Source organism: Peromyscus leucopus, chromosome 15, assembly GCF_004664715.2.
Source record: "Peromyscus leucopus breed LL Stock chromosome 15, UCI_PerLeu_2.1, whole genome shotgun sequence".
NCBI lineage: Eukaryota > Metazoa > Chordata > Mammalia > Rodentia > Cricetidae > Peromyscus > Peromyscus leucopus.
The window spans coordinates 34,760,615-34,993,777 of record NC_051076.1 but is presented as its reverse complement, the minus strand read 5'-3'; the positions used below and the strand labels follow the sequence as shown (position 1 = coordinate 34,993,777).

The 233,163-nt window shown below is 41.4% G+C and overlaps 4 protein-coding genes and 1 long non-coding RNA gene across 5 annotated transcripts; 4 read left to right on the top strand and 1 right to left on the bottom strand.

Moving 5' to 3' along the window:
• Positions 1-47,162: 47,162 nt before the first annotated feature.
• Sele (selectin E) lies at positions 47,163-55,183 on the top strand. The gene is given in 15 exon segments (XM_028864499.2): positions 47,163-47,284; positions 47,613-47,696; positions 48,207-48,224; positions 48,227-48,589; positions 49,123-49,230; positions 49,648-49,835; position 50,035; positions 50,566-50,751; positions 51,149-51,337; positions 51,686-51,874; positions 51,967-52,143; positions 52,757-52,867; positions 53,620-53,641; positions 53,749-53,821; positions 54,748-55,183. Coding segments are annotated over 13 exon segments (1,647 nt in total). The 5' UTR covers positions 47,163-47,284; positions 47,613-47,659; the 3' UTR covers positions 53,807-53,821; positions 54,748-55,183.
• A 4,454-nt stretch (positions 55,184-59,637) lies between these two features.
• On the top strand, positions 59,638-80,091 carry Sell (selectin L). Its single transcript, XM_028864498.2, is given in 11 exon segments — positions 59,638-59,777; positions 60,581-60,662; positions 62,902-63,288; positions 63,751-63,858; positions 66,818-67,003; positions 68,511-68,567; positions 68,570-68,695; positions 70,007-70,135; positions 74,020-74,038; positions 78,491-78,539; positions 79,599-80,091. Coding segments are annotated over 10 exon segments (1,116 nt in total). The 5' UTR covers positions 59,638-59,774; the 3' UTR covers positions 78,510-78,539; positions 79,599-80,091.
• Positions 80,092-103,550: 23,459 nt separating this feature from the next.
• LOC119089157 lies at positions 103,551-136,007 on the bottom strand. Its single transcript, XR_005093009.1, has 4 exons — positions 135,790-136,007; positions 134,683-134,773; positions 112,504-112,674; positions 103,551-103,759 (listed from the first exon to the last, which is right to left on the bottom strand). It is a non-coding gene; the product is annotated as an uncharacterized LOC119089157 (long non-coding RNA).
• Positions 114,872-148,946, top strand: LOC114690001 (selectin P). The gene is given in 18 exon segments (XM_037211311.1): positions 114,872-114,915; positions 123,558-123,648; positions 125,570-125,956; positions 127,040-127,147; positions 127,627-127,812; positions 129,314-129,499; positions 131,497-131,682; positions 134,179-134,364; positions 137,446-137,631; positions 141,261-141,446; positions 142,558-142,749; positions 142,752-142,766; positions 143,779-143,889; positions 143,892-143,963; positions 144,809-144,928; positions 146,313-146,343; positions 147,500-147,555; positions 148,075-148,946. Coding segments are annotated over 17 exon segments (2,301 nt in total). The 5' UTR covers positions 114,872-114,912; the 3' UTR covers position 147,555; positions 148,075-148,946.
• A 1,624-nt stretch (positions 148,947-150,570) lies between these two features.
• F5 (coagulation factor V) lies at positions 150,571-227,762 on the top strand. Its single transcript, XM_028864411.2, is given in 26 exon segments — positions 150,571-151,011; positions 154,033-154,121; positions 163,515-163,637; positions 175,170-175,382; positions 178,377-178,520; positions 181,503-181,724; positions 183,476-183,641; positions 184,705-184,882; positions 186,543-186,642; positions 187,019-187,230; positions 189,248-189,398; positions 191,935-192,147; positions 193,725-195,515; positions 195,518-196,244; positions 200,421-200,595; positions 201,676-201,912; positions 209,695-209,902; positions 213,737-213,916; positions 216,186-216,302; positions 217,054-217,125; positions 218,140-218,243; positions 218,660-218,815; positions 221,235-221,379; positions 223,746-223,897; positions 224,679-224,861; positions 226,174-227,762. Coding segments are annotated over 26 exon segments (6,363 nt in total). The 5' UTR covers positions 150,571-150,853; the 3' UTR covers positions 226,321-227,762.
• The last annotated feature ends 5,401 nt before the right edge of the window (positions 227,763-233,163 follow it).

Here is a 233,163-nt window from a genome sequence, read left to right as displayed (position 1 = left end):
TAGATACTAAATACAATCATTCAAGATTATCCTGGGGTAACAACTCAAAGGAGATGCATTTGCCCATGACAGCTGGCTACAAAGAAGATTTGAGGTAAGAAGTTTGATTATAAATCTAGTCCAAGAGAATGATGCCTAGAAAGATTTATGGAATAAATTGTTTAATCATTTAAGAAGGCATATATGTTCAAGCAGTGAGTTTTATACTCCAATGTCAATTTTCCATAGCACATAAAAGCCCGCTAATATGTACAGTCAGTGGCTGTTAATTGAATACACACACACACACACACACACACACACACACACACACACACATATGCCTAAAAACACATTTCCCTATCAGTCAAACAGGGCTTGTGATAGTGGCCCTGTAAAAGTAAGTGAATGTTAGGTATCATGGACCAATTACACTTCCTGTGTATGAGTAAAAAACTCCTTAAGAACTTATTTTTAGATTTTATTTGTATTGTTTTAAGTTGTGTGTGTGTGTGTGTGTGTGTGTGTTACACACGTGAGTGTAGTACCCATGGAGTGGGAGTCCAAAAGAAGACATCAGATACCCTGGAGCTGGAGTTACAAGCAGTTATGAATGGCCCTACATGGGTGCTGGGAACCCAACTCAGGTAGGACACGAAACAAAGGACTGCTGATTGTTGCCAAAACAAGTGTGGTTATGGCTTTATCAAAAGGCATCTTCTTAGGCCAGGACAATATGGCACCATCCCTGAAGTGGCCTTTGCAATCCGGAAAAGGTACAGTACCCTTTTCTTCGAAAGCAGCTGAACAGGCAGTGGGCCAATGGCTTCTGTTGTGCAATGGAACAGCAGCTGAAAGCTCACACCTCTCGATAGTAGACTGGCATTTAATAGAGGGATGTGGAGAAGAAGGGGATGCTGAGATGAAGCCATATATACACAGCCAAGAAGAATGAACAGCTGAATTAAAAAGCCATCAACAATTTCCAGAATTTAAAATCCTGAATCATGACATGACACTAGTGGAATTCAGGTGTTTCTGGTACATGGACTGCTCTCACCCAATGTGAGGTTGAACTGTTGACCTTGTGTACATCCTACTTCACAAATGAGTCTGTCAGATACGCTAAGCCTATAGGCTGAAGATGATGCCCCAACACTGCAGAGAAACCTCAGGTGACTGTCCAGGCAGCTGGCTGTTTCTGTCAACTCACAAATTTTTTGGAAGTTGCTTGCATGCACTTCCTATTTTTATTTTTGTTAACTAATATTATTTCCTTCTTGGGTCTCTGAGGGAGTTGAAGATTAGTTAGTTATAGTTGAAGATTAACTAGGATAGAAAATGAATTAGATACATTTTGGAATTACCAAAATAGGATAGATAATGAAATTATTTTCTCTGATTTGTCAAATACAAATGGACTAGACATTGTTTAGGTATTTATTACTTGTATATATTGTATATAGTTATTGTACTTTTGTATATAGTTTTTCTTTTGTCAGTTATAACCTTTTGCTTTTTTTTCTTTTTATTAAAATAGAAAAGGGGAAATGTGGTTGTATTCTAATTGTACTGAAATGTGATTTTGATTGTATGTTAATAAAGTTGCCTGGGGTCAAAGCTATTAGAGCCATAGCAAGAGCCGGGCAGTGGTGGCGCATGCTTTTAATCCCAGCACTTGGTAGAAGAGCTAGGTAGATCTCTGTGTGTTCAGGGATACAGCCAGCACTGGAGACATATGCCTTTTAGACCTGGGGGGCTGTACATACAGGCAGTGATGAGGCAGTCATGTGTTTGGGTTTACAACCAATGAGAAGGCAGAACAAAAAGACTATGAAAAGACATACACACAGGAAATAGGTCTCTTTCGGAGAGCTAGGACCACCGCAGGAGGAAGGGTGAGATTTTAGCTCTGAGCTCTGACCTCTTGGCTTCCTCTTTTACATTGGTTCTGTGTTTCTTATTTAATAAGACAGTTGGTTACATCTACAAGCAGCAAGCACTCCTAACTGTTGAGAAGTCCTTTCGGCCCCTCTCCCTCTGAGACTTCTTGTAATGTTTAGCTGCCATGCTTTCCCAGTCAGATAGGAAGTCCTGCTCACTCTTGTCCAGAATTGGAAGGGAAATCTAAGCTCTAGGACGAATCCTGTCACACATCCACTCTGATCCACCCCCACTCTTTACTTACCGCCCCATTCCTAGGTCTTCGTTTTTAGAAACTTGGTCTTGTGGGTTGCTAAAAGTACAGAAGAGCACATCTCATGAATATGTTTCTAAACTATCTGTCCCACATGTGTTCTGTCAATTTTTCATTTCTTCCACCATTCCAGAGCCCAGACCTTCTATCTTAAACGGGCCTTTTGTCTGGGATTTGGAAACCGAGCACTGGGGGCTGTCTCTGTGCTCACCAGGAACCACGACTTCCCCATGCCCCATGCTGTCAGTATTAATCTTCACTGTCAAGTGGATTTGGACTCCCCCAGGAAACACTCCTCTGGGCATGTCTGTGAGGATGTTTCGTGAGAGAATGAATCAAGAAGGGAGCACTCACCTTGAATGTGGGTGGTACTACCTCATGCATCGTGGTCCCAGAGTGAATTAAAGGAGAAAAAAGAGAGAGAGAGAGGGAGAGAGAGAGAGAGAAGCTGGGTTAGTGCCAGCATTCTTCACTCTGCTTCCTAATCTGTAAGATATAAGGAATCCTTACCACATACCCCACCAGCATGAACTCACTCTACATTTACTGCGATGATGAATTATTCCATCCTAAAGCATGAGCCAAAGCGTCCTCTGAAGATGCTTCTGACATTGTGCCATAGCACTTACCCAAGTAGCTAATACACATGCAATAGCTAACATGTGCTGTGGGCTGCAGAGTTGGTAAAGACCTGCTCCTGACCAGAGAATGAGCTTGGAGAGGAATAAGTGTGTCTTTGCTTTGTGGTACCCTCCAAAGTGTTTCGTTCAGGAATGGCAAGGAAAGTGTGACACCGTGAACCCAGTGCTTTGCCAGAATATCCAGATCTCGGCTTGAGGACTTTTCTTTGGGTAAAAGCACACAAACATCATAACTTGGGTTATAAGTCAGCTCCGCAGAGAAGTTGCCTTATGCTCTAAAAGAATCCAGAGATGCAGCTTCTAGAAATTTCCATGTACTAGATTCTGGATCTATTTTACAGAGCATGAAAGCCTGTAGAACTTGTGGGGGAAAATATTTTACATCTAGAAATTTGGTCAGCTCACTGGCACACTACATTCCCATTATCTGAGAATCTTGAACATGAGGCACATTTTTTAGAGATTTCCTTTTCTTTCCTGAGCTTTCCACAAACAGAACTTGATTTCCTGTTTGCTTTGCTGAACTCAAACTCCTTCAGGATTTTCACAATAAGAACAATTTTCTCACCTCTGGAAAACACAGAGGAACATTTCTAGGAAGGGTGGTACTGATGTTTCCAACACCTCCATTTCGTCTCCTTTAACAGGAGATGCATCCATGCCTGAATATTAAGCATTAAAATAACCACATTCTTAACTGCTTTTCATTTTCCCCAAATGGGAGATGATGTCTTGTTGTATAACTTCCCTACCTCAAACTTCAGAATGTTATCTTGACTCCTAATATGGTTCAATATAAAGAGAAAAGTTAGATCAGATTTAAACTGTTAGACCGTTTTCTCTCTTTTAATTTGTTTGCTATCATTTATGAGTATCTTGTAGATGTTTTAGTCTATTGTATCAAATTAAACAATGAAACAACTTCAAGAAGCTGAATTTTAATACTTTTTCTCATAATGTTTCCTGAATGAGCCTGCTACTCTAACCTACATAATGCATACATTTTTCTGGAGTAGTTAGGGAGAAATAAGTTCCTTCAACCCTAGGAGACCGTTGGTCTAGGCACTCTTCCCTTTGTAACCAAACAACTCTAGCTTCTTCTGACATCTGCAATCATTCTCATTCTATCGAGAATTCTCTGAGGATTGCCTGGATCTAGAGTCGACACTGTCAATCCTCAGAAAGGTCAGTTAATGACCTGTGTTTCTCGTGAGAGATGTTTGCCCTTGTTCTGTATAGGAAGTCAACACTTCCAGTCCTGCTGCATTTCTTGTGAGCCTTTCATAAAAGCAGAACAATGAGTAGACATGTCCCCAGTCGTATCTGTGCTATGTGTCATGTTTTACTGTGACATGTGCATTTCCTTTGTTAATCAAGGGACTTTGTCAAGTTTAATTCATAAAGGGTGATGTATTCAACAAGGAGAAACAGAACAGTAGATAACTAACAGCTTTGAACTCATAGTTTCCCAGAAGAGGAGAGATACACAAAGAGCCAAAGACCAAACAAACTAAATAAGACAGAAGGGAAAAGAAAGAAATGAAGAATGATAGAGGGTGATGTGGGTTTTATTAATTAAAGTTTACAGTGAGGCCAGGCATTGAGATGCACACCTTTAATCCAAGCACTTGTGAGTGGAGCCTAGCCTAGTCTACATAGTGAGCTACAGGCTAGCCACTGCTGAATATTGAGACCCTGTCTTCAAGCAAACAAACAGAGTAGCGGGAAGTGCTGATAAAGGTAAGATGGTTTAGCCTAATATAGAAGAGCCAGTAATTAGAGAACCAAGAGGTTGACTGGAATCCACACAATAGTTGGATTTTGTTTGTTTGTTTTGTTTTTCAAGATAGGGATTCTCTGTGTACTCTGGCTGTCCTAAAACTCACTCTGTAGACCAGGCTGGCCTCCAGCTCATAGAGATCCTCCTGCTCCTGCCTCCAGAGTGCTGGAATTAAAGCCGTGTGCTACTACAACAGGCTAATAGTTGGACTTTTAAACAAGAGATAGTTTGGGATCACCAATGGCTCAATGAATAGGAGACAAACAAGGGATGGGGGGTTAGCAAGACCCCATCAAGAAGCACTTAAGACAGCCCACGGGACCCCTCTGCACCTTTGCTTATCACCTCAGTGGGAGTTTTGTATTAGAGACCGATACACCTAGATTTTTATGCCTAGAATAACCTACATTCCAATTGGTCCAAGACAGACCCAGCACATAGGTTGCCCCAGTGTTCTAAGTTTACATTCTAGCACTCTCAAGAGTGCACTGAGGGCTGGGGACAGAGCTCAGCTGATAGAGCACTTGACTTGCAGGATTGAAGCCTGGGGACTGAAAACAAAAGATGAATCCTCAGGACAGAAAAAAAGTATATACTCATTATCCTTTGCAAATTTAGGTCAAACTTATGGCTGTTTTAGGACCTTATATTTTTGTGGGATGAGTCATGAATGTTTAAAAAAAAAATCACCCGCTAAGTATCAACTTATGTATCAGACACTGAACCTAAAACTGGGTTACAAACATGAATACATTCTTGTGTTTGGGAAGAGCTACCTATCTAAGTTGGATATAGAAAAGAAGATGTTTCATGTATTATGTGTGATGTTTGATCTCCATGGCCAAATTAGACTCATCTGAAAGACATGTTTCTGGGGATGTCTGTGAGGATAGCCGCTAAAGAGGTTTAGCTGCAGAGGGAAGAACTAATCGTGGGCTGGGGTCCTGGGCTGAAGGAAATGAAAGATGAATGAGCTGATTGGCCTAGTTCAACTTTCTGCTTCCTGGCTCAGATGTAATATGAGCAGCGTTCTCATGCTCCAGCCACCACAGCTGGAGAGCCTTTCACCATCACACTGTCCTCAACACGATGCACTAACCCATCTCAAACTGTGATCCAAAATAAAGCCTGCCTTCTTTTAGTTACGTTTGCCTGTTATGTCACAGCTGTGAGTAATAGAACTAAAATGCTATGCAAGTTTCTGATCGGGCCATCTTGTTGAGCTAGAGAGTGAAATCATGTAATGACATGTACAGAAAAAAAATATGAGGAAAGGAACATAACTTCCAGCGTCAATCATCTGGGCATGATCACATGAGTGATTTTTGTACAGAAATAGAAGCAGAAACTGGAAAGCTGATAACTTTTCTTTTGACTGAAGAGTTCCAGAAACTATGTTTAATGGGGAGGGTATGGCTTTGTCCAGTACAGGATGCTTTGTGAGGAGCCGTAGACTGAAGACAGGTTACTTCAATCTCATACTTGGAACTTTAGGTGGGTACTTTTCTTCCTTTTTCAATGATGGTTTCCGTTATCCCACTGCCAACCCCAAAGAGTAGAGATTTGATTTCATTAGGAAAGATGACTAATTTCCTGCTACACACATAGGCAAGCAACAACATGAAAAGGAAGGGAAGACTAGCAAATAAGGGCAGTGTTGGGACATTACTAGAACAGAGAAAGGAGAGAGACATCTTAGGAGATAACAGTTGTCCTTATGTCTACCTGTAAGTGGATTTTCATCAGACTGCTACAGGAGTAGACATGGGGGTATTGAGAGATTGGCTGGCAGAAGTACTGATTTCTGGGACATGTTAATTCTTTAGTTCATTGAGTGTTTAATGAACACCTGCTATCAGAGAAGCATCTTTCTAGGTGCTAGGAGACAAAAGGAAATTTTGCATTTCTAATAGGCTCCAAGAGGATCCAGTGGTCCTGGTTTGTGGGCAACATCCTAGGTAGCCAAGCTACAAGTCATTGGGTAACAGGATCTCAGCCAGGTGTAAAGCTGGCTCATTGATTAACAAAAGCCTTCCAACTCACATCTGTAAACATAGTACTTGGATGGTAGAGAAAAGAGGATCTAAATTTAAGGTTATCCTCAGCTACACAATGAGTTTGAAGTTACCCTGAAATAGATGACTATTACTACCCTGAAATAGATAGATAGTTTGAATGTAATTGACCCCCATAATCTGATAGGGAGTGGCACTATTAGGTGGTGTGCTTTATTGGAGTGGGTATGGCTTTGTTGGAGGAAGTGTGTCACTGTGAGGGCAGGCTTTGAGATTTCCTGTGCTCAGGCTGTCACCCAGTGTCTCAGTCAACTTCCTATTGTCCGCAAGGTGTAGGACTCTCAGCTTCCTCTCCAGTATCATGTCTGCCTGCATGCTGCCATGCTCCCCACCATGATGATAATGAACTGAACCTCTGAAACTGTAAGCAAGTCACCCCAATGAACTGTTTTCTTTAATATAAGAGTTGCTGTGGTTATGGTGACTCTTCACAGCAATAAAACTCCTAATTAAGACAATGACAAGATGGTCTTAAAAGGGTTTTCATCAGCTAAATATCTTCAAATTCTCATTTTAATAATTTAAAATAAAAGTGTTCTACAGACACTTTTAACTGTTGGTAAATTTTTTTTTTTAATTTTTGAAGCTGGGCATAGTGGCACACGGGGTTGGGGGGTAGGGGGAAGACAGGTGAGTCTGTGAGTTCAAGGCCTGCCTGGTCTACATAGTAGATTTCAGGACAGTTGGGGCTACTTAATGAGGCCTGTCTCAAGAGAATAAAGAATAAAAAAATTGTTGTTGGAGAATTTCTTACACACATATAATGTGTTTTAATGAAATCTGCCTCCTATTCTCTCCCCTCAAATCCCTCTATATACTATCATCACTTTTCATTGCAAACTTTGTGTGCTTTTTTTCAAAGCCACTGAGTCTACTTAGTACTGCCTTACATGCAGTGATATAGGACGATCTACTGGGCAGGAACAGCCTCGCAGGGGCCACATTTTTGAAGAAAACTGACTCTCCCTCTCGGAGTAGCCATTAATTACCAATAGCTCCTCAGCTATAAATAGGACTTCACAATGCTGGGTGGTGGGGGCTCACGCCTTTAATCTCAGCACTTGGGAGGCAGAGCCGGGAGGATCTCTGCGAGTTTGAGGCCAGCCTGGGCTACAGAGCAAGATGCAGGACAGGCACCAAAGCTACACAGAGAAACCCTGTCCCAAAAAAAAACCCCAAAAGATAGATAGATAGATAGATAGATAGATAGATAGATAGATAGATATAAGTAAGTAAATAAATAAATAAATAAATTGCTGTGGGATGGTCTGTATGTCAAATTACTCTGATTGGTCAATAAATAAAACACTGATTGGCCAGTGGCTAGGCAGGAAGTATAGGCAGGACTAACAGAGAGGAGAAAAGAAAGAACAGGAAGGCAGAGGGAGTCAATGCCAGCCGCCGCCATGACAAACAGCATGTGAAGATGCCAGTAAGCCACAAGCCACATGGCAAAGTATAGATTTATAGAAATGGATTAACTTAAGATATAAGAACAGTTAGCAAGAAGCCTGTCATGGCCAAACAGTTTAAACAACATAAGTCTCTGTGTTTACTTGGTTGGGTCTGAGCAGCTGTGGGACTGGCGGGTGACAAAGATTTGTCCTGACTGTGGGCAAGGCAAGAAAACTCTAGCTACAATAAATAAATAAATAAATAAATAAATAAATAAATAGGACTTCATGAGTCCTTTCCTGTCCATGTGGGATTCTGGCTGACCTCATCTTGCGCAGGTCTTGCACATGCTGTCACAGTCACTTTGAGTTCATGTGTGCAATGGCTCCATTTTGTTGAAGACACCCACATCCTCTGGCTCTTACAATCTTTCTGCCTCCCCTTCCAGGGTGAGCGCTGAGCCCTGGGAGGAAGGATGTGATGTAGATGTCCTATTTGTAGTTGATCATCCGAAAGTCTTTTATTCTCTGCATGTTGACTAGTCACGGGTCTCAGTATTCACTGCCATCTACAGCAAAAAGAAGCTTCTCTGATGAAGACTGAGAGATGAACTAATCTATGGACTTAAAAATAGAGCTTAGGGGGTACTTTATTACTATGTCCATTTAGCAGAATAATCAAATTGGGTTCCCCCCAGGGCCCTTGGCATAGCCAGTCATGGGGTTTCGGACAAGTTAATGATACCAGCCATGAGTTTTGTCTTGTGAAATAGGCATTAAATCCACTCAGAAAGTGATAACCTGCCTTATGGTTGGTTACTCCCATAACATTTATTCCAATAAGGCATATCTAACCAGGCCAGTTATTACAGTTATATACTATAGTTTAGAGTTCACACTGGGTAAGCCTATTATTACTTTTATCCCCCAATGGTGTGCATAGAACCTTATAGCACTATAAAAGCTATCCAGTAGGGATGAAGCTTCCCGGTTGGTACCAGCTTGATTTCTCCATGTCCTTCCTATGACTCAAGTACATGTTGTCTTCAGTGATGGGATCTTACCTTCAAGTTCTGAAGGGTAACCAAGAGCAATTACAATAGCCTATGCTATATTTAAGGAGGGAGGTCTATGAGACCATATGGATCAAGAATTCAAAAAGTGATAACCTATACTTGGTATTGGGCTTTTTATTTGATAGTCTATGGTGTCTGAAGGATGTCCCTTTCTTATATGGTAACCAAATTTAAATTCATTTTATATATGTGTACATTTTAGGAAGCTTCTACAGTAGTATGTTTCTACATGGTATTTTCTTTTTTGGTTTTTCAAGACAGGGTTTCTCTGTGTAGTTTTGGTGCCTATCCTGGATCTTGCTCTGTAGACCATGCTGGCCTCGAACTCATGGAGATCCACCTGGCCCTGCTTCCTGAGCACTGGGATTAAAGGTGTGTGTCACCGGCGCCCAGCTCTACATAGTATTTTCAGAGGTCTTTGTGACATTAGTTTTCCTTCCACATGCTCTCTTCTCTACTCTGCTCTCCCATCCCCCACCTCACCCCGTTCCAGTTTTGCCCTTTCTCCCTTCATACCACCTGTATTCTAGCCCTCTTTCCTCTAAGTTCCCCACCCATGACATCTTAGTAGTTTCCTGCCTTATGTTTCCAAGCTGCCTCATTCAGAATGATTATTTCACCTCAATCCATTTACCTGCATTATTTCATTTTTCTTTACAGCTGAATAATGTTCCATTGTGTATATGTACCATATTTTCATTTTCTAGTCAAGGCCATCTAATTCCTGGTAATGGTGAATAGAGCAGGAATGAACATAGACAAACAAATATCTCTGTAGTAGGAATATGGAGTCCTTGGGGAATGTGCCAGAGGTAGTATAAATGGATCAAAGGGTAGAACTATGTATACCTTTTTGAGGAAACTCTACACTAATTTCTATAGTGGCTGCACCAGTTTACACTCCCACAAACAATGAATGTTTCCCTTTCTCCACATCCGTGCCAGAATTTGCTATCATTATTTTTTTTTTAAATCTTAAACCTATGAGTGGGGTAAGATGAAATCTCAAAATAGTTTTAATTTGTGTTTTCCTGGTGGCTAAAGTGTTGAACATTAAAAAAATATTTCTCAGCTGTTTGTATTTTCCTTTTTCTCTTCCTTTCTTTCTTTCTTTTTTGAGAATTCTGTTTAGTTCCATGCCCCAATTTTAAATTAGGTTGTTTCGTTTTCTTGGCAGTATTTTGATTTCTTTGTATACTCTAGACACCAACCCTCTATCAGATATACAACAGGTAAAGATTTTTTCCCCGTTCTGTAAGTGCATTTTTCCTTTGTTGTACAGATGCATTTTAGTTTTCCAAAGTCCCATTTGCCAATTATTGGTCTTATGCCCATGCTACTAGGATCATATTCAAAAGTCCTTCCCTGTACAATTAAGTTGAAACATATTCTCTATCCTCTCCTCTGTCATATTTAGGGAATCAGGCCTTATGTTGAGGGCCTTTGTCTATTTTGAGTTGACTTTTGTGCAAGGTGAGAGACAAGGGTCTAATTTAATTCTTCTATGAGTAGCTATCCAATTTTGACTTGCACTATTTGTTGAAAATGCTGTCATTAGTATGTATTTGGGGGCTTAATTCTCTTCCATTAACCAATGTGTTTGTTTTTATGTCATTACCATAATTTTTTATTATGATAGTCACATAGCATGATCTGAAAAAGGAGATAATGGTACCACTAGCAGGGTTGTTAATTGTTTAGGATTGTTTTTCCTATCCTGGGTCTTTCATGAGCATAGGAGGCCTTTCCATTTTCTGCAGATTCTCTTTTCAATGTCTTAAAGCTATCATTACATAAGTCTTTTGCTTGGTTGGTTAGATTTATTCCAAGATATTTTTGAGGCTATTGTGACAGGAACTTCTTAAAAGCTTATAGCGTGGGAAGGAATAGCATGGGAGGGACTGGGGGCTCCTGGAGGAGCCAGGAGATCTATAGTGTGTAGCAGAGGATTCTTACCAGTGGCTCAGGAATATAAGACCACAGGGGAGTTGGATTGGCTATGGGATGGGAAGAAGCAGAGCCTAGCACAGGCAGGGAGGGATTTACCAGACAAGGGGTGAGAGGGTGGGCTAAGGACATGGAAGAGCAGGCCTGACCGGAGGTTCAGGAAAGGATTAAACGAACCATTAGGGTAGGAAGGAGGGGACCAAGCTGGTGGTGCAGGGGAAGGGGAGTCCTGCATGAGCAGAGCAGCTTTGGGGGTAGTAAAGAGTATATCCCTGTGGTGTCACAGGAGGAGAAAATCTCAGAGGAATCTGGTGGGGCTAAGGGAAGGAGAAGCAGGTCTACTTGGTGGAACATGCAAGGTGAGTTCAGGCAAGCCTTTGGGTTTGGAAGAAGTAGACCTGGCTGGTGGCTCAGGGGTTGGGGGTAGGGAGCCTCAGAGGATCTGCATGGGCCCAAGCAGTGAGAAGGAACAAACTGATCTAGCTGGAGGAATGGGAGAAGGAAGTGCCAGAGGATCCTGGTGAGCCCCTGGAGATGGAAGGAGCGGGCCTACCTGGTAGCACCAGGAAGGAACAGGCTTTTTAAGCCTTGGTATTGTTTCTTAAACAGTCTAACTCAGTTTAGTACTTTTTATTTTTATTTTTATTTTATTTTTGTGCCATGGCACTATGTGGAAATCAGAGGACAACTTATAGGAGTCAGTTCTCCCTTCATATCATGTGGATTATGGGGATTGAGCTCAGTCACCTTGACAACAATAAAATAAAGGCATAAATCGTGCCTTTACCTACTGAACCATCTTACTGACTCTAGTACTTTAAAATCAAACACACAAAACAGTTTTCACTCTTTTACAAAGCTATCTACACCCCAAATTCAAAGTCAAAGCTGCCCTTTCTATAAGGCACATAATGAACTTTGAGCATGAACTCTTGAATTCTCTTACTTCCCTTGCAGATCAATATGTAAAGTGCTTTGTTTCTTATAAGAAATGACTATGATGTATCCGAATGGATTTTAGCCCCAGGCTCATTTTGATCTACCAGACTAAGGGTCTGGAATGACTACGAAAGTTCCAGGGAAAGTTGGAGAAACCTTACAGGCTGGTTTTATTTGACGGCAACTTCACTTGGGGTGCTGTGGCTTTTTCTTGATGCTTAGTCCCTAAGAGGATCTCAAAGGCAGCATCATCAAACCAATGTAAGAGGCCACAAAAGGAGGAGGTGAGGGAGTGTGAAGGATAGAACACAGAAAGAGAGGCCAGACAGATTCAAGTCCTTGTCCAGACGCTTGTCCTTTGTAACTGTGCACACTCTCATAGAATGGCAAAGTTTTGTCTAATGATTGCTTTGGTTGTGTTGGTATTTTTTCCCATTCACCTCATAATTATTGAGATTTTATACACATCAAGGATTTTATCCTTAAAGACATCATTTGTAATTCATACTTCCTTTTGTTTCCATATTTGACTAAAACAAAATTTTGAATACTGTTACTGCCAATAATTAGTCAATTGCTTCCTTTGTTTATCTCTCTCTAATCAGAGATTGCCCATTTATCCTAATGTCAATCGTGCAACCCATATCACAAGATAACAGTTTTCCTAATGCCAATTGCACCCACCTCTTTCCTGATTAAAATGTTCAACAGCTTCCTATTTTCAAAGACTATAACCGCCAAAGTGAGTATACATGGCATTTCATCATAATTCTGGAAGAAAATACCAAACCATACACGTGTATTAGATTTTTAAAATATACATAAGAAAAACATACAACATACAAAAACAAAACATACAAAGGAAAGAAATTGATGTTTAATTTGCCTCCTGTGGTATAAGATACACCATAAATTTAGTACAATCTCATAATACTCCACCAATAAGATAGATAAGAGGGCTCCTGATATCTTCATAAGGTATTTATAAAAGTGGGGACATAATGGAATAGCTTTCTGAAGGACAGTTTACACAGAACTTGCTACTTGTGTTATGGTTCCTCCAAAGCAGCCTTCTCCTAGGAGACTGTTGGAGAAATACCAAGCTCCTGAGGAAAAAGTTAGGGTTTTAGAATATCACTCCTTTACTCAAAAGTTTTCCAGGGCTATTTATTATCTCAAATACTCTTGTCTTCATTTAAAATTATCCTTAATTTAGGCCAAACTACCATTTCCATCCTGTTTTAAGAATACTTATGGAGAATCAGTCTCAAAACAAAACAAACAAAATAAAATAAAAGGAATACTGCGGCTGCTACAGGTGTCGTCCCTCTCCTACATCTCTCCATTATACGGAATTTGTCATCAAAACCCAGCACACTTATTTAGAAAGAAATGAAGCAGTTTCAATAACCTTGATTTCTAGGCAGATAACTGATAGGAAGAGGATACCCAAGAAACCCGAAGAATGATGTGGTACATTCAGACTGGAAATAAAACTGTGCCCCATGGGGGAAGGAAATCACTTTTATCCTAATAAAGGTCTGATAAAAACCTGTACTCTGTCATTAGGTAGCAAATGGTAGCGTACTTCTGAACTGCAAAGGAGCCTGGGATTTAATGAGTGTATGGAAGAAATGAGAAAGAAAGCTGTTAAATGAATGGTATCAAATGCTGTCAGTTAGCCAAGTACCACTGGATCTAGCAAAGTGGAGGTCAGCGGTGATGTTGCCATAAAGAGTTTTGGTGGAGTGATCAGAATGGGAGTAAAGGGATTATGTTCAGAAGAGTCTGGGAGTGGAGAACCAGGAAGTAGAAAACACATGTAACTTACTAGTTTGAGTGATTTTTTTTCCCTAAAAATCAACAGAGAGGTGAAGTGATATCTAGAAGAAATGAAATCTGGAGAAGCATGCCCTAAAATGTAAAAGAAAATAAAACACAGGATGTTGCCTGCTGATAGACAATCAATCCTACAGAAAGGATAGAGAGAGGTAACTGCCAGAGCCATGGTCTGCAACAGCCAAGAGTTGGTTATATCCAGAGCTTAAGTGGCAGAGTTGGCCTCACAGAGACACAGATATGGTGTATCCTTGGCAACAATAGGAATCACAAAGTGCATGGGACAGGGCTGGGTAAGGAAGGCCAGGTCGGATGGGGAGGGGTGTAGAAGCTCTGTTTTAGTGCATCTGTTTTCTTAGATATACAGGAAACAGGGTCGTCACTTAAGAATGAGTGTGGTGGAGAGGGTCATGGGGATCAGAGGAGACAGGATGGTTTGGAGCAGTATCTTAAAAAAGTAGGCTAATAAACGGACCTTGGGAAATGTATGCTGATTAGCAGACAGCATTGAGAGAAATACTTAACACTAGTAATTATGAATTTGAAAGGCAACTAGTGAACAAGGATCTGTAGATCTTTTTTTTTTCCTCCCAGCTGTGACCAGTTGTAAGGAGAAAAGACCCAGAGGAGGAGGAGAAGAGAGTGGGATTTAAGCAGAGCTGATATTTAGCCAAGAGAGATTAATGATCAGAAGTTAGGGTAACAGTCAACAGTACTTACTCCTGGATGATGTTGGTTCCTCAGTGCAAGGGGAGGATCTGAAACCGTCAGGTCCTTGGTGCTAACACTTGGGATCCTCACATTGTGTGTATTGCTCAAGGCAAGAAAAAAAAAAACCAACACACAAAAGAAAACAAAAGTATGGCATTTCTAACAGAGTTTAAAATGTGATCTAGTCACGAGAGCCCCTCATAAGACACACTTCTTCATTCAAATTTCCACTCATTAGTGCTGCCTTTTTTTTTTAAACCTTTTTCTGAGTTGCATCAAGATAAAAAGCAGTTTGGCTCCTGCTGGAGGGATTTTTTTTTAATGCCACTATTCAGTGTTTTGTGTTTTCCTGTGTGGGAGAATTGCTGTTTCCTCAGTTTTGATTGTTGATGAGAATAGACTAATACCTGCTCTCTGTGGACTCGTGAATATTTCCAAGCATTGATTAACCCTTTGTGCATGCTTACCAAACTGCTTCTATGCATAAGGTCAAGGCTGACAGAAGAATAGTCTACGCACTTTTCCTGATGCTGAAGACCTTCAAATCTTACTGGGTAAGTGTTAAATACTAAAACGCACTTTATCTACATAGCAAACAACAGAAACATGTTTCTAGGGTTTCAGAAAAAAAGCCCCAAGCTGGCTGTCTAGGGTAGGCACCTCAGATGTTTCTTTTGAGCTATAGAAGCTGTCAACTGGAAATAAAGGGAAACGTTCTGGGAGGTACTTTTGTAAGGAAGATGCTTGGGCGTGGGAAGGGTGATGGACTAAGATGGAGGATTTACCTCAGCCTTGTTGGGGCAGTGCCCTTGAAAACAGAAATTTAAATCAAATTACAAAGTCTTAGGAAGTCACTACGGAACTTTAATTTTCTTTGAGACAACTAAAAACCATTTATGGTTTTTAGCGAAAGAGTGTGGTGTGAGACTGGAAGGTCCCCATGGGCCTTTCTTGTTGTAGCAGAATGTTGTTAGGCAAAGCCATAGTTTGAAGATGGGCTGGACATCAACATCTGTATGATGTTTATTGTGTGACTTCATCATAACTTACAGACTCAATTTGTATGTTTTAAACATTTGACTCCATATTCTGGTATTAAGAGCTGTATGATGGGCTCTTTTATGTGTTTACCTATATGCTTTCTTGCTATCTATTTATTTCTTGTTATATATATGTTGCTGCTGGTGAAACTGATAGGTATATGGCTAATTTTTCATTTATGTGTTATCAAATTACTATCCCCAAATATATATCAATTACATGCATACACATTGATGTATGAAAGTATTTTATTTTCCAGAAACTTTTTGTCTAATCTTAACCCTAACCCCAGTCCAGAAACTTTTATAAGATGACATTCCAGCATACTTTTGTTTCTTTTGAAGGGGATCCATCTCCTTTTTCAGTGTATATTTCTATGACTGAGAGTCCGGTTGAGCTTTTTCACATATGTATATGGATGGTTTAGATTTATTTGGTTGGTTTGGTTTGGAATAAATTTTTCAGCAGTTTGTTTAGCCATAGGGAGCATTCCCTATGTTTTGGGTTTGGAGAGGGTACATGTGTGTATGTTTGTGCATATGTGTGCATGTGTATGTAATTGACTTTTTCCCGTTTTTCATTTGCCTTTCAACTTTGTGTATGGAACTTCTTGGCATAAATTACATTCAAAACTCATCATTTTAAGCCAGGGGATGGTAGCACATGCCTTTAATCGCAGCACTCAGGAGGCAGAGACAGGTGGATCTTGGTGAGTTCGAGGCCAGCCTGGGCTATAGAGTGAGTTCCAGGAAAAGGCACAAAACTATACAGAGAAACCCTGTCTCGAAAAAAACAAAACAAAAAACACCTCAGCATTTTAAACCTTCTGTTTTATGATAAAGTGTTATTTTTAAAATGTCTCACTCAAAGATTAGATAATTTATAATCTCTAATTCCTTTATTTTGTTATTTCTTTCATTTAAAAATATGTATCCAAAATTAATATATGTGCAGTGTGAGGAGGGACCCTAACTTAATCCTCTGATTGCCTCCCCAGTGACTAGGCATCTAGACTGCCTCTAGCCCTTCACTGCGGTGGCTGATCCTCTCTTCCTCACATGCAGCAGCTGCGGTCCCTCCGCCCTACAGTCGCGTTTTGTTGCCACCCAGGCACTAAATTGTTTTACCTCTAATGGAACTCAGACCTCTCAAACAGTTCTCCTTACTCTTTTTCCTTTTCACATCTTTTTGGAGGCATTGTTAGTCACCACACAAACAGGCTTATCCACTCCCCCACCCCCAAAAATCTTTGTAATCATTCTGACAATTTATTCCAGTCTTTTCCTATGCTTGCTTGACAACACATTAAATGGATAGATTACCTTGACAAGAATTGAGATGCCTAGAATATTGAATATACTAATTTGGCACAATGCTATAACTGCTTGTTTTTATTCTTCCTTTTTTAAATAACAAAATGTTGTTCATACTTGATTCAGTCAGCTAATTGATGCCCAGTGGGAATTCCCTAGAAGCCAGTGACATGCCAAAACTACAAAAACATAACTAAATATACCAGTTTTATTTAGTATATTGACAATATTTATAGATTATCCTAAATTCCTTCCTGTTGAGAACATAATCAGAGTTTATATTTGCTGGAGTTATTTTCATTTCACTACTAATACTTGTGTTTTGTAGTTTAAAATGTAAATCATAATCTAATATGCATTTTGTCACATTACTTCATGTCAAGGGATTCATCAGATTAATATCTCTTAAATCTCAGGCAGAGAAAGCAAATTATTCTAAAAATTCTCATTGCACTGAATACCTGGCACATCTACTTTAATATACTTTACTTTCTTTATGAAAACATGTGCCCATTCATTAATGACATAGCCCATTCAGCCTCCAACTGTGTTGTCTTTACGGTACAAAAAGTTAAGCACAATCAAACATTGCTCCAATCCAATACATGGGGAATTAATTGTCCAATGCCAGTAACAGTCATGAATCAAATAAAATAAAGCATGCAGCCGTGAATCTTGGTAGCTACTAAATTCTAAAATATATCTTTCAAATATTACATTGGAAAACAGTTTGAGCATAGATTTTTTTTTATATAATTTGATTCCTTGTTTCGTTACTTGCAAAATTTTGCAATTAAATCATAATCTCAAAAATAAATAAGTAAATAGAAAAAAGAAAGCTGAGGGTGGAAAAACTACAATAAAAAATTGTGAAATAATCTTAACCCTAATTATCCTGCTTTTTCCCATCTATGTAATATTTCTAGAACTTTAGAGTTTGAAGAAAAGAAAAATGACATGTACATTGAAAATTACAGAGAGAAGCTAGGACTCTGCATTTACCCATCAGGTTTTTCACTTTGTTCTGAAGTAGGTTGTCTTATTCCTAGTTTTTTTTCCTTGGGAATCTGTATGCTTTTCCATTTCTCCACATGCTCTGCAGATGTCTGTTTATCCTTAGGTGGCTTCTATTGTTCTTAAGGTATGAGAGTGAATGGATACTCCACCCAAGGTATTTTCTAACTAATAATTTCTGGTAATTCAGATAGCTATTTTGAACATTTCCCTTCCATGGAAAGCTCTCCCTCCCTTGGTTTTATGATCTTCTCTTTCCTGGACTGCCCAGCCTTCACTTGAGGAGGCAGCAACCAGTAGCAGCACAAGCTTTGGAATGAAAACCCATTTCTGACGTGTAGTTCTGCACCTTAGTCATGGTACTGCCTTGAGCCTTTTTGTAACTGGCTCTGAATAGCTAACTGGACCTAGCATTAGTTAGATCATAAAACTAAACTCATCATTTTCCTGTGAGTACTAAGTGAGATTGCAGGCTAAACGTATACTAAGATCCAGTTTCCAATCTCATGTGTGGAAAAGATGCTCCGTAAATGTTCATCAAACAGATAGTGTCAACAGAGAGCCTTAACTCATTAACGGTCAACTGCAAGCTTCTTTGCTTGTTCTTTCTTTCCTTCTTTCTTTCTTTCTTTCTTTTTTTCTTTCTTTCTTTTTCTTTCTTTTTTTTTTTTTTTTTTTTTTGGTTTTTTAAGACAGGGTTTCTCTGTGTTGCTTTGCACCTTTCCTGGAACTTACTCTGTAGCCCAGGCTGACCTCAAACTCACAGAGATCCACTTGTCTGGCTTCCTGAGTGCTGTGATTAAAGACGTGCACCACCACTGCCCGGTTCTTTACTTGTACTTTTAAGAGAAGAAGCTAATGTAGTATTAGTAGATGGCTTACAAAGCAACTTCTAATCTGCAGTCTGATAGTATGAGTGAACAGCTTCAAAAGTAAGCATTAAGAGATTTACTGTAAGGGAAGTGGATATGAACGGGAGCCCAGAAACTCCTTGTTCATACACCATGCGCCCATCACCCACCATAGCTGAGATGATATACAGGGCCTGCTGTGGGGCCAAACAATGTTCTGCTCTTGGATTTCTTTAGAAAACACAATTATATTTAGACACTAACAATTTCAAATAAGTTAATGTCTCAAATAACTCCATGGAAGAAGGCGAAAACATGGGAATGAGGAAACCAAAGAATTCATTTCACTGGCATGATATTTCCTTCATAGTCTTTCTGGAAAAGGAGTCCTATCTGAAAATGTCCAACTCTCATTTTCAATTCAGGGTATTTCCTCTATCAGTTACCGCCATGACTTATAAACAATGAAATTTCTCTGAGTTGGCCCTCAATGAGTGGATGAATCTGGCCATTTCAGGAACAAAAGGTCAAGAGGCAACTCTAACACACAAAGGAATGAACTAATAGCCTTTGTCTGAGCATCTTAGTCACCAAAGACTGTTGTCTGATTGCTATGGAAAGTGTCTCCTTCAAATAAGCCTGTATCTAGACCTGTCCGTATAATAATGGTTTTCTTGCTATTGACAACAATAGTTAATTCCAAGAACCCAATAGAACTTGGACTTTCCAAATGCTTCAACTTTTCTGTGCTGTTTAGGAAGCAGTTTTTTAAGATGATTAGTTACAACTGGTAAAACACCAAAAATGTCCCCCCGACACACACACACACACAAAAAAAAACCCCACCAGTATCATTGATCCCATGCTAAACTTTCAAGCCAGTAGTCACCACCAATTTCTAGGCACTCTTGCTTGTTCATGTCTCTTTGGGATCAAAGTTAGCATAAAAATCAAGTATTCTTCCCCAGTTTGTTTTGTGTCTGCTGTCAGTTGGAATCTCACAGGCAAACCACAAGCCTTTCACTACACAGCTGTCCACCTGGCCTTTGGCAACTGATAACACACTGAAGAGAATAGCTGCTAGACACCAGGTAATGTAGTAGAGTAAAACAAAGCAGATGTGACTGCCTGTGCCCAAAGTAGTTTTCTTCTCCCTAGAAAAATGTCATGCAAAGTTCTATGTCTTTCTGTGTGTGTCTTTCTGGGTCTTTGTCTGCTTCTCTGTCTCTGTCTGTCTGTCTGTCTGCCTCTCTCTCTCTCTCTCTCTCTCTCTCTCTCTCTCTCTCTCTCTCTCACACACACACACACACACACACACACACACACACACTACACACACACACACCTGCCTTTAAAGAATTGTCTCTGCAACTTATATTTCCTAATTTTTCAAATTTACTTAACATTTGAATTGGGCTCTGTCTCATAACTCCATTCAAAGTGCTTACTAAAAAGCCCAAATCCCATGGTTATTTCTGGACTTATATTATTATCCAATTCCTCTAAGGTGTCTACCCTGAGGAGATTTCTCTCCGAGTCCCAGGGAAGACACTACAAGATTAGCTGGGATACTAATCTGAGGGATATCAAATGAATCTTAGCACACTGAGCTCTTTAGTCCATTCACTTCATTCTTCTAAGTCAATTCCATCCACACAGCTTCTTTTCTGTTCACATATTTAGCTCCTCTCTGTCCCTTCTCCTGCTGTTTTCTCACTGTTCTATTTTCTTTCTTTCCATCTTTGTTCTTCCTCTAGTTCTGCAGTTTCCAATTTATATACACACACAATGAGCAATTCTCTGGGTGTGCTGCTTTCTAGTAGGGCAGGGGAAGTTTACTCAGTTACTAGGCAGCCTATGTCACAATGTGTAGTATTTGCTTAGTAAAAGCACTTTTGCTCTGAGTTAATTGCTAAGGGGGGAATCTAGAGGTAGAAATAGCACCCAAACTGAGATAAAATAGTAAGGATAAAAGTTTGATTTGTACAAGAAATGAAGCTTGGTACCTATCATCTGCCTGGCATTATCAGTAGTCTCCTTGGGTCAGTGGAAAATAATTACCTTTACACAGTAACTAGCAGATAGCCAAAACATCATCCCAGAAATGTAAGCAGTAAATCTCTTAAATTAGGGTCGTGTGTAAATAAACTGGAGTGAAGGTAAGGAGTTGAGGATTCAATTGTTAGTGGTTATTTTCTCTTATCTGTAGGTGAGATGAGCTAATGCTTATCTATCTGCAGTTTGTCCTTGAATGTACAAAGGTATCTTAGCTGAAATACTTTTGTTTGGAGAATGGCCTTGGCCAGGTGTTTGCTAATGAAGAATAAACACAGCTGGGAAATGTTATCCAAATACCCCAAGTGTATAGGGGAAATTGTGCCCAAATAATGATCAATAACACTGTTAGAAGTTTTTGTGAGAGTAATCAAATGGGAAGGCTACAATGGCACACACGAAATTCACTGCAGGATACAGCTAATACATCTAAAAGCCAATATCACCAAGACTCCTTGAGTTTTGGTTTTTCTCTGGAAAAATCCTTGACTCTTCCAGGTAATAGCTTTTTGCCATTGTCAGCTGAATTCCTACTTCATATTTCTGTGGCTCACACCATATTATGGAACTACTCAGGAGTCAGCAACTGCTTATTTGGAGCCCTCTCTTCTCTTCTGTGATGTCTCTTCCTGGTTTTCCATTTTGCTTTATCAGCTTCTCAGCCTCAACCTCTTGGGCCTTTTATTATTTCTGCACTAACTCTCCAAATCCACCCTTGAATTCTTGGATTTCTTTGCTGGGTATCAACCTTAATGTCTGTGTATGCTAGGGTTCATTCTACACTGAGCTGCATCCCCACTCCCTTCATTTCTTCTTATCTTTACCTGTTTACCTAAGATGGATAACTCATCTTCACCCTTGGTTTTAACTGCAATGCATGTGCAAATAACTCTCAGCTTAACATCTTTCCCCTTACCTTCCTACTTAGTGTCACTGATATACAACCACCTGATGAAAATCTCCACATGGAGATCTAATAGGCCTCTCAAAATTAATTTTACAGTCCAAGCTTGCAGTTCTTTTTCTTGCTCTTGACTTCTTCTATCTCCATACATAGCACCCACTCATTCAGTTGCTCAGGCACAGATGTAAAAGTATTGTTAATACTCCTTTCCATACTCTCATGTATTATTAGTAAAACAATAATTCTAGTTCTAGTTCTCCATGTAAAATTGTATCTGTAATATGAGCCACTTTAATTTATGTATATGGTTACAATCCTAGTTCAAGCTTGTTGGACCTACAGAACCAGCCCATAATTTATTTTACTACTGTTACCTATATAGAATTAATATTCCAGAACTGTTTTTTTTTTTGTTTTGATCTGTTTCACTGAAACACAACCTCACTCTATATTCCTGACTGGTCCAGGATTTGCTATTTAGCTCAGGCTGGTCTCAACTTTACAGTGATGTTATTGACTCTGTGACCAAGTGATGATAGACTGATTACAACAAGTATGTTCCCCTATCCCTGGCCATACCCACATAACTATATCTCTACATCTGAAGAGATGGCTCAGAAGTTTAGGGCACTGTTGCTCTTTCAGAGGAATCAGTTTTGAATTGTAGCACTCACATGGTGGGTCACAACCATTTATAACTCCAGTTCCAGGGAATCTGACCTCTTCTTCTGAGGCATGCATGTGGTATATATACATGCACATAAAATAAAGACTCTAATTTAAATATATATACATATACATATAATTTATCAAATATTCTGGAAATAAGAGTTAATTTCCTATTATGGCCTATAAGGGGCTATATTATCTGGACCTGCTTATAATTCTCGTCTCACCATATACCATTTCTTCCCCTCCTAGCTCAAGGCATTGAAGGCAGCTAACATTCTTTTTGTCCCTTGAATAGACCAACTTGCTCACCTAATGGTGTTTATACTTGTGATTGACCCTAAAAGTTCTCTCTCTACATCTTTGCATGTAAAATGCTTTCGGTGACCAAATGAAAGACTTTTCTGCTGCTCCATCCAATGTGTATCGCAGGGCTTACCAGCTAGCCCCTTTCTTCCTCCTCTAATCTTGTGTTTCACTACCCAAATCCCCTTCGTCTTCTTGACTTTGACCATGCACTAAGAGTTTTCCGTATATGTATTTCGGCGTGCATTGTTCTCTTCATTGGTATGCTCTTCCACTCTTTGTATCTCTCTTTATCCAGTGCATTTCTACTTGACTTTAAGCCATAGCTTAGACACCATTTTCTCTAGTGGTTAGTGATCTTGCCCATCTGTTTCCTCTTCACACCAAAAAGCTTGGAGTCCTCATTTAGAAAGTTCAGAGGTTTCCATGTCTTCTTGGAAGTAAAATATTTCCATCACTGTCAATAACAAGAAAAATATTGGTGGTTTTTGGTAAGACAATGGTGTGACGATTCCTGATGAAGCCTTGTTTGAAGTCAATTACCATAGCAATCAAAAAATAGCTATAGTGACTAACAGAGCAATAAAAATGAAAAGGTTAGGCTGTGCAAGGTGTTTCCTATGCACACGGCCAGTTTTTGATTTCTTGCCCCTGTGCCCTTGCATTCCTTAGCCCGTTACAGCATACATTTTCTAAGGAGAGATCATGTCCAGGAATTGGTCTCCAGTCCGCAAGTCTCAAGAGACTATTTCTAAGTCGTACCAGGTATCCAATTAGTTGATGACTGAGCAGACAGGAGTGCAATGTAACTAATGTCATAAGATCATACTGAAGTCTGACCATGCCCAAGCTAAGGAGTAGGAGCTCTTTTTCCTATAAACAAGGGAGAAATACTAAACATTCATATTATGCTAGAATTTTATTTCAGGAAAATTAATTTTGGAATGTGGAGTGTGTTTAAGGATGAAGAATGTAAAGTAAAGCTGGGCATGGTGGCAAATACCTTTAATCTTAGCACTTGGGAGGCAGAAACAGATAGATCTCTGTGAGTTCAAGGCCAGCCTAATCTACATAATGAGTTCCAGGACAGCCAAGGCTACATAATGAGATTCTGTCTCAAAACACGAACAAACAAACAAAAACAAAGAATTGGAGTTAAGAAAGCGACTTGGAGACTCTTGAAGAAGGAAGAAAGGGAAAGATTAGGTTAATCGTAGCTTAGGAAGGAATGCTGGCATGAGAAGGCTAGCAACCAGCAGTAGAGATGAGAAGTGCCAGGGAGATGGTAACACGTCGGATCTTAAAAGAGTGAGTGTTGTTGACCTCAGGTTGGGCTTTTTGCGTCCATACATTCTTCAGGTATCTGCAGTCTGCTACCACCTTTATGATTTCTAAATCTAAATTGTAAAGGAATATTAGAATCTTCTTCCCTTCCTTTCTTCCTTCTACCCTTTTTCTCCTTTGTAAATGTTAACAGGCATGAGTGACATGATAGAAAGATAATAAACGTATCTACCACCCCAAAAGTCTTTATATGTTGCTTTCTTAATCCATCCTCCCTTCCCTGCACATTCTGTAGCCTCATCCCTTACCAAGCTACTAGATTCTGCTTTTGCCACTCTAAGTTAGTTTCATGTTCTAGAGTTTGTTTACTTAGTGTTCCTTTTTGTCCGCCTTTAGTCAATGGTATCAAATGGAGGGTTTCCATTATAGAGTGAAATGATTAAAAATCTGAGACTAAGGTATATGATTTACACGAGATAGACAAAGCTACCTTCTTGGGGGACTTCAATTCACTAGCAGAAGAGATCAGACTGCTGGTTTAGGACAGGGGACAGTAGATTTCTCTCACTACTTTCCACTAGTTCTGAAGAAAGATGTCTTCCTTCTCAGGAATAAGCATCGTGGCCTTGCACTGGTGGGCTATCTGATTAGCTTTTCTCAGGAACTTCTGAGTCACCATCTTGCATAAATATCCTGGCTTCACTGTTTGGTATGGCCCTTATGATGACGATGAGATGCGGCCAAGTGTTAGAACTGCTGAGAAAGCAAGCAGATGGGGTAGAAGATGCCCATGCCAAGTCAAATGAACAAGGGGACAAAATATTTCAACTGATACATGCAGGGCTGAGTAGAATCTGACACAAGGATTAAGGTAGCAAAGGGGCTAGCTAGAAGTGTTAAGCTTTTTATTCTGTTTTATTTACTCATTAGATGTCTGAAGATTCAAGGGAAGAGTTGAGCTTTGTAGCAAAAGCAGTCTTCAGGTTCTAGAATGATAACCTAGTCAAATGTTATAATCCCATGTCAGACGTGTTCTCTGCAATCAAGTTAATGAATGACTACTAACATATTTCATCACTATGTGAAATCCAGAATTGGTGATTTTTAAGTCAAATGCAATCAAATGCTATGTTTTGCCTTTGATGGATTTTCTGACATCTGGGTTGATTCTGGGGTCTTACCCAAGATATTTTCCCATCTGTCATTTGTGCATTCCTCTTAAACCTGACGAGTCTAAGCTCTGCCTTCTCTTCTCTCTCACTGTAAGTCTGCTTAAGAGCCATAAACAGAAATCTGGCTGAAGCCTGGATGCTGTGCTAGCTTGCCATGTCTCCTGCCAGACCATTTAGTCTGTTACTTTTGAATTCAGCCTCACTCAAAATTTTAGCACAGAGGTAAAATACAGCCATAGTCTTTACCACAATATATCACGAACGACCTCTGACTGATTCCAAAGAGTGCTTATTCTCCTCTGAAGCCTCATGAACCTGACCTTCACTGCCCACATGTAAGAGGCATGACGTCTGTGCGCTCACAGATAAGTACTAGGTGAACCTGGAATGTTAAACACAGAAGGTGGTTCCTTCACAGGCAGGGATGTATAACCTGTTATCTGCCCAGAGGGCTGGGAGTGGACCTGGTTAACAACCTGGTGACTTTTGTGTTATCTGTGTAATGGAGACCACACTGGATCCTCCCTCAGACCATTATCCTAAACTTGCTTTTCTTAGTCAATCTATAGAACCCATTTTATGGAAGATGTCATATGAACTTTTCAAAAAGTTCCAATGTAGTCACGTGGGATCTTTATTTAGCTTACTTTGTTCCTCAAGGAGATTTATGTATGCTTTATTTTGCAAACAGGATTGAGTTAATTATCACCAGGAAAGTTTTCACCAAATTGTGCTGTGCTTAAGTATGCCTAAAATAAATTCTCTGGGGTCAGACTTCCAAAGTTCAACTGGCTACTTAGCTGTTTTGAACTGGCCTGTCTTCTTGCCCCTCTGGGATCATTGCTTTGCTTGCTGGTCACAGAGACTGCCCCGCACCCCTTGCACACACACAAATAGCACCCAATATGGAGCTCAACCCTCAGAGAAGGTAAGAAATTTTTTCTTTAGTGGAGGGTAGGTGTTCTGCCCTCTCACTCAAGAAGGACAGTAATTGAGAGAATGAAATAACATGGGCTCTTCTCAGTCCTCTGAAACAAAGCATTTTACGCAATTACTCAGATGTCTGTTAAAATCCAGGGGAGCAAAATATTCAGAGCAAGAGCTCAGCAACTTTGTACAAGTGACCATAAAATTTGACCCTTGGTTTCCTGAGCAAGGAGACACAGATGCTGACAATTGGAAACATGTAGGCCCTAATGTAAAAAGAGGCCGTAAAAGGGGAACAAAGTCCCTGTCCATTATTTCATAATCTGAACTGCAGTAACGTTTTGATTGGACCGTCTCAAGAAGATCATTTAAAAAGTGGGCCAAGTGGACTCCATGGTCGCTCTGACTTCCCCATGGTTGGTCATATTCTAAGACCCAGGCCATGCACTGTGGTGGTCTTTTTCACCTGACAGAGTCTGGCTAGACAAGGCATGTCCTGGGATGGAAGGAATGGCAGGTGAGGCTGCAGCGTGGTAAATAAAAGAGCAAAATCTGAACAAAGCACCACATGAAATACAAAAGCAGCCACCTTACAATTATTTAGGATATATTATTACTTAACAACAAATTTGCCATCACCCTCTTAATTTAAAATGTACCCTCAATTACTTACAAAGAAGTGTTGGTCCATGTCAGTTTGATGTGTTTTTATCTGCCTATCTTGACTATGGACTTGGCTCTGGTCTTTAAGTTGCTTTCTGGAGACTCCTGGTTAAACTCTGTTAAAAAAAAAAAAAAGCATAACACCTGAAGCAAAGTGAGTTATTAGTTTATTAAATAATGCTGCTGCTAAAGTGGTAGTTCATGAAACTAATCCCTTACTTCCTTATCAATTACTTATCCTTCCTTCCTCCTCATCACTGACTGGGATTATATATCAACAAAGTAACAGTATTATAGAAACTTATGTATGTCATAATTCCCCACAATGATCTGTGACTCCTTATTTATAAGAAGTTGTAGACTTGATAAAGATGGGAAGGACTTGTCTTAAACAACTTACTAGTAAAGAGCCTATAGAAATCATCATGCCATTAAGTAAAATGCAGGTTGATTAGGTTCCACATGGATAATAATTGGGAGGTACCATTAACTGGTTACCTGGGATCTATAGATAATCATTATCCTAAAGATCTCCCTTTAAGATATTTTGAAGATACTCCACACCTCTTACCTAAAATTACCTCTAAAAATTCTGCTTTTAATGCTTTTATGGATGACTCTTCAAAAGGACAAGGAGTTTATGTTTTATTTACAAATTCTCCAAAATGATTGTACCCCCACCGGCCATACAGCTGAACAGTCTGAACTCAGCTGTATTAGAAGTTTCTTAGTATTGAATATTTGAACTGACTCTGCATATTGTGCTCAATCTGCTTCTCTTTCAGAAACTGCAAGACTTGATCTCAACCCCACTACTAACATTTTTTCCCAATTATTTCTCTTCCTTTAGATGTCTATATGACAATGAACTCAGTCTTCCTTCACAACTCATAGCCATGCTCATTCTAATCTACCGGGTCCGTTAACATCTGCTGATGGTCAAGCCAAAGCACTGGCCTCATCTGTGCTCCCAATGCTTTAGTCTCAGTCCAGTCAAAGAGCTCCTGGACTTCTTCACCTTCTTGGCTCTTCATTCACACTACTGCCATCTGTTGGTGGAATTAATTCTTGGGGGCTTAAAATCTAACTCCATTTGTCAGATATTACTCATACCTCAGAATTTGGACATATTAAAATATGTTCATGTAACAGTTGGTACCTTTTCTAATATGATTATTGCTTCTGATCACAGGGGTGGAACAATCTCAGATGCCATTAATCATTTATTACACACCTCCTCCTTTCTAGGGCTCTTATTACACCTAAAAACTGATAATGGTCTTTCTTCTACTAGAAAACACTTTAAGGAACTTTGCAATTTATGGAACAGGTTCTCTTGGCTCACGCTTTGAGAGGATACAGCCCATCACAATGAGGAAGGCACATTGAAGGAGCTCCATGATGGAAGGAGCTTGAAGTGACTGCCTGATTTTTTTTTTCAGTAGACCAGAAAGCAGAGAGTTAGTGCTGGAACCCAGGCAGAGCTATAATCCTCTAGCCCTGTCCTAACACAGTATGAAGGCTCTCCTATAGCCATGACGAATGGAATTCTACCAACTCTTCAAGTGATCCGGGGACTGTCTCCTTCCCTAGAGAAAGGAATAGTGTGACACTTTAACTTTAGTCAGGTGAAACCTGAGTTAGAATTCTGACATGCAGAACTTTAAGATAATAGTCATGTTGGAAATCTGTTAAATTTGTTGTTTTTTATTGCTGTGGCAATGAAAATCACATCTTCCTGTCTTCTTTTTCCACTGGACATTGGGTGGCCAATGCCACTTAATGGTGGAATATAAGTCATTGACCTTTTTGCTCTTAGTATAAATGTGCCCTAAGAAGTTGCTTGTGTTAAAAGAAATCTATTTATAGCTTGTCCTCAGATATCATGCAGTATGATTACTTTGCATGGTTGTAGATGAGGAAACCAGCCTGATTTCCTAACATAAGGCACATGTTCAGGAAGTGTCCCATTTAAGTTCATTTCCAAATGACTTTCTATGTTTGGTGTCTTGGGACATCAGAGACCTTGGGAGACTGAGCCACTGGTACTGTTGTTTGCTTCATCATAACCCAATTTCAGGTTACTATGACCATTACTAACAGCTCAAAAGGGAGAGATTCACATGACCCAGGATGAGAACTCTGAGAAGGTGAGACCATATCCTATGCCTTGATTTCTTGTTTGTGATAAAAAAAAATCATTTGGAAATCTCATCTTTTCTTCTTCCCTGTTCACAGGCTAATTTTGACTTTTTTTTGTTGTTGTTGTTTTTGGAGTCAAGGTTTCTCTGGATAGCTTTGGAGCCTGTCCTGGAACTTGCTCTATAGACCAGGCTCACCTCGAACTCACAGAGATCTGCCTGCCTCTGCCTCCTGAGTGCTGGGATCAAAGGTGTGTGCCATCACCGCCTAGCCAATTTTGACTTCTCTATGCACAGAACTGACATTAGGTAATCCAAAGGAAGTAAGGCTGGAGGATGAAACATACTAGTTTCCCAAAGAACCAATTAATCTAGGAAGTATGGCTTTGGACTAGACATTTTCAAAAATATCAGGGAAGAATTTCTTCTCTCTCTAGGATAGTTATTTCCACCAGGCTCAGCCATCTTCATCATGAAGCAGAATTATTGTGTCATCTATACAGCTAATAGCTTGGACTGTGGTAATGAGGCTTTTAGTATTCCCTCATGGAAGAGGGAGCAGGCACCAGACCCTCATTTCAGTCACCGACCCTCCCAGACAGGCTGCACATGCTTTGGGGGAGTGATGAAGTGTATAGGAGTTGAAAGGCTGACTTGGGGTTGAGACTTTTCAGTGGTGTCGCACGCTGCATCATCTATGCATGAGACAGAAATTCCTGGTGCTGTACCTACCCAAGAGTCACCCATGCTCCTTTAAGTAACCCAAAGAAATGTATTGCTTCAGCATACTGGACTTGGACAGGGTCCTTTTCTCAGTCCATTGGCTCTTTAAAAAGTAGGCATTGTTTTCCTGTCTTCCCAGCAAAAGATATACAATGTCTTCTTTCTCCCTCAAATGTATCTGCATTTGATTTTCATTCCTGTGATAATCAATTACCACAAATTTAACAGATTTCCAACATGACTATTATCTTAGAGTTCTCTATGTCAGAATTCTAACTCATGTTTCACTTACTGAATTTAAAGTCTCTAGGGAAGGGGGCAGTCCCTGGATCACTTGAAGAGTTGGTAGAATTTCACTCATCATGGCTACAGAATAGCCTTCGTGCTGTTAGCCCAGGGCTTTCTCCAGTGTTCCAACAATACTTACACTCCTTGTCTTGTGGTGCTGTTCTTTTAATCTTTGAGTTTAGTACTAGCATGAAACGTCATTCTTACACTTCAAATCTCTCCCCCGTTTCCTTCTGTCTTACCTCTCTTCAAACTGTCAAGGAAAGGTTTTCTGCTTTAAGGTCTCAGGTGATTAGCCTGGCTCTGTATAATCCAGAAGAGGCTCACAATCTCAAGATGTATACCTTTAACTGTATTAGCAAAATCCCTTTTGCTACAAAATATAACCTATTTGCAAATTCCGAAGATTGGAACTTGAAGATTTCTGGGGTCCATTTTCAATATACCATTAAAAGGAATAAGAATTCATTCTTTTTCCTTCACAAACCTTTTATTTCTTGCTAACTAAATGAAGTAAATATGCTTCAATTTAGTGTCTACTGTATACAAGACAACATGTGAGATGCTGAGTGTTCTGTTCCACACCCTTTGTGAACTGTGCAGGGTGACAAACATTTGCAAGCTACACAACTTTATTGGATTTTTTTTTCCCTGAGGCACACGGTACCCATACGGAGAATAAGATAGAAGGACTGATACTGGGGGATCCAGCTCAGTCTTCACAGATTAGCAACTGGGCGAGCAGTGAGGCATTCAGGGTGGGAGCACTGCTGCCATAGCAACACTGTCACAGTTATTAAACAGGAAAGAATCAGCTGACCGAAGTCACGTGGTGATTTTGATGTGTGCTGTGGTGTCAGCCTAGAGTACACACATACACACATACATACACACATACATACACACACACATACATACATACGATGTTTGTTTAGTAGGAACTCACACTTTAGTTCATAAGATGCAGAGCTCCAAGTAGTTTGAACGCAAAGCAGAGCAGAAGTCCAGGCGTTCAAGGAAAGTCATGCGTGCTCCGTATCCTTGGGAGCTTGAGAAAGTCATAATCGATGTGAGCAAGACATAGAAACTTTCCTTATTTCTGTGAGCAGGTAGTGCCTTCTAAAGTGGAGGAGTTGTTGGAGGGGAGATCAGAAATAAGAATTCCACACTGTGGCCCGGGCACTTCACTAATAGATGAACAATGAGTAAGCGACACTTCTGCCATTATCTATTATCTGTTTTCTCTCTTGAAAATGAAAATCTAGAAGTTAAGTTAGAACCAACTGTAAATGCCCAAAACACTAAAGACACCAAATACTAAGAAAGATAAGGAGGGAGAGGAATACCCACCTTTGCTGGTGAAAATGCAAAATGGTAAGACTACACAGAGAGACAGTTTGGCATTTCCTCATAAAACAACACACACTCTTTTTTAATGATCCAGCTTCTTGATATTTACCCACAAAAGGGAAAATTTGTGTTAACAAAAAACTCCCACACAGGTGCTTACACAATTGCACAAGTTTGGAAGCAAACAGGCTTCCCTTTGGTAGATTAATAAGTCAATAAGCTATGGGACACTTGGTGGAATTTTGTTCGGTGCTTGTCATACTTAGGGTTTCTATTGCTATGATAAAAAACTAGGGCCAAAAGCAATGCAGAGAGGAAAGGTTTTATTTCAGTTTATTCACTGTCTATCATAGAAGGAAGAAGGAAGTCAGGGCAGGAACTCAGGCAGCGCCGCCACCTGGAGGCAGGAACTGAAGCCATTGAAGGAGTACTGCTTACTCACTTTCTCCCTCTGGCTTGCTCAGACTGCTTTCATATACCACTCACAACCACATGCCCAGGGCTGACACTGTCCTGCTGCGGGCAGGGCCTGCTCACATCAATTATTAGTTAAGAAAATGCCCTACAGACTTGTCTCCAAGCAGTCTAACAGTCTAGGCAACAGGATGCTAACTAACACAAACAGGAAATATGGAAGTACAAAATTAGCTAAGGGCTCTTTCCAAAGAACACTGTCAAAGGTCAGCTGTACTTAGGGGTTCTGGTTCCACATTTGAAGGAACAGTCCTGAGACCAACTCTCTGGACAAACAACCTCAAACTCTGGACCCTGAAGAAAAACTTCGAACAACAGGTGATGGAGCAATGTCCATCCTTGGATGAAGGAAATAGCATGGAGACAAAAAAGTCCTGGGTTTTGTTTGATGTTTCATAGATTTTTCCTTAAGATAAGACTAAAAGTTAAAATTCAGACTCTGATAATGACTGATCAAATCACTGGATAGACATAGTAAAGTCAGGAAATTGAAAGTTAGTTCAACAGGAAATCATCCAACATGGAGAGCAGAAAGACTGGGTGCGAAGGGAAAGAAAACTTTCATAGACACGTGGAACTCATGATATGGAGGTAAAGTGTGAAGAGATGATTTTTTTACCTTACTGACCTTGCATTTTCTGTGTTCAGAATACATGTGTTCGCCTATACTAAGTCTTGTCCCTTTCAGTTTTGAGTCCATAGCTTTCTTTCCACAAAGTTTCCTGTACCCAATGGCCATTAAGGTTTATTTCCTCATCTTTTACCTTGTAGATTTTTAGTGTTATTGTATGCATGCATTCATACACACATCATAAAGTGTACATAGGATTCTGATTTTTTCTATAGTAAAATGCGTTTTATAGGATAAAACATTTGTTTTAAATCAAGGAGTAGATTGATCAAGACTTCAGACTAAATATATGTATATATTCCCTAATACAATGTGCAAGCAAAATAGTATGAAAGATCATTTAAAGATAACAAGTGTAGCTGGGCAGTGGTGGTGCACACCTTTAATTCCCGCACTCGGGAGGCAGAAGCAGGTGGATCTCTGTGAGTTCAAGACCAGCCTGGTCTACAAAGTGGTCTACTTCCATGACAGTCAGGGCTGTTACACAGAGAAACCCTGTCTCAAAAACAGAACAAAACAAAAACCCAAGTATATTAAGACACTAGATATTGACAAATTGTACCTTTGTGTTAGAACAACTTTGAGCAATTCCAGAAAGACTGATGTCAATCAGAAACTAGATTAACACAGATGCCCAAAATAAAGTCCAAAAATGTGTGGAAAAGTAATTTCAAATATAAAAATATTTAAGAAATATTAAAAAAATACAAGTTTTCCAAAACTAATAAAAATTTAAAAGTAAAGAAACCCCATTTAAAGGTTATATAACCTCTCCCAAGGCATCACCATTTAGGGTGTTCAAATACCCTATGGGAGACATTTCTCACTCAAGCCACAAAACATTATTTAGGTGCTTCCTAATTTTTCTTTTTGTATTACAAACAATATGTCAATGAACAACTTTTAATTTATAGCCTTATTATTATTTCTAAAAATGAAATGTAATTTCTGGGTTAATGAGCAATTTTCGTAGCTATTGACAAGTTTCTGCCAGGCTATCTTGTAGCAATGTTTAATCCCATAAACACAACCTATTATCTTGTCATTTAGACCATTATGTTCTTATAGACATATCCACCCATCTAGATATCCAACACTGCTAGTAGACAAGAAATCTGTGGAGCCGACTTACTAGCTGGAGAATTCTGTAAAAGATAAATATTTGGGCTGGGGACACGGCCCAATAGATAAAGTGCTTGGTCTGTAAGCATAGTGACTGGAGTTTGAAATCCCAGCCACCCCAGCTAGTCTGCTGGGGGTACAGCTGTGGGTATATCCTGCCTCAGCTGGAGAGCTATCAAAGAAGACAGCCAATATCAACCTCCAGCCTTCAGGTGTGTGTGCATACCTGAACACATATACCTACACACACACACACACACACACACACACACACACACACACACACACACACACCTTTGCACCTATACACATACAGACATGCACATATACCACACATGCATTTTAAAAAAAAAAAAGACAGAAAGAAAAATAAGTGAAAATAACGTGCCATTTTCTACTTCCCTAATAATACTGCTTCAGTTTAGGTCACTTTCTGTCCCCTTCAAATATAAGAAGTTTGCGTGTATGTTTGTCAAAAGCTAAATAAACTTCATTATTTGCTTTTGAGGTAGGATCTACTGTACAGCCCAAATTAGCCCTAAGCTGGTGATCCTCAGTGATTCTTAGCCTGTGGGTTGCAACCCCATATGCAGCTCAGATATCCTACATATCAGATATTTGCATTGCAATTCATAACAGTAGCATTGTCACAGTTGTGAAGTAGCAATGAAATAATTTTATGTTTGGGGATCACCACAACATGATGAACTACATTAAAGGGTCGCAGTGTTAGGAAGGTTGAGAACCACAACTCAGTTGAAGAGTCCTCTACTTCTAAAGTGCTGGGATTACTTCCATGATGTCCAGCTAATTAAAGAAAATTAACACTATCCTATTGGGAGTCAAATAGAAATGTTCATTATACACATGAGGAGATGGTAGGAACTACAACAAAACAGAACAGTCTAACACAATCCTCTTTCCCTTTAGGTGATAAAGATAAGTGCAGAGTCTTCAGTATTTAGAATTAAAATAATGTATCAAAATGTTGCAAGATTAATTCAGCAAAAAACAAGACAAAGCAAACAAACAAATGAAAAACAAAACAATACAAAAACCAAACCCTAATTCTCTAGCACAATTATTTTGTGCCTCATTTTATGTTTCTATGCCCTCCTTTTCCCTGAGCAGTTGTATTTGGAGTGCTTGTAAATTTTGTGCTCAGCTTTTACAATTTAACATCATAACCATCTTCTGTTTTCATCATCTTCATAATGAGTAACTTAGTAATTGCATAGTAAATGATTTCCCCAATGGACCCTTAGGTTATTTCCAGTGTTTGGTTGTCCAAGTCAAATTATGCTCTGTACTAATAGCATTTTGTGACTAGTAAATTATTTCCTCAGAAAAAATTCCCAAGAGACACAAGCTTGAATAAAAAGGCTATAAACATGTTTATTGTCCTTGCTACATGGCACCACATTACTAGGCAAAAGGACTCTAGGAATCCCAGTGAGTGTAGAGTCAGACCCGTTCAAAAGAATCCATGCTATTCTTTTTCATTTCTGACAATTCAGTGAGTTAGAGACATCAAAAGACCCTCTAACTTAAAGTAACCAAATATTGAATAAAACATAAAAGCCATCTGCTTAAAGTGAATTACTGAACTGTCAAGAAAATAAGGAATCTAAGATCTTCACAATGAATCAAAACCAACCACTCTGTCTTGCAACAAAGCTGGCCATCACCCTGGGGGCTTTGTAGCACACAAAAGGAAATGTGGATGTTGCATCCTTCTTGGTGCATCTTATTAGCAGACACATGATTCAGTGTGACCTGCTACTGGTGATGGTAGTTTAATCACTGGCTAGCTTTTTCCATTATGAAGGGACCATTTTCCATCTGTAACCAACAATTAGAGTGATTCCTTAAGATTATGAATACTCCCCTCCTCAACCATCTTTATACAATGGTAATACAGCCATTAATAAAGCTGTCTTGAATTGATAATTACAGTGGTCTTTTAACGATGAGTTTCTTTTCTGTTTACTATTTAATAGTCTTCAGAACAATTAGTGTCTTTTTTCTTTATCTGTACACTTGTATTTTATTCTTTCATCATCTATTATTTTTAATATTCCTTTTGATTCTCAAATTGTTTCCAATATGGTCATCAAGGATCATGTCAGGTGGCTTCAAGTACCTGCTTATTCTATTCTGTAAGTCTGTGAGCACTTCTTTACTCCTGGCCCAGGCTTACTGACCCCTCCTGCTCAAGACCTGAAATCAGTAGTTTCTCCAGGGAGATCCTGGTTCTGTTAGTAGATAACAGCATTTGTAAACTAAATTCTGGGCAATAACTCACTTCTACCAGAATATCATTGAAGTGAGACCACTTCAGTGGACAGAGCTAGGATATATATATTCATATACATATACACATACATATATATATAAGTTTGTGTTATTACACATTTATTAAATATGTGTTTATATTTTCTTCTCCCACAGTGATATTGGTTCCAAGCAACATCAATGTTGACATTTACTCAATCATATAATACTCAAAAAGTTATTCCAAAAGTAGCATATCAATGATGGTGCTGCCCAAATACCACAAGTTCAAGTTTAAGGTGTTTTTGCAAAATATTCTTCTTAGAATTTAAGTATTGTTTACAGTTAAGGAACAAATTTCTGCTAACATTTGACCTTAATTTTCTTCCCCTGAATTTATGTTATCAAAACTTTGATTTCCTGTTACATCCAATTATTTGTTTGCACTCAATGTTCATTGTTGCCCTTTTTCTTTTCTGATTTATCTTTCTCACACTTATTATTATTATTATTATTATCAATCATTATTGGTTTTTCAAGACAGGGTTTCTCTGTGTAGTTTTGGTGCCTGTCCTGGAGCTCATGCTGTAGATCAGGCTGGCCTCGAACTCACAGAGACCCGCCTGGCTCTGCCTCCTGAGTGCTGTGATTAAAGGCATGCGCCACCACAGCCCGGCTCTCACACTTACTTTTTATGAAAGCAAGTAGTTTATATGTATTAACTTAGTTCCCCTCTCATATATTAAAGGTGCTATGTAATATACTCTTTGTTTACTTGATTTATTTCTAACTAACAATTGAACCAAATAGCTCTCCATTCTATGGATGTACTACTATACTGCATTTAATAACTCTTCTGTTTTATCCATTTATGTTCTCAATATTTTGCTATTAAAATCAAACTGTAAAGAATAACTTGCTACATTTATGCTTGGAGCGTGTCTTCACTACAGATTCCCAGAAGTGAAATTGATTGGTCAAAAGCTAAACATGTATATTCTTTTGTTAGTCATTGCCAAGTTCCCCTTTAGGGAGATGGTACTGTTTATAGCTGCCCGCCCCCTTGTTATAGTTAGCGTTAACTGTCAATATGACACAGATTAGAATCACCTGGAGTGTGGGAGAGACTCTCAGTTGAATAACTGTCTTCAGCAGGTTTGTCTGTGAGGGACTGATTGGACTTTTAGCTGATGTAAGAGGGCCCAGGCCACTGTGGTGGTACCATTCCCTGGCAGGTGGTCCTGGGCCATATAAGAAAACAAGGCAGCACTAGCCGGAAGTAGCCAGCAGGTGGTGTTCCTCCATGGTTTCTGCCTCAAGTTCCTGCTCTGACTTCCATCAGTGAGGGACCATAACCCATAAACTGAAATGAATTATTTTCTCACTCAAGTTGTTTTTTATCAGAGTGTTTTTTATCACAACTACAGGAAGAAATGAGAAAATCAGTGATGTCTGATGATTTCTTCTCAGCCTCTCACCAAAAGAGTGTGTTGCCAAGCATTTAAAGATACCTTCACATTAAATAGTTTGCCCTCATACGTCCTCTATAACACACACACACACACACACACACACACACACACACACACACACACACACGACACCAGATACAGCCCAGACTAAAAGTTAACCTTTGACTTGGAACTTCTGTATTCACATTTTGAGAAAAGCTACTTAACTGGAAACAATTTTGTCCAAAGAAGGTTTTGGTCTATATCTAAAAGAAAAATGACTCTAAAAATAATTAGCTGTGAAAAATTCACATCATATCATGTTGGATTTCACAAGAAGAAAAGGCAACTGTCCTTTAACATTCCACCAGTCAGCAAAATTAGATTTCCAAGTAAGTTTTTCTTACCTTGAACTTTTACATGGTATTTGTAAAAAGGAAGATGAGTTTCCAAGCCAGCATAAAGATTGCTAGATAGGTGGAAAACAGCAAGAAAACAACTTCCATTCCTGCTTATGCAAGTAGAAATGAATCATATTCTGAACAAAACGTTTTATGGATTTTCATCAACAGCACTTTTTTTTCTTTAGAGGAGAATCAATGCTTACAAAAACATTATGATGTTGGAATTTGAATTCTGTACTTAGCACACAGAAAGGTAAGTATATGTTGCTAGAAATCTCCCAGATAGTGAGGGAGCCATTTTCTCTAGGAATGTTTCTCTTAATTATATATATATATATATATATATATATATATATATATATATATATATATATATATAACATATATATAATTTATGAAATGTAGGCAAATGTAGGATATACTGTTGCCGTGCCCCTTATAAAGCAGAGGCTGCAAAGGGTAGAAAGCAGGACCAAGGAAGTGTCACACAGCCAGGACTTAAGGGTTCTTCTTAAGAAGTCATATAGACTGTGGTTTAGGTTAATGATTAAGGAAAACAATCGAGTCCCAGGGGTTAGCTCAAGTTCTTTTTGATATTGGGAAATGTGTTCACAGGTGTGCATCACGCTTCAGTGTGCATCATAGCTAAAACAAACCTTCAAACAATTGACATCATGTAACTAGAAAACAAGAATTGGATGTTTAGTTAAGACAGTGGAACAGGACTCTAAAATATGAAAAGTGAAACTAGTAACCTGTTTCTCTGACAATTATAAAATCCACTGCCTATGGAAACAGTTTTGTCTGAAAGGCTCCTGATCCTATGAGAAGTCTAAAAGATAAATGTTTAACTGTATGTGAGTTCTTGGGCATAATTTGTTTTTCACCTGTAATATGTAAAATATTGAATCATGTAAGGGAGATGAAAAACATGTTGATTTTTTAACTTGTATTCACTGTAATCATTCACTTAAAAATAGAATGTAGCCACATTGTAATTTTTATATTGCTTGAAAGATTCTGCTATGATATACAAGCTGCAAGAAAAAAATAAATAAAGAGGTTGGAAGGAAGATATCAAGAAGTAGGGAGAAGGAAGTCATCAGGACAGAGACAGAAGGGAAACATCAGGGTAGAAGAACAGAACAGAAAAAGAACAGAGTAGAACAAGCAACAGGAAGAATAATAAAACGAAAAGGAAATGTTTCCCTCAGAAATGAAGTCTGTGCGTTTTTCTCAACATCTCTGCATCTCATTCCCAGTCTCTCTGACCTGCAGAAGGATGGACCCTCTGTCACATCAGGTGACTGCGTATGCCGGGTGTTCTACACATCATCGTCACCTCTCTTTATTTTTATTTGTTTAGCCTCCTTTTCTTTTTGAAACAGAGTCTCATTCTGTAGCCCACCCAGACTGGCCTGGCACTCCCCATGTAACCCATCCTGGCCTCAAATTCGTGGTAATTCTCCTGCCCAAGTCTCCCATGTGTTGGGATTACAGGCGTACACTCAGATTTATACTTGTTTTTAATTATTATGATGTAAAAAAATCCTCCTGTTTTTATAGCTACTATCTCAGATTACACTGAAGAACCTGAAGTTCAGAGAGATCTAAAGTCTTGTTTGGGGTCACATAGCCAGCTTGATGCAACACCCAGAAGAGTCTGTTGGATTTACAGATGTATGGGCCACTGTAAACAGATTTTTCTTCTATTCCAAACCAACTCTCAGCAATTTGGCAAAGTGGAAACTTTAGTGTATTAGACAATGAAAGCCCAGCAAAATGTACTTAAGATTTTATTTTCTGGGCATTTCCATTTGCCCAAGTTACTCATTTCCGAGCACACTGAGGGTGCCTGACTTCTCGCAAGCTGTCTCATGGCAGGCATGGTGGCATGGACATGTCTGAGAAAATGTCTCATTTCTCAGATTCACTAATTAAAGGAAGCATCTCACTTGTTCAAATCATAGATAAAGACTCTCCCATGCCTATTACCCTCAGCCAAACTGACCGGAGGTATCCTTTAATGAGATTAGACGATAAAGAGGAACTTCTTATAAGGTATTATTCATCTCTTGCTATCTGCTAGGAGCAGAGACAAGGGCTTGATGGCTTAGATAAATTACTACCTGTATTCCTGTAACATTCCCCAGGGAGGGATCTAGGAGACTTAACTTTGGAGTTTATTCTCCAAAATCAACATTATGCAACAACACAAAGGTACCGCTGAATGTCAAAAATCAAGTGTCAACACTCAGAGAACAGGGAAATTCTGTTTTGAATGCCAGCCAAACATCTCCACGGTCCCCTCTCTGGATAACATGGGCCCGTTACTCATCCACAGATGTATCTGATTCACCATCGAGGTGCTACAGTACACACACGTTAGCTTTCAACCTGGTACACTGGTGAAGATGTTTATGGATGCGGTTGTCATCACAGGTAGGTGGCCTTGTCTGCAGACAGGACATTATATTGGCAGGTGGTGCCAGGGTGGCTGGTGCAGTCGGAGTTTCCATACCAGGCACAATGTCCATTTTTCTGTCTGAATGTTTTCCTAAATTTCTGTTAGCATTGTCCAATTTAGATACAAAGGTTAGAACCTGGTGTGTGTGGGGAAGGCCCAATTTACTCTTCTCAGAATTTTAATACACTTAAAGGGATTTGATGATGCATTACTGTTTTGAGAAGCACAACAGCTGTTTTTTGCCAACTTTCCATAATGTAGTATCACGAGGCAGAGGGTCCCAGTGAGGCATTGTCTAGATAAGGTTAACTTTTTTTTTTTTTTTTTTTTTTTTTTGGTTTTTCGAGACACGGTTTCTCTGTGTAGCTTTGCGCCTTTCCTGGGACTCACTTGGTAGCCCAAGCTGGCCTCGAACTCACAGAGATCCGCCTGGCTCTGCCTCCCGAGTGCTGGGATTAAAGGCATGCGCCACCACCACCTGGCTACAAGGTTAACTTATGGACATGCTTGTGGAAGATTTTCTTAACTATGATCACTGAAGTGGGAAGACCCACTCTGAATGTGGGTATATCATTTCATGGGTTTGGGTCCTGGACTGTGTAAGAGTAGAGGAAGCAGGTCACAGAGTAAGTGTGCATTCACTCATTCTCTCTCTGCTCTTGACTGTGGACGCAATGTGAATAACTGCCCCAGCTCCTGCCTCTCTTCTCCACAATGACGGGCTATGACCTAGAACTGTGAGCTGAACTAACCCCCCTTCCCATCTCAATGTCTCCTTATCAGTGTGTTTGATCACAGCAACAGAGATAAATTAGGACAGAAGGGGAAGGAGGCATGAACCAGGCAGTGTAGCTGGTTCCTAGCTCCTAGCGAACAGCCAACAAACCATAAGAACCTTGGTTTCAAGTCCATAAGGAACTCCATTTTGCCTACAATTTGAATGAGCTCCGAAGTAGATTAATTTCTGAGGCTTCCAATAAGAACCCAGCTTGCTGACACCATGATGTTGGCAGCATGAACCCATGCAGGGGAGAAAACCCAACCTATTCATAATAAATGTGTGCTGCTTTCACCCATAAAGTTTGTGATAAGTTGTTAAGCTAATGATAGAAAACTTAAAAGCTAGACTGCTGTGTTAGCTCAGAGGGCAAAAGCCCGCTGACCTGAGTTTGATTCCCAAGACCCACATGGTAGAAGGAGAGGATGAACTCTCTCAAACTATCCTCTGATCTCCACAGCTGTGCTGTGGCATGTGCACATGCATGTGTGTCTGCATGTGCTCACACACTCAATTGCATAAATCATAATACAAAATTAAAAAGGAATTGAACAAGCCCACAGTATCCCAGTATAGCATACAAATCATGTCAGAGTGAAGCCCAAGTACCTGTAGTTTATTGTGGAGGGCTTTCTGTGGCCACAGACTCCCTCCTGGAAATGCAGGAGAATTAATCATGCCCTCCCAGGATTGTCTTGCAGCCAGTAGCTGATGAACGGTAGATACACATTATGAGGTGGTTATGTTCGTTTGTTCGGGTTTTTTTTTTTTTTTTTTTTTTTGAGACAGGGTTTCTCTGTAGTTTTGGTGCCTGTCCTGGATCTCACTCTGTAGACCAGGCTGGCCTCGAACTCACAGGGATCCGCCTGCCTCTGCCTCCCGAGTGCTGGGATTAAAGGCGTGCACCACCACCACCGCCCAGCTCATTATGAGGTTTTATGTAGTGTTTCACAGAGTTTTCTTGTAAAACTGAGCCCTGGCTGTGTCCAGTGGTAAATCCTTTATTAATAAACCTTCTGTTTAGATTCTTCCTGTCTCACTTGTTTTCTGCCCTATATGGTTTCTCTGGATCATCTCTCAAATAAGTAACTTATACCACGTTATGACTCGGGTTCTTCAGAAAAATTCTAACCTAAGATGCTGGCCTACAGAGCCAGGGTGGGGAGTAAGCTGCTGGACCATTTACTCGTGTGAAAACAAAGGTGTACTTTCCAGGTGAGAACTCTGAGCGAGTACAACCTTACCAAAAGGATTCGAGCTTTAGGGTGATACAGATGTGGATTCGAACCCAAGTCTGCCAGTTAGTAACTGAAACAAAGCAAGAACAGGTAAGTTTTTAACCTCTCTGGGTCTCTGCTTTGTCTCCTGTAAGATGGGTTTAATGTCTTCCTTTCAAGTATAAAGCAATATATGTTCAGTAGTGGCCAGTGGTGGTTACTCATTAATGTTGTATTTAAATATTCACTGTTAGCAACACAAGCATTTCCAAATAGAGAGCATTTGTCTAATGAACAGTGTCAGCTACGGTTCCCGTGACTATTAAGGGTGCAAAGAGGCCTAGAATCTTTAGGTGTGTTCCTAGTTCTCTCAAATCACCTATTTTTACTTTAGACGAAAAATGACCCTTTCCCCCTGGCCCTTTGATACCATTTTAATGCTATTTGAAACTGCTAAATTTTCTTTCTGGTAACAATTAAAAAAAATTCAAAGTTACATTTTCAAACATGACCAGACTGAGATTTTCTTCTATGAAGGGCTGAGGACAAACCTAAGAATAGTTCTTGAGGGGAAAAAACCCCCCAACTTTTAAAATAAGCTGCACGAGTGCCAAGAGGAACAGACCGGGGCTTTTCTCCCATCCTGAACATTCTCTCGCCGTTGTTAGCATCAGCCAGGCCGTCTGGCTACACTCAGGAAGAGTTCAGCTAATTAACCAGCCCACCCCCTCACCCCCCTGCTTGCTTCTTCCGCTTGGGGAATTCACCAGAGTTGGCTCATTTAGAAGATATTCCCATTAGTTATCCCTTAAGTCCCCAAACAGAAAGTTCGGAAGCTTTGAGATAAGGTGCTGCCAAGCAGGAAACCAAGCCGTGGCAAGCGGGGAACAGAGCCGTGCCAAGCAGGAAGCAAGGGCACCTTAAGACCGTTAAGTCTCTCATCATCTCGGAAGCTCTAGGAGTGGGGCTGGAGAGTCCTCCTGAACCCAAGGGGAAGATAAAGCAAGTGAATGCACACACACACACACACACACACACGTCTTTCTTTCTTGGTAATAAGCCACCGATAAGCTACTTCTCATGTGTAAGAATCCAGAATGGCTGTTCATCCTAAACACCCTTTGTATTTGCTCAGCACCGTCACAAAATCATCCCTGTACCTCAGCCTTCCAGTTTGGTAAGAATTCTGATACCTAAGGATATGCTTTCTTTTGTTTGATTCTGGTGGGCATGTTGTTTGTTTGGCTTTGGTTTTGCTTTGTTTTAAGACAGGCTCCTGTGTAACCCAAGCTGTCCTCAAACTCACTAGGTAGCTATGGCTGGCCTTGAACTCCTGATTCCTCTAGGCTCTGCTTTCCAAGTTCTATAGATATTTACCATAACACCCAACTCTCTCTCTCTCTCTCTCTCTCTCTCTCTCTCTCTCTCTCTCTCTCTCTCTCTCTCTCTCTCTCTCTCTCTCTGTGTGTGTGTGTGTGTGTGTGTAGGGGGTGGAGACCTCACTCTCTTACTCTTACAGACCTTGAACTTACTATGTATGCCAAACAGACCTTGAGTTGGTAGGTCCTCCTGCCTCAGCATACTGACCTCTGCAATTGCAAGCTTGTGACACCACACCCAGCTAAGGTCCATTTTCCTGAGATGTTCAGGGGACTCTTCTCCACAATTTGGTCTTGTCCACATCTTCCCATGGGAGTGAGGAGCAGAGTGGGTAGCAGTGCTCCTGCCTTAGCTGGCTGTCTGAAGCTGTCTACAAATCACAAGTGAAGCATTGGGAAATGAATAGAGAGGTAACCAGACCAATTTTACATCGCTAATGTAATGCACTTATGTTCGGATCAAACAAGGAACACCACTCTGTGATGTGGTGGTACGCTGATATTAACCTTCGTTTATCATTTGGATGTAGCAAAGAAGTGTTCACCTACTATAAATAAGATTGGATCTTCATCAGGATTTTCTTCCACTAACTGTGTCTGTAATGATACTTTAGATGTCCTCAAAGTAGGCATTTGGAGGCACTGAGGCTTTTGAAAATCCAAAACTAAGAGGTAAAACAAACCTTTTCCAGAGGGAGGAGAAAGGGGAGTTTCACTCCAGGAGACAGGAGGGGAGACCACCGCCTGCACTTCCCAGTTACACTCAGCAGTGATGGTTCAAACATGAATGGACACATCTATAGAGGTTATTCGTTTGTGTGTTTGTTTTGTCGCACATGGCCACGGCCAGGGCTACTTTCCACCTTACCCAACAATCTGCAGGACAATCTTGATTAGAGTTCTAACATTTATCTCACTTCCCCACATCCTCTGTTGGACCCTCATTCTCTCAGGAGTACTGAAGTGGTTAGAATCCTCAATGTAGAGGGTGTGGGAGGAAAGACAAGGGACTTGAAGGAAAGGGCTAATGAAGCAGGGATGTGTGACACCTGGTGGGGCAGCCTAAGGTGTGCCTGTACTCACATCCTCTTCTTTCCTTTAATTGGTCACATCCATAGAGGGCATTCCTTCTCCCAAGGCTGAGATCCTCAAGGGTCTATATCAGCCTAGGCTGAAAACGGAACAGTTCAGAACTGACTACATCTTCAGAGCTTGGAAGACTCAGTACAGTCCATAGTACCACTAAGCAGCTTGTTTCTCATGAAATTTGTCTTACTTGAAGCAAATTAATATTCAAAACCCCAACCATTTAAGTCTCACCTAATTTCCCTTTTCACTCACCTTCCACAACCCCACAAAAGTGACTGCCCCTCATTGGTGCTGGATGGGATGAATCAGATGATGCAGCTACAGAAGGCTGGCACCCTGCCCTCCCCTGACCCAGCTTCCCCAGGACTGTTTACAGCTTCTCCAGAAACTTGAGCAAGAAGAGCAATTCCATCAGCTCCCAGTGTCCACCCACAGGATTTTCAGGTCCATTCTCAGGGGCAAAACAGGAAATATCCTGGGAGAATGTGGGATGGTAAGGTGAGTGGATTTGGAATAACATGCCTCTCGTTATATCTGTGTGTATCTTTAGACATAACGTAGATGAAACCTCCTTAGTTACAAATCTCTTCTATCACTGCTCTTCTCTGTCTTTCTTATATTGAGTTCTTTACCTAAAGTTCTTCTGGTATAAATTTAGAACACACATTTTGCCCTTTGGCCTCCAAGAAAGGCTGTCTTTGATCAGGATCTTTTGGCAAATGTGACTTAGAGTTAGAACAGCACCTTCCAGGCAGGGCACAGTTAACTTGTCTGTTATTTTTCCTTTCCCACTTGCTTTCTCTTTGCTAAGGAGCCAGGGTCTGTCCTCATGGCATCCTTCCCCTATCATTTACTGTCCTGGATCTTTTACCTGGCCCCGTGCCTCCCATCGCTTGGCAGAAAGTTTCAGTGGTCCAGGGGCTTCAGGAAGAGGAAGGCAAAGACTGGGGAGTGAGGAAGAGCAGAGACCTCAGCATGGGCAACAACCGAAGGCACCACCACAGTCTGGGTGATCAAGGGAGAGGGCTCTGGTAGTTGGTTGCCTGGGTTTCCACAACCTATCTCTATGCAGTTACATGAGATGAAACCTGGTTTCATAGACAGACAGGCAGACAGACAGACAGGTAGACAGACAGATAGCTAAAACCTGGTTCCTTAATTTCCTCACTTATAAAACGGGGTAGGGTACACATTTCACAAGTGATAGAATTAAAAAAAAACAAAAACAATACAAACAGACATGGCAACATGCTCAGAATAAAGCCTGGCACAGAAGAAGCACCCAAAATGTTAGAGATTATAATCAGGGGTCTAGGTCATCAAGAAAGTATTGTATTCCTACAGAGATTGTATCACCAATGTCAAAACTAAAAACTTAGTTATGAAAAATCCATAAATGCAAATGTATGATCGAGAGCTGTTTATGACCAATTTGCAAAAATAATGGTTAGGTACTTAATCATCATGCCAGGTAAATTTAGTTGTAAGATTTGAGTCAATGCACACGGATTTTCTTTTTCCATTTCAGGATGGTGTCTTACCTTGTAGTCAAGGCTGGAACACAGGGTGGTCTCTTACCTGTGTCAGCCTCCCAAATGCCAGGGTGATGGGCATGTGTCACACTTACCTGACTATGCTTTTTAAAAAATATTAGACGCCGGGTGGCGGTGGCACACACCTTTAATCCCAGCACTCAGGAGGCAGAGCCAGGTGGATCTCCGTGAGTTTGAGGCCAGCCTGGTCTACAGAGTGAGTTACAAGACAGGCTCCAAAACTACACAGAGAAATCCTGTCTCAAAAAAAAAAAAATTAGACATGCATTTGTAATTCACATGTAGATAAATAGGCAGATTATGTAAGAACACAATGTTACAACTTTAATCTTGCCTAAAATCTAAATAAGCAGTATGTGGGGTTATATTTCTACATGTGCTGAACAATAACAACCATATTTAGCTAAATAAACTAAGATGAAGGATTGCAATAGTGATGTTATTTAGAAAATGCAAGATGGCAGGAAGGTGGAGGGGTATGTTTTTATCTCCCATTTAATTCTATTTTGTAGAAACAAGCTATTATTTAGAATAGACGGGTGAAGCCTTTTTTTTTGTATCTTCATCATAACTAGTGAGAATATATGTGAGAATAAACTTATACTTCGTGAATCTCTCTGCTGTACCACAGTGCCTGTAGGAATGGGCTAAGGAAGCAGGTGGATAAAGAGAAAGTGGGTGTTGATGACAGCCATGCATGAGAAAATTGAGAGTGATAGATCATGAGTAATAATATATTTATAGCTTGCTTATGTTTATGTAACTAATTTCTACATGTAAGTGATAAAAGTAATCAGACTTTTTGACACAGGAATTAAAATCACATTTGCATCATATTTAATAAAATGCATACAAATTATAAGAGCCTAGAAAAGGGATTAGCTTAGAGGAACAGTTTCTGACATCATTATGAAAGTTTTTTTTGTTGTGGTGGGTATTCCCAGAAAGCTTTTTGGATGCAGTTGAGGATTTCCTCTTTACCAGATTTTGATAATAATGTCCTATGACTCACAGGAAGCCAGCGCCCCTATAAAGAGACTCCAGAAGAAGCAATACACAGTGGTCCTTGACTGACTACACATCAAACCTGCTAGAAGAACAGAGAGACAGAAGCAGAAGTAATTCACCTGAGAAATCCAACACCCCGGCAACCATTCCACAGAACAGTAAGTGCATATTCCAAGCCAGAGGAGCCTTGGGCCCAAAACATAGGTTTATATGTGTGTGCACACATGCAAAAAGCCTTTGATAAAAAGATCTGTCTAAGCTGTTATAGCATTTGTAATTAAAACCTGCCTTTTCTCTTTGTTTAAAATGATGAAAATCTTAAAGTTTGTATCTCTTCACTACAGTAAATGTCTTTGAAATAAGTAGTGAGGTACAGGAATCCTTACCTAACACCTCATGGTGTTACCTTAAATCTGATGATAGAAGGGTGTGAGTAACCCACGTTTAGAATTTTTTTGTAACTAATTCTGTACTTTCTCTCCTCAGAAAAGTATCTCCAGTCCAATTTCTGGGTGAGAGGAGCTGCTGGAGTCATGAATGCCTCATGGTTTCTCTCCACTCTCACTTTTGGTAAGCTGGAGTCATTGCAGACCAGGGTCTCTCATCTTCACCCTGATGAGTCTTAAGAGTAGGAAATTTTGTTGTGTGGGACTGCTCTGTGCTCTGTAAAGTGGTTTGCAGGACTGCTGACCTCTCCCTGTAGGGTTCTGCCCTCTGGTAGGAATAGTTAGTTTCCTTACATGGGAAGGACAGAACCTAAGTGACCTATCAGGCATTGTAAAGATTCATTCATTTGGTTCCTGAAATGGGGCTCAAACAGGTATCACACAGCATCCAATGAAGCTTTGTTTTCTCTGACTTCCAGTGTACCATGAAGTTGGAGTATTATGTTGTGATTGTAATAAAGCACCAGTGGATAGTCAGTCACACAGTGCTACACAGAAATGCTGAACCCTCCAGATGTTTCTCTTTTTACTTTTAAAAGCAATAGTTTGGGCTATCACAAAGCCCCTATAAGCCAAAAATAAGACAACATAAAGCAAGACTAAACTTTGCTATTCCTTTCTTAACCCAACTCAGTGCTTCTCATTGGAGAGAACGTGCTTGGTATTACAACACCTCCATCGAACTCATGACGTACGATGAAGCCAGTGCGTACTGTCAACAGAAGTACACACATCTGGTGGCGATTCAGAACAAAGAAGAGATCAATTATCTAAACTCCAATCTGAGATATTCACCAAGTTATTACTGGATTGGAATCAGAAAAGTCAATAACGTATGGATCTGGGTGGGGACCCACAAGCCTCTGACCGAGGAGGCTAAGAACTGGGCACCCGGTGAACCAAACAACAAACAAAGAAATGAGGACTGTGTAGAAATCTACATCAAGAGACCCAATGACCCAGGCATGTGGAATGACGAGAGATGTGACAAAAAGAAGCTGGCTCTGTGCTACACAGGTATGAAGTTTCTGGATGGCAGAAGGTTGGTTTTGTGTGGAGGCAGCCTGGCATATTTAGAGTACTCAATATGACTGGTCTCTGCTTTGCACATTTTCTGTTTTTAAAGAGATGATTGTAAAGCATTCCAACAGTAATGTCATCTTTTATTTTTCACTGATTGATATGAGTAAAGGCAAGAATGTATGGATGTACATATATGCATACATAGTTGTATATAGTTTTATCAATATACAGAGTAAAAATACTCAGATACAGTACATGTTTTAGTCGTTTGTGGCATGAAACTATCTTCAGAGATGTTATGAATTAATGTTTTTTTGCTTGGTGCCAAGGACAGCTACTCTGCTGATGTCCGTTTATTATCACTAAGTTATACAACAGCCTGGAACTTGGGTCGGATGTGTCAGTAAAAATCTTGAGCATTTAGTGTTATCTGGATTGCACAAATTATAGACTAAAAACAAATTTAAAAAATTCATGCTCAGCACCATAATAATTGATTGTCCTCATCTGGATTGTGCTTTCTGTAGCTTCCTGTACCCCTACATCCTGCAGTGGGCATGGTGAATGTGTGGAGACCATCAATAGTTATACTTGCAAGTGTCACACTGGCTTCCTTGGACCCAACTGTGAGCAAGGTAAGTCTTGTCCTCACCTGTTCCTTCTCCAAAGATGGTAGCATCCTCTCGTGGTCCAGATGGCTTGGAGCCACATATTTCCTCTACTTGAATACATAGAGTAAGAGCACTGTAGTAGCTGGGATTATCAAGTCAGACCCTCCTGGGTCAAACTCCAGTCTTACTGCTTGTTACTTATGGCACCTTGACAAAGCAGTCTTACAGGATGACTGAATATTTCAGTTGTATTAAACTAAACAACTTCACGTGACAACTAGCTGTATGAAGATAATAATAAAAACAGCTTTATAACCTAATGGTTCCATAGAGCCTGGACCATTGGAAATGTTTAATGGGCAATAATTATGGTGTCTGGTGCTCCTCTCTCTTACACAAGGTGAGAGATGTGCAGAAGTGTGACTTGGTTCTTTTTTTCAGTTGTGACCTGCAAAGAACAGAAACACCCTGACCATGGAAGCCTGAATTGCACCCATCCTTTTGGCCTCTTCAGCTATAATTCCTCCTGCTCTTTCAGCTGTAACAGGGGCTACCTGCCCAGCAGCACAGAGACCACCATGCAGTGTATGTCCTCGGGAGAATGGAGTGTGCCTACTCCAGCTGCCATGGTAACTCTCAAAATGCACTAAACCTTCTCACTCCTGCCCATTGCCTTAGTTTTTACCCAACTTATAACTTTTTCCAATTAAGTTCTTCTGTTGTTTCATTTAGTAAAATGTATTCTCTCTGTGAGCTGTATGGGTGATCTGGTACCTGTTTGGTTAAACATAGGATTTGTTTTTTATTTTTTTAATGGGTATTTCTGAGGGTCTGATGACATGTAAAGGAAGATGTCATGGAGACAGTGGAAACACATCTAGACAGCCTCATGACTTTCTCATGGGCTTTCCTGTTCAGTTTTCCCATGAATTGGGACCAACTTTAGCACTATTATAATCAGGGAGCTTCAATATCTCTTTGCACAGTTCTCTGGTGCCATCAAGGAGATTCATGGCTCAGGTCCTTTGTATGTTAATATTGCTTTTACACCAAGTCAACAATCTTGAGCTAGAGGCTGTTATTTTTGTTGTTGTTGTTGTTGTTTATGTGTATAATAAAATAGATCAGAGATCATCCAGCATAGTCAAAGCAAAAATCAGTAAGAGAAACTGAAAGTATGAATAAAGACTAACACATTTGTTATGGGTCTATATGTTATCAAGAATTGGCACAGGAGTTTGGGTTACACCCTTTGAAGATGGGTTTCACCTTCTTTTATAAACCCAAATTCAATAGAAAGTGAAAACATCTATGGAAATTTCTTTGTGTAAAACTCTCTCTTCTCCTTCATCTCCTCAGTGGTTGAATGTGAAGCTTTGACACACCCTGCCAATGGAGTCAGGGCATGTACCTCAAATACTGGGAGCTTCCCATGGAACACGACCTGTACATTTGACTGTAATGAAGGGTATCAGAGAGTTGGCGTTCAGAGTCTACAGTGTACCTCATCTGGCATCTGGGACAATGAGAAGCCATCGTGCAAAGGTAGAGTTCTTCCATGTTGAGATTCATCGCATTCTCTTCCTCAACTAAGGCTTGAAATGGGCAAGCCAGGCTTACTGACTAGAATGGGTGTCTTTCTGACACCACGTGGAAGCTTCCTTCCTTGTTCTTTGGCGATGTAAAATTGTTCCCTTTCCCCTCCCTCTGCACATTAGACCAGTGTGGAGGTGCCATATTCTTGTTAAAGTTGCCCTGTATTGTGTCATTATCATGGAGATATTGGATCACATAGGGAACACAGCAGCCTTCCCAGGAATTCGTAATGAAGAATTCTCTTGAGTTCTTTGAGCATAGCTCTGTGCCAGTTGAACTTGCATCAGATGACAAATGTTCTCCAGTATCACCGTGATATTATCTCACCCTTTCTCTGATTTCTCAGCTTTCCAGTGTGAAGCCTTATCCAGGCCACAATGGGGCTACATGAAATATCTTCCCAGTACTTCTGGACCTTTCCAAAGTGGATCCAGTTATGAGTTCTCCTGTGTACAAGGATTTCAATTGAAGGGATCAAAAAGGCTTCAGTGTGGCCCAAGAGGGGAGTGGGACAGCAAAAAGCCTACATGTTCAGGTACATTCTCTTTAGAAATTATTTGTGTGTGTTTGTGTGTGTGTGTGTGTGTGTGTGTGTGTGTGTGTGTGTGTGTGTGTTGTGTGTACTCCAAAGTCCATGTGTGGAGATCAGAGGACAACTTGCAGGAGTCAATTTTCTCCTTCTCATATGGGTCCCAGAAATGAAATTGAGGTTGTTAGGACTGGCAGCAAATGCCTTTACCTCCTGAGACATCTTGCTGCCCCCTGTGACATACTTTGAATTTCATAGTGAGATAGAAGCTACTGAACATCTTTGTGGCTTGGTTACCCCAAGACATCTGCTATAGCCCAATGCTTACACCTCTGAATGGCTCCTCTCTTCCAGCTGTGAAGTGTGATGCTATCCCTCAGCCCCAGAACGGTGTCATGGAGTGTGCTCATGCTACTACTGGAGAATTTACCTACAAGTCCTCATGTGCCTTTCAGTGCCACGAGGGCTTTAAATTACATGGATCAGCTCAACTTGAGTGCACATCCCAGGGACAGTGGACCCAGGAGGCGCCCTCCTGCCAAGGTACCATTGAGTTCAGACTCTCAGGACAAACATCAACTTAGCAGTTTTGTGGTTAGGTTTTCCTAATTTCTACCACGGATGTGTCATTGCAGTGGTACAATGTTCAAGTCTTGAAGTTCCAGGAAAGATGAACATGAGCTGCAGTGGGGCACCTATTTTCGGCACTGTGTGTGAATTTACATGTCCTGATGGATGGACACTCAATGGATCTGCAGTTCTGACATGTGGTGCCACAGGATACTGGTCTGGGATGCTGCCTACCTGTGAAGGTGATGGATTGATCGATGGTGGTTGCCTAGGGAGTGGGTTGCCAAAGGGGTGTTATATTGCTAAAGAAGCTAACTGTCCATTATGTCAAAATCAGAATGGTAGGTTTTAAGGGATGGATAGAAAGAAAACAGAAAATGATGCATGTCAGTGGAACAGGCAGAATGTTTTGTTCTTATCTGCCTCCCCAATTCCCTCTCCAGTACCCTCCATTGACCCCCTCTGTTATCATGATTTATTTTCATGGCCCTCCCTTTAGACCTCTTCCTCTTCCCTCATAGTGGGATTCTGAACATTGGAAAGGGGAGATATAGAGAAGAAAGGAGGAAATAAGCATGAGAGAAGGCAAGGCTAGTTTAGTGTTAACCGGGGTGTGGTCTGATGATGTCAAAGAGCTTGACAAGGCTGTGTTCTGCCTGGGAACATGGGACACAGCCTCGACGGTGGTTTGGGAGGAACTGTTTAAATCTTCAATGCCAAGTCTCTGCTTCATGCGTTTGACTACATGGTTCTTCTGCTGACAGTAATGAATGTGCAGAGAAAAGACCAACACAGGGCAGAAAGCCTCCAAAGCCAACTGTTACTTATGCTGCTTCCTCTGACTTGTTTCCTCAGCCCCCACCGACTCCACCCGTCCCTTGGTAGTGGCACTTTCTACGGCAGGAACCTCACTCCTGGCATCGTCCTCATTTCTCTACTTGTTGCTGAGATACTTCCGGAAGAAAGGTAAATTCAGGCATCCTCTGGAGAAATGATTTTGAAAAGTGTGTGTGTGTGTGTGTGTGTGTGTGTGTGTGTGTGTGTGTGTATTTCTCACTGATGAGCTATGGTCTCTTGAAATTTTTCACTAGCATCTAAGAAAGTAGAACCTACTTATTAAATAGCCCCAGCAAATGCCAGTGTAGTCAAGCAAAAGTTTCATGATAAGGATTTCTTACTCAACTCAATGTTGAAAGTTTTAGGAAACCTATGTTGGCTGTGCTAACACTGCTTAACTCTAGGGGGCGCTACTCACTTCAAATTGCACAGTGCTCTTGGAGTTGCTCAATGAGAATTACAGAGGTGAAATGATTTCAAGTCACAGAGAAAATTGCTTGGAATAGTTTATCAATGTGCATATCTTCAGGAATAGGAAATACACCCATGGTCCCTTTGGTCTACAGACTATTTAAATGTTTTTTAATTAAAATTTGAAATTTAGACATAAGGAAATTTCATGTAAAAGTGTAGATTTTGTACTTCCCATGAGAACTTAGAAGAAAATCAGACAAGATGAGCATGCAACTATATCCTGGTGTCAGGAAGCTGCTGTGTTCTTTGGATGTTTTATCCTCTCCATTTTACCTTAATTGCCACCAAATGTTTGTTTATTACAGAGCCCTGTAGTACTGAGAGTATAAACCCAGATGAATCAAGTAAATCAGTCTAATTTGCTTAAAAGTCATTAGTCCAAATTAATAATTTTCTTTCTCTTTCAGCAAGGAAATTTGTTCCTGCTAGGTAAGTTGGATTCTTGTACAAAGTATGCTGCTTAATACCTCACACATTTTTTTTTTCTGTGCATGTGGGAAAGCAGTGCTTGACATACTTTTCTCACATTTCCACAGCAGCTGCCAAAGCCTTCAGTCATGTGGCAACTATCAAGTCCCTTCTCAAGTCATCTAAGTTCAGAACAACCAGGTATGACTTGGGCAGGTCATGCTAAGGAGGGAAAATTCCCTTTCTTAATGATGTTTCTCCCTGACACCCTCAAACTTGCCATTGGCTAAAGGACATCCCCATCTTCATGACCATTCATAGAAAGTTGTTTTGCTTCTTTGTGGAAGGAGGGGAAGGCTCAGAGTTCTGTCTTTCTTGGGTCATTTTACTTGTGGATGATCATGGTGGTGGTGGTGAATGCTAGCCCCATTCAGCAATTAGATACCTAAGCATGGAGCTAAGTTAGGGACCCTGAGTGGCTGGCACTATCCCCCTAGTCCTCTGAGATGAAGAAAATGAGGCACAAATTTCTTCATGGGATTTCTTTATGGGATCTTGCCTGAGTTTCCAAAACTACTGTGCAGGGTAGCTGGAATTCAAACCCCACCACTTTTGTGATTCTGGAATCTGTGGTCCTCAATATCTGCATTGCTACTGGGAATATATCTGGAAGGTTAAGACCTTCCAAATGCATTTTTCTTAATGAACAGAATTTTTGGTGTAGTTTGGGACTTAGAGAAAGAATGAACAGAAAGTAGATGTTTCAATTTGCCTCTCCAGCCTCCTTCCTTATTTTCTTTATTATTAACATCTTTCTTTAGCATAGTTCTTAACGATGACTAATACAGTTGAATTGCTGTTAATTAAAGCCCAAGGTTCACAAGGACACACTCTTTAAGTTATATACTCCATAGCTTAAACAGAGTTATAAACTCTTAATATAGTTATAAATGACTGATATCTACCATTACAATGCCATAGACTAGTTTCATTGTTGGAACTGAATGACATCAGGAGTTCCTATCTGGATCACTCCCAAGATGCAGCCTGCTTAAAAGATGTAGTTTATTGCTGCTATCCAGCATGCAGGATATTTGGAAGTTTTTCACACTTGCTTGTATTTGCAGGAACACAGATGTGTCCTGGGAAATAGAACAATATGCCGAAGTCGGCAGAAAATGAGCTGACTGTGGGATTCTGGTCTCTCTTGCCTGCTTAATAACTGGGATCCTGACTCCGTGGATCAAAATTCAGTGACAAGGCCAGCCCTCCACCAGAGAGACTCAGTTTCCTCTTTCCCAGCCACAGTACCAAGAACATGCTGGCCACAGAAGTTTGAGGGTATTCTCTTCAAAAGAGAGTGAATGGACCAAGCCCTGGAACAGCAGAATTCTATCTAAGTCACTGGAATTTGGGAAGAGAAACAGCATTTTGTAGCTTTGTTTTTTCTCTTGTTCCTCAATTTTTCAATGGTCAATGCTTTTATTGTTGTTACAGGGATAAATAATATTTATCAGCAGTTTTAAGCAAATAATTTTCTATCTCTCTCTTGAAAAAAAAAAAGGCAAAATCGTCATATCCTCAGACTATGGCATGGGAATGTTGCTGGGGTACAAGGTGCAAATCCTGCTGAGTGCTATGTGTTAGTACTGCTAGGCAGGCTTACTGGCTTTATCCCCATGGGATTCAGTGGCCTCTGAAGTATTCTCAGACATTGTGTTCTGTGTCCTTGCATTAAATCCACCATGCTGTCTATTACTCTTATTTCAGTGCAAGGGTCAAAAGGACTTTAAAAAAATCAGGAATCCTATGACCTATGACAAAGCAAAAGTTACCTTAAATCATTTTTTATTAGCACATCCTAATGTCTGTCTGCAGTAAACTTATCTTCAAAATGAGGAATTACTGATCAGTGTGAACTCCTGAGTATTTAACTGTAGCTGGTTTTAAGACATGGTACTATCAGAAGAATAGAAGTTGAAGAGAGAGTCTGCATGTTTGGGGACTTTCCCCCAAAAATGTGGGTTTTTTTTCTTTCTGAAAGAAAGAGCTTCCTTGAGGCCAAATGTTCTGATTTAATAAAAGCATAAATGCTAAAAGTGAAGGTGCATTTAAAAGTATTTGTTTAACGACTTGTCTAAATATGAATGTGCTCTGCATTCCTATAAAGGTGGTTCTTATGTGTGACAAGTAGCTACCCGATTCTTGTATATCATATACGATTCTCAATCCATGATGAGGGTTCACCACGTAATAGATCCAGGCAGTAGATTTTGAAAGAGTAAAAGTGTCTAACAGTTACTCTGCAGCTGTTTCATTCTCTATGTTCATATGTTCTAGAGGGGAAAGCTTGTGTGTACAGTGATTGTGTTGCTCTACAGAGATTAAAATTCCTAAGGAATTTCACCTGTGGTTGGCAAGGACAAATCCTTGATCACGAAGTGAGGGCCAAAGCTGTTCCCATCAAAAGTGTCCCAACTTCCAAATTAACCTCTTAGAGAAAGAGAGTTTTTGGAAAAGTGCTTACTGGATAGTGGCAATGGAGAAGCCAATGGTGAACAAGGAGCGTGACAAGCTTTAGTACCAAGGGGTGGGGAGAGGGGAAGGAGAGAGACAGCAAGAGACCGAGAAGGAGTAACTGTTGTGAAACTACACAATGTAAATGCTTACATATTTTGTATTAGAAATAACTGTGTGAAATAAGAATGTGCTCTGTATCTGAATTTTATAGAGTATTTTAAATTATGATTTAAAATATTTTATGGTTCAAAAGTATGTATTTATTTAAATATGTCAAATTTGTTGTATTCACATGTCAGTATAATGTTTGACAATAAATGCATTTTTACATATTTTTGTGCATATAAATGTTCTTAGCATTTTAATTCATCTAGATAAAAATCTGTATACCATAAAATTTACATTTTTATTCATTTTACATACCATCCACAGTCCCCCCTTCCTTCCCTCCTCCCACTGCCCCCACCTCTCCCAACCCACCCCCATCCACTCCACAGAAAGGATAAGGCCATTCATGAGGAGTCAACAATGCCTGGAGCTTGAGGCAGGACCAACACTCACCCCTTCCCACATCAAGGCTGAGTAAGGCATCCCCCATATGGAATGGGCTTCAAAAAGCCAGCTTATGCATCAGGAATAGATCCTGGTCCCACTGCCAGGGGTCCCACAAACAGACCAGGCAACAAACCCACTTGTAGAGGTCCTAGTTTGGTCCCATGCAGGCTCCCCAGCTGTTAGTCTAGTGTCCATGTGCTCCCATAAATTCAGATCATCTGTCTCTGTGGGTTTCCCGTTATGATCTTAACCCCCCCTTGTTGAGATAATCCCTTTTCCCTCTCGTCGACTGGACTCCTGTAGCTCAGCCTGGTGCTTGGATGTGGGTCTTTGCATCTGCTCCCATCAGTTACTGGATGAAGGAAGGTTCTATGATGATAGTTAGGGGAGTCACCAATCTGATTACAGGAGAAGGCCAATTCAGGCACCCTCTCCACTATCACTATGAGTCTAAGCTGGGGTCGTCCTTGTGGATTCCTGGAAATTTCCCTAGCTCAGGTTTCTCCCTAGCCCTGTAATGGCTCCCTCTATTGAGATATCTCTTTCGTTGCTCTCCCACTCCATCCCTCCCCCAACTTGACCATCTGTTCCCTCATGTTCTCATCCCCCATCCCTTCCCTTTATGGCAAAATTTACACTTCAATTAATTTAATTGATTGAATGATCGTGTGTGTGTGTGTGTGTGTGTGTGTGTGTGTGTGTGTGTGTGTGTGTCTGTGTCACTGTGAATGTGTGGAGATCAGAGGACATCTTTGAGGACTCAGTTCTCTCTTTCCACCATGGACTGGCCAGGCAAGTGTTTTTACCCACTGAGCCATCTTGTTGGCACAAAATTCCCTCTTTTAAAGCAGAGTACCAGGCAACCATGTACCTAACCCTGCAACCGTTCTATTACTGTACAATGAAGCCCAGCCAATTAGCAGCTTCCTCACAGTCTTGTCTCTCCCTCCCATGGCAACATTAATCTACATTCCGTCCATGGATTTGCCTACTCAGCACATTTTATATACATGGAGTACCTTGTGACCATCCCTCTAGCTCTTTTTACTTAGCGTACTGTTTCCTAGGGCCCTCCATGGGGTAGCTTGCATCAACACTTCATTCCGTTTACAGAGAAATTATATCCTTTGTATGGACTGACCAGATTTGTGTCATTCTGCCACTCAAGTGATTGTCTCTGAGTTTCTTTTCACATTTTGATCACTGTGAATAACGCTGTTGTGAACACCTGAGTGCAGCTGTTGAGGTGCAACCTTCTCTCCACCCCCTTTCGCATTTACCTGGAGGCAGGTCACACAGGAACTCTTTTCTATTTTTAGAGGAACTCTGGTCCCACTCTCCCCCCGAAGAGGCTGTTCCATTTTACAATGAGAAGGGTTCCAGTTCCTCCACATTCTAGTCAATACTTCCCATTATCTCTCTTTGGTCATAATTATTCCAGTATGGGTGAAGTTTTATACATATAGGCTCCTGTGCCAATACCAAAAAGTATCCAAACATGTTAATAATCTAAAAGAATCACCAAGACCAAGGAAACAAAGTTTTTGCTGCCTGCCAGTCTCAGTTGCTGTAACTCAAAAAAGTTCACATTAATTTACACTGAAGATTCGATTATCCCCAGGACTAGGTTCACAGTGAGGCTCCTCCCTACCGATACATACATTCTTCCTACTATTGTGGGGTTAATACACAGGCCTGATATGGGTAGACCTTATCTAACTCATTAAGCATCCAAATTAAACTTCATGTTGGAGGAAGAACAAAGTCACCCTGAGCTCTGACATTTATGTCACCCTGGTCTAGGATGCTGGTAATCCTGCTTCTCAAGCTTTGGGCCTGAGCTGAATTACATCACTGGGTCTCCTGGTCCTTCACTTGTATACATACTCTCCTGTTTCTCAGAAAGTCCATTCATTGTTTCAACATGGTAATCCATTGACAGAGGTGTTACATCCATGAACTCACTGTAGGCATGGTTACCTGCACATGTTCAAGCCAGAAAGAGCAGTCAACATTCTAACAGGCAGCACTACTTAGACTTAGTAGGTTATAAAAAGCAAGAAAGTGCATGAAGCTGAGAAACATGTTGGCGAGTTTTCAGGGGATGATAGTCAGTAGTACTTGGGGGTGGATTAAGCACCAAGGAGCTATGAAATTACCTAACAACAAATAAATGTAAAAAATAAGACTAGTACTAGTTCCTTCCCTGTAGTATATTAAAAGGTAATTAACATGACCTGTTAAATTCTACTGTTGTTATTGTTGTTACTACTTTAGTGTGTGTGTGTGTGTGTGTGTGTGTGTGTGTGTGCACATACATGTCATGATGTTTGTCATTATTATTATTAACTTTCTTACAATACAAACACTGTTATGTCCGTGACTGGTTTTAGATTGCCTTTAATTGGCCGAATTCAAATTTCATATGCTGTCTTATCTCTTTCACATTTTGTACTCAAGGTATTTCTAAGTCCCCAAACTAGGGCCAAAAGCTAGAACCTGGGGATTGTATTTAGGGTTTAAATTTCAGACAAGCCATTAACAAGGATTTCCACTAGGGGGTGAGCAAGGGAAGAGGAGGAAAGAAACTTGAGTTGGGCCAGGTCTTCCAGAGAGAGCTACTCAAGTTTAACAGCATTGTAACTGGATCTGAAGTGACTCTTTCTCTGCAGCACTTTCAGGGTCTCCTACCTCAAAGTCAGGTGTTTCTAAAACCAAACAACAGGGAAACCAAAGGGAAGCAGGGAGAGAAGGAAGGATGCGCAGGTGAACAGAAAAGACTCAGTGGATGTGCTGAAGACTCCAGTTGCCACAGCTTCTAGCCAGCTACTGTGTTCTCAGGGCAGATGATTGAGACCCGCTTAAGAAAGGGGTGGGGAAAAAGAGAGATGAGAAAGGGGAAGAAAAGGGGGAGGAGGATGTGAGACTGGGTTAGAGAAATGAAAGAAAGCAAGCCCCGTTGGTAACACTTAGCACATTCTTCCTGAGTGCTGCACGCCCTCCTTGTGCAAGAACCTCCAGAGCCCCAGGTGCTGAAGGCTGAGGGCTGCAGGGGAACCGCAGAGAGACCCAGCGAGCCATGGTGAGCCTTCTAGCTTATAAGATCTCTAGACATTCAAATATTTCCTTGGGGTTGAAGAGGCAGGTGGCAAGGGGCAAGAAGCTGTCGTCTCTGATTTTAAGAAAGATAGAAACAAGCAAACAAAAAAGCATGTTGTCTCAAAAAAGTGACTCTGATCTGTTTCTTGCTGACTTGTTCCCTTGGGGTTGGCTCTGTTGACATTCTGAAAGAGGTGCTATTGCGATTAGGACTGTGCCGTGGCACCAAGGGGCTACCTGAGAAGTGATAGACAAGCACAACTTGTCTTAAGATGTACAGAAAAAAATCTATGGCTTCGTTGTTTGCGCTGTTCAAATTGTACTGCTTCCTACTTGGAAAAGATGACTTGTTTTCCTTTTGTGGTGTCTGGCTATATCATTCACTCACGAATCCATCATGACTTAGTGTGAGAAGACAGCAAATCTGAACTTCATTAGTCCATTAAATACCAATGAACATTAAAAACATGCACTCAAAATAGTATTTAGTTTGATTGAAAGCTCAGCCCAAGGTTACTAAAATGCAGAAAAAAAAACCATCCTCTTGATAATGATCAACAACTTGGGACTGAAACATGGAAACAAAATGAAATAAAACAGTGCACCAGTTTGGAGTAAATTGGTTGCCATTGTTTTCAGCCATATCCCCCAAATATTTTACTTTGGATAAAGCATTAGGCTGATGAGCTCTATTTTTTTTTTTAAAAGAAAATTGTAGGGCACCACCTTAAGGGAGTGTAGGTTTGTAGTAAAAAGTTTAAGTATCATTTGCCCTTTCATTTACAGCTGTTTCTATGGAGATGTCAGAGTACTCACTGGGGCTCATGGAGCATCCTCAAGCTGTGGGTCTGGACAGTGCTCTGCTGTGGTAAGTCCTTCGTAGTTTGCTAAGCCTTTATAGTTTGTGATTATTCTTTGCTTAATATCCATTGAGACTGTACAGTTGCAGGGGAAATAATCAGGTAGATAGCTATTAATTTTTTTTGGCTATTAATTCTTTTAAGGACTCTCTGTTCTTCCTTTGATCTTCTGCATTTCTCTGAGCCTAACACCAGCATTATGTACCCCATTCTCTAGTGAAGAGCCCTAATCCTGAGAACTGCACAATAGCCTTCCACTATGAAGTAATGCAGCTAATTGGGAAACCTCTAATAACACTTATTACCCGAAACACTTACTTATTTTACATCTTACTTTCTATTAATAGTTTTCTGTGCACCAAGTGAATGTTTATGGTCACAGTGTGGGTTGCTTAAGGGCTGGGTTTTTGTTTATGTTTGGGGAGGTTTTTTTTTCTTGTCTTTCTACTGATGTTACATGTTTTATGTTTTAAGCCTTAGAGACTCTTCATCAATAAATTTGAACTTTTTAAACCATTGACTAAGATACTCATGTTTCCTTCTTCCTTAACTTGGCTTTTCAGCTCAGAACAAGTGAGCACATTCTGTCTTTGTTTTGTTAATTTTTCTTTACTTTTGAGAGTTTTATACATGTACAATAAAATATGATCATATTTATATTCCTTTTCCCCCTTCAACTTACCCCATGTCACTCCCAACATGTCCTTCCCAACTTCCTTTCTTTTTTATTCTTCCCTTTTTTTGATAACCTGTTAAGTCCAGTTAGTGCTACCCATATGTTTATGATGTGATCCTTCTGCTGGAGCTTGGGAAACCTAGCAGTGGCTACATCCTCAGAAAGAATGGTGCTCCCTCCCCAGCAGCTGCTCACTGCCAATAGCTCCTCAGTAGGGATTGGGGCCAGAGATCCTCTACCCCATCTATGCTTGATCTTGTGCATGTCTTGTCTAGACAATCACAGCTGCTGTGAGTTCAAGATTGAGTTCACCACGTCATGTCCAAAAGACCGCATTGCACAGCGCCCCTCCCCATCCTCTGGCTCTTACATCCTTTGTGTCTTTTCTGCAATGAGCCTTGATGGTTGTTGGTTTAACAGAGATGTCCCATTTAGGGCTGAGCACTGAGTCTCTTATTCTCAGAATTTAACAGTTACGCATCCTTCTATTGACTGCTATCCACTTGAGAAAGAAATCTCTTGATCCAGGTTGAGAGCAGCTCAGGACTACGGGCTTAAGCAAAAACATTTAGAAGGAAGTTTTGGTATTTCTCTGTAGTACTCACCTTATGAAGTAAAAACTCAATGAATTGATGGCTGTTAAATCTTTTATTTTACTTCACAGAGATCATACCATACTTAGAAGGCCAATGTCATCATGGTCACTGTGTACAATTATGTGTTGTGTTTGCTTTCTTCAAACCCCTCATGTTTGAAGCTCCCATATGTTTATTGGATACCATTATTTGAGTATCTTTGAATATAGAACATGATGTAGTCAATTTTGTGTCTTTGAATTATTTTTTATGTATATTGCTCTTTCTTTACAATGAGTCTAGATGCACAACAATTGGACAATGTATGGAGGCTTACCCAATAGTAGCTTATTCTACAATAAGGTTTCATCTTTTTATGTTCCAGAAAAGTACTTAAAATTATGTCACTGTGTTTCCTGATTCTATTTTACTTTACCTAAAAGAGAAATTTTGTATGTGTTCTGTGTTAGCCTTTAGGAAGTTATCCCAGAACTAGAAAATATAGTGTGAAGTTTAGAGCTGTTAGTGACATATATTTCTAAAAATATATTGGACAAATTACACTTGAAAGAATTTTGAGAAAGGTTTTCCATTAAAATAAATCTACAAAGATATATTTATGAGCCGGGCGTTGGTGGCGCACGCCTTTAATCCCAGCACTTGGGAGGCAGAGCCAGGCAGATCGCTGTGAGTTTGAGGCCAGCCTGGGCTACCAAGTGAGCTCCAGGAAAGGCACAAAGCTACACAGAGAAACCCTGTCTCGAAAAACCAAAAAAAAAAAAAAAAAAAAAAAAAAAAAAACAAACAAAAAAGATATATTTATGAATACTAGTCCTTGAGTAGGATCCAAGTCTGCTAATGGCTAACAATGTGAACCTAAGATGCATGCCTGTTCTCTTGGGTTCTTGTTTCTTCATCTCTGAGTGATGGGCAGCCTGCATCAGTGCCTGGTCCTAGAACATCCTATGAGTCATCATATTTTCCGGTGTTTTTCAGACTTCCTGGCACACTATGGAACTCACTGTTGGACTTACCACTATTCTGAAAAATCCATGAACTGGGAAAATGCTAGAAAATTCTGCAGGGAAAATTACACAGATTTAGTGGCCATACAAAATAAGAGAGAAATTGAGTACTTGGAGAAGACCTTGCCCAAAAACCCTACTTACTACTGGATAGGAATCCGGAAGATTGGAAAAACATGGACATGGGTAGGAACCAACAAGCCTCTCACTAAAGAAGCAGAGAACTGGGGAGCTGGGGAGCCCAACAACAAGAAGTCCAAAGAGGACTGCGTAGAGATCTACATCAAGAGGGAAAAAGACTCTGGGAAATGGAATGATGACGCCTGCCACAAACGAAAGGCAGCTCTCTGCTACACAGGTGGGCAGTGACCAGACTCCTGTCCGACTCTGACTTGGGAGGACCAAAGTTGGAATAATCCGACTCATTACCTAGAAACTGCTAGTTCATTCTGAAATAATCCTACATAAGCCTTAAGTACAGCACTTCTGGGTATTCTGTATGTAAAGCTGGTCCCTGGGCTCAACCACTAGGTCAGGTTCTATTCAGGTTGTATGTTATGTGGGAAATAGAGATAGACAGCCTGTGTCCCGGTGACAGGCAGGAAATTCATTCTAAAAGCAAATAAATGTCTATAGCCAAATGGCTAGACAATCCCATAAATAACAATTTTAGTATGTATTATTGTGCAAAAATGTTATGAGTACTTAAGCAAATCTTTCTTGTTTATTATAATAGTGTCAAACAAAAGCTTTTTGTGTGTGTGAGGAAGGGAGTATGGATGTAATCACACTAAAATGTCTTTGTCTTATCTGCTTATAGCCTCTTGCCAGTCAGGGTCTTGCAGTGGCCATGGAGAATGTGTGGAAACCATCAACAATTACACCTGCAGCTGTGATGAGGGGTTTTATGGCCCCCAGTGTCAGTATGGTAAGCCTCTTCCTTTTTGATTGTTCGCTTGTTTCCTCTCACCCCTAGTCACAAGAACCATAATAGCTTAGGAGAGCAGCTGGTTGGGGCAAAATGATACACCAGGAACAACCTAATATGAACCATTCTAAGAAATGGGAAGTTCTGAACAGAAAATTGGGCTTTCACAATGCTGTCTTCCTGAAAACATTTCATAAGCCAACGTGCAGTTTCAATTTACTTCTCAAGTGTTTTGAAGTACCACGAAGAACGAGGTGTTGAGATTTGCCAAAGCTGAGCAGATTACAATAAGAAACGAGGTCTTGAGCCAGGCGGTGGTGGCGCACGCCTTTAATCCCAGCACTCGGGAGGCAGAGCCAGGTGAATCTCTGTGAGTTTGAGGCCAGCCTGGGCTACCAAGTGAGTTCCAGGAAAGGAGCAAAGCTCCATAGAGAAACCCTGTCTCGAAAAACCAAAAAAAAAAAAAAAAAAAAAAAAAAAAAGAAAGAAAGAAACCAGGTCTTGTGGATCCCTGCTTTCAAGGATGTCATAATCTAATGAGCTTGCTGGATTAAGCAGAACTCTAAAAACTGACAGAAACGATTATATTTACCATCAGGAGAGTGAGGTATCTGGAAGGCACTCCTGTTCTTCTATAGACAGATACAATGAGGAATAGTAAAGGAAAGAACTCACATATGATACACAGACTATGCCACAGTTATTTAATAATAAATCCTGCCCTGGGTATTTGGGTATTTCTGGAGAATACAGAAGCAAGTTATGAAAGATCCTGTACTTATGGGATTTACAGTTAATTAATAGAAATTAGGTATGTTCAACGATCAAGCTTGAAGGAATATGATATGAACGGGAATAAGCTTGTGGGGAAATCTAGTAAAATCACTTGTCCTTTATTTGCAACGAGTGTTGTCCTAGAAACGACACAAAGGAGTTCTGCTAGGGACCTCCAAGAAAAGGGGGTGGAAGAGTCATTGGGAGCCTCGTGAAGCCACTCAGAGATGCTGGGGTAGACCTGGAAAGGAGAGAGCACACGTGTGCAAAGTCCGAGCCTTGGACTCAGTCAACGACTCCAGGAAGGAGGATCAAATCCTTTGAGGCTGGCTGAGTTTCAAAGTGTGTTTGATGTGTCTAACACACACAACGGAAAGCTATAAGAAGAAGAAAAGTAATGTTTTTCAGGAATAAAGGACTGAAACTAACATTAATTTCAGTATTAACCAACTGAATAGATCTGACTAATTCGCTAATCCCCAAGCTGTGACTCTCTTCAAACACTTCCCTCTACCATATTGTTGGTCTGTCCATTTATGCCACTCCTTTTTAAACATCATGTTTTCTTGCTTGCTTTCCATCATATCCTTTTCTGATTGTCTTTTTAAGATAATAATTTAGTATAATAATTTCTCCCGGGTTCTTCCATTGGTACTTATCCAAGGCCATAAACCCTTAGTCTTAGCATCTCTCTCTTATCTATTGTTTTTCTGACTGGGTGTGTTTCTTTCATCAAATTTCCTGAATTTTGTGGATTCATACACCTATATGATCTTTGGAGTGACAAACCTGTCTTTAGCCATGACCTCTAAATATGCTAAGGATGTTGTCTTGGATGTCTACAAGTCAAGTGTCCCAAGGCAGTTTGTGTGTGTGTGTGGTTGTAACCACATTACATGGAAATAACACACGAAATGACTCTACTGTGAAACTGTTACCTCCTCCAACACTCGTGTAAGATAACATAATGCAAATTCAGTTTTCAAAAACTTTGCTTATTTTATGGGGCTGGAGAGATGGGTTGGCTTAAGAGCACTGGCTGCTCTTACAGAAGACCTGAGTTCAGTTACCAGTATCCACATGGTGGCCCACAGATATCTACAACTCTGTTCCAGAGGATACAGTGCCCTCTTCTGACCTCCTGTGGTTTCAGGCACACATATGGTGTACACATAGATGTGCAGGCAAAACTCCCAAACACATACAATTCAATAAAATAATTCTTATTAATTTAAAATTTTCTGGCACTATCACACTTGCATATAATGCACAGTTATAACATTCACCCCCTCTCCCCATTCCACTTCTGCCAATTCCCTTCTTCTTCCCAACCAGCCCTCTTGTTAATTGCATTTTATAACTTGGTACTTCTCCAATTTCTCTCCTGCTTGTCTACTAGCCTTGCCCTTGGTGTCTTTCTCCTGTTACTGCTATAGTCTCTAGATGAGCTCCAGAACTTTAAACTAGCTCCCTGCAAGTAAGTTACTCATACTGCAAGCAGGCTGACGATGAAAAATAATCAGAACATTACACACACACACACACACACACACACACACACACACACACACACACACACACGACCATTCACTCTTTAATTTGTCCCTATCATTTATCTTGGTAAAATCTGAGCTCATTAAGTTTAAAAATGATGCTGGAAGCCGGTCAGTGGTGGCACACGCCTTTAATCCCAGCACTTGGGAGGCAGAGGCAGGCGGATCTCTGTGAGTTCGAGGCCAGCCTGGTCTACAGAGCGAGATCCAGGAAAGGCGCAAAGCTACACAGAGAAACCCTGTCTCGAAACCCCCCCCCCCAAAAAAAAGATGCTTGATACATAGCAGGTGCTCAGTAGTAGAATGAAAATGATGAGTACTTTGTCTCTGCTGCCCTCTCCCTATACATACCTCAGATGGTGCTCTGACTCATCAATATCAATGTTTTGGCAATTTTCTGCTTTCCACATACACTTTGTGTTCTGGTGGCTTTGTTAATGATCTTCTCTATGATTCTACACGTGGATCACAAACCTGGTCATCTTTAAAACATAGTTCAGAGACCACTTCTTCTTAGAATATTTCTTTGGACCCCAAGACAGACCAATAATTATCAAGTATCAGAGACAAGACTCAAATCCATCTGATCCTCATAACTCTTTCCAATCTTGCTTCTTTTCTCCCCATTAAAGTGGTCCAGTGTGAGCCTTTGATGGCCCCAGAACTGGGTGCTATGGACTGCACTCACCCCTTGGGAGACTTCAGCTTCCACTCACAGTGTGCTTTCAACTGCTCTGAGGGATCAGAACTACTTGGGATTGGAGAAACTCGCTGTGGACCAGATGGGAACTGGTCATCCCTAGAGCCAGTCTGTCAAGGTACGTGACTTCAGAGCGGATTCTTCGTTGTGACAAGCTTGTGCCTACAATCTGAGAAAACATAGATGAGTCTTGCTTAGAAGTCTATTTCTTCTACATATAATTCAACCCAACTTTGATTGTAGTTTGAAGCTTTTCAAAAGGTTTTCTTTTTTGCCTTACTAAAATGAAAGGCAAAACTCTAAAACAAATAAGCAAAAAAACCCAAAAGTCAACTGGCACTCTATAATGTGATTGATGGCAATACATTGGAGTTATACTCTATATTTTATTTTTTCTCATTGTCATCCCATAAAGCCTTGATGAACCTCAGTTGAACTTTGGTTCCTCTCCTTTCAATAACACCCATTTTATGTGGTGCCCTACTTAGCACCAACCAGTTTCCCTCAGAGGTAGTAGAGGTCTTTCTTGGTTGTTGCACTTGGTACATTTTTAAAGTCATCTTTTATTTGTTTTTTTCCTGTGAAAGAGCTCAGGAGAATAACAATAGCTGTGAAAAACAAAGGCCATGCTCTCTATTGTTTTCATCTGAAACAGAGTAGGTTTCATCCTCTTTTGACTGACAAGGTTTGCCACACACAGATGGAAAATAAAAACCGGTGGGGTTTGTGTTTATGAAGTTCTGGTTAGGCTTTCTACATTTATATTTCTGGTTCCCTAGTTTAATTCTCTAATGAAACCCAAAATCCATCATTGAAGTGATAGAACTCAATGGATGTTAAGTGATGAATTGTATAAAGTTAAGCCCGCTTTTGGGGATGGGGGTGTCTGTTAACTGCTTGAGTAGATGTCACAACACATGAGAAGGCTGGAATCTTTGCAGGCACTGAGAATGTGCCATGCATGCTCTTGAGTCCAAGGCTGTACGGTATGGCATTTCCAGCAGGGTTGGCATGTTCCCATGCTGGGGCAGCAGCCTGGATTGACTACCTTATGCCACCATGGGCTATTGGAGCCTTGTTGGCTCCACCCCTGACCAACTGTTACTCAATATCACATTTTAAAAAATCCTGGAAGCACTGTCAAAAGTAATTGCTACAAATTAGAAAATTAGAAATGTCTAGATTCATGTGGATGGTTCCAGTGATTTAAGTCTAGTGGCTTTGGTTGAAAACTTGTGAGTGGGGGCTGGAGAGAAGGCTCAGTGCTTAAGAGTATTTGTTCCTCTAGCAGAGGACCTGGATTGGGTCACATTAGGTGGCTCACTACCACCTGTAATTCTAGTTAAAGATAATCCTATGCAGCACATACACACGTGCAGGTACTCATATGCATAAAAGTTAAAAACAAAATGAAACAAAGAGCCTCAGGACTAATAATGAGGCTGACAGTGGGACAAGAGAGGTTAAAGGAGGTGGCTTGAATGTGATCCAACTGCAATGCCACATCATCTATGGAAATGTCGTAATGAAATCCATTCTTGTGCATAATTAGTTTATGCTAATAAAAGCTTGACAAATGCCTTTGGTCACCAACACTGTTCCGTGTCGTTGTGTCCCCGCTGAAGTGACTGCATGCCAGCCTCTCACGGCCCCTGATCTGGGAGCGATTGAATGCAGCCATCCCTGGCCAACTTCAGCTTCGCTTCTGCTTGCACCTTCTCCTGCTCTGAAGAAACCGACTTAATTGGGGAGAGAGTAACTGTCTGCGGGTCAGATGGTGTCTGGTCCAGTCCTCGTCCAATATGTCAAAGTGAGTAATTTTGCTCAGAAGTACTGGGGACTTGAAGGGGGAGCTGGCTGACTAGCAGAAGGTGGGAAAGAGCTAACAAACATTTACATTCCATTTCCCTCAATACACGTGGCCTAGAAATGTGTGTGCACTCGTGTGCTACAAAATCCTTGGCTATTCTCAGGCTCTCCTCTAATGATAATTATCTTTTGCAATCTCAACTCTCTTCTTACTTTTAAACTCATTGTCTACTGATTTATGTATTACCCATATTTTCTATTCCACCACAACCTGATTTCTCTGTCAGTCCTTTAATATGCCTCTTCAAAGGTCACCAATGACTACCTAACTCCCAACACAGTGGAACATTCTCCATTATCCTAAGCTGAGTCTTCCAAATCTCTCTATGCATGAGAAGAGCCATGTGTTTCTCATCTTTGTCTATATACCCCCAACAGAGCACATTAAAAAATGCTAAAAATAAGTGAGCATTACATTAGCTTATGAAATAGCAGCTCCCAATGTCTGTCCTGATACCGTCTGCACAGAGTACAGAAGATTGGGCCCTGAAGAAGCTGTCAATGAAGATCTCTGGGCATTTGGAATAGAGTGCAGGTGAAGGCAGGGAGGGGTAGAGCGGACGTTACAGTAAGGCTGTATGCCAGGCTTATTCAGTACATTTCCTTTTGAGTCGACTCAGTTTTCATTTCCTCATCGTTAGCAAATGAACAGTTGCCAATACATAAAAGTAGATTCCTTCACCTGGGGGCGTCAGAAGATAGATTTTTTTTTTCAGATTAATATTTTTTTCAATGAAAGGCTGTAAATTAAACTAGTTTGTATTTACAAAATCATATGTGGAAGTGTCCTTTTAATTTACTTGGGTGGAAATGAAGGCAAGTGGCACCACCACTGCATCACTTTAGATCACTGCAGATCCTGGACATATAAGCAATAACAGTTTTGCACACCTCCTAACTAAGGAATAGTAACATCTTCCTTTGATTGACAACTTACCCAGCTCAGATCACTGACTTCATTTTCCTTGCAGTTATATATTAAGCTTTCTAGCCCTTCTCTGTGCTCAGAAGCCAACCTTTAAATGAGACCAGGGACAGAACATCATGCTGACTACTTCTTGTTGGGATTTTTAGATTCATCCCCAGGCACCAGGCTAGAGGCTAGCCCAGTTGGATACTCATCATGGGCCTTCCCATGCTACTTCCCTCATCTGCTGTATGTGTTATTATTGGGGGACTATCAGGAGACCAAAATGCCAAATATCATAAGGAAATAATGCTCTTACCATATGCTTTACTGACTCCTCTTCAGAGACGGACAGAAGTTTCTCAAAGATCAAGGAAGGCAATTACAACCCCCTCTTCATTCCGGTGGCTGTCATGGTTACCGCATTCTCGGGGCTGGCATTTATCATTTGGCTGGCAAGGAGGTTAAAAAAAGGTAGGTGTGTTCAATAACATCAAAGTAAAAACAATTTTTAAGTAGAAAAAAAATGAGAAAGAAACCCCACAGGAAATAAAGTGCAAGACATTTAACCGAAGCAGGTGCCAAGTGATTTCTATGCTCCGTAGACATAAGTCCCTGGAGACATTGAGCTTGACGTACATATTTATTTAAAAGAGCCAGCCAATGGTTCACCTCAGCAGACCTTTTCATGACAAATTGCTATGAGGAGCTTAGCTAAATGAGACACTGTAAGGGTTCTTTGGTTCTATATCTGTTCGAAGAGAGGATGCATTGCCAGCGTCTTCCAGGAGCCTGGATGACTTTGATCTTAGCACTACAGTACATTGGGAAATGAATCTATTACCATCTAAGGTTTTCAAACATCTGATGTCTTTAAGAGTCGCATAACTGTCTGGGTATTGACACATGGAAGTTGTATTGCCCTTAGAAGAAATCCTTGCGGATTTTCTCTGGAATCTATTCACTGAGGCTGTAACCTTGTACACCATGTATATATTGGGGAAAGAAGGCAGAAAGTTGGCAAAAGAAGAAAAGGTAAAAAGGAGGGCTTCCTCAAAACTTCATTCTCTGACACCCAGGAAATAGAATGCTACATGAGAACACAATATTCCTTCTTTTCCCCCCTTCCTCCCTCCTGGATACCTTTACCTTCAGGCGGGATCAGTATACCAGCCACAGGCTCACAGTCTTCAGCAGCCTTTGGGTGTGCACAGCCACCTTTGCCTGAGTTCATCTAGCAGATCTATTCAAAACTGTAAAATTCATATACCCCTGCAGCTTTCAAGATACCCCTGTATTAAGGTCAGGGACCATGAATGACCTTAAAACAACTGCTGACTCCTATGTGCTACTTCCTGTGATGTAAGCTGATAGCCACTTAAATTTCCTTTCCATGAGATTCATTACTGTGGATTTTGTTAGCCAGCCCAAGTGCATTGGCAATTGAAAGAATATTATCTCCCACTATGATCTCCCACTATGATTTGATCTTCTGTCCAAATTTAAAAATAAGAGGTGGTAGATTCATTTTCCACCAATCCATAAAGACAACGGAGGGTGCACTACCTGTGTTCAAGAACACCACTAACTAAAATGTGTCAGCACTGAACAGGTTCAATGTCTGTTCTGCTGGTGGAAATTCCATAAGTTTGGATACTACTGCCACACAAGACTATACCAAGTACTGACTACAGCACCAGCACAAAACAAAGGATGACATTTTCCTTCCACCGTTGACAAGTCTTTTCACTGAGACTTCAAAACCTCACTCCAACTGTCTTGCTGCCTTGAGTTGAGAGCAAGGCAGTCATTCATCATACGTGCTCCCTGAATAAGGTGGCTACCTCTTCAAAAACTTCATGGGTGATAAGTCCTATTATTAAGGAGGGTAGTGACCCCCAAATTCCATCCCTTTCCTAGGTGGTTGTAGATTCAAAGGAATGGAATCAAAGTCACAAGTGTTTGGTGGGTGCTAGCTGGCTAAGGCTGTGTTATGAGTGGGATGAGAACGGCCGTAGGTTGTTTTTAAAAGTTTTAACCTTGGAGTCAGTCATTTCTGTACAAGATCTCAAACTGATAACCTGAAAATGGCATGCCCCTGCTGTGGGAATCGGAGTGGGGCAAACAGGAAACAGATAACGGGCTCTTGGGCTAGTGACAGTTATGACATCAAAAAGAGTGCCAGCTCCCAGAGATCACTGACTCTGGAGGGAAATTTGGGGTAACTATACTGTCTTCAGTAGTTTTCAACTGTGAAACATCTACTGGTCTCTCCAGCTTGCGAGTGAATGACGTTATCCTCCAAAAATTTTAGCCATAAGTTGGCTCTTTACAACATGAATAGTGTCTCTTTTTTTTTCCCCTGGAGAGACACTGGTAGAATTGGTGGCTAGGTCCCCAAGATAAACCCATAGAGATTAAACACATGCATTTATAAGAATCATAGTGAAAATAATAATTTTGTATTTATGCATTAGTACATGTATGTTATCGTTTCATTGGGTTAATCAGATTGGAAAGGGGGACAGGGGACAATCCAGAGCATGAGCGCCAATGAAAGGACCAAACTGTCTTCTTTCAGATGGATCCTGTGAACCTGGTGCAAGGGCTACCCATGCCCTAATCATCTTGAGGTCTAGTCAGCCTTCAGCTTTCTTTTCCTGGGGCCACAAACAAGCACTCTGGCTGTGGGCTCAGCGAGAAACACTCAGTACTCCTAACTTTTCTCATTCTCTAAGGCAATGGCATTTTTAGGCCAAGCTCGAAAATCATTCCTTCATAGGAGCTCAAGTCAGAGGTGGCTCTTCCATCCAGAATAGCACCTCTAAAAAGCATTTGCCTTCAGGTTCATCCTGGAGTTTTCCACCTGACCCAATACACAGAGTTAGTCCAGTTCATGAAACTAAACACATCTCTATTAGTTCTCTTCTCTTCAATAAACACTCCCTCAGTAGGTCTAGACACTTCTTCAGTAGGACTAGACACTTCCTCAGTAGGACAAGACACCCCCTCAGTAGGACTAGACACTTCCTCAGTAGGATAAGACACTCCCTCAGTAGGACAAGACACCCCCTCAGTAGGACTAGACACCCCTCAGTATGACTAGGCACTTCCTCAGTAGGACAAGACACCTCCTCAGTATGACCAGGTTTTGTTTATCTATTGTTATTGCTTTCATTGTTTCTAAAAGGGAAAAAAAATCATTTCTGTGAAGATGAGCAAATGGACTTGAACTTGATTCTCCCTGATCAACGTATTTGGTCCGTATCATCTGAAAGCTAAATTTTGAATGAAAAGGTTTGAAATACTAATTTCTAAAAATTTAAAAAATTTTAAAAAGCAATTGGAGTTTTGTATATTATATTCCTTGCCTTGGCCTAAACATTTTAAGTACCAGCTCTTTAGTTAACCCAATAAGAAAGTTACACTCTATGTGGGACAGTTCTAGAATACCAACCAGCTTACAGTCACAGACATACACGAAATCCTCCCCTCTCAAAGTGGTCTTCTTCTTAGAGAGCTTTCTTTCTTTCTTTTTTTTTTCCTTTTTTCTTTTCTTTCCAACAGACCTCAGTTCTTCAGACCATTAAGTAATCAATATTTACATTCTTTCCATTAAAAAAGAACATAGTTCAGTTCACAAAATACACACTGTACAGTCAACCAAAATTACCTAAAGTGTAAGGAAAAGAAAGCCCCAACTGAGCAAGCAAAGCTAAATTGCAACCAAGGTTTATGTTAGGACACAAACGTGTGTGTCATGAAGTCCTACCCACTTGACGGAAGTGATTTTCAGATCTAGATCCCATGCAGCCAGTCAAAAGAGAAAGCAGATGTGTATGAGATATGGATTTTATATATGATTGCATAAATAGATGAAAATACATTAGTTACTCAAATTAGGCTGCACGCTTCTCACTGATTCTTACTAACTAATAAAATCAGAGTAAAATTCTCAGGATACACATAAGAGAAGCTCAGAGACATTGACACATTGGTTCACAGTGTTAGCATCTAAGTCCTTTAGGGAAGGGCTAGAGCTTGGATGAAGTGTGATATAAACTTATGAATGGGACACTGGGTCTGACCGGGAGGGAATCCAGCCTAGGCTCTGGCTTCAGGAGCAGCAGAGCAGGTGAAATGGAATCCCGAGAAGCACATGCATCATACTCGTTATGCTACAGCCCTGAATGTTCACTGGTACCCCAGATCCACGTAGTCACACATGTGTGCCCACTTATCAAATGCATAATGTACTTCAAAAGACAGTTATGGGGATGTGCACAGCCTTTACTTAAAAAATTAAAATTGTCTACTTTTTGATGATACTGTTTTCCTATTCTCTCTTCTATTTTTAGGCAAGAAATCTCAGAAAAGGTAAGTTTTTCTATGAAGAATTTCCACATCTATTTTATCTCATCTCTATATTTCCTTAGGGTGCTTCCTGTTATAGTTAGAACAACAACCCCATGGTAGTTATTTATATAGGGGTCTCATACAAGTGGCATTTCCAGGTAAGGTAGTTGAGCACTGGTTTCCATTAAAATCTTTAGGTTTTTGATGCTAGTGGAATTAAATGAATGTATGTACAAACATATCTATTAAGAAAGAATGTTCCGCCGGGCAGTGGTGGCGCACGCCTTTAATCCCAGCACTCGGGAGGCAGAGGCAGGCGGATCTCTGTGAGTTCGAGGCCAGCCTGGGCTACCAAGTGAGTTCCAGGAAAAGGCGCAAAGCTACATAGAGAAACCCTGTCTCGAAAAACCAAAAAAAAAAAAAAAAAAGAATGTTCCATACGATAGGAATGTTTCCTGGTAGTCTCTGAATTTTTCTTGAGGGTTAGAAGCACTCTGTTATGTTTCTTGTCTTAGCTTACAGGACCAACATCTAACAATTGAGAAACATCCAATTCAATGAGCATTTCCAACAACTCACCTATCTGTAACAAGGAACTGCCCAGGCACAGACCCTCAATACTTAACACAAAAGAGTGAATGACTACTACTCTAATAAGCACTGGCCTTCAGAAATGAGAAAAAGCTGTGGAGTGTGAACTCTACCCACTGCTTCCCTAAAGAAGCATTTGCTCCAGTCTGTTCTCAATGCTCTAATTCTATCGGTAGAGTAATAATGTAGATTGCTGGGGGAAAACACAGACACAAGGAAGAGTCTGGCCTATCTGGAAGGAATGAAGAAAAGGAGGATGAAAAGAGGTGTCAGAGAGACAGATGAAGGAGGATGAAGAATATCTGGGAATCCCAGATCCTAAGGAAAGACAAAAATAGGAAGTCTCAAATGCAGTCAGAAGAACCATCACGTTTCCACTGTGTGCATTGAGGGCATCCATGGGAAGGCCACTTTCAGCACATAGAACAAGACAGAAGTCAGCTGGGGAAGGGATGAGGACAGGGCTGGAGGCAGAGCGTGTTCTGCTTTCTTTAGAATTTGCCACGAAGAAGGGGAAAGTGGTGGGAGTGGGGACAGAGCGTCAGTGGAGTCTTTTTTCACTCCGTTTTTATTACTGTAGTTGTGTAGATGGAGTCCTAGTAAGCAAAGGGTCTCTTTGGGGGCTGGCCTCCTATCTCTGTAGCAGGAAACCCACAGGATGTGAAGTTTCTTTTGTGCTCCTACCTACTGAGTGAAAGTCTGTTGGCACATTCTGTCTAGCCAGAGTGGTGTTCTGGCCACAGCAACAGCTGCTTTGATAGCTGTAGAACAAAAACAGTTCAGTTCAGTTCAAGGATTGGGAGGCCAGCTGAAGATGCTGGCCAAAAATAGTTAGCATAAAATTAGTTACCAATTGCTTATTAACAGCTTGTTGGTTTTTTAATAATTACTCAAATAATAGTTTTTTATTGAACATTTTTATGTTGGAACAATGTTAAGCTTTACTGAGACACTCAAAGCATCAAGTCCTTGACTCTAACCTCAGGGAAATAATTATCTAATTGGAGAGTTAAGACAGAAATATTTAGAAGTGCAGAACAACAAAAGGCAGAAATGGTAATGGCTGATAAATGTTGTACTGATAAAAAAAAATCATTGGTCTAAGTGATCACAGAAAAATCATACAAGAAAGGCAGAACCTGGGAGAGAATCATAAAAAGGTTCAGAATAGAAAAATAGCTCAAACAATGGCATAATAAGGTGGGTCTAAATGCAAATTTCGGGGCCAGGATTGGAGCTTCCTAGAGCCCCTGGTTTGTTGAGGATCTGTGCAATTGAAGTTGAAAGGAAGAGTGTCTTCCTCATACCAGCATGTCCAGAGCTACCAGGTGTTATAGAACCTATCAACTGATTGGATGCCTTGTGACATCTCTCATTGATTAGCTAAGGTGATCCCAGTTCATAAAACGTTAGGCTAGAAAGATGGAGGACATGACGTTAAAACTATCTTTGTCGGTATGTAAATAACTTACCTACAGGCCTTGAGCCAGTGACAGAGTTACAACAATAAACAATAGATAAAAAAAAATAAACTTTCATCAAATATACATTCCATGTTGCATACTATTCTTAGTGTTTTAAGTCTGAAATGATTAAATAATGCCTACAAGTTTGTGTAGATAGGGAGCATTGCTATCCCTAATTACAGTAAAGAAACAGAAGAAGGGGAAATGACAGGAGCTTAAGGGAAGTCATTGAATAAAGGGAGAAGCTGAGATTTGTAGCACCTGCATCCAGGAATAATTCAGAGAAGCTGAGATTTGCAGTGCCCGAATCCAGGGATAATGCCTGATAATTGTTATACTTCTAAATCTCAGATTTCTTGACTTCCAGGTTAAAGTTGTTAGACCAGAGGCCCACCTCTTCCAGTAAGGTGATTTATTTTCACACTAAACCATTGTGTGATAGCACTGAGGAAGGGTGGGGTGGAAGAAATAGGGTGTGTCTCTAGAACAAGCCAAGGGGAAGATGAACACTACGACACTAAACACCGTATGATTTTTTTTTTTTCTGACTGAAGTTGATTCTCACAGTTCTTTGTACTCAATGCTATTAGTGTTTGGCTAATGAATGAATGACTCCTTGAGCATGTGTGGTTTTGATTCTTGCTAGCTATTTTGACTCTTCTGCAAACGGGTTCTGTTTATCACCTCATTTGGTTTCTAGTTTCTAAATTCTACCTGGGTAAAAGCTACACCCAAGATACACAGGAAGATATGATGCCAACCTCAGAGGAGGGTATGTGTGAGATTCTGCTTTCACAAACGTTTTTTATTTCTACACTGGCAAGCAAGTTTGCAGCTGTCATGGTGGTTTACCGTGACAGTTCATCACGAGACCAGAGCCTCAGAATCTGGTTCTCCTTTTGAAAGGTGCAAACACACAGAAATGTGGTTCTCCTCCACCCTTTCCAAGAATGGCACAGTTGAAACATAGAATATGGTGGCACCTATATTCACAAATCTAAATTTGTGACCATTTCTCTAAGTCATGTTCCACCAGAATCTAGCATTTAGAATTGACTATTGTTTTCATGGGTTTTTTTATTTTCTCTGGTCTCTCTTTTCATTTGAGCATATCTGTGGTGGTATTGTGTTCCCCAAAATATTGTGTACCCTAATAAATTTATCTGGGGTCAGAGAACAGACAGTCACTAGATACAGAGGCTAGAAAATGGTGGCACTCACACCTTTAATCCTAGCATTTCAGAGGCAGAAATCCATCTGGGATCTATGTGAGTTCAAGGCCACATTGGAAAGAGCCAGGCATGGTGACACACGCCTTTAATCACACGGAGTGAGCCTTCAATCCCAGGGAGTGATGGTAGAAAGCAGAAAGGTATATAAGGCGTAAGGACCAGAAACTAGAGGCATTTGGCCTGGTTAAGCATTTGGCTGGTTAAGCTTTAGGCTTCTAGCAGCACAGTTCAGCTGAGAGCCATTCGGATATGAGGACACAGAGGCTTCCAATCTGAGGAAACAAGATCAGCTGAGAAGTTGGCCAGGTGAGGTTAGCTGTGGCTTGTTCTGGTTCTCTGATCTTCCAGTTCACCCCAATACCTGGCTCAGGTTTGATTTTATTAATAAGACTCTTTAAGATTCCTGCTACACATATCACCTTCCACTCCCCCACCTCTCCACTGTAATTCAGTATGCAGTGTCCTTCAAGTGTTAAACATGGAAATCAGCAGTGTTGCAGAAATATGACAAGACGTGATCTGTGGACCAGCAGTAGGAACATCACTGGGGAGCTTCTTGGAGAATCAAGACTTCAGGCTGAATCAGAGTCTACATTTAAAATATTTACTTGGGGTGGGGGGTCTGTGCAGAGAGCTGACTCAGCAGCTAAGAGTGTGTACCACTCTTGCAGAGACTCCACGTTCCTGGCATCTGCATTGGGTGTGGCTCACAACTGCCTGTGACTCCAACTCCTGGGACTCTGACACCCTCTTCTGGCCTCCTCAGACAACTTCACTCATAAGTGCACATACACATATACACACACACACATGCACAATTAAAAGCAAAATAAATCTTTAGAACATTAATTTGGGGGTGGTAATACATAAGTGTGTAAAATGTTGCTCCACTGTCTCTTCCCCATTTGTTTTAAAATGTTCCACATCCTGTCCACAATTCCCAACTGGAAGTAATTCCTTGATTCTCTTCATGTTAGTGGCTGTTTACCTATATTATTATTATTATTATTATTATTATTATCATCATCATCATCATCATCATCATTATTATTATTATTATTACTTTGCAATTTCCTTGCCTCTCTCAGATAGAGAATGTTCACCTGTGTTACTAACATTTTTATTTTTTTGCCATTTTTAAAAGCTCTGTAGTTTAATTTTTTAATCTGCTGCTTCTCTTTCAGGGTGGATGATCCATACTAACTCATCCTCTGTGAAAGGAAAAGTCACGAGGTACTAAAAAACCACTGGGAAACAACCTCAAATCCTCCCTCAAAGATTTTGCACACAGGCATCTCCCACACTGAAGATGAAATGTTTGCTTCAGTGTATCTGGAAGGATTTCTACATGACCAATAGTTCCTCTAACCTCCTCCCTGCCTCCTCAGCCCCTTAACCCTAGCCCATAATTTTTGTTTATGTAGCTCAGTATTTTATTATCTTTTCTGTGGAGGAACAAATAAGACTATTGAGGAAAAGGATTGCTGTGGAATATAAAAATGTCTGATTTTCTCTTTCCTAATTCTCGTTTCCTACTTCAATTCAGTACTGGACCCGATGCCAAGCACAGTGAAAATTTGAATCATCTGTAACTGGAAACTCATACTGCTTGCACATAGCCCATAAACTATGATAAAGCTGATTTAAAAGAAAGCTTTGCTTTCCACCTCCAAAGAATGGTGTTCTATCCAAGTTGGAAAAGTCTCCTTTGCACTGTAGCTCTGCTTTCTGTGAGCAGAAGCCACTGTGGTAGTTCACATCACCTTCCCTATCGCCTTTGCTTAGGTGGCTAACTTCTGCACACAGCATTTCACAGCCACTGAACAAACAAGAGAAAATCATCTGCACTGACTTTTAGTTTTGCATTTTCCCTTCTCTTTATTAAACATCACTAACTTCCTTGGGGTCAGTGTTCTAACGGTCACTGACTGTTAATAATGACACAATCCACTGTCTTGGAGCTGCAGGTAATATATCTTAGATATTAGGAAGATGAGATAAAACAGGTAGAAAGATTCCTGGGCTCAGGCTGGAATGACACCTTTCCCTTTCCCCAATATCTCCTACTCAAAAACATGAATTCTACTCTCTAAGTTTCAGGAGAGGTATCCCCCAACTCTTGCCACCTCTTTTATAACTAGCTCTTTAATTTGCCCAACCCATAGGCTATCTCATTTTTCAACTTCACTCTGCAAATCTGTAACAGGATTCATTTAAATACAGCAGAATTTTAAAAACTGTTTGTCTGTAGTTTGTATATGAGAACATATGCTGTTTTTTTTTTTTTCCTAGATGCTATTGTACCTTTCTTGAGAGAAGAGATTGTGCCAGATCTCTGGAATTCCTAGTTTGTGGCTTGACACTTGGTAAATTGTTGGAACACAGTCCATGAAGAAAGCTGTGTGAGGAGATTTCTGAGAGCTTGTGAGAAAACTCCGAGTAAACAAGACAAGAGATCTGGAATCTTTGCTCCTGCATAACTGGATTTGTTCTTGAAATATGCTTTCACCCTTCCCGGTGTGAACAGGAGTGGGTTTTCTTCAGATTACCCATCATTTTGTCATTATTATTCAGATAATGTTTCCAAGCACAGGTTGTCCTCGTGACTGTATATAACTTGAACTAATGTGTCCTTGCCCTCGTGACTGTGTAAGACAAAACTCACGTGACCTTGCCCTCATGACTGTATACTACCTGAATTCTCAAACTTTGCTCATATGACTTTGTCTAACCCTTAAAATACAAACTTTCTAATGACCTGAATAAAGATGACTTTTGTATGAGACTTCAGTCCACCTCATTTTTAGTCTTCACTCTCCCAGGTTCATGCCACCAACTAGAATAGTAACAGTAAATGAATAAAATACATTCAAAAAAATTAGAAAAAGTATATAAGTGCAGTGATAAGTATTCAGCTAACTTCAGCACCTGGATTTGTATGGGAGGACAGGACATTGTTAGAAACTGACTGGAATTGGATGTAGTAGCACATGCCTTTAGTGCTTTCACTTGGGAGATAAAGACTGAGGCAGGCAGAGCTCTGTGAGCTCAAGGCCAACCTGGTCTACATAGTGAGTTCCAGGCCAGCTAGGGCTACATAGTGAGACCAAAACAAACAACAAACAAATAAATACATTATGAGACATACATAAATAAATGAGAGAAAGAAAGAGAAAAAGAAAAGAAACTGGCTGGAAATATTTTTTTAAATAAGGATTTTTTTCTTTCTTAAAGTCATTTCAGATTCTATCACTATTGCAAAAGACCCTTCATCCAGTGTGTCTACTAGTAGGTGTCAATCACACTCACGTGGCTTAGGGTGCACTCTACAGAGACGTATGGTACACAAAGATAGACTCACGCACTCACAGCTCTGCCTGAAATGCTTAGTCACTTAAAACATCGGGGACAAGGAACCAAAAAGAAAGACTATTTCTTGAGGGGCACAATGTATAAAGATTTCAAAATGCGGTCTTCTATTCAGGACGTAAGTTTAATATGTGATTTTAAGGATTTTATTACAATGATAAGGTAAATCTCAAAGACTATAGAGTTTATTACCTTGAGATTTTAGTTTTATTTGCCTTTAAAATAAGGAAGCCTGCCTGTTTACATCATAGGATTATCGTGATGTTGTGAAACTGCTTTGTGAACTGAAACTTTAAATTTTATTATTGAAAGAATTTTAGTGCCATCCATATTTGGTTCTATTCTGGGTCTTTGGACTGTCCTGACTCTGGTTCCTGACCATCTAGGCAGTGTCAGGCGTGGGCTCCCTCTCGTGGCCTGGATCTCAAGTTGGAATAGTCATTTATGTCTGCTCCCATAAATTCTGCACCTCCGTTACCCCAGCATATCTTGCAGGCAGGACAGATTATAGGTCAGAGGTTTTGTGGCTGTATGTCCCAGTAATACTGCTAGGAGCCTTGCCTGGTTATAGAAGATGGCCAGTTCAAGCTCTGTATCTCCCATTGCTAGGAGACTTCACTATAGTCACTCTTGTAGATTCCAGGGAGTTTCCACTACACTATGTCTCTACACACACTCCAAATGCTCCCCAGTTCCAGTAGTCTCTCCCAGTACTCTCTCCCTCTGTCCCTCTCATTCCCACCTGACTCCCCCTCCTGTTCCCATCCCCACTGGCCCCCAGTCCACTTACAAAATCCATTCTATTTCCCCTTCTCTGGGAGATCCATGCATCCAAACACGATTGACAAAAAAAAAAAAAAAAAAAAATCAATGAAATGATTACTAATGATACCCTTCTATACTCATAGACAGGTGCCGGTTGTCATAACAGGAGCATCATCTAGAAACCGATGGTAGCAGATGCAGAGACCCATAGTCAAGCACTAGGCAGAGCCAGGGGAACCCCACAGAAGATGGGGAGGAAGGATTATAGGAGCCAGAGGGGTCTAGGACACCACGAGAACGTGGCCCACAAAATCAACTAAGAAGGGCTCATAGGGGCTCACAGAAACCAAATAGACAAACAACGACCTTGTATGGGTCTGAGCTAGATCTTCTGCACATACCTTAGGGCTGTGTAGTTTAGTCTTCTTGTGGGACTCCCATTAATGGGAGTGGGGAGTGTCTCTGACTCTTTTGCCTGCACTTGGGACCCTTTTTCTCCTGCTGGATTTCTTGGCCCAGACTTGATATGAGGGTTTGTGCACAGTCTTATTGTATCTTCTTAGGCCATGTTCTGTGGGTATCCCTGGGAGGCCTGCCTTTTTTTTTTTTTTTAAGGGAAACAGAGGAAGAGTGGATCTGAGGGAGAGGGGAGGTGGGGGTAGGGACTGGAAGGAGTAGAGGGAGGGGAAACTGCAGTCAGGATGTAATATATGAGGGAAGAATAAAAGTTTAAAAGAAAGAAAGAAGGAAGGAAAGAAAGAAAAGAAATGTTACTGAGCCTATTGCTATGCAGACAAATGTGACTTGGCTTAAAGAAAAGCAGAGATGGAAATGCCATCACATGGCTTTAAATTTCAAACTAAAGCTCATGAAGCTTGTGCCACTGTCTTTGGAAAGCGAGAGCAAGAGAGGGACAGAATCACAGCCACATCTGGAAGAGGAGCATATTGATGATTAAGGAGGGAAGAGCCATGGAAGCAGGAGGTACAAATCATTAAATGTAATTATCCAGGCACGAAGACAGGAAGGTCCCTAGGAGGCATCCTGAAGCCTTTGTTCTCTGATTAGCGGGAGGGTGGAGACTAGGAGGGAGTCCACCAAAGCCCTCAGAAAGGAAAAACATAAAACAAAGATGCTGGTTAAATATGGCTTATGCAAATATCCTTTTTTTTTCAAAGATCTCATAGGAAAGTCCCTCCTTTGTTATTTTTCCCCTATATGAACTTATCTTCTTTATTCTTAATACAGATCAAGTCAAGGATGTAGCGCAAATGCCTGTAAACTCACAAAGACAGTTGGAGAAGAGTGGGAATGGGGAAAGGCCTCAGATCTAAAATGCTCTTTAAAATGCAGTTGGTAATCAATTTTGCCCACTCACAAGAAAACAAGTTTTTGAAGTTTCATGAACACAGTTTAGGTAGAGACACTAATACAAACTGGTCACGGTGCTGAGAAGCTGTAATAAGCTCCTGTTCTTATGTTGGATCCACATTGGCCTGTGAGGTTGGTTTCATGTAGATTTAGAGCAAGAAGGTAGTGAGTGTGTTGAATGATGGACTGGCTTATACAATTGTACTACTTGCTCTAGAGTATTTCATAACCTTCTAGATAAATTGGTTCTCCTTAGAAAGCATATGCCTGCATCAATAGTTGTCATAGTTTTCTATCATAGATGTGTTTATTAAACTGCAGGGTGGTGCTTACATTTTAATATTTAGAAGTAATTAAGAGAGATATAGGAACTCATGCATGGTCAAGCTATACACTGACTTCCAAGTCTCTTTTCCTTCTTGTATAAGAAGGCTTTTGAGGCTGGTGGTGTGTATGAACCAGCCACAACTCAACAACTGAGCAATAAACATTTGTTGAGCAATGTTCCTGATCATACTTCCATCACTAAGGATAACTGTTTTGAGAGATTTGCCCTTGCTTGTAGTGGGTAGCCATTCCAGCTTGGATCTGGAAGTTCCAACCCCCATTTCTCCAATACTTGCTGATAGCAATAATAAACAAATGTTTTGTGGTTTTGTTTTGTTTCTTTTCTTAAAGATTCCTCATCCTGAGACTACTTAAGGTTTCCTACACTATACAAAACTTTCAAGGGTTCACTCATGCTTCTCAGCAACAGATGATGAGAGCTTCCCTGGAGATTCACCTGTCAAAACACCCAAGAGCAACACACGACCTCTGTCTCTCAATCTTTCGTGCTGTAGTGGGAAGGGGGATATCTAGAACACCTAGTCTTGTTTGCTTTCAGTATCGGGAACTGAACACAAGGCCTTGTGTGTGATAGACAAGTGCCCTACCATTGAGCTGTATTCCTAGTCTAATTTTAATCTTAATGACTTTGTGACTTCACGGCTCCTTCTCATGCTTTTGTTGTCTACTAGCAACACTGAGCAACACTGTAGTGTCACTGTGCTGTGTAACTGTGCAAGTTACTGAAGCCCTTTGTGCCAGTTTTCTTATCACTGCATGGTGGTCAGTTTAGTCCAGCTTCATGGGTTAGTTGTATGGATTAAATGGGTTAATGCATGCAAAGAACTTAGGAAAGTGATTGGAAAATAGTAAGCACCAGATGATAGCTGCTGATATAGTAATTGTTATTATCATTAATTTCAAAGATCTGTGTTTCTGCTATCTAATAGTAGTCTGGTCTTAAGTACATTACTTGGGCTTCTCTACTATCCTACTCAGAATCCTAACATAAGAGACTGTGCTGATCCTCTGCTGGGAATGGTGAAAAGCAAAGAGAGATTTATCTAATGTGGCCACACTGTGAAAGGAACGAATAAATGGGGTTCAGTGACTCCCATACACCCATTTTCACACTACTGACATGAACTTTATCCTTAAACAGAGGACGTAGAGTAGAGGAAGAGGTGTGAGGAATTAAGCAGATCTGGTCAAGTCTTTTTTGTTTGTTTTTCTGTTTTTTTTGGTTTTTTGTTTGTTTGTTTGTTTGTTTTTGTTTTTGAGACAGGGTTTCTCTGTGTAGCTTTGTGCCTTTCCTGGAACTTGTTTTGTAGACCAGGCTGGCCTCGAACTCACAGAGATCCGCCTGCCTCTGCCTCCCAAGTACTGGGATTAAAGGCATGTGCCACCAAAGCCTGGCTGGTCAAGTCTTGTAAGACAATTACTTTTCTATTCTAGCATCCCATCTCATCACTACGGATAATTGTCCATCCTGTAAGGTTTTGTTCTTCTGGAATTTGCTGTGAAATAATCCTTTTGCACACTGGGGAAAACATGTTGGTTTCATTGTTAATAAAAAGTTGATTGGCAGATGGTTAGGCAGAATTCTGGGGGCAGGGAGAATGCTGTGGAGAAGGATGGAGTCAGAGGAGACACCATGAGACACAGAGTGAGCAGGTTGGAAAGTACATACATGAGGTAAATTAGGGCAGGACATAGATGAATAGAAATGGGTTAATTTAAATTATAAGAGCTAGCTAAAAATGAGCCTAAGCTATCAGTCGAGCATTTATAATTAATAATAAGCCTTTGTGTGGTTATCTGGGAGCATCTGTCAGGACAGAGGAACTCTGCCTACAGGGATTCAAGGTGAATTGTGAGTCCAAATGAGGAACCAAAAAGTACCAAGTGCCTAGTTCAGACTCAGACTTATTTTCAGTGCCAAGATTCTTCATTTATAAGGTTGGATTATGAATAGATAGGTAATGGTTAAGGCAAAGACTCATAAGTGCTCAAAGTGTGAGAACAAAAGACTGAGAATGCTCAGCTATAGATAGAAATTCTCTCTCTCTCTCTCTCTCTCTCTCTCTCACACACACACACACACACACACACACACACACACACACACACACCAAGGTGCAGAGAACATCACAGAAGAGGGGTGTAAAGGATGTAAGAGCTGGGTATTGAGGAAGAATGTTGTCCTCTGAACATAACATGGCCATTGCCCTTCATGACCTCACAGCAGCTGTGGTTATCCACACAAAATCAAGCCAATTACAAATTCCAACATAGAGACAGGAGAAGTTCAATGATGCCAAATGCCCTGGAAACCATGAAAATTCACCACCCAGGCCTTCTGTATTGCAGAGCTCGGTTGACTGACAGCCCTAGCCACCTCCCTTCTGACACGATTCCACAGGGAGGCTCCATGTTCCTCAAGCTGCTCTCAGTCAGTGATGGAGCACCGACCGGTACACACCAGTGCAGACCCCTCCCATGGGTGGAGACTTGGACAATAGATGATGTGCCTGAAGGACTCTCCATCCACCTGTTTGTAACTGGTCCAGGACTCTAAATGAGTCTGAAGTGCTCCCTCAACTTTCCTCTTTCCCATCCCCTGCCTTTGAAGGATGTTATGTCTGCACTCTATTCCAAAGGCTGCTCTTGGCTACTCCTCTAGCCTTTCATAGATACTTCTCCAAAACATTTCCTAAATAATTACCCTTATAGTTCATGTATTTTGGAAAACACATTAATTAATTGTCACTGCCTCCATCCAACATTTCATTACATACTAGAGATCTGGCCAGTGCGTTACCCAGAAGTCTCTGCTCCTTGAGCCTGTGTTTTGGTCACAGCACAATAGTTCCCTTTCCTTGAATTCTCTGCCTGCATTTCTGTCGTCCAATCTTTGTTTGAGCTGTCATCACCTCTACTCGTTCCAACCTTCCATCCCTGGAGCTGAGCTTTGGATCTGAAGCAAAATTTCCTGAGTCCCCAAAATTTAGGCACATCCAAATTGCCATGGCTGTGCTTTGTAAATGTTCGACTTGAATCAAAATAACATCCTTATCCGCCCATCAGGTTTCACAGGTCACCCAACCCTTTCACTCACCACTGTCCTCCATTACAAGAAAAGCAGCATGAATGCAGCATCCGAGTCGGCTCCAAACCTTTCAGAGCCACAGCTGACTGCAAGATCAGTTTAGACTTTTACCTTCTTCAGGCCCAATTCTTCCTGAAAACAACAACAACAACAGTTTGGAAAAAAGCTTAGCATTTAATTCGCATGGCATTCAGGAAGTTCCTTTGACGCTGACTCTGGTAGTCCATTATACTTGGTTTTTTGAAGGATCCCTGGCCCAGACAGGTGGGACTGGCTGGCTCACGAAAATTGTGCAGCTACAGATGACACAAAAGAATTTATTCCTGCAAGTATTTGAATGCTTTAAAGAGTTTTAATAGAAGTTGGTGGTATTGGTGAAAACTTTATCTCCAGGAGCAGGGTGAGAGCTAAGGCTGCTTCCGGTCTGCTTTTCTCCCAAGTAAGATACTGCTCTCAGGCTGTTACTTCCTCAGGACAGGGGTGAGAGGGGCGTGGACATTTGGCAACATTCCCTGAGGTTATAGGCCACCATTTCCCCTTCCTACTGCACTGATATGCAATCCCTGGCCAAGCCCTAGCAACTCCCTGGGTTAGCTCTCCTGTGTACTAACTTAGGACTATTTCCATATTTCCCAAACATGTTAAGACAATGCCCGTAAGAAAGTTCTGGGGAAACTTGTCTGTTTAGGTCCTGATTCATGAACTAGGCAACAGCAGCAGAAACAAATGCTCAAGGCATTTGGACAATAGGGTGAACTGGTGCAAACTGAAGATAAATTTAGCCTTTTGCTTTGTACTGCTGACAAGGAGCGTGTCAGCAGACTCTGTGGCAACTTGTCATGCCGATTATCCTGCTCATCTGTTTACCTATTGATTCATCTACTGTTCATGAAACCGACAAGGGGCTACCTGTGCCATGAAATTCCATTCTTATGTGAACACCACTGATCAAAAGGTACCAACTGTACTGAATCTATTTCTAGATGCAAGGAAGAGAGAAAGCATGGAATACAGTCAGTTGTCCTCTAGCTCTGCTGTAGCAGTAACCATCTTATTCAATAAGAAACACAGAACCAATGCAAAGAAGAAAGCTAAGAGATCAGAGCTAAGAGCTAAAAACCTTACCCTTCCTCTCGCGGTGGTCCTACCTCTCCAAAAAAGATTCTGGAAGAAGTTGAATGAATAGTAAATAAGAAGAGGATGCAAACGCAGCACCAACTAGGTTCTCAGGAAGTTCCTTAAAATAGCCTTCATCCTTGCTCACTGGGTGTAGCAGATTTTACAGGTTAATAAACCTGGAGCCTAAACTTAGGCCTAGAATTCATGGTTATATCTCATTTTCCATGGTTTAAAAGGAGTACATTAGTGACATCAGCAACAGAGCTGCAGGGAGTTACCTGTCACTCATTCCCCAAGGCGATAGGTGAAGACAGAGGACTGATAACACTACAATAAGAGATTAATGGACAAGTACGGAAGAGAATCGTAGAAAAGTGGTTGAGATCCTATGGGGTTTGAAAACACAGCACGGTCTTGTAGAAAGAAAAGTAAGGCGCCTTGCATCCACTCCACCCTGAAAGCCATTTCAAAGCCAGGGTTCCCATGGGAGAAAATAAGCTGCAGGCTGCCTGTGGTCTCATTGCTGCTTCTATTAGTACGGGAGACTCCTCTGTCGCCACAGTCTCTGAATGTAGTGTGGAAGCCTGCTCAACGTGCACAGTTACACAACCACAGAGCTCATGCAGTTCACACCTAATCGAAGCAGCCGAGACTCAGTGCTGTCTTAAAAGTGAACCCTCCAGCATAGAGCCACCATCCTGAGGCTGGCCACTGTTCGTAGCATATCTCCATTCTAGAGCCTGCTGTCATCCAACTGTGCTAACATAAACAGCTTCCCCATAACCACAAATACTCAGCCTATGTCCAGCAGCAAGGCTGCCACATGGGCTTCCAAACATACACAATGCCCCACTTCCCCCAAACAGATGTACCTGAATGAAAGAGAACTTGGCAAAGACCCTGTGGCTCTCATGTGGCTACCTGGCCTAACAGATGACTGGTCAGTACCCTGTGTTTCTTGTTAAGCACAGCACAGGCACTCAGCACGCAGCGCCTTTGTCCTTTTGCTGCCATCCCAACAACCATCTAAATCCCCCTCCCTGGTTGAGAGCACACCACAAAGCTGGCCAGCTCATAAGAAGTGTATAACCAAACTCAGCCTGACAGCTAGTGAGTGGTTGCCGTGCTCATCTTGGGGAGTCTGCCATACCATGGGCCTCCCCCAAATGGCATCATCACAAGCAAACGAGTTGTAACCAAACCAAACAAGTAGCAACCCCAGTCCTCCAGAATGCACTCTGTATGGGTAGCTAACCTGCAGTGCCTACACTCCTATCTGAAATAGCCTCAGACCCAGCATCACAAGATAATAGCCTCCCTGGCAGCCCTGTGCACAGCTGGCTGGGCTTGGCCCATATGAAGGCCTGTTGCACAAAAGAGAGCCCACCACATAGTCACTGGGCTCAGACCATCTCTAAGTACTTGCTGTAGCTGCATAGCCTGCCAGGCAGTGAGTGATCTTACCCCCAGGAAAATCATGCTATGCCAGTCATATCTATAGACGCCCACAGTCTTGTCCACTAACACAACTGCAGAAACCTTTTATAAGGAATACAGCTGAATTAGCAGCAAGGCAGCGCCAACTATACACAGATTCAGAGCTGACTAACTACAACTAACCAGTATCCTAGTACACAACACAGGACTCTCCTCTTCTTATGGAGAAAATAAACCTCCCCAAATTGGAAAATGCACCTGTTTCACTAGATGTTCAGATATCAGTGTAAGGACACAAGAAACATGAAAAAAAAAAAAACAAATAAACAAAAAATGACACTCCTAAGGAAATCTAATATTCCTATAGTGACAGACAGACACAAAGAAAGGAGATACAAAAGGTGGAATTCTGAATGATGTTTTAGTGAGAATACAGAGGAAAATTTGGTGACATCTGATGACAATTCACAATCTAAGTGAGAATTTCAACAGAGAGAGACATTACAAAGATGAATCAAATAGAAAACTTTGGCTTGAATGAAAAAATCAATGACTAAAATAAATAAAAATCAAGTGCCACAACAGACTAGATTAAACAGAGGGAAAACTCCCTACATTTAAAGGAAGGTTTTATTTTAATTAACCTAATCAGAGATGGAAAGCAGAAACTGTTGGGGGGAGGGGAATTCTCCAGAACCTGTGAGACACCAGTGAACGGGCAAGCACTTGCATTCTGGAATTTCAGATGCAGGAAGATGAAGAAAGAATACCTGAAGAAAGAAGAGCTGTGAGGGTCCCAAGCTGTGAGAGAACCATGAATACCCAGGCCAATGAATCTCAGAGTCCTGGTTAGACTCAAACCAAAGAGGCCTTCTCCAAAGTGCTGTATTTAACCAGTCAAAAATCAAACAGAAAGAATTCAAAAGCAGCATGGAATGGAGATCCTTACTAAGCCAACAGCAGATTAGAAGTCTTGCAGCCCTAAAGAAGGTAGGATAATATATTCTGAGAACTAAGAAAAAGCAGCCGATAAAGAATGTTAGACACAGCAAAGCTGTCCTTCGTAAATGAAGGAGAAACAAAATCTGAAGGATTTCATCAATACTACAAAAGATTTGTATAAACTACTCAAGGGTGTAACTGCCATCATGAAAACATGCAAAAGCTTGAAACTCTCCAGTGGAGTGGATACACAAATGAGAAACAGTAAGAAATCAAAGCTTTTCACTACAGAAAACCGCCAAACCACAATGATTCACAACAAGAGAGCAAGAAAAGAGCAGCAGGTACACAAAATAACAAAACAACTAACACCGGGACAGTGTAGGCTTTCGCCACCAATAGTCACTTCAGTGTTAAATGGATTAAATTCCTCAACTAAAAGCCGTATTTCTCAATTAAATATAGATTTTAGCTAGGCAATGGTGATGCATGCCTTTAATCCCAGCATTCAGGAGGCAGAGGGGCAGGTGGAACTCTTGAGTTTAAGGCCAGCCTGGTCTACAGAGCAAGTTCCAGGACATCCAGGGCTACATACAGAGAAACCCTGCTTCAAAAAGCCAAATAAACCAAAACCAAAACCAACCAATGAAGCAAACCAAAAACCTCCCAAAACATAAATTTTTAAGACCAAAATAAATAAATAAATAAATAAAAACCTAGAAAAGAGTTTTCTGTGTAATAACCAAAAGACCAACAGAATAATGTCCAACACCAGGTCACCTATATGTATAAATAATAAATTACAATATCTAAAGGGAGATAGAACCTGCCATACACAATGACCAGGGACTTCAACCCTCACTTTTATCAATAGTCTTATCAGCCAGAGAGAAAATTGATGAAGTTACGCTGCACTATAGACAAATGAATCCAGTACATTTATAGGACATTTCACCCACTACTTGCAAGATAAACATTCATGTCATTACCTCATGGAATTTCTTCAGAACAGAACGTGTTAGGTCATAAAACAAGTCTTTACAAGTAAAAAAATTCAAAATTATAGCCAGTATCTTCTATGACCCAAACAGGATAAAATTAGACACAATCATAATAGAAACTGAAAATTATAATAATGCAGGAAAACCAAATAATATCATTTTGAATAACCACTGGGTCATGAAGCAATTAAAAGTGAATTTTTTTCTTGAGACAAGTGAACATAGAGAAACAGATAGATACAGAAAAAAATTATAAGGCTTATAGCAACTAATACCTATGTGAAAAGGTAGAAAAAGGATTGGGGAGATGGCTTAGCTGTTAATAATGCTTACTCTTTGTCTTTGTTAGGGTTTCTATTGCTGTGATAAAGACCATGACCAAAATTAACTTGGGATGCAGAGGGTTTATTTCAGCTTACAGTTCCACATTATGATCTGTCACTAAGGGAAGTCAGGGTAGAAACCCAAACAGAACAAGAACCTGGAGGCAGGACCAGAAACAGAGACCATGGAGAACCAATGCTTACTGGCTTGCTCCTCATGGCCTGTTCAGCCTGCTTTCTTATAGCACCCAGGATCAACCATCTCAGGAGTGGCATCACCCACAGTGAACGGGATCCTTCCAGGTCAATTACCACTCAAGAAAATGTACCATAGTTTTGCACACAGGCCAGTCTTGTAGGGACATTTTCATAATGTGGTTACCTCTTCCCAAATGACTCTAATTTGTATCAAGTTGACATAAAACGAACATGACATGTCTCTTGCAGAAGACTTGGGTTCAGTTCCCAGTACCCACATCAGACAGCTTACAACCACTTATAACTCAAATACTACAGGATATAACACCCTATCCTGGCCTCCATGGGCACCTACATGCACATGGAACACTTGAACTTGTGCAGGCACACACACATACATATACAGAAATAAAATACATCTTTAAAAAGAAGAAGTAAAGAGAGTTCAAGTAAACAAATACTAAAGTGCAAACAACTAGAAAACCTCTAACAAAATTAAGATAACCAAACTGACAAACCTCTAACTAGAGTTAAAAAAACAAAACAAAACAAGAGCAGCTTCAAAAAATAAAAATCAGGGATGACAAAGAAGTGTTACAAATGTCATTACAGAATAGAAAAGATGATCCAGGACCAGTATGAGAACTATGTGCCCCAAAACCTGACAATCATTAAAGAAAAGGATAAGTTCCTGGACGTGTATGACATACCATGACTGAGCCATGAAGGAGTAGAAACCACAACAGACCAATAAGGAGCCATGAAATTCATTCAACAATAAAACTGCTTCCCAACCAAGAAGCTTGCATGACTTAGAATCTAACATTTTCAAGAAAGTCCAATACTGTTTTTTTCTCAAAATTAATTTTGAGAAAGAATTTTTGTCTTAATTCTGTAAGACCAGCATCACTGAGATAGAAAATCTAAGCAATTAAATAACTAAAAATAAAATAAAATAAAGCATAGGTCAGTTTTTATGAACTTTATATGAAATATGAAAGCAAATTAAATAAAAGCAATAGATTATCATAAAAAGAAAAGATGGTTTAATATATGCAAATCAATACATGTCATACATCATTGTCATAGCTGTCTTTGTCAACTTGACATGAGCCTAGACATACCTAGGAAAGAGGTGATCCCAATTGAGGAATTGCCTCCATGAGATTGGCCTGTGGGCATATCTTTCAGGCATTTTCATGATTTCTGACTAATGCTGGAGGGCCCAGCCTACTGTATACTATACCATCCCTGGGTCTGACAGCCTGGGTTATAGAAGAAAGGTAGCTGAGCAAGCCAGTAAGTAGTGTTCCTTCATCTTCCTGCCTCTCTCATTTGAGTACTGCTCTGACTTCCTTCAAGGGTGAACTTCTTTGGGGACAAATAAGCCAAATCAACATTTTCATCAATAAACACTTGCTTTTGGTCATGCTGTTTATTAAAGTAACATAAAGCAAACTAAAACAATCATATTCATACAATAAAATGTCTAACATATAAATATTCCAATGGATACACTGAAAGCTTCCAATAAAATTAGACACCCTTTAATGATACAAATTTTCTCAACTTTTCAAAATTCACACAATTTGTTGAACCCATATATGGCAAACTACATTGTAAGGATGAATTATCTCTTGCCGAAGTACTTACCAGGCTAGACCCTGTTTAACTTCCAGGATCAAAAGACATCAGGAATGTTCAGAATAGAATATTCATAAACTGAAACCTTGGGCATCATCTCTATTTTATAGATGGGAAATTTGGGGCTAAGAAAAGTTCAGTAAGTCATCCCCACTCCATATATCCACACCCAATGTTAGTAATTGAGGACAAAATAGGACAGTCTTGAAACGTTTGATTTCACATTGTGAGCTTTTCCTCACTGTATTGTCAATCTCACATAGTGGCAGCAGTAAGTGGGTATTTCTCCAGTCAATAAGCAGTTACTAAATTTCACTAATACTCTACAAATTCTTCAGTACACTGTGTAGCAGAGTGAGGATGCCACAGAGAACAAGACTGATATGGTCCCTGCATGTATTTAGTGGGAAAAAAAATCAAAACATTCAGCAAACAAGACAACAACTAATATGTTTGATTTGGTATGTGACAGACATTGTTCTCTGTGTTCTCCATCGTCTAATTCTCACGTCAGTTTTGTGAAATTATTTTTTTTTTTTTTTTTTTTTGGTTTTTCGAGACAGGGTTTCTCAGTGTAGCTTTGCGCCTTTCCTAGAACTCGCTTTGGAGACCAGGCTGGCCTCGAACTCACAGAGATCCGCCTGCCTCTGCCTCCTGAGTGCTGGAATTAAAGGCGTGTGCCGCCACCGCCCAGAAATAATTATTTTTAATCTCTATTATTCTGCAAATGAAGACAAAACTGACAAGAGAAGCTCGCTCAGGTTTGCAAGGCTGGCTAAGGAAAGGTCAGAGATTAAAACCAAGCCATGACTGTTTCCAGAATTTGTATGATGGTCACAAACATGATTGTTTATTGACTGCCATGATATATCCTATAAAGAAAAGTCATTTGCAAAATTAAAGAATATAAAAATATTCAATTTTATTCAAAAAGCATTACTCTCATTTTTATTAACTGTCTTTGTATTTACACACAGAAATAAAATTATGATGGTATATGTATATACATAAGTGTAGACTATCTGTGTATATGTACTTGTACATATATTAAAAATTTAAACACTCATATCTATGAGTGATAGAATTTCAAAATATTCATTTTTTTCTTTTCAATTTTAACATTAACTGGTTTTGTTGTTATTTGTCTTCTGAGGCAAGGTTTTGCTAAGTAGCCCAGGCTATCCTTGAACTCACTTTGTGGCTTAGGTCAGCTTTGAACCATGATCCTTGACTCCTGAGTGCTAGGAATACAAACATGAGCCACACATAGATCAATTCAAATTCTTAAAACAAAAATGACATACTGACAATTCTAAAAATGATTATTTTGTTATAGAAAAATGCCACATGTACTTCTAAAAAGAATGCTTTCATTACAGAAAAATACCATATGTACTATTGAAACAAGATTTTTTTTTTGGTTTTTCGAGACAGGGTTTCTCTGTGTAGCTTTGCGCCTTTCCTGGAACTCACTTGGTAGCCCAGGCTGGCCTCGAACTCACAGAGATCCGCCTGGCTCTGCCTCCCGAGTGCTGGGATTAAAGGCGTGCGCCACCACCGCCCGGCTGAAACAAGATTTTTATTAAAAATTTATCTTTTAAGTGAGTTTGAGAAGAAAAAAGAGCTGATGCCTGACCCTTTATTTAAAAAGATAATATATCATTTGATGAGATTTACCTCTGTGTTGAAATCACACAAAAATATAACTAGTTCAGTGAGGTGTCTGAGTTAAATATTGAATATATATGTATATTGCTCAGAACATCTTGTAATAGATACTGACACATCCACACTGCACTATTTTCATACTGCACTATTCACAGTAGCCAGGAAATGAAACCAGCCCAGATGCCAACTAACAGAACAGAACAGATAAGTAAACTGTGACACACAGACCCAATGGAGTTTTATGCAGCCATAAAGAAAAAAATTAGACACTATTTTCTGGAGGAAAAAAAAGTGAATACAGCTGGAAATTATTCTAGTCAGACTAGACATGCATGCAGGTTATGAAACTAGAAAGGGATTGTGATTTGAGAGGGAGTGATCTTAAGGACGGTGGACACAGAGGAGGTCATGGAATACATACAATTAGAAAGCAGAAGAGGGAGCACTAGCTATGTGAAGAAAGGGAACCAGCTGGAAGGAGGAGGAGAGTCGGGGGGCGGGTTGTAGGAGAACACTGACGGCACAAACGTGTACAAGGACAGCACAGTGAAACCCATTACTCTGCATGTGTGATAGATAACTCATTACATTTTAATTATTTACTCACTTGCTAATTTATTTTGCATGTTTCTGCATGTGTGCAGGTATGTGTGGAGGCTAGAGGGAAACTTTTTAACAGTTGGTTCGCTCATTCTACCATGTGGGTCCCTGAGATCAAACTCGGGCGTAGTGTAAAATGATGTTTGGTTGTCAAGCTGCCAAGTTTGATGGTTTATAATGATTGTCAGTTTGACAGGACGTAGGATCACCTCGGGGAGAAATCTCTGGAAATGTCTGTGGGGATTTTCTACATTAGGTTAACGGGGGTGGGAAGTCTCATTCTGACTGTCAAACCTAATAAAAGAACAACGGCAGCACTACTGTTCATCTCCAAACTCTTAGCATCATGATGTGCACGCCGTGGTTGACTATTCCCTCGAACTGTGAGCCCGGAGAGGAGAAAACCTTCCTTCAGGAAGTGCATAACTGTGCATAAAGCAACTAATACAGTATGATAACCTAAAATGTAATACTTTAAAATTTTTTATGTATTTATTTTACATCCCAACCACAGCCTCCCCTTCCTCCTCTTCTCTCACTTCCTCCCCCTCTCCCCTCCAACCCACCCCTCCTCCATATTTGCTCAGAAAGGGGCAGGCCTCTCCTGTGAGTCAGCAAAGCATGGCCTATCAAGCTGCCATAAAACCAAGCACCTCCCCCTGTAGTCAGTCTGGGCAAGGCACTCTAGCATGAAGAATATGTTCCCAAGAGCCAGTCAAAGCACCAGGGACAGCCCCTGCTCCTATTAGCAAGAGTTCCACAAATAGACCAAGCTATACATCTGTCTCATATATGCAGAGGGCCTAGGTCAGTCTCATGCAGGCTCCCTGACTGTTGGTTCAAACTCTGTGGGTTTCCATGGACCAGTCTAGCTGTTTCTGTAGGTTTTCCTGTTATGTAACCCCCACATACCCGTCCTACACTCCCTCCTCCCTTTCCTCAGCATTAATCCCCAAGGTTGGCCCAATGTTTAGCTGTGGGTCTCTGAATCTGTCTCTGTCAGTCACTGGAGGAAGGTTCCAGTGACACTGACAACCGGGGTAGTCACCAATCTGATCACAAGGGATGGGCAGTTCAGGCTAAGTATTCACTGCTGCCAGGAGTCTTAGCTGAGACCATCCTTGTAGACTCACAAGTTACCTAACCCTGTAAAGCTCCCCTTTTCAGTCATCTCTCTCAGTATTCTCCACCTCCACCATCCCCCAACCAGATCCCTCAAGTTCCTATCTCCACCCATCCTCAGTCCACCCAGGAGATCTCTATTTCCCCTTCCGAGGTAGAGCCATGTGTCCACTCTTATGCCCTCCTTGGTACCTAGCCTCTCTGGGTCTGTGGATTGTAGGTTGGTTATCCTTTACTTTACAGCTAATATCTGTCTTCTGGCTAAAGTGGCAAAGGATCTGGTAACTGATGAGTCTTCAGGTCCAGTAGGGTGTCTCCACTGGGGATTTGGGGGCCTTTCATCCATTGATCCAGTCTGACCTCTGGTAAAGACTAAGACTTCTTCTGAGGCACCTAGGACCAACCTGGCCTCCAGCAGAACTGCTGGGACTGTCCTTCCAAGTGGTGTGGACTGTGTCTGGGACGATGGAGTCTGCTGGAGTTCTGGAGAAGGGCCACTTGAGAACTGGTGGACTGGTGAGGGCTGTTGTGGCGAGTGCAATCTGCACTTCATTGGTGGAAGTCTGCTGGGGTTAGGGGCAGGGCCCAGCAGCAACAGGGCCAGGAACAAGCTGGGATGGCCTGGACTGGGGGTTGAGACATTGGGGGACAGAATCCAGGGAGGGGTTCAGTTCCACTGACAGGAAGGTCACTCCCCCATTTTGGCTGTTGTGGCCTGGGCCTGCTTGGTGGAAGTTTTCTGCCTAAAATTTAACTCAAAAAGAGCGCATACTATGCTAAATATTTTGAGTAATATTTAGCAATGTCTCAAATATTCGAGCAAATATTTGCTAACAAATAAAATAATAAACACCCAGAAAGGCCCCGTTTTTTTTTTTAAATAGGGGATCACATCATAATGAGCAAAGCTATCTAAACCATTCACAACTCTTGTTTACAGAATGATGGTAAATACTGTGTAAGGTGTTAGAGGCAGAGGCTGTCTTTTTACAAGAAGAATGTCTGCTCTGTTCAGATGAAAACCATAAATAAGCAGAATCTAATATGTCACGACTCCCTGCTTGCTCTTACAGTCACAGTTCTGTAACCGAGCACCTCGTGGTCAGCAGCTAGTGTTAAAATCCCAAGCTTGGGGTATCGGGACCCCTGGCTCTTAGTGTTACGGCGCCTCACCAGCTAGAGCCAGTTCCTGCAGCTTTCTGGGACTTTCCTCCAGAGACCCAGGCCTGAAGATGCTCTGTACCCCATCTCTTCGCACTTTTCTGTTTTGCATAGCACCGGCTTGCCACCCTCTGTGATTCCAGCAGGAATCCGGAACTCTTAACCCCTTTCAGCTGTTGTTAGGTGCAGGTGTGCCCAGGGCTGCCAGCCCTGGAAGTTGTTAACTGTGCCACCAGCTTAGCCCTCTCTACCCATAAAGCCCACAGTCGTGCAAGAAAACACGTAAGATTATCGTTCACTGGGATCTCAGCAACGACACTGGGGCTGGGGGACACGCAGGGAGGGCTCTACAACTTCTCCAAGGGGTGTGAGAAGGGCATTGCTTACAGTGCCGGTACCATGTGAGCACAGCGTCCTTTCTGCTGGACACAGCTTTCTGCTTACACAGTTGGAGCAGGCAGGTTAGATATGCTTGCTCCTTGCTGCCATGTGCCGATCACACGGAGCTTTGGTGGAAAGATCCAGAATGTGAGGAGGGTCATCTAAAGCTGTCACGGATGAAGCAAAGCCTTCTGAGTCACTACAGGGTTTATAGAACAGCTGGGGCACGAAAAGCAGATCTCGGGGTGAGCTCCTAAAGCAGGAGCCAAGGCTTCGAGCTTGTCATATTAACAGTTGTGGTTTCTGGGACTGGAATTAGATCTCTTCAGAGCATCAGTGTCTGGTTTGTAGTTTCCTCGAGGTACTTACTGCTGGGCCCAAGTCTCCCAAGCATCCACAAGACTTTTATAGCAGCCTTAGCTGTTGATACAACGAAGGAGTAGTTGTTCAATTAGAGCTCCCAGGACCTCTGGGATCGCTTGGAAGCTGTGATTTCTATAGCTACCAGAGATCCTCAGCAGAGGCAAAAATATTGTTCACAGCCTTCATAGATGACAGGAGTAGTCTGTATCCAGGCCCCTTTTAGTCCCCAGATCTGCAGCCGGGCTGTACTCATGTATCAAGTATGAAGGAGGATCTGAGAACTCTCAGAGAGGCAGCTAAGCCGCTCATGCCTGACAGTGTCAGTCAGCTAAAAGCGTTAAGGAATGCTGTAATCAAGCTCTCACTAGATGTTAGGCTCTAATATTGTTCTTTAATAAGTTCTAACTAACAAAGTGTTTCTTCCAGTCAAATACCCTTAGGAGTAGATCTTCCTGTCTTACACACACACACACACACACACACACACACACACACACACACACACAGGCACAATGCTTAGACTCCATAACAATACTATAACATACAGAGGTACAGAGGATCTTACTCAACAAACTCATATTCTGAATTTATTCACCCTGAACTTCTCCTGAAATTTGTCCATTCTTCTTCTTCTTCTTCTTCTTCTTCTTCTTCTTCTTCTTCTTCTTCTTCTTCTTCTTCTTCTTATTCTTATTCTTATTCTTATTCTTATTCTTATTCTTTTTTAAATGGTTTTCAAGACAGGGTTTCTCTGTGTAGTTTTGCACCTTTCCTGGAACTCACTCTGTAGTCCAGGCTGGCCTCGAACTCACAGAGATCCGCCTGCCTCTGCCTCCCAAGTGCTGGGATTAAAAGCATGCGCCACCACTGCCCGGCTGAATTTGTCCATTCTTAACATGACCTAAGGATTCTTTTCTGGAAATGGCCAGAATGCTGATGTCCCTTAACTAATCTTTCTGGCATTATGAGAAATCACTATTTGATCTTCTTAGAAGCACAACACACACATGAAAACAGATGTATAACAAGTGTATAGTATCTGATAAAATCTTACTACTTAAACATGCTACTGTGACCAGCATCCAGGTCGAGAATCAGATCAGTGCCACATCCAGAGGCGTTTCTGCTCTGGCTTCTGATCATTAAATGGTCCTTGTCCCCAAGGGTAGTTCCTCTTCCCGTGTCTACCAGCAGTATGGATTGGTCCCCCTTGTCTCTGATCTGTGTGTATCGCTGTCTTTCAGGATGTCTTGATTTTGTGACCTGGTTTATTCTTTTATGAGAGTCTTCCATTTTTTTGTTGTACTATATGGATCACCATCTTTGCTATATGTGTTAGACTTTTTAAAATTAAATACCCATTTTCAACACTCATAGTTTAAAAGTAACATTCACTAATGTTAAGACTTTCTTTTCCCAACCTCCTAACCCTCATGACAAAGTGGAATTTCCTAAAAGACTTCAGCAAGGAAACTTAGTGTAGAGAGGAAGATTTTGGATTCCCGTTAATTCTTGTTTATCTAGCTTTGTCACAATGGGAGGCATTCACAAGGGAAGCACAATGCTGCCTGGGAAAGGCCACTGTGCCTGATCATCCAAGTTTGTCCTCAACAGTATCTGACTTCCTGATTAATTCCCTGGATGCTTGAAGACAGGAAAGGATGCTGCTGCCAGCATATTCCTGCCCTGGTGTCCAAACCAAAGCTCTGACCAGCCTGATTGTTATGTGGCTTAAATTGGTCTGTAGTGATCCCTGTTCCCTTTTTTCTAGCACAACTTTGATCTCATCTTGTTCACTGAAAGCTGCAATTACAGTCCTCTTCTTCATTCATATATAGACTATACCTCAAAGTGATTTAACTCAGTGATTGGCAATTTTTTCCCTGGCACTAACCGCCACCATTGGTGTGTAAAGAAGTGATGTTAATTTAATTTTCCTAGCACATTCCCTGACTCTTTGTGTGTAATAATTCAAAATTAACTATCTCCAGGACAGCCAAGGCTGCGCAAAGAAACCCTGTCTCAAACCAAAACAAAACAGAAACAAACTAACCAGCCAAATTAACTATCTTCAAAGGAAAGGAACATAAACTGTTCAACCTGGTATGATCAGGGACCTTTGTGTAGACATGAGTCTTCAGTAGGCAATGGAAAGCAATTCGTTGTCCCACACCAAACACTGGGGTCTGAAAGTACCATCATCATCTTTCAGGAATGAGTATGGGGGTGGGAGGAGCCAAAATGATGTCCCTTCCCTTCGTGTCCTCCTTGACCTATTGTATCCATGGCGAGAATGAGAAACTCAGCTCACCTCATACTTCAGAATATTAGTTGTCTTCTCTCTCTTCTGGATTTCTTGGTATCTTTATACTATTTATATTTGTTTGATAAAATTGCCTTAAAGGAAGCAGATATTCAACAATAATGAAAATATTGCAATGTCTATCTCTTCTAGTGATGGTAACATTGTAGCAAAGGATCCTAAGTGTCTCCATCCAAATAAATATTGACTTTATAGGTTGGAATATAAGTTAAAAGGGGCATTATTTTATGGAGCATTTGCTATGTGCCAGGTACTACATTAAACTGGAAACGTATTATCTTGTCCATTATTCTCATCTTACAGGGAGAGCTAGAGCCAGATTTTAAGCGGTAGAAATGTATATCTTAAATTGAGACTGAGAAGGCCAGGATGAAGGTACTAAAATTGTTGGAGTTTAGTGAGAGCCCACTTCCTGGCTTATATCTCACTTAATCTCCTCCTTATGAAGAGATTAATTATCATTATTTTTAAGAATTAGGTTTCAACAAATAAATTTAGGGAGATACAAAAATTCAGACCATGCCTCTCTATATACTATTGTGTCAACTGTCAGTAACTACAAAATATAGAAAAATTGAAATCACATCCTGCACCCTATCTAACTGCAAAAGAATAAATCTGGATAGCAAAAATAGAAACTACATAGAATCATTGAGAATAAACAACACACTATTGAATGATAATGAATTACATAAGAAATCAAGAGAGAAATTGCTTCCAAATTTTAATCTCTGCTTTTAAGACTGTTTTTGTAAAACTTATTATTAGCTCTAAAATTTTAAAGTTTAATTTAATAACAATGAAAATAACACAAAGTCTAGCCATAGGAAAAGAAAGTTTATTAAGCAGAGTTTAAGCACAAACAAGTAAGTCACCAAACACAAATCTCCAGTACTGCCTTTCCTGCCTCCTTCTTGTTCAAAGAAAAACAAGTCCCCAGGGAACTATTATTCTTCTTGGTAGGAAAATTCCCTGTTATCAGGAGCCAGGATCATAGAATTATTTGAGGATTTAAAAACTGGACTTAATTTGATTACTTCCAGCTAAATAATTATATGCTTGCCACTTTCCCATTTATTTATTTTTTAATAATCTCTTGTTTAATGTTACAGTTGGAGTTTGTGTATACAGTATCCATTTTGATGAGCCAGATATTTACAAACTGATGAAATAACTTTTAGTTAGCTATGACAAATTTCAAACATAGCTCAAAACTATATCTACCTGCAAGACTCACCCAAGGACACTGGGGCTAGTGAGAGGAGCACTCAAAGTCACTTTTGTTCCAATTCTCTTTGCGTCTGAGAAACTGGTACTTTCATAAGTAAGAATGCTTTCTCTTCTTAGCCCCGATTTCAGGGCAAATAGAGATACTGTTCAAAAGGCCATTTCAAAACAAAACAAAACAAAACAAAAACAAAACAAAACAAAAAAGCACATCTTCCAGAGAATTTGTAAAGAATCAGGTATATCTTCAGTTCTATTACACTTTTCCTTCAAATGAAAAAGTGTGTAATTTGTCGGATTCATACTTCATGTGTGTCAGGAAGAAGAGAACATGGGTACAGGCTCTTGAATGAGAAATGTTCATGAAATTTTCTTTAGCACATGAACTATGTGCTAAGTAATTCATGGAGAAGAGGTTAATTCCACTAGAATAGTGAAATCGCAGTTGGTATAGGGAGAGAAAATTGTACTGAATAAATGTTACATTGCAAGAAGGACTCTCTCAGGGACAGTGAACTTCATACAACTTGCATTGACTTTTGGCAAGAATGGTACAGCCCAGGCACTGTAGAGATGACTAAGACACGGTTTCTGCAGCAAAGAATTTCCTGTCTACTATGGGAGGTAAATGATCAGGCCCAATGTGGATGTAGGCCAACAGGGCACTTGGCACCCACATGAAAGGTCATGTTCACAGCATTTTGCTGTCCTTATAAAGCCTGCTTCAGTCTACAAGGAAATTTATCCATGGATACCTGTCTCCACTTCAGGCTATTCACAGAAGCCTAGCAGATGGTAATGAAAAGGGGAAAATATTTGTCAAATTGAGAAGTATTCACTGTAGTTGAAAACGACATAGAACGTGTATCTGCAGGTGTGTGAGGGCATACAATGTGCTTTTCTCCTGTAATTCTCTCTTGCCCCACCTGAAGCTGTTCTCAATGGCACTGTGAGGTGAAGAACCAAGGCTTTATCATGAGAGCCTTTAGGGCATTTTCAAGTTGTGAACCACAGCAAAGTCTTTTGCCAGTTTTTAAATTTGGTTATTCATTCTTCTGCTGCTAAGTTATGTGAGCTCCTGATTCATTTTTATGTTAAACCCAAATATTAAACCCAAAAATATGTGCTTTTCAAGTATTTCTCCCAATTCATAGATTATCTTTCCACGTTGCTGATTATCCCCTTAGATGAACAGAGACATCTTCACTTGGTGCGTCTCCATTTGTTTAGTTTTGCTTCGTTGGCCCTAGACACAGATCACATCCAAAAACTCATTGCTGGGGTCTTCCCACTACAGTCTGATTTAGGAATTTTAGTTTCAAATCTTGCCTTTGGGACTCACCCATTTTGTTTTGTTCTGTTTTTTTTTTCCAAGACATGGTTTCTCTGTGTAGCTTTGGAGCCTATCCTGGAACTCACTCTGTAGACCAGGCTGGCCTCGAACTCACAGAGATCCACCTGCCTCTGCCTCCTGAGTGTGGGATTAAAGGTATGTGCAATCACCACCACGCTCACCCATTTTGAATAGATTCCTAAACAAAAATTTTAAGGGGAGGAATGTTCTTCAACCACTAGAGATGTCTCTGAATGCTGAATTAGTATTTTTAATTCTGTATTTGACTGCCACAAGTCTAGAATCCTATAGGAGAAACAGGCCCAGAGAAGAGACAAACAGTAACCGAATCATTAAATGATTTTGGCTAGATAAATTTCCTTTTTTAGTGAGTTCCTGACCAACTAGAACTACATAGTAGAAAACTTTCCTCAAAAAAAGAAATTCTTTTTTTTCTTTTCATTTTATTTTTTATATATGGACATTTTGCCTTCATGTATTTCTGTTCACATCATGCCTGTAGTGCCCAAAGAGGCCAGAGAAGGTGTTGGATTGCCTAGGTCTGGAATTACAGACAATTGTGTGCCACCGTGTAGTTTCTCGAAAGTGAATCCAGGTCCTCTGGAAGAACAGTCAATGCTCTTAATCACTGAGTCGTCTTTCCAATATCCTAAATAAGAAAAAAAGAAAGAAATTCAATGTAAATATACATATTGCAAAAATATGAAATCTATGTTTCCCTTCTGAGTCATAACTCTAAGGAAGTGAAGGATTGCAGAGGGCTGACGGCTGATGTAATCGTCTTTAGAGTAACGTTCCCCTCCGTGCAGCAGCAGAAAGCAAATCACATTACGCACTGTGTGTTTTATGTTACCTGTTCTTTAATCTTTACTACAGCTGATAATGGGAAATGGTAGAAATTAACTAAAAGTTATGGGCAGCTTAGAACCAAATATTCCTCATTTTGATGACCGTATAGAGCCTTAGAAATTTGCCAGTTTTACTTCCCATCCCACCTAACCTTCTCCCCTCAGACATGAAGCTCTTTTGATGTGTTCTTTGTATTTCCGGATAAAATACACACTCCCCAACAAACTAAGCCAAACCTTTGTATTCAAGGTTATTTAGTCCTGGGAGGCTGAGTTACATGGAAGACCTTGCCCTGAGATAGGGTTCATGTTTTTTGGCATGGATGTGAGAAGTAGCTCAATTCAATCTCACTCCTATTCAGTCTGAAATTGCTAGAGACTTCTAGCATACCTAAGTACCCTCATAAGATTAAAGGATCAAAGGGCTTCTCTCCTCAGAAAGCACTTTGTAATGAGTTTAAAGAAAATTTTCACTTTCTAATCAACTCTAGTGTCGTTATAGATGGAGTTCAACCTTCCCACTTAAGAACTGTGTCGTGTTAAAATACTTAATCTTCCAATCCTCAATTTCCTTTCTAATAAAATCCATGTCAAAATACTTTTGGGGTAGATAGACAAGTACTGCAGAAAATACCTGTCACATGAATTTGTTGTAAGAATTGAGACAGCATTAAAAATGCTTATTGTAGGTTCTGGCCCAAGAATAAAGGCTCAATATTGGTAGATCATAAATATAATATTTCTGTTTCATTTTCTTGATAGCTTTAGTCTACTCACAATGTTCATTTGTAAACACGTCACTCATTTAAACACATTCTACAGTGTTAGGGCAGGTGATAAGACTTCTGTGGTTATCTCAGCCCTCTGGTACTCCCAGAGCTCAGAAACAGTAAGCTTTTGGGAGGTAAAAGTGTTGTTACTGTGAAAACCCACTTCCTAATCATCTACTGAGTCTAGAGCCTTCACTGTGTGCACATGTCTAAAATCATGCTGTTTTCACAAAAGGCTGACTTCTCCACTCCTCTACAGTTTTCCAGCCACCAATCCATCACCACCAATAAGCCATCAGATGTCCTGAGTGGATCTCTCACAAATCCATGCAGATACCACCTCCACCCTATTGTCTATACTCAGCTGTCGATCTGCCTGTCTCTGGACTGGTCTATGAGATCCTTTAGAACAGGGACTATGTCTCATTTGTTTTCATGTCTTTAGAGCATAGTTTAGATTACAGGCTCTCTCCCCCGCCTCTCTCTCTCTCTCTCTCTCTCTCTCTCTCTCTCTCTCTCTCTCTCTCTCTCTCTCTCTCACACACACACACACACACACACACACACACACACACACACACAAACACAAATAAAAAAACCATAAGATGAATAAATGAATCCCTCTATGGTACTAAGCTGGTATAAATGTGGCAATATAGAATGTGTCCTAAGAATCCCATTTCTATTTAAGGTCATGTGGGTGGATAGTCTTACAAAATTTCATGTTTGTTGTTTGGGATCTTTGCCAAGCCAGTTGATTTCCTTGCCTTTCCTTCCTTTTCAGAAAACTGGAGAGCAAAGATAGAGAAAAGAAATGCTTAAGCATAACACCACAGAGCAACTTAAATAGACTCTCAACAGGAAGAGTTAGAAGCTAATGAAGCATGCTTGAGATAGCTTCTAAGGCTATGGGAGGAGGGCTGGCGCCTTTGTCCATGGCAGGAGTAGAGAGCATTAAAGGAAGGAACAGACACTTAAGACACAAAGGTCAGGAGGGCTCCGCTGCCTGGGACATTTCCATGCTCAACCACAGGGAGGTCAAAATTATCATTCATCTTCACCTTTATGTTGTATCTCTATGTTATTTTTAGATCTATATTAATATCTATATATTCATCTCTCTGTATGTTGATTTGGGTAGATTAAGTTGTAGTTAGAGCAGGCATATATTCTCATATAAGAAAAACAGATGATAATGCATCCAATGATAAAAGCAGATATAAAATGATGTATAATGTATAATTCCATTGGTGACAACCTTTGGTGGTTTGTCCTTTGTGCTTTTCTATACTTTTAACTTTTTGCAATGATTGTTTACTATATTAACAAAAAGAGTAAAAAACAAAAACCCTATAGATTCTTTTTCTTTTTTTAACCATAACTTGACATCTTGCAACCTATTCTGTTGGAAAGTTTCCTGTTCTCTAAGTAGAGGGAACAGCGGGAGGTTGAACCTTTCCAGGGAATTAACTTCCTTTCGTTTGATTGATAACAGGCAGCACACATGGAAACATAGGCTTAACATAACGTAGCCAAAGTCCTTTCTACTTCTCCAGTTTACTTTCCTGCCCCCACAGCCGCCATAGCTGTCTCTAGGCTCCCAGGTACCTCTAAACCTTAACTGATGTAAAACGTTCTCAACATCTGGACCTTACCTCTGTGGCCATTAACTCTGAGGAGCCTGTTTTAGGCTGAATTCCTGACATATCATGTCACTGGATTATGTTCTTCTTCTTTCTTTTTTTTCCCCTTGCATCTATTGATATGATTTTTGTTTAATATTGATGATATGTGTTCTCTCTTACAACAAAACGGTTAGCCATATGAGGTTTGCTCATTATTGCATTCCCAAAGATTGCACACCACCCAGAGCCTCAGAAAGACTTCAATATTTCCAGTATGTGTGAATGGAACAGAGTGGAGAGACCATGGGGTTCAGGAAGGAAGCTAGGTGAGAGTTCTTCATTGTGTCTACCTGGTGTCACCAACCTAAGGAATGACTGATGAGTGTCTATTCAACCTCTCCTAAACACTTTAGAAAACTGAAAAATATTATAGGAAAGGGTCCCTAAGCTTTTGAAACATACTACAATTTGGAGAGATGAGAAAACATAACAAATATATAACAGTGTTAAGGTATATATAAATTATATCATAGCTTAAACATAATTACTTCATGTTTTAAAATAATTATATCATATTTAGACCATAGTAATAATATTTTATCCTGACTATATTACATTTAAAAGCTAATTAGATCATATTATAGGACATGATTAATTAACTTATACTGGAACCAGAATTATGATTTAAATACAATTTGAAACAACCTAAATTATCTAAATATCATATCCACATCAGCAAATGGTATCAACCTGAGTGTCTTTTAAACACAATCTAATAGTATTCCTTCCCAGTCCTATTCCTTTTTTGGCATTCTTCCTTTTAAAGATAAATATATTCATTTTTAAAATTTCACATATATGTACTGTATTTACATCATTCCTATCCTTGGAGGTCCTTTTCCTCTCTCAGCATCTCTTGCTCTCTCTCCTCCTCACCTTTCCTTCCTCCCTCTCTCTCAGTCTCTTTGAATATGTGTGTTTAGTACACAATAGAAATGATTCATATTTATAATGTTCAATATGTTTTGATGTCACTTTGTAGAATAAGGGACTATGTGGGAGAGAAGAGTGGCCTTAGGACGGGGAAATAGAATAGATAGTTATGGATGGACAAGGCGGGGGCGGGGGACTAGAAAAGGAGGCTCAAGCAATGAGGAGGAAGAGAGAAGGGGGCAAGGGAGGGACTATGAAGAAGGACAACTAAAACTAAGGACCATTTGAGGAGTCACATGGAAACCTAATACAGTAGAAGATTCCTAAAACATATATAGTTGAAGGTGATCTAAATGAAATCATCAAATAACCAAAGAGGCAGAATCCCAACTAGAAATCTCTTGTCCCCGAATAAAGGTTCCAGTATAGAAAATGTATTAAATCTAATTGATTGTCCTAAAATATCCTATGGGAATCTCCATGTAACTCAGGCTATTGCCAAGGCTATTGGTAGCTTCCCACAAGCTGACAGCAAGGCCCTGTTACTGAAGATAAAACCTACACAACTTATTGAGCATGGAGAAGTTGAGCTGATGCCTACCTAGAGTCTTTGCCCCTGTAGACTAGTGTTCATGGTACTAGAAGGTACTCTGAATGCTACCAAAGGAAAAAGGTAGATACCAATCCAGCTACAAACCCTTTGATCTACAATGGTGACCTGCCCGCAAGATGCAGTGGTGTGTAACTGTGGCACAAAGCTTACAGGAGTAACCAACAATATCTGATTTGACTTGAGGCCCATTCCAAGAGATGGAACCCATACCTGACACCACTTGGGTGGTCAAGAACCTGAGACTAGATAAGCCCAAGGTTCTAGGGGGAAACTAAATACTGCTGTTTTGCTAAAGGAACATGGCAATACAATGACTCTTAGCTATTCTCATAGCTCAGCATCTTGCTCAGTCATCATCACAGAAGCTTCCTCCTGTGGCTGATGGGCACAAATACAGAGACCCACAGCCAAACAAAGCACAGAAAGTGAAAGACCTTGGAACATCCCTAAACAGGATATCTCCATCAAATCCCTCCCCTCATAACTCAGGGAACTCTGCAGAAGAGGAGGTTGAAAGAGTGTAAGAGCCAAAGGGGACAGAGGACACAAGGAAACAAGACCTAAACACAGTGTGACCTACACACACACACACACACACACACACACACACACACACACACACACACACAAACTCACAGAGACCATGCAGCATGCATAGAACCTGCATAGGTCTGTACCAGATGAGGTCCTAGAGATGAGATTAAAAGTGAACACAAGCCCCCATCCATAACCCAAAAGCTATCTCCAATTGATAACCACTTGCAAATGTTACAAATGAAAAGTTTTCTTCAAGGGGGGTCTCATTGGGGAAATAAACCACTCTTAAAGATAGTCTTGCTTAAGAGTTCCACTTGCCCAGCAGTAAATGGCTTACACAAAATGAATTTGGAGGCATCTTTGGAGGTTCTTTGTATCATACTATTCTGTCAGGACATTTTTTTCTAACCTTACAGAGTCTCTCTCTCTCTCTCTCTCTCTCTCTCTCTCTCTCTGTGCATATATTATGGCTTTTGGGTTTGTGTTTTATGGGACTCATGTGTGTGTGAACATATATGTATCTGGATCTATATTTGTTTCTTATGCTTTTTCTTTCTGTTGTTCATTTTTGTTTTATTTTATTTTGTTTTATTATAATTCCTTAGCTGCTTGTATGTTTTCTAATAAGAGGCATAAAGGGTACAGATCTTGATGAGAGGGGAAGCGGGGGACTGGGAGGAGTGGGAGAGGGAAAATCAACCATAATCAGAGTGTATTATATGACAAAAGTCTGATTTTCAATTAAAGAAAAAAGTTCAAAATCAAAACAAAAGCTGAGTGAGTCATGGGAGCAAGCCGTTGAGCAGTATTCCTCCATGGTCTCTGCTTCAGTGTCTGCCTTGTCCTCCTTCAGTAACGGAACAGAAACTGAGGTAGGACAAGACTCAAACATACCATAGTTATTAACTCTAGTCATCGTCTTATGAAATAGACCTCTTGAACTCACTCTCCTATCCAGCTGGAATTTTATATCCTTAGACCAATGTCCTCCTTGTCCCAGGTTCAAATCCTCAGTAGCCATTATTTGACTCTCTGCTTCTAGGAGTTCAACATTTTTATTTTGTTTGCTTGTTTGTTACAGTGCTGGAGACCATACTCAGGGCCTTGAATATGAGAGAGTTAGGAAAACTCTCTGCCGTACAGCTGGAACTCAAATTGTGTTGGTAAATTGTCATGTGTGGTTTGTATTTGCTGAACATAGATCCTGGGAGCAAGCAGGCACAGTCACCTGAGACACAATTTGTTTATTTCAAGTGTCCTCCAAAATTCCCTGTACTAAGTCAGGCTGGCTCCTTGGCTCTGTACCAGAGAGAAAAAAAGAGTAAATAACTAGGAGCATAAAAAACACTGTACCCTTGAGAACAGTTAGAGGGAAAATTCCTTTGAACAAAAGTCATTATTGTACATCCCGCAATATAAAAATGCTCCTAGTGGGAATGAGAAGACAGTGGAAGGACCACTCTGCTTGGCCAGGCCTCTCTCTTAAAATTCATTTTGCTGTCCTGGAGAGTGTGCCAGGGCCTCACCCATGGTAAGCAAGCACTGTGCTTCTCAGCTGCATTCCCAGCTACTATTTTAATATACAAGATTCTTTTATGTGATTTTATGTATTTTCCTAGCATGTGCAAAGTAGGGTATGGATTTGTTCCTCAACACACACACACACACACACACACACACACACACACACACACACACACACAGGGGTGTGTGTGTAATTCTTCAGTTGAGCTTAAAGCACAATCTAGGCTCCTTTGTACTTGGGTTACAAAAGGCAACGAATTCTGAATGAGTTTCAGTTGCCTTTGAAATGATAATACAGACTTCTAGATAAATTTCTAATTTAAGAGCTCTGGTCCATGATGTGGTTTTTAAATGATTTTTCTTTAGCCTAAATGAAGACCTAGCATTCCAAACTACCCAAAATATAAAAATTCTAATCTGATTGATCAGATCAATCACCTGGCTAAGGGACCACCCCTTAGGAAGGCAAGCTCACCTTGTGCCACATTAAGAAGACAGGAGGAATAATTATCCTACTACTGAGATAGTGTCCCTTTTCGTTCCAGAATCCCCACCCTCTAGTTCAGTTGCTGCAGACCCACCACGAGTTTCCACTGATCTCCCTGCTTTCCTGCATCCTGGCTCAGAAAGCATAAGTTTTCCTTTTCTTCTATCTCTTTTCTAAGCTCACTTTCCTTAACGTGTAGAGTTCACGTTTTCTCCCATACCCCCTCCTACCACATGGCTGCTTGTCTGCCATGTGGCTGATCTACACGTCTGCCTAATTAAAACATGGCTCCCCACCTCCTCCTCCTCCTCCCTCCATCCTCCTCTTTCTCTACTCTCTTACTCCCTCCAGGAAAGCTACTAATTTATAATTTGCCTGCTTTGGGGAGTTTTTCTTTTAAATGCTAAAGAAAGTGTGCCTGAGCTAAAAACAAAACAAACAAAGCTACCCAACAAGGTATGACTGCACACACCTGCACCCACAGTGGTGGGTGGGGAAGCAGAGAGAGCAGGATTGCTAGGGCCTGCTGCCTGCCAGCCTAGTTACATGTTCAGTGAGAGACCCTGTCTCAAAAGACCAGGGCAGAGAGCAATAGAGCAGGATTTCCAACATCCTTCTCAGGCCTCTGCACATATAGGAATGCACACCAACATGAACACATGTATACCCATGTCTACATTCACACACACACACACACACACACACACACACACACACACACAAAGAACTCTCTTTAACGGACTGAGAAGATGTGTTAGTCAGTAAAGTGCTTGATATGCAAGCATGAGAGTCCTTTAGGATTCCCTCATATCCAGATAAAAAGGCAGTGCAGAGGTGTGTCTGCAGTCAGTCCCAGCTTTGGAGCAGTGGAGACAGATGGATCTCTAGAGGTTGTGGCCAGCCATGTGGCTGAATCAGTGGAGACCCTGTCTCAAAAAATAAGATGCATAAGCAATTGAAGAAGACACACACCATTGACCTGAGGTCATGAGTAATGACATCTTTTCTCAAATTTAAGAATCTTCAACTATCCTTTCTTCCAATACGCTTCTATCCCTTTCTATGTTCTCCATAAAATGCAACACTGATGATGCTCATGTCTTGATGCTGTCCCATGACTCTGTAAGTTTTCTCCATTCCTTTAAATTTATTTTTTTTCCTTTGACCATATTTTTTCTCTAACCTAGAGACTTAGTATCAGGAGATTTCCTCTTGGCACTCAATCTGGCTTATGGGTCTGCCCCAAACAGGAGTCACACTGAAATCTACAGATCAATGTTCATAAAGTAGCCAAAGTCAAAGCCTAAAGCACAGCATCCATGGATGGACCACAGCACTGGGTTCCAGGGAAGTAATGAAGCCAGGGACTGGCACAGGAATCACTGTTGCTACAATGGTAATGCTGTCCAAGATGTTAATCCTCCAAAACATCTGAGGATCCAAAGGCTGGAGTGTGGGCATGTGTAGAGCTCACTGGTTTCAGGGTCTAGGCCATGGGATGGATCTCCTTAGCAGCTGAGCTGGCACTAAAGCATGGATAGAGACAGAATAATCTTGACTCTGGATCCTAGGGTTCGAACTCACTCACTGTGGTGATTGGGGGTATGGGTACAAGAAGGACAGCCTTAGAGCTGGGGTCTAGGGCAGGGGCATGCACCTTTCTACAGAAGTAGTTCTGGGATCTAGGACCCAGGCTAACTCCCTGTGGTGTCTGCACTAATGGTGTCTAAAGCATTGGCTCTCACAGAGATATATTGGCTGGGTACAGAATGTCTGTCTAGAGCAATGGTTAGAATCTGAGTCATAGGTACACAAAGCATTGTCTCAGAGCTAGGGCTCAGAGCTTGAGTTTGTATAAAGGTACACTGACTCCGGGGATTGGGGCACCACCTATCTCTCTGTAATTGTTTAACTGATATCTTGAGAAGAGCCCATGCACAGACATCTGAGGTCAGGGCCTCAAGGTGAGAACTAGATCACAATGGTGATGATTCTGGCATCTGAAGTGAAAAAACAAAACCAAACCAACAAATGAAGAAAAAACAAACAAACAAACCATCATGTAACCACAGCAGCAGGGTGTAGGGTGAGGACTCTTGCAGGGCAGCTCCAGCATAGAGGTTCAGGTGACTCGTGGCCTTGTGAGAAGTGGTGGCCCTGGTTCCCGTCCCTGGATGGTCCAAGCAGTTGCTCCTTGGGAGGGATGTGTAAAGATGTATCTTCTTTTCTAGGAGTTTGCAATAGGAATTGTGATAAGTTACCTCTGTGGAAAACAATGCCAATGTCTCCTACAGACAATGGGGCCACAAGGGGTACTGAGGGACTCTGGGGCTGATAATGACCGTCTCTGCCTTTCTTCTTAGGTCCATGTGTCTCCAAGTGTAACCTATATGTTGACTCACCAGTCGTTTTTCCTCTGTGTGTAACCTCTGATGTTTGATTCCACTGTGACGCTGAAGATTTTTACACGAGCCTTTGTGCCCTCCCAAGGCTGTCTTGACTTGTGGGTAGCTGTCTATATGGTGGGGGAGATGTCAGGGTGCACAGGGTGGAGAATTTTGTACTCCACCGTCTTGCTGACATCACCTCTCCAGGAAAAATTTTGGCATTTCTAATACTACAGTTTACTATTATCTAACTTAAAGCCACATTCTCAGTAGGAATCTATTGTTATCCATAGCATCCTCCTTCAGCTCTGTCTGAGATTTTTTTTTTTAATGGAGCAATGCCAGATAGAGAGACTAGGGAATTTAAAAAAAAAGTAAGACTAGAGGAAGATTGAAGTGAGTGTTCTGCAAGCTGGCACTTACAACACACTTGGCGCTAGGCATGGTATCATTCCAAGCACTGAGTTTATATAATTGCCCTGAAATCCCCATGCTTGGTGACTGTTATCATTGTTTATTCACATGGCTTGGGAGAACGAGTCTTGAAGAAGTCAGTAACTTACTCATCCCATACAGTTGGGAATCGGTGGAGTCAGGCAGTCTGGCTCTAGGGTGTGGTCTCTAAACCCCTGTTTCATGCAACCTCAGAGTTCCCCAATCTTTTTCTCACTCGTCTTTCCTTACTCCTCTGTGGCCACTCTTTGTGACTACCTCTGCAAACAGCTCTTCTACCTTACCTGTATACTAAAGTACTTTGCTTTGGTCCTAAACCCGAAAGCGTGAGAGCAGGTCCACACATTCCTTAATTCACTTTTGCCTTTTGACTTTCTTCCAGACCATAACATTTCCCCCAGTTTTGAACCATGAGACATCTGTGAAGAAACTGTAAAAAAAATCCTAAAGAGAGTGAAAAGAATAATGGCCAACACTATGAACTAGAATTCTAGAAAGATAAATTGTCTATTTTTTTTTCAATTTGATGCAGAACACTTGTTTTTTTAAATTTTGCTACTCATCTGGAAAGTAGCCATGATTATCGACATTTGTGGAACACCTACTGTGTGTCTGCTTTTATTTCTAGCCCTCTCCTTATATTAATCCTTGTAATTTCACAAAACCCATTATTACCATTCTGATTCACAGTTGAGAAAATAGTGCAGAGAATCTCATTAATTTAGTGACTTGCCCATAGATGAACTACAAATGGAATAAGAATAGGTCTCAAGGAGTTTAAATGTTCAGCCCAAACCCTAACCATTGTACTAACAGAATGTTTGGTCCCACATACCACATACCCCATGAGAAGAGGAATACAAACCTCCCTTTTTTTTTTTTAAATGGAGACAGAGTCTGGTTCTCCAGCTCAGTCTCGCCTAGAACTCGGAATCCTCGTCCTGCTCCCAAGTGCTGGGATTATAGGCACGTGTCACCACACTTTTCCATTCTGCCTTTTTTGACATGAGAAGCAGAGTTCTGCTCAGATGGCCCGTGCCTGTTCCATAGGTCACTTTAAAACGTTTCCACCAGTATTCCCCAAGTGTCAGAAACTCTCACTGGGTTTTCCCTTTTTCATCTGCTTAGCTTTTTGCGTCTATTTTTGCTCTGTCCCCTCAGAAGGCTACTGGAATCACAAACATTCTCTGGCATCTCCCACTAACTGGAATTTACACTGGGAATTTGTGACTAGTACAAAGCAAGTCTCTCACACCTATGACCTTAGATTGGAACTTGTATCCTAATCAAAGGAAACCTGACCCCTGAGGGCATGGGGACTGTTCCTGCTTTGCTCAGCCTGGGATGTCCAGGCATGATTCACACCTGCGCCTGTCTCCAGACGGTCTCCCCTGGAAGGAGTGACCTGCTGCCCCCTTGGCAACAGCTTCTTCCAAGCTGCCAACACGGTCCTGCAGTATCAACATTCTAACTTTAGGGGAAAGGCCGTGGTAAATTTCTCAAAAGCGAATAGGAAGTTGTTTTTTTTGAGGCAGACTGACACGGGGGGGGGGGGGGGGCCGCAGCAAAAGTATAAGAAGTGTGGCTTGGCCAGAAGGAAGAGAACCAGTGGAGTCGTGGAGGAGATGGTGAGTTCATTTTTCTCTGTATGGGGAGGAGAGGAGTTGGAGTGCTTTGTGGCTGAAGCAGACAGAAGAAAGGCTCAGAAAGTAGGGAACAGCAGTAGTCATAATAGCCATGGGGCTTTATGCTGATAGCTGGTCAGAAATTGAAGGCGTTTTTCTCTCTTTTGAAGTGGGGTCTTGTTATCTTGGCTCATTAAACTCGGCATCCTCCTGTCTCAGCTTCCTAGATAGGTAAGGCTTGTAGATACACATCATCATGCCCAGTTTGTAAGCATTTTTTTAAAGGCTGCTGTCCATTTTGATTCTCCCAATATTCTTTATAAGTTTGGATGATTTCCATTTTACACATAGAACTGTTGTGGCTTTCAGAGGGCAGGCACTTAACCAATGGCTACTTGCCTGTTACCACTTGATGCTGCTGCCTTCTCGATCTCGTTTTCTGGCTGCCCAGCTGCTGCTCTTTCTGCTAGAACTTGTGGGAACTTTCTTGGAGTAGATCTTGGCAAGAATGTCACCTCTTTGCTAAGTCTGCTGGTCTCTCTGGGATAAATAGAAGGCTGAGAAAGAGCATTGGGCCACAGCCACAATTGAAGAGCTTCTTGCTCTTCTTATTCTCAGCCTTCCTGATGCTTTCTCTAAGTCTCGAGAGTTTTCTAGGACCAATCTAGAATATGCACATGGTTCTGATCTAAATTTCTATCTTCAGTGTTACTAACTCAGTCTCCTCGTCTACAAATGGGATGTAATAATAATATTATACATATACAATATCATAGTAGACATTAAATAAGATTACACTGAAGAGTGTTTCTATCTCTAGCTATTGTTTAAGTGAAAGAAAACTCCAGAGGTATAGTGAGGTTGGGATTGAGGGGAGATACAAAGGCAACCAGGTATTTTGAACTCAGCACGATGACTCTGGATAAAACACACATAGTTGAGGCACTCCCACATGTATTCTAATATGCTAGGAGTATTTCACATAGTCTTGGAATTCAAAATTTTCTAGTCTATACCTAATGAGGTAACTACCATACCAGTGTTCACTTTTGGCATCTTTCTACGGCTCCTGAAGAAGGCCATGCTTGCATATAACTCCTCCCTCCTCCTTACTTTACTGCATACACCTTTCCAGCACTTAAAGGGAGGCGATCTCCCTCCACCTGTGTGTGTGTGTGTGTGTGTGTGTGTGTGTGAGTGTGTGTAGAAAAACCGAGATATGAGGATGACATTTGAGCCTGCACTATTTAAATGACTGTGACATAAAATGAGATTACTGGTGTCTTTTTACATGTCATTCTTCCGAATGACATAATTGGTTGACATAAATGAATGAACCATCAATTTCTTCCTTCTGTTCTTTTTGGTATCCTCTTCTGTTTCAAAGACAAACATATTAGATCATGGCATTGTTGAGGATTCTGAGGAAACCTTAATTCCTCTGCCTAGATAAAAATACAAATCTCCAAATAAGTTGACCTTTATAGACAACTGTAGATGGTCCCTGGACTTCCAGGTGGGTCCCAGGAGACGCTGAAGACTTTCCTTCCTATGTGTTATATTCAGACGCTCCTCAGTTCTCACCTTGAAAGTAGGCTGAAACTCTGCAATGAAGTGCTAGGGACCCAGCCCTGGGACTGGTCATAATACTTAGATTTCTTCCTCTCCAAACACATTTGGCTCTTAGGATTCAGAAACCTCAGTCTGTCTGTGTGAATTCTGCTTCATGTTTAGACAATGGCTTCAATTAGGATCCAAGAGAATGAAGTTAAGTTGTATGTGGGATGTTTTCAACCAACTGACATGGAACTCCCCTCCTTAAGGACTTCCAGTTAAATTACCCTTAGGTCTGTCAAGGCTTTATCAGGCCAAGGAGCTGCTCAGGATCACTTCATGTGAACTTGTAACCACTTCAGGCTCCAGCTTCCAGTTTCTACTGTTTCTTCCTTTATGTCTGTGCCATGGTGCTTTAGGCTGGCAATCAGCACTTAGAATATGCATCTTTAGAGCTCTGGACATAGAAGATTATTAGTCTAATCACCAAAGAAATCATGACCTTTGACATAGTAGACAGTACTGAGCAAGGCCCTCAAGGAGCCTGATTTGGTAGTGACAGTCACTATATTGCCTTCCAGCTGTCTAACGTCTCTGCTGGAAAAGCAAAGGAGATACTCTACCATGTTGAATGCAGAGAAAATCCTTCATGTTTTAGGGATGTGCTAAGACTGTGCTAAGGTCTCACAGTCATTTTGAAAATTAAATATGTGTTTTATTTTAATGCTACTGTTTCATTTTACATAATGGCTAGGCCTAGTCTAATTTAAATATAGGCTTTGGTTCGGAGTGGTCAGATACTAGGATTTGTCTAATTTTATTTGCAATCTGTTGGACTTAGAGACAAGCTCTTTTCTGTGTGTTATTTTTCTAGCAGAGGGGGCTGCTAGGATCTTTCCATTTCACCACCACCATTCAGAAAGCCAAGGGCACTAAGACTGGGACTGTGCGAAGCCTTGTGATGCCTGAACTTTGCCACTCTGAGGTTGTATGGCTCTTCATCCCTGATGAGTGTCTTATCTTCCTTCCCTTCTCCATTCCCACTGACTGCAGCCCACCAGTTCCTCTTTAACTTCCACCAGCACCATGGTAATGGCCTCTGCTTTTTGTAGCTCAGGCTCCTTGTTGCGACTTAACAACAACAACCCTGCCAGGTGCATCTTTTCATGGGGCTTCTCATTCAGAACGCTGAAGTTGGCTCCCTTTTGTTGATTGGCATCTAACACAAGACCTATTTAAATGAGTGACTTAAACTTCATTTAATCTCCAGAGTCTCAATTTTCAGCAACAGTTAGACTACATCATATTTCTTTTAAAGTTGCCCCCTTGGCCTGGTCCTGTGCTTAGAATAAGATCCCACCCCCTGCTTTGGCTCCAAGAGCCTGGCGTGATCTTTCAACTATTCTCCTGTCATATTTGTCTGCCCTTTACACCATCCATCCCAGCCACATTTCTTTCTCTGTGTTGTTTGGCATTACACTTGTTCCTGGGTTAAAGGCTTTCATGTTCTCTCTGCTTGACAGTTTTCTCTGATCATTTTGCTGTTGGATTAAATATCACTTTCCTGCAGAGGACTGCCTTGCGGTCCCTGTCTGACATAGCTCACCAGTCACTCTGTCACATAATCCTACTTTAATTTTTACCCGAATGCTACTGTCCTGCATTTTCATGTTTGCTTAGTGCTACAATACTGTACATCCTATGAGGATAGAAATTGAGTCTAGTTTCATTATTTTAGCTCTTCTCCCTGGAAATGTGCCTGCGGTTTTTTTTTTTTTTTTTTTTTTTTTTTTTTTTTTTTAGGAACTTAGTCATTATTTAAAAAGCTAATGGGAAAATAACCCACAGAAAGTAACAAAGAGTGGTTGTTTGGTGTGAAGAAAGAAGTGGTCTTGATAGCCCAGCTATTTTAGGGAGAAAATTAAGGGGAGCTGGGCTGATACACATAGGTACTCTTGGCATAAAAATACAGGGAGCAGACAATGTATTATGGAAATTATAGCATGTCTTATTATAACTCCATTTAGTATTATAAGAAGGATTAGGTAGTTGAGAAGTAGTGGCCGGAGAGAACTGTCAAACAGGAAGGATCCATGTTTTAAGGGGCCTCATATGTGTATCTTGAATAATTTGTGTGGCTTACAGATGAGGAACCATTGAAGGATTTTAAGTAGTAAAGCAATATGACCATATAATGTTAGAAATGTCATTCTGGGCTGGGGATATACCTCAATAGCAGAACACTTGCATAGCATTCATGAGGTCCTGTGTTTGGTTCACATACCACAAAAAAAAAAGAAGAAAAGAAAGATAATGATTTTGATTGCATTTTCGAGAAATAATTAGCAATAGCTAATCTTGAGGGACAAGGCCAATTAGAAGCTGATTTCTCAATCCAGAAGAGAAATAATGACATACAAGCCAGTTCTGTGACAATTCAAGTGAAAATCTGGAGAGTGTCCAGTTTCTTACCAGACGGTAAAGTCATTAGGCTTTGATGACAGATTGTTGTAAAGAGTTCAGACAAGGGAAAGACCTCCCTCCCTGCTCCTATTTGATGAAGGAGTTCAGGTCACCATGGGGATGTAGATGAAGGAGCTTGGGTCAATGTTACTGTCGATCATAAGAATCTGCATTGATTGTCTGATCTTCTTTGGTGCTAGAGTCTCTCAGAGTCACACCCAAACCAGAAAGTTACATTGAAACTTGATTTTCTTTTAAAGAGTGCTTGCAATTTCATGTCCTCTAGGGTTCTTGAGGCATACCACCTATGGACCATCCCTCCATCTCCCCACTTCCCTTCTCCTTATCTCTACATCCTCTCTGTATGGAGTTTAGAGAGTGAGTCGACCTCATCTGATCTCCTACAGGAGATGTAGGGGAGAAACTCATCATGCTCTTTTTTTCTATCACATCAAGTACAGTAAGAGAAAGTGTCAGGGATATGTATGTGCTTTCCTGATAGCTCCTTATTTAGCAGACATCTGCCTTATTTCCAGTCACTCTCTCACCATTATTATTTTATTTATATTGATTCATTTAGCTTATTCCTAATTTCATTATTCATTTGTATATGTATCAATCCATAATTCATTTTTAAAGTATGCTTTATGTGGATATTTAAATATACAGCATGATGTAATGGGATACATACAGGTAGCCAAATGGTTGCCATTGCTCAATTTAAATTTTGTTTTTGTGGAAAGAATAGCTAAAGTCTCATTTAACATGAATTTACAGGTAATATATTTTTTATGACCTATAGTGGTCATGTTGCACATTAGGTTTCTAGACATGTTATTCAATAAATATGCTACTTTAATGAGTGGAGCAAATGGCAAGAATATTGTTTTTCAGATCTTCCTGATGGTTTGTAACATTTTTTACTCAGACACAGTCTCTAGTATATCATATTGTATCATAGGTACTAGATTATGATTATCACGTATTTACTATTTAACACATTTCCACATGTTGAGAAGGGCTGAGAGGAGCCACAGGTATGTTAATAGGCACCACAGTTAGCCAGTTATTCCAGTTGCCATAGTTTCTTTAGGACCTGACACGCTGCACGCTCCTGTGTCTGCTCAGTATTCGTGTGGGGGGCCTCATGTTCTACAGTGAGGCCAGAAATGGAGATGCTGATTTGGGGACCTTTACAAATAGAGGACCATAAGGTCAAGCAAATGAAGCAGAAAATAGAACCATGGAAGCATGGAGGCAGGAATGCACCAAGGACAGGAGTTGAGGGAGATTCAAAGGAACACTCGGAAAGATTGCTCAAGTCATTTGAGAAACATCACATTAAGCAAAATGAATTGGTCTACAGCAAATGCTGGTGCACAGAGTTCAAGTAAGATAGAAGTGAAAAGCTGTCATTTAATTGGGTGATGTGCAAGTTCATGATAAAGTTCAAAAGAGCAGTTTGATAAGAAGGTGGAAGCTTTGGGCTGGAAAACAAAGAAGAGGCAGCAGGGGAGTTATGAACTTCTCACTAGAGAGGAAGCAGAGAAAGCCAAGAGGATCTGGACAAGGCAGACAAAAGTCCAGAAGGGACGCCACCTCTGCTTCTGAACTGCTGCACTGCGGTCCCCTCTCTGTGGCCATGGGACTCCTGCATGCTGGTACCTCTTCCTACAAATGGGAGGCCAAGGGACAAAGGCTCTCACACTTTCTCTCTGCTCCCTCATTTACTCTGCAGTCACTCTGAGTAGCACTGCAGACAACCAGGGTGCTTACACAAGGTCTGTGCAGTCACAGGATGTTATTGTAATGACCCAGTCCGTCTCAGACTCCTTTCCAGCCACTTCCAGTTTGAAGCAGGTTGCCAGACAGCATTAAAGATTAGCAGAGCACATGGCTGCTTCTCCTAGAGAGGCATTTCCTCTTGTTACAACACTTCTTGATTGGTCAGATGTACGGGCCCTTAACTCTTCAGCATCCCAGATCCGATACTATCCCTAAAGCTGTGATGTGGAACAGGAGCAGGCATAAAGGGCTGCCACCACCCAAAGGACATTCCAGAGGAAAATTATTACTAAGTAAAACTTTCAAATACTCCCACCTTTCATACCCACACATACAGTCCTGTCAACCATCATTAAGTCAACTGGCAACCATACTGTTGACACAGGGGTTTGATTTGGGGGTCCATTAAGTATGGTCAGAATGGGAGACCCACCTGAGCGTGGTGGCTTACTCTTAGTGCATGGGAGATGGAGGCAGGAGGCTGAGGAACTGGCTACATAGAAAATTTAAAGTTAGCCTAGACTGCATAAGAATTACCACAGAAGAATTAATGGATCCATGAACCTTTGAGAAAGGAGTCTAATCACTGCAAATAAACATTTTCTTCCCCGCTGTTTCCAAAGTTCATGAGCCTCATGAGACTAAGAATTGATAGGTTGACCTGATGTGCATTTAGCTAGCCAACTTGGGAAAATCACTTCAACTCAATGATGGGTAGTGGTGATCACCCATGAGTAGGCCAGAACACTTACTGTATAATGCCAGGGAAGTACTGAAATCGATGTTGCAGGAATCCTAGCATCTTCTACGGAACTGAAACAGCCCTGGAAGATGAGTCTTGGTATTTAATAATTTTGAAGAACAGATTTATCATGATGAAACAGGGTGCACAGAGATTCATGTTCTCCTTTTTTTGGATGTCATGACTTCATCAGAGCACTACCAATTTTCTAAAACCTTGCATTGCTTCAAACCACTGTTCTCCCCCCCTCTCTCTTACTCTCTCTCTCCTCTCTCTTTCTCTGTGTGTGTGTGTGTCTCTCTCTCTCACACACACAAACACAAACTCATACATACATGCACATTTACACACACACACACACACACACAAAACTAGTGCAACAGAGAATTGGTTGGGGGAAATCTTAGTTTAAAAACAATCTTGCTTAAAAGTTTATACAAATAAACAGACAACTCAGAATGGGGAGTACCTCTATTGGGGGTGGTATTTAAACAAAAGCTTGTTTAAAAGTTTAAATGAGTTAATACAGAAAACAATGAGTACATTTGGACATGATGATTTAAAAAGAAAAATAGGAGCCACATCCACTTATTCTTCTCATACACTCCTTCAGGCAGACCCCAGGGATCCAAAATGCCTAGGAATGCCATTCGTGGGAAAGTCCCAAGGCCACAGGTAGAATGGCCATGGATTTGAAACTGTCACGTTCCTCAGGGTGGAACCCAGCCTAGGGTCAAAGCCAATCCTGGGGGCCGGCATCGGGCTACATCGCTGAGCTCATCAGTAACAGCTTTTCTCTCACGTCTCCAGAACTTTGGAAAACTGTGTAACCTCCTCTCCTTCTAAAATGGAGACTTAAAATTTTTCTTTATAAATTTTGAAATTAAGATTAGATTTCCAGAATATTGAAAACATAGCTCTTTAAAAAGTTTTATATTCTGTCTTAAAATTTGACAAAGGTAATGGAATGTCAGAGTGAGCTGGTAATACAAACCATACAAAAAACTTGATAACAAGAACGTTTATAGTATTCACTTTCTCTCCTTGAATACTGACCCCACTCTACTTCCTCTACAAACTCTTAATCTCATATATTTTTAAACACAAGATCTTTCTTGCTTATTTATAAAGATAAAAAATTGAAAGATCTTTAATTTTCTGGAACTGTAAATCTCTGCAAGTTAAATTTTTTTTAATGTCACTAGCATGACAATTATTTTTAGTATGCAATTAAGATGTGACAAATACACTCTAAATTTGGGGTTGGAGAGGTGACTATGCAGAAGTCAGCTGACTAGCATGCTAGCTTATGAGGACATTCTACCTACTTATAAAAGGCAGAATTCAGAAACTCCAGGGTAGGGTAGAAAGTTCCAAGCTGACAAGGACATGTGCCACTGACTGTTGCTTTGATTTGAGTTGTGCCGATCTTGGTGTCTGGTTAGCCTGTGGTCAGCAGTGCATCTGCATCTTCAGACATATGCCACCTCCCCTGTACCCTGCATCATCTGTTACTGCAGTACAGTCTGAGGCAATTCGGATTCTCTGTACAGCAATGGCTCTAGGAAGCCATTTCTCTGAAGAAGTAGAAAGACAACATTTAAACACAAAGACATTGTTTTCACCCTGGCCATAAATGTTAGAGCAGCCTTGGAGGGATATTGGTACCCTCTCAGCTTGATCATGCCTCACACTCCACATCCTCAAAGGTGATGCAGTGTGAATTTGAAATCTTAAGGGTTGATGAAGGTAGAAAATGTCAAGTAGACGGCTTCTGTGTCAAAGTCTGCAGGTGTCATCTGTAAGATATCATTTAGATGCTGCAAGTTCTTTATGGCTGTGTGTAATAAGAGCTTGGACAAGATGAGCATTTCTAGAGCTTATCTGTCTAAAATCATCCTTTAAAGGCCAATAAATTTGGTACAACCTTCACAGCCTCATTAGGGTAGGTCAAAAGAGTGATGAGAAAGCAGAAGGAAGCGGAAGGTTTGCAACCCCCTCCTGCTGAAAATAAGAATTAACGCCATGATTATCAACTGAATTTCTACAGTTTCATTGGTTGGTTGTAGATACTAAGAGGAAGTTTTCTGTTTTGTTTCAGGCCGGCTGCCTAAAAGCTTCCTGGAAGCCAAGACTCTGGAGTGTGGTCTTGGGAGGTGCTCAGCTCATCTGGTCCATTGCTCTGCTCTCTGGTAAACCCTTCACCTAACCCTCAGTACTCAGGAGAGATCCCAGGGCCACATGGGGGTGGTTTGGGATGGTAGCCTTCTGGGCAACATGGGAAAGTGCTCACACCTAGAGACCCGAGAGAAAGACGCAGCTGATAGTATCACACTGATCTGCAAGGCTTCAGAAACAATAAGCTGCGGCATGCAGGGTCAACATCATCTTTGACTAAGCAGACAGAGCACACATATTCTCAGTGACTCACAAAAATATTTGAGTTTCTTTAAACACAATTGTGGGGACTGGAAAGATGACTCAACAGTTAAGGGCACTTGCTCTTTTTCCAGAGAACCCAGGTTTCATTTCCAGCACCTATATCAAGTGGCTTACAACCTCCTGTAACTCCACTTCCTGGGGACCTGACATCCTCCTGACTCAACCAATGCCTCTACATAAGTGGTGCACATAAACCCACGCAAGCACACACACATACAAACAAAAATAAATCTTTTTTAAAAATAAAAATGAATTTCTTCAAAGTCAAAGTAAGCAGTTTGATATATAATATTAAAACATTCATCACCGCCTTTAGTTAATGGAAACAATAGCATAATCCTGGCTATGTCCAAATAAATCTCGTCTCTTACTATGCAGACCAGGCTGGCCTCAAGCTTCTGATCCTCCTGCCTCAGCCTCCCAAGGGTTGAGGTTACTGGTGTGTATCACCATGTCTGCCTGCCTCCAGAGTAAAGCCTAAAGGCAAAACACCACCACGGAGGTGCTAGTGAGGGGAGTTGAAATATGGCAGATCCTCATGGGTCAAATAGAAACAGAATTTTATAAACAGGAAGGGAGTCGTTTCCAGGCCTGATTGCTGGCATTGTCTACCTCTTCTGGGGAATTGGCCTCTTCTGCCCCATGAGTTCCCACGGGCTCCAATAACAACCTCAGTATCCAAGGGATCATACTTTATTTATTTCGTTTTTATATCACAAGCACTTACAAGGAAGGGTCCATCTTAATGCATGAATAAGTAGATGTGAAAGAGATAACTTATCAAGAGAAACAGCTAAGAGAAGTGAAGTGTGTGGCTGTAACTAGGGAGATGTTTCTAACCCTAGCTTTGTTGAGGCCCTACAGTATTTTACTCATTCGGCAGGCATCTTCTGAACAATTATTATAGGTTAAACATTGTGATTCATGATGAGAATCCAGAGCTAAGAAAAGACCCACAATCAGCCAGATGCATAGTGATGCATGCATATGGGCCACATCATAGAAACAGGTATTGCAACATGGGGCAGTAAGCCTGGAGGGAGAAAGATGAAGTTTACCTGAAGCCATCAAGGGGAACAGAAGAGAGGAAATTCACCAGAGATGAGGGGGAGTGCAGCCAACATAGTAGGACAACCACAAAGGAAGGCAAAGAAGTGGCCAGGCATGGCAGTACATGCTTATGACCCCAGCACTTGGGAGACTGAGGCAGAGTTCCAGGCCAGCCTGAGCTATGACGTAAGATCCTGACTCAATGAAACAAAATAAATGAAGTAAGTGTTCTACAAGGAAGAAAGTAAACATGATAGCTATCGAGACTGAGCTAGCAGGAGGCTCCAGATCACAAGGCATCTCATTTCCATCACACATTCACGTGCTCCTTCATTTATGAAATTAGAATAGACCAGATGACCTCTCTGGTATCTTGAGATCACAAATATTTTAACATAGAATCTTTTAGAAGATGGCGCTTTCCTTTCTGACTTTGTATGCGCTTTTAAGTGGAAAAGAGAAAATACTTCCTTTTTCCTAAAATAACATCAAGCAGAAAATAGCCTTGTTCTTGGCATCCATCTCCGGGTGAGACATTCATCTCACTCACAGAAGCAAGCTTTGAATCAGGCTCCATCCAGTGAGTGACACTAACCCATGTTTATCTCCCCCACCCGCCAGAGTTTGTACATCAGAAGGAGGTGGCAGCGTGGACCTATAACTACAGCACACGGGCATACACGTGGAATTTCTCACGGGCATTCTGCCAGAAGTACTTCACAGACTTAGTGGCCATCCAGAATAAGAATGAAATCGCTCACCTCAATGACGTCATCCCATACTTCAGCTCTTACTACTGGATTGGAATCCGAAAGATCAATAATAAGTGGACCTGGGTGGGGACCAATAAGACGCTCACAGAGGAGGCCGAGAACTGGGCGGAGAATGAGCCCAACAACAAGAGGAACAACCAGGACTGCGTGGAGATCTACATCAAGAGTAACTCGGCCCCTGGCAAGTGGAATGACGAGCCCTGCTCCAAACGCAAGCGGGCCCTGTGCTACACAGGTGAGGCCTCCTCAGAGCTCACGCCACCGTCTCTTAAAAAAAAATATGTCTTTCCTGGTTGTTGGGCACGAGAAAATGTAGAATGACTCAGCATTACTGAGCATCTTGGAGAATGTAAGATCAAGATTAGAGAAAAGCATCTATTTGAAACCAAAAGGGACTTTAGCACTGCCCTTATTACCGAAGACACGATGCTCAGGGAATGTTACTTTCTTAAGGCCATGAGGCTTTCAAAACAAGTTTACAAGACAGAAAAGGCATTGAAAATTACTGACATAGTGGGGCTATTTCCCTGACAACCCAATATTCTAGACATACTGACGTCGCCTGACGTTTTGCACTATAAGATGTAATGAGGCTTCCTGTGGGAGAGAGACAACACGTAGATAGGAATTTTGCAATGAGACATTAAGTTTGGTTGCTGAGATAATTATCTGCAGGATTTGTCAGGTCTCAGCACACGTTATCAAGAAAAGATTTATTCTCTGAGTCTCTGTTAATTTCCTTCCTAGAGACCCATATCTGTTTCCTAACCATCTTGGAGTAAAAGTAGGCATCAGGGAAGAGATACTTTCTATTAGAAAACCCATTTTGCCTGACACAGAGTTCCTCTGTCCACACATCTATTTGTGATTGCGCTTGTCGCTCTGTGTCTACACAAAGCTGTGCCCTCATTTGGAAATACTAAATGTGTCATCCAATAGGAGCTTTGTAATACTCCTATAGTAATGTCAGGACTGGAAACCCCATCGTCTAGAACTTTTCTGCGCCACCATGCATTAGCGTAAGAAGGTACAGATTGAGAGGAAGTTTGTCACTGTCCCTAAGAGACACCACTGAAATGAATACCCACTAGTACTGCATGGCAGTTGCACTCAGCGCCACTCTATGGAGTTCTGTTTATGTCATTTGTTTATTTAGCGTTCGTCACACTTAGTCCTCATGACACTTCATCAGCCAGGCCCTTCTATTGTTCTTATTGTAGCAATGCCTTCCACGGGACCCAGGGCAGTCCTCTACATGGCTCATGAGAGGGTGGAGCCTGTGCCTTCTGTGATTCTGACCTCTCTTATATCTGTGCAGCTTCCTGCCAGGACACGTCCTGCAACAAGCAAGGGGAGTGCATTGAGACCATCGGGAACTACACCTGCTCCTGCTACCCTGGGTTCTATGGACCAGAGTGTGAATACGGTGAGGCTGGCACTTGGGTGGTGTTGCTTTGGCAGTTGAGTTTACATGAGAGATAATGCCAGAAAGTGAATTACAATGGACCCTCTCTAGCAAGCAAAGGCAAGTGGGAGATCCCGATACCTGTCTGCTCAACACAAGTATCTCAAGACACTCGGGATAAAAATCACTTTATTTTTGGAGAGAATATTCACTCATAATATTTCAAGGAATAAAAGAGAAATACAAACACAGGAAGACAAAAATGAAGCCTTAAAGTTTAATTTTACCAATTTGAAATAAAAAAAAATGGTGAATAAATTGAGCTGTCCAAAAAAAGTGATTATTTTCTAAGTTGCTGGCAATACAGAGGATCCGGATTAAGATAGAGGGCTTGGATTAGGAGCCTAAGGAGGGAGAGCAAAGAGAGTTATAATTTGCTGTAGATGCAGCAGAGATTTTAAGTCTACAATGAGAAAAATCATTATTTTTGTTCTCCACAGTGGAAGAGTGTGAAAAGTTTGACCTTCCTCCACATGTGCTCATGAACTGCAGCCACCCTCTAGGGGTCTTCTCTTTCAGCTCACACTGTACTTTCCACTGTGTGGAAGGGTATGAATTGAGCGGACCCAGCAAGTTGGAGTGTTTGGCTTCTGGAATCTGGACAAATAAACCCCCACAGTGTAAAAGTATGTGGACCTTATTTTTTTCCATCCTTACTAAATAATTAGAATTTGGGAGACTGACTATATATACATATGTATATATATATACATATATATATATGGGGCAGTGAGTTTTCCATTAAAAAACTTGTGAAATAGAGGCTGAAAAGAAAGCTCAGTGGTCAAGAGCACCGGTTGCTCTTCCAGAGTACCCAGGTTCAGTTCCCACCGTACTCATGGTGGTTCACAGCCATCTACAACTCCAGTTACAAGAGACCCATTGCTCTCTTTTGGCCTCTGTAGGCACCAGGCAAACATATAGTATACTGGCATACGTGCAGGCAAAACACCCATACACATCAAATCTTTTAAAGTAAATTTAAAAAAGAATAAGAATCTACATTAGCTGGAGATTCTAGTTACCACAACTATTAGTCAATCAGGTTAACCCTGATCTCCATTTTCATGGTACATCTCCTACCTATGTAGAGGGGGTAGTTTAATTTTTTTTTTTTATTCCTAGGCAAATTCCTTTTGTTACTTGAAAAGTGAACTGTGAACAATGGTGAGAACTTAGGATTGACCTTATATCATTGCTTCTTAAGCAGAAAAACATGGCTATTTGAACCCCTGACCAGCCATTGAGTTCTACTTAACCAACTATGAATGACCTTATCTGCCACTTTGGGCAAGTGTAAATGTCACAGAATCCCCAAATTTCCCAAATACTGGATGAAACTTGTCCCAGAATGAATATCATGGCTCTGTGCTTATTCTTGGCCTCCCAGTGCTCAGCCATGAACAGTCCTGAAGGAGGAAGGATGGCCGGCATCTGGCCTACAGGAACATTCCAGCATTAGTGAAGCTGTAGCTTCATTGTGAAGAGGGACTCACTTCAGTTGGCCCAAGATGGAACAATGGAGTCCCTTGGGGTGGGAATAGCTCTGGTCTCTGAGTGTAAAAACAAATGTCAGGACATTGAGATGTATAATATCCACTCCACCCCTTCTTATCTGGAGCACAGATGAAGCTGGTCATCTCACAGAGAAGCTGTTCTGCATTGTCAATTGTGAATTTTCCCTCCTTCAGCTACTGAGCTAGATTGCTTCACTCTGGGAGGGGAAAGCAGTATCAGTCTGTGGAAAAAACAAAGGCTGATTTTGCTATGATCAAAATAGAAAAATCTACTCTTTCCCCAACTCATATACCACAGTTTCAGAACAGTATTATTTGTGTATTTCATATAAGAGGGCGGATACATCAACACACAGACTTTCAGGGACAGACTTATAATACACAAAGCATAAAGAATGTTAAGGACAGAGCTTGGAGGACTCTGTGTTAAGATGTTCAGGTCACTCTGAGGATTGATGCTCCGTGTCAAAATGGCTAGAGCTTCCTGATCGCTGCATCTTCCCAGCTCCATCTGTGTTTCCACAGGCAGACCCACACTGCTCTTTGTGGGTGTGGCTTCCCTCTATGCTGGGTAGTCTCCCCTTTCTTTAGCATTGGTTTTTCTGTTTAGCTGTGCAGTGCCAGAGACTGGAGGCTCCTATCCATGGAACCATGGACTGTATGCACCCGCTCGCTGCCTTTGCCTATGGCTCCCGCTGTAAGTTTGAGTGCCGTCCTGGATATCAAGTGAGGGGCTCAGACACACTCCATTGCACTGATGCTGGCCAGTGGACTGGACCATTGCCAACCTGTGAAGGTAAGATTAGTTTTCTCAGTACTCAATATAACCTAGAAGGAGCTGTGCCATGTTAGAATGACCAAAGGCTCTTAAGAACAAGACAGCCCCCTCTAGGGTCATATTTGTTCAACCTCTGGGAGATTTCTCATCTGTGAAATGAGGCTAAGAATTGCCAGGTGCATTGTAAGAATTAGACATATGAAATGTACACAATGAAATAGAAGGTATAAGCAGGATGTGGTGTCACATGTGTGTAATCTCAGCACTCGAGAGCCCAAGACAGTAGGGTTTCTGCAAATTAAATGTCAACCTGGATTGCACAATGAGCTGGAGGCCAGCTTGGGCTGCACGACATCCTGTCTAAAACACACATTAAAATAAAGAAAGACCTAAGGAAAGAAGAAATGGCAAGTATAAAATACAGAGGATAGACTTGGGCACTTGCTTACTTTAGGATCGGCCTATTTCAACCACATCCCCTTCCTGTCCCACTGGCATATGCACACTGCAGGGCAACATCTTATACTCGAGAAGAAGTTATAGCAGTAGCTATGGGAATCACGAGGCATCTGGGGTCAGAAAGCTTTGGAGATAGACTCTGCAAAGGAATAAAGGAATCTGCATTAAAGAATAGCTGTGGTGCAAACCCGGGTGATTACGTAATACACGAAGACTGGACTGTGTGCAGCTGCTTCATCCCTTCATCTTATAGGGCAGAGATGGGCGAGAGAAAGTGGGAGGTTGAAGGTTGGATGAGTAAACTCCCGGACCTGGATTACAAGCCCAGCTCAAATACTGTTAGCTGTGAGGCTACTGGGGGCGGGGCCAAGGCAATGGCTCAGTGGGTAAAGTACTTGCCTCGCAAGCCTGAATATCTGAATTTGGGTTCTGAGAATCAGCATAAAAGCCAGGTATGGTGGCATGTGCCTGTAACCTCAGCGTTAGAGCTGGGGAACTACAGGCTGGAAGATCCCTTGAGTTCCCTGGCCAGTCGGTCTAACTGCAGCAGCGAACCCCAGGCTCAGTAAGAGACTCTGTCTCAGAAATAAGGTGGAGAGTGAGAGAAACAGAAATTTGACATCAACCTGTGGCATCTATGCTAAATATGCATATGCAAGTGAGCATGAGCTTGTGTGCGTGCACGCGCACACACACACACACACACACAGGCACAGACATGCATACAACTCAACACATAGACTTTAGGGAGATTGCATGGCATTTGTGATTCCCATTTTTTTCTTGAGTATAAAATAAAAGAGGAGCACTAGAGGACATTTGGCCCTTACATGCACTGATTCTTGTAAAAACTAGATGTGAGTGTGAAAGGGTGGTCTCTGTGCTCTGCAGATTCACAGGAGTATCTCGAGGCATAGAACTATCCACAGAGGGCTTGAGGAAAACAGTCTTTATGAGAACTGGGGTTATTCAGAGTGTAGCTGTGTGCAGGAACCCACTTTGGGCTGCACTTATTTGTCTGATTAGGATGACATCCGGTGTTCTAAGACACAGCTCACTTGGAATCATCATACAGCACTAGGTCAGAGCATCTACAGTAAGCGATACTATTCCATCTGCTTCCTCATAAGCCCACTTTTTCTGTATCTGTTCTTTTATAATTCGATAAACATTTAATGAGCACCCAGAATTTATCAAGCAGAATGTAGGGCTCCAGAATACAGTTCTGAATGACTACCCCAGCATCAAGGAGACTGTGCTGTAAGAGGGAAGAACTGCAATCATGCATAAATAGCACAGTGCAGGATCTGAGGAACCCACACAAGGAGTCCCTACCCCTCAGTTTGGGTGGAAAAGAAGCCTTCTGAAGGAAAACAGTGTCAAAACTGAGATCTGAAGAGTGAGCCAGCCAGAGAGGAACATGGGAAGGGTAGTTTTCCTTTTGGACAAAGAAAGGCTTGAGGTTTTGAATATGTAGGCAATGTGGGCAGAAAAGCAGCAGCCTCTCCCAAGAGACTTTACAGAGAAAGACCTAGTATCTGAAATTTTCCCTTCAGCCATTGCATGTGAACCTCTGGAGAGCCCCGTCCACGGAAGCATGGATTGCTCCCCATCCTCAGGAGCGTTTGAGTACAACAGCAGCTGTACGTTCAGTTGTGCGGAGGGCTTCATGCTGAAGGGAAATGATGCCATTCAGTGTGCTGACTTGGGACAGTGGACAGCCCCAGCTCCCGTCTGTGAAGGTACCGTGACACCAAATCATTCCTCTGTGCCTCTCGAGTACAGTGGGCACTTAACACTATCATTCGCTTATCTGTTGGACATTCACAGAGAGCCTGAGATGTGCTGGGCTCTTTGTGTCTGATGTCAGGGATCAAAGAGTGGGCAAAGCAAATTTTCAGCCCAGTGTTCAATTCACAACAGCATTGTCAAGGTGAGAGTCTATGTTTGGAGAGAGCTTAGGAGATCAGCACTGAAGGAAAGAATAATGTATGAGGAACATCATGAGATGGTAGAAGAGGAATGGACAAGGCAGTTTGTCTAGGTCTATCATTTTTTTGTCAGCAGGCTTTGGGGCTTTCTGAGTTCTGTGACTTCTGGTAAAATGAGGCACCAATAACCAGCTTTTCCTGCTTGTGTCACCAAGAGTTGTGGGTCAGTGTGTTCTAAAGCCACTAACACCACTGTCAACTTTATAAACACAGAGAAAGCAATAACGAAACAGTTACTTTATAAATCCCAAGTTTGTGTCTTATCTGAAAAAAAAAATGACTCTCCTTAGTATTTCATGTTCTCGGTGTCTTGCTTTAAAATAAAGACTAAGTCACAAGGAGGTCACTGGGACTGCCTCATTTTACAAAGGGTATCTGTACAAAACCAAGATCCAGAAGTATGTGGTAGCATCTTATGCTACCATTTACTGGTACTCTTCAAAATCTGTGTGAATCCCTGGACTCGTGTATACCCTGATTTTGAGATGAGCTATTGGCTTTCCAGCAATGATTTGCAGGTGGGACTTGAAGGGATATGTGTATATTCAGGTTCAGAGCAGCTCTATTCAAACGGCAAACTGTGGAAATAAGTGAGCATCAGTGGGTGGAAGGGATAAACAAAATCTGGTATTCATATATACTAGAATACTATTCAGCTTTAGAACGGGAATTCCAACACATGCTCCAATATGGACAGATCTTAAAGACAATGATAAGGAAAATGAGTTATTCTCCAAAAATCAAGTAATATATGATCTTATCTGTGTATATTGATGAAAGCAGTATAACCAGAGACAGAAAGTAGACTGATAGGGGAGAGGGAAAGAGGGATTACTGTTAGTGAACATGGAACTCAGCCTGAGATCTTGAAAAGAGTCCTGGGGACGAGTGGTCACGAATGCTGTCTGACAATACAAATGCACATGGACACAGAACTAGACACGTCAATTAGCAAGTGGCAAATGGCAGATTGCACACTTCATGTGTTTAGCATGATGAAAACAGTGAAAAGAAAAGCAGGCAGTGGAGGAATAAATGTGCATGCCTTATGGTGGTAAAACCATGAGGGTGATTAAATGTGCTGTTGTGTATTGTCTAGGAGACGTAGACACGCAAAACCCTGTGACTTCCTATAAAAGAATCACAAGGGATTGCTCAAGCAACTTTGTATCCAGGCAAGTAAATGTCGAACTGATCTGGAACAGATGGTTGGATATTTTCTTCAGCATCTGGAATTGAAGCCTCAATAACTCCTTTTATTGTCCTCACTGGTGTCTCTTCGCCAGTAGTCAAGGTCTACAGCTGCTGCACAGCCTTGAGGCTAGTTCTGGTGTCTGCTAGTGCCTCTGCGGCTGCTACTGAGGCTGGGAGCCAGGACTTACTGAGCATTTCCTGTGATCTCAGATAGTCTAATGCCAAGAGGTAGTGAAAGCTATTATTCATATTTTAGAGGTGAAAAATGTGAAATATGTGTGTTCTCTCCATACAGGACTATCTTATATATTTACAGATAATAGTGTAGTGATAGACAGTGAGAAGGAGCAGATAGGGCAATGGGGATGAAATGAGAAAGGTACAATTATATATGGGTGTGTGTGTGTGTGTGTGTGTGTGTGTGTGTGTGTGTTTATATATAAAATGTCATGATGAAACCTATCATTTTGACTGCTAGCTAAAATTGTTTTACAAAAGACCACACTTTGATCATGATCATAATTTTATTCTGCTTTTCCATTTAACATTATACATAGATATACCTCCAAAATCTTTTGCAAGTAAAACACATGAAATTTAAGAACTATGAATATTCCTTTCATGAATTCATAATTTACTTGGTGAGCCCCAGACTTATCCCTCATTGATGCTTGTTTTATTCTTACAAACAATGCCAAGACAAAAACCCCTGAGTTGAATTTGTTATAAATCTCAGGAATCTCTATACTTTTCAGAGATTCTTGAGTCCAAAGATATGATAGCTTAAGACTGATTGATTGATTAGTGCATATTACCAAACTGTTCTACACTGGCTATACTAATACTGATGTAGCCAACACTGGTTCAAACTTTTTCCATTGTAAAATCCATCAAGTATCATTGGCATTAATGACAACTTTTTTTTAAAACTCTTCTTAGTTAAACAAACCCAACTCATGAGTCCTTCTTCTTTCACTAAAGGGGCTGATGGGTCAAAGTCAACAACACTTGTGTCTCACTGCTTCCTCACTCCCTGCCTTCTTCACCTCTTAGCGTTGCAGTGTCGGGATTTTCCAGTTCCGAGAAAAGCTCAGATGACCTGCTCAGACCCCTTTGGTGCCCTGAAGTACCAGTCAGTCTGCAGCTTTTCCTGTGATGAAGGCTCACTCTTGGTGGGAGCAAGTGCAATAAGATGCTTGGCTACTGGAGACTGGAGTGGGGCTCCTCCGGAATGCCAAGGTAAGAATGCATTCTTCCCATTTGCATTGGAAGTAAACTGGAAGCAGTATTCTTGAAGGCTATGTCTGTGGTAGTAACTGTGTAGGGTCTACCCTGAAACCAGCTTGAAAAGGGATGGGTACTGTCACTAACCCCTTCATCCTCTACCCCAAGAACCCTGAATACAAATGTAATCAGAGGCTAAGCAGATACTGCGAGTGTCAGGATATTTGGCAATGATGATAGCAATGCAGTGACCTTTGCACTGTCCTTATCAGATTCTACATCAGGACTAACAGGCTCCTATCATGAATGGTACTCATCTACTAAATACAGTACCTAGAAAGAAGATGGAAAAGAAAACTTAGCTCTGGGTGTTTGTTCCAAGGCTGGTCCAACACTTTCTTCTTCTTAGAGACCATGACATGTCCTGTGGGAATGAGAAAGGTGGAATTACAGAACCACGCTGCAAGCATTCTCCGAGGTCTGGATAGTAGTAGAGAAGCATGCTTAGGATAGAGTGGGGAGGATCGGCCATTTACATCTGTGTTAGACTTGATGGCAGAAAGTCACCGTGCCCTGTGAGCACCACATCATTCTGTGTGAAGTGGAGCTGGTCTAATCACCTGACTTGATGACTTGAAGGACAGATGCGTGATTTTCCAATTTTCCCATTTCTTTTCTTTTCAGTGTATCCAATGCCTTAGCCAGATTTGTGACAAACACTTTTAACAAAACAAGATTTTAATTTATAAAATCTACAAATAGTAATACAATAAGAAAACAGAAAAATAAAAAAAATCCTCTTAAATACTAACTCCCAAAAATAAATATTGCTAACATTCTAGCACAAAGTGCTTTCTATATTTTCTCATCTAATTTTTCCTTTGTAATAGTTATTTTTACTGTGCATATTCAATTTTAATAATATTCTTAATATGTGAAATATGAAATATTTCTGTGTTGTTTGTCATGCCTTTAACTTTGTATAGGCCTTCAATATCTAAGTAAAAGCAAGCAGGTCATGTTTTGCATGAAGGGGAAATCACTTGCTGTTCAGGTCACAGACGTGTACACACACACACACACACACACACACACACACACACACACACACCGTTGTAAATCCAATAATGAGTGTATGGATAACTAAAAGAATTAATTAACAGCATAATAGGATGTCCTTCATATCAGGCATCAGAACTTATGGTGAGCAGGAGTTGGGGGTGGGAATGAGGAGCTGGGTCTGAAGAGAGCAGAGTGAGGCTGTGAGCTTGCTTCTTCAGCTCTCATCCTCACCACACTGAAGCCGGTACAACTTTGAAGAAGAGCTCAGAATTCCTGAGCGGGGTCATCAGAGTGATCAGGCCCTTCCAGGAAAGCCGAACCATGCATTGCCCCACGGCCCTGCCTGTGGATGTTCACAGCCAGGAGGTTGCTACTCACCCCAGCTTCCTGTGACCTTCCAGTCCCCTTCTGCTTCTAGCTCTTTGTTTACTCTGGGGGAACTTTCTCCTCTTCTTGCTGGGTACACATCAAGTGAAGTACTCACTTGTGGTTGGGGCAGGAAGGTACCATGAGGCCTGAAATCCACAAGCTATTGTGACACTTCCGAGGGAGAGCGTGTTATCAGATCAGTTCCCTTGTCACTGTCCCCACAGCCCTCCACACTCAACCTTGCAAAGTCATGGGAGAGCTGGAAATGACTCCACCAAACCAGGACCCACACCCCTTCCCCTTGGCATTTCCAGCTTACAGCCCTCCCATCCCTGACCACACACACACACACACACACACACACACACACCACACTGAACACAGGAAGACTGTACCTCAGTCTCTGTAGAAATAGATTAGATTGAGAGGAGTAGTGTGGAGAGAGGAAGAAACCAAGGTGCAGACAACACCTTAAAATGTCATGCTGCTGAGCAAGCTGAGCAATAGGCAGCTGACCTGGGACAGCCGTACCACGTCCTCTGCTTGAAAGCTGTACACTGAGCAACCAAGCCAAGCAGCAAAGAAGTCCCTGTGCCCATGTGTTTACCCTCAGTCTTCTCTTCTGAGTGTCAGCATGATTCCCCTGGGCTTCATCGCTCTGTGAGTTGGGAGAGGACCATCTTGACAGCTACTGACATTGGTGCTGAGGACGTATTCACTCTTGGTCTGACTAAGTCTTTTTAAGATATTGAGATTCAGAGAGGTTAAGCGACTTGCCCAAAGTCGCGCAGTATGATCACCAGCCCAAGCCAGTCTCCCAATACCTCCCACTTCTGTTTATATATGGTGTCAAAGAACTGTGAGACCTGACTTAACTTTTACTGGAAATGAACTGGGATGGGGTGGGGGCATTTATGCCTGGTCTCGCAGGTTGAGATGACTTCTGGGAAGAGGTGGAAGTTGGCACTTGTAGACAACTGATGAAATGCCTACTTTATTCCTTTCACAGTTCATCTGTGAGTGTGACTCAAGTGACTCACTATATAGCTAAGGGTAACTATAAGGCGAGAGTTACAGCTTTTCATATACTGAAAATGAGGCAGCTGAGGTTGAAAAGGGTCTCCATGCACAGCACAAGCTAGGATATAGGCCCAGATTCTCTCTACCACCTGCTGGGGATGGGAGAAAGAAATTCACCCATTTTCCATCTTTAAGTTCTTGCCATTGTTTGCTGGAAGCATCATTAGGTTGTTTCTTGAGAAGACATCGGGGAGCAACTTTCCCTGAATTCTGGGAGCATCCAAAGTGAACCCCGTGGCTGTCTCTCCAATAGGCCCTGAGGCCCTCTTAGAATTGCCTCAGAAACCCTGTGTGGGTGAGATCTCAGAACGACAGTCAACTGTAAGAAGCTGTGGCTGTCACCAACTCCACAGCCTCTTACAGAGAAAGAGCCAGAAATGCAAACAAACAAACAAAAATGCTAAACTAGCAAGCAGAGACAGACAGCACACACACACACACAGGCACACACACACACACACACACACACACACACACACACACATGGCTGGTGGGGGAGGGAGAGAGAGAAAAAGAGAGAAGATGGACTTCAGACCCTGAGTTCTAACATGATCTCCCCCCTCCCACCTTGTCCTGTCCACTCAGCTGTCACGTGCACACCTTTGCTCGGCCCTCAGAATGGAACCATGACCTGTATCCAGCCTCTTGGAGATTCCACTTACAAATCCACATGCCAGTTCGCCTGTGATGAAGGATTTTATCTATCTGGACCAGAAAGATTGGATTGTTCTCCATCTGGACACTGGACAGGCACACCACCCACGTGTGAAGGTAGGCACAGAGGTCTGCCCTACCGTGTGACTTCTCAGATATCATCATAGAAGAAAGAATCATTAGATATTTGGGTGAAGGTGTTTCCGAGCTAAACACTAGGCATGAGAGTCGAGATAAAGAATTTCGTTCCTCCATGAATAACAAATTGAGTAAAACATTTCAGTCTTAACAATGTTTTCACATCATCGTAGCACATGACATCACCATTCTAGAATAATAAGGGAAGTCAATATCATCTCCATGCTACAGATGAGAAAGAAACAAGCTCAGAGGTGACATAGTCCAAGGCCATTGACATTCACAAACAATGATACTCAGTTATGCACTGAAGCACTTATTTTTCTTATAAAAACCCTTTCTCTTTTTCTGTTAAGCTCTCTAGTCATTTATTCCTACCTCCACCTTCACCAATCCACTAAGTCTCAGACCAATAGCTTATTTGGGGATGGGTGTCGTTTAACCTAGCCTGGCTTTCATTTTTCCTCCTACTTCTTTATAGGTTTTAAACTCACTGAGGCAGGAGTTGTGCTTCTTCCATTGTGTGTGTGTGTGTGTGTGTGTGTGTGTGTGTGTGTGTTGTGCGCATGCACATGCACACACATGCATGCATGTATGTGTGAACAATTTATGTGCATGCTTCTGTTATATGTGTGTGTGCAAGGGTAGTATGCATGTGTATACAAAAAACATTGATGTTGGGAGTCTTCCATTATTGCTTTTGACCTTATCTTTTAGACACATGCTCTCTCACAGAACCCAGCACTCACCAATTGGCTATCCCAACTAGCAAGCAAGCTCCAGGGATTTATCTGTCTAAACACCCTCAGTGCTAGGATTACAGATGTGTGCAACCATGCCATGCTTTTACACAGAGCCCAGAGATCTGACCCAGGACCTTAGGCTTGCCTGGCAGACACTTTGCCCCCTGGACCATCTCCTCAGCCCCTCCTTCACCTTCATATCACCTACAACAGTTGATGGAATCAAATGAGTGTGTAATAAGCATCTGTTGAACAGAAGCTTATCAGTTCCTGGTCACACTCACTCAAGCACAGCCCTGCTGACAGTGTCAACTGGTGGAACTCTCGAAAACAGGGTGGATCACATCTATTTTTGACTTCCTGGAAGCACCCAGTGGGCACAATGTATCGAATATAACTGCAGGCATATAGTATGTTCTAAAAGAGAAGCCCACCGTGTTAGTTAATGTATAGTTCCTCTTTGGTTTCAGAAGGGTCGTTGTTCCAATTTATTGTTCAGCATAGTCAGGGTTAGTAATAACGAGACCCGCACCTCAGACGTTTTCTTATTCAGTCTACACAAACCACCTCTAAAGAAGTTATTGTCATCGCCCTCTTAAAGATCTAAGAAAACGGGGCATCGAGAGAATGAGTAGCTGTCAATAGGCACATTGAGAGAAGGGCAGAATGACAGGCCATGGGATGTTTTTACCACTACACCACACTGCCACCTAGCGGCAGGGCTTCTGAACCCCGGGTCTGGGCACTGGCCACAGGTGTAACTTCGGAAGCAAGCCTTAGAAATGGTGGTGACTGGTGAGCAGCTGAGAGACCATGCCTTTAAAAATCTGTTAGCATCGTGCAAAACAGCTAAAATATTGTCCATTCATTCCTACACTGATATCTCAAGATCTTACTGCTGTACTGAAGGGTATAAATGCCAACATGGCTGTCAAAAAGATACACTAACCTCAAGGAGCCCAGGCCACGTGAGGAGGGAGAGTTTATGCCTTGTATACATCACTCATTCCTTTATTTCTCGCTGTTTCTATCACTTAACCTACTAACTAAGATGTTCATAAGCTACATTTTTCAGATTGTGTTTTAAGGGCAAAGAACCAAATTCCACTTATAAATCCCATTAAGCTTTTAAATTATTGATGTAGCCAATTAAGTTGCTAAACCTGTGAGCTCCCACACCACTTCCCTCCACCCTACCCCAGTCCTCTTTTCTGTGCAGGAGGAAGCATGTGCCTCCTGTCTGTGAGCCCAGGCTCCAGCCAGGGACAGCACCTCTAAGAAGATGTGGTCCTCAGTACTGTCCATCTTCTTAACCCTACTTTTGAGATATTTTTATGTCTGTTCTTGCTTCGTTAGCCACATTTACATTGTATATTTAGTTAGGGGAGTGATCCCTTTGCATTTTCCCACCAATCTTTGGAATTTCAATGCTTAATTCTGCCTAGGAACCCTGGTTCTCATGCACTTTTTTTTCCCCAGAACCCAAAAGGGACCACAGGGCCTTGGGGTCATCAGGAGGTGGGACACCCACCTTCTCTTTTCACTGTGCACCGAGTTTCTCATTTAAGGGGTAGGGGTTCCACAAGTATTTCCATTTGGAGAGAACACCAGTTCCCTGGGCCCCTAGAAACTTGGGGTCTGCCTTCATTTCCCTGTCTCCACCTGCCCTTCCCCCTCAGGAAATCTTCTCCATGAGCACAGCAATGACTGAGGCACATCTTATTTCCATGATGCTGTCTATGAGCTGAATTGCTTAAGTCCAGTGGCTGTGCCTGTCAGTCCCCACCTGCAAGCAACCTTCCTGACACAGACTATTTCTCTCCTCATCACTAACATGGTTCCTCACTCACTGTTCCTCAGAAGACCTTGTTGGCCACTGAATTCAGCACCTGATACCTTGCTTAATCTTGCTTAATCTTCTTAGGAAACGGAGACTTCGTCTTCCATCCACCTCCAGATCCATCATTCTGGTTTTTTGTTTTGGTTTGTTTTTTTGTTTTTGTTTTGGTTTTGGTTTTGGTTTTTTGTTTGTTTGTTTGTTTTGGCTTACCCAAGTCCAGGTTCTGAAATACAGTGAACATGTGCCCTCTGAACCCTGAGACAGTTTACTTCTCTATTTTCCTTCATTTCTTGGATTGTTTTAATGGACTGATGGGAGGATCCACAAAACACCCACAAACAGCCTGTTACTACAAACACCTGTGCCAATATGCCAACATACTTTTTCATGAGGTAGCACGTAAAACTTAGAGAATCTTAGGAATCAAAATGGCTAGACAAAATGAACCTGACATTACCTTCAGAATAACAGTGGAGTCAAAGAAACAGCAGCCACTGTTGTCAGTAGCTATTGGTAAATCAGTCATGTGTCAGGTAATTGAATGACGAAAAGGATTGTGGTGAGAAAATTAGAAATGCATTTGTTCTGCCCTTTGACCTGTACTTGTTGACTGCTACTCCCACCCCCCTGAGATACCAACAGTGGGAATCATGTTAGGTAAAGTGAATGATTGGGGTTTTAGAAGCTTTACATACAGTAGGTAAAAGAGCTGCCATGTGTAACGTGACAATGTATGAGTTCCAACAATAAGTCTATGAGTTCAGGGAAAGCCCTGAAAACTGGGTTAGGGAGACTGAGTACTTGACTTCCTGACCTTTCCCTATACATCTTTCTGCATGCCTACCCGCTCCTCCTTCCTGAAGTAAACATGTTTTAGACATTGCAGCATGCCTGCTACTCAGCAAAATGCCTGAGATACAGTAGGTAGTCAATAACTATTTGTCAACTATTGAGAGGATAAGCTATGTAAAACATAGAAGGTCTGAATAAGCATGATATTGGAACTTTCCCATTTGATACTCCAGCCATCAAGTGTCCAAGGATCTTTGCCCCAGATCAAGGCAGCCTGGATTGTTCTCAGGATCAGGAAGAATTCAGTGTTGGCTCCACATGCCGCTTCTCTTGCAACAAGGAATTTGAGCTAGTCGGGTCCAAAACTGTGGAATGCATGGCTTCTGGAAGATGGTCAGCACCTCCACCAACCTGCAAAGGTAATGATGTCCTCCCCGGGAAGTTTTACTTGGGGTTATCTTTCCGCACAGTTAACACGTAGCTAACTTATGTGGCAAGTGCACCTTATACACTGTCAGTGAAGTGTAGTCAACACAGTTGTAGGTTTTTAAACTTTCTAGGAAGTGACAGGATTTTTCTGTTCTCAACTAAAAGATAACTGATTCTTATGAAGAAAATTTGGTTCACATTTTTAGGCCTATTTATTTCAAAGATCTTTATTAAGCAAAGGGAGCGGTACTTATACTTGCTAAGAATGCCGAGTGGCAGTTATGGGCCAGGTGCTTGGGACAAGGAACCAAGATGCAGAGAGATCAAGTATCTTCATTCTATCACATGGCAAGTGTCTGACCAGGCCAGTGACACTGTTTCCAGTTCATCTTTGAGTTGACCTTGGGCCAGAGAGTAGTCTATCTTCCAACAACCCAGGGAGCACAGGCATTTACTTGCATTTAATGTGCCTTCTATTGAGGTGCTAGGTCTCTGTAGCAGCTCTCCAGCTGCCTCCGTTTTAAAACTACTAGTAATATCAACTCCGCTTCTTCTTATGACCATTGGGCTTTTCACGGGCACTTTTAAAACATTGTCTCTTTTAAATTATTTACTTACATGTGGTGTGTGCACACATATATATGCAGATATGAGAGCCCATGTGCATGCATGCAGAAGCTGGGAGAGGGCAGCAGCTGTCTTCCTCTGTTAGTTACTGCCCACCTTATTTTCTGAGACAAGGTCTCTCACTGCACCTGAACCTCACCTTTTTGTCTAGGCTGACTGGCTACCAAGTTCCTAGGATCTGCTTGTCTCTGCCTGCCAACACTGGCTTTTATGTGGATGCTGTGGATTGAACTGGGGTCCTCTTGCTTTCAAAACGAGTACTCTCACCCACCAAGTCATCTCTCCAGCCCTTACATAATTTTACCCATACCTGAGATTAATAGATCTTCATAGCCTCCATATATAAATTGCTAGAGATCCCTTGCTATGGGAAAAGTTGAAGACAGCTATTCCACGACAGTCTTCGTTCAGATATGATCCCTTAACCCGTGAACATACTGATTACGTTCAAATGAAATGTTTTTCTCATGACAGGTGTAACATCCCTTCCTAACCCAGAGGTGCACTGTCCGGCTCTCACTACTCCTGGGCAGGGGACAATGCTCTGCAGACACCACCTGGGAAGCTTTGGTCCAAACACCACTTGTCACTTTGGGTGCAAAGCTGGGTTCACACTGAGAGGAGCCAGGTCGCTCAGATGCAGGACTTCAGGACAATGGACAGCAGTGACCCAGCGTGCAGAGGTAACTAAGCAGGCAGGAGCAGGGAATTCTGAAGCTGTCTTCCTGTCCATGCTTGAGTTAGTCGTCGTATGTCTCTGCCTGCTTAAGTTCCGCCCAGCCCTAACCACTGCTGCAAGCCCCCGCTCCTCCAGGACCCCACAGCATCCCAAGCAGAAGGAATGTACAGCAGCCCCTTTGCCCTCCTCAAACCACCTTCTATACAGAGGACACAGGCATACAGGTGCATATGTATACATGCGTCAGCGCTAAAAGCTCACAAATGGAAAGCCAGCTCCATGAATTGTGAAGTATAAACTGCAACGCTATTAAGTAGGTGACAGTATCGACCTACAGTATTTTCGTAATGATTGGAACTAAGATGTTGGCCCCGAGTGACATTTCTTAAGGAGCTACCACACTATTCCCAAAGCATGGAGTCCCCAGTCTCCTTCATCTTGGTATCTTCCACAGCACAGCATTGAGCTTTAGAAATGTCAGGATTGCTCTATCACACTTATTTGAATTAAATCTGATTTCCTGGGATTCGTTTCATCTCCACAACTTACAGAAAATAATATGAAGTTACTTAACAAGCAGCTTAAAGAGGATTGTGGTCTCCTCTTCCAAACTTCCAAATCCACCTGTGAGGGACATGAAATAAATATTTTAATAATCATAACTCTAACATGGCCGGTTAACAACGGTGTATCAATAATAACACATAGATACAAATTCAGTAGTGTATTTGAGGGACAAATTTTGTAAGGAGACTTTTTGGAGATTCGATCAGTGCATTAGCAATTTATTGCGTTCTATGGGTCCCCCTTGTTCTCTGGCTAGTATTATTTCATGGATACTTCGATGAGATGTTATTTGAAGAGCTGCTGTGGTTCTTGGGTGTGGATGACTTCCTTTCTTACTTTTCACATCGACTCCATCTATTGTCAATTCCAGTCAAGCTAAAAGCAAACCACAAGCCTATCTGTCTTCCCTCTGTGTATCTGTTTCTCATTCATTTTTTTTTTCCTTGCAGCCATAAAATGCTCAGAACTGCACATGGACACACCAGGATCGATGAACTGCTCCAATCCCTGGGGAAACTTTAGCTATGGATCAGCCTGCACCTTCCACTGTCCAGAGGGCAGTTACTGAATGGCTCTGCAAAGGCAACATGCCAAGAGAATGGCCACTGGTCAGCTACCATGCCAACATGCCAAGGTACATTTTTCATATGGTTTAGAACATGACCTTGACATGGAAGACAGAATCCCTGGTTCTTTTCTGCATATCTCTCACGGTGCCTTTTCTTCCCTTCACTGCCCCCCCTCCATTGCTCGATGAGTGTTTCACAATGAGCCACAAAGGCTCCCCTGACTTTATACAGAGCCCTAGGGTGAGGCTGGTGACCACGTGGATCCTGCCTTTCCTTTTCATTGTTTAGTTGTATGAAATTAATTTCCGCACTTCTTATAGCCTCTGCTTAACACACCTTGACACTTCAAATACATTAGTTAGCCAAGGGTTTTCAACAGAATCTTGCTTTGTTGTGTCAGAAGACTTTTGTTTACCATCTACCTCTAAAAATACCTCAAGTCCTTCAATTATGTCCCATCTGTTTGCAAGCTTTATCTCAGCCCCCTACTCCTCCCTTACTTTCCCTTAGCAGTTATGACTTATTGCTGTTACGTATCCAAACCATTGATTGATAAAGAGAAATTACCCCATCATTCATGTCATTTACCCAAATAACCATGCACATGCACTAGAATTTGTATCTACTAATGAGTTCCTTTCAGGGGATCTTTTCATCTTGTCCACTTTAGAAATCATGATTTTTTAATCAAAATTAATCAAAATATTTAAGCCTTGGGATGCAGTCAGGTCCTGCTTTCAGTTCCATTGCAGTGGATTTCTGATTTCCAGATCTCTCCTGCCAGGTTATTGGCCTTGGCGGGACCTTTGAGGAGCTTGCTTATGGCCCTGTCTTAGTTCTTGGGGTGCCTCGGGGAGGATGAATGGTCTGTGCACACTACACTCACACCTTGCATGTGTGTTTATTTTAGCAGGACCAATGACCATCCAGGAAGCGCTGACTTACTTGGGTGGGGCTGTGGCGTCTACAACAGGTCTGGCAGTGGGCGGGACACTCCTGGCTCTGCTCAGAAAGCGTCTCAGAAAGAAAGGTAAATACGAAGGAGCCTTCCTCTTTTCTGTTCTCTATTTTGGAGTAAAGTGTTAAAGTCAGTAGTTTCTGTTTAAAAACAGTTTGTTAAAGAAAATCAGGCTAATATTTGTGACCTTGAGCCCTGACTGCCTGTCAGAGTCACCTGTAGGAATTTATGAAAATACAGAAATTCTGAATTCCTCTGTGTGTATGTGTGCGCGCGCGCGTGCATGTGCACATGTGTATGCCTTCTGCATACTAAACCAGTGTTCTACCACTGAGCTGTGACACCAGCCATTACATTAATTTTTCCAAAGCCTTCCCTTAAAATTCTGATGATGCATCCAGGGCCTCTGGAACCACCAAAATTAATTATAAACATGTCACGCCTCTTTCCCTTACACACCCCATGTAATAGACATTTGTAAATCAGCTTTTCCAGACAGTGGGGCCGATAGTGATGGTACCTCGGTTGAGGAAGATATAGTCCTTTAAGAGGGACAGATAAACAGTATGCATACTGACTGTGGTAGGTCTGGAAGAACAAAATATAGTGTAAATGTTATCCGAACATAGAACGATGCCTCTTGGATCAGAACAGTACATTGAATAGGCTTTCTCAACCTTAGCTTGAGTTAAGTGATAGGGCCAAGATGGGAAGGTGAACTAGAGTTCTAGCAAAGAAAACTGCACGTGAAAACCACGAGCACATTAGATCCCTGGGAGAAGTGGTGTGTTTAGCAGCCAAGAGCGTCTGAACCCACTGGACTCCCAGACCAGTGGGGAGAAGCTGGAGGTTAAGAAGCCACTGCTTCAGTAGTGCCCTGAAAACACATACTCAAACATTCTCTCATGCAAATTGGTGGTTTTCGATATGATTTAAGCAGGAGAGAGACCAAATGATGAAGACTATCAGGGACACCTCAACAGCATGTTGTCAGAAAGAGAACTTAGACCCAGAGACAAAAGAAACGCCCAGTTCTTAGACTTACAAACATCTTTTCTCCATCTGCTGCGACTTGCAGCCTGCCCAAGTGTTTATTGGCTTCACAAACACCTCTCTATAAACTGAAACATACATGAGACAACTGGAGAGAAACTATTCTCAACAATGCTCTTCAAACTGCCTCATAGATCTCCAAGCATGAGTAGCAAACAAGATGAGCATAAGGCTATCAAACCACAAGAACAAATTCATGGAAGGAGTTGTGTTAAACTATTCCAGACTTTGCATTCCAGAGAAGTTCCAAATAACAATTTCTAATTGAGACAAGTCTTGGGACATAGAAAGTATGCCTACCTTTTGATGCCCAATTCTCTTTTAAATGACTTCTAACCTTCAATAACTCATAACTCTTTTCATCTCATTGTCTTTTTTATTCTTGTTTTCTCACTTATTTCAGATGATGGAAAATGCCCCCTGAACCCTCACAGGTAAGATGGAAATGCTCTGTGCAAGAACAAATTTTGTTAGTTTGTCTTTCTAACATGCTGTGTCAGGGGAACATGAACAATGCTTCCTCCTCTCTGTAATATATCTTCTGCCGTGTCTTTCCTGTCTTGAGAAAAAGCATTCAGGTAATATGTGTCAGCTAAACACAGTGTCTAAAGTATCAATGCTTAGGGAGCTTCAGGCTCTTGAGTCCCCTTTTGAGTTGTAGAGTCTTTATTTCTGAGGATTTGCTGTGTGGGGACGTTTCTTTACATCACATTTCTTTAACCTCACTGATTAAAAACGATAGCCTCATTATAGTATAAAAAAAGAAGTAAAGTGGGAAGTGACTTATCATAGAAACCAAGTGATAAAGCTCGGGTGCTACACTAGTGAGTGCTTGGAGGCCACTGGAAGTTTGTAAATTTCAGTAGACTCTCCATGAGCAATGGCTCAGGAAGAGACAGTGGGCTGCCCCTGGGAAAATACTGTATTAGTTCAATTCACAGGGCAATGACTTCCACCTTAAAAGATGAAAAACACACTTAGTATTTTCATGTTCCCGGCAATCTTTAATCCTGAACAATGCTATTCCAAAGCCATATAGGATCTAAGATCTACAATTCTTTTGTATCTTGGCTTTTTGGACATGTAGCATCCCTGACCTCTGCCCACAATGCCTGTCTGTCCTCTTCATCACATCATGAAAATCCAAAACCCATCCCTAGGGGGCAGTACTAACATTCTGTGGAAACCCTTGCTCAAGTATCAGTTATCCAGATTGAGAACTTTGTAACTATTTCTTATCAAGAAGAGGCTGCAACCCCTTATAGGGTAAACCAAGTTTTCTGCACAAAAACCAATAGCAACAATAGTGTAGGTAGGTCTGGTGATGTGACTTGGTGGTAGAGCATTTGTTTAGCCTGCATGAGGCCTTGGGTTCCATTCCCAAGTACCATGAAAAAGTGTGAGTGGAAAGTGCAAGTCAAATTACCCAGAGCTCTGAGTGGGACCTTGAAAGTTGCTTTTTCCATTTATTTTTCTTATTAAAATAGAATTCCAGGGCAGGTGGCAATCTGTTGTTTCTAGAGATAGTGTGAGCTGGCTGTTTGGAGGAGTAATGTCATGGTAGATCATCCTTGTGTTTCTGTTCTTCAGCCACCTAGGAACATATGGAGTCTTCACTAATGCTGCATTTGACCCAACTCCTTGAGGTGAGTTCTCTAGGAGGATATTTTTGAAGAAAATAAGACAGCAAGGGAAAGAGCAAGGATGTAAAGTTTTAATTTTCTTTATATCATCATGTACTAACTGTTAAGCATGTGTTAAAATGTTAAAAGCTGTGACAGAAACCATATTGGCAACAAGTGTATGTGAGAGTGGACGGCTAATAGAGTTTACCCAAGGATTTCCATTCCTTCCGAGATGAAAGGTTGTAGCAGCACATCACTTGCTCCAGGATGTGTGAGATTCCATTATTGGCAGTCAAGTGGTATTGACAGTGTGGGCTTGCATCAAAATCCCCTGCGCTGCCTGATGGGAAAACTGGAATTGTCTGGAACCATTTTTTTCAAATCCTGCAATGAAAAGTCCCCTTTCCTAAGAAAAGCAACCCGCTGGCAGACAGGGTAGAACCTAGAAAGAGGCAACTGTCCTGAACATCAGGGGATAGGCATGGTGAAAGACTACTTTCTCCTCTAAGGATAGTTTAATTTGTTTTCTTTCATTTTCAGAGATCTGGTCTCCTGTCTCCTCCTTGAGTCTCTCAGGATTCTGCATGCAGATGTCAAGTTTCCCGACTTTAACTCCATTGCATTTGCTGCAGTTTTCTGTAAATAACTGGACAGGAATGGAGCAAAAGGACTGTGTACATTCCCACCTCTCCATCCACCCCTTCCTGCTCTGCCTCTCACCTTCCTCTAGCACAGCCACAGAAACAGGAGCAAATGTTTCTGCTGTGGTCTGTGGCTTTGACCTTACTTTTACTGAAAACGGGAGTTAGTCCAAGGCACTGGGGCATCTGACTCACCAGGAGACCAGGCTCTGAAGAGCTGAAAATCTGCTTTCTCTTGGATTTGAAGAGTGGTACTTCAAGATGCTGGAGGACAGGAAAACCTCCAGCTTAAGGGAGAGCCTGCTGTAAAGATCTCCTGGGCCTTCAGTGTTTCCTGTCTATGAGGTTGTTTATACCTCTGCTGCTGACACTTTTGCAGAAACTTCCAGATGGTACCAGAGGTCACGGAAGACCGAGAACAGAGCCAGGATTCCACATTCTACTGCAGACCTTCCCTCTGCCAAAGCCCCCAAAGGCCATTGTTTGAATATGTAACTGGACTCCCCCAAATGCTCTGCTCCTCATGTTTTGTTCAGTAAGGTCTATATATCTCACATTGTCTGCCACCAATGTGGTCACAGTTACAGTCATCCAAAGGACAGCTAGACCTTCCAATGAGCCAGCAAATGTATGTCCTATGTCTCCCGTCCACAGAGAAAAAGCCAGAGGAACAGAAAAAGTCTTCATTGCATTACTGTTCTGCAGGAAAGAACAGACATGTTTTATATGTAATTTAATTCACTTATTTAATAAATAAGTCACCGAAAATGATATATGACTTGTCTCTAATTGATGCAAACATTAGGGAGTTAAACAATGCAGTTAGTTGCCTTGCTGTGGTGTAATGAAATCCAAAGATCGACATATACACTGGATACACATAAACAGATAGGTAAGCAAAAAACAGTAAAGCCCTCCTTTGAAGTTACAGGGATTCTGAAAAAAAAATAAAAGTAATTTAGTGATTTACTGCTTTAAATGTTTTTCTCAGATACATTGTCAATAACATCTAATGCATGTCTCTGTGTGTGTGTGTGTGTGTGAGAGAGAGAGAGAGAGAGACAGACAGACAGACAGACAGACAGACACTAGGCTAGGTATTATAGGACCCGAGATCTCCACGCCTCAACCCTGTCTCCCATGTCAGAATTTGCATTTTGTTAAAATACCCAGAGGATTCTGACAATGTTGGGAACCCCTGGAATTGTGGGTCAAGAGTGCAAGGTAGTGTTCCTGCTTTTGCATAGATTATAATCTAGCAGTGGATACAAGGGAACCTTGAAAAACTAGGTAATCAAAAGGAGTATATAATCTGAATAGATTAAGTTCATAAAAGAGAGACATCAATTTGAACCCAGAATCAGAGATAAAGGCTGAACTGACTTTAAAGAATGGGAGAACAGAGAGGGAAGAAAATGGATGTGAGCATTCTTTTTAATATAGTTAGATATGCATGTGTCTGTTGATTAATTAATTTTGGTACAGGGTCTCGCTGTGTAGCCTAGGCTGATCTCAATCCTCAAACTCACATTCTCCTGCTTCAGGCCCTTGTGTGTTGGGGTTATGGGCATGTGCCATCATGCCTTACTTGAGAAGGGGCATTCTACATTGACTGAATAATATGAGCAAGGGAACAAAAGGAAGAGTGGGGGTGGGGAGGATGCCAGGGAGCCAGGGTGGTGCCAGATTACAATTTTACTCAAAGTGCTGAAAGCATAAAGCACGGGCAGAAACAGAGTTCTGGGGAACTCGGGACAAGTCATTTTGCTGATTCAGATATTATAACTCTCAGTTTCTCCACCAACAGATAAATAACATCTAAAACAATACGCATAGGACCCTTCAAAACATGGCACCACAGAACAGGACAACATAAATGTAGACAAGAGCATAGGCTGCAGCCGCCTTGGCACTAGGGGACCATACAGTTTACAACATTTTTTTTCCCCTCACAATAATCGGATCAAGGAAAATTAGAATTGCAGACGTCAAAAGTACTCCGGAAATAAAAGGTAATTGGCCCAAGACCACACAGCTACCAACGGGCTCAAACGAGTACTCTAAGCCCCGTTGTCCGCTGGTGACAAGCCCTTACCAGGTGGTCTGTGCCTTGGTAGAAGTTACCGAAGCAAGCTAGAACGCTAACCTGTTGGTGGACTCGTCCTCTGGCCGGTTTCTGAGTTTAGTAACCGCAACAGGGTCATTTCCCTGAAATCAGTGGACGGGTATCGGGTCTTAGCGAGGCTTGTGGAAACCGGCTGGCTTAAGCCTAAACTTTGACCCTTCCGCCCCGCCCCGCCCCGCCCCCCTGCAGGTTAAGGGTGCATGGGTTGAGATTGCTGCTGCTTTGTGATGGGGCAGAGACTCTTGGGCACCGTTCCTGGGCCACCACCTCCAGCTGGGCTGCCCTTTCTTTGTCGTACACAGTCCCTAGTCTGGTTCCCTAATAAATGCCTCTGGCCACAGGGGGGAGTGACCTCGACAAGCCCATGCCTACAGGAGGCACAGCCAGGGAAGGGAGGTAGAGTGAGCCTGCCGCCGCCGCTGCTACAGGGGACAGGGACACTGCTTCCCGCTGCCTCCTAGTCCCCCAGGGAGCCACGACAGCGACAGCGCGCTCAGCGGGGACGGAGACCTGAGCACTGTGGGCAGTGGCAGTGCACGGCAGGACAAGGGCCATGCTCCTAGTCTGCCCGCGCCTCTGCTTCCTGGTGGTCCTGAGCACCAGCTGGGCGGGCTGGGGCAGCCACCGCGCCGAGGCAGCGCGGCTAAGGCAGTTTTACGTGGCTGCTCAGGGCATCCTCTGGAACTACCATCCTGAGACTAAAGACCCAAGGTAACTCGGGGTGGAGTCCAGGTGGGCTTCTCCAGGGGAGAAAATCCACTGTAACTGCAAGTTTGTTTGTTCCGGGGCAGAGAGAGAGAGAGAGAGAGAGAGAGAGAGAGAGAGAGAGAGAGAGAGAGAGAGAGAGAGAGAGAGAGAGAGAGAGAGAGAGAGACTGACAGAGACAGAGAGACAGACACACACAGAGGCAGACACAGAGACACACAGAGAAAGACAGAGAGACAGAGACAGAGAAAGACAGATGAGAGAGACAGAGAGAACACAGTTAAAGTCACAGTTAAAACATAACAGTGGTGGGTGCTAATTTTGCCTCTACTGATATATAGATAGATAGATAGATAGATAGATAGATAGATAGATAGATAGATAGATAGATAGATAGGTAGGTAGGTAGGTAGGTAGGTAGGTAGGTAGGTAGATAGATAGATAGATAGATAGATAGATAGATAGATAGATAGATAGATAGGTAGATATCATACTGACGATATGGAAATTTTTCACACAGCCATAGCTAACCATTCTCTCTCTCTCTCTCTCTCTCTCTCTCTCTCTCTCTCTCTCTCTCTCACACACACACACACACACACACACACACACACACACACACACCATACTGTTGGCTCCCACTTTGTTAGTTTAGTCTACTGATGGGTTGAAATGACCAGTCTCCCTCTCCCTCTTACACCTTCCAGAAAGTCTGGTGCCAGCCTTGTAAGTCTGCTTTAAAAAAAAAAAAAAAAAAAAAAAAAAAAAAAAAAAAAAAAAAGGAACTTCTAGTTCTATAACAGCCATTCCTTGTAGACACAGGCCCATCTAAAGGGAACGATGTCCACCGAGTGCTTCATTGTAAGCAGATATTTTAGTGACTCTCGCCTTAATTTTGCTGCCTTCCTATAATAACTTTCAGAACGTTGGTTCATGAAAAGAGGACACACTTTGTATTTTCACCTTTTCTTGACTTATTCCTGGCCACCTAATGTGGCTTCATTTTTTTTTTTGTTTTTTTTTCTTTCTTTCACTTTGAATTACTTCCTGGAATATGGCTTATCCTGGATATTTTGTCTGCCCTGAATATTACTCATGTTAGTGACCAGGTGAGGTGGCCATTCCAAAGCACATGTAACTAAGAGGAGGTTTAAGTAATATCAAACCTATCTTGGAGTTGTAAAATACATTTTGCTAATTGGAAGGTTAAATGAAAGCCTTCCTGAAGCTAACCAAATCATAGATTCTGCTCAGCATTTACAGCTACTGTTTTTTATTTTATATGGCAAGCCTAGCCTTCTGGTTGACTCATTTTTTTCCTTTTAGTTGACATCAAAGTTTAAGCGATTGTGAAAGATGTGTTCCTCTTTTACAATTGCAAAACCAAAGCAATCAGCCAAAAAATAATGTAATGTTTTGAAAGCAATGTGTAGCATTTTAGTATGAATGCATAATAAGCGTTTAATTTTTGTTGTTGTTGTAACTGGGCTATTTGGGAAGGCATTACAGTCTATCTTGGTATTATGCTAATAAGAAATATCACATTAAAATGATTTCAAGTAATGCATTTAGAGTGATAATCTAAGCCACACCCATAGTCTTAGGAAACTGCCATTTACTGAACCCTCAAAGAAAAAAACATTCTTTCCAGTACCAATTTTCCTGCTTTGTGGTAGAACACATATGTGGCTGGTGTGTTCAGCCCGAGGTAGCGCACAGGTAAGTCAGAGGACAGAAGGTTAGGGATGAACAAATTCAGATCAAATGTACAACACGAGGGCTCTAGGTAACAACAGTGTATTATATGGGTATGTCTTCCCCTCTAAAGGGAAATGGAAAATGGGTAAGCTGTTTGCCTTAGTTAGGGTTCCCATTGCTTTGATGAAACACCTTGACCAAAGGCAAGTTGGCGAGGAAAGGGTTTATTTGGCTTACACTTCAGCATTGTATTCCCCATTGAAGAAAGTCAGGACAAGAACTCAAACAGGGCAGGATCCTGGAGGCAGGAGTTGATGCAGAGGCCATGGAGGCATGCTGTTTACTAGCTTGCTTCCCCATGGATTGCTCAGCCTGCTTTCTTACAGAACCCAGGACCACCAGCCTAGGGGTGGCACCACCCAAAATGGGGCTGGCCCCTCCCCCATGGGTTACTAATTATAAAACTCGTACAGCTGGATCTCATGGAGGCATTTGCTCAACTGAGGCTCCTTCCTGTCTGATGACTCTAGCTTGTGCCAAGTTGACACACAGCACCAGCCAGCACACTGTTGGTAGGGAAAATTACTAGAGGAAGCTCTTCCTTCGAGGTCTTCATCACTCCTGTGAAATATGGTACTGTAGTTACCAAGATGCAGAACCTCATTTACCCTAGAAATAGAGACTGGAACCTTTATCCTGGGTCTGGATAAAGCTGAGGAAATGGTTTAACCCTCCTGGATCTTTGCGGTGCTGTTTATCATCTGCATCTTCATAGGAAGCGACTTAATCTTTTCAGTGCAGGATTTTGGTTTGTTTCCTGTACAGATCCCAGAGTTTTGCCCTTACCGCTGTCTCCATTCTCTCAACTAGAAACAGGCTCCAATGAACAGACGCCAAGTTACCACATTGGTCCAAAATTGTAAAATGAAAGTGGAAAACAATTTAAAATCATATCTGATTAATAGATTGAAAAATAGTTCAAATATATAGTTATCAGTGACTTGTATTTTTTGACTTAGACCTGAAGATTGAGTTTGCACATGAATTTGTCTTCCATTATAAAAAAAAATTGATTCTGAAAAGCAGAATCAGAACAAAATTAGACTTACATTTATGGAAGACTATGGTTGAAAAGATTATTATTGAAATGATTATTCCATTGATCTGACTTGATATTCCAATCTATAAAATCTTGGACGTTGGAAATACAATAAAATACTGTCATTCTATGTTTATAAACAAAATCTGAGCGTGTAGACACCTCCTCTTTTGGAATGGGAATAGATATCACATATGACTTTCAAATTAGGTTTTGTATTTTATTTCTAGTTTGAATTCTATACCTTCCTTCAAGAAAATTGTCTACAGAGAATATGAGCCATATTTTAAGAAAGAAAAGCCACGGTCTAGCATCTCAGGTAAGTCTGAAATATATTTTTTAAAATTATATTTTATGTTGGAGTTTGAACATACAGTCTAATGCATGCTAGGGAAAACCTCTAACACTGATCTAAATCCCAGTCTACATTTAAATTTTTATTCTGAGACAAGGTCTCGCTAAATTGGCTAGCCAAGCTTTGAACTTGGTCTATAGCCCAGGAAAACTGTGAATTGTGATTTTTCTGTCTCAGCTTCCCAAGTAGCTGAGGTTATAGGTCTGTGCCACCAGACCTAGTTTGTATTTCTTTTAATTTTAAATATAATTTTCATGGATAGTATTATATCCTTTATACTTGAAATGCCCACACTGTGAACTGGCCAGATAGTTCAGTGGTCAAAGGTACTTGCTGCCAAGCCTGAAGACCTGAGTTCCATCTCCGAGACTCACATGGTAGAAGGAAAAAACTGTCTCTCAAATTGTTCTCTTAATTTCTACACATGCACCATGGTAGAACACACACACACACACACACACACACACACACACACACACACCCCAAAGTAATTGAATGTAAAAAATATTTAAATATCCACTTAGTTATTTTCTGTTTAAACGTATGATGTTTCTATCAGACACTAGCTATATACTCTGTGTGCATGCCCAGATGCAGTGAGAATATGGAGCTCCTTGTTCATACTCTTGAGAAATTTCAGAGACAGTAAAATTTAAACCAAACAGGAGTTCTTCCTTGAACAGGTCTCATGCCCACACAGCCAGCCATGTTTTTAACCTTAGTCAAGAAAGCCACACAAAATGCTTCAGTGTTTGAATTTGTATTTGTTCATCTAACAACCCACAGCTGAGCACCTTCTGTGGGCTTGACATTGAATTAGGCACTGTGAATACAAGAGTGAGACAAAGTGAACTCAGATTTTCCTGGGGCTTGGGATCTGTTTGCATAGGCACAGATGCACTCCAACAGAATGAATTTGTCATTGTTTCTCTCCAGCTTCCTACATTCATTAAAAGGAGCTAGGAATGTTTGATTCTTTGCGTTTAGCTTTTCTAAAAGCTATGGCATTTGAAAAAAAAAAAAAACTTCTATTTTTCTTTGGTGCTTCATTAATCAAAGACTAATTTATCAAGGACTCTAGGATCTTAGCTATAGAAATGTATTTTACAGGAATTACAGAGGAGAACATCTTCCAGTTGGGCCGCTTGCCATCAATTCCCCCATCCTTCCCCGATCCTGGTGATGGTCGGCCATCTTCCCCAGGCTCACCTCCGGCCTCTTCTGCCCATCCATCCCCATCCCCACCCCCTACTCTGCCCTGCCTCATCTGGTTCCCTATATTCTTCAGTTCTTCCTCGACTTGAGTCTTTTCTTCAGTAAAAAATCAACAACAAAGTCATTTTTCTGGTAAATCTTATCTAGAAAAAGGAAAACATCTCTCCTTAACCCTCCTGCCTCTTTCTTTTCTCTCCATTCCTTCCTCCCAGTTCCCTGGCCAATGCCATTCTCTACATCCTCTCTTCTCCACGCCTTCCCTAGGCTGCTCCAGTGTGACTAACTCCGTCACTGTCAGTTGTGACCTTTGAGGTGACAGCACCATCAGTTCTTTCCAGTTCTTTCACCACTTCTAGGCTGCCTGATGCGCTCCCTTTTGGAGCCCTTTACCTTGTTTCCTGCGTGACACTTCCCCTGGCTTTCCTCTGAGTTCCTTTACCATGCCTTCTCAATTTCCCACTTTCTCTTCTTCTCTGAGGCTCCAAACTCAGCCACAACCATGGCTTTTACAGGTGCCTACCCAGAAGCCACATCCTTTATGACACTGCACGGATTTCTACCCTATCCTGGCATTAGGACTCTCTCTCTTCTGTGTACTGCCAGCATCGTGATCTGATGCTTTCCTTTTAGAGATGCTGTGAGGCTCAGACTGGTTAATGAATACAAAGTGCTTGTGCTAATGCTCGCATATGATAAGCATTTAATACAAGTTAGCTACATTGTTTGTTGCTGCTGTTGTAGCTATGAATTATGCCTCCATTAGAGCATGTATATCATAATATTGTGAATAAATCAACACAACTATGTTTTTGCTCATTTTATTTCCTTGTGTATTATAATTTATATATTTATTTGCCTCTAGGTAAATACATTTAAGTATTCTTTCCTTTTAATTATCACAACCTAAGAATAGCACATTTGAGGGTCTGGGATATAAAGGTGGATTCTGCAGTCCATCAGTCAGCCATTAGAGATGAGTGATAGAATGTTCTAGCACAGTGACAAAGAAGAATGATATGAAGGGTCTCCAGTCTAATGTTGAGAAGAGAGAGAAAGAAAGGGGAATTGGAAAGCCAAACAGTGGGTGCGAATGGGAGTATAAAGATGCATTTTAGAACAACAACAACAACAAAAACAGAGCACAAGAGGGTTTAGCTCAGCTTAGCTCTCAGCCTGTGTGGGTTGTGCCCCTTGGGGGGTTGAATGACCCCTTCTCAGAGTTGCCTAAGACCATTGGAAAGTGTGGATATTTACATTACAATTTATAACAGTAGCAAAATTACAGTTATGAAGTAGCAACGAAAATAATTTTATGGCTGGGGGTCACCACAACATGAGAAACTGTATTAAAGGGTCGCAGCGTTAGGAAGGTTGAGAACCACTGGACTAGATAGACTCAGCCAGATCAGGGAGCTGTCTAAAAGCTTTGCCTGGAGGAAAGTAGAGAACCACTAAGATAATTTAAGTGGGAGGAAGATAGACCCAGATTTGTACTTTAATACTGTTTCAATATTGGTCTGTGATTGTGAACAAAGTACAATACCACACGTGTATAAAAATGCCATAATAAACACCATCACTCCCTATGCTAACTAAAAATTAATTAGAATAAGAAGATCATTCTGTCCACATCTGGAAGATGGATTTGAGAAAAAGCAGTAATTTGGCTTTAGTGCTAATCCAGGAAAAAGACAGCGGGGAAGCTGAGGTGGAGAAAATTAAATGGATTCCAAAGATACTTAGGAGCTCAAATCAGCTAAACAGGTGGCTAATTGGATGGAAACAGAAGAAGGGGGTTATAATTGACTTCAAGTTTTCTGGGTTGAAGAGTAGAATGGATAATGTGCCATTCAGTAAGAGAGAAAATTTAAGGGAAAAAAAAAGGAACCTTGTTTGCAGGGATGATGAGGTCAGACTTGGAGTCTGATGTGTCTGTAGAATATCTACCCAGTGTTATCAAAGGAGCAGGTGGGTATGAGTCTTGCTTTTAGGAGGAAGGACTGAGATACAAATATTCAGGAGACATCACAACCAGGTTATAAATGAAGCTCTGAGGGAGCACCCAAGGAAAATGTAATGAGAAAAGGAGGCTGCGACAGAGCTCAAAGGAGCAACAGAGGCCAGCAGGATAAGCCGAGAAAGCCATGTCCACCGAAGAGCTTGAGAAAGTCTTCCTAGAGCGGGCAGAGGAGGTTGATTGCCCAGAGGCAGAGTCAAATGGCACCAAACGCAATGACTACTAATAGAGGGATTAGTAAAGCCGAGTTTCTGCTGTAGTGAGGGTGGGGGTGAGAACTCATGGTGGAGACTTGGGGAGTGGGTGGCGGGTGAGGAAATGGAAACACAAGGCAAGCAGGGTTTTCCTTAAAAAGTGGCTCTGACTTGGAAGGAGGCAGGAGCATTCTGGAGATGAATGGGAGGTTCAAGGATATTGAGGAGCACCACAGGAATCTAATAGTTATTAATTCAGTAGAAATACCTGGGGAATAATTGATGAGTCTAAACACAGACGAAGCAGGAAGCTCTGGTATTAAAAGCTATGACTAGTTCAGCCTTAGATAAAAAGGCTGCTGCCTCACTGTGGGTCCTGGGGTGGGGCATTAAGGTCACCTATAAAATGGCTTTTGTGGTTGTGGGAAGAAGGATCACCTTCCTCTGTTGCAGAATCCATTTTCATATTCAAGCGCAGAGCTTACTGTGTTCAATAGATTCATAAGAACTATTTAACTTGTGAGTAAATGGGGACGTATTCACTAGGCCAAGAAGAGAAAGCAAGTGTTCAAAGCTGAATACTCTGGGGCTTTTGCCAGGTCCACCAAATATTGATGTCATTGCTAGGCAATGCATTGTACTGAATGCATAGTAACAGAAAGGACCATAACCAGACTGGAGACTTTTGAACTGATAGGAGGCAACAACAGTGTTTCAAGAAGGAGACCATTGTGACAGACATCCTCCCAGATGAAGGCCTTTTGTAGTGGGCTCCTGATAGAGCCTTGTTGGTCAGAAGTAGACCTTAAGAGAGGGTGGGAACAGCCAGGATCATAAATAAGCCCTTTCACATTAAACATTAGCTTTCCATCAGCATCTATGTATCACAGAACATATTTAATGTGGGGGAACTGAGGGGCTGTAGCATCTGGTTTTTGCAGCTCCTTCTTTTACTTCCAATTCTGCTTAACTCTTGCCCCTGAATGGTAGGAGTGCCATTGCGTTCATCATTAGATCCTAGGATACAGAACTGATGAGAAAGAGAAGCCTCTGATCCGGCTGAGATCTGGATTTGAATGCTAGTTAGCACTGCCCAGATCCAGCCCTGTGTTATTTGTACCTTTGCTGTGTTTCCTTTTCCAAACACTTGGTGGGTGTGGTTCCAGCTGAGCCATGAACAAGTCATAGTTCTTCACCTCTTCAGCAGCGGGAGGCCAAAATAGCTTACTGAATTGAAAGCAGAGGCTAGTCATTTGGGTTATGGCCTGAAGGTGACTTTCTGGTGAGGTTTGTGGACACCTAGACAGTTGGAGAGGCCAGATGTGGTTTCAGGAATCCAACTTGTACTTCAAAGTTTCGAGTCTCCACATGTTTCTATGAAATCCTTGTCCTCAGGTGAGGGTCGGTTGCTAACCACAGGCTGTCTTTTTATGTGGTTATTCTTTGTTCATCAGAGAGCAGTGGATCTGATGAGCTCATCTACTGCAATCTTTCCAATTCTTCAACTGCATGAGATTGGCTGCATGCTATGCAGTCTTCTCTAAGCCCCAAGGTGCATTACTCCTTCCCCCAACCTTCCTTCTCTCCCATCAAAGCATCAGTGGGGAAGGGCTTGGACTATGTGGCTGAGAGAGGAGGAAATCCTCAGCCTCGAGTCTGCTACATGCGCTAAAGTATTTGAGCCGCAGTTATGAAAACATCCTTTAGCTGTCCCTTAATTATAAAGACGCAGGAAGGGAGGTTGAATAAACACCCCATACTGTCAAAATGCCCATTGAAGTATGAGGTCTTACTGGGTCCAATAACTTAGGAAAGTTTTTCTTGGCAGCTAGTCTTTGTAGCCATTTGACACCAACAAACAAGTAACCATGCAAGAGAAACATGACAGCAAAATACTGTGCCCACTGTGATGGTACTGTCAGTAAGTACCGGGCTGTTTGCAGCCTGGGCAGGTTGTGCTTCCATAGTAAGTCAGGATGAAAGGTGACATTCAGAAGACAGGGGCAGCCAATGAGGCAGACGAAGTCGGAAACCAGAAAGAGGAATCCATCTGGACTAGTCTAGGAAGGCTAGAGTCTTAACTGTTCCAAAGAAAGAATTAGGAAAAGAGTTTTCTTGGGAGCTCCAAGACCTAGATTCTAGTCTCAGCAATGCCAGGGAGCCAGTGACCGATCTTGGGCAAGCCAACTCTCTTCCTCCACACACATACTCCCCAGGTTTTGTTAATCATCTCCAAAATGAGACATGAAGAATGCGTCCTCCATGATCCTGTCCGGAGCAAATGGAAATACAAATAAAACAGCTCCTGGCATAAAAACAACATAAGTTCCAAGATGGGGACTTCAACAAAAGGAACAGGACAAGAGCGGCCAGAAAGATAGGAGCAAAGGAGGCAGGAACTAGATAATACTGGCCACAAAGATAGGGGCAAAGGAGGCAGGAACTAGATAATAGTGGCCACAGAGATAGGGGCCAAGGGGGCGGGGACAAGAGTGGGTAGATAGATGGGAACAGAGCGCGGAAGGCAGAACTTCTGTTGAGCTGTGACAAATTACCACACATTCAGTGCCTTGGAAAAGCATGAATCAGCCAGATGTCCTGGCACACATCTATAATTCCAGCATCAGGAGAGGAGGCCAGGACAATGAGATCATAAGTATGACGAGGCCAGCTTAGGCTACATGGCAAGACCCTGCCTCAAAATATGGATCAATTTTTTCTTCTTCTGTTACAGTTACAGTTCTGGATGTGTGGGGGATTAAAGCCGGGTTCACTAGGTTTAAAAGGGGGAGTTAGCAGAGCTCTGTCCCTCCTGGAGACTCTAGAGAAGTCACTTTCTTCCGTTTTCCATTAACTAGAGCTGCCTGGGTTGATTGGCGTTTTCCCCTTCCTTCATCTTCATAGTTAGTGGAGTGGTATCTTCTGATTTCCCTCTCCAGCTTCTCTTGTAAACCTTTAATGAGTACCCCGTGACTCCATAAGACCCAGCTGGTAGCCCAGGAAGATCTCTGACTCCCACAATTAACCATTCATTTATTCATACGTGCACAGTCCCTTTTACCACACGAGGCAGCACACTTCCAAATCCTAGGCATGACAACATGGCAGGAAAGGGGCGTTGTCCTGCCCACCACACACACCAAACAGAACCATTGCATGGTGTCTTCCATGCCACAGGTTGTCACCTTTGTCTACCCAGGTCCTGAGCAGAATGTTACTGGCACCATATTACCTTGTTTGTCCCTACTCGCTGCCTCAAGTTCCATCTCTAGCATACATAATCTGATATTTTCTTTGCTGAAGACCTCCATTATAGCATTAATCTTACCAACGTCTCTTTCAGAGCCTTCTCTTAGCCTCTACTCCAATTTCTCCCTAGATCATTCTCAAGAAACAGACATCATTTAAAAGCAAAATCTTGGAGAGGGAGAGAGAGGGAGAGAGAGAGAGAGAGAGAGAGAGAGAGAGAGAGAGAGAGAGAGAGAGAGAGAGAGAGAGAGAATGGAAGGCAGTAACAAAAAAATTAAAGGACCAAAAAAACATATTGGAAATCTGGGTCATATTGTATCTTGCTGAGAAACCTCAATAACCTCTACCTGTTATCAGATGAAAACCAAAATTCCAAATGTCCTACTAGGCCCTGAGTGACTGGCCTGAATGGTGCCTTCAGTGTTACTTTCAACACCTTGCTCTCTTACCTACTAAGAGAAGATACTCTCTTACCTGCTTCAGTGGCCATCAAGAGCTCCCTGAGTAGGCAGAGTTTTCTGGCACCTCAGAGCTTTTACACACGGTGGTCCCACTTGCCTATTTATTCATTTCCCTGCCTTCACACCTCAAAGATTTCCTTCCATCCTGAGGAAAATGCTTGCCAAGTCTGACCCTCTCCCTACTCACAAGCCAGGGACAGACTTTTCTCCATACAGCGCTGGCCACTACAGTCTGTTCATTTCCCATTAGCTAGACCTGCCTGTGTTCCTTGATTCATTTCTCCCTTCCTGCATCTTCACATCCAGGAGAATGGCATCTTCTTTGATGCTATTACAGTTTATAATGAAACATTTGTGTGCTTATTTGTTAGAATGCTTCTCTTAAGATTTTGCGAGCTCTAAGAAGTCAGAAAGTGTTTACTTCGCATCCGTGTGTCACCACAGGCTGATGCCTAAGACAGTCTGAGCACTCAGTACCTGATGTATGAAAGAACACAAGGTGGGAAGTGCTGGATAAGAGGAGGTTGCTTAAAATTCAGTCCCTTGAGCCAGACAGATTTAAGTTTAAGTCATAGCTTTGCCTTTGTTGGTTTTATGGAATAGTATTTAATACTCTGAGGTTCACTTTCATAGTATGTAATATGAAGAGCTAATAGCTATTCCTAAAATTTTATTGTGAAGGTTAATATAAGGACTTACAGTGCTTAGATATATTGAAGGAACAATAAGTGAAAGTCCCATCCTAATTATCACACTGCAGATGCAATCTATTGTAAATGGATGCTGGTTGAACTTCATGACCATGCTAGAACTTCCTTCTTCTGCTTCTCTGACTCCCAGTGGGCAGAAACAGATGCTGTGAGATTATGGCTGGCTTGGGTGTGAGGGCAGCTGTTGCTGCCACTAGACTGAACTGTAGTTAGAGTTGATGGGTAGCAGAATCATTTGTGAGCACATGTTAAAATGCATAGTCACAAGCTCTGTCTCCAGAACTGAGGCCAAGGTGGTAATTGGGAATCTGTCTTTTGGTAAGACACCAGTATAGTCTGAAATGGAGTCTTCTAAGACTACGCTTTGGGAAATTCTAGCATATGAGTCTCCAGAACTCTGACTCATATATAAGCTCCCTGCTAAGGAACCAGATGGAGCTGGCCCTGCAGCCTCTTGGCTCCCATAATATCCTGTCCATCTAGAGTATGTCTACATTCAAACTACTTTGTGATCCCCTGGGGGTGGGTCAAGGACTGTGTTTTACTCATCTGTGTGGTTCAAGACTCTGCCCTGTGCCTGGTAATAGCAAGCAAAGCCTTGGTCTTGATGTCTGTGTCCCTAGGCTGTTTCCTGATTCTTCCCTGTCATGGTAACTCACAGCATTACTTAGCCTGTGGCTCAGATCAAGAAGCCTTGGGATCTTTCCTGACTCCTCATACATGCTCCATCCCATCTGTTAGAAAAGCTTGTTAGCTTAACTCCCAGATGCGTCCAGAAAATCACCACTGCACTGCTACGCACACTAGTTCAATATACCACTATCTATTCCTTACACTACAGCTCTCTTTTTCATACATAGCAGCTGCCATGTTCTTTGTTCTGATGAATATAAATTTTTAAAACATGTCAAACCATGTCTATACTATACAATGTTTAAATGGCTTGCTATTCCATGTAGAAGAAATCCATGATAGCCCATGGATCCTCCCACCCCCTACACCTGCTCACTTCTCATTTTTTCCTTGATATTGTAAAATTGGTGTGAGGAGCAACGCCACGGCTTTCCTTAAATACAGTAAAGTCATTTTCAATAAGGTCTTAGGAATTTGGGGATTGTTGAACTTGCATGAGTACCAAAGAATGGTGTGATTTACTCATTAGTTGCACTCAGATTCATGGGAGAGTGGAGACTAAAATGTGTAAGAAAAGACATCACATGAGAATGGGTAGGGTCTGGAGCAAACTGTCTCTCAAGTCTTTGGAGTTGCTTTGGGTTAAGGCCAAGGATTTGTGGTTCATTGTCATTGAATAAGCCATGGTGGGGTTGATGGGGCGACAAAGACACAAAGGTCAGGAGATGGATTAAGTCAAGTTCAAAAGGAGCAAGCCAACTTCAGGACCAGAAGGATGGTGGCAATCACCTTGGGACCTTTCCGTGTGTCCCTCCTGCTTAGCAGCTGTGTCTTTGATGATCCTGAATGTAAACAATTTCAAATTTCTCCTCCCATAGGACTTCTTGGACCTACTTTATATGCTGAAGTTGGAGACATCATGAAAGTTCACTTCAAAAACAAAGCAGACAAGCCTGTAAGCATCCATCCTCAAGGAATTAAATACAGTAAATTTTCAGAAGGTAAGACGAATTTATTATTCCTCTGACAAGAAAAAGGGTAGATCTCTTTAATATTATTGCTAAATATTTTTTTAAAACTAATACTGTTAACCATGCACTCTTAGAGAAATTTCTTTCCTGAAAATTGTCATTATAAAAATTGATCCTGCTCTCCATTTCAGAGATGAAAACTAATGGTTTAAAGTCTCCTAAGTACCAGAATACCTCCTTACCTCCTAGTAAGGTGGGTGGGAAAAATCATCTGATCTCTCTGAATTCCATATGTTCATCTTAAAATGGGAATGACAATACATTCTAGGATGGTTTTAGGCAGAGATAAGTCCATGTTTCTACAGTAAATACAAACAAGAATTATCATCACACAGACAAGTGGAGGGCAAATGCATTCTAGTTGAACTCCATGGCTACTATACTTCCTTCCCCTGCTCCTATGAGTTCTAATAGGCACAAACAAGCCCCATGGTAATTAAGGGTGAGCAAACATTTTTTTATAAAAAGCCAGCTACTAAATACTTTCACCTTTGCAGACAATAAGATATATGCTGCCTTGGAAAGAATATATTGTAATTGAGGAATTGCCTCCTTAAGATTTGCTTGTGGGCTTGTCTGTAGAGCATTTTCTTAACTGTTCATTGATATGTGAGGCCCACTGTGGATGGTGCTACCCCTGGGCAGTGAGCCTAGGCTGTATAAAAAAAAGGTGGCTGAGCAAGCCAGGGATGCAAACCCGTGAGTAGAGTTCTTCAGTGATCTCTGCTTCAGTTACTGCCTTGAGTTCCTGCCTTGGCTCCCTCCACAATGGACTGTAATCCGTAATCCAGGTAAACCTTTCCTTCCCAAGTTGCTTTTGGTCAGTGTTTTATCACAGCAACAGAGAAAAAAATTGGAACAATTGGCAAGTTCCTGGATGAGACATTGTGCACAGGAGTCTCCTCTGCGTCACCTAAATTCATACAGTGGTTAGTCTACTTATGAGGTTTCTAAACCAACGTTTAGCAATGCAAAGCATGGGGAGGGAACAGCAGCATGATCAAACTGTCCCTTTCAAGTGCCACTTACAATGTGGGAGAAGGTAAGAGTTGTGGACTCTGCCCCTCAACTCAGTTGTTTGCAGAGGGAATGGACCTTGCAACATCACCCATCTTCCTTGAATGTTTATTTGACCTTCTATTACTCAGTCAGCAAGCGTTTGTGAAACAAAATTAGTGAACATGCCCCCAGCACATCTATTTGTAGCTTCTTAGCATTGTGTATGAGTGCCTATATTCCCATAAATTCAAAAACAGTAAATGCAGATAAGGAGGAAACAAAAGCTTCCCTGGGAAACAAGATGTATACTTAGTACATAGTTTCCTTCATGTGGAGACAAGCCTCCAGTCCATTGTATCATGTCCTTCTATATTAAAATGTGGTATCTCCCCATCTGTATCTAGTACTCACCTATTGTCTACCTCTATGGTTGGACCTATTTTGGTGGGGATACACTAGCTACATGGCGAACCAGCAATGTGAAAGTCCAAATTCTTTATCTCAGAAGTAAACATTCAATAGAGGGACAGTTTGAGACAGAGACAATAAGTATAGTGTTTAGAAGCCATAATGGTAGGTAGGTTGCAGATGGGTTCCCCTGTTGGACAGAATACACAAGCTAGTTTGTGGAAATGCTTACAATTCCTTTCTAATGGTATTGAATTTTTTAAGCTTTGAATCAGGTCTTGGAAGACAGCTCAGCAGCTGAGCAAACATGGGCACCTGAGTTCAAATTTCCAGAACTCCCAGAAAAAGCAAGGCATGGCCAGTTGCATCTATAACCTTCAGTGCTGGAGGACAGGAAACAGAGACAGGATCTCTCTAGGGCTTACTGGTCACCAGCTGAGCTCCATATTCACTAAGAAACTCTGTCTCAAGGGATGAAGGGCAAGAGTGATCAGGTTGTCAGAGGTCCTCTGGCTTCCACCCATGCACACACACACACACACCACTGTAAAAACTCAAATTTCCTATCACTAAAATAATTTAAATTGAAATAAGATTTAATTTAATTTCCAAAAGTCTGAAAGTAGCATGCATTGCACTATTGGTAAGGTATATTTGAGTGATTATTTTAAGAAAGTCTGTTTCATGGTAAGTCTTAATACTGCTATTATTCTTTCTTTTCCTCTCTATCTCTCTTCCTCTTCTCTCCTCCCTCCTTCTCTGTCTCTCTCTGTCTCCCTGTCTCTCTCTGTCTCTCTGTCTCTCTCTCTCCCTCCTTTCCTCCCCCCTTCCAGTGTGTGTGTGTGTGTGTGTGTGTGTGTGTGTGTGTGTGTGCGCGCGCGCGCGCGCGCGCTGGGGACCAGACCCAGCATCTCAACATGCTGGGCAAGCACTGTACCACTGAGCTTCATTCCCAGACCCTTGATAGTATTCTTTTATTTGATTTATATTCTTGTATTTACCTGTGGAGTTGCATTGTACGATACCACAAAATTGTTTTTAGTGGTTTATAAAATGCTTTAAATTATATTTAATGTTATAATTCCATTATATTTAACCATCTTCTAGTAAGCTAGAGCCCTAAATCTAAAAAATCCAATAAGAATTGTATTTTGCATCTAAGTGTTGCAAAATTCTGTATATGAAAACTTAGTCTTCAAGGATTTTCCATAGCATTCCAATTCCTGACACTAGTTTATTTATTTATTTTTACCAAGTATGAAACAAATTGTAATGATGAATAAAAATTCTCATAAATCACAAAAGAATCTGCATTTTTCATTTTGAAAACCCTTTGATGTCTATGCAGTAGAATCAAGTTCATTCTATAACACCAGCATTAATGTGCCCATTGTCTAAATTACAGCTTCTAAGGGAATATCCTGGATCTTTGCATGCACAGAGACATTCACTGTGTTTAATAAATGGGGAAGAAAGAGTTTATTAAAAAAAAAAAAAAGTAACAAGGGAGATTTAATGAATGAACGCCCTAAAGGGTAACCAGAGTCTCTTTACAGAACTCCACTGTCCCAAAGCTTGCATGCACCATTTCACATTTTAAAACATAGTGGGGGCTTCTTTGAAAATAATTAGTACCTCATGGCAGAAGTAAACATGTTATAAAGATGAGTGTGGACTGAGCAGAAAATGAACAGAACTGAGTAAATACAAAATGAATGAGAACTCTTGTGTAAGGGGGTTACTCTACCTCAGGACGAACAAGGTTTTCTGTGCCCTCTCGCAGTCCATCCTGTCCCTTTCTCTTTTTTCAATTTAGAGTTTGACTTTATTTTGATTACAAAGTCAAAATCAGATTTACCAAAACAAAACAAACAAACCACGTTTCATAAACACTTCCTCTAAATAGCTGCATCTATTTTGTTTTAGATTATATGGGCTATAAAATGAGAAATATAACATTTCTGTTTTATTCTAAAATTAAAATAATCTGCTATGAAAAGAATAAAAGAACTAATAAAAGTATTTTCCAATTACCCTAGTAGTAATCCTGTGTATACGTACAAACTACATCCCATGTGCAAATCTACTGTTCACTATTTATTTCCAGGTATCCAAAATTCACCTTTTAAACTTAATTAAAATTACAATTCAATTATACAAAATGCTATTTTACATTAAAATGAGAAGTAAAGTTCTCCTTGTGGACATCTATTTGTGTTGCCATAGCAACCTTGTTTCAGTACCTACGTGCATGTCTTAGCATCCTGTTTTGTACAGATTTTAAAACCCACCAAACATAATTAAATTTTCACAAATAAATTTGATGACACAAGGAAAACCAGTCACACACCTAGAAGGCAATTCTTATACAGGTTCTTCTTCAAGACAAGCAGCATGTTCTGATTGTGGCCTCGGCATTGAGTAGCTATGGGAAGTAAACAGAGGTCAAAGCCGTCATAACTGCAGCACCATCACATACTTACCCTCTCTCCTTTGCATCTGCACTGGGCACAGCACCAGGGATGCTTGAGGTGGTGGTGGGAGTCATGGTAATCATTGCTGGGCTAAACTGAAGGACTGATAGTTTACTAGAGAGAAGGACACTGTGTTAGCTTCCTTTTGCTCAGAAACGTATTAATTTTGTGGGCAATTATAAGCAGTTGCATTGTCTTATTATAATTTTTCCGTGGGTCCTTCGATAGCTCAGTTGGTAGAGCGGAGGACTGTAGTTGGATCTTCCAGGCGAGACAGTCGATTGGCTTGATCTGTTTGGGAGGCATCTAGGCAGTGGTACCAGGTCCTGGGCTCATTGCATGAGTTAGCTGTTTGAAACCTGGGACTTATGCAGGGATGCTTGGCTCAATCTGGGAGGAGAGGACTGGACCTGCCTAGACTGAATTTATCAGGTCGATCCCAGTCCTGGGGGAGACCTTGATCTGGAGGAGGTGGGAATGGGGGGTGGGTTGGGGGGAAGGGGAGGGGGGCAGGAAGGGAGAGAACAAGGGAATCTGTGGCTATTATATAGAACTGAATAGTATTGTAAAATAAAATAAAATTTAAAAAAATAATAATAATAATTTTTCCTCACCTTAAAATACATTACTGATATAGATTCAATGTTTGTGTTTTCCCAATTTCATGTGTTGGAAACCTGATCCTCAATGAGACCGTATCAAGGGTGGGGCCTTTGAGAGGGACTTACGTCATGGAGTTACAACCCTCATGGGGGTTTTGTACCCTTATAAATGGAACCATAAGTGGAGCTATTTCACCCTCTGTATACCAGATGTGAATGTAATGAAGAGAGCAGTCGGTACCAGGGAGGGGCCTCATGAGGGCACCACCATGTTAAAATTCACATCTAGCCTCTACCATGAGGAATGGCTATGCTTAGATGCTCCCCAGTCTAGGGCCCTCTGTTATGGCAACCTAAATCCACCCAATCTCAGTTTTCTCAGATGGGCTAGGACACAAGAGCACTAAGATATGTCTCGTCTGAACATAGGGTTGGATCTGCGATGTCGGCACTCGAGAAGCTGAGCCGGAGGGATTGTGGTTGGCATGACAGCTTGGGATATGGAACAAGACCCTGGAGACCCTGTGTCAAAAACACAAAGACATTAGAAAGTGTGTGTGTGTTTGTGTGTGTGTGTGGGGGGGTGTGTGTTCTAGTCTCCACCACCCATCAAAAACAGTAACTCTAAAAGATGAATTATTTCATCTTAATTTAAGGTAAAGGGCTTTAAAGGTTATTAAGAGCCCTTCTGAAATTATCAGGGGTACAACACAAAATTTTGACTTTGATGTCAAAGTTCAGATGCCTTCCTCCTCAACCTAGCTGGAAAAGATATCATGATTCACATAATCTAACAAATATCTAATCATAAATTGTGATAGGAAATGGCTCCGTGTATAAAATGCTTATTGTATAAGTGAGAGCACAGGGATTTGGATCCCCAGCAGGGGATGTGGGTGTGGCAGACCTCCTGTCATCCCAGGGGTTAGGAGGTAGAGACAGAGGACTAAGCAGACTACTGAGTCAGTGAATTCTGGTTTCAAGTAAGAGACCCTGCCTCAATGTATATAAGATGGAAACCACCGAGGAAGATACCTAGTGTCAACATCAGCCTCTACATGCACATGGGTATATGTTGCACCTGTACAATCATATACATATACCTACATATTACATATACATATGTGAACACAACCAAATAATTTTTTTTAAGATTTATTTATTTATTATGTATACAGCATGTATGACCAGAAGAGGGCACCAGACCTTATTACAGATGGTTGTGAGCCACCATGTGGTTGCTGGGAATTGAACTCAGGACCTCTGGAAGAGCAGTCAGTACTCTTAACCTCTAAGCCATTTCTCCAGCCCCCCAAATAATTTTAAAAAGAACATCACCACCATATGTAGCATAGAGTCAGAGAAGGAGTGAGCTGTGTCAAATCAGACATCTAAAAGCTAAGCAGGCATTTTATCTGACAACCTCTTACCCTGCAAAGGAGGCCACATTCTGTCTTTTGGAGAGCATGGAAAGGCAACAGGAAGATGTTACTTCCCACACTAGGAACCCCCTGTGGGGTCTTAGCAGCTAGAACAGTGGGAGCATCAAGCTGAGAAACACCATGTTTTATCCCAGGAGACTGTGGAGGAAGATCACTGAGTAAGGGCCAGCATGCATGCCTCGCATAGGGCAGCTCAAGGAACCACATGCCTACCAGTTGCTGCACAAAGTCTGACCTGGGAAGGTGGCCTCCTTATCAGTCCTGTTTGTGCTTCAGAGATTTCCGAGATAAAGCTTCCTGTTTGTCCTCTGAGAGTCTTCCTCATAGACTCTTTATTTAGAGTTAATGTTATAACTCATGGGGAGTTACTGAAGCTTTTGTCTTTCCTCAGCTCCTGATCATTGTTAACATTCAAGTCCTGTTGATCATTGAAGTGGAAGTTTATCTCATAGCAAATATTAGTTATTAGCTAGTGTTAAACCTCTTGTGGTGGGATAGATGTAAAACACTTGGTGGTTGATCTTTACCCTAGAACAAGAGTCATAGTCTCGCCGGGCGGTGGTGGCGACACCTTTAACCCCAGCACTTGGGAGGCAGAGGCAGGCGGATCTTTGTGAGTTCGAGGCCAGCCTGGTCTACAGAGAAAGATCCAGGAAAAGCGCAAAGTTCCACAGAGAAACCCTGTCTCGAAAAACCAAAAAAAAAAAAAAAAAAGAGTCATAGTCTCAGGTGTCTATGACAACCAAGTGGCTAGTTAGATGAAAAATGATTGTAATGAACATTAGTGAGCAGAAACTAAAAAACAAACCACAGCCAACACTCTGGATCAGACAGACTTTATGCCAGAATTTGGCTATGCTACCAGATCTCTGAGATTTGCATTGTGTTTTTTTTTAAAGCAATCAATGATGTATGGTCCAAAATAATATATTCAGTTTTCTAAAATAATACAGTTTTTAATGGTGGCTTTTAATTTACTTTTGTATCATGCAATCCCAACAGATTACATCTATAAGCTATAGTGACATTGGCTATAGCCCACAGGACCTTAAATTGTCACATTACAGCAAACATGCATTGAACATATATTCTGTGGTTCCTATAGGCTGGAGAAGACACCAGAGATACTGAACATGCACGCCTAACCCCTTCTGTCAAGGCGCCCACACTCCAGCAATCAAAATGTGTAGAAAGCTAAAAATTATAACCCACTAGGAAAGAATATATCACAAATATTTAATTTTTAAATAGTGATGAGTACTATAAAAGCAAATATATATCACAGAATCAGAGATGAAAAGAGAAGTAACCGGTGTTTGTGTTGGCTTCAGAAAGATGAGCATGCTTTTATCTAAAGGATGAAACGGAGCAAGAATGCTCTAAACAGGAAGAACTGTATATGCAGAGCCGCTGAGTACCATAGCACTGGGCATGTCTGGGGAACAGGCAGCAGGCATGGGTGATCGATACAGAGCAAACGACAAAAATCACAGAAGAGGCCAGAGAGAAGCTGGGATACATCTATCAAATGTGGCATTATGGACAATGTTAAACATTTGGTGAAATAGGTGAATCTAGACATAACTTCTCAATTCTTCCCTTGCATGGCTTCTGTGCTTAGACCCTATGCAGACCATCGATACACACACTGCAGCACCTGAACTCCCCGCCACCGTTGACCATACTAGGTGCCTTGTTTCCCACTCCTACCTGGAGAATACAGATGCATGCTGATGCCATGAAAACTTGCCACATCTTGAGTGGGTAGATTTTCTGAAGATGGTTTGAGGCAAGGTACAACTAGATAGGAAGGCGAGCTCTGCTGCAATATAACAATTTAGGGAACTGTTTCTGAGTCTCTCCATTGTGTTCCATAAAGTAGAGATAAACAGGAGCATGATCAGGAGAGAGACAGGAGATTAGAAAATACCCGAATGTAACTTCTGTACTTAAACATCATAGCTGAAATGAGAAAGGGTACCAAATGATATCATTAACACATTAGATGGTGTGAAGAAACTGTTAGAGAATATTCATGTATTAAAAAACTGTTTAAAATTTTAAAAGATAAGACTGAAGATTAGCAGAGCATGGGTGAACTGTGACACACTGTCATGTGGTGAGCAGAGCACAGGTGAACTGTGGCACACTATCAAGTGGTATAACGTGTTTAGTTGGGTCCCGGAAGTGGTAGGGGCAGAAAAAGAGCTTGAAGGAAAGAATCGCTTAAAACTTTTCCGATGTGGTGTAGACTACAGATCTGCAGATGAAGAAAGGCCTGATAAGAACCTACCTGCCCCCAGTATCACAGGCTGTCGGTTACTGTACATAGCCTGATGGTAAGACCCTGCTGCTGAAGATACAATGTACTTATGTTACTGAGCACAGAGAAGTTGAGCCGGTCCCCCAACTAGATTAGCGTTCACCCCTAATGACTAGCATTCATGATTCTGGAAGGTTCTTTGCACACTACCAGAGGAGAAATAATTATCAGTTTCATTCAACTACAAACCCTGCAACCTAAACAGAGACCTGCTCTACCCACAAGATATACTGGTACAAGAGGGACACAGCTGTCATGGTGGTTACCAATCACTTCTTGATTACAAGTGGGCAAGAACCTGAGACTAGATGGATCATGGACCCTCGGGGAAAATCCACTACTCTTGTCCTGCTAAAGGAACAGAGTGATAAAATGACTCCTAATAAAATACTGCTGTACCCATAGTTCAATGCATTGCTCAGCCATCATCAGAGAAGCTGCTTCTTGCAGTAGATGAGAATCAACACAGAGGCCCACAACTGGGCAGTGTACAGAGAGCCAGAGACTTTGGGGTACCCTGTCTTAAATAGGATGTCTTTTCCAAGCTCCTTCCCTCAAGGCCCAGGGATTTATGTGAAGGGAGAGGTGGAAAAAATTTAGAGTCAGAGGTGGTGGATGACTCCCAGGAAACAGTGTCTTCCAGACACAAAACTAATGTGCATATGAACTCAGAGTCTGTGACAACATGCATAAGACCCACACAGGTTCAAAGCAGGCAAAATTCCAGCACTGAGAAGGAGAAGTGAGGTCCCACCCTTCACTAAGAAGCTATTCACAACTGGTACCTGCTGAGGAAGAGAAAATTAATTTCTTCAATAGAGTGACACTGGGTATATCAACCATACTCCAGGACAAGCCCCATTCCAGGAGTAGTGGGCCAACACTAAATGGACTCTGTGTTTTGAGATGAGTTTTGTTGTTGTTGTTGTATTGGTGTGTGTGTGTGTGTGTGTGCATGCTCTTTTATTTTGATATTTTTGTCTTATTGACTTTTCTTTTTATTAGTCAGTTTTTCTGTTTTGATTTTTGATTTTTGTTTTTTGTATTTTTCTTTCTTCCTGGTTGTTTTTCAGAGAGAGAGAGAGAGAGAGAGAGAGAGAGAGAGAGAGAGAGAAATCACAAAGCTGGATGGGTAGGGAGTGGGGATAATCTAGTGGGAAGTAAGGCAGAGGAAAGAATGTTTTCAAATTATAATATGAATTTTTTTAATTAAAATAAAAAAAGGAATTGACAAAGCCAAGAAGTAGGAATAGGAAGAAAATCACAACAGAGCATCTCTTGGCCAAATGGCCAAAAACCAATGATAAAGCAAAACTATTGCAAGTAGTCAGAAAAACAGACACCGTACACAGGGAGGGCAAAGTTAAGAAATGGTAGCAGACTTCTTGCTCTGTGATCAGTGCAAATCATGTGACAGTGAGGGGCACCCTTAAAATGGTGTGGCGGGATATACTTGAGTTATAGGACATGAGGAAATCAAGCTGGAACTAACCCGGAAGCTCCTGCTCCACTGGCTAGCTTTCATAGTACTGGAAGATTCTATGCACAGGACTGGGGGAAGAAAGTAATCCATCTTAGTAAGCTATGAACTCTGGGATCTATAAAAACAGCCAGTGAGGTATTGTCTTAGTCGATGATTGATGTGAGAGGCCCAGCCCACTGTGGGAGGTGCCATCCCTCGGCAGGTGGTCCTGGGTGCTATAAGAAAGCAGGCAGAGCAAACCATGGAGAGCCAGACAGTAAACAGCACCCCTCCATGGTTTCTGCCTAAGACCCCGCGTCCAGGTTCCTGTCCTGACTTCCCTCAGCAATGGAGTGTGACCTGAGAGGTACAAGCTGCAGCGAACCGCTTTCCTTCTGGAGTTGCTTACGGTGTGTTTTCCAACAGCAATAGAAACCCTAATAAGACACATATCAAACACAAACGGACACACAAAATATCATCTTATTTATATGACATGGTATAAAAACAGAGTTTTAGTGAAAGAAAGCAGGCGAACAGCTTCTTGGCCTGGGTAGGAGAGAGCATGGATTACAGGTATCGTAAGGATACTTTGAACAAAAGAACCATTCTCTATGTTCACTGTGACTGGCTATCAGACAGTACACATTGGTTAAAGCTCACCAAGTTTCATATTTAAATTTGGTGAACTCTGTTACATATCAATCAAAGGAAATGGCAGGAGGGAGGCTGGGGAGGATGGGGATGGGGAGAGAAAGAAAGGGAGAGCAAGGCCGAAACCAAGCATTCCTCTTTTCAAAAGTGCAATCCATTCAGGAAGAACAGTTCCCACTGGCCCTTGGCCCACCACATAAAACACTTCAGGCTAGATTCCCTGTGCTCCAATAGTTTCGTCTTTTACCAAAGGTAACTGCATCTCAAAGAGAATCTTGGCATCAGCTGACAGCCGTGAACCACTTGGCTTAGTTGAATGGGGACCACTGCTGGCAAAGAGGAAGCCAGCGTCCCTTGATTGCCTAGAACCCTGACCTCTCCCTTCCTGCTCTCACTTGCTCCATCTCTACCGTGTCTCAACCCTCCCAACTCCCTTTAACATAGGTTCTTCTTCAAAAGCGGAAGACTCGTTTCTACATTGCCCCCCTGCTGCTGGAGGGAACACCCAGTATGTGTAGGTTGCCGATGGGTCTTTGCACAGTGAAGTGAGGTATCTTCACTTCTGGGACAGACTGCTTTCATATTCCCAAGGAGTAGATGGCATACAGGAGCTAGAGGCTGAGACTGGGATATGGAGAAGAGTGAGACTAAGCCTATTGCCAAGGAGCGACTGAGAAACAAACAAACAAACAAACAAAAAAGGTCTGGGAATGATTGCAGTGGGAAAGAAGACATGATATTTTCAGTGCCAAACAAAACAATATGTAAAGAGTGCACACATCCCATGCTGATAGTAAGGTAGCATGACTCCTGAAGGACTCTGAGGAAAGCATCCTGATTCTCATATTAGAAGATGGTTTACTGATGAAATGTGATTTGAGTCTCTGATTACACATAAACAATTGTTCCAATGTGCCAAAAACTAACTTAGTCAATCTTAACTAATCTTTGCTAGTAGCGATTATTCTTCAGGTCATCATAGTATTGTGTAGATGTGGGGATAGAAGTAAGTATATGTCTCTTTCTGATTAGGAAAGTTGCTGTGAAAAGCAGGTAATTTGCAGAGAGCTCACCTAGTGTTGTCCACACTGGAGAATGATGGAAAACTCCAGATGTCTCTGTGGCTGTTATTCTTCAGGAGCTTCCTATCCTGACCACACATTCCCAGCGGAGAGGATGGATGATGTTGTGGCTCCTGGAGAAGAGTACACCTATGTGTGGCTCATCACTGAGGACAGCGGGCCCACACCCGATGACCCTCCGTGCCTCACCCACATCTACTACTCCTATGAAAACCTGACCCAGGATTTCAACTCGGGGCTGATTGGACCTCTGCTTATCTGTAAGAAAGGTAAAAGCAATAATACCAGATTCAACCCCAGCAAAGATGCTGGGGTGGCTGGGAGATGATCCTGGGATAAGACTTGGGAGAACCTTGGTGCCTTCCTGTAAGTGAGGCAGGAGAACACCGTGGAGACCAGATCATGAATGAGAGAAAATGGTACCTGGTCCTGGCTTTCCTGTCTCTTCTAAAACCTCCCATCATCTTAGGCCTGGCTATTTCCTTCAGGTCTGTTCTGACATCGTGCGGGCATGTTTGTATGAGAGTAATCTTTACCTCAAGGCCAGGTCTATTTATTTTAAAAGTGCACAGCACCCTACTCCCTGGGAGAGTTCCTGGAAAGGACACTGGCTGGGACAACTGGCCTCGCTGAGGTTCGTTTTGATTTGGTTTATAAGCGTGTATACCCCAGCTCTCTTCCTCTGTTGTGATTTGGTTGAGGGTGGGTTGGTTGCTTAGTTGGTTGGTTGGTTGGTTAGTTAGTTGGTTAGTTGTCTTTTATTTTTTTAGTAAGCAAGGCCTTGAACTCACAGTGATATTTCTCCCTCAGCTTCCCAAGTGGTAGGATTACAGGTGTGAGCCACCATTCCCAGCTCGGCTTTCTTTCTTTCTTTCTTTCTTTTCTTTTTTTTTTTTTTTAAAAAAAGATTTATTTACTTATTGTGTATACAGTGTTCTGTTTCCATGTATCCCTGTAGGCCAGAAGAAGGAGCCAGATCTCATTACAGATAGTTGTGAGCCACCATGTGGGTGCTGGGATTTGAACTCAGGACCTCTGGAAGAACAGCCAGTTCTTAACCTCTGAGCCATCTCTCCAGCCCTTGGCTTGCTTTCTTACAAACAAGTTGAACCCTTTAGGTGACGCCCACAGATTTTGTGAGTGTCGACTTTTGCTGACCTATGCAGATGTGTGTCTTTGAGACCTGGAATCTGAGGACCTTAAAGAATGAGGTGGACTGCAGTCTAATGCTGTAGACCATTTTACATCAGTTTCAGAGTACTTTTATACATGAATGAAAGAAAGAAAGCAATGATCCAAGGAAGGTTGTTTGAGTTCAGAAAAACATGATCAGAAACACATGTAAATAAACTCCAGTAAGCACATACCAAATATTGACAGAGCAGCCCTTTCCCAGAACTTTCTCAGACAGACCAATCTAAACACATTTGCCTGGCACGTATCATAGTTTATGTCTGGGAAGCATGAAGGCCATATCCAGATTCAGGGTACCCTGAGGATGGCATTCAGCATGTCCTCTCACCAGACTGGGTTCTACAGCTATGTTCTGACATCCAACAAGAATAAATATGTCTTATAAATCAAGTGTAAATGTTTAACACGGGAGGCATGAAAGCATGTCTAAGAACAATCCAGGGAACTAAATGCACCTGAGGTAAAAGGCCCTCTGCCTTTTTTTCCTGAGGCCTCTGTCACAGATCCCCAAGGCATTGTTCACCATATGCCCTTCTTTTGACCGTGTTCCAGCAGTGAGGAATCCCATGAGCTGTGCTTCTCAGAAATACATTTGACTTTCTCTTTCATTGCCTTGCTCTGAGAGGCTCCAACTCATCTTTCACTGAAGCAATTAAAGGACCACAGCAAACTGACATGGGGATAATGTCCTTTATACCTGTGCACAGATCATATACCTAGCTACTTACTCATCATACAGTACATGTTTTAATTTCCTGGCATATATACTATATTTGCATTGAAAAAACTGTTAATCTTATAAAAGGCTTTTTCATTTTATCACCATTTTTACTCATATAAGGATTGGTTTATCTCGATACCAACAGCTCTCTAGTCGAGTATCCCACTTATGTATAAATGAGGAAGCTGTATTCAACATGAGGTGTTGTGTTGTACCGTCTACGCTAAGGTGCATGTTCTGGTCTAGAAGACTGGAAGAAATGGGTGCTTTTCCTTGTTGATGATGTTAGTTTTGGATTTTATTTTATCAAGTGAACAATTGTCCATTTATTTCATGTAAATATTATTTTTTTTAACTTTTTATTGATTCTTTGTGGATTTCACATCACACATCCCGAGCCCATTCATCCCCCTGCCCCTTTACAACCACTCTCTACCCCTGCAACCCCCCCACCTCCCCCACCTCCCCCATGAAACAAAACACAATCAAACGTAAAAGAAAAGAAAAATCTCACTGTAGAAGCCGAAGTATGATAAGGTTGAGTCACACAGTGTACCCTTTAGTCCATACATCTTTACTTTCAAATGTTCACTGCAATGAGTCTTGGGTCTGGTTTGAGGCCTCTGGTTTCTGCTGGGCCATCCTAGACATCATCTTAGACAGGCTCCTGGACTCCTCTCAGCATTCTGCTGTTGCCCTGTGTCATGGAGATCCCGCAGCTTTGGATCTGCAGGACCGGCCCCTTCACATGCTCCAGCAGATCATATATGGGGTGGGTGTTGGGGTGGGCCAACTCATAACCCTGCTTCTGGGCCTGGGTGGTAGCTGGGTGGATCAGTCCACCAGCTCTCCCTCATCCTCATCACCAAGGTGAACTCTCCGACACCTCCTTGGCTAGCTCCCCATATATAGCAAGCAGCAAGGGGTAGGGCCTGTTCCTCCTGCTCTCTCACCTGCACCTACACCACCAGGGCCAGCTCTACTGTGTGCCCAGGAGAGGTACAGGGGCCCCTCCCCAGAGTGCTGCAGCCGGTGAGGGTCAGAATCAGCCCTTCCACTCTCACGACCTCAAGGCCAGCTCCCCCACTCGCCACAGGCAGCAGGGGGCAAGGAAAGAGAATTTTGGCTTTTGAGGGTAGACTATTACTGCGTAATCCAGAATGGACTTGTACTCCCTACATAGCCCAGGATTGCCTCAAACTCATGATCCTCCTGCCTCAGCTTCCTGAATACTGTAATTATAGGAATAGATCCTATTCCCTGGCTGGGAATGTATGCTTCAAGTTTATATAAACATTACTTGTTTCTGGCCCCCAATCGTGATGGAAGCCTGTCTCTTCTTTCTCAGGCACACTCACTGAGGATGGGACTCAGAAAATGTTTGACAAGCAACACGTGCTGCTGTTTGCTGTGTTTGATGAAAGCAAGAGCTGGAGCCAGTCGCCATCCCTAATGTACACAGTCAATGGCTTTGTGAACAGGACGATGCCAGGTAACACAGCGGCCGTACAACATTCAGCAAAGACAGGGTCGCCAGTACCTTGGCCCCACGGTTTCTTTAAGGCAGCTTGCCACATACACTGGTTTCCAGTGCCTAGTGGCAAATTATCACACGCTTGTGCAATGATTCAGTGACTCTTGTGATTTTTATCATCATCATCTTTTCCTACCTAACCCAGGAAGTACAACAGATAAATCAGAGGGTAACAAGGAACCTTGTTTTCTATAGCCTTGTCAAGCGCAGCCTTCTGAGCCCTACTCAAGTACAGAGTGCTCAAGTCACTCTCTATAGGAATGGTCAACAGAAGGAGTGAAATAAAGAGGGCTGGAGAGATGGCTCAGCGGTTAAGAGCACTGGCTGCTCTTCCAGAGGTCCTGAGTTCAAGTCCCAGGAACCACATGGTGGCTCATAACCATCTGCAATAGGATATGATACCCTCTTTGGTGTGCATGAAGACAGAGCATTCATGTACATAAAATACATAAATACATAAATCTTAAAAAAAAAGATACTTGTAGTACAGATAAACAGGAGGCTGCTCTACTATATAGATATATTAGTAGCTGTTCAAAAGTCTATTGATAAACAATATTCAGTGGCATATAGAATGTTTTCTCTTCCCATCTGCAGACAGAGTTTTGTAAAAAATTAAAATCATACCAACTGTTAAGTCGGGGGAGGGGGAATCAGACTTCCACTGTGCTGGTCAATTTTATATAAATAAAATACTGAATGCTGTCTACTATGTGAAGAAAAGGTGTTTAAAAACAATTCAGTTTTAGAAGCAGAAAACTCAAGACTGGCAGGTTCATCAGCTCAGCCTTGGGTGAGGGACCACATGTCTGTGTCATAGTAGGGCATAGAAGCAAAAAGGAGATGGCTACATGTAGAAGGGCCAAGAACAGAGATGGCCTTGCTTCATAATAACTCACTCTCATGAGACTTAACCAAGGTCCCGTGAGACCTACATTAATCTCTTCCAGGGACAATACCTCCAGTGCCCTAACCACTTCCCCTAGGCGCTGTGTTTCAAAGGTTCTGCCACCTGAAATTCACCACACAGAGCCAAGCTTTTGGTATACGAGCCTTTTTGGAGACATACCATAACCATAGCAACCACCTATACCTCTTCTTCTATGTCTTTCTAGGAGAACTGCTGGGGAATGAAAATCCAGGATATTCGTTCGTGTTTGTGTGTTGTGTGTGTGTGTGTGTGTGAGATATAGTAATAACAACTCAGGGAGAAAGGCTTGATTTGATCTTTCTTTACTCCCATGGTGACTGGGAAACTGTTCATTTGCTCCATGGGAGAGTCTAACCTTGACTTTTACCCTGGATATACATTTCAAATTTCAAATTTACAATCACAGGATACAAGATAATTGGCTAAAAATTGGTCCCTTAGGATATGTATATACATATACATATAAATAAATGAATGAATAAATAAATCAGTAAATCCCATAGTATATATCATATACCATATTTATATTCAGTTTAGGGAAAAAATGAAAATATTTCCCTATTAAAAAATTTGAGGGGACCTGGGTTCGACCCTTAAGGCTCACATGGTGGAAAGAGAGAATCAACTTTCACAGGTTATCCTCTGACACCCACACACGAATCATGTGATTTATGCCCATACACAAAAATCAATAAATAACTGTAAACAAAAATACAGAAAACACTGTCAAGAGTTGAGGTCTGGTATTGCTTTCGATTTTTATTCTATTTCATTTGGCGCCATCTTCTGCCTGGCTCATGCAGCTCTGGGTATTGATTCTGTGTCCCAAAACTGGGTTCTTGCAAACCTGAGACCAAGCTAACTGACTCTACCTTGGAAGATCTGAATTCATACCTCACTCATTTCCCTGCCTCTGTGTTCTCCTTACCGACTAGTAGTTCAATATGCTGTTTCCAGAAATGGGATTAACAATCCCATTATCTGTGTCCTGACAGGCAGAATAATCCATGTAAATATACAAAAGCTGAAACAGTGGACTATGTGTACAAATTAAACAGAAACAACTTGATCAGAATAGAGAGATTATAAACTTGTAGTTGAAAAAGAATTTTCAAATAAATGCAAAAGAACAAGAAAAAGGAAGAAAAATGATTAGTAGATACAATAGTTACATAAAGGCCCCAGTCTTCTGGAGCAGCATACAGTGAATAGACATGACAATACTACAGTGGATGTGTTCATTACTGGACTCAGTGCGAGTCATTTCTGAAGTGAATAAACACACCCACAGAAACACACATACCTTTCTGTTCACGATGCCTTCTCAAAGGACAAGGGCCTCGAGGGATGAGAAGCCAGTTCCCAGACCATCCTCTTCTACCTGGTGATCATGAATCTGGGTAGGAGCCAAGCCTGGACTCTTTCCCGGAGCAAGTGAACATTTTCTCAATCACTGTGGCAACAAATAACGCAAAGAAGAGCTTTTCCCTCGGTTCTTTCTTCCTCGTTTTATCAATCTGTCCATAAAAAGCTCTTGAGGTCCAGTTACAACGAGGATACCAGTAACACAGAGAGCAATCCATTGTCACTAAAATAATTCAAAAGTGGGTAAAGACACAATGGAAAATTCATCAGTGTATCTTCACACTTTACTTTGACAGCACTTGACCGCTAGCTGCATGAAAAGATTAGCTACTGACACTCTGGTCTATGGGAGGTGCTGGTGACTTCTTCCAACTGAAGCTAGATTGATGTGACCAGTCACTCCACTTTGCCCGGGACTTTATCAATGCATACACTGCGAGCCCTGTGTCTTGAGAGACCTCTCAGTCCTGGACAAACTGAGATGGTTCGTCACATATTCAGCTGCCCCCTAGCCTTAGTCCTTTCAGTTCTAGGGGAGTGATCCCCATTCTAAGCTCTATCCCCCCTTTAGGGTGCTACTTGCTACATGAGTTGTGACTTTGTTTGCCTGCCACTATACATTTGGATTTGTCTCTCCCTCTCAGATATAACAGTCTGTGCCCATGACCATGTCAGCTGGCATCTGATGGGGATGAGCTCGGGGCCAGAGTTGTTCTCTATTCACTTCAATGGCCAAGTCCTGGAACAGAACCAGCACAAGGTGTCCACCATCACACTGGTCAGTGCTACATCTACGACCGCGAACATGACTGTGAGCCCAGAAGGAAAGTGGATTGTGTCTTCTCTCATCCCAAAGCATTATCAAGGCAAGAAACCTTTCTGACCATCTTGTGTAGGGTGCAGCTCCGTGTGTCTCTCTTTTACCCTCTAGTCAGCCCCGCCTATGGTCCCAATGACACCATTAGACCCTCAGCTCTTAGACTCATGGCCCATTGTTTGGGGATGAAGGAAGTCCAGGCATTGACAGAGACCTTTTAAAATAAAACAAAAGCTGACGAGCTCTCTACTTCCATGAATGAGGAGAAAACTAGTGCTTCTGTAGATGTATTCTTGGGTGTCTGTCATACATAGCCAAGGGAAGGAACCCAGAGGTTAGATAGAGCAAGGCAAACATCCACAAATCTCTAGATGTATGGAGTTGCCGAGGCTGACAAGGCCGAACATGAACATGGTCCTGTACAATGAAATGAACACAAAAGCCTGGCACAGAAACCAACTCAACCAGTGTGTGCTGAATGGACCATAGATGCTCCGTTGTCTGTTTGTTTCACTGAGGAAGAGTCTTCCACTGTAGCCCAAGCTGCCCTGAAACTCATGGCAACCCTCCCATTTGAGCCTCCCCAATGCTGGGATTATAGGCTTGAGTCAGCACACCGGCTAGAAACGGACTTTAGAGAACATCTGTGAATTCTCCCGAACCAGCAGGAGTCATATGGCATCATTTAAATGAAACAGTTAACTGTCATATCCCACATTTTTGCTTCTAGACTGTTGAGAGGGTCACTCATGCTGATAGAGATGAAAATCTAAGCACATTCTGTTACTGTGGGAAACTGTTAACCACTAGGCGTGTAGGCACTTGAGAAATAAATATTATATGAGATAATTTTGTTTTCCTTCTAAGCAATGAAAATTATGTTGAAGTGACATACTGATAAACCACCACTGTGGTATCGTTATTAATAGCAGGAATAAAGCAAAAATAAAACTAAAATTAAAGACAAGTGGTATGAATTATTAATAATCACATTAAGGATACACTATTGTGTTCTTCATTTTTTGTTTGTTTGTTTTTTGTTTTTCGAGACAGGGTTTCCCTGTGTAGCTTTGTGCCTTTCCTGGAACTCACTCTGTAGACCAGGCAGGCCTCGAACTCACAGGATCCACTTGCCTCTGCCTCCCGAGTGCTGGGATTAAAGGCGTGCGCCACCACTGCCCGGCTTGTGTTCTTCCTTTAGCAAAGGGACGAATAACAAGAAAAGACAAATTTTCATATTTAGTTAGTTATTTTGGAGCGAGAGAGAGGAAGAAAGAGAGAGAGAGAGAGAGAGAGAGAGAGAGAGAGAGAGAGAGCTGTGTTAAGGATCAAACACAAGACCATCTACATGCTAAGCCCACACTTGACCATAGAGCTCTACCCCAGCCCTCGTCCCAGGGTGTTCAGTTTGCTCCTGGTGCGGAAGAAATGCAGGGAACCTTTCCAACCTCTTCCTCTAGCCCTCGACTCACCCTGCTTTCTGCTCTTGCCTCCTCTGTGGCCCATTAAAAGTGCTAGGCCGGGCGGCGGTGGTGGTGGGGTGTGGTGGTGTGCTTTTCACATTGAGCAGACAGCGGATCTGTGAGTCGAGGCAGCTGCTAAAGTGAGCTCAGGAAACGAAAAAAAAAATATTCAAAAAACCAAAAAAAAAAAAAAAAAGAGTGCTAAACTCAAATGACTAAAAGTTATCTGAGCAGTGCTTTGCTGTTAGTATTTGTCTCCCATGAAATTTTTTTAAAATACACCTTTTGATGAAATTTTTCTCTTAAATTCTACTACTGACTTTATATCCTAATCCAGCTGGGATGCAGGCTTACATTGACATTAAAAACTGCCTGAAGAAAACCAGGAATCCCAAGACCCTCACTCGAGAGCAGAGGCGACACATGAAGAGATGGGAGTACTTCATTGCAGCAGAGGAAGTCATCTGGAACTATGCACCCGTGATCCCTGCAAATATGGACAAGTGAGTCGGGGTAGAGACATGTCCCTTGGAGTCCTTAGTGTGTGAGGCTGGAATCTGATGTCATGAGTGGCCAGCTCTCAAGAGACATGTGTATTGATTTCCACCTACATATTCTTATCCTCATCAACATTTAATTACCCCCAAATCACCATAGCAATGTAGCCTGATGATAATAACAAGAACAACGGCATCTAGAACTCGTTGAATGCTTGTTATTGCTAATCCTTGTAGTAGATGTTTGCTAAGGGCTTCACATCAGTTCTACAGATTCAGTGCTACTCTTCTGTTCTCATACCTGAGAGAAGATGCCAGAATAATAAAAAAAAAAATGGAAGTTCTAGTAACTCTTCATATGACATTCATAATAAGAAAAATGAAGATGAAATTTCACTGGAATGCTGTCCCGTACCTATCAGACTGGCAGGTTCATCTTAACACCACCGATTGGCAGGTTCCCCACTGCCAAGGCTGTGGGAAACAAAACTGATCCCACATTCTGATGACCTAGTGTGCTTCTAAAGCCATTCTGTGGGATAACTTGACAAAATATGTTATAATTGTAAGCACATATACCCTTTCTACCAACACCATGCTCTTGAATTTAATTGTACAAAAGTATTCTTGTTCACAGGCTGTATGAATAGGGCGCTCACTGCTGCACTGTTAATAATAATAAAAAATTAAAACCAATTCCAAAAGTCCATCAGTTGGAAAAGGGTATCAAGTTATAGCACATTCATGCATTAGAGTACTATGAATCCACAAAAAGAAAGGAAAGGAAAAAAAAAAAGGAAGGTACAGACATTCTCTGTCAGCATAGCTGCTTCTTATCAGGTACTTATGACTCATTCAGTGGTGGAGGAGGTGACTCTTGTTTGTTAGTTTTTGGCTGCATAGAGAACATCAAGATGTTGCAAACGACACTGAGAATGTTCCCAGAAGTAGCATTCTAGCTAACCCCAAAGCAGAACTTGCATGTGCAAGGGTCTCCCACCGCGTATCGCACCGGACTCTCGACTTGAAGTAGTTTAACTTTTGTTTTATTATTTCATTTCACTTTAAGGAAATACAGGTCTTTGCACTTGGATAATTTCTCCAATCGGATTGGAAAACAGTATAAGAAAGTTATTTACAGGCAGTATGAAGAAGAGACCTTCACCAAACGCACGGAGAATCCTGGTTTCAAACAAAGTGGGATTTTGGGCCCTATTATCAGAGCCCAGGTCAGGGACACACTCAAGGTAAGCAAAGAAATATGGAAGCAGGGAAGAATTAAACTATGAAAGACAGACCAAGTGTTGACAGTTTTCAATATTTTTGAATGTGTTCATTCAATTTAAATTGTAAGTTCAAACATAGCTTAGTATTAGTATTTCATTCATTTATAGCCTACTCAAAAATACAAAAAGAACCTTGACGGACAATCAAACTAAAGGAAAATAAAACAGTCGCTGTCAATGAGGAGTCAAGAATAGTATGGGAGCAAAGACCATAAGACCACAAATAAGTGTAAGGAAACATACCCGTACAATCCCAAGGTTGTCTGCAAAGCTTCTCCTAACATTTATAGCAAATTAAAGAGGAAATAGGCCTGGGCAAGATTGGCATACCTGTGAACACACAATTTGCCTGAGATAGAGAGCCAGGAGAAATCCCTTGCGGTGCCTTTTCAAGTCAGTGTCCTTGACAACATCCCCCAAACTGTCACAAAGCAGAAGAGTCAGGTGGCTTTTGAAAATGATGTCACTCATTATCAGTGTGAACATCCGAGTTAGGAGAGTGAAAAGAAAATAACTCCTCAGGGCAGTCTGAGTATGTGGCTCTCATGACTGGTCTCTATTAAAGCTGCATTTGTATATGTTGGGCTGGCAAGATGGCTCAGTGCAGAAAGGCATTTGATGCCAAGCCTGAATACCTGAGTTCATTGCCTGGGGCCTATGGTGGAGAGAGTCAACTCCCACGGGTTGCCTTCTGATATCGAATGCACACTGTAACAGGCATGCCCTTAAACACACCACACACACACACACACACACACACACACACACACACACACGTAGTAATAATAATTTACTTGAACATTACATCACATCACAGAGCTAGGTAAGGATCCAAGCAGCTGACAATTGAAGGCTACAATCTTCAGCAAGACCCTAGGAGGTAGATAATCTAACAGATCGGGGGTGATTTGAAGACTTTGTCAGCAAACCAAGTAAAAGAGAAGGCTGCAGTTACCTATTGAAGATTAACAGGCAAATTAGGAGTTCGATAAAGATCATGCCTCGGACGGAGCCTATTTGTTCATTTGAAAAGAATCAAGTGACAAAGCCTTCTTTCCCACTGTCTTTCCCCTTTTTCCTTCCTTCCTCAGTTTTGGCTCCACTATGATGCTTTAGGTTTCAGCACCAGCATATTCTGTTGGGAGCTCAGGGTCTGGCTAGTGGGACCCTTCAGGAAGATAACTTCACTGACTATGATCTCAGGGAGCCTGGCAGGCAGAAGAGCATCGTGGTCAGAGGGGAAAGGGAACGGATGTGGTCCAATCTGAAAGAATAAGGGGAGGTTGTGGGGACCACTCGGGGAAGGATAATGTGCTATGAGGGAAACATGATTTCTCCTAAGCTGTCCTCCGGGGACAAACTTCTATTTTTCATCATTATCTGGGAGTAAAACTCCCCAGAGGCTCCTTTCTGCCTGGTAATAGGGGAGGGGCTGCTGCCTGGATACACAGAGCTGAGTTTCCCACTGTTTGCCTACATACCTGTGGGTGCACACCTGCGTGTCACGTGTATGCCTGCCCACACATACACACACAACAGGTGAATGTGCAAAGCCTCTTGTCCAATAGTTCTCATGAGTGGCCTTAGATACCAAAATAATGAATATGACTTACCTTTGTAGATTGTGTTCAAAAATATGGCCAGTCGACCCTATAGCATTTACCCTCATGGAGTGACATTCTCTCCTTATGAAGATGGAGTCAACTCTTCCTCCACCTCAGGTGAGAACCTTCCACTTCTACTGAAAGAGACTACTGATCTCTGAGAGACTTCCACAGTTTTCTCTTGTCCTGTTTGCTCAGTGGTTATGACAAGCGCACTCAGTAATACTGGTGGAGGGGGGATCCTTAGAAATCCCAGGCAAGCCTTCTCACTTTAAAGGTTACCAATACAATGCCTTTCCAAGTGTCGTTGGCGCCATCTAGTGGAGAAATACTGAACAGCTACATGCTGTCTGTAGTCAAGAGTTTAATACAAAAAGAATATTTCTTTCCTGATATCCAATTACTCTAAATAAAAGCTAAGGTAGATATTTATTATGATGAAACAATGTATATTGAATGTATATTGAATGAAATAATGTATATGTTCTTTCAGGCAGTCACACCATGATCAGACCAGTTCAACCAGGGGAAACTTACACTTACAAATGGAACATTCTAGAGTTTGACGAACCCACTGAAAACGACGCCCAGTGCCTAACAAGGCCTTACTACAGTGATGTGGATGTTACCAAGGACCTCGCCTCTGGACTGATAGGTCTGCTTCTAATCTGTAAGAGCAGGTCCCTGGACCAGAGAGGCATACAGGTATTTTATCCTTAAAGTCAACTTTAAAATAGCGATTTCCCCTGGCTGGAGCAGATTTAGGTCTCCCTGCCAGACAATAGGGTTTTTCCTTGTAAAATACACTGAAAACATTAGTCCTCTTTAGCAACAGTGTGATGATGTTTATCATCAGGGATCATCTTTTATGTTGTTGCTCTTTCTCTTTTCACCTAGACTCTCACTGCAGAAAGCATATCCCAAGTTGCTGGATCTTATTTTAGTTCCAAACCCCAGGCCCGTTGGTATTGCCTGTGTGATGGAGAAGCCAGTCAGGCTCTTTCAGTTCTTTCCTCTGATCAAATGAGTAACCGTGTCCCTCCTAGAACTGCGCTTACAGGGTGGCACAGGAGTTCCGTGTAAACGTGGTACCCATCTTTGTTGTTTTCAGAGGCATGCAACAGAGACAGGAGAGAGACTCTAGAGCAAGGGCATTTGGAGCCACAGGTTTTCTGGTTTGGTTGCTTGGGGTTTTGTTGTTGCTGCTGCTGCTGCTGCTTTGTTTTTGTTTTTGTTTTGTTCTGTTTTGTTTTTGAGACAGGTTTTTCTCTGTATGTAGCCCTGGCTGTCCTGGAACTCTCTCTGTAGACCAGGCTGGCCTTGAACTTCCAGAGATCCTCCTGCCCCTGCCTCCTGAGTGCTAGGATTAAAAGCATGTACCATAACCACCCAGCCGGAGCCATAGTTTTTAGTGAAGTTGGAGCCTGTCAAAAGTCTTTCTTTAGTAAGACTAATTTATAACAAAGAATATGACCAAAGAGACGTTGAATTTCTGAGTTTGTTTTATCTTGCGACAAGTGGGCCAGCTTGGCCTCAAATTCACTATATGGGCTAGGGTGGCCTTGGACTTTTAAAATTGTCTTGTCTTTCCAAATTTTTAGTTTTTATTTTTATTTTATGTGTTTGGGTGTTTTGCTCTCATGCATGTCTTCATACAGTGTGTATACCTGGTGCCCATAGAGGCCAGAAGAGGGCGCTAGATCCCCTGATACTGCTGTAGTTAGAGATGGTTTGTAGCTGGCATATGGGATGATGGGAATCGAACCCGGATCCTCAGACAGTGCTCTTAATCACTGAACCATCTCTCCAGCCTGCCCCCTTGTTTGTTTGTTGTTGGTTGTTTTGTTTTTGTTTTGGGACAGGTTTCTCTTGTAGTTCAAGCAGGCCTCAAATGGGTTATGTAACAGGGGATAACCTTGAACTTCGTGCCTCTCAAGTGCTAAGATTAGAGACATATGCCACTACACCAGGTATATATGGTGCTGGGGATTGAACCCGGGGCTTTATACATGCTAGGCAAACACTTTACCAACTGAACTACATCCCCAGCATCCTGAGTTTATCTTCATTGAAAATGAATAGTTTCGGCTGGGCAGTGATGGTGCATGCCTTTGATCCCAGCACTTGGGAGGCAGAGGCAGGCGGATCTCTGTGAGTTTGGGGCCAGCCTGGTCTACAAAGTGAGTTCCAGGAAAGGTGCAAAGCTACACAGAGAAACCCTGTCTCGAAAAACCAAAAAGAAAAAGAAAAAGAAAAAGAAAAAAGAAAGAAAGAAAATGAAATTGCCATTAGGCTAAATATTAGTGAAAGAAGTCTTATCCAAAGGCATGCAAAATAGGCAGATGTCTAGAAAAATCATAACACTTGCAAGATCCTGATTTGTTGACGGAGTAAAGGACACAGGGAAGGAAGGGCATGAGGCTTTCCTCTTGCAGCCTTCTCCTCATCCTTTTCACCGTGTGGAACACAGTCAGTCACTCATTTTGAAAAGTGCTCAGGCGTGGACACGCACTGACTTACAGGTGCTGTACCGAGATAGCGTTTATTCCCGTGGGTGTTTTTGACTGCATTCTCTGACCTCTTCTGTTTGCTTTCACATATTAGCTTTATCTCTGACAAGTACTTGGTATGTAATGGGGTGACATGTGGCTTCCCTGACCTCAGCGACAGCGGGGGGTCCTAGGCAGTCACCTGGAGCTTTAATCACTGCCTTTCCCTCCAGAGGACAGCAGACATTGAGCAGCAGGCCGTGTTTGCTGTGTTTGATGAGAACAAGAGCTGGTACATTGAGGACAACATCAACAAGTTTTGTGAAAATCCTGACGAGGTGAAACGTGATGACCCCAAGTTTTATGAATCAAATATCATGAGCAGTAAGTCAGAGCCCCTGTTTCTATTGTCTTTTTCACTCTGGTGGAGGCAGTGTGTCTTTTACCCAAAGGCAAAGCATGTGATGTCAGCAGCAAATATGTGATGACGTTATCCTCTCTCAAAGTCAGCCTCTCCTCTGCTCACTCATGGTCCAAGGACTTGGCGACAGGATGCCTGACAGCGCCACAAAGCTTCCAAGTCTGGTGATCCTTTCAGGCAGCGTGGCTCCTGCTTCCAAGTGGTGTGTGTGTGTGTGTGTGTATGGTATGATGTATGTGGTATGATGTGTGGTGTGTGTGTGTGTATGGTGTGATGTATGTGGTATAATGTGTGGTGTGTATGTGTGTGTGTGTGTGTGTGTGGGTGTGTGTGGGTGGGTGTGGTGTGGTGTGTGTGTGTATGGTGTGATGTGTGTGGTATAATGTGTGGGGGGTGTGTGTGTGTGATGTGGTATGGTGTGTGTGATGTATGTATGGTGTGTATGTATGTGTGTAGTAGGATTTGCTCCACCCATAATCTTGGGCTATATGGCCCAAAGGAGGTGGTGCTTCTTGCCATGGTATATGATGACCTCTTAAAAGGAAAAGGGAGAGGGGACATGTGTTTCCTTCTTCCTTTTTTTTTTCTTTTTTTCTTGAGACAGCAAGAAGCACCACCTCCTTCAGGCCATATAGCCCAAGGTCATAGGCAGAGCAGTGTGTGTGTGTGTGTGTGTGTGTGTGTGTGTGTATGTGTGTGTTATGTTATGTTATGAGATGTGTGGTCAATGTGTGTGATGTGTGTATGGTGTGTGTGCGTGGTGTGTGTATGTGGCTGTGTGTGGTTGTGTGTGTGTGGTATGATGTGTATATATGTGTTTAATTGTGTGGTGTGTGTGTTTCAGTGTTCCTGCTCTAGGAAGTGATGAAGGCTGGGAGGAAAGGCACTGAAGGCCTTGGTCGGTGGTACCTGAGGATTTTAGAAATGTGCGTGGCAAATATCCTCTAGCTGACCAGACAGAAATAAGATTTTTTTTAAAAAAAGAAAGCTTCATTCTCAAATCAGAGCTAAGCAAAGTGAGTTTGGGAACCGAGTGTCGTGTCATGAAAAGGCAGTGCGTGCAGAGGTCACGCGTGCAGAGGTCACGCGTGCAGAGGTCTGAAGAGAAAGTGCAGAGCTGTGCTTCTGACACTTGCTACAGTTCCAAAGTTCATTGTCATGAGAAGTCTTAGATGAATTTCACTGTGGCATCTGCAAGCAATCCCCCTGCAACAACCAGTGTTCCCCCCAACACACACTTCCCAAAATAAAAGGCCTCCTTCCGACACCTTTCCTGATGAATAATCACGTCCATGCAGGTGGCTTCCCACGGTCTGTTCATGTAGCTTCAGGACCGATGGGAGCCACATTCAGACTTCTTCACATAATTTCCTTTCAGCAATGGGTCTGTGACAGCCCTAGACCAGTGCTGCCCAACAAAAGCATGTGAGTCACTTACATTCAATTTTCTGGCAAATTGAAAAGTGAAGAGAAATAAGTGAAATTAACTAGAATAATAAATACCCAGTTTGGATAATAAATATTCCAGATACTATCTTTTTTGTTCTTGTTTTGAGATAGGGTCTCATTATGTAAAGATATTACAATTTTAAGTGTAATAGAAAAATATGGAATTTCCTTTATTACTGTCTTTGCAGTACAGGGTGTATTTGATCCTTAAAGCATGTGTCAATGGAGTTCACCTACATTTCAAACACTCAGTAGCCACTGTAGCTGGTGTCCATAATAATAGATCATTTAGAAAAGTATCTGGACTGAAGTAGAAACTAATAATACACACTTTCAGCAGCTCAACGTGTATTTGATACATAACCACTTAAATTTTTTTTGTATCAAACACCATACTGGGACTGTGATCTGGGTGTACAGGTTGTGACCTCAAATAAATCATATCTTAATTGGATTGCCATGCTCAGTATATATATATAGATAGATAAAGATATTACCCAAAGTGGTGTTCCTTTAAAGATTATTAAAATATATGAGCTCAATACTTGAATGGAAACTACTAGGGTAACTGTGGGTTACAGATAATAGGTCTCAATGATGAATGTGCCTAGTGAGCTCCTGTTTTTGTGACTTTCATTCTTACTCAAACTACTATGTCAAGAAAATAAAGTTCTCTTATGTAGACATGTCTTCCTGGTAGGCTCATTTTGGACAATCTAAATCAATGGTGAGAATATATTTACAGCAGAGCATAAAGTAACATTTTCTATTCACTTGGTGGATGAATGACTAAATCAGTGTGAGTGAAAGGCTTTGCCTTTATCCTGATTTTCCTCCCTCAGCTAACTCAGGAGTATCAGCCATCACTTGAGAAGCTGAATGTGCCCTACTCACACATTAGATCTCAGAAAGATCTAAAAATTATTATCTTTAATAATTATTATTGCTTTGATGCAGCCAGATGGATACAGGGGCATTTGTCTTAGGTATAACTAGACATGAGTCCTCTTGTTGTTGAGGGCTGGCATCTGACAGATTTTGCTCTTTCAGCTATCAATGGCTACGTGCCTGAGAGTATATCCACTCTGGGATTCTGTTTTGATGACACTGTCCAGTGGCACTTCTGCAGTGTGGGAATTTACGACGATATTTTGACCATCCACTTCACTGGACACTCATTCATCTATGGAAAGAGGCACGAAGACACATTGACCCTGTTCCCCATGCGTGGCGAATCCGTGACTGTCACAATGGATAACGTTGGTGAGTAAGAGTGTAGATATTTGGAGAGAAAACTGATGGGCTCTCCGGTGGAAAAGGACTGTGGAGCTATCCAGATTACCACCACACCTAGAGTGTCTCCAGGACCCCCGAAGGCTTGTCTTACCCTGCTTCTCATGGTTTATAATTGGGAAATTAATGGCCAGTTTCATGCCAATTCTGTTTGCACGTCTCTGAACGACTGGGCAGTAAAGACACACAATGGCAGAAAGACTAATATAGCCAAAGGAAGAAGCAGCATAAAGATGTTAGCCATGAAAACAACCTTTGGTGTCATTCCCCAAGTGTTATTGACCTTTTTATGAAACACGAGCATGGTATATGCCAAATAAGCTATAGTGACTGTCCAGGGGGCCACCAAGGACCCACCTATATCCACCTCCCCAGAGTTGGTATTAAAAACATGGACTACCATGCCTGATTTTTTTTTAACATGGATTCTGAGGATCAAACTCAGGTCCTTGTGCAAGCTGAGATATCTCCCCAGCCCCACTTTTCAACTTCTGTTTAGAGACCATCCCACCTTCAGGTGACCGATCATTACATAAGCTCTGGAGGCTGTCTCAGAGACAGCATTAGCGTATACGACTTCAGTTCAAATCCTGTTCTGCCACTCATTGTTTTGCAATGTTAGACAGGTTCCTTGCCCTGACTAAGCCTGAAGCCACCCATTTGAAAAGCGTAACAGCCCTTTACAATTGCTTCAGCTCCTGGTTGTAGGCTGTGCCTAGTGCTTAGCCCTCAACAAGGGGTTGCTATTGGAGACATCCCAGGTCATTCTCAGTGTGTCCGAGATTCACTTTCAAAATGACTCAAACTTATCCTGTCCCCACATACATTATTTCTTAGAAACACCTAAATATCCCTTCTTTGTGGGAAGATGACCTCACCATCATCTCCCAAACTCCAAGTCTCAGACCAAATGTAAACTAAGCAGATGGTGATGACTTTCAAGGTCCCTTTTGTCACTGATTTCCCCTCTTTTCTTGATAGATTCTAAAATGGCAATTCATGAACAATCCAAACTGAAGGTCTCTTTGTTTCTCCTTACTCCACAGACCAATACTTTAGTGCCAAGTTCTGTTAAATACCTGGACAATAAGGACAATGATCCTGTGTTTTGATATCAAAACAATGCCAAGTTACATTTTAAAAAATTCCTAAACACCCTAGTTTGGGTTTTTCTCCTTACATCACTGTGGCTCAGTAACTCACCATTCATAGACTAGCCTGGTCCATAACTCACACATGGCTACCTCTGGTTAAAATTCACTGGAAATTAGATGGCTCAGAGGTTAAGAGCACTGATTGCTCTTCCAGAGGACCCAGGTTCAATTCCCAGTGCCCACAAGCCAGCTAACAACTGTCTGTAACTCCAACATCTCACACCTTCACACAGATATGCACAGATGTAGGCAAAGCACCAATGCACATAACATAAAAAATAAATAAGTTATTTTTCTAAAAAAAATTCACTAGAAATTGTTTCTTCAACAGATCCTGGTGTTTTTGTAACTTGTCCTGAGCTTTCAACCTTCTCTTCTGTCTCTCCTTTGAAGGAACGTGGATGTTAACTACCATGAATTCCAATCCAAGACACAAAAACCTAAGGCTGAGATTCAGGGATGTTAAATGTATCCGGAATGATGATGACGAAGACTCATATGAGATTTATGAACCTTTGGCACCTACCTCCATGACAACCCGGAAAATTCATGAATCTTCAGAAAATGAGGTTGGCATAGACAGTGAAGATTATGATTACCAGTCTTTACTGGCTTCATCACTAGGAATTAGGTCATTCAGAAACTCATCATTGACTCAGGAGGAAGATGAGTTCAATCTTACTGCTCTTGCTCTAGAGAACAGCTCTGAGTTCATCTCTCCAAGAACAGACAGAGTTAATGACTCAAAATCTTCCCCAAGAAACTTTAGTGGGATCCCTGCCAATGACCTCGAAGAATCTCAAAGGACCCTTCCTGGCTCAGGAGCCGCCGTGACTGGTACCCTTTTGAAGGACCTCACCAGCTTAGATGAGAACTCAGTTCTCAACCCTTTCACAGAACATCATTCCAGCTCTTATTATGAAAATGATATGAATGATTCACAATCAGACATCACGGTGGTTCACCTACTTCCTCTTGGTGCAAAAGGACTGATGAGCCAAGAACAGGCTAAGCAAAAAACAGCCAAAAGGGAAAGACTCCATCTGATGAAGCATAGGTTCCCCCAGATGAAATCACCAGTCCGTAAAACTGCGAGGCATGCAAACCCAAAGAATACTTACCCCAGAACCAGGTCCAGGGAGGACATTCCTAGTGATTTGTTCCTCTTAAAACGAAAGAACACATCCAATTTCTTGGATATGGAATGGTATTTGGCTTCTGAAAAGGGTAGTTATGAAATAATCCCAGCAAATGGTGAAGACACAGCTGTGGATAAGTCACCGGACAGCCCTCAAAATCAGAACATCTCAATGACTTTGGGCAATAGCACCTCCCCTGCAAAAACAACAGGAAAGTCAGGTGACTTCCCAGTGTTTCCTGGAATTAGACATAAATCTCCACAAGTCAGACAGGAGGAAGGAAACAGTGACTTGAAGAAAAGACAGTTGTTCATCAGGACACGAAAGAAGAAGAAGGATAAGAAGGTTGCATCCCATAGCCCTCTGTCTCCAAGGGGCTTTCATCCCCTGAGAGATGCCAAGCGCACATTTTTAGACCAGAGACTTAACCACTCACTCTTACCCCACAATCCCAATGAAACAACTCTTGCCATAGACCTGAATCAGCCCTCCCCTTCAACGAATATTGACAGGTCACTTCCTGACCATAATCAGAGCACCCCACATGACCCCAGGCAGATGAGTACCCCTTTAGATCTGTATCAGTCAGTGCCCCCAGAGGGACACTCTCCAACATTTCCTGTCCAGGATCCTGATCAAGTACACGCTACCACAGACCCTAGTCACAGATCCCCTTTTCCAGAGCCCAACCAGGGGCTTGATTATGACCTAAGCCATGAATCCTACCCTGAAGACATTGGTCAAACAGCCTTCTTTCCAGGCCAAAGTCAAAAGTCTCTCTCTTCAGAAGATGGCCAAACAATTCCATCCTCAGACCTAAGCCTCTTTGGCATCTCTCCAGAGTTGGATCAAATAATTATTTCTCCAGACTTGGGTCAGGTGGCTCTTTCTCCAGATGACAACCAGATGACCTCCCCTGAGGACCTGGGTCAGGTGGCCCTTTCTCCAGATGACAACCAGATGACCTCCCCTGAGGACCTGGGTCAGGTGGCCCTTTCTCCAGATAACAACCAGGAAGCTTCCTCCCAAGACCTGGGTCAGGTGCCCTTTCTCCAGATGACAACCAGGAGGCCTCCTCCCCAGACCTGGGTCAGGTGGCCCTTTCTCCAGATGACAACCAGGAGGCTTCCTCCCCAGATCTGGGCCAGGTGGCCCTTTCTCCAGATGACACCCAGATGATCTCCCCAGATCTTAGCCTCTTGACTCTTTCTCCAGAATATGATCAGACAGTCCTTTCTCCAGATTTGGATCAGATGACCCTCTCTCCAGACTTTGATGAGATAATCCTATCACAGGACCTCAGTCAGGTGACCCTCTCTCCAGACCTCATCCAGACAAGCCCCCCTCTTAACCACAGGCAAAAAACAGCCTCTTCAGATCCTGGTCAGTTTTCACCCCTTCCAGAACAAAACCAGACTCTTCCCCATCCAGATCTCATTCACATACCTTCTCCTTTACCATCACCCACACTCAATAGCACTTCTATGTCAAAGGAGTTCAACCCTCTTGTTGTAGTAGGTCTCAGTAGAGTCGATGGAGATGACATTGAAATTATTCCAGATGAACAACTAGAAAGCATTGACGATGATTACGCTGAAGATTACTATGTATCCTATAATGACCCCTACAAGACAGACACCAGGACAAATATTAACTCCTCCAGAAATCCTGATACTATTGCAGCGTGGTACCTCCGCGGCCATCGTGGAAACAAACAATACTATTTTATTGCTGCGGAAGAAATATCCTGGGATTATGCAAAATTTGCCCAAAGGTTTGGCTAGTTTTCTTTCTTTATATTCTCATTTTTCCACCACTGCCATGAAAGTCACCCACAACAGTTCTTGGGAGATGATTTTGGACAAACTGGGCTCTAGATAGTCTAAGTCTCATGTTTCAACTGGGCCTGTGATATTTCCTTTGTCATTTCCAATATTAGCTTCTACACTTTAGATGACACCCAGGCAAACAAAGAACCAATACTGTGGAAGTCTGTGGTATCCTATGGGTAAATCAGTCTCTCCTCCTGTCCCAAATCCTCTTACATGCTCCTATCCCTGTTTCTTGTTCTAACATACACCTTTACCTATGCATAGCTATCTGCTTAACAAAATGGTTGATGTGAGATTGGCTTCCAATCCAAACTTTAATGTAGAAATCTCCATTTGCATCGACTTGCTAACAGCAGTTTCTAAGAGATCCATTTACTCCTTTATTTTTAATCTCATTTCAATTCAGTGTCACTGAGGGATGGAAGCCATACTGGGCTGGGTCCTGTGTTCTGGGATGAAAACAGAGAAGGATGGGGCAAGAATCGTTAGTCAACTACAAATTCATTGGGATATATCTGGGTGACTGTGTACCATAAACAGCTTGTGGTGGCTAAAAAAAGGCTGCCACACTAATATTTTAGAAGTGTAATTATAGTAGGCAAACACAATGTGCGTTGAGACTGATCCACCTCGAATTATGCATGCAGTGACTGGCATTCCTCTTTAGAATTTTTGTTTAAAATGCTTTCCCCTATGATTTCTCACTTAAATGCAGTGCTCATTACTACACGGGAATAAACTAGTTGTCTGACTATTTCTAAGATGAGCCTTGGCAAGACAGACTTGTAGCCTTTACACAGACTAGAAAGAATGGGAGGTAGTTCCTTCAAAATCTTACCTCTCAGGCCTGACAGTGGCTCTTAGGGCCGGCAGGGTTGTTCTGCCTGCTCCATGTGTTTGGTGATAGATGGCTATCATGCATTTGGAGGATGAGTTGGGGCCTTATTTCCATAGACTTGGGGAGATTTAAGTCTATAAGAGAATTTGATGTCCTTTGGCCTCTTGCTGAGTGGAAAAGATGCATGGGAATAATGTATTGGATTTATATTTTTTTTTTTTTTTTTTTTTTTTTTTTTTTTTTTGTTTTTCGAGACAGGGTTTCTCCGTGTAGCTTTGCGCCTTTCCTGGAACTCACTTGGTAGCCCAGGCTGGCCTCGAACTCACAGAGATCCGCCTGCCTCTGCCTCCCGAGTGCTGGGATTAAAGGCGTGCGCCACCACCGCCCGGCTTTATATTTTATTAAGCTTTTTATTTTGAAGTAATTGTGGAGTCACACAGCTGTCAGAAATTACAAATATTCCTCGTATGCTTTACCTGGTTGCCCCCAGGGGTAGCCTCTTAGAAAACTATAATATATTATTAACAGTATATAGACCTTGCTGCTGTCATGAGAGAGAACATTTACACACACACACACACACACACACACACACACACACACACACACTCATGCCTCATACTTCTCTCGTGTGTATCCTCCACTTCCCTCCTACCTTACTCCTCCTTAATGCCACAGTCACTGGTCAGATCTTTGTTCCTGTCATCTTGACATTTCATGACCATTGTGTCATACCACATGTGATCTCGGGGGACTGGCTTTTTTCCACCACTACACGTAATTCTCCGGAGATTCATCCTCGTTATTGCACACTTTCCCAGTTCATTCTACTGCTCAGCAGGATTTCACATGATATGCACGAGTTTTGTTTTTGTTCCTGCTGATTGTATAGACTGGTGGTGCCAAACATGAGGGGTTTCAACACACGTGCAAGTACCCCAAGCTAATGGACACATACATCATACACTTACTTTCTGTTAGAGAACCCTTAAAACTTACTCTTGCCGATTTTCAAGGCTATACTACAGAATGATTAATCACAGTTGTCATCTCCTGAAGTTGGATCTCCTGAAGTGACGTTTGCTCTCCAAATGAAATTTTGTATCTTTTTACCAACATCTTCCCAGTCTGCTTCCCTCAAAGTCCCCCCTGGTAACCACTCTGTCTGTGTGAGTTTTTGTCTTTCTGTGCCTGGCTCATTTCATTTAGCAACCCAACAATTTTTCTTCTTTGTAAAGGCTGTATCATCTCTCTCTCTCTCTCTCTCTCTCTCTCTCTCTCTCTCTCTCTCTCTCTCTCTCTCTCTCTCTCTCTGTGTGTGTGTGTGTGTGTGTGTGTGTGTGTGTGTGTGTAATTTTCTTTATCCATTCATCCATTGATAGACACTTAGGTTGATTATGCTTTAGGGCATATATTGTTATAAATAATGCTGTGATAATGTAGCTGTTACTTTGATGTACAAGTTTCACCTTCAATTCTGTGGCCCAAAATGAGATTTCCAGCCAGGCATTGTGGCACATTTTAATCCCAGCACTCGGGAGGCAGAAGCAGGCAGATCTCTGTGAGTTCAAGGCCAGCCTGGTCTATATAGTGCAGCAACTTCTAGCCTAGCTCGTCCTGCCAGTGAAACCCCATCTCAAAAAGAGAGAGAGAGAGAGAGAGAGAGAGAGAGAGAGAGAGAGAGAGAGAAAGAAAAAGAAAGAAAGGAAGGAAGGGAGGAAGAAAAGAGACCAAAATGTATATTCAGCTCTATTTTTATTTTTGTGAGAAACCTCTGTACTGTTTTTCATAATGTGCTATAAATTTATTTAGATTTACATTTTTTTCAGTTTTAAAGGGTTTCCTTTTCTCCATATGCTTATCAACACTTATCGCTTGTTCCTATAATCACCATCTTAACATTAAAAGTGGTATCCTTAGGATTTTCACTTTCATTTTTTGATTATTAATATGAGCATTTTATGTACTTGTTGGTAATTTCTAAGTCTTCTTTTGATAATATATCAAAAATTTAAATATACTATATATAAAATTTATGTTACTATATTACTATATTTGTTTACTAATTATTAATAATAATGTATATGTGTGTTCTTTGCCTATTATTAATCAATATTTTTGCTACTAATTTGTTTGAGTGCCTTATATATTGTAGATAGTGATTCCTTATCAGATACATGCTTATCAATATATGTTCTCCCATCATATAGATTATTTCTTAATTCTCTTGACTATTTACTCTGTTGTGCATAAACTCCAGTCTGACATTGCATGAACAGAATTCCATCTGTCCATTTGTGTTTTATTACCTGTAATTCCAGAGTCCTATCATGAAAATCTTTGCTCAGACCAGTGTCTAAAAGCTTAGGGGTAATATGTTTTAACAAAAACCAAAGCTAAGACTGGCCATTCAGGGTAAAAGACATTTGTCTATCCAATTGTCTTCATGCAGGTGATCTTCTTATTTAGCTGATCATCATCTGACAGCCCTCAGCTTTGTCACTAACCATTGAATGATTTTGTCTGTCTTTGGTGTCAAAATTTCTGCTACTATATTGTTATATTTGTTTATTCATTTAGGTACTTGACAAAAGGTTATTGTGCCTACTGTATGCCAAATAACATGCTAAGACTTGGAGAAAGTATCATGAGCAGCCTGGGAAGAATACTTGGCCTTATAGGACTTACTCCTTAGTGGCAGAGCAAGATATTAATAGATCTCTCATGTCTTATATAACTTTTATACATACTATAAAAATACTATAAGTGTTTACTGTGTAGACAATAATAATTTTATAAATATGTATACATATATATATTTATGAAATGCTTGACCTAGTCCAAGAGATCCAGGAATCTTACCTAAGAAATTATATTTGAGCTGGAAATTAAAACATATGTAGTCGCCTGTGTTTTCATTTACATATATTCATTAACTTATACATGAAGTATTTATTAAATATTCTATGTTGGTTACCAAACAGATTCTTTGCTAAATTCTTTTTAAACTTCTTATTTTTATTTTATGTGCATATATGAGTGCCTGAATGTATATATGTGAGCTGTGTGTGTGTGCCTGGCACCCTCAAAGGCCAGAATATCCCCTAGAACTAGAGTTACAAGTGGTTATAAGCGGCCCACAGTGGGTACTTGGGAACCAATCCTAGGTCCTCTGGAAGAGCAGCCAGTGCTCTTAACTGCTAAGCCATCTCTCCTAGATTTTCCCAACAGTTTTTAATTTCCTTTCATTTTTTAATGAATGCTATTGCTATCATTTTAGTGAAATGGACAACGAAGACACTGACAGCATTCCAAAGGACACCACATACAAGAAAGTTGTTTTCAGAAAATACCTTGACAGTACTTTCACCAGACGTGATCTTCACGGGGAATATGAAGAGCATCTTGGTATTCTCGGTCCTGTTATCCGAGCTGAAGTGGGTGATGTGATCCAAGTAAGTCATCACTCTAAATCTTCAGGGATTTGCCACAGCACCCAAGTTGTTAAGGTGGAGGCATCAAAACTACAGGTAGTTTGCTCCCCAGAATTAATAAATAGCTGCACTTTTCCACCAAAGACTGCTTGGCTATTTGACAATTTTTGAGATTTCAAAAAAAAAAAAAAAAGAAAGAAAGAAAAGAAAGAAAAAGAAAAAGAAAAAAAAACTTAGACTTTTTAACCCTGAAAACTGTTTAATCTGGATGAGGTAGCACTGGAGTTCCTAGCTGATGCCAGCCTGTTTTGAGCTAATATGGAAAATGATTCAGCTGTGTTCCATGGCAGAGGCAGTGGTAGCAAGAATAGTGATTTATAACTGTGTGCTGGTATTTTCTTAAGAGGCAATATGATGAAATGAAAGGAAACTAGAAAACAAAGATGTCTCTCTGCCCTAAAAGGGTGAGCCAGTTTAAATATTTTACCAAACTTGTCACTAATTGGTTTGAAAACCCTGCATCTAGTTCTTCTATCCTTCACATCAAAGAAAGAAACAATAATAATAAACAAAACACAGGAAAAAATGCCCTGCATCTAAAGAGTATTCTATGTCCAAAACCATAACCTTTTACCTGTGTGGGTATCTGCCAATTTGCCAATGACCATTTGTTCATTTTCAAAAGGCACCCAGGGGGTGGGGAAATGGTTCTGTGGGTAAAGAGTAATCACTTACTTAGCATGTGATATGCAAGATTCTGGCCTTGAACTCCCACACAGCAAAACCAATCAATCCAGCATAGAAGGCAATGGAAATCTGGGTTAGTCAGCTCTGTTGTTGTGATGAGCGATCTGAGAGAACAACCCAAAGGAGGAAAAACTTCTTTTAGCCAATGATTTCATCAACAGTTGCTTGGGTTCTTCACTTTGGGTCTTGCATTAAATCAAGTAATATGCATAAATTAATTTGCAGCTATAAGCACCCAGTACACCTTAACTGATATCATAACCACCTGTCACAGCCTACAGTGCTGACAAGTTTTGGTTTGGTATGTTAATACATTTGTGGGTCACTCTTTTTTTTTTTCTTTCTTCTTCCTAGGTTCGCTTTAAAAATTTAGCATCCAGACCATATTCTCTTCATGCCCATGGACTTACCTATGAAAAGTCCTCTGAGGGAAAGACTTATGAAGATGACTCTCCTGAATGGTTTCAGGATGACAATGCTGTCCAGCCCAATAGCAGTTATACGTATGTATGGCATGCCACCGAGCGCTCCGGCCCAGAGAACCCCGGCTCTGCATGCCGGGCTTGGGCCTACTACTCTGCAGTCAATGTGGTAGGTTTCAAGTTCTGATCTCTCCCCTCACCATATAGCCACAGTTCATTGTTTCCTTGTAAAAGCCTCTCCTACAGGCTGATGGGTGGTAGCACATACCTTTGAACCCAGCATTCAGGAGACAGAGGTAGGCAGATCTCTGTGAGGCCAGCCTGATCTACAGAGTGAGTTCCAGGACAGCCAAGGCTATGTAGACAGATCTTGTCTCAAGAAAAAGAAAAAAAGGCCAGGACACAGAGCAAGCAGCATGAACATTACAAAGTAAAGGTGACTGAGCCATATAAAAGAGCATAGATTAAAAGATATAAGTTGAGAGGCAGGCAGGCAGGCCCGGCTGCTGGTGGCGGCCGGCGGCCGAAACACAGTTGCAATAAAGACCAGAAACTGAGCTATTACCCACTGAAGAGTTAGTGAAAACAAGCTCTTAATCAAGAGCTTGGAGCAGGGATGCCTTTAATCCCAACATCCGGGGAAGAAGCTATCTCCATGGGACGAGACCAGAACGGATCTGAACACTATGTCTGAGGCTGATCCTGCGAAACCCAACAACTTGGAGGTGTTGGTGAGACTACCCCGCTCAACTGAAATCCACCTGGGAGAGGATTCAGAACCCTACAGTTTGAAGTCTGAGGAAACAAGTTCAGCTGAGGAGTTGACGAATGAGCAAAACATGACCTGAGAACACAGAAGAAGGTGCCGCCCAGCCACCGAACCAGATCACCAGAATCATAAGTATATACTTCCCCAACTGAGATCAGCTGCTCCCGAAGAAACAGCCCAACAGCACCAATTTAACCAAGAACTCCTAGTGAACCAAGACTAAAAATTAGAACAATAGAGGCACTTTCAGACACAGACACGGCGTGCACCGAGCAGAGGAAGAGATGAGTAGACACCAGTGCAAAAATACAGGCAACAACATAAAGACCTATATGGCAACATCAGAACGTAGTGATTCTACACCTGCAAGACCTGAACATACCAAGACAGAAGAAACAGAAGAAATCAGTCCTAAAAATGACTTTAAGAAGATGATAGAGGCCCTTAAAGAAGAAATAAAAAAATTCCCTTAAAGAGGAAATAAAAAATTTCCTTAAAGAGTAAATTAAAAACTCCATCAAAGAGGAAATAAAAAATTCCCTTAAAGAGGAAATGAAAAACTCCATTAAAGAGGAAATAAAAAATTCCCTTAAAGAAGTAGAAGAAAAAAACAAACAAAAAATTGGAAGAAATCAAAGAAAGTCAAGAAAAAGTAATTAAACAGATGAAAGAAACATTGTAAGATCTGAAAAATGAATTTGAGACAGTAAAGAAAACACATGCTGAGGGAATGCTGGAAATAGAAATCCTGACTAAACGAACAGGAACTACAGAAACAAGCATAACCAACCGAATGCAAGAGATGGAACAAAGAATCTCTGACACTGAAGACACAATAGAGAAAATAGATGCGTCAGTCAAAGAAAACACTAAAGACAAAAAGTCGTAACACAAAACGTCCAAGAAATTTGGGACACCATAAAAAGACCAAACCTAAGAATAATAGGGATAGAAGAAGGAGAAGAATACCAACTTAAAGGCACAGAAAATATATTCAAAAAATCATAGAAGAAAACTTTCCTAACCTAAAGAAAGAAGTACCTATGAAGATACAAGAAGCTTAGAGAACACCAAATAGGATGGATCCAAAAAAAGTCCCCTCACCACATAATAATCAAAACACTAAACACACAGAACAAAGAAAAAATACTAAGAGCCACAAAGGAAAAAGACCAAGTAACATATAAAGGCAAACCCATCAGAATAACACCAGACTACTCAATAGAGACTATGAAAGCTAGAAGATCATGGACAAATCTCATGCAGACACTAAGAGACCATGGATGCCAACCTAGACTATTATACCCAGCAAAACTCTCAATCACCATAGGCAGAGTAAACAAAATATTCCAAGATAAAACCAGATTTAATCAATACCTGTCCACAAACCCAGCCCTACAGAAAGCACTAGAAGGGAAAATCCAACCCAAAAGAAGCTAAACACATCCATGAAAACTCAGGCAATAGATAATCCCACACCAACATACACCACAGAAGGACAACACAACACAACCACAAAAAATAACAGGAATTAACAATCACTGGTCATTAATATCCATCAATATCAATGGTCTCAACTCACCTATAAAAAGACAAAGGCTAACAGAATGGATAAGAAAACAGGATCCATCCATCTGCTGCATACAAGAAACACACCTTAACTTCAAAGACAGACACTACCTCAGAATAAAGGGCTGGGGAAAGGCTTTCCAAGCAAATGGTCCTAAGAAACAAGCTGGTGTAGCTATCCTAATATCTAATAAAATAGACTTCAAACTAAAATCAATCAAAAGAGATCAGGATGGACATTACATATTTATCACAGGAAAAAATCCACCAAGATGAAGTCTCAATTTTGAACATTTATGCCCCAAGTACAAAAACACCTGCATTCATAAAAGAAACACTACTAAAGCTTAAAACACACATCAAACCCCACACATTAGTAGTGTGAGATTTTAACACACCACTCTCACCAAAAGACAGATCAAACAGACTGAAACTTAACAAAGAAATAAAGGACCTAACAGATGTTATGACTCAAATGGACTTAATAGATATCTACAGAACATTCCATCCTAACACAAAAGAATATACCTTCTTCTCAGCACCCCATGGAACCTTCACAAAAATTGACCATATGCTTGTCCACAAAACAAATCTCAACAGATAAAAAAAAAATTGGAATAACCTCCTGTATCTTATTGGACCATGATGCCTTAAAGTTAGACTTCAACAACAACAAAAATTATAGAAAGCCTACAAACACATGGAAACTGAATAATGCCCACCTGAAACATCAATGGGTCAAGGAAGAAATAAAGAAAGAAATTAAAGATTTCCTAGAATTCAATGAAAATGAAAGTACAACATACCCAAACTTATGGGACACCAAGGAAGCAGTGCTAAGAGGAAAATTCATAGCTCTAAATGCATGCATAAAGAAGATGGAGCAATCCCATACCAATGAATTAACAGCACAACTGAAAGCTCTAGAACAAAAAGAAACAAACTCACCCAGGAGAAATAGACGCCAGGAAATAATCAAATTGAGGGCTGAAATCAACGAAATAGAAAATAAGAGAACAATACAAAAAAATCAATGAAACAAAGAGTTGGTTCTTTGAAAAAAATCAACAAGATAGACAAACCCCTAGACAAATTAACCAAAAGGCAAAGAGAGAGCACCCAAATTAACAAAATCAGAAATTAAAAGGGAGACATAACAACAATGAGGAAATCCAGAGAATCATCAGATCATACTTCAAAAACCTGTACTCCACAAAAATGGAAAATCAGGAAGAAATGGACATTTTTATGGATAAATACCACATACCAAAATTAAATCAAGACCAGATAAACCATTTAAATAGACCAATAACCCCTAAAGAAATAGAAACAGTCATCAAAAGTTTCCCAACCAAAAAAAAACCCAGTACCAGATGGTTTCAGTGCAGAATTCTACCAGACTTTCAAAGAACTAATACCAATACTCTTCAAAGTATTCCACACAATAGAAACAGAAGGAACACTACCAAACTCTTTTTATGAGGTTACAATTACCCTGATACCCAAACCACACAAAGATGCAACAAAGAAAGAGAACTATGGACCAATCTCCCTCGTGAACATTGATGCAAAAATACTCAACAAAATATTGGCAAACCGAATCCAAGAATACATCAAAAAATTATCCATCACGACCCAGTAGGATTCATCCCAGGGATGCAAGGATGGTTCAACATATGAAAATCTGTCAATGTAATACACCATATAAACAAACTGAAAGGAAAAAACCACACAATCATCTCATTAGATGCTGAAAAAGCCTTTGACAAAATCCAACACCCCTTCATGATAAAGGTCTTAGAAAGATCAGGAATACAAGGAACGTTCCTAAACATAATTCAGGCAATTTATAGCAAGCCAACAGCCAACATCAAATTAAATTGAGAGAAACTCAAAGTGATACCACTAAAATCAGGAACAAGACAAGGCTTTCCACTCTCCCCATATTTATTCAATATAGTACTAGAAGTTCTAGCTAGAGCAATAAGACAACAAAAGGGATCAAAGGGATACAAATTGGAAAGGAAGAAGTCAAACTTTCACTATTTGCAGATGGTATGATAGTATACATAAGTGACCCCAAAAACTCTACCAGGGAACTCCTACAGCTGATAAACTCCTTCAGTAAAGTGGCAGGATACAAGATCAACTCAGAAAAATCAGTAGCCCACCTATACACAAATGATAAAAGGGCTGAGAAAGAAGTCAGAGAAACATCATCCTTTACAACAGCCACAAATAATATAAAATACTTTGGGATAACACTAACTAAACAAGTGAAGGACCTTTTTGATAAGAACTTTAAATCTCTAAAGAAAGAAATTGAAGAAGATATCAGAAAATGGAAGGATCTCCCATGCTCATGGATAGGTAGGATTAACATAGTAAAAATGGCAATCTTACCAAAAGCAATCTACAGATTCAATGCAATCCCCATCAAAATCCCAACACAATTCTTCACAGACTTGGAAAGAAAAATACTCAACTTCATATGGAAAAACAAAAGACCCAGGATAGCTAAAAGAATCCTATATGATAAAGCAACATTTGGAGGCATCACCATCCCTGACCTCAAGCTCTACTATAGAGCTATAGTAATAAAAACAGCTTGGTACTGGTATAAAAACCGACATACGGACCAATGGAATGGAATTGAAGACCCTGACATTAATCCATGCACATATGAACACCTGGTTTTTGACAAAGAAGCCAAAACTATACAATAGAAAAAAGAAAGTAGTTTCAACAAATGGTGCTGGCATAACTGGATGTCAATATGTAAAAGATTACAAACAGATCCTTATCTGTCACCATGCACAAAACTCAAGTTCAAGTGGATCAAAGACCTCAAAATAAATCCAGTTACACTAAACTTAATAGAAAAGAAAGTAGGAAGTACTCTTGAATGTATTGGCACCAGAGACCACTTCCTAAATAAAACACCAACAGCACAGACCCTAAGCACAACAATTAATAAATGGGACCTCTCGAAATTGAGAAGCTTTTGCAGAGCGAAAGACACGGTCAATAAGACAAAAATACAGCCAACAGAATGGGAAAAGATCTTCACCAACCCCACATCTGACAAAGGATTGAGCTCCATAGTATATAAAGAACTCAAGAAACTAGACATCAAAATACTAAACAATCCAATTAAAAAATGGGCTAAAGAGCTAAACAGAGAATTCACAAAACAAGAATCACAAATGGCTGAAAGACATTTAAAGAAGTGTTCAACATCCTTAATCATCAGAGAAATGCAAATCAAAAAGACTCTGAGATACCACCTTACACCTGTCAGAATGGCTATAATCAAAAACACTAATGACAGTCAATGTTGGAGAGGATGTGGAGCAAAGGGAACACTCCTCCACTGTTGGTGGGAATGCAAGCTTGTACAACCACTGTGGAAATCAGTATGGCGGTTTCTCAGAAAATTAGGAATCGAACTACCTCAAGACCCAGCCATATCACTCTTGGGCATATACCCAAGGAATGCTGATTCATACCACAAAGATACATGCTCAGCTATGTTCACAACAGCACTATTTGTAATAGCCAGATCCTGGAAACAACCTAGATGCCCGTCAACTGAAGAATGGATGAAAAAAAAAATGTGGTACATATACACAATGGAGTACTACTCAGCAGAGAAAAACAATGAAAGCATGAAATTTGCAGGCAAATGGATGGAACTAGAAAAAATCATCCTGAGTGAGGTAACCCAAACCCAGAAAAACAAACATGGTATGTACTCACTCATAAGTGGATTCTAGATACAAAATAAAGAACAATCAGACTACAACCCACAGAACCATGGAGGCTATATATATATATAGCATGGAGGTCCCTAGGACGACTGTGGCTTATAATAAATTTTGGTTTTACTCAAAAAAAAAAAAAAGAAAGAAAGAAAGAAAAAAGCCTCCTATGCTGTTTATGGGACATGTGACAGGGCTGTCATTCACAGTATGGCTGCCACAGCCAAGGATTCTCCACACAGTTCATGAAATGTGGCACCGAGAAAAGTGTTCATTCAATGGACATCATGGGGATTGCATAAGTGAATGATCTAAGTATGCTTACAAAGGGCTGTGCTTGTTTGCAGTTTCAAAGTAGTATAGTCTTAAGCCAGGCTTTGTGGGTCTCCAGGAGGCAGGGAGGGCACAGGGAAGGCTGAGCCAACCGTGTGGGCACAGATCACATGCTGGGGTTGGGAGTTTAAGGAGGAAATTTTTTCCCTGCTCCACTTAGGCCATGGGGAGATTAAATGTGTTACTTAATGAGTAGCCTTTGCTAATAAAGGACAATGTGATAAGAAGTCAGCCCTGTTCTAAGTTAAATAAGGACACAGGGAGGAGGTTGTGGTGTTCCCAGAGGAATAATCCAGGCACATTCCATCCTGTCCAACTCCCACAGGAAGGTGGGAACAGTAAGTTTCTCTGGGCAAACTAGCAATTGTCTTGATCACGGCAAGCTGTGCCTACCCCCCTGTCTTCTTGGCTGGCTTTGGGCACCCAGGAAACCCAGCAGGAAGCTGTATCCATGCAGTCCCCACAGGACACTCAGCTGCCTTCTTTCCCCCTGACCTTCAGACAAAGAAGCCTTTGTACAGCGAGACACCCAAACACAGGTGGCTGAGGGCTCTACCCAGGTTCACAGCCAACAAAACACAAAGCCTTCTCCCAGCCCTCCACCAGGCAAAGGGCAGCTTGGGTTCAGATTTGCCCTCAAAGGTTTCTTTGCTAGGGCAAGAGATCTGGAAAGTTTCCTGGGGTTCCTCTTTGTCCCTGAGCAAGTGGTTTAGGCTGATTTCTACCAGGATTAGGTGTGCCAGAGGTCTCCGACACTTTTTGGAAGCAGGTAGGGGTGGGTCAAGGCCATCACAGGCCTACTTCATGGGAAAGGCCTCTCAAGTAACAAGGGAACAGAGCCCATATCAAGGGCAGAGGGGTCTCTGGGGAGCCTCCTGAACCTAGTGCTACAAGAAATACCATGCTTGTCTCTGGCCATCTAGGACCCCTGAACACTGGTGGCACTCCTGGGGAAAGGTACCCAGACATGGAATGTCCAGGGCTGCCATGCAGGTATCAAGCTTGTGCTTATCTCCCTGCACCCTTTGGGGACCAGACACCCAGACACTGCACAGCATAGGCTGAGTTAGCCTCATGGGCAAGGTGAAGGGAACAAGACCTGGCCACCCAGCCCTTGTGCTACCCTGTCATGGAGGATGCAGTTCCCTACTGTACCCCACATCCACCCAGCTGGTCCTCTGGGTGAAGCAGAAGGCTTTGACTCTCAAAATTCTTTTTGAAGAGTATTTATAAGCTTTTATATGCTGTTCATTGAAAATTCAAAGATCCCTCATTAATCATTCTACAATATATGCATTGTTCAAAACAACATGCTTCATGTAGTAAATACTCATGTGTTTTTCAGTGAAAAGAGAGCAAAAGAGAGTCCTTCATTTTGGGGGATAGTAGAAAGCACAGACTCAGTTTCTTACTTATTTGTTGATGGTGTTCCTTTTGTGTAAGAACCAAGATCATCAGAAAAGAAAAAAAAAATCAAATGAAAGGGAAGTGTTTGCAGTTCGCTCTTCTTGTCTTTCAGGAGAGAGACATCCACTCAGGCTTGATTGGCCCCCTTCTGATCTGCCGGAAAGGAACACTTCACCCGGAAAGCAACCTGCCTATGGACATGAGGGAATTTGTCTTACTCTTTATGGTCTTTGATGAAAAGAAGAGTTGGTACTATGAAAAGTCCAAAAGGTCATGGAGAATTGAATCTCCGGAAGTGAAGAATTCTCATGAGTTTTATGGTATTTTTCCTGTGACTTTAATCTGCTCTCTGATTAAACCTCACCAGGTCATAAAATTCCTGCCCTGAGATCATCACAAGATTAAACCTTAGGTGTTCTAGAGGAGTCAGGAGCATTACTTAAGCCTGGCTCCTCAGCATCCTGGAGAGAGGCTCTGGCCCATAGGAAACCCCCTAAAGAGTGTAGAGAGACTGCAGGATATTGCACACTGGCTCCCACCAGACAACCTAAAACTGACCAACAAGAAAATGGGCATTGTGCTCCTGATGGCAACATACATAGGAGTGGGCATGGTATCACTCTGCTCTTTAAGACACTAATGGCCTTGTTTCTTGTTGTCTAAAACAATTAGTATTCACACTAAGAAATGATCATCCATGTGTCTCTTCTAAAATCAGAGTGGCTATAGCAGTTCCTGGACCCAGAAGTTTGTCCAGTCCTGCTTAGCTCCACAGTTGGGATAAATATCTCCCACCCATGTCCAACAACCACTTGGTCCCAAGTAAACACACAGTGGCTTGTATTATTTGCAAACTGTATGGCCTAATGTCTCAGGCCCCATGTTGGGCACCAAATGTAGGCAGAAGAAGCCTTGCAGTCCCCTGGTCCCTCAGTCCCACAGCCATTTATAAATAATCACTCAGAGGCTTATATTAATTATAAACTGCATGGCCTATGAGTCAGGCTTCTTGCTAGCTAGCTCTTATAACTTAATTCAACCCATTTGTATTAATCTATATGTTGCTCCATGGCCATGATGTTACTGGTCTGCTGGCATTTTGTTATTCCTTGAGCATCAAGCTGGCATCTCCTTGACCTCCTTTCTTCTCCTCTCTCTCCAATTTAAATGTACTACCTACCCTTATTCTGCCTCACCATTGGCTAAGCAGCTTTATTTACCAACCAATCAGAACAACACATATTCGCAGAGTACAGAAAGACATCCACAGCAAGTTCTATCTCTTGGCATCCACAGGCAGCATCTATACTAGGATATGAGGATTAAAGGAACTAGGACTCTAAACAACCAGGCTAGAGGATACTGGCAAGACAGGCTATACTTAGGAGGTCACATTGGGGAAAGTATCTCCATTCAGAAGTCCTCTGAGGAATGTGGCCTGTAAAATTACGAATAAGTTACAAAACAAATCAATTATAAAAAGGCAGAATGAAGGGTTTAGTGCCCATCCGAGACAACAACAGTTAGAAATCAGAAGAAAACAAAGACTCATGAGTGGTAAGGTGGATCAGAAAGTAAGAACACTTGCTTCCAAACCTGAGGACCACTCCCCTAAACCTGCATGGTGGAAGGAAAGAACAGATTCCCACAAGGTGTCCTCCAGCCTCCACATACAGACCATAGACAGGTGTGTGTGTGTGTGTGTGTGTGTGTGTGTGTGTGTGTGTGTGTGTGTGTGAAAATAAATGTAAAAACAAATGAGAGACAACTAAGGCCTGTTTTCACAGCTTGAAAATGAAGGCCATTGTTCTGAAGTTTCTGATTAGCGAGAACCTATGCTTTAGGTAATGAGTCTGTCAGAATACTGGAGGAGGAGAAAGATGCACATGTCTGAAATCACAACACTCTAAAGGCCAAGGTAGGAGGGCTGAGAGTTGGAGACAAGTATGAGCTACACACTTAGACTTTGTCTCAAAGAATAGATAATAAATAAATAAACAAATAGTATAGGTCAAGGTCTTTTTACAGCATGCTGTTATATGGTACCTCTAGTTTGGCCATCAAGGCGAGGTAGATATAGTTTCCCTCTATCATTGACATGCACAAGGCACACTTCTTATATACGTGGTCTTATTTCTAGGAGAAGTTCAATAATGGTAAATAAGTTGAGATACAAGTAGGCAAATAATGATTTACAATTTGTTCTAAAATCCCACCCACTAATAATGGAATCTGTTTTTTCATAAAAACATTTAAAGATTTTTTAAAAATTCAAATATAAAAGAAATTCTGTTAAATAGAGTTCAGTTGACTTAGACAGGTATTAGGCAGACAGCAAATAGAGCTCCCCATTCCCCTTCTCTCTCCTTCCCTCTTCTTCCCTCCCCTACTTCCTCTTTCCCTTCCCTTCCCTTCCCTTCCCTTCCCTTCCCTTCCCTTCCCTTATCTCCTTCCATCTCTAGGCCTCTCAGCCCTGAAGTTTGCTTGAATGAGCAGGAAGTACCCTTTAGGGACCCCCTCAGCCTAGTAAGACAGCACAGGCTGCAGAATCAGACAGGCTGTCTCTTGGCCATGCCCTTTACTTGAGGAGCATCCTCTAGGAAATGCTCCCTGATTTCCTCAAAAAATCCATATACATTTACTATAGCTTCGGTCCTAAACACATTGCTGTCTAATTCTTGGACATTTGGTGATCCCAGTGTATAGTATTTATCAGGGTATGTGACAAGCAGACCTCTGGAGTTCCCCAGGCCCTAGCTTAGCACCTGGCTTTTATAGCATGTGCTCAGGAGATACATGAAATAGTGAATAAATGAACAAGTCTTCATATTCATCTCCATCTATCAAATGTCCATGGAGCATCTCTGTTGAAAGTCTCTGCTCCCATATCCTGGTGCAGTCGCTGAATAACACTGACATAATGATCACTCCCAATGCTCTTCACTCTTACGACATCTAATTTTTTTTTTTTTTTTTTTTTTTTTTTTGGTTTTTCAAGACAGGGTTTCTCTGTGTAGCTTTGCACCTTTCCTGGAGCTCACTTGGTAGCCCAGGCTGGCCTCGAACTCACAGAGATCCTCCTGGCTCTGCCTCCCGAGTGCTGGGATTAAAGGCGTGCGCCACCACCGCCCGGCTGACATCTAATTTTTTAACAGAAACTGAAGCACAGTGGGTGAGAGCTGATGTTCAAGTATGTAGGCAGGCTTGATAAGATCTGACAAGTGCCAAAATAATTTCAACTCCTCCTCCTCCAAAAGTTTTCGTGACTGGTTTCTGAAATCCTATAGCAATCCTTTGAAGGGGAAGAGAATTCTTCCCTTGCTTCTTTTCAAGTCAAGTATTTGGTAGCACCAAGCTTTATCATTAATGTGTGTGTGTGTGTGTGTGTGTGTGTGTGTGTGTGTGTGTGTGTATGTGTGTATGTTATGTTTTTTAGGTGGTTGAGGCTATTAGGTGCTTTAAGCACACAGACACAGACACAGACACACACACACACACAGAGACACACAGACACACAGACACACACACACACACACACACACACACACACACACACACACGGTGGTATTGTGCCCAAGGATAAGACAAGAAGACCTTGAGTTCAAGGTCACCTTGAGCTAAAGAGAGAGTTCCAGGCTGGCCTGGGATATACACCAAGACCCCATCTAAAACAAACAAAAGTCACCTATTTTGCTAAAGAGAAGGTAGATACAGCATGGCAATCTTAGACTCTGCCTGAGAGGTGAGTAGAGGAGCAGTCACACCAAGGAGAGTATGATACACTGTTACCCAGGGGTTTTCTTTGTCTGCCCTTTTCATCTTTCAGCAGCAAAGGGACACTTATACTATCAATGTGAAGGGCAAATGGGCAAAGCCTTAAGCAGGAGAGGGACAAAATCTGTGGGAAAGAGAGAAAAACCGTTCAATAATGTAGCTGACCCACACTTTGGTAGATGTTTGTGAAATAGCCTACAGATTTGGAAGTTCTAATTCAGCCTGGTATTGGTTCTATGAAACCATGAAGTACCCTTTCTCTACTTGGGTAGGCCTAGGAATGCCCAGTAATGAGGAAGATGGGTGGTGAGTGGGTGGCTTACCCGTCTCCTCCTTGTGCATACAAGTCTTTAATTGATCACAGCTCTCTTTCATTTCAGCCATTAATGGGATGATCTACAACCTGCCTGGCCTGAGAATGTACGAGCAAGAGTGGGTGAGGCTCCACCTGCTGAACATGGGCGGCTCCCAAGACATTCATGTGGTTCACTTCCATGGCCAGACCCTGCTGGATAATAGCACCAAACAGCACCAGTTAGGGGTCTGGCCCCTTCTGCCTGGTAAAGATCTGGGCAAATGGAAGGGGTCCCTGCTAAGAACTAGCAGGACAGGGCACCTGTAACTTCCTCTCCTTGTCTCCTTGTACATCTTCTGTTGAAGGGAAGTTTCGGATCTAGATGCCAAGGCAAAGCTTTGTTCCTATGTGATATACATACAGAGCACAACCCAGATCTCCTATGAGCTGTGCATAGGCACCTCATAAGACAGATTTGTGACCCCATTTGGGTCTTCAGAGATTCTGTGCCCCATGCAGTTTCTCCTGGGCATCTGTTTGTCATAATAATCAGATCTCAGTACATGACAACTCACCAAGGCACTAAGAAAGAAACTATTGCTGTTGGGAGGTTGATTAGGAACTTGAACTGAGCTGATTCTTGATTCTGGATTCTTGAGTTCCACTTCTGAAACCTTCACTCTGACCTTTTTGAGTAAGTAATTCTGGGAATCATGATCTTGAACTGATTCACGACTCTGTTTGGAAAGCAAGATCCTTTTAATGACTGTAAAAGCTAACAGAGGTATTTAGAGCTCTTCACGTGACTGTGCACGTGATTAATGTAGATCTAAAGAAACGGGAAGTGTCAGGAAAGTTTTTGTTCTGTCACAGAGTTGTTTGTAGGGAAATACGTTAGTGAATGGAGTTATTAGGGCAAGGTGCCAAGGAAGAACCCAGGATTCTGTTAGTGAATGGAGTTATGAAGGCAAGATGTCACATATGAACCCAGAACTCTGTTAATGAATGCAATTATGAAGGCAAGATGTCACAGATGAACCTAGAACTCTGTTAGTGAATGCGGTTATGAGGGCAAGATGTCACAGATGAACCTAGAACTCTGTTAGTGAATGCAGTTATGAGGGCAAGATGCCACGGAAGAACACAGGACAATGGTTAAGATGAGCATCTACTGAGACTTTGCTCTCAGAGACTTCGCTAAAGTATAGATCACAGGGAGAAGACCCAGGATTCTGCATCTCTTACAAGCAGCTGCCCTCCCATACATACTGTCTGAGGAACTAATGAAAGCCAATCCCTTCACAAGAGTTGGGGTGCATAAGTCATTGTGTGAATTGGTCTCACACATTGACACGGAGGTCCAGATGAGTCTGCTTTACTCAGTAGAGGGAGAAATGGCTTCTTATTTGGTTCTTGAATGCCACTCCCTAAGAGATCTAGGGAAGGAAAAAAAAAGCTGTTTTGTTTAATCTCAGAAGCAGAATGGAGCAGGCTAGATTCATACTATCTTTTCACCAAGTGTTAACAAGAGAGTGGTTCGTTGCATAAGCATGCAAGGTGGCCTGAGAAGCTACGGTTGATCTTCTTCATAAATCTTCAAACCAAAATAACAAATTTCAGAAATGAACATGAGAGATCTGATTCACTGTGTTTGAAATGGATATCCATCCGCTGTTAATTTTTACTCACAATCTGAGGCATGGTTAGAAATTATAGTCAATAGAATTTAAGTATAGGATCAAGTGGAAGAGAGTGACATTAAGTGTCAATACAAATAAACAGAAGTTTTAGAAACCTTTTCCTTTTTCTGAAACAATTTATATACGTTTTATCCAAGTATGTACACTTTCAAGAGAATTTGAAACCATAAGGAAAGGATATTTTTATTCATTGCGTATTAAAAAGAAAAAGAAAAGACAATTATAAAGCTGGGTGATAAGTCATTCAAAGTCATTTTGAAACTTGAAACTATGTATTTGAATTGTATAGAGGCTAGTTTATAACAATATGTTCAGATGAAAATTCCTTTTTAAGGAGGACTGGTAGACTTTTTTTTTAATCTCTGGGTGATTTATTTTTAGCAATTTCTTTTTTGTTATTTATCTGTTTGATGGTTTGTTTGCTCCAAATAAAGTCCATGTATCCCTAAGCAGTGACAGATGGCCTTGAACCCCTGATCCTCCTTCCTTCTCCTGAGCACTTTGATTAGAGGCATGCACTGGGGTGCCCAGTTTATAGGGTTCTTGGTTGAGCTCAGAGCGTTGTGAATTCTAAGCAAGCACTCTGACTGAGTACTTCCGATCCTTAGTTTTGTAATTTGCTGGTGTTGCAGCTGTCGTCAGATTCATTTTTATCTGTAATGGCCTCAAGAGAAAAGAATCACTCTTAAATTCTCCTCTGCAGCCTCTCGTGACTTTAAGGCCCTTAGAGAATTCCACCACAATATTAATCTGATAATCATCGTGTTTATCATTTTTCTTTCACTCTTTGGTAACTGCCGAGTTTGTAATTTTTTCTTTCGCTCTCTATTTTAGGTTCATTTAAAACTCTTGAAATGAAGGCATCAAAGCCTGGCTGGTGGCTCCTGGACACAGAGATTGGAGAAAACCAGAGAGCAGGCATGCAAACGCCCTTTCTCATCATAGACAAAGGTATCGCCCATGTGGTATTTGCTGGTGAGGGGATGCCTGATAATAGAAGGTTTCCAGTTTCCAAATATGTGATTCTTGCAAATGTCTGATTCTCATCACTCTTGTGACAATGACAAAATGAGCTTTTTCTATGGCCATTAAAAACATAACAATTTATCTATAAAATCCTAACAAATGGGTCAAGTATTTCATGACTGGGGAAAACAATAGAAAGTGTACTTCCTCATGATTTTTGACCCGGGTAAAATATATGTAGGAAAGTCTTCAAGTTCCTAGAGTACAGCAGAAAGAGAAAACAGGATTCGGTAGTAATGGGTAGTCTATCCATCCATCCATTGTCAAGCCTTGCCAATCATCTGTTGACTACCAAACTCTGTGCTCACATCCAGGTACCCACTAGCTGGCATTTCCTTCCTTGAGCAAGATGTAAATAACCTTGTAATCTCTAGGTCAATGACCAAGAGTACAGTCTTATGAATAATAGTGCTTAATATCAATAATTTGTTTTAAAATCCAACCAGATAAAAATTAGCTTAAAAATATTTTTTAAGACTCCAGTTATTTTCTTTCTCCTGTGGTAGTCACTATTTTAATAAACACCAATCTCGCTGAATGCTTATCACTTTCTAATCAGGTATATTAAAGTCACTATCATAAAGGTACGTGAAAACAATCTCTCGCCATGAAGGTTTTTCTTGTTATATATATTTTCTAAGCAAAAATTATTGATTTTTGTTTTTGTTTTTCATAGAATGTAAGATGCCAATGGGACTGAGCACTGGTATCATATCTGATTCACAGATTAAGGCTTCAGGACATCTGAGTAAGTAGTAATATAAATAGCCTGTGACTGGCGATACCTACACTGTGCAGTATGCAACTCATAAAGCCATATATGATAATCTGACCCTGGGCCAGTTCCCCTCTCTAGGCTTCCATCTGCCACAGCTTTAATGAAATAGCTCCATTTGTGGTTCTCCTCAGGTAGAGAAAGAAATATAGCAGGAGCTAAAATCCTATTAATACACTTACCATTTCTACTCAGTTTGATGTGTAGTTCCCAAGGGGTCTTCTCTAGGAAACACCAAGAACTCAGCATTGCTGATATCTCTACCTAGGTAGCCCATAACTCTGCAGGGATTTGGCAGGAAGTAAATAGCTTAATCTTATGACCTTGTGATCATTTCCCAAACTCCATTTATCTTGCCTAGATTGGCTCACACACATAAACTCCAGGCAGAATCACAGGGTTTTATCATCCAGGAAAGACGGTCCTAATGCTTATGCTAGCCATTCATCTAGTCAAGAAATGTTATGATCAAAACATCTCTTAAATTTATTCATTCTGCCCCAAATCCCTTCCTGATATCTAGAGGTCATCATCAAGAGCATAATGAGGCTCCCACAGATTCCTCCCAAATCTTCCTGTTTGTAGACACATTCAGCAGTAGCCATATCAACAGAACTGAGAAAACACAAACATGACCTGTGCACAAGAAAGGGTGGATGATGGTTTACAGCTGACTAAACATGGTCTGGAGCCAAGATTTCATCATTGAGGACTGGCTTGGTAGCTCATGCCCATGCCACCTGCCTAGTCTCCAACTATAATACAGATCCTCCAAGGATCTGCTTCCTTGCTGAACTAAACTTACTTGAGAAGTTGATACTTTTCTATTAAAAAACAGAAAAAAAAAAAAAACACTTCAAGCTAGACATGGTAGTCCATGGTTGAGGTAGAAATACTGTGAGCATGAGTCTAGCTTAGGCTATATAACAAGGCCTTCTCTCAAAAAACAAATAAATTCATAATTCCCTTTTTCTTTTTTGAATTTAGGTTATTGGGAGCCCAAATTAGCACGATTAAACAATGGTGGCTCATACAATGCTTGGAGTATAGAAAAATCTACATTAGACTTTGCCTTTCAATCTTGGATCCAGGTATGTCTTACTAACCAGAGAAGACTGACTGTTATTACGACAACAATGGCAGTTAGTTGGTAGTTTCTTGCAATGGCATCAAAGGAAAGAGCACTCCGTGGTGGTAGGGACCATTCTCAGCACTTTGCTTCCTTGTGTCAACCCCGAGAGGTGGCGTTAGTGATTTTTCATCTAAGAAAGAAAAACCCAGGCAACGGTGTCAACGACTTTCCTAAAGTAAAGCACACCCGTGCCTCAAATGACACTCAAGTCCAGATGCGCTTTGCCCTACTATGCACCGTGCCTCGCCATTGTGTGAGTTCGCTAAGACCTTGGGCATTGTCCAGTGCTAATGAAAGCTGATTATAGCATGGGTTATGGCAAAGTGTGACTCACTGACAAGGATGGTTCTGTTTACTGACTTGGCTGTGTTGCAGGTGGACATGCAGAAGGAAGTTGTAGTCACGGGGATACAAACCCAAGGTGCTAAACATTACCTAAAGTCGTGCTTTATCACGGAATTCCATGTGGCTTACAGCTCTGACCAAACCAGCTGGCAGATCTTCAGAGGGAACAGCACAAAGAATGTGATGGTTTGTGCATATATTTCTGGCTAAATCTTAAGACTCACCCTGGGGTTTCCAGTATCCTTTACAATTATATTTCAGGGGGTTTGAATGTGAATGGTTTTCTAAGGGTCCTGGCAAGTAAAAATGGCAATATGTGATAAGTCTGTATATTGCAAATTAAAAGGACACATGGGGCTACTAAAACTTCAAATCTCCACAAAACTTGAGAGGAAAAACTCATTTAAGCAAGCACCCCTCCAAAGTACTGTCAGGTGGTATATACCAGAGTGTCTGCCCTTGATCAGCACACAACCTATCTAGAAACTGCCCTCCAAGAGTTTTGATTTCACTATCATATTTTATTCTGTTCTTTATCTAACATGCCTTAATTTATGGTGATTATGATTACTCAGGGAGGCTCTGAGGCAGTGTGATTTTCAGGCTGCTTTAAAGGACATGCCTGAGGACTGGTGTACTCCTGCCTGGTCCTCCATGAGCCCAACCAAGAGTCCTAGATCATCCCCTCATTCCCAGCCTCCTCCCTGAAGAAAAATATCCAAATACAGAGAGCCTGTCTGCCATCCTTAGACCGACCACCTTGAATCTGTTTGTATTGGTAATTTATCTGAACCATTTGCCATACGCTACTTTTTCCTTTGCTATCTCAGCTATTTCTAATAGTGACACATTTGTAATGTAGCTTAGATCAAAATCACTAAAAAATCTTAAATTACAGTGCTTATAAACAAGTAGCGGGAGAGAAAACACAGACAGCAGTTGATATCATACTTAAAGGATTTTCACATGAGGAAACTTGTGAGGAACTTCCATATGTGGTTTGATTGTTTTGTGCTGTTTCTAATTTTAGTACCACAGCAATAGAAGACTTGTGAAATAAATCAAGGAGCATTCTCTTCCCTTCAGTGCTTAGGATGAGATTTCTAAAATGGGTTTAATTCCTTCATTTGGCAGAAATCACCTACAAACCCACCTGGACCTGAAAAAAAAATCTCTCTGTGAGAAATACAAAATTTTTAAATTCAATTTCTTTCATTAATAGTTTGAAGATTATTCGAATCGTCTGTTTTATATTGCGTGTTATGATACTTCCTGAGGCTCTTAAAATATGACTTGGCCCCTTCCCTCTAAGTTATTGGTCACGTGTGCAGACTCTGTGGTATCAATTGTCCTCGGACGTCCTCCCGACATCTGCAGGGGCTGGAGCAACATTGCCTGTCTCATCTCTGATATCATAATTTTTCTCTTCTTTTACTTTCGGGTCAGTCCTGCTGTGGTTTTGCCAGTTCGTTTTTCATCGTCTTCAAGCACCAGTTCCTTTATTGATTTCCTTCTGTTGTTAATTGTGGTCAATCTCACTGATGCCTACTCTTGGCTTCCGTTTTAGCTGGGCAGTTTCTGGTACTTCTGAGTCAGGAAAAGGGAGGTGGGGCAAGGCCTGGTGACTGCCAGGTAGGGGGTCAGAGTCCAGGTTCTCACTGGGCACCTTAGGAGGCATTATTTTTCTGAGCTGCCAGGGAGGAGTAGAGTTCCACACTGGCGTCTCTTGACAATGCTGAGGGGTCTGTTTTGTGTTTATTTGTTTGTTTGGTTGTTTGTTTTCAAGACAGGGTTTCTCTGTGTAGTTTTGTTCTGGATCTCACTCTGTAAACCAGGCTGGCTTCGAACTCACAGAGATCTGCCTGCCTCTGCCTCCTGAGTGCTGGGATTAAAGGCGTGCGCCACCACTGCCTGGCTGAGGGATCCTTATTAGGATCTGCAGAGACAACATCCTGGGCTCCTACTTTGGCCTTCTCTAATACCCTAAGATGGTTCTAGTTCCTCATCAGTCCCAGGAACCCTTCAAGTCTAACCCTTCATTACAACTGTTATCCCTGTGCTGGAGTGTGTCTGGGTTTTGTTTCTTTTTCTGTGATAGCTGGCTGGTATTCAGCAGTTAGCTAGAGAGATTGTTGCCCTCTTCATCTCTAAGCCTGGGACATCTGAAGTAAACAGAAAGCCTGGTGGCCACAGGACCTCCTCGCTGTTCCTTATCTCTGAGAGGCTTAGCTGGTCTGTGCTGCTTTCTTTGGCCATCTTCCTGTCTACTTTTGCTTCTTTTCTGTATAGTCCCGGGTTTCTGGCTCACTGTAGCGGGGGGTATAGGGGAAAGTGCATTGGCACCAGTAAACTTTTACTCGAAGTAAAAGAATCCACAATCAGTTTCTCAAACCAAACTGAATTGATTCAGTTCTCATAAGAGAACCCTACAAAACTTGTTAGATGGGTTTTTTAAAAAATACAGTGTTTGAGGTTGGGGATTTAGCTCAGTGGCAGAGCACTTGCCTAGCAAGCGCAAGGCCCTGGGTTGGGTCCTCAGCTCTGGAAAAAAAAAAATACAGTGTTTATAGAGAATTGTTGCTAATGCTTTCCCCTTTCCCTCTAGGATTTTGCTGGCAATTCAGATGCCTCTACAATAAAAGAGAATCGGTTGGACCCACCTATTGTGGCTAGATACATTAGGATACACCCAATAAAGTCCTATAATAGACCCGCCCTTCGGTTAGAGCTGCAAGGCTGTGAAGTGAATGGTAAGGGGAAGAAGCACCACCTTCTCGTGGCCCCTCCAAGACTCGAGATCTGAGTGGTGTGGGAGACTAGAATTCTCAGATACCTTCAGTGACTTAGGCTACAGAAAATTCTTTGCAAAAACACAAGCTCCAATCAGGGATACTCTCAGTATGATCTAAACAGAGACTGAACATGTTTCCAGTAGTCAGGAGGTAGGCATCACCTCACTAAATGATGTCTAGATGATGTGAGCACCATCGTGGCACATCATGGCCCTGCAAGGAAGTGGTCTAGGTTGGAATTGTCACCATCAGCCCATTTTCAGTGAGAGCTTCCTGACTCAAAGTCCCCTAAGGCCACTCAGATTTTAATGAAGGAGTCATATCACTGGAATATTTTTGGAGTTCAGTGAATGTTTTTTACTCTGAACCTGATTTCCAATTTCTGAAACCATGAGTGTGCTCTGTGTTCTGTTTTGAACCCTGTGTAAGTACTTGAGTCTTTTCAAGCTTCTTTTTTTTTTTTTTTTTTTCAGGGATGAAATTCGGCTTGTGATCTAATAAAATCTGGGTCATAAGAAACAGTCATAATAATGGTCTACTGACTGTTCTCTGATTTTGAAGCAATGTTTCTCAGTGTCTTTAACTTTCAGACACGTAGAAAATACTATCATTTGGCCAGGCATTCTGAAGTAAAAGACTAAAACAATTGGCCAGCGCTTGACTGACCCAGGCCTCAGCTGACTGCTAAAGAAGTCAGTAGGTGAAGCCATGTATAGTTAGATGCTGTGTCATGCTCTTGTGAGCTATAGGATCTTGCCCTGAGGTAGGGGAGGAAGCCCTGACTCACCTCACCATGAAGAGAGCACCTGAATTTTGGAACCAGTTTCTTACCAAAGCAGATAATGTGGCACTTGACGTTTGTGAGAGATATGGATCTGGACATTTGCCAATATCCCAATACTAGTAGTGTATGACTGCCCCCACAAAATGCAAATTTTGTGTAGGCGGGATGACTCCATGAAACAGTTCCACACGTCATGGGAGTTTTGTCTCCATAGTTATAGTGTAAATGATTGCTTTGTCCAATCATGTGGTCTATCTAACCTAAAATGTGAAGTTCCATTCTGTTAATTTATTGAAAAACATTCATTTTCTACATAAGAAGCATTACTTTTTCCTCCACTTTTGAACTTACACAGAGAGCAGCACATGTTCCTTTTAGAATTTTTTTTTCCATAGAAAAAGCAAGCTATAGCTTCAAAAAACTGTCTGTGTTTTTCAGAGAAAAAAAAAAACAAAGTAGTATTAAGGCAAATCATCAGCTAGCCATGCTCACTAGGTAGGTTTCCTACACCAAGAGGTCAGCTTTGCTGCCTACTATGCTCAGATTATGCCTTGGCAAAATTCCAAAGAGTGTATGTGTTCAAAATTTTGAAAAGGAAAACATGAACGGTGGCATCCAAAGCCCCACTACATCTTCTCATCAGCTTCTGTTAGAAGAAACTGGTTTTGGTTTTTGTTTATTTGTTTGTTTATGTTTTTTGTACAGCTATGCATTGTTCAACAGCAGAAATCAGTTCTTCAAAATGCATCTTTAGGCTGTTTTGTTACCATGCAAGCATCATAAATGGTTTACACAAACCTAGACAGTGCAGGCCAGTCACTCAACAGTGTCTTGATATAACATGACACTGTTCCACAGTAAGCTACTTTTTTATAAGTAGAAGAAGCACATTCAAAAATGATTTTAAAAAGTATAGTAAGTACCAAAGCAGTTGCACTGTAGTTTATTATTGACTATTATGAATTGTACATAATTATATGTACTATACCCCTACACATGTAGTAGCATAGTAAGTTGATTTATATGGGCACCATCACAAACACAGAGGTTATGTGTTGCTTATGACAACTATGATGTCAAAAGGCATCAGCACTATAATGGGACCACTATTATCTATGGGTCTGTTATTAACTGAAATGTCATTTTGTGGCATGGAGTTTTCAGAACTACCATTTACCTCAAAGAAAAGACCGACAGTTCCATGACTGTCTGAAGAAAGGAGCACCCATACTTAGGATACAGTATTTGGTGATATACTGGCATTGAATTCAGTTTCCTGTTCTCCTGACTGTCTTGTATTGGGCAAACTATTGTGTCTTGCTGCACTCTATCCTATTCTGTCAAATGAGCATGAGTATGAGCATTGAATAGTATATTTGTAGCACCAGAGTGCTATTTGCACTTGAATTGAACAAATGTTCTTTGTTTTGACTGTTTTGCTGTGTCCCTAGGAATCGTATTTCTTGCCTCCTCTGTTGCAAAATGCAATGCAGGGACTATTAGTCCTATGTAATTAATCACATTACTTTCCGCTTGACAGGATGTTCCACACCACTGGGCCTGGAAGATGGAAGGATAGAAAACAAGCAAATCACTGCATCTTCATTTAAAAAGTCATGGTGGGGAGACTTCTGGGATCCCTTCCGTGCCCGCCTGAATGCCCAGGGCCGTGTGAATGCCTGGCAAGCCAAGGTGACAGCAACCATATAAATGGTGTTCTTTTGCCTTCCAAAAACAAACAATGACCACTTACCACGGGGGTGGCTAGGGAGCCCGGAGCGTGAGATTCTCAAGTCCCCAGTCTAAGAGTCTAGCATGACTTGCAGAATCAACAGCAGCTCTAACCATGGCTCAGAGGAAAGTCACACAGCTCCCCTGTGGTTCTTGGTCTAGCTTTGATTTAAAATAGGAAGGGATGGCAAAGGGATTGCAAAGAGCTAGATAGTAAATATTTTAGGCTTTCAGGTAATTTGGAAATTTATTCTTTTTGTTTCAAGTAAAATGTATTAATGCAGCAGCCATTTGTTAAACATTGCTATGAATATCAGGGGGGGGAAAGCTAAGTAAGCTCTCAGCCTGGAACAGCAAGGGACCTAAGAAAGCATATAATGGTTGTATATGATATGGAATCCATCCGTAGAAATTAAATTTGTTAAGTCGGAGTACAACGTAATAGGTTTTATTGTGGCATGTTCATACATGTGTCTCATTGTACTTTGTTCTCAATCATTTTCCTTCAGCACTGCCATTCCCTGTCATACATACTCTGTTCCTCTCTCTTTAGCCCCTCTCCTCCATCATGATCCATAACAGAAAACAAGAAACCACAGGGAAGACTTCTAAAAGACAGGGACTCCTAAGCGAGCAAATGGAAAAGTTTTGTGCATTTCTAAACATCCTGATCTTAACAAAAGAAAGGCTCAACATCTTCCTCATTTCAGTGTTTTGTTTTGTTTTTTAATAATTTTCCCAGGCAAATAACAACAAACAGTGGTTACAAGTCGATCTGCTCAAAGTCAAGAAGATAACCGCCATTGTCACGCAGGGCTGTAAGTCTCTGTCCTCTGAAATGTATGTGAAGAGCTACAGCATCCAGTACAGTGACGAGGGCGTGGAATGGAAACCCTACAGGCAGAAATCCTCCATGGTGGACAAGGTACAGGACGCCATATTGGGCAAAGCAAAAGCTGTGGGAAAGCTGTTTCCCCCGATGAGACTCACAGCAGCATCTCGAATCTGAAGATGCTGATTATGTACCACTCCCCCTGGTCTTCTCGACCCCCATTCTACAGGTGGATGCTCTTAGCAGAGGGACCATTTGTATCACTTTTCAGACTTAGCCACCTGGGAAGTGAAATGGGGAGGGACAAAATGCCAGGGGATGCAGTGTGGCTTTCATTATCTCTGACTGAGAGAGATGGTGAACCTATCCAGAAAAGCTTCTGCTAAAATAATAAAAACATTGCTGCAGGTAGACTTGCTGCTTGTAGCAAATCAGATGCCCGAGCCCACGAGCCTCTGTGTGTCACGTTGCTATTAAACAGAAAACGTTTGGGAAGACTGCTCTTCTGGTGAAATTAACTACTCCGTTACATTCCTAAGTCCCGCTACCTTCTTCCAGAAGTAAGGCCAAGGAAACGTGCCTAGTGAGTCAGGAATGGGAACGGGGCTAAAACTAGTAGGAAACACAACCCAATGAGGGGGACTAATTAAATTCCAATTCTAATTAATGCTCGCACTGAATAACTTGGTGCCCCTTCCTCACTTTTAAACCCCTGGCGGTGCGTTTTGTCTTGTTATAGCAGGCTGTCCTCACACCAGGGTAAACCCCGCTGCCATAAAGAGACGATGGCTTGTCACTGTTGTTCGTACAAATCTCAGGGGACTTCCTGAGGGTGAAAATGAAAACAAACATGAACAGTGGAGGAGAAGCACACACCAAAAAGAAACTAAAACAAAAACCTCAAGGGTCGTATTTATTTTAAATGTCCATGACAGCAAGTTATTTATTGGCATCCACTAGGTGACCCTTACTAGGTGCTTGCCATGTATTTACCGACATTTTCAAATCTGTACAACTTGTGTGATGAAAAAGCCTTTGTTATTCTCACTCTGGTAATGAGGCAATGGTGTGCAAAGGAATGTAACAACTTCTTCAAGGTCACACGGCAACAAAGAAGCTAAAGAAGAAGTTTACAAACCCTCATGTCAGGTTTATTTATTTTTCCTAATTTGATACACATCATTAAGAAATGAGCATCTTTAAGGGCTGCTCCTGGCCAAACTGGCAAGTGGTTAAAGTTCCCTCTGTGCCCTTCTTTCCAGCTTGTGATTTAATAATTTACTAATAATGATAAAAAAAAATTGATGACTGACTTTGGTATAAGAGGATTTTAAAAAAAAATGAGTATGAAGCATTAATGCCCATGATGCAAATGTTGAAAATTTTTGTCATGTTTTCCTTTCAGATTTTTGAAGGAAATAGTAATACCAAAGGACATGCGAAGAACTTTTTTAACCCACCCATCATTTCCAGATTTATCCGCATCATTCCTAAAACATGGAACCAAAGTATTGCGCTTCGACTGGAACTCTTCGGTTGTGACATTTACTAGACTTGAATACCAAAACAGGGAAAGAAAGAATAAAAACTGAAGAAACTCCTTAAGGCCTAAACCATTTAGAGCAGGCAATATATTATGGCTATTTTAAATGTTAACAAATTTTCTGCTAGTATTTTTTTCTAATAGAGAATAAAGTTTATATAAGAAGCTTTTAATGTTAATTCATGGCTGCCATTAAGTGAGGTGGCAGCTATTATTTCTTCACTAATTTGAACATAGATGGGAAAATATTAAGTGCCAGCAAGAATACGACTGCATTTTACTCTGATTAAAGATGTTATATAATATAATAGTTATATAATGGAATAATAATATTAAATGTAATAGCGCTTTCAAATCCTGTAAACATTAACAAAAGAGATATTACTTTCAGAAACTATTCATACACCTAGAAAACTTTTATTCTTATATTTTTCTTTTAAAAACAAACTATAATTTGTAAACAATGGAGACTAAAATAGTTTAGTTTTTTGAGAATAGAGAAAAAAAATCTTGCTGTAATGAAGTGAGAATGTAAAAGATCCTGTGTTGAGCTGGCTTCGTGGGCAAACAGGAGAGCTTTCTGGAAAAACTTGATGACTTGAATTCAGATACCCAGAGGGGAGGGAGAGATCTGATTCTGAAAAGCTAGCCTCTGATTTCACCATGCAGCTGTGGCACATGTGTGTGCCCACGCCCACGTACAAGCACTAATAGTAAATAAAAGATTCTACAAGCCCATCTTTCTATGTTACCATGAGTCTTCTAATTCTCCATGAGCAAAGACACAACTGAGCATGTTTCTCACATTCCAGTTGGACTTGTAAATCTGCCTTGGCTGTGTTTGGGGCAGGTTGCACCTATCGATGTCCAAGGGTACCAGCCATCAGACATTAAATAAAGCCCAAATAACCTAGGGAGACCTGGTCATGTGCCTTGGCTTGATCGAAAAGCTAGTGTTGTGTCACATACTGTTTCAAAACTTGGGTTCACCTAAGGGAAGGCCCTTACCTGTAAAGAAGAACACAGGGACTGTTGGCACAAGTGTAGCAGTTCCTGTTAGAGCTGCTCCAGGCCAAATTGGCAAGTGGGTTAAGGTTCCCTCTGTGCCCTTCTTTCTCGTCTCCCCTTGCTCGACAGCTTCTGTTATCATGCTTTTATCTGAAAATTTGAAATCTGGTGGTGCTGCACTGCCTGCCAGCCTGTGGAGCATTTCAACATCTACAAAGTTGCATGGGATGGACACTCCATACAAACAGGGTAGTCACTCAAACGGATAGTCAAAACTGTCTGGTTTTGTGAAATAAAACACCCCCAAAGCTTAAGCAAGAACTGTGCAAAATATACATGAGGTAAAGATAAGATAGATGGCTAATTTTATAGTATGTATGTATAAAAAACATCCTTATGTATCACAATACAAATTTTCTAGATTAAAAAATTAATGGCAAAAACAACATCAAATTTATTCTCTTTCACAGTGCTGTGGGTTCACAGGGCTGAGTTGGACGGTTTCATTGCAGGCTTCATTTGGTGTCACTCCTGTAGTTAGAGTAAAACCATGGCCTCAGCTGGGCTCCCAAGGATTGACATGAGTACAGAAATTGGAGTGGCAGTGGGGAGCAGGCGGGGGGGATCTTTTTTCTCTTGCTGTGTCTCCAGTTCCCACTACTTGGCTTCTGCATGTGGTCTTCCACTCAGTGTACCCAGTGAGCAGCTGGTTTTTTATAGGGTGGTCAGGTATCTCTAGGCAAATGCTCAAATGCTAGGAAGAAGAGACCCTCAGTCTTTCGAAAGTCTAGGCTCGGAACAGAGGCAAAGCGTCACTTCTGCCATGTTTAATCAGGTGAAGCAAGTGAAGAATAGGTGAGCCAAGATTCAGTGTAGGAGGAACTCTGTGGGGTGTGCAAACCAGAAGGCACTGTTGTTCACTGAGGGTTTCTTGCGAAACTACTACCGATTGCGTTTCCAGTGAGCCTTGTAGACACATGGGAGAGCGTTCAACATCCATAGAACAGTGGCTTTCTAGGAGTATTTGTATTTCTGCTGTGACTTTCATGTTGTGATTTGTGTTACTATCCTACCAAAATTTGTCTAAGATTTTCATTTTGTTAACAGCAGCTGAGAATCTGAAATTCAAAAAAAAAAAAAATCTCTTTTTTCCAAGTCTGGCCTTGTGGATTTGCTATTGATTCAAAAGGCCCTATGTTCAGACATCTAGACTGAGGTTACTGCTCAGCTGTCATCCTCTTGAGACCTTTAATTTTAGGATAAAAAACTAACACTTTCATTTTTAGTTTTTTTTTACATACAGTGTTCTGTTACATTCAAAGAAAATTCATTATAATGTTGAGAATATGGTTGTTTGAATCAGGATTAAAAAGCAATTTTTACTCTGAGCACTCTCCACTAACTTCTTTTTTAATAAGCCCATAAATTATAAAGATAGTCCTATGTATCTCTACTATACAATTAGATGGCCTCAGCTCTCTCTCTCTCTCTCTCTATATATATATATATGTGTTGTTTTTATTTTATTTATTTATTTTTTATGTATGTATGTATGTATGTATATCCCTGGTTGTCTTGGAACTCACTAGACCAGGCTGGCCTTGAACTCACAGAGATTCACCTGCCTCTGCTGGGATTAAAGGCGTGCTCCACCACACCAGTCTAGGATTTCTCTTGAAATCTACTGAAGTATAATTGGGGTAATAAATACTATGCAGTACCATAAGCAGGGGAATAAATGACAATGTAGTGAAACACTTAGTCTAGTTGTCTCGTCTATGAGATAAATAAGACTCCCAAAGAAAAGTAAAATTGCCCAAAACTCTTACTTATTAGTGTCAGAGCTAAACTCAAACAGTCCATCACAGCATAAAATGGAAGTTATGAGGTGCATAAGCCACGCCCTTAGACAGGTTGATATGAGGGTTAATTATTAGTGACACATAGTTGATCTGAAAAAAAAAAAAAAAAAAAAAACTTGAGTACCAAGAAAATGTTAGGGCTATAAGTGACTTTGAAGTGAAATACAATTCACTTTTTGTCCTTCCCTGTGAAGTTGTTCAGCTTGGGTACCTGGTATATCCTCCTCTGACGTAACACAATGCACTGTTTGTTATCTCCTAACTGGTTGCTATGGAAAGAAGTGACTCACGGAGGATTTATGATTTGCAAAGAGAAACCAACAATTAAAACCCTAGACAATTATTAGTCACTCTAATTGAAAGTTGGAAAAGAATGGTTGAGTGCATCACAAAATGAGAAGTCCCCAGTAAATGTGGAATTACTTCTTCAGAAGGAGTTCAAGTACCAAAAGAAACAATCATGCTACTTTTTAAAACCCAGTTGACCAAGTATCATCTTTCGTGATGAGGACCAGTAAAACAACTCAAGGGGAAATGTTTGCCATATGTGAAAAATAAAATGATTGATAGATAGGACAATCACAGGGGATAGCTGGATGGTAACAAGACTCTAAAGTGTTTCTGCAAAGGCTGTGTCTCTGGTCCCTATTTAAACCGCTTTCAGTTCACCTGCACTTTTCTATTTTTATAGTAAGGGAAAGCTTCTCCGTGTCTTAGGAATGCTGTACAGTAAGTTCAGATCCTTGCTTATTATTATTTTTTTTTCATGTAAAAGCAAAGAGCCTTTATTTCAAGCTCCGGAGCTTGGTCCCTCTGTCTGTCCAACACTGTGCTGAGAGCAGAGAGCCCCTTGCTTGTTTTTTATTGGCATGGAATTTGGTGACAGCCTCTGGTGTACCTATTTTCAGCTCCTTGCCTGAAGTACTTTCCCATGGTTGTGAGCCCATCACCGCTGTTCCCACTCTTTGTTCATGAGTTTGCTTGTGACAGAGACTTGTGGTGTCGCTCTGCCTCATCTAGTATTCTATGTTTGTAGACTAAGTTGGCCTCAGACCTGCCTGCCTCAAGCACCCATTGCTTTTTAATAATCGCTACTGATTCTGTGTTTTCTGACCTATTACTTTTTCCTGGGAGTTGGCATTCATATAGGGCTCCAGGATTTTCACAGAGGTTAACCCACAATTCCTGAGGCTAAACAAATGGCTGCATGTCATGCCTGAATTTTTTAGTAGATTTAACTGACCTGATTATGTTTTTCTCAGGAATAGAAATACTTAACGTGTGTTTATATAGTGAGCCCTCAGGCCTTCTTCTATGAGATTCAGAAAAATTAACCACATAGAAAATTGGAAAATTTAAATGGAATTGCCTTGGTTAGTGTGCTTTTTCCGTGACGAGATGCCATGATGACCAAGGCAACTCTTATTAAAAAAAAAAAAAAAAAAGAAAGAAAGAAAGAAAGCACTTAATTGGGGCTTGCTGACATTCCACGGTTTAATCCATTATTGTCATGGCAGCAAACAGGACAACATGAAGGTTGACATGGTCCTGGAGAAGCAGCTGAGAGTTCCACATCTGAATCGTCAAGCAACAGGAAGAGAGAGACACTGGGCCTGGCTTGAGTATTTGAAACCTCAGAAGCCCACCTCCAGTGATACACTTCCTCCAATAAGGCCTCCAATAAGGCCACACCCACTGGTCACCCTGGTGACCAAACATTCAAATTTATGAATCTATGGAGGCCATTCCTATTCAAACCACCACAGAAATTAAGTAAAAGGTTTATTTTACGAAAAATTGGTTGTAAAGAGAGGAAATAAGCCAGGTGGTGATGGTATGTGCCTTTAATTCCAGCACTTGGAAGGCAGAGGTAGGAAGATCTCTGAGTTCAAGGCCAGCCTGGTCTACAGAGGAAGTTGCAGGACAGCCAGGGCCACACAGAGAAACTCTGTCTTAAAAACCTGAGGGGGAGTTTAACCAAAGATAAACTAGAAAAAAACTAGTCAGCTCAATAGACTATACTGTGCATTGTGAAGATCACATTTTTTTTTTTTTGCAATACACTGAATAGACTAGAACATTATGCACTATTGGCTGGTGGTGATAATATGGTCTGACATTTCTGGATATTATAAAAATGCCCCAAATCCTCTAGCAGCTAAATTAGAAATGAATTGGGAAGCCAACACTCTTAACTAAAATTCCAGAAGATAGTTTGGGGCTATAGCTCAGTGAAGTCATGGCTACCTAGTACATGTGAGTTCCTAGAATCAGTCCCCAAGACAATAACAATGGTTATGATGATAATAATAATCCCAACACATTTTGTGTATGAATGAATATGTTTGTCTCTTATCTTGTCCCCAGAAGATTTAAGGTTATTGGACTGGGAAGAAGGCTGATTGGGTAAAATTCTCACTATAAGATCATCATGACCTGAGTTTGGGTCCCCAACATCTGTACAAAAGCCAGGTAACATGTGTCTGTAACCCTAGCACTGGGCAGGAAGAGGGGGTTTAGCCACAATGGTGAGCTCGAGGTCCAGTCAGAGATTCTGTCTCTGAAAGTAAAGCAAAGAGTGATAGAGGAAGACACCGACTTTGATCTCCGTGTACACACAGGTGAATGTACCCCCATACATGTGCACACACACAGGTGAATGTATCCCATGCATGTGCACACACAATTGAGGGTACCCCCATACATGTGCACACACATCTCATACACAAAGGATTTAAGCTTGACTGGAAGAAAACATAAGATACTGATAGCTAACATACTTTAGAAGTAGGAGAGAAAGCATGATTACAAGTCAAATCATAAAGAAGCTTAGAAAGGCTGACATGAAAATATAATTCAGTTCTCAAGAGTTATATGGCTTTCGACTTTCAGTGACCAAGTGCCCCTGGGCAAATTGTTTAACCTCTGCCTCTCTAAGCCTAGGTATCCTCAGGTGAGAAAGAATATAGCATTGTTCTAACCATCAGCAAAGAAAATGTAATTTATATATCCTTATCCTTTCTGTAGATGAGCTTGGATTTAACAGAATCTTTTTAATAGTCAAAGCAAAAATTAAAAACCTTATCAAGATTTATAGATGCACTGTTCCCAAAAATATTCAAAAGAAGCCCACTTTTCTGGAGACTGAAATAAAACATAATTTTCTCCCAAAAGCCCCTAGAACAAGGCCACCACCCGATGTGAACAGTGCTTCTAGGAATACTGTTTAGCTGCTTTCATGTGCAGCCCTCAGGATCTGAACCCTTTCAACAAAACCCAGTTCAGTAAAAACAAAGCTTCAGAGGTCAGTGATGTGTGCTCTGTGTGCCTGGGCTAGAGCTTGGGGTCTCTAAAGTGAGCTCATGTTCAAATACACACTCCAATCATAAGTATTCCTCCAGTCATGGATTTGATGATCATTTGGTGGCACTAAACTCAAGACTGCATTCTCAACTGCAATGATCACATTCCTGCAGGTGTGCCCTCTCATCTCGTCCTAATATAAGCAAATGCTAAGAGAAGTCAGACGCTTTGGGGGAAATAATTGGAAATACATAATTTTACAAAATTGTTTTCATTAATCTAACTTTCTTCCTGCTACTTTAGAAAATATTACCATCCTATTTTGGCAATAGAATATTTTAATCTTTCACACTCAGTTTCCTTGTACTGTCTACACCCTGTGGTAGGGACATCAGTATCCAAGCATCATGTGCATACATATATTCTGATTCTTCTTCATCTAGTACACACTAACCATTTCTGAGAATCGACTTCTCTGAAAATGAATGTAGCACACATAGATTCTTTCAGCTTGGTTAAAGAAATATTTATTATAAATAAGCTCAAGAAAAGACATCACAAAGGGTGGTTCTGACAGGACCTTCAGTACTCAAACTTACTTGAAAACCTCTAATGATGGGCAAATACTCTTCCCCAGGCTCTACACTCAGCCACGTACATTTCGAACTCTTAGTTTTAC